Raw genomic sequence first — 230,154 nt, 5'->3', positions numbered from 1 at the left:
TTTATAGCTCTCGTCTGTAGGAGTCAGGGTATTACTGAGGTGGTGTGCATGATTGTTCCGCTTCAAATAGTTCAAACCCAGGATGTCATTCTAAAAAGTTCTCCTAGATTAGAGATTAATTTTAAGCAGGGATAACGTGCAGGGGGTATTATGGGCTTTGGTTAAGTATTTGGAATTAATATTTTGAATACAAGCCCATTTGTAAAGGACAGAAGCCCTCACCTTCACCTTTGCCACCTGGCTGCCCTCTCTCCGGGACCACTAAGGCCCGGGGCGTGGGTTTCATTTTAATTATTCCGATTGTGAGGGTCTAGTCTAGTGGTTCTCAGTCAGGGGTGACTCTGTACCCCTCCGGGGGACACAGGCAATGTCCGGGGACAGTTTGGCCATCCCAGCAGGGGTGGAGTGCTCCTGGCATAAGGTGGGCAGAGTCTGCAGTGCGCAGGATGGGGGCAGCTGTGGCCCGCCTGTGGTCTCTGCTCCATCCCACCTGACCACCCCTCTCTTTCTGTCATATCTCGGGGCTTATAAATATGAAAAAGCAGAGTTTGGGGTTGGGAAGCACCTAAAATGCTTCCATTTACACTCAAGAAGGGGCAGACATCGGGCTTTCTCTAAAGGAACCCTTCTCATTTCCAGAGAGTGCTGGTTGGATGCTGAGCTCTGCCCACAGATCAGAGGAGCCACATTCTCTGGTAATTCCACTTTTTAATACGATTCCACCGATTAGTACTAAGTCGAGCCGCTTCCAACTCAGTGTCTCAACCACAGGGTGATCACCCAGAGCTGTCCTCTCACGGGGAGCTCTTTCCTTATCCCCCCTGACAGCTGACACATGGCACAAAGTGAGAAGCCAGGGCCCCAGAGCCAGCGTGGTTGGTTCTTCTGCCCCTGGGCCTGAGCCCGGGAGGGATAGGTGCACATGGCCCCTGCCAGGGAGCCTTAGTCTCTGCCCTCTCTCAGGGGCTAGTCCTGCCCAGGCTGGGAGTTCGGGCCCAAGAAGGACGGGTTAGGGAACACAGGCCGCCCCTCCACCAATGCACTGCCATGCTGTAAGAGGTGCCCCAGGGAGGGGCAAGGAAACATAAGGGAAGCCAAAGGAGAGCAAAGACAACGGCCTTCAACTTCCGAAAACTCAAATCATCCATGACTTGGACTATTTTTAAACGTTTAAAAGTGGGCGCTGTGTCAAAGAGGGAGACCCGGGCTCCAAAGAAACTTCAGGACCAGGAAAGGTTTGCACCTGTCTGGGTTCTGCAGTCTCAGCTGGGGTTCTGAAGGCCTTGCAGACTTGAAGGCTCACCCCTGGGGTTAAAAGAATGATGGTCACGGTAACAACAACATTTAAGATGACAACCCTGGGCTTGGCGCAGCGCCGACCACCCGTCAAATGTCACCTCTCCTAATTCTCACAATAAGGGGGGTGGGCGGGGGGGAGGGGGAGGACTGTAACTGGCCCTGTTTGCAGACAAGGAAACCAAGGGCCAGAGTGACTAAGGTCACACCCTGGAAAGTGGCAGAGCCTGGACTCCTGCCCAGGTCTGCTTGACTGCAGTTAGGTGTGCACCAGGCACCTCTAACCAGGAACCAAGGGCTGGCACAGAAAGGAAAAGTCATCTCAGGTCTCCAGCCTCAGGCCCGGCCTGCTCCTCACCACTGCTCCTCGCCACTGCACACTGTGTCTGTCTCAACCTCCACCCCCCGCTGCCCCCCCCCAACTCTCCCCACTTCCTTCCTCCCGGCCGTTCACTCACTCGCTCACTTGTTATCTTTCCGAAAGACCCTCTGCCTTCCCCCCACTTCTAGGGAAGAAGATGAGCTTCACCTAAAAGCCCTAGAAAAAACCTTTGTGTGTTGTCAGTTGTCCCAGATCCTCTACAAAGTCCAAGAAAGCTTCCAGCTTAAGTAAGGCTTCCTAAGAAAGTCCACACTGAATAACTAAGAGTCAGGTTTCCCTTCTTACAATGGAAAGTCAGCCCCCGCCTGGGTTCCCAGCCACTTTTGAGAATTAAAAGGCTTTGGGTATAGACATCAGGTTGACAGAGGGACATGCCCCCCCCCATGCACCAGTGTGGGGTGATCTTGGTTACACCCTCATTCTATACTTTACCACCTCCTTCTTGTTTCCCTCAGAGGTGCCCCAGGAGTCATTAAGTGGAGAACCGACAAGATCTGGCATCCTGCCACCCTCCATCCCCTTTTCACCCCCTCTAATTTCGGGGGTCACCCAGAATGTTCTGAAATCAGTGAAAGGGTCCAACTCCCAGGGAATCCCCTGCTCCACTCCTCACTTGGAAGAACTGGGAAGCAGTGTGCAGGCCATGCACCCCGAGAGGCCAGCTGCAGGGGGAGTGTCCACAGCCAGGCCCAGACACAGGTGGGGGGCTCCCCTCAGGGCCTGCCTAGCTCTCTCAGAGACTTGTGCTCCAAAAGAGCTATTTTCACCGTCCTATCTTAGGGTGGCTATGAAAGCTAAGTTGCTTTCCTTTCTGTCTATACCGGGAATGACCACCTCTGGGGCCAGAGAACACGCCAGGAAAGAAGACTCAGGCCTCCTGTGTCTTGCACCGTGACATGCATTGTCCTGGGAACATTCTGGAGACCAGGCTGGAGAGAAGAGGCCATAGGGTCCTCTCAGCCTTCTGGACACTGACACTGGATGTCTACATAGAAGGGCCTCCTGCCTTGGGGAGAGAAAAACGCTACTCCGTGAAGCAAACTAGATTTCTAAAACTAGCCACCCTCTCAAATGAAACAGCATACACTGTAGAAATAGCAAAGCGTGCCCCCAGGTCCCGATGTGCCTATGAAAACACTCCAGAGACCAGATCAAACCCAGCACAGAGCACTGTACGAATAACCCCCATTCTCATTCTGAGTGTCCGCCACGGCTGCCTCCCTGGGAGGCCTGAGCCTGGGGTCCAAGCCTCAGCCTCTCGAATGGCCCCAGGACAGCATGCTTGTTTGCCAAAGAGACACCTGGTGGAATGCACCTCTGCTTTCTCAGCATCTTACAGGGAAGGACACGGGAACCCCCAGGGCCGGTGACCCCAGTCTGAATCAACAGGCAAACCCTTGAGGAGATCACCTGGGCAAGGAGGACTCAGAGGCCACTTCCATATCTGCCTAAAGCCTCCCTCCGGCCCCTCTCCAGCCCCCTAGCCCCCACACCCCAGGCCTCCAAAGTCCCCACCCCGAGCAGCCCCCTAAAACTTGCACCTGGGCCATACTCACATGCCCTGCTCCCCATACTGGTTGTAGAACTCCATGTGGCTGCACGCCTGAATCCAGCCGACAATCCAGGTCTCTTTCTTAGGGATGGGTGGCATGACCACCTGGGCCGAGGCACGGAAGTGGGGCGTCCGATAGCGCAGCACCACGCTGGAGGACTCATCGATGCTGGTGGGGATGGGGTCGATAGAGGCTTTCACATCAATCACCGTGATACCTTCCCGGAAGACTCTGGCTTTGCCCCCGATGCTCTGAATACAGCCCATGGCACACAGTACAGCTCTGATCTCCAGGGAAGGCCAGCAGTCCCAGAGGAAACTGGGCATTGAAAGGATGGAGGCTGCCAGACCCAGCGCAGACGGGACTGCTCTCCAATCTCAAATCTCAAGACCGATATCCATAGGATAGAAAATTCACTGAGTGCAGGGGGTTTGCATATCACTATCTCGGGCCTGTTTATAAATAAGGATCTTGCTGCATTTCAAGAGCCCCGGGTTCTCTCTTCTTCTGCTAGCAGTGGACAAAAATCACCGATATTCTTTGGGTTTAAAAAAAGGAAAGTCTGGAGGTTAGTGGATAATCATGTTGTGCAGACATCCAGCCCTTCCGTGCCTCACACGCGGGGAACGCAGCCCGGAGACGCTCCCTGAAGTCTCGGGGCGAAGAAGGCGAAAGCCAGCAGACACATAGATGAGGAAGGCTCGTCCCCCTGCCGGCGCCGCTCGCTCGCTGCAGAAGTCCGACTTCCTGGCCGCCCGCCTTCCGCACGCGCTCGCTCGGGGCGCTCGGGGCACACGCGCCGGCCCGCCCCGGCCCCGGCCCCGGCCCCGGCCCCGGCCCCAGCCGCTCGCCCGACCGGGGCGATCAATGGAAGAGCAGGGTCTGTCGGAGCGCGGAGGCCCGGGCGCCCTCGGGGGCGAGCGCCGACCCGCGGCTTCCAGGAGGCGAGCGCCGGGCTCCCGCCGCCCGCGGGGTCCCCGTGGGCGCCCACTCGCGGGCGCGGGCCGACGCCCCCACGCGGGCGCACCGCGTCCCCCGCCGCTGTTGCTGTCGCCGCCGCCCGCCGCCCGCCGCCGCCGCCGCCGCCGCCGCGCGGGGCTCCGGGGCTGCACTCGGGCCGCCGCCTGGCTCGCCGCGGCCGCCGAGGACCTGGGGGTAGAAGGGACAGGGCGTCAGGGCCCGCCTCAAAGTTGAACCGAACTTTGCTGCGGGGCGCGCGAGGCGGCGGCGCGTGTGCGCGGGGCGCGGGCTGCGGCGCTGACGGCACAGCTCTGGGCGGTCTCCCCGGAGGCGGCGGCCCCCCCGGCTCCCGCCCGCCCCGTCAGCGGCGGCTGCACGACCGCGCGCACCAGCGAATAATCGCCGCCCGTGACATCCCCGCCGACACCCTCCCGGCCCAGGGGTGGCGTGGCGGGAGCGGGGGCGGCGCCCGGTTGGCCCTGCAGTGGGCCGCGTGGACCGGCCGGGCCTGGCACAGCCCCCGCCACCCGCCACCAGCGCCGGCTCCCCTTCCCCGGCCGGGTCCCTCCGGCCCCCTGGGGTCTGCCCCGGCCGGGATCCCCCGACCGACCCCGGAGGGCGCAGGGCCCCAGCCCCGCCGCGCGGGCGCCTCTGTCCCCACCCTGGCCAGCCCCGAGCGGCCCCGGGCCCCCCGCGCGTCGGGCGCGCTCGCGGCCGCCGGGAACTTTGGCGCGCACGCCCCCACCCGGGCGGCGCCGCCGACTCACCTGCCCCTCGGGCCGCTCCGCCGGCCCCGGACGGCCCCGGACGCCCCCGACCCCCGCCGCGGGCTCGTCCTCGGGGCGTCCCCCCCCCCCCGGGCAGTGTCCTTTGGCTCTACTGGGGTCCCGGGCGGCCGTGGGCGCCCCCGGCCGCCGCTCCTCCTAGTCCGGGGCTGCCGGCGGGGTGGCCGGGGGCGGAGGGGTGAGGCTCGGGGCTCTCTCGCCCCCACCCCGCGCGCCCGCTTTATTTTATGATCATCGTGAGCGCGTATCGCCGCTCAGCCCCGCCGCCGCGCCGCAGCCGCCGGGCGCGCCCCGCGCTGCCTCGCTCCGCCGCAGCATCGGAAAGGCAACCAGGTCAAACTTTGCAGAAACTCAGCCCCTGCGCCGGCCTGGCCCCGCGTCCGCCCGCAGCCGCCGGCCGGAGCGCAGCGCCGCAGGCACCGCCGGCCGGAGCGCAGCGCACGCAGGCACCGCCACCCGCTCGCCGGCCGCGCGAGGATGCAGGTCCGCAGGCGGCGGCGGCGGCGGCGGCGGCGGCGGCGGCGGCGGCGGCGGCGGCGGCGGCGGCGGGCGGCGCCGCCTCCTCCTCGCCGCCCGCCCTGCTCTCCACCCTCGCTCCCCGCACACGGCCCGCCCTCCCCCTGCTAAACCTCTCCCCGGCTCCCCCCCACCCTCGCTCTCCCTCTGCAGCTTGTGGGGAGCTGAGCCTCTCCTTGCACAAACGACATTTCCTTTTTGGCTAGCCCCAGGAATTCTGGGTAGTGTAGTTCAGCTTCTGTCTCGGGTCCAGGTGGGCAGCCTCTCTGGGGAGGTCCTGGTATTGCACGGTCCTAGTATTCCTGGCCACGGTCAGGTGAGGCCGAGGCTGGGCGGAAGCAGTGCAGGGGCCCTGGGAGGCTCCAGGCCGGGAGGCTTGGGGTAGAGAAGTCTGGGGATAGGATCCCTGGGACTGAGGCTCTTGGCCCCCTGACAGGTGATCAGGCCCTTTGGGTCCCAGCTGTGCTCAGTGTTATACAAGCTTCATTACTTCATCAGCCAGCAGCCAGAGGGAGGTCTCTTATGGGTACTTCACGGAGTAGGAATCCAAAGCTGGGAGACCCCAGAGACATGCCTGATACCCCACCATGGCAGGTGTTCCAGCTGATACTGGAACCCCAGAAGTCTGAGTGCAGAGGTCCGAGGAGGGTTTGACCCTGGACAGCCCTAAGCGACCTCAGGCCAATAGCCCCACCCCCATCTTACAATTTACTCCCCTAGGGAAAGACCAGGTGGTTTCTGACATCAGAAAACCTGGCAAGCCACATTAGAGCAATGCTCTGCCTCCCCACCCCCGTGATTCTGACTTCCAAAGGTCCCCACAGCCAGCTGGGGAGCAGGTCTTTGGGCCATTCTCCAGCCAGAGCATCTTGAGTGCCAGCGAAGACAGGAGCTGGAAAGGGAGGATTCCAGCCACTTTCAGGTCTCTTCTTTGAGGGATGATCAGCCAGGTCAGGTGATCTGTCGCATGTCAACACCAGCCTAGACCACGGGTACCTTATTTCTCATCCTGCTGACTGAGACCCAGGGAAGGTGGCCTTCATGACCTGTTTTCTGCTGCAGAGTAGAACCCCAGACAGCACAGGTCTCCCGGGGACCCCATGTAAATGTCCATTTCCAGGATGATTTCCCTGGCCTCGTAATGCATACTGGTCTCTCCCAAAGCATTCTGCCCTTCTGGGACTCACTACAGCCCTCAACACCTCCTTTGCCACCAGATGATTATTATGCAATTCAGTTTATATGCAGGTAAGATATCCCTTGGGGATGTCTATCCCATCACCCCAGTACCCGGAACTGAGCAGACCCCACTGGCTAGGTACTCCCCGAGGTACAGATGCCATTCTGCCGACAAGGACTTGGGTGCTCTGTGAACATGTGCTGAGCTGCACACTTTTCTCATTTGATGTGAAAAGTACAGAGGCCAGAGCCTTAACCTTCTCAATAAATAGCCAAACCCATAGAGATGATGCTGCCTGAGTACACACTGACCCTGAGAGGTGGGCTATACAGAGACCGTGGTGGGGGCTGGGGACAGGAGCTCTTCAGAGTCTGGATTCCCAACCAGATCTGGCCAAGTCCAAAGCCCGTTCAATTCCTTCCTCCGGGGATGCTGCCCTTGCCAGCTGGGGCCAGCCCCTCTGAACAGAATGGAACTGACCCCTAGACATCCCTGTCTCTCGTGAGTCCCACGGGAAGAAGTGCTCAGGTGCCCACAGGGTGAGGACTCTTGCAAAATAGAAGCCCCCTCCCTATTAAGCTCAGCCCCAGAGACTCCTCCCCTTACACACACACACACACACACACACACACACACACACACACACCCATGCAGTCCTTTCTTTGTGAAGGCTAGCTTCGTGGGAGGAGGGCTGAGGCAGTGTTTGTGGACCTGTTTGCCAGGCTCTGAGCTGAAAAGTGCTCCCCGCAAGCCAGCCCTGACCTATGGAGGGTCTCCCCGGGCTGAGCTCTTGCACATACCCTGTCCTAGCTGCTGCTGGGCCCTTGAACGTTCTGGCTGCTTCCCCAACTCTCAGGCCCCTCTGGCCCTCCAGCCTCCTGACTCAGTCTTCCTCCTGCTCAGCATTTTCTGGAGCTCTGTGGGTGTTGGGCACACACAACCATGGCTGCCTCAGCATATGTGGAAGGCCCAGGGTGTATCCACATGTGTGTGAAGCACTGGCATCTGCAGAATAGAGAAAGGGGACATCTGGTGATAACATACCCAACACCATAGGGACACTCGCATTGCCCCCCCCCCCCCCCCCGGCTGACCTTATTCCCTCCCCAAGACCTTGGTCTCCCTAGAATCTTCCATAAAGTCTCCAGTGGATAGGAGAGAAGGACTGGGTGCACAGCCCCAGTGCCGGTCCGGAGATGGTGAACTCCCCAAATGCCAACTTGGGGACCCAAAGTATGGTCCATCAATTCTGGGCACATTGGCCCAGAGAGGCCATGGAAAACCAGCCATACAATAAATCAGAGATCAAAACTATATCACCTGCCCAGCTAGGTTTTCAGGTGCAACCCAAATAAGCCAAGATTTCCCCAAGGTCTGCGGGAAAGACCTGGAAGATGCAGCTTTCTCCTCATGAGCATCACTGTAAGCCATCACACATATCCTCTTCATGGCTCTCCACAGTGAACACACCATGCTATCCTGTAGCTGAGACACGGGAGGGGGGGGGGGCAGATGGTGGTATGGATTGCACTCAGCAGCCTGGTGCTAAGACCCAGAGGCTAGTGATTCAAGGTAGCAGGCGCTCACTGGTGTCCCAGTAGTTGGGGGTGGGGGTGGGGGGTTTTTATGGCCATAGTCTCAAGGCTCCTTCTCCCTCATTGGCCAACCTGTGTCTCAAGGCCAAAGCCAGTCCTTCAAGAGCTCTTGGCCTCCAAGGGTGTGGTCATCATGGGACTAGAAAGGCATTTCCCAGGAAGGAAAAGCCCTTGTTCTGCAGATGGAAATGTTAATGCTGGAATTCTGTTGCCCTGGGAAACAGGGTTCTCTCCTTAACTGTTTGGGACCAGACTGGAAGCCAGTGGTAAGGCTTGGAATGTCCACCCGGGGAAACAGTGAGCAGGGGTGGAAGGCCAGACAGATGGCTGGAGGCAGGGCACTGGGAGCCAGTAGGTGGATCCGGCTGCTGGCCCACCTGACATCACGGATGCACCCCCACCTCTGTGGGGAGTGGGCTCAGGCCTGGCCCAGTGAGCAGGAAGTGGTTGTCAGAGAGGGCCCCCATATTGGATCCTAGATCATTCCCCATTAAGAGGCAGTGGTATGATATGAGAAATGTCTGGGAGGTGCAAGACCAACTGCCCTGCGTGGCTGCCCATCTGGAGACAAAGTGCCTTTCCGGCCAGACATTCAGAACCACTTTTCTTCTAGGGTTGTGACTTCTCAGATGGCCCTTCCATCATCCGCACGTGCCTTCTTCCCCAGTACTGACCGGACATTTGTGCTCAGCTGGGCGCTCAGAGGACACTGGGGACCCAGCCTGGGCCAGGACAGACTGCAGGCGTGGTCCCCACGGCACTCACATCCCATGGGCCACAGAGACGTCAGGGCAAATCCAGGAATAATGAATGGAGGTATGAATTAATATGAATAATATATAAGTACAGATTCATACTTGAAATGGTTACAAATAAGTATTGATTGCTGTAAATCAGATATATAGAGTAAATTGTTTTGATTTGTGTGTGTCCAATGTTGAGCTTGGGGAAGGATAGGGTGAAGGTAACACTTCCAGCAGTGTGAGGGGTGTGATGTGTGTAGTAAGCATAGTAGAGGAGGTTAGGGTGTGTGATTGAGGGTGTGAGTGTGTGATGGTGTGGGTGTGACAGCACGGGTTTGTGCATCTCTTTGTGGGAGGGTATATGTCACAGTTTGTATGTGTGTGTGTGTGTGTGTCCCCGGGTGTTATATGTGCCCATGAGTGTGTGTGATGAACATAAGTGGTGTGGGTGTAAATGAGCAAGTGTGCCATCATGTATGACAGTGTGTGTGCCTTGTGTTGAGGGTATGTCTGTATGAGCATGTGGGTGTATGAGTGTGCAGGATGGTGTGTGTGTCCCTCTGTGAGGGTATATATGAGCCTGTGTCTGTGGATGGGTGTGTGATGGTGAGCATGGCTGAGCGTGTTTTTGAATGTGAGTGTCTGTGAGAGTGTGCGTGTGTGTGCATGCGGGCCTGTTGGGTGTTATTTCCAGGCTGGGGTGGGCGGGAGGTGTAAGCTGCGGGATGGTGATTCCACTGGCCACATGGAGGTCACCTAAGGGTAGTGAGGGGCTGCTTCTCCCAGCCTGGCTCCAAAGACGGGGTGCCCTCTGGGGGTCCCGGGTAGGGACTCTCCCGGTCCCTCTGGTCCGGCTTCCTCAGCGGAGCCTTCAGAGCCCCAGATCTGGGCGTCAAACGTCCTACCCTCCCACACAGCCGTCGCCCAGCCGGGGAGCAGAGGCTCGGTGGCGCCCCAAGGTCAGGCAGTGGCCAGAGCGCGCACAGACCCGGGGCCCGAGCCCTCGCGCCCTCGCGCCCTCGGCCCCTTGGCTTCGGCTTCGGCGGGAGTGGGGGTTCCGCGTGCAGGCGCCGCTCCGCCCGCCCCCGCGCCCCCCGCGCCCCCTGCCCCCGCCCCCGCCCCGCGCCTCCTGCCCCGCGGCCCGGAGGCGGCGGGAGGCGGCGTCAGCGGGCTGGGTGGGTGCGGCCGGGATCGGTGCGGCACTGGGAGTTCTCCAAGGTGCTAAAATAAACCCCGCGAAGGATCAGGTTTCCCGACCGAAATAACCCAGGAGCGGCCTTGGAAATGCGAACTGCGAAAGCGATCTGGGCGGGAGCGCCCGGGTGGGGAGGCGGCGGGGAGAAACGCGGTGCGCGGGGCTCCCTCCCCCTCCCGGCGGGCGCCGCCGCTGCCCCTCCCTCGCTCCGCTTCCCTCCAGCTGTGCGTCTCCCTCAACGCCTCTGGACGCCCGCCCCACCCCCGCCACTCCCTTCCCCTTCCACTCGGGGGTCATCACCCCAAATAACCGGCCTCCTTTGGCCTTCTGTCTCTTTGTAGTAGATTGGAGCCCAGGCTCCAGAAACAGAGTCATTTATTTGATATTTATTGACCACCTATTATGTGCCAGGCACTGGCTGCGTCCCCTGGGCCCATTGGGGAACAGGTAGACCATAGTCCCTGCCCCATGGGCTGACACTGCTAGGAGGACACAAGTCATAAATACAGAGAGTAAGTGTTATGAGATGTTAGAAAGGGAAAAGGAAAAGAAGAGAGGAGGGTTAGGGGTACTGGGGTGATGTTTGAATCCTGGGGGACCCCTGTGGCTCCCTCGATGACCCAGCTAGAACCCCTTCCCCTCTGAGCTTGGATCTTCCCATTTGTGTGATGAAGACTAAAAGCCCGTCAGATTGCTGTGACAATTCAGGGACACACATTTAGTTCCCAGTAGGTGCAGAGTAGAAGTTAATGATACACACGCTTAGTAGTAGTAGTAAATAGTAGTAAATATCTCCTAAACAGATAGCAAATCTCTGCTACATACAAACTGCCCTAGGTCTCACAAAGCTGCCAGAAAACCTCTCCTCTCAAGGGAGAGAAAGGCAGTGTATCCAAGTGGTTAGGGCCAAGGGCTTTAGGCTGAGACCGAGTCTGAATCCTGCTCTGCTTCTTACCAGCTGTGGGTCCTAGCAAGGGGCTTCACCCTCCTCCAGGCCCCTCTCTCAGCAACTGACAGGGCTAGACCAGGAAGTCCTGGGTTGTGTGGACCACAGTCCAGGTAGGGCAATGGCTCAGGTGAGGCCAGGTGGTCTGCAGGCATGGGGCCACCTCTGAGTCACCTTTGCATTTCCCACTGGTCCTTGCATGAGGGGTGCCTGGTGCATAGCAGTCCTCGAGAAGTGTTCCACGAATAGGTGAGTGAATTAGTGAGTGCCAAGCTGTGGGACATGTGGCCAGAAAGACAGCCTGGAGGGCTCAGAGTTACAAGGATGAGCCAGCCCACATCCCATCTCTGGCCTTGACCAGCTCTGTGGCCTCACAGGTCATGTCACCACCCTAGGCTGCTCTTCGTCATCTCTAACATGGGAAAAGGGTAGATGTGGACTTGCCCTGTTGGCTGCAAGTGTCTATAATCCATGCTTTTCCAGGTCTGGGTACTGCAGTAGGTGACCAGGTTGACCCATCAGATCTTTGGGGATGCATCTGAGCACATGCTGTTACATGGCACTTGCCACTTTAATCACTTGTTTATATTCTACTTTGGTGTACAGAGGTGTGTGCATAAGGATGGCCAGGCCAGAATAGTTTTGAATCATCATAAAATGGAAACAATCTACATGAATAATAATAAGGGGTTGCTTACATAAAGTATGGTCCATCCACACGACAACATGCCAAGCAGCCATTGAAAAATGGCAAGTTGTCATGGAAACATGGCCAGGTTTATATTAAGTGAAAAGGGTAAGGGCATATAATACAGCCATATTTTATTTTTTAATGAGTTTTATTTATTTTATTTTTTAAAGATCTTTTTAAAGATATTAAAGATTTTATTTATTTATTTGAGAGAGAGAGAGAGAGAACACAAGCAGAGGGAGAGAGAGAAGCAGACTCCCCACAGAGCAAGGAGCCCCATGCAGGGCTTGATCCCAGGACTGCAGGATCATGACCCTAGCCAAAGGCAGATGCCCAACAAACTGAGCCACCCAGGTGCCCCAAAACAACCATATTTTAAATGTATATTTGTGCATATATGATATATAGATAGATACAGTTTGTTTAATATATATTCTTTCTGGGATGCCTGGGTGGCTCAGAGGTTGAGCATCTGCCTTCGGCTCAGGGCATGATCCCAGGTCCTAGGATTGAGTCCTGCATCAGGCTCCCTGCGAGGAGCCTGCTTCTCCCTCTGCCTGCATCTCTGCCTCTTTCTGTGTGTGTGTGTGTGTGTGTGTGTGTCTCATTAATAAATGAAATCTTTAAAATACATTTTTTTCTGATTATTAAAGCAATACTTAGTTTTGTAAAATATTTCAATAATTGGAAGTGAGACAAGCGAGAATTCCTTTATAACCTGACCACCCTCATGTTAACAGTGGTGGTCTCCTGACAGTAAAATTATACCTATAACATCTGTACTTATTGAATTTATTGCAGTAAGCATGTGATATCTCGACAATAAGGAAAAAAAATAAGGGAATTGGTGGAAGTAAACTTTTATAAACTGGCTAGTTATTTCAGGGGTGTGTATCCTATCTCTGCAACTAGACTTCAGGAAGAGATCAATGAAAACATCGATTCAATGAATGAATGAATTCTGAGAATTCTTGAGACATGGGACTGTGTGGCCTATGGTAGGGCCTCATAAAGGGGAGAGCCTGGGGATCCCTGGGTGGCGCAGCGGTTTGGCGCCTGCCTTTGGCCCAGGGCGCGATCCTGGAGACCCAGGATCGAATCCCACATCGGGCTCCCGGTGCATGGAGCCTGCTTCTCCCTCTGCCTGTGTCTCTGCCTCTCTCTCTCTCTCTCTCTCTCTGTGACTATCATAAAATAAATTTTTAAAAAAGTTAAAAAAAATAAACAAAAAAAAGGGGAGAGCCTGCTTCTCAGCCGTCTGGCAATGTGAGCAGGGTCACCCCACCTTACAGAGGGATAAACAGTTTTCAGGCTGAGTGAGCCCCTCACACCATCCTTCCACCAGCCCCCCAGAGTGGGGAACAGAGGCCAGGAGGGCTCACAGGACTTCCTTGTGGTCACTAAGCTGGAGGTGGCTGAGTCAGGGTCTGGGGCTGTTTCACTCCAGAGCCCACTCCTAACCACCCCCAGGGTAGAGCACAATTGGACTTCATGGGCCTTCTCAGCATAGAGCCCATTGTGGCCCTCAGAATCTGCTGGCAGCTCTGACCAGACTGAGATGCTGACACAGACCTCTGGGTATTAATAGCCCCAATCTGGGATGGGCTCCTCTTCCCCTCCTGGGGTTAGCCCAGGTCAGCGGCCCCACCGAGGAGGAATGAGATGAATGCCTTGGTGGAGAACTGAGCAAGCACACCCAGGTCCTTGCTGTCTGGGGGATCTTTGTCTGGAAGTCCTTGTGTTCCTCCCCAGGGACTGTGTGGGAGTTGAACCTCCACTCTTTTAGGCTTCTTGGTGGAGACCTTCTCCACCTCTGAACCCCAGCTTCCTCATTTGTAAAATAGAAGTGGTACCACATCTTCACAGAAAGGTTGCTTATAGGGTGTGAATAGGTTAGAGCACATAGCTCCTTATATTGCCACTATCCATGCATTCTGAATATATCTCCACGTGCATCTGCCCAGGAGCCAGGATGAGGCAGTATAGGCCATCGCTGCTACCCAAGAGGCTAGGACATCCTCTGTAGCCATGTGGTCTGAATGGAATACCCTGGAAGAGGAATGCCAGGAAGTCTGGAAGGAACCCTGGACTGGGGGCTCCTGGAGTCTGGCTTCACACCAACAGGTATGGCATAGGGGCCAGACTTTGGTGGTGGGTCCTTCTGAAGGGGGCACCCATAGGGGAGAGAGGACTGTGCCTTTTTGTTAAACAGGATGAGTTCTTAACCCATGGAGTTGGAGGCTAACTATGTGGCAGGGACCCTGCTCAGCATTGAACAAACATCATCTCCTTGACCTCACAATAGCTTTTGAAAGGTAGACACTATTATTCCCATGTTACAGGTGGAAAAACCAAGGCCCAGACAGGCCAAGTGACTTGTTCAAGATCCCACAGCCAGTTGGTGGCAAAGCCAACATCATCCCCCCATCTGTCAGATTCTGGAGCCCACAGCTGGTGTCCTGTAACCAGAGAGGGCTCACCTCACTCCAGGAAGCTTACTGCCCTTGGGCAGTCTCTGGAGTGGGCCCAGGGTTTCACGATTAGAGGGAAAGTCACAGCCTCCTGCCTCAATCCCAGCTGGGCAGACAGTCCTTGGCTCCCCTGAATTGTGAGACCAGGGCATTCACTCATGACTCTTCTGGTCACCCTCTACTAATGGTTTTCCCTTGAGTCCATGCCCAGTCAGCCCTAAAAGGGCTATGGAGACTTGGATTTCCTCCAGGCACCCAGGTGGGGACAGAGAAGCCTGACTCAAACCCCAAATCCTCGATTAGGCCCTTTGGTCTGTCTTCTTTGGGCTCTCAGCCTCTCTTGCCCTTTTGCACTATGCACCAGCCACACAGGCCCCCCAGAGGCCATGTGGGGTAGGCTCTCCCCTACCTGGGCCTCCCACCTGTTCTTCCTGGGGAAGCTCCGCACGATTCCCCATTCAAACCCAGGGCCGTGGTTCTGTAATCCTACCCCACATCTCTACACCTGTAATCATATACATGTTGTTTGTTTAATCCCCACTGAACTGGGCTTTCCGGGGTCAGGGATGGACATTCTCTGCACGTGCCTGGCCCCTCACGTGGTGCTGGCTGTTTGACAACTATTGGGTTTCCCGGAGTGTCTGCTGGAGTGTCCCTGTCCTTCGCAGAACTCTGAGTAGTGGAGGCAGCCTCCAAGGGGCAGATCCATTACCAACCGATCAATTAGCCCTCCCTCTAACAGAAATCAGATCTTGCAGATTGCCATTTGATTGGACTCTGATGCACGCAAGCCAAATTCAAGACTGATTAAAAAATAAAAATAAAACCTCAGCCTGCCAGCTTAATGAAATGCTGTCACAGAGGGGAGGGGCTGGGCCTGGCCCCAGCGGACCCAAGATGATGCTGGCAGTGACGTCTTTGACTCAGTCTGGTGCCCAAACAGGCCTCTGACCTGGCTCTGCTGTCCCGTCCACGGGACCAGGTCCAAGTGCCCAGGCCGGGGTGGGGAACAGGCAGGCCTGGCTCACGGGGGTCTGCACTGCTCAGAGGGAGCCTGGAAAAGCAGGGGTTAGTCCGGGGCACACATCTGGGCCTCTGGCCTGGGGCCCAGCTGAGGCCAGAGCAGCAGGAGGACTACATTTCCCAGAGTCCCCTGGTCCCCCGGAGTGAGCCATTGGAAGATTTAAATAGCCCAGGCCGGAGGCAGCCAGGCCGCAGCTGTGGACGGGTCTGCCTCCCTAGTGGCTCCATTGGCGCTGGCCTGCATCGGTGGGCTCGATTGGCTGCCCAGCGGGCACTGACGTCCCCTCAGAGCCGGGTGGCCGCCAGAGGTAAACAGCCATGTGCAACCCTCTACTCTATATTTAACAGCTGCTGCGGAGAAGGCAGGGAGGCAAGGAGGCAGGGAGTGGTGGCGCCTCTCGGGGCAGCTCCTGTCTTCGGGGACAAGGCCGTGCAGCCGGGCTGGCCCCGGCCCTCGCCGTGTGAGCGTCACCATGCCAGCCTCCCAGAGCCGCTCCCGGGCCCGGGACCGCAACAATGTCCTCAACCGGGCAGAGTTCCTGTCCCTGAACCAGCCCCCCAAGGGGGCCCCGGAGCCCCGCAGCTCGGGCAGGAAGGCCCCGGGCCCCTCAACACAGCCCCCGCCCCCTGGTGAGGGGGCCCGCGAGCGGCGCCAGTCACAGCAGCTGCCTGAGGAGGACTGCATGCAGCTGAACCCCTCCTTCAAGGGCATCGCCTTCAACTCCCTGCTGGCCATTGACATCTGCATGTCCAAGCGGCTGGGGGTGTGTGCCGGCCGCGCGGCGTCCTGGGCCAGCGCCCGCTCCATGGTCAAGCTCATTGGCATCACGGGCCACGGCATCCCCTGGATCGGGGGTACCATCCTCTGCCTGGTGAAGAGCAGCACGCTGGCTGGCCAGGAGGTGCTCATGAACCTGCTCCTGGGTGAGTGTGCCCGCCGTCCGCCACCCACCCTGTCGGGCTCCCCAGGAGGGAGCCTGCTCCACCCCATCCTGGCCAGGATGAGTGGGGCCATCAGAAACCAACTGGAATGACGTAATGAGGTTAGGCAGGAAAGGTGCCCCAGAAACAGGCGAGCCTCCAGCTTGGTAATGAGAGAACCTGGGAGGTGAAGCCAGGGGCCCCCTCCAAAGTGGGGGCCTCGAGAATGTGGAAGCCCTGTGGGAACCTCCAAGGAGAGGCCCAGCTCACCACAGAGTGCACTGCTGTCCCAGAGACGAGTGGAAGGGAGGGAGTAGTAGAGGCCGTGGCCTCGAGGGAGGCCATCAGGAGTCTGGTCGGGGGCCTGGGGTTGGGATCCTGGTAAGTGTCCTAGAGCAGGGCAACTTCTACCCTACAGGTTGGGGTGCTTGAGGTCCTAGGCTGCTTGCAGACAGCTGTTGTGAGCTGCCCCCATGCCCCTTCTGCTTGGATCAGAGACCCTGCAAGCTGCCCAGGCCTGGGGGAGTAGGAGGTCCAGTCTTTGGCTCTGCCCGCTTGTGGCCACTTGTGCTGCTTCCCTAGATGAGTCGCTGGAGGAGCGGGCCAGGTGAGCTGGTCCTTGGTTTGTTTTACCACGGTCTCTGACACCAGCACCTTTCAGTTTCATACTGCCCTGTGCCAGATGCCACATGGGACCCACAAGGTGGGTCCACTCACGAGGTGGGTCCACTCACAAGGTGACACCGGCCCCATCCTGCCCACTTCCAGGCACCTCCAGATCCTCAAGGTGCTGGGGGGAACCCTAGCTTCCACCCTCCATGCTGGGCCCACATTGATCCCCTGGGCCCTCCCAGCGTGGCTACCATATTGGGCATAGGCGGGCGGAAGTCCCAGGCTGAGCAAACACTGATGAGGATGTAGGCTGGACCACTGAGAGCTGTGGCCCTAGAGGAAGGTAATGATAACCTGTACCTCCCTGCTCGGGTCTCAGAGGGTCTGGGGCTGGACACTCTGGGTGGGACCTGGGGAGGAGGAATCAGACAGATGCTTCAGGCACCCTCAGTGTCTTCTTGTTCTCATTTTTACATTGTTTACACTACTTGATATTTTCCGCAAATAGTCCCACATGACTGGTGCAATTATCACTCCCACTTTACAGATTAGGAAATTAAGGTTCCTATAAATAAAGCAGCCTGGCCAAGGCTTCAGAGCTGGAGATTTGCACTGGGTTCGCCTGACATCCAGGCTTGTGCCCTTTCCAGGCACAGTGCCTTGGGCTTGGGAGTGGGGGGACAGAGTAGGGTGGCTGAGGCACCAGGCCAGGGGCTTCCAGGAGCAGAACCCTACACTCGTTATTCAAGTTTTCCCTGGAGCTGTCACAGCCCCAGTCACAGCGGTGGTTCAAGTAAGCTGTGTTGGAGGTTAAGGTGTCTGACATCCAAGGACAGGGGCAAGGAGGCACCCTCGAGCCTGCTCCCTAGACCCTGTCCACATGTCCCTTCTCTGGGTGATGTCGGAGGTGGTAAAGCTGTATTGGGAATGTGTTCGGTGTTTACTGTGTGCCCAGCATTACATAAAGCACATTATCGCTCCTAATCCTCACATAGCCCTGGGAGGGAGAGGCAGTTATTCTTCTCCTTGTACAGAGGAGGAAACTGAGGCATGGGGAGGTGGTGTGGCCACAGTCATGCAGCTAGTCAGAGATGGGGCAGGAGTGAGAATAGGAAGCAGCTCTAGCCTGTTAAGATGAGGTTTCTGGCTCATTCTAGCAACCAGTGGCTGTGGGCACAAGAGTGTCTGCTTCAGAGGATGAAGACCAAGATTCAGGGGATCCCTGGGTGGCTCCACGGTTTAGTGCCTGCCTTTGGCCCAGGGCGTGATCTTGGGGTCCCGGGATCAGGTCCCACATCGGGCTCCCTGCATGGAGCCTGCTTCTCCCTCAGCCTATGTCTCTGCTTCTCTCTCTCTCTCTCTGCATCTCTCATGAATAGATAAATAAAATCTTTTAAAAAAAGAAAAAAAAGAAGACCAAGATTCGAGATGCCTCCCTTCTTGAATAGGAATTTATTGAGCTTTATCATGTTCCAGCTACTATGCCACGAATGTCCTGTATTTCATAATTTAAAAACATGTTTAATGACTTAATAAGATAAATATTAACATACCCACTTTACAGATGAGTTCACTGAGGCTCAGAGGGGTCAAGGGATGGGCCAGCCCCACACAGGTGTTACTGGTCGGCCCAGGAACCAAAGCCACACCCTCCAGATGACAAACCCCTTGCCTCCCCAACCACTGTAGTCTAGAGGTTGGATGAACCATCCAGTCTATTTCAGAAGTGTGAACACAGCAAGGAGGTGAAGTGTCAGATATGCAGTGAATGGGGCAGAGGGTCTAAGGGGACATTTCCCACCCAACAGCCCCTTTGCTCCTGTATCTAGTTACCCAGACCACACAGAAATTAGGGCCTGGCACAAAGCAGCCTCTCTAGGGCAGCTGCTCCAAGCAGGCCAAGTGCCCTGCAGGTGCAGCTCACTTTGAGGGGATGCAGACCACACCCTTGAGTTCCGTGGGAGGAAACTCCAGCCAGTAGCCAAGGTGGGTTCCCATCCCACAGCTCTGGCCCAGCCTGCCAGGGGGGCCGCCGATGCCAATTTGCACCTGGGAGAGCAGCCCATCCACGGAGCGCAAACTGCAGGCTCTGTCTCTCATTCAGCCTCTGGGGGGCTGGGGGTGGCAGCTTTCAATCCTAGAGCACAGGCTCCAAGTCAGGCTGGGCTCTGTTCCATCCTTCTCTGACCCTTTCTCTCTCTGTGAACTTGGTCAAGCCAGGTCCCATCCCTGAGCCTGTTTCCTGGTCTGTCCAGGGGGCTCCGGGGCTTATGGGAAGCTGATAAAGCCCCCGACACTGTGGTGGCCAGTGAACATCCTCGGCAGGTGTCCAATGCCACTTGTGGGAACCACAGGGCCCAGAAGGGGAGGGGGCTCCATGCATTCCTGCCTGCCCACCCTGAGCACCAGGGCAGCCCATGTGCTGGGAATGGAGGCCCCACCTATACGGCCTCAGAGGTGAAAACCGGGGGCCTTGGGAAATGGGGGCTCCAGCTGCTGGGCCAGGAGGAAGTTGTCTGTGGTGCCCCTACTCTGTGCCCCCCCCCAGGGCAGGCTGCCCAGTCTGGAGAGAAAACCCAAAAGGATCTTAGATGCAGCTGGCAAAACCTTAGTCTCCAGCATCGGCCAGACCTGGGTGCAGATTCTAGCCCTGCTGTGGGAACTTGGGCAAAGAACTTTGCCTCTCTGAGCTTTGTTTTCCTCATCTGTCAAATGGGTGGCTGGGCTACTTCACCTAAGAATACACATAAGCTTGGCGGGTACTAATGCCAGTCGGTGCTTGTGCACCAGTGGTTATCAGCATCCTCGCCATCACCGTCATCAAAGCAGTCCCAGGGCCCCTCCAGGCTCTAGACACCTGTGAGATGCCTCGTCCCCTCCCTTGTCTCCTCTGGCCACAGCCCTCAGCTCGATGATCCCAAAGGGAGCCATGTGACAGGTGCCCCAGGCCCATCTGGTTTCTTCTTGGGCCTGTCCTCGGTGGACAGTGGCTTCCATGTCTTATTGCCATGATCACTTCATTGAGATTTTCCTGAATATGAAGACTTACCTTCTTCTTTTCCTATATCATTTAAATTTTTTTTCATTTATATGAGAAAAGAGAGCACAAACAGGAGGAGGGACAAAAGGAGAAAGAGAAGCAGACTCCCCACTGAGCAGGGAACCCCACCTGGGGCTCGATCCCAGGACCCCAGGATCATGACCTGAGCCAAAGGCAAACTCTTGACCCTCTGAGCCACCCAGGTGCCCCTATCTATCGTTCTTTATTGTGGAAAAAATATACATGATGTGAAACTTATCATTTGACTACTTTTAAGTCCACATTTCATGACGTTATGCAACCATGACCACGCCCATCTCCAGAACTTTTTCCTCCTCCCAAACCGGGACTCAGCCCCCAGTAAACACTAACTCCCTATTTCCCCCTCCCCTAGCCCCTGGCACCCACCATCCCACTTCCAGTCTCTATGAACTTGACTTCTCTAGGGACCTGGTAAAAGTGGAATCATAAGATATTTGTCCTTCTGCATCTGGCTTATTTCACTTTGTGTAATATCCTCCGGGTTCCTCCATGTTGTAGCAGGTGTCAGGATTTCCTTCCTCTTTAGGGCTGAATAATATTCCATGGTGTGGGTAAACCACACCCAGCTCATCCACCATCTGTCAGTGGGCACTTGGGTTGCTTCTGCCTTTTGGCGATTGCAAATAGGCCTGCCGTGAACACAGGTGTGCAGGTATCTGTTCAAGTCCCTGCTTTCAGTGCTTTGAGGTAAATACTCAGAAGTGGAACTGGTGGATTAAATGGTAACTCTGTGTTTAATTTTTGAGGAACCCCCATACTGTTGCCCACAGCCACTGCACCATTTTCTGTTCCCACCAGCCATGCACAGGTGTTTCGATTTCTCCGTGTCCTAGCCAACACCTGCTGTTTTCTGGGTTTTGATAATAACCATCCTAGTGAGTGTGAAAAGTGGTATCTCGTGGTTTTGAGTTGCATTTCCATAATGATTAGTGATGTTGAACACCTATACATTCTTGCAGTAAGGAAAATTCAAACATTACAAGGACAGATGACGAAAAAAACAAGTGTGTCCCTTAAACCCTCTCCCTGAGAATGACATCCGCTGCATGGGCCTCTGGACCGGGTGACACCCTAATTCTGTGCACATGCTAACGAATCATCTGTTTCTCGAATGACTTCCTGTGGTGTTTTGCCCAGCTTGGCCTCGTTCTCATGGGAAGCAAAGGACCTGCTGGGCTGTGAACGTCATGCCTTTGGGGACCATGGTCTCAGCCCCACGTCCCTTTGCTTGAAGGTTCAGAAACCAGAACTGGCCCCTCAGCCTTGCAGTACCCCAGTGTCCACCCAGCCCCCTGCGCAGACCCTCTGTGTCATGTGTGGTGTCCGCTCTCCCTCACCACCCACTGGGTCCTGCTCTCAGGGATGGCTCGGTAATGACCCTCCCTGACACTTGCAGAGCCTGTCCCTAATTGATGGATACCTAGGCTGCTCCTGGCCTTCCCTGCCAGCTCTGCAAGGGTAGAATAGCCTTCCTCTACCTTCCTTCACTTGTCATGTGTCAGTGGGACTCAGTGAGACATTGGTCCCCCTAGGGGTTCTTCAGCTGCTCCCTGCCCAGGCACCATCCTGACAGCTGCCCTTGCGGCCATGTACAATTGGGCAGGCTCATGTCTACACTGCCTGGAACTCAGCTGAATGAATAGATGTTGCTCTCAGACTCCAAGGCCCGTAAGTTTGATTTCCTTGTGCCCCGACCATCTTCAGAGATAAGTAAAGCCAGCTTTAGTATCTGGATCCTTCAGCTGAGAAATGGAAACCTGCAAAGTTACAGAACACACTCAGGATTGCTCAGGCCGGGGGAGATAGAGACAGGCTAGGGCCCTCATTCTGCCCTCCTGTGCCCAAGGCTGGGGGAATGGCTCTGGCTGCCATCAGGGGCTGCCCGAGTCAGAGAGGTGCTGGCCATATGCATATACATGCACACACATGCGTGCATACACTATGCACACCAACAGAGCAGAGGTCCCAGTGCTAAAAGAGTGGAAGCTTCTAGCCTGCTCTCAGGGCTCCCCCCACCCCACCCCAACCCTCTCTTCACTGTGTGCCTTCCCAAGAGCCACATCCTGCTGGAACCATGCAGCACGGTTCTTAAAATAACTTTTGTGTGCATGTGCTGAAATACACACAACATAAAATTTACCGTTTTAACCATATTTAAGTGCCAAAATTCAGTGGCATTAAAATTCAGTGCCTTTAAGTGCATTCACATTGTGTGCCACCATCACCCCCATCCACCTCCAGAACTTTTCCATCTTCCCAAACTGAAACTCTGTCCCCAGTAATAAAGAACTCCTCATTCACTTACTTCACTTGGCAGAATGTCCTCATCCATCCCCTACCCTTTGGTAACCACTACTTTCTGTCTCTGTGAGTTTGTCTATTCTAGGGACCTCATAAAAGTGCTGTCATGCAATATTTGTCCTTTTGTAAAAATAACTTTTTTTTTTAAAGATTTATTTATTTGAAGGTCGCCTGGGTGGCTCAGTTGGTTAAGCATCAGACTCTTGATTTCATCTCAAGTAATGACCTCAGGGTCCTGGGATTGAGCCCCACATCAGGCTCCGCCTTAGCAGGGAATCTGCTTGGGACTCTCTCTCTGGGGGAGAGAGAGAGAGAGAGAGAGAGAGAGAGAGAATCTCAAGCAGGCTCCACACCCAGTGGAGTCTGATGAGGGACTTGATCCCAGGACCCTGAAATCAGGACCTGAGCCGAAACCAAGAGTCGGACACTCAACCGACTGCACCACCCAGGCACCCTCTGTAAAAAATAACTTTTTAAAAATGTGCCCAAGAAATGCCTGTTCATGGTAAGAAGGAATTTAAATGCAGAATTCACAAAGACCATGAAAATCATCTTCGTCTTCCAACCTAGAGAAAAGCACCATTACCAGTGTGGTGCTTTCCAAATATTTTTTTTCTCTGCATAAACACATTTACATCTTCTTTTATAAGAATGGCATCCTACTGTAAATACTGTTTGGTGCTCGTCCTTTCCCACTTAACAAAAAGCCTCACCACGCTCCCTCGGTGGCTATAAATACACATCCGCCTCATCACTGGCAGTAGCCTCAGAGCACACCGTTGTCTAGACTTGGCCACGACGTGTCCCATCCGTCTCCTACTCAAGGGCACTGGGCTGATGCGGTTTTCAGCGTTAGGAAGAATGCTGCAGTGGACATCCTTGACTGTGAATCATGGTGCACATGCCTGATTATTTCCCGGGGAGAGATTCCTACAAGTGGAAGAGCCGAGTCAAGGGAGAGGTGTTGTAAAGGCTTCTAAGTCTGAGGCCAAACGCCCTTTGGAAAGTTTAGGCCCATTTATGCTACCCCACAGCACTGCAGGCTGGTCTCCCGGTTCCTGGGTTGACCCCCAGGCCAGATGAACTGGGGCCCCTCCTCCTGGCCTCAGCTAGTGGGAGTCACGGCCCACAGACCTGTCCCCCCACCAGCCAACAAGGGGCCCAGGTCTGCTCCTTGTTTAATCCAGGACTCCTGCTTTCCACCTCCTGCCCAGCCTGATTCCCCGATGCTGGAAAGTAGCCAGTGCTCCCCAGGGGCCATGAGAGGTCACCCCAGCCATCCCTCTGCCTCCAGGCAGACACACACACACACAGACACACACACACACAGATGCACACGCTCAAGCGGCTAAGCCACAGGCAGGCTAGAAACCTCAGGAGCAGCCGATTCCAAATCCCCCACGAGAGCTGTTCTTTTCTTTTCTTTTTTTTAAAGATTTAATTTATTTATTAGAGACAGAGAGAGAGAGAGAGGCAGAGACACAGGCAGAGGGAGAAGCAGGCTCCATGCAGGGAGCCTGACGTGAGACTCAATCCCGGGTCTGCAGGATTATGCCCTGGGTCGAAGGCGGTGCTAAGCCATCTGGGCTGCCCTAGCTGTTCTTTTCTAAGAGAGCTCTGGTCCCTGCCTCACCCCTGCAACCCCACAACCCCCTGGCTCCTTGCATAGCACAGGACCCCAGGGTCCCTGGGTCGGGGAGGACAGTAGGCACTGAGGCAAGGGCTCATCCCGCTCTGAGGCTGGGAGGCTGCCAGGGCAGCAGAGCCTGGGAACAGCTTTTGCGGTGTCTCAGAGTCCAGCTTGCTCAGAGGGTCTGAGTGTGGAGATGGCCACCAGGACGGGCATGAGGGGAGGGAGGGAGGCCAAATCCTATCCCAGGAGCCATTGATAAAGCCGTTCCTGCAAGCAGCCCTTGGAGCAGCCTCCGGGATTTTGTCAATGAGGGGAGGGAGGCTTGGACAGGTGGACATGCCAAGGTCACGCAACTCTCAAGCAGCTGACATTGAAGTTGGCCTCTGGTTCTGGATCCCAGATGCACGCACCGCCACTGCCCTGGCTGAGGCCAGGGGAGTTAATCAGAGGCCAGGGGAGGTGAGTGGAGGCCAGGAGAGGGGAGGGGAGGCCAGAGAAGGTGAGCCAAGGCAGGGGAGGTGAGCAGAGGCTGGGGGAGGTGAGTGGAGGCCAGGGCAGATAAGTAGAAGCCAGGAGAGGTGCATGGAGGCCAGGGAGGTGAGTGGAGGCTGGGAGAGGTGAGTGGAGGCCAGGCGAGGTGAGTGGAGGCTGGGGGAGGTGAGTAGAGGCCAGGAGAGGTACATGGAGGCCAGGGAGGTGAGTGGAGGCCGGGGGAGGTGAGTATCTCGGCTCAGCTCAGGTTAGCTGTTGGGGACCCCAGGCTGCGGCTCCTCTCCTGCCCCTCACCCCCCAAGTGTCCCACCAGGCAGAGCTTCCCCAAGGGTCCCCCACCGCCCGCCCTCCAAGTCCAGGAGGAATGTAGGTCAGGGAACTTGACAGCGCCGTGTGAGCGAACTCACAGAGGCCTGAGTGATGGTGCCACTTGCTTCTATTTCTGGGCCCTAGATTATGAGCTGACGGTGTCAGAATCACGGTCACAAGGAGGGCTGGCGGTGGAGCTGGAGGAGAGGAGAGGCCCTGGGAAGGCTGTCGGCTGGCTGGGGAGCCGCCCTGCCTCCTCAGCGTGCAGCCCCAACACCAGACGGCTGCGGTGCAGAAAAGGGGCACTGCCGGCCCAGGACACCTGCACGGCAACTCTAGAAGTGCTCGCCGCCCACCTCCTCCTTGGCCAGGTGGCATTCTGCCAGCCCGGTTACCCGGCCCCAGGCCCCGCCCCGCATGACCTACCCCAGAACTGGAGGTCAAATGAATGAAGGAACAAGACATAGGATGGGCTGGGACAGTGGGACAGGGGTCGGGGACAGCCAGGCTGGCCCCACAGTCTCCAAGGGGCATGGGGCAAAGGGGTAGTCTCTACCTCATTATGGCCTCAAGAGACCAAAGCACGCAGAAATAGCAGCAGGTTCCCAAAGGCCCAGATGCAGGGTTTTTAAATCATGGGACACAGGCAACCTCCAGGCCTCCATAGGGGGCAGGCGAGGGTCCCAGAGCCGAGGCCTCCAGCCTCACCACGAGGCTACCTCTGTCATCTGTTTCATATACTGAGCCTTTGTGTATGCTTTCACTGGGGGAAAACACTTTGCTGCAACAAACACCTAGCTCAGTTCTTGGCCTGTGGACCCTGACCACCATGAGGAGAGCTGGGGCTTGTGGAGAGATTGGGGCCCCTCTTGCCTTTAGCCGCCGAATCTGAGTGGGGCCCTGAGCCCAGGGCACCTCCTGGGCAACCTAGAGGTGCCAGCGCTGCTCCCTCCTTCCTGCCTTCCTCCATGGACACTTGTGCCAGGACTTACACTTGTCAGGGAAGGCAGGTTTCAAACCAGTGACAACTTGCCAAGCTGATGAGCCCTGGGTTTTGGCTGAGAAACTTGGTCACAAGTTGGACAGATAACTGTGTCTTCCAGTGGCTAGTGTCATGTTTGGCTCTATCTCAGTACCTGATCCTGGTCCACATGAACCCCCTAGACCCTGGCAGCCCACCTGACACCCAGACTGTGGCTGGCCACCGGCCCCCAGCACCAGGGATAGCCCTGGCCCTGGACGCTCTGACTTCCCTTGAATGATGGAGGTCTCTGAACCGTGCCAGGTAAGTTTGACCCTGGTGGGCCCTCAGAGAAGGAAAGCCCTTCACTGATGCACCTGCTTGATGCCTCCAGGGTCAGGCCAGCTGGGACTGAGTGATAATAACAGCGCCCATGCCATCGACCAGCGCACACAGGCCGTGCTGGACGCCTCTCAGGTACTGAGCTCACCATGTCCTATGATAACCCCGCTCCAAATCAGTGGGTCAAGGTCAAGGTCCCATAAAGGGGGGAATCCCTAATTAGTGTAGGGATTAATTGATCCCATCCTGATCCTGGAAGCTACGAGTTGAACGCCTACCCCAAGAACTGCCCCCTCCTGCCTGGCCTCCTGGCTCTGCTGCTACATCAGGCTGAGAGCCACTCCAGGGGTCAGCAGCATCTAGGCCCTGGTCCCTCTCTCCTGCTGGGATGTGACCTCCCGCATGCTCCAGCTGGCTCCCGGCCCCGGGCCTGGCCTCCACCTAGGTCAGTGGGCTGGCCTCCCCAGCTCCTCCCCAGCTGGCCATCTCCCGGGAATGAGTCTCCATGGAAATGTGAGGTGGGCGCCTGTAGAATGAGGCTCCCTCCCTCCTTTAGACTCTTCCTCCCTCAGGCCTGCAGCCTCTCCGTTCACTGCTTCCTGCTTCTGACCAAGCACATCCCGGAGTGGGTGGCTGATGAGAGGGGAAGGCCCAGGAGAGGCCAGGGGTTCAGATCTCAAACCAAGACAGCAGGCAGCAACCCTGTGGAAGGCGGGGAAGGAAGGCCAAGAAATTCCATACTAACCAGGGAACGCAGTGTTAATTTGGGAACAATCTGAACATCCAGTGCTGGGACTTTTAAATAAATATGTCATGGGGCTTCATCTGCCACAGCCATGGGAGTCAGGGGGACATGGGACGTGGCCAGACTTTCAAAAAGCAGGTTACAGGGGCACCTGGGTGGCTCAGATGGTTAAGCGTCTGCCATGGTTTAGCTCATGGTCTCCAGGTCCTAGGATAGAGCCTCACGTCGGGCTCCCTGCTTGTCAGGGAATCTGCTGCTCCCTTTGCCCCTCCTCCTGTTCATTCTCTCTCTCTCTCTCTCTCTCTCTCTGTCTCAAATGAATAAATACAATCTTAAAAAAATTTTTTTAAAGAAAAGCAGGTTACAGAACAGTGTGTAGAGCATCTTAGAGATGTTATCAAATCTCTGCTCTATAGATGGATAAGGGCCCGGAATGGTGGCAACCTCTGGGTGGCAGGGTTATAGGTGATTTTAAAATCTTACTTTTTGTTTTCTAATTTGTAAACTTTCTACAGTAAATACCTACCGCCTCATTTTTTTTTTTTCAAAAGCTGGGTGGATTTTTCTCCGTGTCTGAGTGAGAGCAGTTGCAGGCCAACAATTTAGATATCCACGGCCGTTTCCAGGAAAGCTCCCAGGCTGCAGTGAATTATCAAATAATGGCAATCCTCTCCCCTCCTCCACCCTCCTGGTGGGCCAGGGACGTCATGGCGTCATGGTGTGCTGGGGCCTCCCTGTGTTAGCCCTGAATGTCTTGTGTCCTGGGAAACCCCTGTGTTGCGGGCAAACCCCGGATGGCTGGTTACCTGCCACCGACCCCCTGCAGGAGGTGGTTGTCCGTGATCTCCTCGTCCTGGTGGGGAAAGGTGAGTGGCTTGTCCAAGGTCACACAGCCAGGAGGCTCCCGGGCTGAGACTCAAACCCAGGTCTCTGGACACTCATGGGGTTTGCCCCCATGCCACGATGCCCGGTTTCCTCTTCACTGTCACCTGAAGCGGGGCTTGGGTGCTGTGATCTCATCAGGGTTTCCATGGGCCTCTCTAAGGGTGGGGAGGGTTTTCTCGGAGGTCCTGCCCCCCACCACTACCACCTTGGCTATCTGGTTGCCGCTGTGATCAGCTGAGTGAAGCTAGATCCTTGGCATGGTGGCTTCATCGACAGCACAGAGAGACAGAGCACCCTTCCCAAGGCCACACAGCACGGAGTGGGCAGGTGGGGAAGACCCAGGTCTCCCTCATGCTCCCAGATGGGAGAAGAGCTCACCCCCCTGGCCATTCGCCCCAGGCTAGTGACTCCACTAACATGTAGAGACTGCTACCACTGCATGCCTGGCCCTGGGCATAAACCAGTGAATGAGAGAGCCCAGCCCCCCCGCCCCCCCCCCGCTCCGTGGAGGGGTGCGGGGAGGCGGGGGGAGCCAATGCTGTGTCCCATCAGCCAGAGGGTTCCTTAGCTGCAGCTGGGTGAATGACATGGTGTGCGGGGAACGCGCTGGTCAGGGAAGGCCTCCTTGAGGAGGCAGCCAAGGCCTGAAGGAGGAGGGAGACTAAGTCCCCCTCCAGGAAGGAGGAGCCGCAGGGATGAACACTCCCATCTCCAAGCCTTTGTCTCCTCCTTCTCTGGAAAATGAGGTTTAGCTGCCATGGAAAATAGGGTGACGGTCCCTCCAAAAGTGACAAATGGAGTCACCATATGATGCAGCGACTCCACCCGTAGGTGCACGCCCACAAGAACTAGAAACGGGGGGCACCTGGGTGGCTCAGGGGTGGAGCGTCTCAGGGTGTGATCCCAGGGTCCAGGATCGAGTCCCGTATTGCACTCTCTGTGAGGAGTCTGCTTCTCCCTCTGCCTGTGTCTCTGCCTCTCTCTCTGTGTCTCTCATGAATGAGTAAATAAAATCCTTAAAAAAAAAAAAAGAACTGGAAACGGGCACTGGACAAATACTGGTTCACAAACATCTGTACCAGCCAGGAGGCCAGCAGCCCAGACGTCCACGGGCAGATGGACAGGTGCACAAACGATGGTACGTCCAAACAGGGGCGGATCATTCAGGCCTGGGAAGGAAGCACTGACACCCTGGGGATGGGCCTCTGCACCCTGCCGCGGGGTGAAAGCCACACACGAAAGGCCACGGGATGAGTCCCCGTGTGTGAGATGTCCAGAGCCGATAAATCCATAGAGATGGGAAGCAGATGAGTGGCAACTGGGGCTGGGCAGAGGGGGACAGGGACCGGTTGCTTCCTGGGCACTGGACTCCCTTTCGGGGTGATCAGCATGGTTTGGAGCCAGGTAGAGATGACGGTTGCCCAGCCCTGTGCATGTACGAGTGTCACTGAACTGTACACTTATAAATGGTTCATGGTAAGTGACAGGAATTTCACTTTTAAGGAACAGGGTTGGAGATGGAGGGACGTCCGGGCGGCTTAGTTGGTTAAGCATCCGACTCTTGGTCTCAGCTCAGGTCTTGATCTCAGAGTCATAAGTTCAAGCCCCACACTAGGCATGGAGCCTACTTAAAAAAAAAAAAAAAAAAAAAAAAAGACAGGGATGGTCGGGTGCCGCTCTCAACACTGCAGGGACTTCAGTGAGGTCCTTCGAGAACAATTGCCACCCAGAACAATCGCAGTGGGTCAGGGCCAAGGCCCTCCCAGGGGCCCCCAGGAGGGGCCGGTGACGATGACACACTCTCATGCAGCAGCTTTCCTGAGCACTGTGAGCGAATTTGGTCCGGACCCTCTCAGACCACGTGTGGCATCAGGGAAGAAAGACAAGGGAAATGCTAAGAAAGTGTGTGATGTGTCGGGGCTGAGCAATGCTGTCAGAAAGAATAGGTCAGGGAGGGGTAGAAGGTGGCAGGCTTCGGCAAACAGGCGGAGGGCAGGCTGCTCCACCCAGGCCGGGGGCGTGAGCCAGGTGGATATCCCAGGGAAGAGGGAACAGCACACACAAAGGCCCTGCGGTGGACACGTGCCCAGGAGTCTGTGCGTCTGGGACGGGGTGGGGGTGCCGAGGCGTGAGGGGACACTGACCGTCCCTCGGGCCTCCCCCTCTCGCCTGCAGCCCTGCTCCTAGACATCATGACGGTGGCCGGAGTGCAGAAGCTCATCAAGAGGCGCGGCCCATTCGAGACGAGCCCCAGCGTCCTGGACTACCTCACCATGGACGTGTACGCCTTCCCCGCCGGCCACGCCAGCCGCGCGGCCATGGTGTCCAAGTTCTTCCTCAGCCACCTGGTGCTGGCGGTACCCCTGCGTGTCCTGCTGGTGCTCTGGGCCTTCTGCGTGGGCCTGTCGCGCGTCATGATCGGCCGTCACCACATCACGGACGTCATCTCGGGCTTCATTATCGGCTACTTCCAGTTCCGCCTGGTGGAGCTGGTCTGGATGTCGTCCAACACCTGCCAGATGCTCATCTCCGCCTGGTGAGCCACCCGCCCATGGCCCCAGGACACGGGGTGGCCCCGGACAGGTGGCGGGAGCAGCGGGGCCCGCGGGGGATGGCCGCGAACCGGCAGCCGCATCTTCCCCATCCTGGTCGGAGGCCCTCTGGAGGGCCAGAGGGGCGGGAGGGCCGGGTGTCACCCGCTCCTTCACTTGGATCGATGTCCGCTCCGGGCAGGCCAGGGAGCCCGTGGGACAGTCGTGCTTTGCTTCTGCCGCGGAGCAGGAGGCGAGGACCACAGTGGCAGGAGCGGGGCCCCATCCCGTCCTCTCCCTTCGCTGTCATGACTGCTGAGAGCTTGGCTGTCCCGCCGCAGCACGACGCCTGGCAAACACCCCGGCCCGCCGCCCAACACAGGTGCCACTGCCTTTAACGGTCAATAGCTTAGGGCAGCACTTCCCCAAGGGCACACTGCCGGATGCCAATCTGCAAGACGCTTTGGGAAGGAAAAGGGTTTTGTGGTCAAATAAGCTTGGGAAATGCTGCATACTGTGCCCCCATGCTGAACATTTGCGCCGTTGTCATGAAGGTTCTGGCAAGTCCTGTAGAAATGCTTCCGGTCAAACCTGGTTGAACTCTGTGTTTCCTCAACTTATTTGACCACAGACCCCTTTTCTTGAGGAACAGCTACTAAGCCCCAAAGATCCACCATCTCCTCAAGCATGTTTTGGGAGATGCTGCCCAGGAGCCGGAGGGCCTGAGGTGCAGGTGGGTCTCTCCCAGCTCTCGGGGAGGCCTGGTGTCATGCTGTCTGCAGAGAGCCCACGGCCATGGGCATCGGTGCCGCTTTGGCCCCCAGGGGCCGGACTCCATGTGACCTGATAGGTCATTTCCAAGTACCCATTATGGATGCTCATTTCATGTGACAATACAGATGACGTGCAGCAGAGCCTGTCCTGCGTGCTCTCTCCTCGTGTGATGCACAGTTCCAGGCAGGAGGGTCTCTGGTAACATAAAAGGGTGGGATTTCTTCAGTCCCAGAAGGGCCAGGGTGATCAGGGGGCAGGGGGCTCCTAGACTTTTCCAGGCTGGTCGGCCATTCTCCCTGAGGTCACTTTCTGGGATCCCCTTAATCCCCCGGGGCTCTGCACTGACCACTCTGCCCAGGGCCTGCGTTGGGAACAGTTCAGGAGGCCCCCACGGTGACACCATCAGGGACCTACCCTGGGGACTCCAGACCTTCTCTCTGTCCAGTCTCAGGACTCCCTGGCTCAGTGGGAGGGGATGGAGATGAAGGGGATGGAGGAGATGGAAGAGCTGGAGGGAATGGAGGGCCTGCCAGGAAGGAGGGAAGTGTGTTCTGGGGGTTGGGCAGAGGAGGGGACACAGAGGATAGCCATTTGGAAAATGCAGGCAAGCCTGGGGACAGCCATGAGGAGAGGCCCCTGGGAAGCTCAGCCCAGCCAGGGGCATGGGGACAGGGTCCCAGGGAGGGGGAGTGAGCATGGTGGTGGAGGGGATGGAGGAGATGGAGGGGATGGAGGGGATGGAGACGGAGGAGATGGAGGGGATGGAGATGGAGGAGATGGGGGGGATGGAAGGGATGGAGGAGATGGAGGGGATGAAGATGGAGGGGACGGAGGAGATGGAGGGAATGGAGGGCCTGTCAGGAAGGAGGGAAGTGTGTTCTGGGCATCAGTGGGGGGAGGGGATACAGAGAAGAGGGAGCCCCGCCTGCACCTGCGGTGCCCAGAGTGCAGAGGGGGGGAGACCCCTGAGGCTGGGGCAGAGGCTCAGGGTTCCCCGAGCCAGCACTTGGGGTGGGAGCTCCACAGCTCCAGCACCCCGGGCATCAAGTATGTGAGCCACTGCCCCGCCCATTGTGGGGATGAGAACTAGAGGATGAGAACTAGAGGCGGGGTGAGGGGGGATGAGAGGGGGTGTGGAGGGTGGAGGGGGACCGTGGGGTTGCAGGAGGCAGCCCCCAGCCCGGCCCGCCGCTGGCCCCGCCCCCGCCCCGACCTGGCTGCCCGCCCCCAGGTTCGGTTCCCAGGGCTGCCGCAGCGAAGTGCCCCCACCCCGCAGCCCGAGCCCCGGCCATATGTGTCTCTCACAGACCCGGAGGGAGAAGCCCCAAGTCAAGGGGTCCTCAAGGCCGCCCACCTATGAGGCAGGGGAGCCCTTCCTGGCCCTGCCATGGCAGCAGGACGTCCTCCTGCCCACGTCTCCACCTGTGAGGACAGCGGTCACGCTGCATCACATCCCACCTCTGCCAGGATGACTTATTTTAACCCACATCTTAATCACATCTGCAGAGACCCTATTTCCAAAGAAGGTCACAGCTGTAGGTACCGGGTGTGGGGACATCGACATGTCTTTGAGGAGGCCACAATTGGACCCCTAACACCTAGGGTCCTCTGGGGGGGAACCACCCTCCTCTCTCAGCCTGGTCGCAGGGACCCACGGGGAGGGGCCCAGCCCCTCTGGAGGGGCCCACGGGGAGGGGCCCAGTCTGTGGAGGGGCCCAGCCGCTGGGGATGGACAGTGTGGGGTTCCCGGGACCCAGAGCCCCACCTCCGTAGCCCTTGGCCTGCCCACCTGGCCTGCCCCCCCTCCCCTCCATCCTCAGTGGCTCTGGGCCCCCCACCTTCACCTCGTCTTTTCCCTGAAGGGGCTCTGGGCCCCAGAACCAGCATCACATCCCACCTCTGCCAGGATGACTTATTTTAACCCACATCTTAATCACATCTGCAGAGACCCTATTTCCAAAGAAGGTCACAGCTGTAGGTACCGGGTGTGGGGACGTCGACATGTCTTTGAGGAGGCCACAATTGGACCCCTAACACCTAGGGTCCTCTGGGGCGGAACCACCCTCCTCTCTCAGCCTGGTCGCAGGGACCCACGGGGAGGGGCCCAGCCCCTCACAGGGACCCACGGGGAGGGGCCCAGTCTGTGGAGGGGCCCAGCCGCTGGGGATGGACAGTGTGGGGTTCCCGGGACCCAGAGCCCCACCTCCGTAGCCCTTGGCCTGCCCACCCGGCCTGCCCCCCCTCCCCTCCATCCTCAGTGGCTCTGGGCCCCCCACCTTCACCTCGTCTTTTCCCTGAAGGGGCTCTGGGCCCCGGAACCAGCCTGGCTGCTACGATTAAAACCCCCAACTTCCAATATTGCACATCGGCTGCTTCTGGAGTCTTTAAAATACAAGCGGCATGTACCACAGATGTTCCTAGGTGGTGAGTTCATGAGATGCTGAGCAGAGGGGGTGAGGGTGTTTCCCTCCCCACCTCGGCCCCACCCTGGAAACCGTCCTTCACAGGGGATCCTGCTCCAGCTGTGGGCTGGAGACGGGCTGCTGCCCCCTGAGGCCCACATCCCCAGCAGGGACAGACACAGGTCCCCAGGGGCTCTGCTTCTGCAAGGAGTGGGGAGTGGTCTCTGGGTCTTTAGGATGAGGAGGGGCTTCTGGAATGGAGGGCTCTCAGCAACCCCCCTGGGGCTTAGGGAGGGATGTGGAATCCAGAGTCTCTGACAAATGGTCAAGAGCAAAGGCCCCTGGGAAGAAGTCTTGTCTGGGAGGCATACCCTGTGGGTGTCAGAGACACTGGGTGCTAGACACCCAGGCTCAGGCCAATGCTGGCACTCTCAGAGCCCTCTTGTACTACGCTGTCAGGGGTGACAGTGGTCCCTGGGAGGTCATGGGTGACTCAGGGGTGCCCCTGATAGGAGCCTGGTGGAAGGTCTTTGCTCAGGGATGCCAACCTGGCATCCTGGGTGGACCCCGCTGAGGGAGTCCGCAGGAGCAGAGCAGGGGGAGAGGGGTTAGGGGGACCCACCATCACCCCACTGCTCCTGGAGAGCCCATGGGGTGGTGTGGGCAGGCAGGGGAGGCTGGGGGCAGCTTCCAGAGCCCCAATGATGGAACCAGAGAGAGTGTGCACATGCTCACATGGGTATAGTGAATGTACTTCTGTGACCAAAGCGCATAACTGCTCTCTCTCTCTCTTTTTTTTTTTATAAGAGAATTCTAAGAATTGGTGAATTATAAGAATTGGTTTTTGCACGGTAAACCAATCCCACAAACCGAGGATAAACTCCAGGGCTCAAGACACAGCACCCTTTCTAAATATTGCTAGATTGGACTGGATAAAGGTTTTGTTAAGGATTTCTGCCCTGTATCCACAAGGGAGGGTTGTGCTGTTTCTTTGATTTGTCTGTGTCTGCTTGGGACATCAGGGTGATGCTGGCCTCTTCTATTTTTCTGAGTCTGTGCAGAATTGATGTTATTTGCTTTTTCTTTACCCCTCAGATCTCAGACACCCCTTCTATCCTAACCTCTCAGAGACCAGCACTCTGTGGAGCCGACCCTTCAATTCACAACTGACTCCTGGGAGGAGAGAGGAGGGGACTTAGTCCTGTTTTACAGACAAGAAGCCCGAGGCTCAGAGAGGGAAAGTCACCTCCCCAGAGCCGCTCAGCTGGGAGGTAGTGAGCCAAGATGGGAACCCAGGCCTGAGCAGCCTGAGAGCAGGGAAGCCCTCTGGAAAACAGAAGAGCAGGGCACCCATCAACCTCAAGGTGAAGTGGCAGGCAAAGGGTGGGTTGGCTTTTAATTTTTTAAAATTTTTTAAAGATTTATTTTTATTTATTTATGATATATATATATAGAGAGAGGCAGAGACACAGGCAGAGGGAGAAGCAGGCTCCATGCAGGGAGCCTGACGTGGGACTCGATCCCGGGACTCCAGGATTGCGCCCTGGGCCAAAGGCAGGCGCGAAACCACTGAGCCACTCAGGGATCCCCGGGCTTTTTAAAAATTACTTATTGAAGTATAGTCGATGCACAATGTTACATCCGTTTCAGATGTACCACTGTTTTAAAAAACAAAGTCAAATCTGGGGGACTGCCTTATAGTCTGAAGTCCGCCTCAGCCAGACCCCCCACCACCACCACTGCCCTAGGCTGGAGGTCAGGTACGGCAGGATCAAGCCCCCCGAGCGGTCAGGATGACACCTCCGCCACCCTTCCGTCCCCTGCCCACTGCCGCCAGCTGGACCCCTCCTGGAAGTTGGCGCTGGTCCCCAATTCACCCAGCTCTCTCCCACCTCCTGCTTTCTTCTTTTCCGTCCTGTCCACCCAGAGTCATCCCCTCTGCACCTGGGAATCCAGGACCACTTGCAAGAATCACGGCCACGGAAACCTGCAAAGGTCATTTCATTCGCTGAGCAGGATCTGCAAAGGTCCAGGTGACACCAACAGCAGGAACATGTGGCTTGTCCCTAACGTCGCTGTGACCAAGGGGTCACCCAGGGCCATAGTATGTTGGGTGGGGTCTGGGCAGAGCCTCTCTGATGGAGAAGGCACCCACTGCGGCCCTCAGGGGCTTCTTGTGCCATAAGGCAAAGGCAAAGCAGAGGCCTGAGGACACCTCCCCTCTGAGCCTTGGTTTTCACTTCTATAAAATGGGGATGATAATTGCCCCTCGAGGGTGTGAGCATTAGAGCAAGGGAAGCGGAACACCCAGCTCAGGCCTGGCCCACGAGAGGTTGCAAAAGGAAGAATGAGCTCCTGGGCCATGGCACCACTGGAGAGGACCACATGTGCTCCCTGCGCACTCGGGACAGGGCAGGAGCTCGGGGACCTAGGGGTGGGCGTGTGCCTGTGTCACGGTGGGACCAAGGTGGGCTGGCTGCTGGACCCAGGTGTGGGGTGGGCGGGCCCGGGAGGGGTGTGGAGGATCTGTGCACAGATCCTTCCCTGTGAGAGCCGTTTTTCTGGAAAGCCCTCAGGAGCATCCGAGATAGTTAAGTACCTCTCAGGGTGGTGAGAAAGCGCAAGTTCCATCTAATCACCTGCTCCCATCTCCATGGCAACCGCAGGGCTCCAGAGATTCTGTGACCACGGTCACTATGGTTCAAGTCCCGTGAGAGGGATGAACTCCACTCCAGCCCCAGAAAAGGGACAAAACAGCAGCTGCTCGCTCTGGTGGGGAGGATTTGGGGGAGGGGGGCCAGAGAGCTGGAGCTGGGTGGGAGGGGCGGGCGGGGCCTGCGCTGGGACTCAGAGAATGTGCTGGCTCTGGGGCCCTGCGCTCCTGCCCTCTGCAAAAACGTGCTGCTGCTGCTGCTATTGCTCCTCCCTGGGGAGGGGCTGCACCTCCGGGTCCAAGTTCATGGGTGGGAGAGGCCACTGGGATTGGCCTCTTGGGGGCAGGTACTGGGGGGGGCAGGCCCTTGGGGAAGGCCAGAGCACCAGGCCTCATCATGGGTAAAATGGGGATCTGCAAAGGAGAAGCTCGGGCGCAATCCAGATGGCTCTACAGCTGACCCTGAATGGGGAGCATACCTGGGCTCCTCTGGGTGGGGGGTGGGGGCAGTGCCATCCCAAGAGCCCTTGAACGTGTAGGGGGTGGGAAGAAAGGTCAGGGGCGCAGCGTTGGGACTCAGCCTGTTGGCCTTGAAGGTGAAGCAAAGCCCTCTAGAAGCCAGGAAATAAACAGACGGTGCCCTGGAGTTTCCTGGAAGGAACCAGCCCTGCCACACCCTGATCCAAGCCCGAGCCTGAGCCTCCGGGAGGCTGGTGCAGCCTCCTGACCCCTCCAGGTGGTAGAGCAGTAGGTCGGAGTTACTTTAGGTTCCTAAATTCTCAGGGATGTGTTATGGCAATGATGGGAGCCTGGCCCCGGCGCCCCCCTGGGGCCCACCCCCAGCCCCACCTACCGTTGGGGCCCGGAGCCTCACTGTCCCCCTCCCAGAATATATGCCAAGCCTCAAATCTGAGGTCTCTGGAATCACCCAGCCCAGCAGCACCTTCACAGCCGGTGACACGGAGGCTCAGCTCGGCGGTCCAGGCCACACCAAGTGCCTGGGGTTCTGTGGAGCCGCCCCTGCCCCTCAGCCCCCAGGCTCCCTGGCTCCCACCCTGCGGGTGGGTGGAGGGCACAGCAGCAGGGGCCGGGAGCCGACCCCTCCTGCCCTGAGCGCCCTGAACTATCCACGTCCCTTCTGTGTCGTCTGAGCCCTCCTTCCAAAGGAGCTGGTGGCCGGGATTGAAGAGGTCCCCTCGACATGGAACTTTGAAGCATCTCCTTGGCCTTGGGGAAAGTTGTCCAATGTCAAAATAAAGGGCATAAATTGGGGTTTCTGACGGCCCCCACCAACTGTCGCCTGACAATGCGGGGCCCAGGTGGGAGAAGCCGCCTCTGGAAAACAGCACAGTGGCTGCTATGGGCCGAACTGTGTCCCTGCCCCCTCTACATGAGTACGTTGAAGTCCTAACCCCTGAGGCCTCAGAATGTGAGCGTGTTTGAAGCCAGGGTCTTAAAAGAGGTGAAGATCAAATGACGTCAGAGAGTGGGTCGAGTCCAGCAGGGCAGGTGGTGCACAAGGAGAGGAGATTTGGATGCGGACACGGGAAAGGGACACCCGGTGAAGACACGGGAGGGAGGTGGAGGCCTTCGTTCTCGGACTTCCAGCGAGGGCCGCCGGGCCCTGATGCAGGGCGTCCAGCAGGTCAGCTGGCTCTCACCCATCAGCACAGGAAGAGCGAGGCTCAGGGGAGACTGGGACGCTCGCCAGGCTGGGGGCAGGTCTGGAACACAAGCTCTGGGACCTGGTGTGCACCTCCCACCCCTCCACCCCCCGCTGGAGGGGCCTGAAGCTTCCAGGCAGTGGCGTGGGAAGAGCACTGTGCAAGGAGCATCTCTGCAGATCCCTCCCCAGCATCCTAAGCCGCCGCCCAGGGGAAGCTGAAGCAACTGGTTTCTGCCGGGGGTCCCTGGGTCCCCAGCCCCTTCTCTGCCTCAGGAAACCTCCAGAAAGGACAAGAGAAAGGACAGCAGGAGTTAGAAAAATGCACGGACTCCTGGATCAGCTGCCATCTGGCTCCAAGAAGACACCGCACATCTGGCGGCCACTGTGGCCTGCGGCGTTTATGTAACTCACGTGTGAGCACACGTGTCCAGGCGTAGGCTGGTGCCCCGGCCACACTCCCCCTGACTTCATCCTGGGTGTGAAACCAGCCTCATCATGAGAGGGCTGTTGTGGGGACATGGTGATGCTGGACCACAGAGCCTGGCTTGAGGTCAGAGCCCAGCGCGCCCTCCTGTGCCCCACAGAGCTCACACGTGCGCACACATACACACACACACACACACACACACACACGTGCACACAGGCATTCTGGGCTGGCCAGCTGACCTCAGTTTCTTCCCACGTAAGAAAGCTCTCAGTTGGCTCCCAGCTTTACTCTTTTGTAACCTGCACACACAAAGACACTTCCACGTCTAAGGCCTCACAGGCTTTGGTATATGTAGATGCAAACGTGGAAACACCCATTCATGTTCATGCACATACATTTACACACACGCCCACATAGAAAATGAGGTACACACAGGCTCACATGGAGGGATACCTCTACACCTGCATTCTGATGTGCATATGGACACACATCTGGCCTTGCCTATGTTTATACAAACATATATGTGCTCTTTCACAAATGTACACATGCAAATACTTGCACATGTATCAGGCTTGCCAGATTTAGCAAATAAAAATGCAAGATGCAATATTGGGATGTACTTATACTAAAAAAACCATTTATTTGAAGTTCGAATTCAACTGGGTGTCCTATATTTTGTCTTGGAATCCTAATATGTACATGTTTGTGCACTCACACACACACACACACACACACACACACTTACTCCTGAACACAGTAGGCTCCCCAGGCCCAGCCTAGGACATGCTATCTCTCAGGCAGAATTTCCAAGACCTTCCTGCGTCTTGTAATCGGACCCACGAATTCTCCCCTGGCCATGACACAACTCTGGGCCGCCCCCCACCCCCACCTGTTTCTGAGGCTAATAGCCTGGCCCAGGTTGAGGCTTGCTGGTGGGAGAGGGAGCACTTCCAGAGCTCGCTGGGACCCTGAGAAAGCACCTCTCACCAACAGCCCAGCTGCAAGGTTTGGCAGGAGCAGCCAAGCCCTGCTAAGGGCCCCACCCTGAGCCGAGACCTGGGCCTGGCCCCAAGGAGGGACCTCCAGTTGGGGTCAGAGATGCAATCTGAGCCTCTGCTCCATCCTGCACTGCATCCCCTGGTGACAGAAGAGTCAGAGTCAGCGGGGAGGGGGGGGGGTCTCGAAACCCTCCTTCTTCAGCTGAAAGCCTTCAGCCAGAGGGACAGTAGTGAGCAAGGTCCTAGGCAGACTCTGGCACAGAGAGAGGGTCCCAGGGGAAGACCCAGACTTGCCCCTCCCCATGTGACCCCACCCCCCTTTATAAGAGAGGAAGCCTAGTCCTGAGCTCCAGGCCAGCAGATGTGCGACAAGTCTCCTGAGAGCCTCACAAAGAACAGGGTGAATTTAAGAAAGCATCTATTTCCCTACTTAGCCTGTTTTTTGGGGTTACATAAGAATGCTTTTTCATTATTTAAAAATGAGCACATAGTGGAAAGCCAAAAGCAAACCTTTTTTTTTTTTTTTTGGTTATTCCTCAAAGACATTTTTTATGCATTCATAAAAATATAGATGTATTTTGACCAAAAAAGCAGTTACACACTACGGTTTTGTGACCTACTTTTTTCATTCACTGACATATTGTATCTTCCTGCATCAATAATTAATTGATCTCCACTTATAACAGCCTCATGGTGACCCCTGATATGGAAGAGCCATATATTATCAGTTTGTTTTTTTTAATTGAGGTAAAATTCACATACCATAAAATTAATGAATTTAAAGTGTAAAATTCAGGGATATTTAATAAATACACAAGGTTGTTCCAAAACGCATTTATCACTCCAAAATAAAGCCCCATGCCTACTACTCTGGGAGCTCACTACTCCGGGAGCTCCTGTGCCCTCTCCACCCAGCCCCAAGTCTACTTTCTATCTCTCTCTCTCTCTTTTTTTTTTTTTTAAGATTTTATTTATTTATTCATGAGAGACACACAGAGAGAGAGAGAGAGGCAGAGACACCATCAGAGGGAGAAGCAGGCTCCATGCAGGGAGCCTGACATGGGACTCTATCCCGGGTCCCCAGGATCACGACTTGGGCTGAAAGCAGACACTCAACCACTGAACCACCCAGGGATGCCCTCTATCTCTATCTCCGTCTCGGTCTCTGTCTATCTCTATCTCTATCTCTATCGCTGTGGATCTGCCTCTTCTGGACACTTCATGCAGACAGAATCATACAGTATGTGACTTTTGTGTCTGGCAGCTTTAGGTATGGTATCTTCGAGGTTCATCCTCATTGTAGCAGGTGTCAGAACTCCATTCCTCTTTGTGGCTGAATAATATTCCATCATGTGGATGGACCCCATTCTGTTTACCCATCCATCCTCTGATGGCCTCTTGGGTTGTTTGCACCTTCTGGCTGCTGTGAACGGCGCCGTCGTGAACATTCGTGCCCAAGTGTTCATTGAGCACCTGCTGTCAGTCCTTCCAGGAGCCCAACTCAGAATGAAAGGGCTGGGGCACGGGGAAATTCTGTGTATGACTTTTGGAGGAATTGCCACCTGTTTTCCATAGGAGCTGTTTACACTCCCACTGGCGGGATGTGAGGGATCCAATTTCTCCACCTTCCAGCCCACACTTACCTGCGTCTGCAATGTAGCCACTCGAATGGGTATCAAAGTAGACTCACAGGTTTGCTGTAAGTACAAGTTCACACGGTGACAGCCCTTGTCTGTACCTCTTTGCACAGTTAGCTTATTGTGTCAAATTCCTACCAGTGGAATTGCTATACCCAGGAGTGAGTGTACATGAGTGCGTGTACATGTTTCTTTATTTTTTTAAGAGATTTTATTGGGCAGCCCGGGTGGCTCAGTGGTTTAGTGCCGCCTTCAGCCCAGGGCATGATCCCGGGATCCTGGGATCAAGTCCCACATCGGGCTCCCTGCAGGGAGCCTGCTTCTCCCTCTGCCTGTGTCTCTCTCTCTGTGTCTGCCATGAATAAATAAATAAAATCTAAAAAAAAAAAAAGTGTAAAGGGGGATCTGGGTGGCTCAGTCAGTTGGGCATCTGCCTTCGGTTCAGATTATGATCTGGGAGTCCTGGGATCCAGCCCTGAGCCAGGCTCCCTGCTCAGCAGGGAGTCTGCTTCTCCTTCTTCCTCCGTCCCTCCCTCAACTTCTGTGCTGTCTCTCTCTCTCTTTCAAATGAATAAACAAGATCTTTTTTTTTTTAAAGTCTTAGAGAATTAAATATCCTTTTCTTCAAAGATTGTGTTAAGGAGTAGAACAATGACAGACGACACCGGATTGGATGACTGGCAGGTGATCCTTACCAAACCTTTAAGGAGCAGATCATTGCAATACTATGCAAACTGCTGCAGAGAACAGATGAGAAAGAACTCTCTCAACTAGACCAGTCTAACCTGGGTAATCACACCAGACAAAAACAGCACAGGAAAGGAAAACCACAGTCACGTTTCACTCATGAATATAAAGGTAAAACATAAATACAACTAAAATATTGACTGAAGGGGCTGCTGGGGGCTCAGGTGTGAAGCATCTGCCTTCACTCAGGTCATGATCCCCGGGTCCTGGGATCCAGCCCTGCATGGGAAGGGGTAGGGGGAGATCCCTGCTCACCGGGAAGCCCACTTCTCCCTCTGCCAACTGCTTCCCCCTGCTTGTGCTCTCTCTTTCTCTCATAAATACATACATACATACCTTTGCTGAATCGAACAGTGCCTAAAAACACATCATATACACAACGGAATTAGCTTTCTCTTGAGACCTCAAAGGATGGTTTACTATTAAAACTAATCAGTGTCATTACTTTATCACATTAATTTATGACTAAAGGAAGGACAACCACAGCATCATCTTAATAGTTGCTGGATGGAACTTTTATTTGTAAAAGTGCCACAATACATTTGTGATAACAACTTCTCAGCGATTCAGAAACGGAAAGGAACTACCTTGGCCTGATAAATGGGGAAACATCAACATAAACCGTCAAGGTTAGAAACAGGAAATGACATGTGTGCTCTGCTCAACAGTGAGTATCTCTGTTGCTCAAGACAGCCGGTGTGGGGGATTTTGCAGTGGCAGCCCCAGCAAATTCATCCAAAGACTGAACATTCTCTCAGGTGCCTGTTAGCTGTTGCATTTGTTTCTGTTTCTTGCAAGTTACCCATCCCTGTTATCTGCCCTTCCCTTATCCAGGGACCCGAAGTGTGCTGGGCGGCCCTCCCCCATGCAGGTCCACGGCCTGCAATGCTGAGAGCAAGATCGTGCTGCTGCTAGACAGAAGTAAAAGGTCCCTGGAAGCAGGTGGCCTCTCTTAGGATGTGGAGAATAGGGCAGAGCCATGGCTTCCAATAATGGAAAGGAATAAGGAAGCCCAACTGCAGAGGTTCAGCTAATTGGCCTGGGGTGTGGTCTCCACAAGGTGGGTTTTTTCCAAGCTCCTCAGGTGACTCCGGAACAGCTGAAGCCAAGAATCAGCAACCCTGACCTCCAGGCCCCTCAGCTGGAAAAGCCAGTGGCGTCCATCTGAGCCTTCCCAAAAGTCCCGGGATTCATTGCTCCGGCTGGTTGGGGAAGAACTAGGGTACCTAACGCTACCACCCTGCTGCAGGTGAGGAGGAGAGAAGGCTCGCCCCTAGGAAACTGATTTGTGTTTGTTCCATTTGTGCAAGTCTTGCAGCTGCAGAGTCATTGGCTGTTAATTCAGCAGCGTTTCCTCCTGCGGGTGAGCCTAGGCCAGGCCCTGGGTCAGCAGGACAGGCCGTAGCTCCATTGGCCCAGTGGGTCTGCGCGACTTCGACAAGTCTCTGACTGCTCAGAGCCTCCGTTTTGGCATCTCTAACATGGATGGATTGGGGTTTGTTTGTCCCCCACCGCTGGGGTTCCAGTCCTGCCCCCCATGGAGAGGGGATCAAGTCCCTTTTGTCTGCAGCAGGAATTGGAGCTGGGTTTCTGTTCCTTGTAACCGGCAGAGTGGGCACAGACAGGAGGCTGTCAGACGGGCATGGAAACCAGGGTGGGGTTGAGCAGGCTCACAGACCAGTCCTTGTTCCCTGACCCCTGCCCCACAAAACAAGGGGGGGCCAGAGGGAGCCAAGTTCACCTCCCACCGCTGTCTCCAAGTCCAGACAAACTTGATAACAGCAGCCCCACCGATGAAAGCCTCTCGAAGACACAATTGCTGACACTTCCCCAAACCCCCTAAGCTGCCTACTATTGTCCTCACTTGCGCAGAGAGAAGGTCCCAGAATCCCAAGGTGCCTGACCTGCATTTCTTGGCATCTTCATGCTACCAGGCCTCCTTATCTTTAACATGCATTATTTCTTATTTGTCTTTTCACGAAACGGTATCATTTTCTGCCTAATTCTTATATTTCATTAGATTTATTCTTTTTTTTCTTTTTTCTTTTCTTTTGGTCATCTTTACCCCCAATGTGGGACCCAAGCTCACAACCCTGAGACCAAGAGTCACATGCTCTACTGACTGAGCCAGCCAGGTGCCCCTCAGCCTTTCTTTTAATTTAAGCATTTAAACTTGAAAGGATCCTTGAGGGATCAGTTTTGTGCATCCTGCACATTTTTTTCCTGCACATTTTTAAAATATTTTATTTATTTTGAAAGAGAGGGAGCATGTGCACACAAGAGAACATGGTGGGGGAGCAGAGGGAGAGGGATGAGTTTAGTCTACTTGTGTCTACTGTTATGAATATATTTGGACTTATTTCTACCACCTTATTTTTTTCTTTGTCTATATATTCTATCTTTCCTGTTTCTTTTTTTTTTTCTTAAAGATCTTATTTATTTATTTATCAGAGAGAGCACACAAGCAAGGGGAGCAACAGGCAGAGGGAGAAGGAGAAGCAGGCTCCCCTTGGATCAGGGAGCCTGATGCTGGGCTCGATCCCAGGACCCCAGGATTGTGACCCGAGCCAAAGACAGATGCTTAATTGATAAGCCATACAGATGCCCCCTCTTGTCTCTTTTTGAATTGAGTTTTTTGGGTTTTTTCTTTTCATTTCTATCTCTCAGATTCTAAATGCATACTATTTCTGTTGCTTTATTTGCCGCTGCCCAAATGCTGGCTTGCATGTAGCTGATTTGAAGTCTAAACCTTGCAGGGAAAATAAATAAATAAACCTTGCAGGGACACCGGGTAGCTCAGCAGTTGAGCATCTGCCTTCGGCTCATGTCATGATCCCAGGGTCCTGGGATCGAGCCCCGCATCAGGCTCCCTCCCATCTGTGTCTCTCATGAATAAATAAGCTGTTAAAAAATAAAAATATATAAAACTAAACCTTGCAAAGGCCAGTCTGCCTCCCAGAAGGCATAGGGTCTGTACCTTCAAGCCGCCCCATCTGCCTTCCATGGTTGTCCAGTAAGTCAGGAGAGTCTCTTGGTTGAAGCCCCAGAAGAAACCCTTGTTCTGTGCCACGTCTGTTTCCCCTTACCTATGCCTTTGGGGCTTTCTTTGCTCTTCCTTCCTGGGCCTTCTGTGCTCCATCATCTTCCTACGTCCTAAAGGGCTTCCTTCCAGGCAGGTGGTGGAAAACTCCCGTGCTGTGTTCGGCTATGAGTGTAAGGTCCTCACCACCCCGCTCCAGCCTCCCTAACTCCTGTGTCTCTCTCAGCTTCCCTTCCCCACCTACTTTGCATTCTGAGGAAAAAAAAAAAACTCCCATATATCTTTGCTTTGCTTTTGTTTCAAGTCTAATCTATTGACAGTGATTTTATCTGAAATATATTTTTCACTTCTAGAAGTATCATTTGCGCTTTTTTTTTTTCTATTTTTAGATTTTCTTTTTAAGTAATCTCTCCCCCCAGCACGGGGCCTGAATTCACTGCTCCGGGATTAAGGGTTACATGCTCAACTAAGACTGAGCCAGCCAGCCAGGTACCTCCTATTTGCCTTTTAAATCTGTCCTTTCCTGTCCCCCCTTTCTACCCTCTTGCTGTGTGCCTGCCCATGACTGCTGTGTGCAGGTGACGCCCTGGCCCTTCTGGTTCTGGATCTGACCATTCCCCTGTGCACAGGCCTTGACTATGCTTGCTCCTGCTGACTTGCCTCCAGTATGCCAGTTATCTCAATCTGGGGGCACCCTGGGGGCCTCGCCCTGCCAGGGCATCTTTCAGAGAGGGTTCGCTTTGCTTCTGATTGCAGCTGGGACAGGCTTAGAGCTGGGGCCTGAAACCAGCCAGCCCCACCAGGTCCCCAGCTGTTGCTGGAGGTGGGGGTACCTCTGTGGCACTGTTGCCATGGGAACCTGGCCTCCAGGCACCCCTGCCTGCATCCTTGCCCGGCCTATCTTGAGACCTGAAGCTGCCCCCGGCCCTGGGCCCAGCTCCCGCCACCACAACCCCAGCACCTGGCTACCCATGCTTTGTTCTTCAGATGGTATCCAAGGCTTCTCACTGTTGGTGGCTGAGCCACCAATACCTTCAAGGGCCGATGACATGGCCTGAGCAGGTCGCCCCCATGCCGAATGGCCAGGCTGCTCTGCTATCAGCATTCTTGTGCCTTCTCCCAACGCTTTCCCGTACCTGCCCTGCTGCTGGGCCCCGAGGGATGCCGGGGGTTGGGGCTCAGCCACGTGTCCTCGGGCTGCAGACAGGGCCCGGCCCGGGTCTGGCGGCTCACCTGTGACTGAAGCACAAACTTCTCCTGCGGATGTTCGTGGCCACGGTTGGGTGGGTGGGAGCTCTCCGTGCTGGAGCACCTGCTGTGTGGATGAGGTGAAGGGTTCATCCGAAAGCTGGGAACCACGGCGATGAAGAGCCTAGGCATCGAGGTCATATGGCCTGGGATCCAGGCCTGGTTCTTCCTCTCAGAGCTGTGTGACCCCAGGCAAGCCAGCTCTGCGACCAGGCCTAGGTCTCTTCATCCACATAAGGATCGTGCCTTATTCTGAGATGTTTCTCCACATAGAGAGGCTGCTGGCTAGTGCTGGATAAAGGTACGCAGGTGGGTGGCCCACAGAGCTTTCCAGCAGTGCCTGCTGGGTGCCAGGCTCCTCGCTAGGCCCTCACACACACGGCTATGGTCCTGCCCCCACGGCCCTCACACACATGGCTATGGTCCCCCCATCAAGTGAGACTTGAGGTATCAGTAGCTGAAGGGTGAGAAAATCAAGGCTTCATGAGACCAGCCAGCCAGGTGATGAAGATAGGCGCTCGAGAACCTTCCAGAGGAATCCTCTAGCCTCTGGCTGACGCCTAGCCCTCTTCACCAGCCCCATCCTGGCTCTTCAGGCCTCTGGTCTTCCAAGGAAGCAGTAGTCCCTCCCACTCAGCACCCCAGCCTGGGTTCCCCTGCCCTGAGGAGGATCAGGTTCCAGGCCCGAGGGCCCTGCAGCCCAACCCCTGGTGTTTTCCCAAGCTGGCTGAAAAAGCAAGCAGAATGCCAGGTCTCCCTGTTTCCATAACCCCGTCCTGCCCCCCAAGCACCCCCTCGCCACTTGACAGAAGCCTGAAGAAGGGCCACAAAGTGGGAGGCTTTGTCTCCCCCTCCTTGACAACAGGCCCGGTGGGAATGTGTGCCCAGATAATGGGGTCGGCAGTCATAACGGGTGGCTGCCTGTCACCGGCCCTGGGATGCGTGGAGCTGACTGATAAGGGCTTAGTCCAAAGGCCCCAGAGCCGCAGCCCTGCCGCTGCCGACGCAAGCTGGGTCCCGGGTATGGGGAGGGGAAGGGCCACTGCTCCGGGTTCCCATGCAGGGAGCACAGCCTGGGAGAGGCAGTTAGAAGGGGAATTTGGGGGGCCCCTGGGTGACTCAGTTAAGTATCCAACTCTTGGTTTCAGCTCAGGTCAGGATCTCAGGGTTGTGGGATCCAGCCCCACATCAGGCTCTGTGCTCAGTGGGGAGTCTCTTGGGATTCTTTCTCTCTCTCCCTCTACCCCACCCCGACTCACATGCTCTCTCTCTCAACAAATTAATAAATAAAATCTTTTTATTTAAAGAGCTTATTTAAAAAAATAATAAAAAAATAAAGAGCTTATTTATTTATTTGAGAGAAAGGAGAGCGCACAAGCCAGGGGGAGGAGCAGAGAAAGAGGAAGAAGCAGACTCATCGATAAGCAGGGAACCCAACTCAGGGCTCGATTCCAGAACCCTGGGATCATGACTCGAGCTGAGGCAGATGCTTAACTGACGGAGCCACCTGGGTGCCCCATAAATAAAATCTTAAAAAAGAAAAGAAAAAAAAAAAAAAGAGTAAGGGCTCCGGAATCAGCCATATTGGCCTGGAGGCCTGGCTCTGTCATTTAGTGGCCCGGGGGTTTGCCTTGGTGGGCCTCAGTGTCCTCACCTATGAGATGGGAGGACAGAAGAAGCTGAGGCGATGACGTGTGTGTCTCGTCCCTGGAGCCTGGGACATCCTCAGTAAATAATTTTTAGATTATGACTCAGGAAGTCTGAGGGCCTGGTGGTCAGAAATGATCCTAGCTCCGCCTGTCCCTGCGGGGCTGTGTGGAGGCCTGAGGCAGCAATGCGGGTGTTGCATGGGGGCTGCAGGGCACCCCCTGGAGCTGGGATGAGAAGGGGTGCCGAGGACCAGGACTTAGGAGGCCTCCCTCAGGGGCAGTTGTCCTTTGGCATCTCTGCCTCGTTTTGTCCTTTGCAGGCTGGCCCCCTCTGCTGTCATGGTCACCACCCTATGGACCCTCATCATCCTCTCCCCGAATTTTTGTTCCCAGGCCGTGTGGCAGCTCAGAGCTACGGGGCTTCTGGCCTGAGGTAGACAGGGCAGGTGGGAGAGATAGGGCAGCAGGGAGTCAAGAATATTCCTGCCACGCTCAGCCCCGGAGTCTTGTGATGCGGAAACTCAAGAGCCCCCTGACTCAGCAGGATATTAATAAGCCTGGCGGGCTCCCAGGGGGCCCGGCTCTGCCAGGGGCCGCAGTGGGAGGACTCCCGGCCCTGCGGCCTGGGATCTTCTCCACACATTCCGCCTGGTCCCACAGCCCCAGCTCCTTCCCCAGACCCTCCTGCCCACCGCCCCCATAAGTCACTGCCTCTCCCTGCAGTGATTCTTTTGCGTTCCTGAGACCACTCCCCATGCCTGGGCGAATCCCACTGAGGTTAAGAAGACCACCTAGAAGGCACCCAGGAGGAAAGACAGAGCTGAGAAGCATGGGGGAGGATGGGGTCAAGTGGTCAATGGTTAGTGCTCCGGGGTCAGAGTTCATGCTCCAGCTCCCCCACTCCCTGGTGGCAACTTGGGGATTTGGCACAAATCCTGTACCAACGCTGAGCCTAGTTTCTTAATCTGTGAAGTGGGAGGTCTGAAGAGCGCCTAGTTCTGGATCTGCAGTGAGGACCCAAAGAGGTAGTAGTCACAGAGGGCCCGTCTGGGGAGTGACAGCTCCTTCTCCCCTGTCACCAGGGCCCGTCTCCCAGACACCTAGCTGGGCTGGCCGCCACCAGGTCTCTGTCCCGCAGTGCTCTCTAGTGGGCAAAGGTGCTTATGGCAGGGGCTCCCTGCCTGGGCGGTGTGGGCTTCACTGCTTCCCAGCCCCAGAGTCCAAAACGTGCCCTTGCTGATCGACTTAAGTCCACAGCCCCTGTGATGCTCAGGAGGGCAGGCAAAGAGGAAGGAGACCCACTCCCTTCCCGTTGACACTCATAGGACAGGGCTGCCTGATTTGGTATCAATGACTTTGTCATGTTCTATCCTGGCTCATGTTCTGTCCTGGGTCCTGCTCCCTTTAGCCTGGACAAGTGACAACCTCCCTGATCTTCAGAGACCTCAACTACAAGTGGGACAGGAAGCCTAGAAGGCCAGGCCCCGGAGGCTGGCATTCAGGAAGCGGCAGTGACCAGGAACCTGTCCACCAGCTCCCAGGGACCATTTGATACACTCCAGCCAGAGGCCCTGACAGTTGCAGATTCAGAGGGTAAGGCTCTGAGTCCCTGAGGCTCCCTTTCCAAGGCTTCTAGAGTGGAGCATTGGCCCACGGCAGACCCAGCCTGTCTTCTCCCAGCCCTCAAGCACCTCCTGCTCCCGGAGGCTGAGCCCCCTATGTCCTCAAAAGAATGTTCCTTTGCTGGGGATCTCCTGGGGGCTTGCCTCTCCTGGAAAGCATCCTCACTCTGCATCTGTGCCTTTCCCCCATCCCAGGAAAACCCCCTCTGACTCTGAAGCTGTTCAGAACAGAACCAGGACCAGTGAGCACAGGCCACATGGGAGCAGAGCTCTGCAGGGCACAGACCCGTGACTCCCTAGAGGAGACAGTGAGTTCTTGGTTGTATTGATGCGGAGCGGTGACCACTTGACATGCCCACGTGTTGGCAGTGAGCCCCCTGGAGAGGGACCCCAAGCGGCTGGACTCCAGGGCTTCTTCCAACCCGGAGAGTCTCTGTTTCCTCCAAGCTAAATTCTACTGGCTTGTTTTTAACAAGGTAATGAGAGAACAGAGTTTGCAAAGGAAAAAAAAAAAAGGTACATTAAAAGCCTCATCCCGGGACAGCCCGGTGGCTCAGCGGTTTAGCACTGACTTCAGCCCAGGGCCTGATCCTGGAGACCTGGGATCGAGTCCCACATCGGGCTGTCTGCATGGAGCCTGCTTCTCCCTCTGCCTGTGTCTCTGCCTCTCTCTGTGTCTCTCATGAATAAATAAATAAAATCTATAAAAAAAAAAAAAAGCCTCATCCCAGAAAATAACCGCTCATCTTCTCTACATCCCCAGGCCAGTCCCCCGAGGCACATCCCGCAGGCTTCCAGCTCTTTCCCTGAACCATCTCCTTCTTCTTTCCTAAAAACACATTTACCCATATCTTTCTTGCTGTATCAGTTCAAACATCACCTCTTAGCTTCCCATCATGGTTCCTAAGGACTTAGCCTGCTGACCTCACCCCATACTTCCACAGCTACCTTCCCTGCATCCCCGCCCACCCCTGCCACTTACACCCACCTCCCCAAAATGATTACATCATAAGTTTGGTAAAAACAAATAAATAACTAACCAGAGATTATCATGATTCTGCAACTCTATCCCTGCTGAACCAAGTATTTCACTAAGATCTAGTCTCCAGTCTGCAGGGGCACCCGGCTGGCTCAGTCAGTGGAACGTGTGACTCTTGATCTCAGGGTTGTGAGTTCGAGTCCCGGGTTGGGAGGAGAGATGACTTAAAAGTATATATTGCAGATTTTTACTGAGCGCGTATTACGTCCTTAGCATCAGGGACTCAGCAACGACAACATGTGCTTATATCACAAGTGAGAGGTGACAGGAGATGGGTAAACACACATGCAGTCTTTCAGGTGAGAGATTCTGTGAAGAAAAGTAAAATAGGCTAAAGGGTTTGGAAAGTGGCAGATGATGCTATAGAATGAAGAGAGTTGAATCCTATTTCACACTTCAGTTAGATTTTCCTTGAATTCCATAATTGTCTTCCTCCCTCCCTGAGCTATCCCTAGTGCTCTGACTCTCTGCCACATGGCCTTAGGGGAGAGTTTCCACCCACACACACCCCGTTCCTTTCTCCTGCCAGCCGGGCTCCCATTTCTCCAGTGGACAGGCCACCCCAAGACCCGAGGCCCTCTGTGCCCCCTCATTCTGGCACCTTCTGTGGGCTTCTGAGGACAGTCTTGGCCTCTGGGCCTCAGTTTCCCTTTTGTAGTGTGAGGCAGCTGGCCTAGGTGCTGCCCATCTTCCTCTAATCTGTCACCTGTGCAGTGTGTGCTACACGGGGACCCCTGGCTAGCCCAGGCGGGGACTCGTACAGGGCCCTTCACCCTCCCTGCTCCTGTGCACCTGCCTCAGATTCAGCTGGGTGTTCAAGGGGGGTATGTGGCATCTGGCCTTTCATCCAAGGAAGGCATGTGGCAAAGGCAAAGCTCCAGGAGCTGAGAGTTCCATGTGCCCATTGCTACTGGGATGTCTTTGCTCTTAGCAGCTATGGGATGAATTGTGCTCCCCATGAAAGATATGCAGAAGCTCTAACCACCACCCCCCTGGGGACCTGAGAACATGACCTTATCTGGAGATAGGCTTTGCACAGAGGTGACCAAGCTAGGCTGAGGTCGTTATAGCAGGCGCTGGCCCAATAGGATGGCGTCCTTATATAAAGGAGAAATGTGGACACGGAACCAGACACGCACAGAAGGAAAATTTGTGAAGAGACAGGGGAACCCCACATGAGGACAAGGAACTGGGGCATCGGAGGGTTGCAGGCAGAAGCCAGGGGACCAGAAGCCCCAAGAGACCTGCAACAGCTCCCTCTCCGGCACCTTCCAGGGAGCTGACCCTGACAACACCTTGATTTCAGACTTCTGGCCCCAGGACTGTGAAGACAATACATGTCTGTTTTTCTGGGCCACCCGGGGTTTGTGATATTTTATCACAACAGCCCCAGGACACTAACACAGGCCCTTCGGTGCACCAAACAGGGAGTACGTTTAAAATGGGGCGGGGATGGCTCAGTAGGTTAAGTGCCTGGTTCTTGGTTTCAGCTCAGGTCGTGATCTCAGAGTCCTGGAGTCGAATCAGACGTTGGGCTCATACTCAGCACAGTCTGCTTGTTCCTCTCTCTCTGCTCCTCCCTGACCCTCAAATAAATAAGTAAATAAATAAATAAATAAATAAATAAATAAATAAATACATCTTTAAAAAATTCTCAATTGACTGTGGATGTGAGGGCTTATTTCTGGGTTCTCAATTCTATTCCATTGGTCTATATGTCTAACCTCACGGCAGTGCCACCTGCTTTTACTATTGCAAGTTTATAGTAAGTTTTGAAAATCAGGAAACGTGAGTCCTCCGACATTGTTTTTCTTTTTTGAGATTGTTTTAGCTATTCTGTGTCCCTGGAAATTCAATATGAATTTTAAGATGGAAAAAAAAGAATTTTAGAATGGATTTTTTCCATTTCTGCAAAAAAAAAGAAATACCATTGAGATTTTGATAGGGATTGCATGGAATCGGTAGATTGCTTCGGGTAGATTATCATCTTTTTTTTTTTAAGACTCTGCTTTCAAATAATCTCTCCACTGAACATGGGGCTCAAACCCACAACCCCCAGATCAAGAATCCTATGCTCCACTGATTGAGCCAGCCAGGTGCCCCAGGTAGTATCATCATTTTTTTTTAAAGATTTATTTATTTATGATAGACATAGAGAGAGAGAGAGAGGCAGAGACACAGGAGGGAGAAGCAGGCTCCCATGCCGGGAGCCCGATGTGGGACTCGATCCCGGGACCCCAGGATTGCGCCCTGGGCCAAAGGCAGGCACTAAACCGCTGAGCCACCCAGGGATCCCCAGTATCATCATTTTAATAAGATGAAGTCTTACTATCGGTGAACACCCTGTGTCTCCATTTATTTAGGTCTCCTTTCATTACTCTTGGCGATGTTTTGTAGTATTCAACGTGCAAGTCTTACACACTTCCTTGGCTAAATGTGTTCCTAAGTATTTTGTTCTTTTCGTGCTGTAATAAATAAATTACTGCTTTCTCTATTTCCTATTCAGATTGTTAATTGCTGGTGTATAGAAACACAACTGATGTCTGTATGCTGCTTTGATGTCCTACAACTTTGAATTCATGTATCGGTGCTGAGAGAGAGAGACTGTTTAGCTTCTTAGGCTTTTCTATGTACAGGATCATGTCATCTGCAAATAGAGATAGTTTTACTTCTTTCTTTCCAATCTGGGTGTTCTTTTACTTCTTTCTTGCCTAATTGCTCCGGCTACGATTTGCAGTGCAGTGTGGAGAAGTGGCAAAAGCAGCAACCTTGTCTTGCTTCTGCTTCCTGCAGAACCTGACTGGTGCCTGAAGCTGGACTCTGCTAGTTCAATCTGATCCTGGGTTAGGGCAGGAGATTAAGGTGTTTGCTTCTATGCTACAGAAACAAGTGGGAAGGAGGGGAAGCCAGTCACCTGCTCAGCTGGCCTTGTGGGTTGTTTCCACTCACACCCACCTGCGTGTGTGGAGGGGTAGGAGACAGTGCTGATCCCAGCTGTGGAGTGATGTTGGACTTTGGACAAGCACCCGGAAGCCTTCCCACATGAAAGGCTTGAGTCACCAATGGTGGACGGCCCGGCAGCCTGATGAGCCCAGGGGAGCTATTCCAGAGCAGTGGCATTGTGGGCTCCTGTCCTCCATGGGGCATGTCTTAGAGGAAACCCTTGACCATATATTTTTTTAAGATTTTGTTTATTCATGAGAGACACACAGAGAGGCAGAGACACAGGCAGAGGGAGAAGCAGGCTCCCTGTGGGGAGCCCAATGTGGGACTTGATCCCAGGACCCCAAGATCATGCCCTGGGCTGAAGGAAGACACTCAACTGCTAAGCCACCCAGGTGCCCCCTTGACCATATTAATATGACATATTGTATAACCCACCAAAAAATTAAGTTTAAAGAGTGGGATAAAATAAATAGTATTTTTTAAAGTAGTTTCCAGCCCAGTGAGGAGCCCAACATGGGGCTTGAGATCGACCCTGAGATGGAGACCTGAGCTGAGATCAGGAGTTGGGCACTCACCTGACTCAATCACCCAGCCTTCCCTGTCCCAATAAATAGTCTTGTTAAAAAACAATTTGCATTTTACTTTCTTAATGGCTCACACAAAATATTTGGCTCTCTTAAATGGTATTAATATTTTAATAAGAAATATAGTAATAGACTTCATCTTTTCAAAATCTTGGCTTAATACTTTTATAGGGTTATCACGAACAATTCAGCCTATTTCAACACTCAGCCCTAATGTCCTTGACACTTCATCAGGACACCTAGGTATAGGGACGCCTGGGTGGCTCACTCCTTTGTTCTCATGATATTCTTTTTTTTTTTTCTTTAAGTAGGCTCCATGCCCAATGTGGGGCTTGAACTCAAGAACCTGACCTGACTTTGAGAGCTGCATGCTCTAACACTGAGCAGGTCAGGAGATCCCCACCACGTTATTCTACAACAAACCGCAAATGTATCATTTCATCCACAAATAACTCTACCTGTAGCTCTCCAACATCAAGACTCTTTAAAAACGTCCACCGCAGCAATATCACACCTGAAAATAAGAATTCCCACTGAAGCCACACCCCACCATGACCTCATGTAACCTTAATCACCTCCTCACAGACCCCATCTCCAAATGCTGTCACATTGGGGGATTAGAGCTTCTACTTACAAGTTTGGGGGGGGACATCATTTAATCCATAACGTGGCGCCCACTTGCCATTTGTTGGAGAAATGTGGCCATTTGTCCTGAGAGTTTCCTGCTATTGGACTGTGCTGACTGCATCCTCTAGATAAACTTTGGCATGTGCCTTTGTGCTCTGCTTCTCCTATAAATTAAGAGTTGGATCTGGAGGCTCCCATGAGGTTCCAGTTTGATTTGTGTGCATGTGTTTATAAGACGATTTGTTAGAAGGTGTTTTACTGTTACAAGAGACCAATATCCGGTAGTCTCTCCATGAGACGAGCAGATGTCCGTACCGCATATCTGGTTATGGCTAAAGAAAGGTTCATTTTCCACGTCAACTAACTGTCCTGACAAACTTAAAAGGGGTCACATTTTTGTGTTATTAACAATTAGATCCAAAACCCACTTACATTCTTTGTTGGGATATTTTAAAACCAATCAGAAAACTCTATTTCCAAGTTATTTAAATTTGCAGATGTAAGAGCTCTTATGTGTGACCCAAGCATGTAATACTAGAAATATTCCAAACGTCCATCCTTCATAATGCCCTCTCCATAGCAAAAATTTGTCGAAAAATAATTTTTGTACCATTCTCTGGTAAATTGGCCCTTCTGCCTCAAAGTGCAGATAGTGTGTGTATGTGTTTATTACGACGGATCTGTTGGGCGGCACACTTGTCATCGCTGAAAAGGCCAGTAAATTTGAAACAAGTAACTTTTTTTTGTAAAAGAAAAATGTAAAATTCATGTTTTAGTTTGAGTAGTCCATGTGTATTCTTTGCCTTGGGATAACCAATGAAATTATCTGTAGTGTAAACATTTTGATGATCATTCCTTTCCTTATTGAAAAACACTGGAAGATTCTACTATTTAAGCCATACTTTGGGGGCATCAGGCTGACTCAGTCGGTAGAGCATGTAACTGTTAATCTCAGGGTGGTGAGTTCAAGCCCTGCATTGGGCTTTGACACTGGGCATGGAGCCAACTTAAAAACAAATAAATTAATTAAATAAAATAAACTGGGGATCCCTGGGTGGCTCAGCGGTTTAGCACCTGCCTTTGGCCCAGGGCTTGGTCCTTGGGTCCCGGGATGGAGTCCCACATCGGACTTCCTGCATGGAGCCTGCTTCTCCCTCTGCCTGTGTCTCTGTGTCTCTGCCTCTCTCTCTCTGTGTCTCTCATGAATAAATAAAATCTTTTAGGGCAGCCCGGGTTGGCTCAGCAGTTTAGCACCGCCTTCAGCCCAGGGCATGATCCTGGAGACCCAAGATCAAGTACCACGTCAAGTACCCTGCATGGAGCCTGCTCCTCCCTCTGCCTGTGTCTCTGCCTCTCTCTCTCTCTCTCTCATTAATAAATAAATAAAATCTTTAAAAAATAATCTTTTTAAAAAAATTAAAAAATAAACTGTACTTTGTGTACTTCTGGCTTCATTTCTTCCCCAGGAGTGATACACCAAGTGATTTTTATTTTGCTATCTCAATAACTGCACCCCAAGATGCTTGGTTTTCTCCAGCCCAAAGCAGCTGCTCTGTCAATAATTATTCTCACACAGTTGGATGTGTTTTTTCCATGAATCACTGTTTTTATTAAATGACTCACTTTACTGCTGAGACTAGATCTTCTCCAGTTCATCTTTGCTTTGGAGACTGACAAAAATTCAAAAGTAGTGCTTGGGTCTTTCATGAGAGGAGCAGAATCGGGCAAGCGCCATAAAGCAGAGACACCCTGAAAACACCTGTAACCCCCACTTGCCCGCGGGTATGCTGCACTGCCTCCTCTGGCCTGGGATGTGCTGTCAGCCACCCTTTCTGCCTCCTATATTTGCTATGAAGAAAAACATTTCTTTTAAGATTTTATTTATTTATTCATGAGTGACACACAGAGAGAGAGGCAAACACACAGGCACAGGCAAAGGGAGAAGCAGGTTCACCATGTGGATCCTGATGTGGGCCTCGATCCCAGGACCCTGGGATCACGCCCTGAGGTGAAGGCAGACACTCAACCACTGAGTCACCCAGGTGCCCCCAAGAAAAACATTTTAAAAAATAGAAGAAATTTAAAAAAAAAAAAGAGGAAATACATTTTAGTCCTTTGCCAACTTGGTTTTTTCTTTTTTAACGTTTTTTACGTTTTTTACTACAGACAGTTTTACCACAGCAGGAAGAGCAAAGATTCCCAATGGTACTTGAGTCTCTGCTTTTGCTATTAAGACACCTCAAGAACAAAAAGCCTTCAAAACATTTATCATCAAGTTTAAAGAAATTTGGGGGAAGTAATAGATGATGACATAGCTTTCAATGTTCTTGGAAAGACTATAGAGGTTTATCTGCACATTTGATGTTGATGTGTTTTGCAACATAGAATGGCTAAATATTGTATAACCTGACATCTCAAGGCCAATCTACGCCCAGGGTCAGGTCCTCCTTTTAAAGACACTGGCTGGGGCCTCCGGCTGGTTCAGTCGGTGGAGCATGTGACTCTTGATCTCGGGGTCTTGAGTTCAAGCCCCGTGGTAGGTGTAGAGAGTACTTAAAAATAAAATCTTGGGACGCCTGGGTGGCTCAGCAGTTGAGCATCTGCCTTCAGCTCTGGGTATGATCCTTGAGTCCCAGGATCAAGTCCCATATCAGGCTCCCTGCATGGAGCCTGCTTCTCCTGTCTCTGCCTCTCTCTGTGCCTCTCATGAATAAGTAAATAAAATCTTTTAAAAATAAAATAAAATCTTAAGACAATAAAAAAGAGATTGGCTGGGGACCTGGGTCACTCAGTTGGTTAAGTGTCTGTGTCTTGGTTTCAGCCCAGGTCATGATCTCAGGGTCATGAGATTAAGCCCCGCATCGGGCTCTGTGCTGGGCATGGAGCCTGCTTGGGATTCTCTCTTTCTCTCTCTGCCCCTCTGCTCTCTTGAGAGAGAGAGAGAGATTGACTGAAAACTCACATCTTATTCTGGATTCGTTAGAGCTCTGTAACTGGAAGAAGGGTGAGCTCTGACATTTTCTTTCTGTAGCTCTACTTTCATCATCACTGCCACCCTGAGCTACTCTTTGCTTTTTCCTAGATGGCTTCATTGTTCTTTTACAGCTTTCTTGAGGTAAAAATTGATGGAGGTAAACTGCTTGTTTAAAGCACACAGTTTGATGTGTTTTGATGTATATACGCACCATGAAATCATCACATCAATATATCTCCTCCGCCTTCACACGTTCCCTTGGGCTCCTTTGTCACTCTCCTTCCCCCATCCCCAGGAAACCACTGACCTGTCACTGTAGATCCTTTCACATTTTCTAGAATTGTATACAAATTGACTCACATGTCATGTACTCTTTGACCTCTTTCATTCACTTATTTTAAGATTCAGAAATGGTGAATGCATTGACAATTCCTTGGCTCATGGGCCTTCTTCCATCTTCCAGCCTATGGTCTCGATGTCACAGCTCTCTGCCTCCGATTTTTCTGCCTCCCTCTTCAAAGGACTTGTGATTACAATGGGCCCACCTGGATGACCCAGGACCATCTCCCCATATCAAGATCCTTAACTCAATCATCATATCTGCAAAATTATGCCAGGTAACCACCAGAGGTCTGGGGATTAGGACAGGGACATCTTTAGGGAGCCATTATTCTGTCTGTTATGGCTACTGTGAACATTTGGGTCTGAGTATTTGTGTGGACATATGCTTGGGATTACCTAAGAGTAGGGTGGTTGGGCCACAGGAAAGTCTAGGGTTAACATTTTAAGAAACTGTTAAACTGATTTCCGAAGTGGTTGTGCCATTTCACATTTCTGCCAACAGTGTGTGAGAGGTCTCTACACCCTTGGGGTGGCAGGTTTTTATTTTTTATTTTTATTTTTTTCAAAATAATTTTAGGCATTGTAGTGAGTGTGAAGTAGTAACTTACTGGAGTTTAATTTGCATTTCCCTCGTGACTAATGATGTTGAGCATCTTTCATATGTTTTCTTCAATGAAGTGTCTGTTCCAATCTTTTGCCCATTTTAAAAATTGAATTATCTTAATATTATTGAGTTGGAAGTGTTATTTATATATCTTAGATACATGTTCTTGGTTGGATATATGCTTGCAAACATTCTCTCCCAATCTGTGACTTGCTTTTCTCTTTGATAAAATTCAACCTCCACTCATAATTTTTTTAAAAGATTTTATTTATTTATTCATGAGAGACACACACAGAGCGAGAGGCAGAGATACAGGCAGAGGGACAAGCAAGCACCCTATGGGGAGCTTGATGCAGGACTCGATCCCAAGACCCGAGGATCATGACCTGAGCCAAAGGCAGATTCTCAACCACTGAGCCACCCAACCTCCACTCATAATTAAAAAAAAAAAAATTCTCAGTAAACTAGGAATAGAAGGAAATTTCCTCAGCCCTAAAGAATATCTACCAAGCGGATTCCTGGGTGGCTCAGCAGTTTAGCGCCATCTGCAGCCCTAGAGTGTGATCCTGGGGACCCGGGATCAAGTCCCACATCAGGCTCCCTGCATGGAGCCTGTTTCTCCCTCTGCCTGTGTCTCTGCCCCTCTCTCTCTCTCTGTGACTCTCATAAATACATAAAATCTTAAAAAAAAGAATATCTACCAATATCCTTCCCTCCTAAAATCAAAAACAAGGCAAAGATGTCTGCTGTTACCATTGTAATAATGTAAACAAATAAATAGAAGTCCTACAGATCAGAAAACCAGGAATAAAACTGCCTCCCTTGACAGAGTGCATGATTGTCCACACAGAAAATCCCAAAGAATCTACAAGGGAGTTACTAGAATTTATTGTAACTGAGTCTTGCAAGTTTACAAAATATAAGGTCAACATACTGTTGACCTGTACCTCTACTGCTGCATAACAAAATTATCCTAAAACTTAGCTTACTAAAACAACAAAATTCGATTATCTCATACAGTTTCTATGAGTCAGGAATGCAGATGTGGCTTGGAGTGAGGCTTAGGATCTCTCAAGATGTTAGTCAAGATGTTGGCTAGAGCTGCCTTCCATCATCTGACAGCTCCACCAGGCTGGGAGGACCCACCTCCCAGGCAGCTCATCATGGGGCTGGCAAGTCAGGGCTGGCTGTTGGCAAGAGGCTCCGTTCCCTGCCATACGGCATCGCCATCGGCCCCCCTGATGTACTCTGAACCGAGGAAGAGCAAGGCAGAAAGTGGCAACTTTTTATGTTTTATCGTCTAACCTTGGAAGTCACAATCTGTCATTTCCGTAATATCCTATTGGCCACACAGATCTGTCCTATCAGTGAACTAACTACTCAGGGGAATGGATAGCAGAAAAGTGGATCACTGACCCCTTCACAGAGGCTCACTCCTATACCCGCAGGGAGTGACTACACTTGGAACTGGAAAAAGTCCTGTGTACAACACCAAAACCCACAGGGTACTTAGGTATAAGCTAACAAAATAGGGGCACCCGGGTGGCTCAGTGGGTGAAGCGTTTGCCTTTGGCTCAGGTCATGATCTCAGGGTCCTGGGATTGAGCCCTAAGTCAGGCTCCCTGCTCAGTGGGGAGTCTGCTTCTCCCTCTGCCTCTGCCCCTTTCCTCCTCAAATAAATAAATAAAATCTTTTAAAAAGTAGATGTACTGAGACCCAGTAGAAGTTTGCCACCCATCAGCTATACTGCATACAAATGGTAATTTTTTTTTTTTTTTTTTTGCCCTTTAAAATAAAGGAAAGGGGGCCCCTCGGTGGCTCCATGGTTGAGCATCTGCCTTCAGCCCAGTGCGTGATCCTGGAGTCCTGGGATCGAGTCCCAAGTCAGGCTCCCTGCATGGAGCCTGCTTCCCCTCTGCCTGGGTCTCTGCCTCTCTCTCTCTGTGCGTGTCTCTCATGCATAAATAATAAAATCTTTTAAAAAAATAAAATAAAACAAAGGGCAGAATTCCCCTGCATAGGAAATTAAACGTTTAGGACTCAACCACCATTCTTTGGCATATTCTGTAACAACATTAAGGACCAGAATACTGAGCTTTAACTTTACTTTCTTTTTCTTTTTTTAAGATTTTATTTATCCATTTGAGAGGGAGTAGGAGCGAGGAGCGGGGTGCAGAGGGAGAGGGGCTGAGGGAGAGGGAAAAGCAGACTCCCTGCTGAGCGGGGAGCCCCATGCGGACTCGATCCCAGGACCCTGAGACCATGACCTGAGCGGAAACCAAGAGTTGGACGCTTAACGGACTGAGCCACCCTGGCGCCCCATCAACTTTACTTTCTACTACAGTTTTTTTTACATTATGAGTGGATTTCAGAATGACTTTTCACCAAGCCCAGGTACCATAGGGTCCTACTGTTCTCTGACCCAGGACAGAGCTTTTTCTTCCTTCCTGCAGCATATTAACACGATTTCCCAGGAGTTGGTGCTTTACCCATCTGAAGGCAATCATTACACACTCTGTGAAGTATTTTGTCGACTTCTGATCGCAAAAGACTTCAGATTATCAAATGCTAGAGGAGGAGAGGGGAAACCACAGCCTCTGGTCTAAATCTGGCCCACTGCCTATTTTTGTAAGTCAAGTTCTTTTGGAGCCTGGCCACCCTCATTTGTTGATTATTTATTGTTTGTAGTGCTTTCACGCTATAATAGCAGAGTGAGGCAGCTGCAATGAGACCACATGACCCTCAAAGTCTAAAATATTTACTATCAGGCCCTGTTCTTGCCAACCACTAGCAGCTAGAGTAATTTAGCCTTTTGTAATAAAGGAATCTCCCAACTTACATTGTGAGGAATTCTTGCCAGGTAACTAGTAGGTAAATACATATGTAAACTGCTTATCTGCTGGCCAATCTTCCAGCAAGATTGATCTACAAATCACATTCTTGGAGCACCTGGCCGGCTCAGGCAGTAGAGCATGCAACTCTTGATCTTGGGGTCATGGATTCAAGTCCCACATTGGGTGTAGAGATTACTTAAAAAAAAAAATTTTTTTTTTTCTTGAGAGAGAGATGGTGGAGAGGGGAAAGGGAGAGGGAGAGAGAGAATCTTAAGCAGGCTCCACACCCAGCATGGAGTCTGACGAAGTCTGACAAGGCACTCAGTCTCATGAACCTGAGATCACGAACTGAGCCAAAATCAAGAGCCAGATGCTTAACCAACTGAGCCACTCAGGTACCCCAAAAATAAAATCTTAATGAAAATCATATTATTTTTAAATTAAATTTGATTTAATTTTTTAAAGATTTTTTAAAAATATTTTATTTATTTATTCATGAGAGACAGAGAGAGAGAGAGGCAGAGAGACACAGGCAGAGGGAGAAGTAGGCTCCATGCAGGGAGCCCGAAGTGGGACTTGATCCCGGGTCTCCAGGATCAGGCCCTGGGCTGGCAGCAGCGCTAAACCGCTGAACCACCCGGGCTGCCCCTTTTTAAGATTTTTTATTATTTATTCATGAGAGACATAAAGAGAGGCAGAGACATAGGCAGAGGGACAAGCGGGCTCCCCACCGAGCAGGGAGCCTGTTGCAGGACTTGATCCCAAGACTCCGGGATCATGACCTGAGCCAAAGGCAGATGCTCAACCACCGAGCCACCCAAGTGCCCCTCTTTTTTTTTCTTAAGATTTATCTATTTTTTTAAGAGAGATATTTGAGAGGGGGAGAGCATATTCTTAAACCAGAAATAAAGGGGGGGGGGAGATATCTGGGGGCAAGAAATCACTGTCACAAAGATCTTATGCTAAATTATAATATCTTTTAAAAATACAAATCAGGGGATCCCTGGGTGGTGCAGCAGTTTGGCGCCTGCCTTTGGCCCAGGGCGCGATCCTGGAGGCCCGGGATCAAATCCCACGTCAGACTCCCGGTGCATGGAGCCTGCTTCTCCCTCTGCCTGTGTCTCTCTGCCTCTCTCTCTCTCTCTCTATCATAAAAAAAAATAAAAATAAATAAAATAAAATAATACAATTTAGGGCAGCCCTGGTGGCTCAGCCGTTTAGCCCTGCCTTCAGCCCAGGGCCTGATCTTGGAGACCCAGGATCGAGTCCTGCATCGGGCTCCCTGCATGGAGCCTGCTTTTCCCTCTGCCTGTGTCTCTGCCTCCGTGTGTGTGTGTGTGTGTGTGTGTGTCTCATGAATAAATAAATAAAATCTTTAAAAAATAAAATATAAATAAATAAAAATACAATTCATAATAAACTTATTTGGTTTTTTTAGCCCAAAGCATTAATCAGCCACGCTGATAGGGATAAGGGTGGAGATGGTAGGGATGGAGAAAAGTATTATTTGAGACAGACTTGTCAGCCGGATATAAAGGTAACAGTAATCCAAAAAGACAGAATTCTATTAAAGCATGGGTTGATAATAAATATTAATAGTAGTGCTAAGCAATCAAGAAAAGGTTAACTATATCCAAGATTCTCTATTTAAAGATATTTAAAAAAATAAGATTGCTATTTAGGGGCACCTGGGTGGCTCAGTCAGTTGGGCATCTGCCTTCGGCTCAGGTCTGGATTCTGGGGTCCTGGGATGGAACCCTGTGTCGAGTTCCCTGCTCAGCGGGGAGTCTGCTTCTCCCTCTCCTCCCTGGCTCATGCTCTCTCTCCCTATCTCTGTCTCTCTCAAACAAATAAATAAAATCTTAAAAAAAGAAAAGAAAAGAAAAGAAAAGAAAAGAAAAGAAAAGAAAAGAAAAGAAAAGAAAAGAAAAGAAAAAAGATTGCTATTTAAAACACACAAAAACTCTGGTGTGATTGGGTGGCTCAGTTTGTTAAGCATCTGACTCTTGATCTCTGCTCAGGTCTTGATCTTGTAGAGCCTACCTAAAAACAAAACAAAACAACTTTGGAATTTAAAGGGCTCATTTTGGTGATCTGGAAAGCTCATTTATGGGAAATAATCAGTATTATTCTTGAGATATTGTTTTGAAACAGCCTTAGTCACAAATCATGCTGTAACTTATTACCAATTAACTGGTCAGGATGGATAGTTTGTGGGATCAAAAATCCTTACATTTTATAATATTTCTCATTCATTACTGTCAATAATCTTCTCACTGGATCCATTTTGAGAAGACAAATACTAATATTTTAACTTCTATTGAGATTACACAAAACATGTTACGGCATAAAGGGAACATCATTCTTTGCCAGGGCCTGTCCCTGTCTGCCATCCTGGGGAGGCGACCCGTGTAGCATGATGACTTAAGGTAGAGGATCCATTGTCAGTTGCTTAAGTTCAAACCTAGCTATGTCATTTCCTCGCTGGGCTAATAGCTCAACTGTCTAGCTCTATCCCCTCCTTTCTGAAGTGGGACTAATAATAGTATCTGCTTCATAGGATTATTGTAAGGATTTAACAAACTAATGCACATAAACCACTTGCAAAGTGCCTTAGATACACACTGAGAGAATTAGCTATTTGCATAGTCAGTACTAGTTATGATGATTAATATTTCAGCATGCATGCCCCCTGCTGGTTCTGAAGAACACAATGAACTTTTTATTTAGCAGCTTGACCTAAGCAAAAATTCCAGCTCATTTTTGGGTAATTCTATACTGACAGAATAATCTTGTGTGTTTTTACCTCCCCGCCCCCCCCCCCCCGATATATTTTAATGATCTAGAATGTTCTTAATGACCTGACTTGGGAGTACTTTCAAGTGGACTCAAAGGCAGAATGCTGTTCGGGTCACCTTATGTGGCACTCCTTCATATGCATAAACCTGTTTCCATGGGTCCTTGGAGATTTGATCAGGAAAGTGACTGACTTAGGGGACTTCACCTCTTAGTATCGTGAGGTCTGTTACCCTTGTCAACAAGCAGAGGGTAGTCTTGCAGGGATTTTCACTAGACAGAAAAGCAAGCTTCAGTTTATTAAATATAATCAAATGGCATCACACACAGGATCTACCATCATCTTTTCTTGTCGCTTTATCTCTGCTAACATGGAACTTGCCCAATTTTCTGGCTGTTGCTGTTGCCTTTCTTGCCAGTGTCTTGCTCACGTAGCAAGGCCCACTGTGAGTCACAGAGAACTTCCAGTAGGCCTGTGGAAAACCTGCCCTCAGAAAGTCAGCCCAATCTCTCCTGGGCCTCAAGCATCTCACAGATAAAAATCTTGACATGGGGCGCCTGGGTGGCTCAGTAGGGTAAGTGTCTGCCTTCAGCTCAGGTCATGATCTCAGGGTCCTGGGATCAAGCCCTGCATCAGGCTCCCTGCTGGGGTGGGAGTCTGCTTCTCCCTCTCCCTCTGTGCACACACTCGCTCTACCTCTCTGTCTCTCAAATAAATAAACTCTTAAAACCCTTGATGCACAAAAACATTTGGCTTTTTGTAGTGACGGATTTCTTGAGTCTTTGGTGTTAACTTCCTCAACAACTTCAGGACAATCTTTGCAGATGAGCTCATTTCCACAGATGTTCTTTCTTCTTCTACAATTATTATGTCTCGGGCAGGGAATATTTGCCCACAGGTCACAGAGCTTTGGCCAAAGAAGCTGGGGACAGATTTCTGTCGGTCACGTTTTTCCTAGATCCTTCTCCCTTGGCCAAATGTCTTTAATTCCCCGGCCCCCTCCCCCGCCCCCGCTTGACTCTCAAGAGGAGTTTGTAAGCTGAGAGGCTCGCTGTCAGCAATCAGCTTTTTGATGTGTTTCTTGCTCATGGATCTCGGCGTGAGGGTCCTTCATCCGCAGATGCTCCGCCTGAAGAATTCAATTTCCTGCAACTGCTCCGGCCGGGCCGTTGCATCGGCTGGAGCAGAAGCCTCCGATCCTGGCTTCCGAATCCATAATGCCTTCCCAGGCCCACTGGCAGGCCTGGGGCCCCGGCAGGGTGTCCCGCGTCCACCACACCTTGAGTCATTGCCATCTCCTCCACCAGAGGTCCCGCCCGCGTCTGGCCGGTCCTCCGCGGGGGGGCGATCACGTCCCGCCTCGCCTGCGGCCCCGACCCTCCCGGCCCCTCAGGCCTCGCCGCCTGACCGCCCCGGGACCCCAGCAGCCCTACTCCTAGCACCTGGAAGCGAGAGCAGCCACCTGGCGCTGGTCGACCCCTCTGGGCCCAGCCTCCCAGACACATCTTGGCAAACCCCACCCCCCGCAGCACTCCAGCCAATAGAAGCTAGCCACAGGACGAGAGGCGGCGGTTTCGTCCAATCGCGTCCCTCTGACAACGTCGCCCAATCGCGAAGTGAATCAGCCAATAACGCCTCCAGTAGAAACAAGGAAGGCGGGGAAAAGAGAAGGGGTGTGGCCACAAGGCCCCGCCCACCACCCCGTGAAGACGAGGTTGTGCGCATGCGTGAGGAAGGCGGAGGCGTTACCTAAGCTGGGAGGTCCTGTGGTCGCCCTTTTGCAAGGATCTTTTAAGACGGCCTGTGAGAGCTAGTTTATTCTTTAAATTTATTTAGCGAAGCTGGGGGGGTAGAGGGAGAGAGAATCCCAAACAGGCTCCCAGCCCCGTGTGGAGCCCCTGGGGGCTCTGGGGCTGGGTCTCTCTCTCTGTGACTATCATAAATAAATAAAAGCTAAAATTTTTTTTTTAAGATTTTATTTATTTATTCACGAGAGACACACAGAGAGAGAGGCAGAGACACAGGCAGAGGGAGAAGCAGGCTCCATGCAGGGAGCCGGATGTGGGACTGGATCCCGGGACTCCAGGATCACACCCTGGGCCAAAGGCAGGGGCTAAACCGCTAAGCCACCTGGAGATGCCCCCAAGTAAATAAAATATTATAAAAACCCACTAAATTTTCTGAGCCTCAGTTTCCTCCTCTGTAAATAAGAGCTGAAGTAAGTATAAAATGACAGCACGCATGTAACCTATCCAGCACAGTGCCTGACATTTATTAGATGCTCATTCAGTAAAGGAGACCTGTAACAGAGACTGACCTGTGTTCAGCAATCCCCACCTCCTTCTCCTCCCAGGCAATCACTAGACTACAATTCCCAGCCTCCCATGCAGTTGGGGTAGGGAGAGGGGCACAAGACTGAGTTCTGGTCAATGGAATGTGGGCACACAGGAGTGATGGGCACACTTTCAGGCTTGCCTTTCTCTCTGTTTCTTTGTCTGCACAGCTGAAAGTGGTAGTGGGATCAGAACAAAGAAGGTTCCTGAATCCCTGCAACACCTCTTGGAGCAGAGCAGCTCAACCAGGAAAACACTTACTTGGCATAGAGCTCAAAAATAAACTTTTATTATGATGCACCGCTGAAATGCTAGGGTTGCTTATCACAGCTGGTAGTCAACCTAATACATAATCATTTCTTCTTTTTTTTTCTTTTAAATGATTTATTTATATATTTGAGAGAGAGAGAGAGAGAGAGAGCAGGGAGAGGGGCAGAGGGAGAGAGGGAATCTCAAGCAGACTTCCTACTGAGCGCAGAACCTCATGTGGGGCTCGATCTCATGACTCTGAAATCATAACCTGAGACAGAATCAAGAGTCAGATACTTGACTGAGCCACCCAGGTGCCCCTACATAGTCATTTCTGTTATTGCTGTACTATAATTATTTATTTTGCTTTCTTTTTAACCCTTAGCATTTCTGGCTTCATTGCCCCAAGATTACTTGTACTTTTTGAGGGTGTGTTGTTTTGTGAGGGCAATGTGTGTGCACACTGCTGCTCAACAAGATCATAACGCCCCTGTATCTTTTCTGTGCCCTCCCCCTCAGCCCTGTGCCTCATATTCATGAAGCCCAGTTCTTCTGTCAATACCTGTGGAATGACAAAAATGTTAAGTATCTATAGGCAGGTGCAAAAGTTATTTTCTAGGGGTGTCTGGGTGATTCTGTGGGTTAAACAGCTGCCTTCAGCTCAGGTCATGATCCTAGAGTCCTAGAATCAAGCTCCACATCAGGATCCCTGCTCAATGGGCAGCCTGCTCCTCCTTCTCCACACTTGGGCCCCCTTGTGTACACTCTCTCTCAAATAAATAAAATCTTTTTAAAAAGTTGTTTGGTTTTTCCTTTTTACGATTTTATTTATTTATTCATGAGAGACACAGAGAGGCAGAGACATAGGCAGAAGGAGAAGCAGGCTCCCCATGGGGAGCCCAATGTGGGACTCGATCCCAGGACCCCAGGATCATGACCTGAGCCAAAGGTAGATGCTCAACCGCTGAGCCACCCAGGTCCCCCTTTTAAAAAAGGTGTTTTCTCCTTCAATGATTTCTTATCCCACCTATTTTTCCTCCTCTTTTCCTTTTTTAAATTTTATTTACTTATTTTTAAAATAAGCTCTATGCCCAGCATGGGGCTTGAACTCATGATCCCCTGAGACCAAGAGTTGCATGCTTAGTGGAGTGAGCTAGCCAGATGCCCCCTCTCTCCTCCTTTTTTAATGGATTCCTTTGTTCATCCACTCATTCATTGATTTAGCAAATATCTACTGAGCTCCTACACTGTGCCAGGCGCTGTATGAGACTCAGAAATCCAGCTCTGAACATGCAAACACCATCCCAGTCCGGGGGATCTTACAGTCTGATGGGCAAGTAAGAGAAACAGGGTTATCGATGTGAAACACTGGTGCGTGAGCTTCATGCTGTGTGTCTTGTAAGCTATGGTATGCCAGGTCTTGGTGCTGACCAAGTGATAGAGGTAAGAAGGCTGCTGCTCTGGCAGTTTGGAGGTGGGCACCCACAGGGAAGGGTTCTTAAAATGATGTCCAAGCTGAGGCCTGAGGGTTGAGTAGGATTCGCCCAGGCAAAGGAGGTTGTGTGGGCACTGGGGATATGGGGGATGGTTACTCCAGGCAGAAAGAACAGGTACCATGTCAGGAGGGGAAAGAAAGTTAAGACTCTGGAAAGTGATGCGGCAGAGAGAAGCCTGGAGAGGTCAGTAGGGGCCAGAGTACTCTCTGGAATGCCAAGGAACATGGCCGAAGGCATTCATGAACCCCTTGGCAAGACTGGCAGCTAGTCTTTCACTGGTTAATTCCTCCCCTGGAAGGGATAGGAATTGCACAGGAGTGAATCAGCTCAGCCTCCGTGGGTGGGACAGGAAAAGAACACCTGGGAAAAGCCACTGTTTGCCACCCTGGATGAGCTCCTCCAGGTGTGGGTCCTGACCTGTGGGGACATAGCCCAGGGAAGCCCAACCAACTCATTATTCTTGTTATATTTTAATTTCTACACCTGGGCCCCACTGGCATGTCCTCCTCACCCTACCCCCAGCTATTGTTTGTGTCAGGTGCTCCACTGGGATTATGAAAACCTGTATACCCACCCCTTGTGAAAAGGGACTCGCTGTGATCACCACCCATCATTCTTAATACACCTTTTTTTTCTTTAAAGATTTCATTTATTTATTCATGAGAGACAGAGAGAGAGAGGCAGAGACACAGGCAGAGGGAAAAGCAGGCTCCTTGCAGGAAGCCCAATGTGGGACTCGATCCCAGGACTCTGGGATCACGCCCTGAGCCAAATGCTCAACCGCTGAGCCACCCAGGTGTCCCCTTAACACACCTTCTTTAGAACAGCCTTGCAGTCAGCCACTAACCCTCTGGCCCAGGCCAATGGGACAGGGTGTCATCATTCCATTTGTTGGCTGGGAAGTAAACAATAGATTCATCTAGGCACCCTAGTTATTCAGACTTATTTACAAAATTTCCTTAAACTTTCCTTAATTATTTTCCTTTTATCCCCCTTTGATCTAACTTATGACCAAAGCTTTTGCTGTCAAATAGATTCAGTGTGGCCCAGCAGTTAAGAGCATAAACTTTGAGAGGTGCCTGGGTAGCTCAGTTGGTTAAGCATCTGACTCTTGATTTCGGCTCGGGTCGTGATCTCTGGGTCTTGAGATCAAGCCCCATGCTGGATGTGGAGCCTGCTTGAGATTCCCTTGTGCTAGCTCTCTCTCTAAAAAAAAAAAAAAAAGTATAAACTTTGAAATGAGACAAAACTGGGTTAGACTCTTAGATCTGGTCATCACTAGCTGTCTGGGCTCTTATCTTCTCCAAGCGTTGCTTTTCTTATCTGTAGAATGGGGATGTTATATTCAATAAGACAATGCATGTCAAACGTTTAGCACATTGCTTGGCATGGTAGGAGGAAGCCATTATTCAAGATTCAAAAAATGTTTTTTGAGCTCCTACTATGAGTCATGTGCTCATAAATAACTCAAAGTGAGCCTCGGGGACCTGTAAGGGTCAAAACTATTTTCATAGTTTTGCCTTTTTCCCTGTGTGGATTGTGGGTGAAACAGCTGGCACCTTAGGATGAATCAAGACAGTCACTCTAGACTGTACTAGTAGCCATTGCCTTCTTCAGTTGCCATATTCTTGTAGAAAAAAATAAAAGCCAGTTCTATTCTAGAGTGTCCTTGATGAAGTAAGTAGAAATCATTTTATTAAATCTCAACCCTGAGCATATACCTTTATAGTATTTTGTCCGACAAGATAGGAAGTACACAAAAAGCACTTTTCTGCCACATACCAAAGTACAGTGATTGTCTCCAAGAGAAGCACTTGGAGGATTGAGCTGCCAGTTGAAGTAGCTGCTTTTTTCAGGGGCCACCATTTTTTTTTTTATCTGACAAACTGTGGTTATTCAGACAAGACAGGCTTTTTTCTTTTCTTTCTTTCTTTCTTTTTCTTTTTCTTTTTCTTCTTCTTCTTTTTTTATTTTTTATTTTTTATTTTTTTTTTGAAAGTGAATACAGGGAGCCTGTCACTTCAAGGAAAGCAACTGCCAGGATTTGTTGCCAATGATGCAATTTGAAATCTTAAGCAGAAGTCAGACTTTTGGAAAACTTATGTCAGCCATTGTGAGCTTGAAAGTTTCCTACTTAGTGTCTAAGATTTGGTAGTGATGTTAACAAACATGATTTTGAAGTAAAACTGAATTTGTCAGCATTTGGGAGACCTACATGAGTCAGTGAATTGATATTTTGCAAATGACCAATGCATGAGGCTACAAAATGATTAAAGGATCTAGTTGAAAGGGAAAGACAGACAAATGGATTTTGAGATCACAGAGTAAGGAAAGTTTGTTGTTATGGTTTCAGCTTCAAGATTGTCATCAAGAAACTAAAACTTGTCAAGTTTTGGTGCACTGTCAAAAAATAATTATCCACAACGATCTGAGAAGGCTATTGAAATAGCCCTCCTTTCTCCAACAGTGTCCTTATGTCAGGCTGCATATTCTTCATATACTTCAACCTAAAAACATTTCACAATAGATTGAAATCAGAAGCAGCTATGAGAAACCAGCTGTTTTCCATTAAGCCAGACATTAAGCAGATTTTTAAAAAATGTTTTTAATGCCAATTTCCTTGGTAAGGAAAAAAAAAGATGTTTTGGATAATCAAATTATTTTCATAAAACCATAGTATTAATATTAAGGGGTTTATTGTTATTTTTAATTAAATAATAAATATTTAAAATCATTCTCAGTTTTAAGTTATAACATGGCAAATAAAGATGGTTATGACCCATATAAACAAAACCTCTTTTGGTTTGTGTTAAGACTGAAAAGGAATTCTAATACCCAGAAGGTGTTTACTGCATGCTATAAACTGTTTAGAGCGTTTCATGAGTACTGTCATCTGAGCCTTACATCAAGCCAGTGTGATAGCTGGTGTGAAGTGCCATTCCACAGTCTTGAACTACAACCAAGCAGTCCAAAGCCACCTCCCTTCAAATCCTAAGCCTCTGGTTTATCAAAATGGGCTCATCCTTCCATCAGAGTGAATTCTCTCCCAGGAGCTCCTGTTCATTTGTAGGACCTGCCATCCACTGGACCACCGTGCAAGCTGTCAGCTTTGCTGGCCCCAACGCTGACCCAGGAGGCTCCCCAGATGTCGTTTGTGGAAGAGCCCCTGCCTTTAAACACCCCATCTCAGGGATCCCTGGGTGGCGCAGTGGTTTGGCGCCTACCTTTGGCCCAGGGCGTGATCCTGGAGAACCGGGATCGAATCCCACGTCGGGCTCCTGGTGCATGGAGCCTGCTTCTCCCTCTGCCTGTGTCTTTGCCTCTCTCTCTCTCTCTCTCTCTCTCTCTCTCTGTGTGACTATCATAAATAAATAATTAAAAAAATTAAAAAAAATAAACACCCCATCTCATCTTGGACTCAGATAAGTGAGACTTTTAGAAATAGAAAATTGTTGTGACGCCTGGGTGGCTCAGCGGTTGAGCATCTGCCTTTGGCTGAGGGTGTGATCCTGGAGTCCCAGGATCAAGTTCCACATTGGGCTCCCTCCTACTTCTCCCTCTATCTGTGTCTCTGCCTCTCTCTCTCTCTCTATGTCTCTCATGAATAAATAAATAAAATATTTTTTAAAAAGAAATAGAAAATTGTTCATCACCCTTAAAACTTAAATATCACCTGGAAGTTTGGAAATCTAAATGGTATGTGGGTGAACACGTGATGGTAACATAACTGACCAAGATCCCTGCAAATGTGCCATTTCAAATTAGATTATCTTTTGTTGCGGTAAAATACACATAATGTAAAACTTACCATTTTAACTACTTTTAAAGTATGCAATTCAGTGACAGCACATTCATGGTATTGTGCAACCATCACCTCTGTCTGGTTCCAGGACTCTTGTGTTGTCCCAAAAGGAAACTCTATGCCCATTAAGCAGTCACTCCCCTCCCCCCAGCCCTGGGCAAACACTAATCTGATTTTTGTCTCTATGGATTTACCTATTCTGGGAATTTCATATAAATGGATCATACAATATGTGGCCTTTTCGTTTGGCTTCTTTTTCTTGTATAATGTTTTCAAGATCCATTCATGTTGTTCTGTGGGCCAGTACTTCATTCCTCTTAATGGCTAAATAATACCTCACTGTGGATCTACCACATTTTGTTTATCCACTTATCAGTGGATGGACATTTGGGTTATTTTAACCTTTCGGCTATTGTGAATAGTGCTGCTGTAAACATTCATGTATACATTGTGTTTGAACATCTCTTTTCAATTCTTTTAGGAATGCCTACATGTGGCATTGCTGGGTTGTAGGATAATTCTATGATTAGCTTCATAAGGACTCACCAGACTGTTTTCTACAGCAGCTACACCATTTACATTCTCACCAGCGCTGTAGGAGTATTCCAGTATCTCTCCATTCCTGCTAAAACTTGTGACTGTCCATCTTTTAGATTATAGCCATCCTGGGTGGGTATGAAGTTGCATCTTGTCATGGTTTTGATTTGCATTTTCTAGATAGCTAATGATGTTGAGCATCTTTCCATATGTTGGTTGACCATTTGGTGTCTTTGCCCATTTTTTTCATTGGGTTGTCTCTTTGTTGTTGAGTTGTGGGTGTTTTTGATACATTCTGGAGATTAGGCTCTTATCAGGTATCTAGTTTACAAATATTTTCTCCCATTCTGTGGGCTGTCTTCTCTTTCTTGATATTAGGTTAGATTTTGAGATCTATTCTTTCTCTAGTATCTACATTTCTGATATAGTGGCCACACAGGGCAAGACCTATTACTAAACCCTCCTGCCAGTGGCCCTTTTTCATCCCTGCTTCATTGCACCACTTCCACCTCCCATGTCAGCTCCCATGGTTAGTGTGGATTGCTTCCTGGAGCTCTGGGTTGAGGAACACACTGAAGCGGCTCATTGGAAAGATAGACCTCCATTCTGCCATGGGTACAAAAAGGGAGCCTGTGGGATATCTGGCTGGTATTTGCCATCTGAGTTCTTTATTTGGGAACCTCTGGGGAGAGCTGGCTCGTCCTTTCTTTCCTTTGTCTTTTCGAGCTGCACCCCTCAATAATTTTCTGCAGCTTTTTCTCAGCTGAAGTTACTGAATTTTAAGTCTTACCTTCAATTTTCTTTTATCCCCAGTCTTGGCTCTTTTCCTCCCCACCTCCTCTGTGTCTCTCCCCTTGGTGGGAAGAGGAGGGCAAATCTGCAAGAATCTGGTATGATGTGAAGAGAAGGTGTCAGGGCTCAGTGCCCTGGACTCTCCTTATCATCAAGCCCCTTAGAGGAGACTGCTTTTAGTCTCTGTGTGTTGGGTGCTGAGACTCAGATGCTGCCCACTGTGGTCTGAGTCCTTAGGTCTGTGCAGGGCCCCCTGCTGTGTACTCAGACCCAAGTATAGTATTTTTAGTTCAAGGCTCCCATCCCTACTGGAATGCACATTCCCTGGGATGGGGCCACTTTTCCAATGGCCACCAGCCAGGCTGTGGGCCCCTCCCAGTGCCCAGACACTCCAATCTCCAGGCCTTTGTTCAAGCTGGCCTCTCCATCTGGAATGTTCATGCCCAGTCTCCTGTGATTAAACTCCTCTCTTCCTTCAAAGCCTGGCATCCAGAGTACCTGCACCAAAAAGGTGCCTCTTTCCCCAGCTGGAATCCATTTCTCCCTGAGCTATTATTCTCCTCACCCCCCACTCCCCAGTTAAGATGACTGAAATAGAGACTCACACTCCCTCTCATCAGTACATTGCACTTTGGAGAACAGGTGCAGTGAATATGAAAGCAGGCCCTTCCAGGAATCCTGGAACACATGGTCACTACACAAGTTGTAGGTCTCACATTCCTGGTTGTATCGCAGCCTAGCTGTGAGCATGTCAGCAGTGTCCTTCTGCAAGTACTGGGGCACGAGGAAGCACCAGATCAGGTCAGAAACTAGGCCCTGATAATTTGGACCCACCTCAGACCTGTGCTTGGCAGGTGGTGAGAGCTGAATAGGTCAGTTTTTCTTTTTTCTTCAAGATGTTATTTATTTATTCATGAGAGACACAGAGAGAGGCAGAGAAACAGGCAGAGGGAGAAGCAGGCTCCGTGCAGGGAGCCCGATGTAGAACTTGATCCTGGACCCCAGGATCACAATCTGAGTCAAAGGTAGACGCTCAACCACTGAGCCACCCAAGCATCCCCAGATCAGTTTTTCTTACTGCAGTTTTGTTTCCTTTTGAGTGCCCCTTAATTTGGGAGCTTCTTGAGTGTAGGGACCATGTATTTCTCTTCTGGCCATTTCTCAGTGCTCCAACTGGCCTGGCCATGATAGATCTCAGTAAACATTTTGTGCAGTTGGATGGAATGTCTTCATTAGACAGGATGGATGGAGGTTTGGCTAAGGCATGGGGTGGGGGGAAGCAAGAGGTCCTGAGAACCTGAAAGTTTATCTACAAATAATTTGCCAAGCAGCCTTTCCCTCCCCGTGCACCTCCGCTGCTCCTGCCCTCAAGAGGGGGTTTATTTCCCTTCCCCCTGGAGTCTGAGCTAGTGCTGTGACTCACTCTAACCAAGAGAATGCAGCAGAAGTAACACTTCGAAGAGGCCTGTCTGCTTCTGCTTTCACTTCTTTGGAATCCAGCCGCCACGCTATAAAGGAAGCCCAGAATGTTTTGCTGGAGAGAGACCATATGGAGAATCCTGGAGGATGAGACACTTCATGGAGGAAGAGACAGTGTAGTGCGGCAGCATGATTGATCCTGGTCAACACCAGCTGGAGCAGAACCATCCCCCAACCCACCAAATGATGAGAAATAAGTTGTTTTAAGCCACTATATTTTAGGGCTGTTTGTTACACAGCAATGAATGACTGACAAGGAACATCATTCTCTGATCTGATAATAGGAAGGAAACACCGAAGTAACAGGCATGTACTCAGTGTCTGCCAGATGCCAGCTTGTGTTGACAACCAGTGCACATAATCTCATCCCATCTTGACACCAAACCTCCTTCCCGATTTTCAGAGGCTCAGAAAGTTATAGTCAGTTGTCCAAAGGCACACAGTAAATGAGGATAGAGACAAAATTCAAGTCAGGTTGGTCTGACCCCAAATCCTGCCCTCTTCGCCATGGCTCCATACTAGGGGCCAGCCTGGGGAAAGGGCACAGGCCCAGCGCCTGCTTCTGGGTTTATCTGGGATGAGCCCCACTGTGTAGGTGAGCTGAGGTGAGCTTGGCTGGGCTTCTACATCTGGTGGAGCCAACGTTGGTAGGCGTGCCCATGGTGTGGACAACACTCAGGCTGGGAGTGGCTGGAGGGAGGCTTGCCTTGAAGCCAAGTCAGGGTCCACAGGAGAGGCCCTGGGGCTGCCCCGGGGCTCCGTGCCTGGGCCAGCGCTGGCTCTGGAGTCTGGATGACCCAAAAGCCTCTAGTAGTAACCACAGTAATATCACAAGCATCTGACAACCAGGCAGCGGCAGATGAATGTCCTGGAGCCTCATTTTACCGATCTGTAAAATGGGGATAGTGATAGACTTTAACTCACGAAATCCTGGAGAAGGGGATTTTGTGTATCGTGGAAAGAGGGTGTTGGCACGACAAGCCCGCCTCCCTCCCCCTGGCAGGCAGGTGCACTCTCTCTCCCAGCCCTTCTCTCTTTCAACTCTGCCATCAGCTCCCTGTGTGGACTCGGGCTTGTCACTAAAGCCTGTCTGCATTTTAGTTTCACCCTCTGAAAGTGCTCAGTAAATGGAACTGTCCCTGACAAGGGGATGAAAGAGGCTCAGCCAAGCCACAGATTCTCCAGGCAACGGAGGGATTCATGCACACTTTCCTGGCCTCCCTTTTGAGGCCGACAAGACAGGGTGCAGAGCAGAGGTCAGATAGATTCCTTCTCTGAGTCTCCAATTCTCTCTTCCCTTAAATTTGTTCTTCTTCCATTCAGCAACCTCTCATTAAGCACCTACTGTGTGCCACTGATTGTATGCCGGGTGCTGGGGAATTAAAACGGAATAATTCAGTGACTGTGTTCGGATGAGCTCCCAGTCCTGTAGGACACACGGGTATGTATAGAAATGACAACCACCAGCAAGGCAGGGATTACAATCAAGAGAAAGTCAGAGTGGGCTGGGGGTTAGAGACGGAGCAGCCAGAGCACAGGGAAGAGAAAGAAGACAGAGAACATAAAAGGAGACAGCTTTCCAGATGAGTTAAAAAACCACCACTACCACCACCACAGCAACAGACCAGAATGTGACCTTGGCAGGGTTTTGTACATTCTACCAGAAATTAATGTGAAGGTGATCCACATCTGGTCATACTATGGTGCGACAAAGTCAGAGATAAATACATTTCTACGTATTATACCAAAATATGAAATTTCAATGTAACAAAGCTCAGTGACTACATTTCAGGAAGGATAAAATTTTATTTTATTTATTCATGAGGGACACAGAGAGAGAGAGAGAGAGAGAGAGAGAGAGGCAGAGACACAGGCAGAGGGAGAAGCAGGCCCTGTACAGGGAGCCTGACATGGGACTTGATCCTGGGTGCCCAGGATCTTGCCCTGGGCCGAAGGCAGATGCTCAACCACTGAACCACCCGGGCTGCCCAAGATAAAATTATTTATATATATAATCTGCATTAGGTCTCTAGGGTCGGATGAAATTCCCTGTCTGCTCAGCGGTGGGGGTGGGGTGGGGTCTGAAGAGGTGTCTCAACCCATATGCAGAGTTGGAAAGTTTCCCAATATTTAAAAGGAAAGAAAGGATAGCACAAATGACATGAGTTGGCTCATGCCAACTCTCCCCAGCTTTGCCCTTCTTGGTCCACTCCTTCCTTTCAGGAGTCCCACTCTGGACAGTTGCTGTTTATAGTAACTTTGATGATATGAGAAATGTCTTCTTGAATGTCCCCCTCTATGCTGTGGGCTGTCTCCTGGGCTGAGCCTTGATCCAGCCCCCATGCTGGCTCTCTCCCTCTTTTTCTTTCCCCTCTGGTCTCTCTGGGCCCTTAGTTCTGGGAATGCTTGGACAGGCATCTTCAGAGTCCCAGAGAAAGCTCAGGTGCCAGTCTCAGTCCACAGACAGTCAGTCCCTATACCTGCTTGGGCATCATTTAATTTTTAATTTAATTTAATTTAATGTATTTATTAATGAGAGACATAGAAAAGCAGAGACATAGGCAGAGGGAACAGCAGGCTCCCTGTGGGGAGCCCGATGTGGGGCTCCATCCCAGCACCCAGGATCTGAGCCTCTGAGCCGAAGGCAGACACTTAACCACTGAGCCCCCCCCCCCAGGGTGTCCCTACCTGCTCTGGCATCTTAGCTGTACTTTCTCCTAGGAAAGCTTCAAACTTCAAAGAAGGGCAGTACTGAACTCAAACCCTTGCCCTACCACCCAAGCCAAATTTGTGACCTTATCTAAGGCCACTTAACTTCTGACCTCAGTGTCTTTATCCAGAAAGTGGGAACAATAATAACTGCCTCCCAAGTATTAAGTGAGTTACCTCTTGTAAAGTGCTCAACAACACGGCTGGCCCAGGGAAGGTGCTCAGTAAACGGTACCAGTACCGAGCATGGGTGCTGCTGTCGTCACCCCAGGGAAGTGCAGAAAGAAAAGTGTTTTCTGAACCCGCGGGAAGGGATCCGGATGCAGCCAGATCCTGGGGTTTTGCTAGAGTGAAGCATCCGCGGCCGCTGCCCTGGAACTCCCTGGAACCTAGCAGCCCTCCCGTCCCCAGAGGGCGTCACTCCCCTTCCAGACCTGCCTGGGGAGCAGAGCTGTTGTTGACTTTTACCCTCTTTGGGGTCTGTAATATAGCCTCCTGTCTTCCCAGAGCACTCAAAGACCCAAGTTTTTCATCTTCTGTTTTCCCTTGTCAGGTAATCAAAAAAGATAAAAACTCTATTCTTGGCAAGTCTCTACCCACCAGCCTGGAAGAGCCACTCAATGCTCCTTTCAACAAACCAGCCCATGTTTACATAGCGCCTACTGTGTGCCAGGCGCTGTGCCCTGCAGCCCTGGGAGCCCTTATCCTTGTTATTGGGCTGAAGCCTGTCGACCTCCCTCCAGGGTCTTGCTGTGCGGCCTTGGGCAAGTTACTTAACCCCTCAGAGTCCCCGTTTCTCGCCTCTGAATCGGAAAAATAACATCTGCCCCAGGGCTGGATAAAATGAGACACACCGCTCCAAACCGTGGCACACGGGGTATGGCCTGTGGCTCTTGCGTAAACTGTAGGTGAACAAGTGCCAGACACAAGAGGCTGGTGATTTGGATTCCAGGGCCCAGCTACATTTCTTTTTGTTGTTTTGCTTTTGCAAATCGTTTGTTTTTCTAACTGCCAATCTTTCGAAAATAAAAAGCGAGAATTCTCCTCGGGTCCCCAGACCTCAGCCTGCAGAGGTGACCAAGAGCGGAGTGCCTGCCCCCAGACCCTTTGTTTTGGGTTCACACAAATACACCGAAGACGACTGCTTTATTATTTCTCATCTAACAAAAAACGGATAAAGTATCTTCATCGTGCAACAACCTTGCTTCTGAGTTACCAATGTATTGTTTCTGTCTCGTCTCCCTGTACACACCGCAGAACAAAATCCAGGCTCGCTGTCAGTCGGGAGGCGCGGCAGTTCCGAGAGGGGAGGGGAGGGGCGGGGATCCGGGCTCGCGCCCCTGCTCCGCGCTCCGTCCGTCAGGGCCTCACCGCCCCGGGCCCCCCTCTAGCCCGGCCCCCCTTCTTCCAGACCACTCACCCCCTCTCCCCGTCTGGCCCCAACCCCCTCCCTTTCCCCGTCCCAAGGACCCCTTCCCCGGGCCCCAGTCCCGTGCTCCACCCGCGTCCCAGGCCTGCTTCTCCCCGCTCCTCCCCCAGTCTCCCCAGCCCCAATTCCGGCCCCCCCACCTCCCCCGCTCCACGATCCCCCTTCCCCTTCCCGGAACCCCAGCCCCCCCCTCCCGTGCCCTTTCCCGGGAGCCTCCCTGGGACCTGGGACCTCGGCCCCCTTTCTCTCTCCTCCCCTCCCGCCTCCCCGGGACCCCAGCCCCCGTCCCTCCGTCTGCCCGGCCCCGCCCCTCGCGCGCTCCAGTCCCCTCCCCCTCCGCCTCCCCGCGACCCCAGCCCCCCCTCCCGGCCCCTCCCCCTCCCCGCAACCCCTCCCCAGCCCCCCCTCCCGGCCCCTCCCCCTCCGCCTCCCCGCGACCCCAGCCCCCCCTCCCGGCCCCTCCCCCTCCGCCTCCGCCTCCCCGCGACCCCTCCCCAGCCCCCCCTCCCGGCCCCTCCCCCTCCGCCTCCCCGCGACCCCTCCCCAGCCGCCCCCTCCCGGCCCCTCCCCTGCTCCCCTCCCGGGACCCCAGCCCCACCCCAGGCCCCTCCCCCGGCCCCCCGGGACCCCCTCCCCTACTCCCCTCCCCCCCTCCCCCCTCCGGCAGGGCGGCGCGGCAGGGGGCGCTGCGCGGGCCGAGGCGCGGCTGCGGGCGGCGGCGGGAGGAGGAGGCGGGAGGAGGCGGGGGCGGCGGCAGGCGGGGGGCGGGGAGCGGAGCGCGAGAGGGAGGCGAGCGGCGAGACACAGGCTCGGAGGCTCCAGCGAGCGAGCGAGCGAGCGCCGAGCGAGCCGGGGAGGGAGGGAGGGAGGGAGCGAGGGAGCGAGCAGCCGCGCCGCCGCCTCGCAATCCGCCGCCATCCCGCCGCCTCCGCGCCCGACCGCCGCCCGACCGCCATCGCCCGGCCCAGTCGCGCCCGCGGAACCAGACCAGGTGGGCCGGGGCGGCGGGCGCGGGGCGGGGGGGCGGGCGGGCCGGGGCGGCGGTCGGGCGCTAAGATGGAGGCGGCGGGATGGCGGCGGCGCGGCCCGGCCGGGCTTTGTCTCGCTGCGGCTGCCCGACGGCGGCGAGCCGGGCCCGGCGCCCTCCGTCCGCGAGCGCCGCCGCCGAGGGCCCGCCTGCCGGCCGGGGGCCGCGGGGCCGGGCGGGGCGGCCTGGGCGGCGGGGGCGGGCGGCCTGGGCGGCGGGGGCGGGCGGCCGGGCCGGGCTCGCCATTGTTGTGCGGCGCCGCGCGGCCTGGGCGGGGGGCGGGGCGGGGGCCGGGCGGGGGCGCATCCCTGGAGCGGGCGCAGCGGCCCCCGCGCCGCCCCGCGCCCCCCCGCGCCCCCCGGCTCCCGGGCCCGACCCGGCCCGGCCCGGCCGGCACCACCGCGAGCGGGAACCCCGCGGCCGCCGCGGCTCGGTGCGCGAGCGACGGGGCTGCCGTCCCGCACTCCAGGCCGCGCTGCGAGGACGCCGGATAATAAACAGGATGTCGCCGCGCGGGCCTCGCCAGATGGGGCGTGCGCGGGTCCGGGTTTTCCTGCCTCCGTCTTTTTCTCCCCCTTCTCCTGAGTGAGAAACGGCGCTGTCGGGACCGCGGGCCCCCGGAGCGGGTCTGTCTACACCGCACGGGGGCGGTTTTCTTCTTACTCCCTCGCTTCCTAAATGTCGTGGGGGGTCCGAGCCCACCTCCAGGCCCGAGGAGGAGGCGTTTCCCAAGGGAATGGGTAGCCCGGGGGAAGCGGGGAGAACGGGGGCCGACCGCGGAGGCTCCCCGACTGTGTCATCTGCTAAATGGCCGCCAGGCAGAGACCTTTAGAAGCCGTTGGTTTCCAGGATGGTCAAATTGGCCCAGAGATTTTTAATTTTTTTTTTTTTAACCCCCTTCAGATTTTGTATGCATTTTATGTGGTTTTATACGTGATCCAGTTTGGTGTTTGCAACCATCTGTTTGAAGTCGTAGCACGGTTTCTCCAAATCCATCTGCGGCCTTTTTAGCCTCGTCTGTGTACTGCGAGGGCCGTGTGCTGTAAGGGAGTGGGGAGGCCCAGGCTTTGGGGTGTGAGTCCTGCTTCTGCCAGGGACGTCTAGGGTTCAGGGAGCCTTCACTGGTATCAATAGTGCATTGTCCACCTTACAGGGTTAGGGCGATGGTGAAAGACCTGGAAGAGCGTGGCATGCAGTTAGTGTTTAATAGTTGTTTCTTGCTCTGCTGTTTCTGTAACTGCTATCGAGCCGTGGAATGGAATTGAGCCACTGCAAGGCCACCCGGTGGGTTGACCCTTGGGTTGGCCCGATCCAACTGGGGGAAGCCACAGGTGCTGGGCCGAGGCATGCATGATGGAACATCTCTGGGCACTTGCTTATTCAGTGCTGGGCCTCTGGGGGAGGCAGGTATGGGAGAGAGTTAGCCTATCGAGCCCCCAGAACTGGCCTGTGTGGCAATGAGTCACCATCCTTGGGTCTTTGGTGCTTGTCCCTTTCAGGGCACATCTACTGCTTGGTTTAAGGCAGATCTAGAACAGTGGAAGATAGTGAGAACAACAAACAGAGGCTGGGGACTCCTGCCTTTTGAGGATGACTGCTCTCCTTTGGGAATGGCAAATAATAATCTCCTGTGGAGCTTGTTTGGGCAAGTGTCTCCTGGAGCCTGGATTTTGGTTTTATGCGAGTCTCTAGGCTGCAACTCCTGCATCTGTGAAATGGGAATAATTAATGCCTTACTTGGGTATTGTTGGGGCTCTTGTGAGCTTCACATTCAGTTTGTTGCAAACTGCTTCTTTCCATAGGAGGGTGATGAAAATGTAGGTTGTTTTTGCTGGTTGCCTTATTTTCTGGTTCTTGCTCCAAATTCCTGATCTTTTTCTCCTGTTCTCCTGGTTGACGGCACTGTGACTTCCCCACCCCATCTTCAATCCTTAACTAGTATTTTTATATCACGTCTACTACTCCCTGCCTGCAAGCGCTTGAATGGCCCCGGAGAGCTAGGCTGCTCAGGGTGTTTATTGGAGAGCACAGGAAGGACGAGGCTAATACAGGGGAAACTGACCCCAGTATTGGTCACAAGGTGAGGGCTTGAGACCCAGGTTAGCTCTGGGCCACACCTGTAGCTTGTTGTAAATGGCCCTGGACACATTCTGCTTGGGCTGATAGTGATTCTGCACACTACTAGGCTTTTGTTTTGGTACATTTTGGCATTCCCACGACCATCTTGGTTTTGCTGTGTTCTATTTTTTTAAACCTCCTTGGAACCTCCTCCAGGTCCACAGGCTATGGAACTGAGATGTCTTAGCCGGGTCATGCCACTCTTTCAGTTTTCCCAGCTTCCCTCCTCTCGGCCTATCTCTTCTATCTGATCTCACTCTGGCCGGGTCTGGCTCTGGACTGTTTGTTAGCTGGTTAGGGAAGGAGATGAATGCACTGCCCTATCCAGCAAGCTGTTGGTTTACCTGTGAATTTTCAGTTCTCCAAGGCTGCATGGAGGGGCTTTGTTTCAGGCTGCTGTGGGAGAGGGTGCTGCCTACAGCAGCCTAGGTCCTCTCTCTCTAGTCTCCTTGGAGCCCAAATGGGTAAAGAGCTTGGGAAGGGAGAGCCAGAAAACCCTGGGAGAGTGGAATTTCAGGAATGGCAAGTCCGAACTTGTTCCAGCACGGTCTGCTTGCCTGGTCTGGGTCTGCTTGCCTGGTCTGGCCGAGGGATTTTTGTTATGCCTGTTCACCATCCCCCAACCACTTTTAAATTTCAGTTCTCTTTTTTCAAGAAGGATTATTTTATTGTACTTTAAAGATTTTTTTTTTTTTTTTTTGGCTTGCACAAAGTACTGACTCATGTTGCTAATGGCTGTATGCTGGTTATGTCTCATTATTCTACCATTTAAGATTGATCATTTCTATGTTGGTTTCAGTTTCAAACCAGAGTAGGCCAGGTGGGCCAATGCATGTTATTTCTGAATTTGATAATGAAGTTTCTCTACGATCAAGTGTATATATATTTTGTTATGGTCAAGCGGATATTAAATGGGGCCTGTCTACACTGGATTTTAAAGCAACACGCTCCCCTTGAAAAATAAAATTTTCAGCAGAGATCTATTGGGCTTTGTGCTCTGAAATCTCATGGCTTGTTCAGAGCTAACTAGACTGTCTGCTTTTCAAGTCATAACTCAATTTCTTTCTTAAGAAAGTCCCATGGGAGGGGGGTCTTGTAGACTTTTAGGAACCTTTGGTCTGTCATTTGGACAAAGGAATAAAAGCATTGGCTGTGGTGCTCAGGAGAGAGAGAGAGATGAGAAAGATGGTGAGATTTCTGATGAAATAAAATTGTTTATGACCAGCTTTTAGGCTTAAAAGGTGCCATTTGGACCAGGCCACCTCACCTGGGAGCTCTAAGACCCCGGCTCTGCCAATGGTGATACAGAGATCATTGTCTCTCTCTCTCTCTGTGGCTGGCCTGTGGGAAATCTCTGCCCTAGGAGGGAGGCTTGCCTTGGTGACTTGAGCCAGAAGTCTTGGTTGAGTGTTGTTTTTAGCTGTACTTGTTGATTTTTTTTTCCGTGTGGCCTGAGCTTGGGGCCAGGTAGCTGCCGTAAGATGCTGGCGCCAGCTTGTAAAGCTCTGCCTGCAGAGGGAGGTGTCTGTGGGCAGAACGAGGTCTATCTTAAGTTGCTGGCTATCTAAGTTGCTGGCGGTCCTTCACGTTGTCTCTGGGAGGACTTCCTTCCACTCCCACCTCTGCAGCTGGTTTTGTAGCTCTGCTCTGTATCTTTTCTTCCTCTTCTCCAAGAAAACCATTGGCCTTTTCCTCTTGGTACTGTTGAGAAAGCCCTGTTTATTGATTTCAGAAGTCACTGTCATGCAACAGATACTCCTTGGGCCTGTGCTATGTGCCGGACACTGCGAGGAAGGCCCTGTAAGCACATTTTTCCCTGTTCATAAAGGTAATATTTTTGCTGAAGAAAAAAAAATGGAAAATACTGAAAAGAATAAGGATAAAAATACAAATAATCTGGAACCTTGCCATCCAGAGAGAATGACAGTAAATGCTAGTGTATTTCCTTTGATTATGTGTGTGTTTTTTTCAGAATTAGACAAATATTCCATATACCCTTCGCAGTTGATAGTTCTTAATGTTGTAGTGTATTTCCTAAATTACGGAGAGCATTTTAAAATTTATTATTATTTTTAAGTAAGCTCTATGCCCAACGTGGGGCTTGAACTCATGATCCCCAAGATCGAGAGTCGCATGCTCTGCCAAGTGAGCCAGCCAGGCACCCTGAAAATGTATTTTAATGGTTGTGTAATTGCTTTCTTTGTATGGCATGCCATGATTTATTTAGTCCTCTGATAGATATTTGATTGTTGTTACCCACTTTTCCCTCTTGTAAAGAGATTTTTAGGGTGTCTTCTCACATGTAAATCTTGGTGTACGTTGCTGATTAATGCCTCTAAGTGGCATTTCCAGGGCAGAGAGAACACAGGCTCCTCCCTTAGTTCTGTGTGGCACCGTACGGGTTTTTGCCTTCAGCCTTGTCACTTCTGACTTCAGCCAGGTGGCTTCCTTCCTGGGCCACTAAGTTCTGAGTATCTCGGTCCTGGCTCAGCCCTCTGCTAGTGAAGCTTGGGGTCTTACTCCATGTATGGAGTTGAGTCTGAACAAGTGTCTTTACTTAAACATTTATTGTTCTGGGGACACAGAGATGTGAAGGTCATGCTTGCCTTCCTCGGGAGCTCATGGTCCCGTGGGGAGAAGGCAAGCACCTCCTTGAAGAGACCTGTGGGACCTTCTCAGCCTGACTTTGTCGTCACCCTCCCATGATTATTTCCTTGCCTCTGTTACTTGTGGTTCTTTTCACAACTTTAGATTGTATTTATTTATTTGAGAGAGAGGTAGAGTTGGGAGGGAGAGAGAGAGAGAATCTGAAGCTGACTCTGCGTCTGTGTGGAGTGCAGAGCCTGTTGCAGGGCTCAGTCTCACAACCCTGAGATCATGACCTGAGCTGAAACCAAGAGTCACATGCCCAACTGGCTGAGTCACCCAGGCGCTCCTGATTTCACAACTTTATTGTTATTTTATTTTTAAAAAGATTTTATGTATGTATGTATTTATTTATTTGACACAGAGAGCAGACAAATAGGCAGAGTGGCAGGCGGAGGGAGAGGGAGAAGGAGAAGCAGGCTCTGAGCAGGGAGCCCAATGCAAGGCTTGATCCCAGGACCCTGGGATCACAACCTTAGCCAAAGGCAGATGCTCAACCATTGAGCCGCCCAGGTGCCCCTGATTTCACAACTTTATCTTAGATATGCTTTTTAAAAATATTTTATTGTGGTAAAATATACATAAGGTTAATCATTTTAACCATCTTTAGCGTATGGATTGAGTGGCATTAAGTACATTCACAGTGTTGTGCAACTGCCACCCAGTTCCAGAAATGTTTCCCCTTCCCAAACTGAAACTCTGTACCACGAAGCACTGACTCCTCATTGCTTTTTCCTCAGCCCCTGGCAACCACTGTCTGCTGTCTGTCTTTATGTAAGTGGAGTCCTATAATATTTGCCCTTTTGTGTCTGGCTTATCTCACTTAGCATAATGTTTCCAAGTTCATCCATGCTATAGTAGGCCTTAGCACACCGTTCCTTTTTCTAGTGAATAATATTCCACGTTGCGTTCCACATATCATACTGTGTTTATCCGTTCGTCTCTCAGTGAATGACAATGCATAAATGCAGTTTTGCCTGTGTATTGACTGGCACATTTTCCCCAGTGGAGCAAGTGAGAGAGTGTGGGCCATGAAGCAGAATTCTTTTGCTTCCCTTGGTCTCTGTGCTCTGTGTCTGACACAGGGAGGGTGCCCACATGCAGGAGGGGTGGAGCTGCCAAAGAGTTTCTCGTGGAAGTGCACTGAGGAGCCAAGGCCAACTCAGCCTGGGTGTGGGGTAGTCAGGGAGGGCATTCTGGAAAAATGTAGCAGACTTGGAATCAACACCTGTTGGGGTACCTTACCTGGCTGACTCAGTTGGTGGAAATGTGATTCTGGATCTTAGCCTTGTGAGTTTGAACTCCACGTTGGGTGTAGAGATTGCTTAAAAAAAACCCAAAAACTTAAAAAAAAAAAAAACACCCATTGTAAACAGTATGCCAAACCCTGAAGTATTAAAAGTGTGTTTCTTAAAAAAAATAAATAAATAAATAAATAAAATAAAAATGTGTTTCTTGGGGCAGCCCTAGTGGCCCAGCAGTTTAGAGCTGCCTTCAGCCCAGGGTGTGATCCTGGAGACCCCGGGGCTGAGTCCCACGTCAGGCTCCCTGCACAGAGCCTGTTTCTCCCTCTGCCTGTCTCTCTGTCATGAATAAATAAATAAAATCTTTAAAAAAATAAAATAAAATAGGGAGATCTTTAAAAAAAAGTGTTTCTTTTCTTTTCTTTTTAATATTTTATTTATTTATTCATGAGAGAGAGAGAGAGAGGGAGAGGCAGAGGCAGAGACACAGGCAGAGGGAGAAGCAGGTGCCTTGCAGGGAGCCCAATGCTGGACTTGATCCTGGGAGACCGGGATCAGTCCTGAGCCAAAGGCAGACGCTCTACTGCTGAGCCACCCAGGCGTCCTTAAAAGTGTGTTTCTAAGTCGGAATCAGAAATGTGTGGGCTGCAGTAGAAAGCTTGTGGGTCAGCCTGCTTTCCAGAGCGTCAGAGCCCTTTGGATGTGAACCTGTTATGTGAGTACTCTGCTGTGGCCGGTCGCCAGCCTGGGGGAGGGTAGGTAGGATTTTGGCCCTGGGAAGCCGGGGGTGACTTTCCCACCGTGCTTCGAGATCATGTCTTTGTGTAGAATGATGGCATGCATTGCTGCAGGACCAATTGGAAAAAGGAGGTCATCCCGGCACTCTTTCCACGGCTCCTTTGTGTCTTCCAGAGCTTTTTTAGGCAGGTGTTGTTTACATACAGTCCAGAGCTTCAAGAAACGCTCTGTCCTGGGCGGTAGGGAAACATCGTCCTGTCTGGGAGGGGTCCTGTCACTGCCGCCTGGCTGACCTGCCCTAGTGGTGAATGGGCTGAGTGTTCCGAAGTAGCTGGGGACAGTGGAGACCTTGTCCTCAAGCAGAAAGTGGAATTTTTTTTCTGATATAAAATTAATTGCAAGAGTATACATACTCATTTAAAAAAAGAAAAGCAAGCGTATGAAGAAAAATGAAAGCTCTTCCCTCCAGCTTCCCAGGCAGTAACTACTGTTTACAATTTGGTGTGTTTCTCCTCCCAGACTCTGAATGCATGTATAAATACAGCCCTTTGTAGGTAGGCTTTTAAAAAACAAAAATGGGATCACACTACTTTTTCTTGTACCACAACATGCATTTTTAAATGTGTCAAAAGAGAATTTTTTTGTATTAATATATACAGATCTATCACATTTTCTGTGTTTTTTAAGATTAAGTTGTTAGAAATCTACAAGTACATGAAGGAAAAAAACCAAAAATAGTTTATAATACCACCCAGGTATTTCCAGTTGATTTTTTTAAAATGAAGTAGTTAGAGGGGCGCCTGGGTGGTTCAGTCGGTGAAGCATCTGTCTTCCTCTCAAGTCATTGATCTCAGGGTCCTGGGATCAACCCTCTCAGGCTCCCTGCTCAGTGAGGAGTCTGCTTCTCCCTCCCTGCTGCTCCTCCCTTTCTGCTTATGCTGTCTCTCTCAAATAAATAAATAAATAATATCTTGAAAAAATATAAAAAAGTAGTTAGAAAATTTAAGCTGTAACATGCTCTTCTCCAGTTTCTCTGAGGAGAAACCACAATGAGAAGTTTCTTGTCATTCCTTCCAGAAAAAAGAAAAGTGGTGCACATATCCCTACACACGCATTTATATTCTTTTTTTTTAAAGATTTATTTATTTATTTATGATAGACATAGAGAGAGAGAGAGAGAGAGAGAGAGGCAGAGACACAGGCAGAGGGAGAAGCAGGCTCCATGCCAGGAACCTGATGTGGGACTCGATCCCAGGACTCCAGGATCGTGCCCTGGGCCAAAGGCAGGCGCTAAACTGCTGAGCCACCCAGGGATCCCCCGCAATTATATTCTTAAGAGCATGCTTCCCTTTGCTCTTAATAAAATGTCTTGGTATGCTCTGTGACAGTCCATACAGATGTATTACATCATCTTTTTTAGCAATTGCAGAGGGTATTTTGTGGATATACTTGATTTAACCTTTTTCCTATTGGCGGACATTTGGGCTATTTCTAATTTTTGGATATTACACAATTTTGCTAAAATTCTGCCAAATTTTTCTTGAGAAACGTATAATTTGTATAATAGCATGTGTTTCTGTAGCGTGGACTCTTCCAGTTGAATGGCATTTGGGTAAGAATCCCTGCTAAATTCCTCTTCAAAAAACGGTGTCAATTTATAAACAATAGTATACGAGAGTGGGTGTTTCTGGACTGTGTTGACTTTACTAAATGAATAGCCTTTTAGATGAGCACACTTCCCAAATCAGAAGCAGTTAGTGTTCTGGGCTTGCTATAGTCCGTGAAGGATCTTAGGTTTTCTTATGGAAGCAGTGTTCACTGTGGTCTTGCAGTACAGAAGTGGCCAAGACAAGAGTTGTTCTGGGCATCTCCCTGGGGGAAGGCCAGAATTGGGTTGTGGAGAGAGGCACAGGTAGCCTCTTGGCACAGATGTTTTCTTCCAGGCTTTACACACTGGGACCTAGTCTCTGGAGGTTTCTGAGGCTCCCATTTTGCAGCGTTTGGTGGTTTTGTTGCTGTTAATATTTCTTATGGGTGGAACTTACTTGGAGGCCAACCCTCTATTGCATTTCCTGATAATAGCTGTCATGCAGATCTGCTGAACCACTCAGCCTACTGAACCACTCCACCTCTAGGGCCTTCCTTTCCTCATCTGATTATTCCCAGAAATCACACCTCCTGGGTGAAGCAACAGCAGAGTTGAAACCCCTGAAAATGCCCGGATGGTATTTCATCAGGCCACATTGGGAAGGATTTGTGCTCTGGTGAGAGAAAGTTCCTGGTGGAGGTACAATAGGGAATGGCCCTTGAGGGTCATTATCGTTAGCTTGAACTGGGACAAATCACATGCAGAGGTGGTCATGCCTTGCCCCCTGCTGCTCCTTTCCTGATGGAGAGTAGCCCTTGGCTTTGAGGTCCACTGACTTCAAACCCAGGCTCCACCACTTGTGAGCTGGGTGATTTAAGGTTATTTAGTCTTTCAGAGTCTCTGTTATTCTTGTCTGCAAAATGTGGTAGTAATGCTTTCCTCCTAGAACTGGGGAAGGAAAAAAAAAAAAAGAACTGGGGAAGGATTCATGGGTCGTCTGCCGAAGTGTTTATAAGGTACCTGGCACAAGGCAAGCAGGCTCTCAATAAACAGTAGCTATTAATGGTTCCTGGATGCAGTACTAGCCAAGGGCCTAGGGGTTTGGAGTAGGCAGGCTTATACACTTGGGGCTCATTTGTTTACTAGATGTTAGTGTTTCTAATAGCATGCTAAGTCCTGTGCTCTGTGCAGAAGACTTAGACCCAAATCAGATAGCCCCTGCCATCACCTCCAGGAGCTCAAAAACCTTAACCAAGGACCTCCCTGAGAGGCAGATGCATTGGAGCACTCTCTGCCATCCTTCTCTTTGTCCGAGGTAAATACCACCTCGCTGCGGCGTTGGGTCACTTGCTGCTGCCCTGGGCTGAGTCTGTTCTGTTCTTGGGGAGTTTCAGGTAAATGTCTTGAAGAATAAAGATGGATGTGCTCAGTCAGTTGATGGGTGCAAGGGAGGCTCTGCAGCTGGCTGGGCTATGTAACCCTGACTCCTGACTGGGCATCAGGCAAACAGGAGTGTTCATTCCCTTCACTCACATCTACTTGCTCTAGGAGCTTGAACAAGTGCTATTTACCCTTTTGAGCCTTGGTTTCCTGTCAGATGGGGATGAATCCCGTCTTAGTGTGTTGCTATGACTGTGGCCCCTACTCAGCTCAGAAACAGTGTAAAACATTGATTCTGTATTGCTCAGTTTACCTAGACCTTAAAAACACTGTATCAGTAACAATACAGGCTTGTTACAAAAATCCACTCTAGAAATACACAAAGTAGAGAAAATGAGTCATTTCTTCCTTCCCACTTATCCCTTTTTCAGATCAAGAGATGGGTGGTATCTTGAGAACAGTTTTGTCTTCCATTAATGGGAATGCTTTACGCATATGAATGTTTATAGGTATAATTTTTTTTTTTTTTTTTTTTAAGAGAGAGGGTTGGGGAAGGGCAGAGGAGAGGAAGAGAGAGAAGCTTAAGCAGGCTTCATACCCAGGGCAGAGCCCCACACAGGGCTCAGGCAGGGCTCCATCTCACAACTCTGAGATCATGACCTGAGCCAAAATCAAGAGTCAGATGCTTAACTGATTGAGCCAAGCAGGTACCCTTCCTTATAGGTATATCTTAATGTAAATATAGGCAAGTACAAGATGTTTTATTTTCTATATGGTTCCCCAGCATAATCATTGAGGTCCTTTCTTGTTCTCTTGAGGAATAAAAGAAAAGGCCATTGTGGCTCTTTGCCACCTTGGATGAGTCATGCCACTGTACGGGGCATGGCTTAGAGTAGATCTAAGCAGTGAGTGCAGCCCTGCAGAGAGAGAGCTTCAGGTTGTATGATTCGGTGGTGTCACGGGAATTGGGGGGCCAGGTGGGCCACACACTCTGATGTGGAGTTGTTTAGGGTAGGGGGTGGCATTTTAGGAATCATGGGGGGTGTGCAGATGGAGCTGGGAGGGCCCCGGGAGTATTGTGAGAACAGTGTTCCATTAATGGAGTTCCGTCAACATCTCTGTGAGACTTGGAAACACTAAGTGAATAAAGTGTGTTTGCAGTGTGCGCACACGTTGTTCCTCTTTTCATCTGTGCTGCAATGACAAGGTTGGCATGCCTGTGAGAGCCCCTGGGAACACTTGTCCCTTCTTTTTGGGTTCTTCCTTTTTGTTACTTCACTGATTGGTGGCCCAGCGACCATAATCTTCCCACATCTCTTGTAGCATCTGAGGCTTGGGGAATCAATAGCCCATGGGTTCTGGGGGGGTACAGTCCCTTGGGCTTTACTGGAGATCATTTAAACCAACTCTTTGCCCTTTCAGCCCCCCTGCCTTCAGCACATTTGGGTTTCTTCATTTACTTCCGTCAAAGAAAAAAAAGGTGGATTTCTGGGGACTGCGTGGTTGGTGGACCATCTCCGTGTAAGCAGACACCCTTAGTGCGTGTGGCTTGGCTCTGGGTTAATGTGACATGATGAGTGAGACAGCACAGAACAGAGCGACCTTGGCCTGTTCTTCCTTCACCTGTGGCCACCTTGTGGGGGCGATAGGGCAGCCATTTCTGCAGTGGTTAGGAGGATCCTCTGTGCAGTTGTGACAGTGGTTCAGCCAGCCTGGTGAACTATTTCCTTGCTTGCTTGGATTAAAGGGCACCATTACCTCCAGGTGGAATGGTTCATTGCCAGGGAGTCTCTTTGGGGGCTCGTCAGGAAGGCACCGTTGCCTCCTCCTTGTGGAGGGCCTCAGGAGGGCCACAGTTGGAAGATGGATAAGGCTTTGTTATCTTGTAAGTGGGCTGTCTTCTGCATCCCCAGGGCACTGGCTGCTAGAGGACATCTGCCTCATGTGTATTTCACCTGGGGAAGGGCCTGGGGTCCCCTTCCTGCCTTTTATTTAGTTCCTTGGGCACAAACTAGAAATATGCTTCAGAGAAATGTCCGATGGTCCACAAATATTAGCCCGGCATGTATCGACGTATGCATGGGGATATTGGTTGTAGCATTATTTGCAGTAGTACACAGCTGGAAATAATCCGTATCTATCCGTTGGGGGCGTAGGTAAATGTGGCACAGCTAAACAGTGAACTACTCTGTAGGCATTCAAAAGGATGAGGTAGATGGGTGTGTATTTTCTTGTACCAAGAGAAAAAGTGAGCTGTAGTGTAATCGGGGAACTTCCCACACTGGTACAATAAAACTGGCAGACCATCAGCTGCTGCTAGGTTTCTGTGAGCTGAGAAAAAGCCTGAAGGATATCATTCAGCTTGATTGTGATGACCTTTTGATTTGGACTGACTTACTTTGCCTACTTTAGTGTTTTTTGAATTTGTCTTACTGAGGGACGCCTGGGTGGCTCAGCAGTTGAGGGTGTATCTTGGGCTCAGGGCGCGATCCTAGAGTCCCGGGATTGAGTCCCATGTTGGGCTCCCTGCAGGGAGCCTGCTTCTCCCTCTGCCTGTGACTCTGCCCCCCCCCCTCTATCTCTCTCTCTCTCTGTCTCTCATGAATAAATAAATACAATCTTAAAAAAAAAAAGAATTTGTCATACTGAATGTGTGTTTGTAACATCTAATAGTTGCAAAGGTAACCCACATAAATGTAAAACACACACATGTTTCGTGGAGCGTGGTCGGGGCCAGGACTGGGCAGCTGGTACATTTTTTGACTCTTCCTGGCAGGAGCTTCTGCCAAGCTCTGTATTTTGCTCAGCCCCATGCCAAGCGCCCTGGCTCCTGGTGTTGGGGCCCTGATGGTTCACAGGCATCTACCCGAGCTAGTCATGTGTTTCTGTGCATCTGTCAGTGGCCCTCGGAAACTGTTTTGTTGATCTGGTTAGAAAGAACAATCCAATAAAAATGCCGTCTCCTGTTCTCCGCTAAATCAGATTTTACAATAAAGAACCTAGATTTTGGTGGCATTTGCAAAGTGCTGTTCACTGGCTATCACTCTCTATCTGGTGGTGGAAAAGGAAGGAGAAACTGAAGTACAGGTATGTGTGTTATGTATTCCTTTGATTTGCCAGGTCCCTGTTAAGTTTTGACCCTGGGGAGAGAGGCCTGCGTGTCACACGTCTATCCAACTGCCCATCTCCAAATTGTCTTTTTTGTTGTTAAATTAACTGCATTTTCAAAAGATAAGTTAGGTCAGGAACTCTTTGCAAATTGCAAGGAGATTTCTAGCCAGAGTCCTTGGTAGGCTTCAGCCGACACCTGAGAGCTGGGTGTATAGGGATTGACCCCATGGCCCATGAAGAAAGGACCCGTAACAGTTTAAGTTGGTCAGGAGTGATGACAAGGATCACAGAAAACATCCAGCATATACTGTGGCTTGGAGACTCAAGACAGACCCCTGTGGATGAGGAGCCTGGAGCTGCCATACCTTCTGGGGCCCTAGGACTCTTAGACTCCCTCACTGATGTGGTGCCTGCCCCGACCCCACCTCAGGCCACACTTGACCCCCACACTCACCATGGCCTCAGGAGTACTGGCGGAGCCCAGGAGTACTGTAGGCATTGTATTCTGGTGACCACGTGGTTATTCTCTGGAGACCATTGACTGCCCGCACTTTGGAGCAGACCTGGATGGCAGGCTGCCCTGGGTTCAAGCTTAGGTGTTACAACGCCCTAACTTGTTGGTAGTGGGCAACTGACCTTGGGCCAGTCTTTGAACCTCTTGGACTTAGTGTCTTGTCTGTAAAATGAGATACACATACCTTTCTCTCGGTAGTTTATCTATTTTATTTCTTGGTTCAAAGAACTATCTTTAATTCTGCTTTATTCAAATGTAGTCATTAAATCCGTTGAGTTACTTTTGGCTTTCTAAATGTATTGTTTCTTTTTATAAATTTATTTTATTATTTTTATCTTTATGTTATTATTTATTCATGAGAGACAGAGAGAGAGAGAGAAACAGAGACACAGGCAGAGGAAGAAGCAGGCTCCATGCAGGGAGCCCAATGTGGGACTCGATCCTGGGACTCCAGGATCATGACCTGAGCTGAAGGTGGGTGCTAAACTGCTGAGCCACCCAGGGATCCCCCTGTTTCTGTTTCCCTCTGCATTTAGTCATGTCTTTTTTCTTTCTTTTGTAGAGGGAGAGAGGGTTGGAGGCAGAGGGGGAGAGAGAATGCCAAGCAGGTTCCACTGTCAGTGGTGAGCCCCAACCAGGGCTTGATCCCAGGACCCTGAGATCACGACCTGAGCTGAAACCAAAAGATAGTTGCTTAACCGACTATGATACCCAGGCAGCCCCATCATGTCTTTTTTCTAACTTCTAGAACTGGATACTGTTAAGAAATTTAAGGTTTTTAGATTGCTAAATGCTGGGGTGCCTGGGTGGCTCAGTTAGTGAAGTGTCTGCCTTCAGCTCTGGTCCTGATCTCAGGTCCTCTGATCAAGCCTGGCATTGGCCTCCCTTCTCAGTGGGGAGTCTGCTTCTCCTCCTCCCTCTGGCCCTCCTCCCTGCTTGTGTGCATGCTCGCTCTCTCTCCAATAAATAAAATCCTTAAAAAAAAAAAAAAGATGGCTAAATGTTCTGAGTACAAATTTGCCTTTGTTTTACAAGTTTTGATGTGTAGTGTTCGTTTCTCTCTTACTTTTCTAGATATTCTGCAATGATAGTTTTGAATTTCCCTTTGATTCAAAAAAATTTTTAAGAGAGATTTTTAAGTTTTCCAACCAGTAGGGTTATTTTTTACTTCTGCTTTCATTATGTCTTGTTTTACTGCACTGTGGTCAGAGATTTTTGCTTTTCAGAATTTGGGTGTTTCCTTAAAGTTTCATATTTTGTGACTTTTTTTTGGGGGGGGGGTAAAGATTTTAAAGTAATCTCTAATTCTACTGCAAGGCTTGAACTCATGACCCAGGGATCAAGAGTCATATATGCTCTGCTGGACTGAACCAGCAGGGTGTCCATAGTCACTTTTTAAAAAATATATATTTATTTATTTGACAGAGAAGAGAGCACAAGTAGGCAGAGTGGCAGGCAGAGGGAGAGGGAGAAGCAGGCCCTCCACTGAACAGAGAGCTCGATGTGAGGCTGGATCCCAGGACCTTTAGGAATAAGCTGAGCTGAAGGCAGATGCCCAACCCACTGAGCCACCCAGGCACCCCCCATAGTCACTTTTTGAACATGTTTGCTGATCTACCTCAATCAGATCCTCTGTTTTCTATTTTGAGTTGGCTTGATCCACCAAGGTGTAGAGATTTTTCCCCCAGTGTTTTCTACTTGCAGTGATTCCCACCCCTCCCTTTGAAGTTCCTCTGTGTGTAGTAGGTTCCTGCCAGTCAGTGTTTTCATTATGGATTGCCTTGTGACCCTTATAAAATGATTCTCTGTCCTGCTTCTTGTATATGCTGCTTTGATTCAACATTGTACCTGTGAGTTTCATCTACATAGTTGTGTGTTTATTTATTCTCATTGTTGAATAATTTTCTGTTATGTGGATATAATATTGATTTGTTCTAGTGGTGGTAGGCTTTTAGCTTGCGTTAGTGTCCATTTTGAGCTCTTACATGTAGTGTTGCTGTTAATATTTGTACACACATCCTTGGATGTGTAGATGTACTTGTGCTGTTGGGTACAGACCTAGAATGGAATGGTTGGGTTGCAGGGTCGGCACATGTTCAACTTCAGCAGACAGCTGCCAGTTTTCCAGTGATTTTACCAATTGGCATGTCCACTGGCAGTGGGGGAGAGTTTTCCTTGCCTTACTCACCAACACTGAGGGGTATGGCCTTGTAATGATGTCAGTTCTCTTGCATTTGAACTCTGGCTTCCATGTAATTCCATTCAGAATTCCAGTAGGCTTTTCTTTTATTGTTTTGTTTGGAAATTGACAAGCTGATTCTGAAATTTATATGAAAATGCAAAGAGCCAAGAATAACCCAAGCATTCTTGAGGAAGAATAAAGCTGAAGGACTTACTGTACTAGATGTCTCCAGACTTCATAAAAGCTGCGGTCAAGAAGACAGCACAGTGTCTTCAAAAGAATAGACAATAGGCTGATAGAATAGAACAGAGATCTTGAAACCAGTTTCACCAAAGTAGTCAGTTTATGACAAAGGTGACACATGACAAAGGGAAAAGATGGCCTTTTCAAAAAAGGCACTGGGACGATGAGTCTTATGCCTCAAATCACATCCAGAATCATGTTTACATGGATGATGAGAGCTAACCATGAAAGATGAGACGGTAAAGCTTGTATAAGAAAATGGAATATCTTTGCGATCTCAGGTAAAACACAGTTCTTTAAATGGAACATAGAAGACATGACCAGAACACATAAATTGATAAATTGAATGGCATTAAAACTTGTATCCTCTCCTTTTTTTACAAACACAATTTTCTTTCATTCTTTTTTTTAAGCTTTTATTTATTCATGAGACACACACACACACACACACACACACACACACACACACACAGGCAGAGACACAGGCAGAGGGAGAAGCAGGCTCCATGCAGGGAGCCTGAGGTGGGACTTGATCCTGGGTCTCCAGGGTCACGCCCTGGGCTGAAGGCGGCGCTAAACCACTCAGCCACCCGGGCTGCCCCAAACACAATTTTCTAATTGTCCAAATACATTAATCTATGAGTCTGTTTACCGCCTGGAGCCCTGTGTCCTCTCATCAGGACAGGCTGCTCTCTTGCCTGTTGTACAGAGGCCATCTTGGGCTGTCTTTTGTTGTCATTTCTGGGGCTTCTTCCCTCTGTGTTGGATCCCTTGTTTCCTGGATCCCATGCATGTTTCAGTTGGGCAGTTGGAACATCAAGTAACTGCAGCTATGTTAAGCTTCCTTAAACAATGAGGACATTATTGCCTCAGGTATGTGGAAGTCCAGAGGGGGGCAGGTTTCCAGTTGGTTGGTCGGTCCAGTGTGCCATGTTGTCATTAAGAGGCATCTTTGTCTGGGTGGGTCATATAGCCTTGCTGGACCCAGGTGGGTGTGGGGGAGCCCTCAGAGTGCTGGGGAAGAACGAGATCACTTCCTCTAGGAAGGAGGAAGGGAGACATTTGCCTCTGTGTTGGATTGCTCTCATTTGTGTATATTCTGCAACTTTCTGAGAGGGTGTATGTTTTTAGTCCGCCCATATGTGAGTCTGCAGCTGTCTTCTATTCCTACACTTGACTTGGTCAGCTGAGTATTAAACTCTAGATTGAAAGTCATTATCCAGGGAGGGAAAAGATGTTGGTGAGAAGTGCAGAAATGCCTCATTGTTGCTCTTGAGACCTCATTGCCATTCTGATTGTTCCTCCCTGGACTGTGTGTGTGTGTGTGTGTGTGTGTGTGTGTGTGAGCACGCGTGTGCAGGGCGCTTTCATAAGCTTTTGGGTTCTTCTCTTTATCCCTAATGTACTTCGTTCTTTTTGTGTCCATTATTCTGAGTACTAGGTGGGCCCTTGCAAGCTTGGGTACTCACCTCTGGGGGATTTTTCATGTTCTTTTTCATTTGATAAAATTTCCCCCTCCGTTTCCATCACTTCTAGTTAAATTTAGATTCCTGGTTCATCCTTTAATTTTGGGGTGGGGGAGGGGATACCAGCATTCAACTCCTTGTTATTTTTTCTGAGCTTTCCTTGATCTTCTTTCATTTCTTCTGTTGAAATTAAAATTAAAACATTTAGAATAGTTTGGATGTATAGAAAAACTAAGTTTAAGTGTCTGTATACCTTGCTGCTTCCCCTGTTACAAAGTTCTAATGTTAGTATGATACTTTGTCCCAAATAAGTAATGAACACTGATACATTGTTGTTAACGGAAGTCTATACTTTATTCAGGTTTTTTTTTTCTCTATTTTTTTTTTAAGCTTAAGTGCTTTTCTTTTGTTTTTGTTTTTTTTTTTTAAAGATTTATTTATTTATTCATGAGAGACCGGCAGGGGAGGGCACAGAGGGAGAAGCAGGCTCCGGGCAGGGAGCCTGACGTGGGACATGGGACTCGGGACTCGATCTTGGATCTCCAGGATCAGGCCCTGGGCTGAAGATGGTTTCTGAGCCACCTGGGCTGCCCCTTAAGTGCTTTTCTGTTCCAAGATACCACATTTAGTTGCCATGCCTCCTTGGTTTCCTCCAGATTGACAGTTACTGGATTTTCCTTGTTTCTGTTGACCTTGACAAATTTTGAGGAGTACTGGCCCAGTATTTTCTAGAATGTCTCTCCAGTGAGATTTGTCTGATATTTTTCTCATGATTAATGTGAAATGGTGGGTTTTGGCCTATTATATATTTAGTACTTCCTAGGGCTTTTTCTGATTGCCCCTTAAGGAAAAAAAAAAGTCTTGTTTCTATTGCATAGGTGTAGTGTCTTCTCTTAATTTTCTGAGGATCCTAATTTTATGTTACTTTTCTTTTTAAAAATCTTTGGTTCCTGATTCTTTTATTTGTCTCTGTTTTTGGTATCTGCCTTCTCGCTGAAGGCTTTTGGATGTCTGTGGTCATGGGCATATCTGTGGTGTCAGGCACCTGCAGCCGGTTGGGTCCTGAGTGGGTGGGTCAGTGGGGGAGCTCTTCCCTGTAGGGTAAGTGGGAGGGAGGCTGCCTGTTTTTCTGGAGGCCCAGATGTTTGTGTCTATTGGTTTACAAGAGAAGACTCTTTGGTCTTTGCCAGGGGTGCTGAGAGAGGGACTGAGTATGTTTGCCACCTGGCAGTGAGGCTGATGACAGAGGGGGACCCAGGCTTGCTTAGGAGTTGTGATTCAGGTTTTCACCAGGCTTTTTTTTTTTTTTTAAGCTTTTTTCCTCACCCCCACCCCCTTGGATTCTGGCTTCTCAAGTCAAGTCTAGACTCACCTTGTTTAATTTATCCAGAGTGGGAGGGGATCTTGCAAGAAACCCTCCCATGGTTAAATCCCAGTAAGAAGTACCCACCCCCTCTCAGGGCCTCCTGAGCTCTTTCCAGTCCTGTTTGTAGGATCCTTCAGTCTGTGAGATCTGTTTCCACTGACTATTCCTTGTCTGCCAAAATTGTCCTTGACTTTTGGGTGCCCTTTGTTGTTTATTTTCATTTTAGGGGATATTGGAAGAGTGAGCTATAAATGCTGGTAGTCCTTTTGCCTTGTTTAACCAGAACACCCCTGCATCCTAAATAGCATTTCTTGAATCAAATGGAATTGAACTAAGGGATATGTGCGCATGTATAGGTGGATACACAGTAACATTTGTGTGTTTGAATAGTAGGTGTGTATTTGTCAGTTACACAGCTCTGCTGCTGCTTTGGGTACCCCTCCTCCCCATCCACAGTGCTTATGTTTTTGTGTCAAGCATTGAGTGCTACTATTTGTTACAGTGTCTGCAGACTGTTGCAAGGCCCAGAAGAAAGGGTGGGTTGGGAAGCTTGGCCATTTGTCCCCACCTCCTTGCATATATGGGGAGTGAACTCTGTCCTTGCCCCTCCAGGACCCTTGAGAAGGCTCGGAGCTGGAAGCTGCAGGGGCTGCCGGGGGAGGCTGAGCACTGAAAGGAGGGTTGGCAGGGGAGTAACCACTACCTCCAGTACAACAAGCGGTGTTTGTGTCACACCTTGTGACCACCTTTTCTAGTCCTCCCACAGCCTGTTCAAGTAAACTTTCTGTCCCTGTGTGTAAAAGAGCAAACGGAAGTGGCTGAGGTGGTATTTCCTTGTGTGTCTGTAGAGAGCCACTGCCTGCAAGAGGGGGTGACGAGGCTTCGCCCCAGAGGCCACCAAGGGGCAGCCTTGCATTTCGGCATTTGTGGTGGCTGCTTTTTGGCAGTTGTCAGAACCAGCTTTTGTCCCTCCACCCTCTTGTATGTGTGTAGCAGTGGGTTTGTGAGGACGCTGGCTTTGGGAAGGTGGGAGGAATGCTTTCCACTGGGCTAAGACTGACACTTCCTGCCCAGCTATCCTCCCTCTGCTAGCCCAACTCCAGCCCTTACAGTGATGTCATTCCTTCGGGAAGGCTCGGTGTAAACAAAGTCACTGCTGGGACTCATCCTTGCGTGCCTGTGCTTGACCTGCCAGCAGCCCTCTGGAAGCTTTCCTTAGAATCATTTTTATAATTTTGTTAAGCAAATAGCACATCAGTTTAGAATTTAGTTAATAGCGTTTTATGACCTTCGTTGTCGAACTCTTTGGAAATAAACAACAAAAGCAGAGTAAAACAGAGGAGCAGGAGGCAGGTGGCCCTGAGTGTAGGGACTTGTACTGGCAAACGCAGACCTGCTGGGGTACCCGGGAGCTGGTCGACTGTGACGACTTTCTGTATTTTTTTTTAAGCTTCTATCAAGCATATGTTCCTTTTGTTACTGAAGAATGTTATGGATGAACAATGAAGTGGGGCTAGGATTACCCCCTCCTTGAAGCTGCCTGTTGTAACACCAGTGTGTGATTGCAGCGAATACCCATGCTTGCTGCCCTGAGGTGGGAAACCCTGAAGTTACAGCAGTTTTTATCTTGTTGAAAACGTAGCCACAGAATATAGGAGTTATTTATCTCAAGACGGTTTCCTGGGAGTTAAAGTGTATCTCTGTCCTCTGAGAATTGATAATGGGGGTGAAGGAGGGGTCCACCAACAGATCCTAAACATTTAACAGATTTCTCTTGGTGGTTTTTGAAGGCCCGCACTCTGTATTGGGGCCTTTTAGCCTTCATGCACCAGAGTGGGGACAGGTCCCTGGGTCATAGGAGGAGGGGAAGAGGTGCCAGGCGTGCCAGCACCTGGGCCCCTGGGCACCTAGTGGTGGGGAAGATGAAGGCTTCGCTGCTTACACAGGCATCCCGAGGGTTGAGTGCCATGTGCAAGGCTGATGGTGGAGCTGGGCAGCCTGAGAGATGAGCTGGTGCGGAGCTAGTGTGACAGTTGCCTTTGGCCAAGAACCTTCTAAGGGCACACAAGCACTGGGTCACGTGTACTGCGTTCCTTCTCTCATTTATTCCTGACGTCGGGCCTGGGAGGTAGGTAATAGTACGTTCATCTCTGTTTAATCCACGGGGAAACGGGCCTAACGTCACAGCCAGCGTGGGGCGGAGGCCTGATGCAAACCCCGTATGTTTTGGAGAGATGAGACTGGTGGGGGTGAGGATGAGATGAGGGGGCTGTTTGGGGCCAATATGGTGGGCTGGAGGCTTGGGCTTGTCTGTGGCACAGTGAGATCATGATAAAGGTGTGATAGCAGTGGCTCCTGCTCTGGCTAGGCCCTGGTGGAGGGAGAGCTGAGCCTGTGTGTGGTCCAGGGAGTCAGAATGGGGCTTACAAGCCCAAGTGTGCAGAGGAGGAGGCTGGGGAAATGCTCTGGTCCCTGTTTCTTATCTTTAATTTCTGTTGCTTCCTGAATGTGCTGTCTGGGGATGGGGGGGAGGGTGTTTTTTCTGGTGGTGGCTACAAACATGGGGACAGGAAACTCCATTATCATCCTCTTATTGTTCCTCTGACTTTCTTTTCAAGCAGCTTGCTCTCAGGGTTATGCTGTAGTCTGCAGCCACCCCTCATAGCTTACCTGCCTGCAGGTGGAAGGACTGGATAAGGCCCAGGCTCCCGCTTTGCAGACAGCCCCCAAACCCACTCCTTACAGCCAGGGGCCCTCCCAGCTGGTGGGTACAGAAGTACCAGTCCCTGCTTTTCTGACTGCTGCCCCGTAGGGAACCTCGGAAAACTGGAGTTGGACAGAATGTTTGGCCCTTGCTGTTGCTAAGGGAGGCAGCAGGAGTTCCCCTGCACAACCCAGCTAGGAGTCCCCACCTACCCCACTTCTCCTCCCAGCTCCTGCTCCATCCTAATGCATATGTGAACCTCTTTTGCTAGAATTCGCCTTACTGTAATGTATCATTTTCCTTTAGACCAAGGGTCAGCAAACTACAGCCCCAAATCCACCTGCCTCCTGTTTTTGTAAATAAAGTTTTATTGGGGGGATCCCTGGGTGGCTCAGCGGTTTAGTGCCTGCCTTTGGCCCAGGGCGCAATCCTGGAGTCCCAGGATCGAGTCCCACATCGGGCTCCCGGCATGGGGCCTGCTTCTCCCTCCTCCTGTGTCTCTGCCTCTCTCTCTATATATATGTCTATCATAAATAAATAAATAAATCTTTAAAAAAATAAAGTTTTATTGGAACACAGCTTGACCTTTTGTTGGTGTTGTCCGTGATTGCTTCTGTGCTGCCGTGGTGGACTTGGGGCAATTGAGGTGGGGTCCTCGGCCCACAAAGCTGAACCTATCTGTCCTTTCACAGAAAACGTGTTCTGTGAAACACGGGATAGAGGAATAGAGTCTCTGTTGACACCACATTCTAGGCACACGTAATGGTAAGTGAGAATTTGAAGTAGAGGGGTGTGGGGCCTCCCGTAAATTTAAGTTCTTTTTTGCCAGATGTTGGGATGTTGGTGAAAGGTGGAATTATTTCTTGATCTTGTCCCTGGATTTTGTGGCACTGGTTCTTCATGTTTGACTGAGACTTAACAAGTATACTGACTAATGACTGCATGCTTTCTGGCCCCTCTGGTGGTTTTCTCGAGTATTTATCCAGCCTGCTCTCAGTTTCCATTCCTGTCGGATCATGCTTTTTGATATGTTTTGTGTACAGTGGGATCTTTCCGTTCCTTCTATACGGAGACATTCCCCTTTTGTTCCTCCTTCACCTTGGGTTGAGGGCTTCTGTTTGTGCCTCACTGTTCTAGAGGATCATGAGTCTTCACTCAGTGACTGCACTGGGGGAGCAGGGCCGGAGTGGGAGCACACGATAGGCCCTTTCTCAGTGTTGGTGGTGTGTTCAGGTCCAGAGGGTTGATGTCTTGTAGTCTCGTGACCTGGGACAATTTAATTCTCTATCTGGACTACACCTTGGCATCCTCTGTAAAGCAGGGTGATGGCAGTAGCATCTTCCGGGAGTGAGGGCACGTGGGTGCTCAGCAGGGTGCCTGGCTCTCAGGCGCGGATGTGGGATGTATGGCTGCTGTGCTTCCCTGGTGCTTTATAGGCCTGCCCAGATCACCTGGCCAGGTGGGCGTCTGACACTGGCCCGAACCCAAGCAGAGTGAGATTAATCCTGTCCTCTGAAAGGGCTTTTGATAAGATGAGTGAGGGGAGGTTTTCCCTCTGGCAAGCAGATGAGGGGCAGGCTCAGTCACCTGTGTGAAAGGCGGGGCTGCTGGCCGGAGGGGCGGGGCTTGGATGTTAGGTTGCCTCTGTGGGCCAGTCTTCTGGTTGTTTTTGTTCCAGCAAACCCCCTTCAGGGCCCTTCAGAGTGCATCCTTAGACGACTTGCTAGAATACGCAGACCTGCGTTTGTTTTTAAATGACCTTTTCTTTGTAACACAAAGCTGTCTTTAGTGCCTTCTTTCTTCTGCCTAATGGTGATCTTTTCGTTCAGGCCAGCCCTTTTCAGAATGCTCCTGGCTTCCCTGGCCTGCCTCCCTGCGGAGCCTCAGAGTGGCTGCTGTGGGAAAGAGTGGGATTACCACGTGGGGGGTGGGCCCAGGACCCCTGCCAGCGCGGCACCCTTGGCTGTTTCTGCTATGTATGTCATACTCAGGATCCAAATTAGGTGTTATTTGGGAAAAAAATTGATTGTTACCTACAAAAGGGAGAGAAAGCTGTGGCCACAAGCCAAGTTTGGTCTGTGTACATCTGCAAGGACCTGGTGTGCCTCAGCCAGTACTTGTCCCATGGATCCAGGTGTGAGTCAGGTGTGAATGAACACGCCTCTGACCCACTAGAAACGTGTTCTCTCGTCTTGCCCGGCCTCATGATTCACACCCACATAATTTTTTAAAAAAGATTTTATTTATTTGTTCATGAGAGACACAGAGAGGCAGAGACACAGGCAGAAGGAGAAGCAGGCTCCCTGCGGGGAGCCCTATGCAGAACTCAATCCCAGGACCCTGGGATCATGCCCTGAGCCGAAGGCAGATGTTCAACCACTGAGCCACCCAAGTGCCCCACACACTCACATAATTGCCTGCACTTTTCTGCCATGTGATGAGACCAGTGAAGCATTGCATGTGCGCGTGTGCATGTGCGTGTGTGTGTGTCTGGTAGAAACTCAGCAGATACCTGTGAGCTGTTCAAACTGCTCCTAACAGTTAGTGTTCCTGGCCTGATGTTTGTGAAAAACGAGGGGCAAGCATTGTAGCCAGATGGGTGTAGGGCTGGGCTAGACCCCAAGGATTGGCACTGTTTCACTGGAGATGTGTGTAGTTGGGGATACCCGAATGAGTATATTTGTGTCCAGTAAAATCTGGCTTAATGAAAGAAATGTTGATGCTCTAAGGCCAGTGTCTGTAATCTTATTTTGTAAAGGGCCAGGTAGTAAGTAGTCTGTGCTTTAAGGCCCTTTAGGGCTCTGCTGCATATTCTTCTTAGGGCAGACAGTAGCTTGTGGACTCCTGTTCTAAAGGAAACTGAGGCTGGAAACTCCTCCCTCTGTCCTGTCCTACCGAGGGGCATTAAAGTGAAAAGTGTGCGGCCCCTCCCCCACAGATGCTGTTTCCACAGCAACGGTGGCTCTGTCGAGTTGCCCGTTAGCATCCCAGGTTTAGGTGGGAATAGAGAATCCAGTCCTGGATGAATGGTAAAAGGTGGATACTTTGACAATAAATCATCTGTGATTCTGTGGCTCTGGGGTGTTAATGCTGACATTGTTTGAGTGGTGGATACTTTGACAATAAATCATCTGTGATTCTGTGGCTCTGGGGTGTTAATATTAGCTGACATTGTTTGAGTTTTAGAACTGACTGGGACTTAAATTTAAGTGAAATCTTGTTTTGGCCCCTCAATTCTGTAGACAGGGAAACTGAGGGCAAGGGAGGCCAGTAATCTGCCAACAGGTGCAAAACTTGGTTAAAAAGCAGAAGGAGGGGGCACTTCCCAAAATTGCATGTACAGTGTGTGTCCTGTTCTGGCTTCCTCGAGGCAAGCTGGCTGCCAGGGGTGGGAAGCATTTCACCTGAACCTAGTAGGCACTCAGATAGCATTTGCTGAATGGTTGGACTTCTCCTTGGGGTCAAGCAACAGCTGTTGACCAATTAACAGCCTTAGACACAATTCTAAGTTCTTAGGAGAGTGGATCCTATTTGTTCCAGGTTTTTCTTCAGTTTTTTTTCCCCCTGGGGGACCAGGAGTGGGAATGTGGTCAGGCTTCTGGCCTTTGTGGGGGTGGGGGTGGGGACTGGTCAGTCGTGGGAAGCGTTGACCCGAGAAGACCCAGGAGGGGTCTCTGCATTCACTCTAACCTCTGCCCACAGGCCCAGGCAGTGCAGAATCAAAGGAAGGTCTATTTGTATTAATGAACTGTAAGAAGTTTGTACTAACAGATTTTAAGGAGACATTTTTAGTACAATCTGTGGAAACAAGGATTTTTCTGGTCAAGTTTCAGAATTAAAAGACATTTGATGTGTAGAAGCAAAGCACGTTAGGATTTCACATGGAAATTGGATAGCCCAGAGTGGCTGGTAAATAATAATTTTTCCTTCTCTTGCCTTTGTCAGTTTGGTTTTTAATTCAGTAAAGAACTCTAGTTGTCTGAATTTAAATTAACAGTGCTAAATCTGTGATTCTGCAAGGTGTATTCTGGTTTCATTCAGAAATGTTGGCAGGGTGACTGGTCAGGTGAGCGTTATAGCCAGGGACAGCAGAGAGGTAGCTGCTGGGTACCGTTTTTCATCACTGTGCTAAAGCAGAAAATCCTAGGGCAGGTTTCTTATTAATTAGCTCGGTGACCCTGGGTGGGTCGCATCACCTTTGTGGGCTGGACATATGGAGGGGTGGGTCCAGCTTGCTGCATCCCAGGCTGAGCTCAGTGCTGGGAGCATGGTAGTGCCTGATAAAAGCCTACTGAATGAGTGTATTTTCTGTTGTTGTAACCAGTTACCATAAATCCAGTGACTTAGAACAGTGCAAATGTAGGGGAGCCTGGGTGGCTCATTCCGTTAAGCATTGGCCTTCAGCTCAGGCCATTATTGCAGGGTCCTGGAATCCAGCCCCATGTCCTCTAGCTCCCTGCTCAGTGGGGAGTCTGCTGCTCTCTCCTCTCCTCCCTTCTCCTCTCCTCTCCTCTCCTCTCCTCTCCTCTCCTCTCCTCTCCTCTCCTCTCCTCTCCTCTCCCTCCGGTTCCCTTTCCCTAGCATGTGTGTGTGTGTGTGTGTGTGTGTGTGTGTGTGTGCGCGCGCGCGCGCGCGCGCTCTCTCTCTCTCTCTCTCTCAAATAAAATCTTAAAAAAAAAATGCTGCAAATTTATCCTCTTACAGTTTTGGAGATCAGAGGTCTGAAGTGAGTCTTACTGGGCTGCATAAAGATGTGGGTGGGGCTGGTTCCTTCCAAATTTAGGAAGGGAGAGAATCTTTTCCTTGCTTTCTCCCATCTTCTATGGGCACCTGCAGCCCTCTGCTATCGTGCCTCCCAACCATGAAGAGTGCTCCAGCCTTAGCTACCGATGCCACAGCTTTCTGACTCTGGCCTTCCTGCTCCCCCTTCTTGGGACCTTGTGATTACTGTGAGCCTGCCCACATAATCCAGGATAATCTCCCTATTTCAAGATCCTTATGTTAATCATATCACCAGAATGCCTTTTGCTGTGTAAGGTAAGGAAGTCACAGGTTCCAGGAATTAGGATGTGAACTTTTTGGTTATGTGGCCTGCCACATGAGTTTGTAAAGAGTGCTAAGTAAACAAGTCCCGAAGTGTCTTGATCACAGTCCACATCACAGTCCACAGAATTATCTGCTCTGCATGGGTACCTCCCCATTTCGGTGGGCCCTGCCCTGCCCCCTCCCTGAAAAGTAGGGCTTCTCCCTGGCGGCCAGGCTATTTCCCACCTGGAGACCTTTGAAAGTGCTTGTTCAAGACTACCTTTCAGATCTAAGGTCAGCAAACCTTTTCTCCTTGTGGCATTGATGGCCATGTAGGGTGTCACATATTCGTTGTTTTTTAAAACAACTGTGAAAAATGATTTAAAGAAATCATTCTTAGTTTGAGGGCTTATAAAAAAACACAGGCCATTGGCTGGGATGCTGACCAGCATTTGCTGTTGCAGATTGTAAGCTCTGAGGCAGGGGCCACATGCTGCCATCACCATGGTGACAATCTCAAGGGCTTCTGTTAATAATGTGTTGGGGTGTATGTGTGTTTCATGTTCCTATCTGAATGATCTTTTGATTTGATAGAAGTGTATAAATGTTAGACCTCATCCAATCCTAATGGAGAATTTCAAGTTGATTTACATTTGGGAGCCTGTTAAATACCGGTTATTCTGAAGAAAATAAAACCCAGTCCCTGTCCCGAGGGGCTTGCTGTCCAGTGTGGGGGAAGAATGCTGCTGTTACTATGACTTTTGGACATGGAGCAGAAACTCACTGGAGCCAGCTCTGGGTAGGGAAATTTAAAAATAAAAGGGTGTGTTATGGAACCCTGGGGCACCAAAATCAGAATTTGGACACTTTGGGCCAGTTTCTGTCCTTGGTCATTTTTTGCTCCTGGCCCATGAGGCAGACACTATAGGGGAGGCTCTGGCATGTAAGCTTCTTGGGAGCTTTGAGCACTTTGGGGCATTTGTGGTTTATGTCTTCATTGAGGCTGACTCTCCTACAGATTTCAGTCATTTTCAATACTTATCAAATGAATGAAAGGATGGAGGTACCTGGTTTTGTGTAAGAACCAGCTTGGTTCGCCCTTGGCCTGGCGCTAGTCTCCGTGTGCCTGGAGTTGTGTGATGTCACTGTTACCCTTTTTATGGCCCCATTTTGTAAGTGATCTTTGCTCCCTGTGGTTTTTGTAAAGTCTTGGATCATAATATATAGGATTTTATCGTAAAGTAATCCCTAAAGATACAGAATGCTTTACCAGCATACTGTATGTATTCCTTCTGGCCTGCGTGACTTCAGAATAGGGCAAAGCAGCAAACTATGCTGTGGCTGCTACCACCAGGCGCCTTTTCTTATCACTGAATGAATGTTTGTACGGTTACCTCTGACGTCCGTATTAGCTGGATGTCCAGGTTGCTGCTTTAGCTTTCTTCCCCATACATTAACTCCAAAGGGAAGTAATGATTGCTTTTACAAGTTGATTTTTCCTGATCAAGTTTTAGGAACTATAGCCAAGAACCCATTGAATAATAGAATAAAAGACATGGAGGCTTTTAGTCCCCAGGGCCTGCCATGTGGCACTCACTCACCCTTGGCAGGCACACACTCAGTATTTGAATGAGTGAGTAACATGCTAATAGACTTGTACAAGCCTGTAGGAAATTAGACTGTGGCAGAAGGAAGGTGCTGCTTTCTTGGTTGTCTTGTCAAGATTTATAAGTGGAGGGGGCAATGGAGCCGGTAAGCCCCCCTCCACCTCCGTGGTCTCTCCCTGGGGGGTGCTGCTGCTTCTGTGTCTGCACCCCAGAGAGCCCTGTTTGTGTTGCCTGAGCAGATGCTTTTTCTTTGGATGCTGGTTCTTTGGTTTGCACACACCCAGCTGTTCCTGAAGACTTACTGTTTTTGGTTGTTTCCCTTTGATTTGGTTTAGCTCATCCTTGAAATGAACAGCCTTCCATAAGCAGGTTGTGTATCTCCTCTACTCTGCCTTATTTTTGATGTTCTGTGGATGTGCTACAGGATGAGCAATTTTTCCATCTTGAAGAGCTGTCCTTGACTTGGCAACAGGACTCAGGGTGGAAAAGTTTACATTTCGGTGTTGCTGGTGAGCAGTCAACTCTGCTCAGTTCAGACAGAATAGGACTTCTTATTGTTGGGGGTGGGGAAGGTACCTACAACAAAATGTTCTTTAAATGTGAGTAAAGCTGCCTGTGTGTGGTAAGGGCATCTTTCTAGGGACAGAATCCAGGGCTTCCTTTGGGCCTTCAAGGAGATCTCTGATCCTTGAAGAATTCAGTCCAGTGGCTCAGGGATTCTGGTGGATTAATGTGTGCTCTCTCACTCTCTCTCTCTCTCTCTTTTTTTTTTTTTTTTCATTTTAAAGGCAGATCAGGAGCGGTGCCGAGAAAAATTTCCTTACTAGATGACATTTCATCGCAATGTCCGATCGTTTGGGGCAAATAACCAAGGGCAAGGATGGGAAAAGCAAGTATTCGACTCTCAGCCTGTTTGATAAGTATAAAGGAAAATCAGTAGACGCGGTCAGATCCTCAGGTAAGAACGGGTGTGGAGGCCAGTTCTCTATGCTTTTCTGTACATGAGAAACCCCAGGTCAGGAACAGTGAAGACCCAGAGTCCCCACCTGGTCAGACCACCTTCAGGGTGTGCGGTGGTCACCTGGCAGTTCTGGGGATGCAGAATCGCTCCCCTGCTCCTGTTTGGTGTCTGATTTCAGAGCTTGATATCCTGACTCTGCCTCCCTGGGATTGTGTCCTTCTCTGTCTTATCTCCTGGAAGCTGGGATCCTTTTCCCCACCATGGGTAGACTGGAACTTCATTTGCATTAGTTACCCTGTTTTAGGCTTCCTGGTTCTGACATTCTGGAACTTGGTGGGAAAACTTTGTACTGTCCACACATCCTGGGAGCATTTGGAGAATGTGGAGGTTTCTGCTCATGCCCGGTCTGGGGCCAGACGAAGGCTACCCTTTCCATCCTGCCCAAGCAGCCTCAGCTTGCAGAGAGGTGGCTACCATGTGGGGTGGAGGTTTCTGGGCCTGGCTCCCTGCCCATGGCATAGACTCCCTGCACCTGCACCTGTCTGCTAGTAAAAGGAAAGCCCCTGTATAGATCTCAGCCACTCCCATGGCTCTGAGGCTGGGGCAAAGGGCTTGTAAAACGGCTGAAGCAGCTCCCAGACTGTTTGGTCTGTTTGCATGCAGGCTGCCCTTTGTGTCTGTCTGGTTGTCTTTGTCATCATTGCTTAAAGCTTGAAAGAGCAGTTGATTGACCAGCCTCTTTGCTTCTGAAACTTGTCTATCCCCACCCCTATCTTCCTGTAGTTATTCCTAGACATGGCTTACAGAGTCTCGGGAAGGTTGCCACAGCCCGGCGCATGCCACCGCCTGCAAACCTGCCAAGCTTGAAGTCTGAGAACAGAGGAAACGACCCCAACATCGTTATAGTTCCCAAGGACGGGACGGGATGGGCAAACAAGCAGGATCAGCAAGACCCAAAGAGGTGAGAGCAGAGGGGGCCGGCGTGGGTGGGGAGCTGGAGCCTCATAGAGTGCTGCCTTTCCTTCTGCAGAAGGCAATGGCAGAGCTGGAGAACCTGGGAGAACCCAGAGGAAGCTTCTTTTGCCCTGACTCCTGCTGCTTACTTGTTTCTCTCTCCCTGCTTTCGTTTTTCCTGGCTTTTGGAGCTGATGCAGCACGGTTTCTGTGGGCTGCCTTGTCCCCAGGGACCATTGTCCCCTGTGCCTTATTAGGAAGGGCCTCATCACCCCAGAGGAGCTTATGCAATGCCTCAGTGTCAGTTCCTGAGCCAGTAAGGGCCACTGTGGGGAGGGGAGGTGCTTGAGCACTTTGTTCTGGTGGTAGTCCCTGAATGCTGGACTCTGGCTGGGGGAGGAGGCTGTCTTCCCAGTTTCAGGGCCAGCAGCTTTCCACATAGACTACTCTAGTTAGTTGCTCCAAACAGACCCAGTTAAGAAAAACAATCCAGAATCCTCATTATTCAGGGTTGGTATGCAGCCTCCCAGTAGGCTCACACCACTGCCAGCACAGCACTTATGGGAGCCTTAGGAGGCCCAGGGTCTGGCACAAAAATCATCATTAGAGCAACAGAGAACAACTGTTGTGGCTGCTGTTGCGTGGTGGGGCCGGTTCTAACTCTGCCTCAGGCATGTAACCTCCCACCTGAGCCTGTGTTCAGCTCCTTCCACTGTGAGTCTTCCCCGCTGGGCACCAGCTAGCCATGAGGGTGGCTAGGAGAGGGGATTTGAGATTTGTACTGAGGGGACCAGAGAGGCACAGGACCTCACAAGTAGGGCTGGCCGGTAGGACACTGCTCCTAGGGTTTGCCTGTTGGGGACTGAGAACAAAATGGTTTGGGGTCTCCTACATCTTCATGCCCTCAATCTCTTCTTGTGCTTTGGCTGCCGATGCTCAGGATCCAGAGAGTAAAAGTGACCTAGAGTGCCGTCTTCCAACCAGTGTCCCTTTCTCTTACTGGAAATGGCCACAGTAGCTTTTTTTAGAGCAAGAGTGTGTGCGTGTGAGAATGGAACTGGGACTGGGGGGAGGGGGGAGCAGAGAGAGAGAGAGCGAGAGAATCCGAAGCAACCTCTGTGGTCAGTGCGGAGCCAGGCATGGGGCTCAATCTCAGGATCCTGAGATCCTGAACTGAGCTGAAACCAAGAGTCAGACGCTCAACTGACCGAGCCACCCAGGCACCGCAGCCATGGCAGCTTTTGTAAAACCTCCCTGCAATTACTTCAGATAAGATGTACAGAGTGAGCAAATAATTTAGTCAGATGAACATAAAGTAGTAATAACCAAAATAGAGTCTGAAAGCTGTTTTTAGAAATTTTATAATGGTTTGTTTAGGGGTCATATAGGTTGATGGTAAGGCCTTACTTTTAGGATCAGCCAGGTCACTTACTACTAGCTTAATGGAACCTGGGGGAATTATTTGATTTGTGAGCTCCAGGGTCCTTCTGTGAAGTAGGAATAGTACCTGGTTGGTTTCAGGAAATAGACAAGGTAACACAGGTCAGGTACCCGGTGTAGAGGATGTGTGTGGCAGGTGTCAGCTACTGTTGTCATTCTGTTCAGATGGTAGACACTACAGAGTCTATAGTGAGTTGGATATCAGCGTACATATCAGCCTAAGTGTTGAAATGCCTCTGCCACAAGAAGTTCCAGAGAGAGAGAGGACAAGGTGTCACTCCCTCCCTCTGTGGGGTCTTGGAGTCATTGGCACAGAAAGGATCAGAAGACCTGAATGAGGCCAGTCATGCTGATGCACGTCAGCCAAGGACAAGGTAAAGACAGAACACTGGACAAGGGGCTGTCCTCTGCACTGGTCTTCTGTTGCCCTGGGCCATGTCCTCTCTCGGGGTATCAGGGAGGTAACAGGATGAAGGCCGCAAGTGTGGGACTCCTTGCTTAGGTTTGGAGAACACAGAAGCGATACTACCTAGATTCTTCTGTTGTAGGTAGAAGGTGAAGTGAGTGGAGATCACTGGCCTTCATTTTGTAATAATGTGAGTTCCTTGGGTCGTGTAAACTTGGAAGCATGTATGTGTGTGTGTGTGGTGTTTGGGTTACTGGTGAGCCCCTGGCATTGGGGGAAACTGGCTGAGTGGACTCCTGTACTCAGGAGTACAGGGTTTCATCGTGTAGAACAAGTGACCAGAAGGCTCTGGGTGAGCAGATACCTTCCTCACAGCCCCTTGTTGCTTGTGGAGTGTCTGTTGACTGACACATCTTTGGAGGGTGCTGGGCTATAGCTTTTATTTTATTTTATTTTTTTAAAAGATGTATTTATTTATTTATGAGAGAGAGAGAGAGAGAGAGGCAGAGGCAGAGACACAGGAGGAGGGAGAAGCAGGCTCCATGCCCGGAGCCCGACGTGGGACTCGATCACGGGACTCCAGGATCGTTCCCTGGGCCAAAGGCAGGCGCTAAACTGCTGAGCCACCCAGGGATCCCTGGGCCATAGCTTTTATTTTTTATTTTTTTTAAGCCTTTTTAAAAAAAAAGATTTTATTTATTCAGGGAGAGAGAGAGAGAGAGAGAGAGAGGCAGAGACACAGGCAGAGGGAGAAGCTGGCATCACACAGAGAGCCTGACGTGGGACTCGATCCAGGGTCTCCAGGATCACGCCCTGGGCTGCAGGCGGCGCTAAACCGCTGCGCCACCAGGGCTGCCCAGCCACAGCTTTTATTTTACTTTTTTATTTTTTTTTTTATTTTTTTTTTTCAGCCACAGCTTTTAAACTTAAAAATATTTTTTGATGTAGCAGTTCCACTTCTAAGAACTTAGACTACTGAATGCACAAAAGTGTGCAAAGATACGTATTAAAAAGTGTTCATCACAGTTTTGCCAGTACTGGGGAAAAAAATTGGGGACTGTGGCCCATCCAGTTGTACTGTGTCACTAAAACAAAGAGGTAGATAGGTGTGTTATCCAGAAAGCACATTAGATATGTTAAGTAAAAAACAAGTTACGAATTGTATGTGTGGTGTCATCCCACTCATGTTAAAAAAATACTATATAGAAAAATCTGCTTGGCGTTTCTCTCTGGAGGATGAGATCGTGACAAGTTCTGTGTTATATATATTTATAAATTTATTTTTACTCTGGACATATATTTCTTTTATAAGCTGTAAGAAAAATCACATCTCAAAGCCATCAGGCCCTCGCCCGCCTCGCACTGCTGGGAGCTCTTGGTCAGGAATATGGGGCTCAAGCCCCTTCCCTGGGCTGACTCAGTTTCCCTGTGGCAACTCCTCCAGCACTTGTGTACAGTGAAGCCACCAGGTTTTGTAGGAGAAGCTCTGCCAGGGGCCAAGGACTGTCCTGCCCAGCAGATGGCAACTGGTAGGCCTCAGATGGGGCCCAGCTTCTCATGGGCTCCGCAATGTTAGTCTGCCGGGGACCTTACATGCTGCTGCTGAGCCTCTGGAGGCTTGGAGGGGCCTGTGTGTGCCCACGCCTGCCTTACCTTGATGCCCCCTGCCTTGTCTAGTTCCAGTGTGACGGGCTCTCCGCCGCAGGAGTCGCTGCCGCAGCCGGGTTTGCAGAGGCCTGTCTCCAGCTTACAGAAGCCGACACAGCCGAGCAGCCAGGAGGTAGGTGCTGTATGACCTGCTCCTTCCAGAAGCAAGCCTCATGGGTGGCCATGGGACAGGAGCACAGGAAATTGTCAGGGTTCCCATGAGGTGACTCGAATCTGCAGCTTTGGGAGAAAGACCCCAGATCCAGAACAGAGTACAAACACCCAATTTGCTTTCTGGTGACTTACTTTGAGGTGATGTCACTGGGCGAACTACAGGCTAGATCAGGGTCCCATGGTTGTGCTCCATGGGGACCACAGAAAGGTTGGGGGTCAGGTGAGCTGAAAAACAAAATTAAGCAAGCTCCTTTACTGTCGGACTTCTTGCCAGCATCTTTAAAGACTGGTGTCTAAGAACACACTTTGGGAAATACTGATCTGTGACCCTTTATTTGTTGATGCATTTAAAGTATTCTCCCTGGGGGATCCTGGCTGGCTCAGTCCATGGAGCATGCAATTCTTGATCCTCAGGGTTGTGAGTTTGAACCCCAGGTTGGGTGTAGAGATTACTTTAAAAATAAGGGCATCCTGGGTGGCTTAGTGGTTTAGTGCCATCTTCAGGCATGATCCTGGAGACCTGGGATCGAGTGCCATGTTGGGCTCCCTGTATGGAGCCTGCTTCTTCTCCCTCTGCCTGTGTCTCTCATGAATTTAAAAAAAAAAAAAAAAAACCTTAAAAAAAATCTTATAAATAAATAAACACACACCCCAATAGTGCTTTCCTAAACAGAAAGTCAGGATTTTTTTTTTTTTTTTTTTAAGATTTTCTTTATTCATGAGAGATATATAGAGAGAGGCAGAAACATAGGCAGAGGGAGAAGCAGGCTCCCTGCGGGGAACCCGATGGGGGACTCGATCCCAGGACCCCAGGATCACACCCTGAGCTTAAGGCAGATGCTCAACCACTGAGCTACCTAGGCATCCCAGAAAGTTGGGATTTAACCAAGGAAGGGCTCATAATGTATTCAGTCCATCGGTATCTGTGGATTTCAAGGATCAGCAGGAGGATATGCTTAGCTGGGAGCTAGAAATCTAGATGAGACATCTGCAGATCTTTTAGAAGACCACAAGACGTGTAGACAGATACTTAGCATTTAGCAGCTCACTGGAAAACAACCTGCACTACTGTATTTTAGTTTTGTACTATTCTCTGGGCAACAGAAGGTTTGAGGTGTCATCTCCAGCCACTGGGGAGAGTGTATGGCTTTGCCAGAGGGCACCCTCCCCCACCCAACACTGAATACTGAAATTAAAGAAAAAGGTAAAAGAAGTCCACATTCATGGGAAGCTCTGTATTCATTGGCCTGAATCTACAAGTGCCTGGTGCCTAGTCTGAGGACAGAGTTGAGTTCGAATCTGTCTCCTAGAATTTGAAGCTAAGAGATTGAGGGGAGCCTTGGTTTTACAGGCCTTGCTGTATGTCAGACTCCGCATTGGAGCTGCTGAAAATATGTCTGTTCCTGTACCCCGGTGCTGTAGAGTCTGGATTAGGACCTGGTGTGGTCCTGGCATTGTTGAGAAGATCTGCTGAGGGTCAGAGCCTTGTCTTGGGGCCAGCATGCTGGTCACCCTGCCCAGGGCTCAGCTCTTCCCACATAGTGGCGGTGAGAAGGGACTCCCAGTGGTTCTCAGCCCCCAAAGCCTCGCCCCAGAGGCAGGACAGCATATCTGCTCTTGTCAGAGTTATGGCAGGGTATTAGTAACGCTTCTTGGCCTTGGAGCCATCCTCTTCTCATTTGATGCCTTTGGTGGGTGAGGGCAGGGGCATCTTGGTGCTGGCTGTAGACACCAATTGGGAGGCTGTGGGACGGCAGGGCCCTGGTGCTCCTGTGCTTCCTGGGGGACCAGCCAGCCCTAGCTGTGCTGCCATGTTACATCGCTGGCACATCCCTTCTGTGGTCTGTGTGCAGGGGCCTGTGGCCATCCTAAGGCACTCAGGCAACTTCTAATAAATAAATGGATAGTTAGACCTGGTCTGCTCTGTATGGAAAGCAAGAGAGATGGCCATCTAAGCCCTGAGTGTGGTGATGCTCGTGATGGGAGGGGGTGGGGACAGGAAAGAGTAATAATTTAATGTGAGGTCTGACCCAGTAAGTGCTGAAACGTCATGCTGCACCAGTTTTATGTATTTTTACCTTCAGTTGGAAGAGGAAGGCTGCTAGGTTGAATGTTGTTGGAGAAAGGCAGGTGGGCTCAGTGGCTGGGGACTCGATGGGGCTTGGGACACAGGCTGAGCGGGGACAAGTCCTTGTCCTGCTCTCCTAATTGGGACTAGTCTCTCCTTTCTGAGCCTCATTTGGAATAGGACTAGAACCTTCCCAGAGAGTGGGAGGGTTTGCTCAGGCGGGGTGTGCCTAGCATAACGCCTTGCCTGCAGTGAGCTTTCAACACAGCTCCGAGGATTGCTTGTGAGCCAGGCAAGTCCAGATTAGCAGAGGAGGAAGGCCTCACTTGAATAGTTGTGTCTTATAGAATGACAGTAATTATGGAAAGTAGCGTAGTGGCCCATCCAGTGAAAGATCAGGCATGCCGGGTTTCCCATGCTGATGCTCCTCTATTAGTGGTGCACGGTTTTGGGGACACATGCTGGAATTGAGATCTAGTCTTTATCTCTTGAGCAAGGCATAGTAGCTGTGTGGGTGCGAGGAGGTGACCTGACAGAGTGTTCTGGAGTGCAGCGTGAAGGGGACGTGGGGTTTTGAGTCCTGGCTTTGCTGTGGGACTGGCTACGTGAACTGACCATGTCCCCTCCACCCTGATCCTCACCTTTGCCGTGGGCTTGGCAGCTCCCAACGCCCTGGCTATCGCACAGGTGGGAAGCTGGGTGGAAAGCAGGCCGGTTGGGCCAGCTCTATTCTCATTTCCTTCCTTCTTTCAGAACACAAATTCAGTGCCAGGTGGACCAAAGTCATGGGCACAGCTGAATGGAAAGCCAGCAGGACACGAAGGTGGTAAGTGTGGGTGGGTGGTGTTGGGCTGGGTGCGTGGGGAGGGACGAGTACCTTTTCTAGACTGTTGGGCTTGAGTCTTGGCAGCCCTGGGCCTAAAGCTTTGTGGAATTTCTCACCTGAGTGAGCTTCTGTTCCCTGGAGCCTTTACCTTTGCCCCAAGGGTGGGAGTGCTGACCCCACAAAGTCCGTCAGCTCTTTGATCTCAGAGAATGTTATTAGGAAAGACATTCCTCCTGGGGTGTGTGGGGAGGCTGGACGCTGGTCTGAGTTGGCTGCTGCTCTAAGTCGGCTCTGAGTCGGCTATCCCATCGGCGGAATTCAGATACCTGCTCACCGGTGTGGCTGACATGAGTCTGCTTCCTCTCTCCTGGGCCATCAAGGAGGAGGTGTTGCGAGGTGTGGTGTGAGCTTCAGGCCTGGGTTTATAAATAAGCCAGCCCTGGGAATTGAGCTGCTTGGTGTTGGATGGTGCCACTGGAGCATTTATGGCTTACACAGTATTTGTTACTGTTCATGTCGTGCCTGACCTGGGAAGCACTTGGAAGTTGTCACCAGCAGAGCCACAGCTGTGATAGCTCCACAGAGGGAAGTGGGGTGGGAGGGTGCCCAGTTTTCAGTGACTGCTGAACAGCCTATCAGAGGGCTTCCTAGGCAGGCTCAGAGCTCACCTGAGCAGAGAGGGCAGTCAGACTCTGCCCCCTGCACCCCCCGCACCCCCAACGACCAGAGCCCTCTCTGAGAATGCAGGCCCAGGCTCAGTGGGTGCTTTAGAGAGAAGCCAAAGATACATATACTTCAGCTCACTTCTGCATGAGCTCTCTTAATTTGTTACTGTTAGCTCAGATATTTCCAGCACGCTGCAAACCAACCTGGATGAAGCCTCTGTGCTGGAAGAAGAGGGCTGCTGGTGAGAGTAGTGCACGATTGCTCGCTCTTCTGCGAAGAGCACTGGCTGTCTTTTGTACCCTTTGCCCCCAGTCCTGGCTAATGTCTCGCCTGTCCCGAACTCTCCCCTCCTTGCCCGGCGCATGTGCCCCTTCTGGATGGGAATCACTGGATGGTTGGAAGTTCTGTCCCCATCTCCGGGGAGGACATCAGTCAGCGTGCCAAAGTGCTGTCAAACACCAGTTCCAGAGGAGCTCAGGGCAGGAGAGCTTGGCCTGCATATGTATAAGGGAGCTTTATGGACTCTCTGGTCTGTGGGATGAGGTAAAGGGGGCAAGACAAGCATGGGGTGGGGGGATGAGTGGGGCGGTGACAAGTATTATAGTTCCCTATAATTAGCTCTCTTTAAAGAGGCTTTATAAAGAGCATTCATTAGACTGATTTTACAGTGGTCTTTGCTTTCTAAAGCCTTTATTCTGTAAGGTTAGAACTTTAAGCAAATCAAATGTATTAATTTGTATTTAAGAAGAACTACAGAAGTTAAAAAAATACTAGTGTGAATTGGCACAACCCCTGTGGAGGGCAGCTTGGTCCTGCCTCTCCAGATACTAATAGCGCACCCTTTGACCTGGTAGTTCCACTGTGCAGAAATTGCCCTAGAATAGTTGCCTGTGTGAGAAATGACATATATACCCGATACTCATAGCAACATTTTTTTTTAATATGTCATTTATTTATGAAAAAGAGAAAGGGAGTTGAGAGGCAGAGGGAGAAGTAGGCTCTCCATGGAGCTGAGAGCCTCATGCAGGGCTTGATCTCAGGACCCTGGGATCATGACCTGAGCTGAAGGCAAACACCTAACTGACTGAGCCACCTGGGTGCCCCATCATTGCAACATTGTAATAGCAAAAGATTGAAAGTAATCACTTGAAATGCCCATCAGATTTTGGTGCTTTCATGAATTACTACTAGCCTATAAGGAGAAAAAGCGCTTTTCCATGGGTCTGGCAAACGCTCTAGGGTGTATGATATATTCTTAAGTGAAAAAAAGTGCAGAGTAGTATGTATAGTATGTTACTGCCATTCATGAAAAAAATTCAGATGAGGGAAAATACACTTCTAAAACATGTATGTGCATTAGAAAAGCATCTCTGGAAGGAAGCCTCAGAGGAAGGGAGGAGTGGAATTGGAAGCAGCCTGTTTTCTGAGGGTGTAGGAAGTAGGCAGGTGGGGGTACAGGCGTGGGAGTGGGGGAGGGTTTGTTCATACCTTTCTCCAGCTTCTTTTGATCCTGTGATTGTATTTCCTATCAAAACTAAGATGTGGGGCACCTGGGTGGCTCAATGGTTAAGCATCTCCTTTCAGTTCAGGCAAATAAAGATTTTATTTATTTATTCATGAGAGACACACACAGAGAGAGAGGCAGAGACACAGGCAGAGGAGCTGAGCCTGATGAGGGACTCAATCCTGAATCTCCAGGATCATGCCACGCTGGGAGCCTGATGAGGGACTCAATCCTGAATCTCCAGGATCATGCCCTGGGCTGAAGGCAGACACCCAACTGCTGAGCCACCCAGGCATCCCATAAATAATGTCTAAAAGCAAAACAAAACAAACTAAGCCATGACTTAGAAACTAATTCCAGAACATGACAAAATCCTCTGAGAACATCTGATCATTCATCATCGGGGAGGCAGTAGAACCCAGGAGCCCAGGAGGAGGTACAGGGGCATCCAGGGCGCAGGCAGGGGGCTGGGGTGGCAGCAGCCCCCAGCTCGTCTCCTGTGCTGTGGCCACAGGCCCATGGTGCATTGGGGCTATGGGTGCTTGACAGTGTTGCTCGCAAACATGTTCATGGCTCTGCACTTCTGAAGGACTCTTCCTGAGTCGATAGACCCCTCCATGTGGTCTGTTGGGTGGCCTTGGGCCTGTTTCAGTTGGATCAGCCCCAGGGGGCCAGACTGGTGCGAACAGACACCAGAGGCTTGTGGCTTGTGGCTTGTGGGCTCTGGTGTGGCAGTGGCCCCTTGCTGATGGCTCCTGGAACCCTAGGAAAACCCCTGATGTTCCTTCCTCAGAGTCTCAACGGCAGAGAACACATGGCCCAAAGGATTGGTAGTGAACGTGCTCTAGAGAGCCCTGCAGCCGTAAGGAGTGCTACTGCTTTAGTCTGGGATTCTGAGTTCTTCCCTTTATCTTTCTTATCTGTGGAGGGCAAGTTTAATTCCCATGTAGAGTGAGACCTTCGTGACTGCTAAGGCAGAAAAGAGTACTGTTTGTTTTTAAGCTTCCAATCTGTGTTTTTAAAGCATAGCTTTAATATATCCTCCTTGTCAGTGGTTTTTGTTAAAAAATGCTCAAGCAACTGTGAGTCGAAGGCCCCCTCACACAGTGGCAGTTTCTTTGTGACACTTGGAGATTGTCTGTCAGGTTGTCCCCCTGGCAGGTTTATTTGACCCTGGATCTTTTTACTAAGTGGAGTAGAGAATGAATTGCTGCCTCTTGTGTTTGCACTAATCCCAGCTGCGTGTTTCTGGCCAGGTCCCTGCCGTAGTTCACGGGTCCATGAATCAGTAATTCCGAGAATGATACTGGTCCGGGGGTGGGGGTGGGAATTGGGCTCTGCCGTCTAGGGAACAGGCATAGCATGGCTGGACATTGCGCTGTGTACTGCCACTGTTGTGTTAAGTTTATATGGTGCTGGGCATTTGTTTCAGATAAAAGCACCAAATGCCACCCTGGACCCTAAAAAGGCACCATTTTGTCTGAAAGATGATTTGATTTCAGGTTCCTGATGCTAAGCGCTGGGAGGGTCTCCCCCAAAGTTAAGGAAAGGTTTCTTCTCCAAGGAACCTATAGCATTGGGGAGTGGATGGGAGAGGGAAGGAATGAACAGATCCCAGGATCACAGGACTGAGATGTTTGTTGCTCACGAGGGTAGATCTGGGGTGGAGGCCTTGGGGGTGGGGGACCATTTGCTGCCATTACCTCCACACGAAAGCAGCTCACCTCCCTGGGCTGATTTCCCTGAAGACTTTCCTGCCCTTTTTTAGGAGTGGGTAAGGCTCTGGGCTGGGGCAGCTGTGATCTGCTCTCCCTTATCCTTTGTCAGCAGCCCAGCAGATCATCTGCATCTGGCTTTCCTTGTCCCCTGGGGAGCGCACATAACAGGAACAGGCTCCAGGTGGGATCCAGGCAGCGTGGCTTCCGACCCATGGGGCAGCAGAGGCCCTTTGGTGCCACTCACCGAGCCCTCTGCTTTTCTCGACAGGTTTAAGGGGCTCAAGCCGACTGTTATCCTTCTCTCCCGAGGAGTTTCCGACGCTGAAAGCAGCTGGAGGGCAGGACAAGGCTGGCAAGGAAAGGGGCGTCTTCGATCTGTCGTATGGGCCAGGACCAAGCCTCCGCCCTCAGAGTAAGTGCACTGTGGTCTCTGTCTGGGCATGTGTGGAAACAGTAGGCTGCCCTTCTGCCTTCTAGTGGCATGTGTGCTCTCAACGAGCTGGTGCTCCCAGGCTCCAGGCTCTCTGCCTGGAAAGTATGCTTACTGACCCTGTGCCTGTCCCCTCCCTGTGGCACCTGTTCCCTAGGCTGGTCTGGAGGTCGCTCCTCTTTTCTCCTCTGAATTGAGCCAAGCCTGTCTGTCTCCCCCTGTGCTGTCATCAGACAGAAGGACCAAGGGCCCATTTGCTTCATCCCTGATTCTGGAGCTGGTTTTCTAAGCCAGGGGCTCCTAAACCTTGCTGAATCCTGTCTGGATCCTTTGGGGAGTTTGAAAAAGTCTGATTTCTAGCCCTCCTCCATCCCCAGCCAAATTAGAATCTCTATTTTTTTTTTTAAGATTTTATTTATTTATTCATGAGAGGCACAGGCAGAGAAATAGGCAGAGGGAGAAGCAGGTTCCCTGTGGGGAGCTTGTTATGGGACTCGATCCCAGAACCCCGGGATCACAACCTGAGCCGAAGGCAGATGCTCAACCACTGAACCACCCAGGTGCCCTAGAATATCTATTTTTTAACATCCTCCTCTGGGGTTTTGTAGCCAGCCTAGGATTGGTCTCCACAGTCCCCTCATCTCGGGTCTGGCCAAGGAGTTGGCAGGGTCATATAGCAATACTTGTAGGTAATTTTTTTTTTTTTTTAAATGGCCTTGAGTGGTTAGAGATTAAAATTTTGTCTGGGGAAGAGATTTTCCATCTGTTCTGACTAGGGATTGTGAAATGGCTCTTTGTTTGTTTGTTTGTTTGTTTGTGGATGGATGGGGGAAGGGAGGGCTTGAATAGATCCTGAAACATGAGGGACTTTTGTCTGTTTGTCTTAATTAATCTGCATCCCAGTGTCAGAACTGGCACCCTGTAAGTGAAATGATCAATAGGTGACTCTAATGGAGCATACTACCTTTTCAGTGGCCTGTGTCTGGGTTATTTCATCTGCTCCAAATAATGTAACCAAATTCCTCAAGCCAAGAATTGTAGTTTTCCGGGATCAAGCTGGGCTGCTTTGTAGAACCACAGAAGTTTAGAACTAGAAGCTGCTTTTGGGATCAGTTCCATCTCCTTATTTGAGAAGATGAAGAAGCAGGTGTGGCCAGAAAGGTAATCACAGGACTTGCCCAAGATTGTATTCAAGGCAGTTGAATTGCTGGGAGCCGACTCTGGTTTTGTGGCTTCTGTGCTTTATCTCTTTCTCTTAGTCTCAAGTACTCAAGGACTTCATGCTTCAATTCCTAACCATACATTGGCTGAAAAGGAGCGGGCTCATGTGATTTCTCCTTTGCCCCTAATTCCCCCAGTACTTGTTAAGTTTGACAGTGGGGGGAACATCATCTTAATAGGATAGATAGGTTGGCGGGTTCAGACTGTGAGCTGCAGGAGAGCCCCTGAGCCCAAGCAGAACAAGTGGGGGTGAAGGCCTGGGAGGTGGGGCCAAGGACCCTTTCATGCCCCCACTGGAGGGAGAGGGGCTCTGCTTTATCTTATGAACTGTGGAATATTTGAGCAGAGGTGTCACTGTGAAACTGAGTTGAAACATGTCAGGACTTAACACCAGTTTTCGAGGTTTTATTTTTAAGTCATCTCTGTGTGACACATGGGGCTCCAACTCACGACCCTGAGATCCAACTCTGAGATCCAGAGTTGCATGCTCTACTAACTGAGCCAGCCGGGTGCCCCAGGACTTACCTCAGTTTTAATGTAAAGCCCAATGCTGGGCTCAGTGCTGATCCTGATGGGTCAGTGTTTATGAGAGAAATGACCCAAGGCTGTTTTTATTGGGGCTGTCCTGATTTCTTCGTGTGTTAGATCTGTGGGTATATGTGGTTTCTGTTGACCAGCGAAGACCATGTCTTGTTTACACTTGCCTTCTCTGTGAGTGGACCTTGCTTTGTATTTCTCTTACAACCAGACTTCCCACAGCAAGTTTGTACTCATTGGCCAGGTGTCTGCCCTCCACCTTCCCTGGCAGATTCGACCACTTGACTCTTCACTTTTGGGTTTTTTGTTTTTGTTTTTGGTGAACGAGGGGGGTCCCTCGACCTTCAGAACCTCACACAATCCCTCCTCCCCCTTCCTCTTTCCTCTCCCCTTTTGCCCCCTTTCAATTTCCAGATGTGACAAGCTGGAGGGAGGGCGGTGGGCGAAACATAATTTCTGCCACGTCTCTGAGCGCCTCCCCAACTGAGCTGGGCAGCAGGAACTCGAGTGCGGGAGACGGAGCCCCCTCCTCGGCATGTACCAGCGATTCTAAGGACCCCTCTCTCCGCCCGGCTCAGCCTGTCCGAAAAGGGGCTTCACAGTTCATGGGAAATGTATACCACCCACCTACATACCATGACATGCTTCCTGCTTTTGTAAGTTTTCAGAGTATGCATTTTTTTTTCCCATGAAGTTGGATTGCTCGTGTCCAGCAGAACCTCCTCTAAGTGGTTGAATGTCCACCTCAGTTTTCCTCCCAGTGTCTTTGCCCTGATAAGCCCTACCTTGAAAGTTTCCATTACTTCAGCGTTTTTCTCTGCCCCTTTTCAAATCTTAAGGGTCTTCGGCTGCTTTCCCTGGTGATGTAGATATTATTTCGGCCTTGGTTCTTTAGAGAAAGGAGAGGCAGGCATTGCCTAAGACGCCACAAGTCCCCAGGTGTACTTCCTGACAGCAGGAAAGAGATAGGGGAGACGGGGGTAGGATGAACTGGGCAGTTCCAAGACTTGCCTGTCTCTTCTTCCCAGTTTCCATTTTCCAAAACAAATTCTAATGCAGGTGGAACTTAGAATTTAAACCATTATCAGAAAATCCTATTCATTGATGTTATGTTTCAGATGTGTTCACCGCAGTCATCAGAGAACCAGGGTACAGTGGAACGAGGATCTTTTCCCCTTCCCCAGCTCCGTCTTGAACCCCGTGTTCCCTTTAGACAATTCCAGATGAATGACCAAGATGGGTAAGGCTACTGTATTATAGTCACATTTGTAGAGAGTGGCTCTTTCCACCCCGCTTGGGGGCATTGTGCAGGATAATGGGCTGACATATGAAGGTGCTTTGTCTTCGAGACTACAGTGGACCTGAAACCACCTCCAAGCTCCTGGGTGGGTGGGGTGGCTGGGATCTGGAGCTGAATGAGGTTGGGTTATGATTGTAAGTCCTGGATGAGTTTGTGGCCATTGCCCTAGGTGCTAGCGCTGAGGATATGAAACTATGAAATGAGCCAGAACTGCTCTCTGGGCTGTGTTTGTTCCTTGTAGGTTTCTTTTCAAAGGAGAGGATTTAAGTCTTAAATGCAACCATGAACCTTTGCAGTTTTGGACTTATATTGGGGAAAAGTATTGGGTTTTGCTTGCATCTGTATACTTGACGTGAGGCCAGATCTTTACTCTTTTTGCCCTCGGCAGAAAAGAAAACAGGCTGGGAACAACTCGCCCCATCCGCCCACTGAGGCAGCTGGTGGGACGGGCGCCGCGGCCCACCATCATCAATGCGGAAAACCTGAAGGGCCTGGATGACCTGGACGCTGACGCTGATGACGGCTGGGCAGGTGGGTCGGGGGCTTTCAGGGCCAGGGTTGCCTCTGCCTGCCGGGCAGCAAGGTGGCTGTGTGGCTCTCAGCAAGCTGGAGTGGCACCATCCATGGCTTGTTGCCAGCCATTGCTTCCTCACTGAGCCCTGTCTTCTGTTGGTCTTCGGTCTTGCTCTTAGATGTGGGGAGATTTTGTTCACTTTCTCAAAAGACTTTTTAGAATGGAAAAGTTAAACAAACGCGTAAATGGGGTAGTGAGCCCTCAGCTTCACATCCCCTAGCTTCAACGAGTATCAGCCCAATTGTTTTCTCTGAAGATTCTTTCTGTGTCTTTGCTTCCAAGTAAATTTCAGTTACTCTGAAAGATACTCCTCTTCATTGCACAGTTCTGACAGAGAGATGCACGTGTGTGGCACACCTCTCATCAACGTGTGGAACCTTCCCCCTGCCAGCCAGCCTTCCTCCCCCGGCCTTACCCAGGGCCTCCCCTCCTCTGATCGAGGTTCCGTTAGGAACGATGTTTTCATTTGTGTTCAGCAGATACCCAGGAGTGGAATTATTAGGTCAAAGGGAAGGTGCTTGATTGGGCCTTTTAGGCCCCACCTACACCTTTCTCCATGGTGGCCATGCCAGGTTACATTCCTTGCTGTGCAATAGGGTTTGAGGACCAGGTTTCTCTGCGCCCTCACAAACTTCCACGTGATTAGTCTTTTTAATTTTAGCCATTCTAGTGGGTGTGTAGTGGTGTCTTATTATGCTTTTAATTTGCATTTTGCTGATGACTAATGATGATGAACAAATTTTCATGTGTTATTTGGCTTCTGGTGTATTTTCTTTTTTTTTTTTTCTTTTTTCTTTTGAGTGGCAGGATACAAGTCACAGATACAAGTCCCCTGCAACTTAATGTCTTACAAATATTTTTTCCCATTTCTTGCCTACCTTGTCTGTTCTTTTTTTTTTTTTTTAAGATTTATTTATTTGAGAGAGAGAGAGAGCACGCACACATGAGCATTCAAGTGGGGGGAGGGTCAGAGGGGGAATGAGAGAAAATCCCAAGTATACTGAGCCCCACACAGGCTTTAGTCCCAGGACCCATGAGATCACGACCTGAGGTGAAACCAAGCAAGAGTCAGATACTTAGCCAACTGAGCCACCCAGGCACCCCTTGTCTGTTCATTTTTTTTAGCACTGTTTTGATGACCCAAGGTGTTTTATTTTGATGAATTTTAATTTATAAATTTGGGGGGTTTTATAGTTATTTCTTTTGTGTCCTGTCTAAAAATCTTTTTCTCTCCTTGACAGCAGAGATACTCCCCTATTTTCTATCGTTTCAACTCTTACTTTTGGGTCTGTGGTCTATGTTGAATTAATCTTTGTGCATAAGCTAGGAGTCCAGGCTCGTTTTCATCCGTAAGGATATTTAGTGGTTCTGCACCGTTTGTTGTTTGGGCTTTCCTCTCCATATTGAATTGTTTGGCACCTTTGCTGAAAATCAATTGACCAGATAAGTGTGGGTCTATTTCAGGACCCTGTTTGTTTCCTTAATGTATTTATTCTTCCTTATGCCGATACCACACTGTAGCTTTATAGTAAGTCTTAAATTCAGGCACCGTAAGCTTTCCAGCATTGTTCCTTTTCAAGATTGACTGTTTTTTTCAAGGTTATTTGACTGCAAGATCTTTTCATTCCCATATAAATTTAGAATCAGCCTGTCAGTATTTACAGAAAGCCTGCAGGCATTTTGGTTAGGACTGTGTTGAAGGTATTGCTGGATAAATACCTTAATTTTGAATCTTCCATCTGTGAACTGGTTGAATCTGACTACTCTTAGCTTTGTTTCAGTGTTTTCAGTGTGGAGGTCTTGAATATCTTTTGTTAAGTTTATCCTAAGTATTTGGTGTTTTTTTTTTTTTTTTTTAAAGATTTTATTTATTCATTTATGATAGATGTAGAGAGAGGGGGCAGGGCAGAGACACAGGTGGAAGGAGAAGCAGGCTCCATGCCGGGAGCCCTACTGGAACTCGATCCTGGGACTCCAGGATCATGCCCTGGGCCAAAGGCAGGTGCTAAACACTGAGCCACCCAGGGATCCCCAGTATTTGGTGTTTTTTGATGCTGCTGTGCCTGGCATTGATTTTAAAATGTAATTTCATTTTTTTGTTTCGTGTTGTAAACGGTTGATCTTTGTGTATGGACCTGTACCAGGCACTTTGCTGAATCCTACTGATTAGTTTTAGTTGATTTCTTAGAATTTTCTACATAAAGCATCTTGTTGCCTATAAATAGGGGCATCTTTGTGTCTTCTTTTCAGATTATACGCCTTTTATTTCTTTTTCTTGCTTAAATACAGTGTGGTACTTCCAGTACAGTGCAGTGTTCAAGTTCTTTGTTCCTGATCTTGGGGAGAAAGTGTTTGTGTTTCACCTTTAAATCTTATGTCAGCTATAGGATTTTGGGTGTTCTTCATTAGATTGAAGGGTTTCCTTTTATTTCTAGTTTGCTGAGTGTTTTGTTCTCTAAATCATGAATGGATATTAAACTTTGTTGAATAACTTTTCCTGTGTCTGTGATCGTAAGATTTTTTCCCTTTGTTTTGGTAACCTAGAGGACTGGATTGATTACTTAATTATTTATTTATAATGCTAAACCAACCTTAAATTCCTATTGCTCCACCTTTTTGTATGCCTAGATTCAGTGTACTTATATTTTATGAAGGTTCTTGGTGTCTTCATCTATGGTGGATACTGGTCTCTGATTTTCTTTTAATATCTTTGTTTGGTTTTGATCTTGGGTTATGCTGGGCCTGTAGATGAGTTGGAAAATGTTCCTTCTCTACTTTTTGGAAGAGGTTTGTAAGTTTGGTATTATTTCTCACATAAATGCTTGATAAAATTCACTAGTGAAATAATTTGACCCTGGAGTTTTCTTTGTGGTAACTTTTGTGATAATAGATTTAATTTCATTGATTATAGAGGTGCTCAGATTTTCTTTGTTGTTTTGTGTCAGTATTTAATAAGTTATATTTTCAAGCGATTTGTTTGTTTCTTTTTTTTTTTAACCTTTTTTAATTTATTTATGATAGTCACACAGAGAGAGAGAGGCAGAGACACAGGCAGAGGGAGAAGCAGGCTCCATGCACCGGGAGCCCGATGTGGGATTCGATCCTGGGTCTCCAGGATCACGCCCTGGGCCAAAGGCAGGTGCCAAACCACTGTGCCACCCAGGGATCCCTGTTTCTTTCTTTTTTTTTTAATATTATTTATTTATTCATGGGAGACACACAGAGAGAGAGAGAGAGAGAGAGAGAGAGAGAGAGAGGCAGGGACACAGGCCGAGGGAGAAGCAAGGCTCCACGCAGGGAGCCTGACCGTGGGACGCGATTCCAGGTCTCCAGGATCATGCCCTGGGCTGAAGGTGGCGCTAAACCACTGCGCCACCGGGGCTGCCCGATTTGTTTCTTTTGAGTTGAATTTATTGGTATAAAGTTGTTGATTGCATTCCTTTTCTTTTTTGATGTCTGTGGGCACTGTAGTGATAGCCCGTCTATCGTTCCCAGTAATTGGGTAATTTTTATTTTCTCTCTTTTTCTTATTCACTTCTGCCAACAACTTACTCTTTTTATTAATCTTTACTAAGAGGAAGTTTGGGGCTTTAATTTTCTCCATTTTGGTGGATTGTTTTCTATTTTATTTATCTGTTCATTTTAATTATTTTTTTTTCTTTCTGGATTTTTTTTTTTAAGATTTTATTTATTTATTCATAAGAGACACAGAGAGGGAGAGACAGAGACACAGGCAGAGGGAGAAGCAGGCACCATGCAGGGAGCCCAATGTGGGACTCGATCCTGGGACCCCAGGACCACACCCTGGGCTGAAGGCAGGTGCTAAACTGCTAAGCCACCCAGGGATCCCCCGCTTTCTGGATTTTTAATTTAATTCTTTTATAGTCTGAGAGCATACACTGTATGATTTCAGTTTTTTCAACTTATTGAGACTTATTTTATGACCAGGACATAGTTCAAGTGCATTTGAAAAGAAAGTGTATTCTGCAGGTGACCATCATGGTCTGTAAATATCAATTTAGTTACAGTCAAGGTGGTTGAAGTGTCCTTCAGATCTTATATACTTGTATTTTTGTCTAATTCTCTTAGGTACTGAAAATGAGGTATGGAATTCTCCACTGTGACTGGATTTATCTGTTTCTGCTTCATTGGTTTCAAAGCTGTTATTAGGCATATGCACATTTCTAATTTTTCTGACATATATTGATCCTTTAGATGTCCTATATCACTAGAAATGCGAGTTTCTTTTGTCCCATGTTAAAATCATTGCTCTGGTGTTACTGTTTTCATGTGTGTCTTTTTTTTTTTTCTTTAATCCTTTTCCTTTCAACCCAATTGTGTTGGGTTGAAACACTTTTTCATCAAATCTGCCTTGTAATTATATTGGACTTTCTGTTTTCTTTTTTAAAAGATACAGTTTGTAGAACAAATTTCACATACCATTAAATCCATTCTTTTAAAGTCCACAATTCAGTGAATTTTAGTACTTTCACAAGTTTGTGCAGCCATTTCCACTGTCTAGTTCCAGAATATTTCCATCACCCACAAAAGAAGCACTGTACCATTAGCATGCATTCCCAGTTACCCCCTACCCCCACACACATCCTCTGGCAACCACTAATTTACTTTCTCTCTCTGTGGTTTTGCCTATTCTGGACATTTCATATAAATGGAAGCACACAGTATAGTGTGTGTGACCTTTTGTGTCTGACTTCTCTCACTGAACATGTTTTCAAGATACATCTCATGTTCATTTTCATGGCCAAAATACTGTTCCTCTGATTGGATCTCCCACATTTTGTGTGCCCACTTCTCCGATGATGGGCACTTTCTGTCCCCCTGAGCCCCTGAGGCTGGGCAGTGCCCTAGGGCACAGCAGCAGCTCATACATCCCATTGGCCAAGTCTCTTTGTTGCCTGGTTGGACCCCTGTCTAGTTTTGCCTGCTATTTTGTTCACCCTTCCATACCTTTTACTACATTTGTAAGATATTTTGTCCAGATCGAAGACCTGTTATCTGTGGAAAGGTTAATCTGACCAGGCTGCTTTGCTGTCACCCAAAGCCATAGCTGTCCCTCACCTTATCCGTGGTGTCCGTCATGATAGCGGTTGGCCAGGTTGCCCTCCCCCTCGATTGAGCCAGTATAAGCCCTGACTGGAGGAAACCCCCAGGATGGCGCTCTTAGCACTGCTGAGACTTGGCTCTTTCTTGGTCTCCCTGTTGTAGGCCTTCATGAGGAAGTGGACTACTCAGAGAAACTGAAGTTCAGTGATGATGAAGAGGAGGAAGAAGTTGGGAAGGATGGCAGGCCTAAGTGGTAAGGATCCCCCCATCCTTCATACTGTAGCCAGATGCACACGCATCAGTGCTTATTGGCACAGCCGTTGTGCTGGTCACCACGCCAAGTGCATTTCCTGGTCACAAACTGCCTCATAGGGGCAGATATGGTTTCCATGCTGCTGATGGGACAGCTGTGTGGGACTGGAGCCAGAGTGTACATCCCGGCACGCTTGGCTGGCTGGCTGGCTGGCTGGCTGGCTGAGTCCTAGTGGTTTTAACCACTGTGCCAGTATTTTCCTGAATGAGTTTGGACACCACTTGTTCCACAGATCACTTATGAATCTGGTGCCCAGAAAGGTTTCTCTGGCCAGGCAAGTTTGGGATACCATGGGGTTCAACTTACTGCTTTACTCCAAGGCTGCCCAGAGCCAAGGGTATGTGTGCTGGAGCATGTTGGGGGATCTTTGAGAGATGTGGGAAAAGCGCTGAGTGGGGTATACCATATTTCCTGAACTTACTTAACCATTTCATTTTTTTCTGCCCTTTTTAGATCATTTCATTGGATTAATTTACCTATAATGCTCTTTGGAAAATACTTCATTGTAGTTTGGTCCCTCTAGTTTTGGTCCCTCTAGTTTTTGGTCTTAATAGCAATAGATTGATTGTCTAGTACTTTTTTTAAAATTTATTTTTATTTTATTTTATTTTATTTTTTTAATTTTTTTTAAATTTTATTTATTTATGATAGGCACACAGTGAGAGAGAGAGAGAGGCAGAGACATAGGCAGAGGAAGAAGCAGGCTCCATGCACCGGGAGCCCGACGTGGGATTCGATCCCGAGTCTCCAGGATCGCGCCCTGGGCCAAAGGCAGGCGCCAAACCGCTGCGCCACCCAGGAATCCCTAAAATTTATTTTTAAAGTAAACTCAACCCCTAATGTGGGGCTTGGAGTCTTAACCCTGAGATCAAGAGTCACATGCTCTACCAACTGAGCCAGCCAGACTTCTCTGACTAGAGCTTTTTTTTTTTTTTAGGAAAGATTTCATTTAGTTATTTGAGAGAGAGAGAGCACACACAAGCAAGGGAGGGAGAAGCAGACTCCCTGCTGAGCAGGGAGCCCTGATTTGGGGCTTCATCCCCGGACGGGATGATGACCTGAGCCGAAGGCATATGCTTAACCCACTGAACCACCCCGGTGCCTCTGGCTAGTACTTTTAAAATAATACCTATGGCTGCTTTAATTTGCTTTTTGATCTATTTTTTTGAATACTAGCAAACATGAATGCTTTCCTTTGTATGGAGTTGCTTATTTCCTTTGTATATTTATTTATTAGACTTATTATATCTGCTTTAAAATGTGATTAGTGTTTTATATCCTTTAGATATTAATGCTTTGATGGGTTTCCATTTGTCGACTTTATTGTCAATAACCAAATGTCTATAGTTGAGTCTGCTGCTCTTTTTCTTTGTATTCCGTGTTGGTTGCTTCAGAGCCCTTCTTCTAAAAGGAATGGGCAGTGACCTTCTGCTACTTTTTCTCCTATCCACAAACAGTTAACTAATTGAAGCTTCTCTAATTTATTTTAATACTATTTTATTTTAACTGAAGCTTTGAATGCACTTGAGAAATATCTGTGGGTCAGTTCTTGGGACACTAAGCCCAGAAGAAATGGTGAGCAAGAATTTAAATCAAAGGGAAAGACATAAGATTTTACAGACTCGAGAAGCAGTAGGACACTCTGTTCCTTATTTCTTATAGCTAATGTGAATGAAGTATTCAATTGAACGAGTTAAGAGTGGATTTGGACACAGTTTTACTGCTGGCTGTGACCAAGGATATCTCAAATTGAGAGTCCCTAAAGCATTCCCTCCCTGAACCTACACTTTTCTGGGGGTTCTTTGGGTTGATTATGAGTCTCTTGCTCCAGGCTCCCGGGTCTTCCTTACATCTTCTTTGTCTCCCTGTCCATGATGTGTTCCCGACACTCCCCTGGACCCTGTCCCTTCCTGTTCATTGTCTCTGGGCCATTGGGACCACATCCTTTCTTTTCTGGACTATTCAGAGGCTAGCCGGTTTGTGTTCTCTCTCCACATTGTGCCTTAGTCATCTTTCCTGGTGGGTCAGGAGCCTTGTGTGGTCTTGGCGCCCCTCAAAGTGGTATCAGGAGTCAAGAGTGGTTGCTCCCCTGCTGTGATCTAAGCCACCTTACCAGCCTCATCTTCCCTCTACCCTCCCTACATGTGTGCACATGGAGACATGCAGACACATACATACTCACGACACCTGACTCCCTGCTGTTCTCTGAACTCCTTGATGTGTGTCTGGGGCTCTTTTTACACAAAAGATGTGCTTGGTCACTGCATACACATTTTGTCCTCGTGCCTTGGTTGCTCCTGCAGCATGTAAAGGTGAGCACTGCACAGATCTCCACTCCCTTCCAGCCTCTGTTTGGAACCCCTTCTCCCCTTTATCATACTGCATCTGCTTGGCTTCCTCCTCTTGCTCTCTGTATTATGGCATCATTTAGTGAGCTGTCTTTTGCTATTTGGAGGAAAATTGATTGAATACCTCCTTTATGCAAAGCGCAGGGAAGGAGCCATATTCTAAGGAGAAAGACCTTCATCTGGGATTCTGGGTTCAGATCTGTTCACTCTTCTTGGGAAGACCACTCCCCAACCTTTATGAGACTCTGTTACCAGCCCTTTAAAATGGGAGAGTAAGGACTTATTTTCCCATAAACCAAGTAATGGCTTTGGAATGCCCCACCTGTAGCTTTGTGTGTAAGAGTGACTTGGTAAATGTTGGTGCTAGATTTCGGTGTTCTGGGTCTGTCCTCTCACACACAGTGGGGTAGATCTATTCCAGGGAAGGACACTGGTGTATGGAAGGCTGGCTTCCCCCAATTCCTTAGGCCCTCTGATGGGTAAGACCAAACCACGCTTGGGCTGACTAGGAAAACTCATCCTTGCTATGGTCTGTCCCAGGAGCAGTTGGGACCCCAGACGGCAGCGGCAGTTGTCAATGAGCTCTGCAGACAGTGCTGATGCCAAACGTTCCCAAGAGGAAGGAAAGGACTGGGGCGAAACAGTGGGTGTGACCCGTGTCGTCCGGAAAGTGCCAGAACCTCAACCACCTTCCAGGAAGCTTCACAGCTGGACATCTGGCCCTGACTACCAGGTACCACAGTCACTGAAGGGGTTCTGTGCCTGTCGTTAGCTGGGAACTGGGGACACACGCACACGAACACATGCTCTTTTCAAATTCATCTCACTAGAATTCTGAGACAGCAGTACAACAGGTCATCTGGTTGTCTGTCCTATGCATTTGTACTTCACTGAGTTCAGTGGCTAGGTTTCTGAAAAGTCCTAGGTGGACATTTCTTTCTCTTGATTTTTCATTGAAAATTTTCTTTTAAAATTTGGAAATAGTCACAAACTTACAGAAATGTTAGAAGCATAATACAAAGAATATTTTTCTCTGAACCATTTGTAGAGTAAGTTGCCAGCCCGGTCAGGCCCTGTCACCACAGAACACTTGTATTTATTTTCTGCCTCCTAGATAACCACGGTCAAAACCAGGAAATTAGCATTGATATACATCAGTGCCATCTGATTCTCAGACCCCATCCAACTTGTACCATTTGTCCCATCAGTGTCCTTTGTGTAGAAGAATCCAGTTCAGAATCACACGCTGCCTTCACTCTGGAATAGTCCCCCAGCCTTCCTTAACTTTCATGACTTTGACTTTTGTGGAATGCACCTCAAGTTGGTTTTATCTGGTGCTTCCTCATGACTGGGTTCAAGGTTTCCATTTTTGGCTAGAATGTCTCAGAGATGACACTGATTCTTTTGCTTGTGCCCCACCAGGTGACAGGAAATTCTACTCTGTCCATGCTCTGACAACCTTCACTCTGATCTCTTGACTAAGGTTTTCATGTCCACCCAATTTCACTCTATGGAGTTTCTCTCTTTCACGTTTGTAACTGATAAGAAATTGTGTGGAGATACTTTGAGACTATGACTGTCCTGTTTCTCATTGAACTTTGAGTTTACTTACTTTTATCAGTGGGTTATAATCTGTTCTTTTCGTTGTTTTGGAGCTGCAGGTATTTTTTATTTGGCTCGCAGGAACCTCTCTAAGCTGGCATCTGTCCTCCTGTCCCACTCGTTATTGAGCAGTTTCCTTGCTTTCTGATTGGACAAGCTTTTTTTCTTTTTTCTTTTTTTTAATTCCAATCTTTTTAAAAAGTAATCTCTACATCCAATGTGGGGCTTAAACTCACAACCCCAAGATCAAGAGTCAAATGATTGGTCTACCATCTGAACCAGCCAGGTGCCCCGGGACAAGCTTTTCCAAGGTCATTTTGTCTTGTCCTTGCCTTGATCAAGGATCAGCCCTTATGATATTTAGAAACCAATATGTGAGTCCTAGGGGGAATGCTCACTGCTTTTGGGGTGTTATTGTTCCTAGGCCTTCTTGGTGGACAGGGTGAGGAAATGTGTATATGTATATACAGATATGCATATGTGTACACATATATACATGTTCACATCTTTATTATTTCTTTTTTAAAGATTTCACTCATTTATTCATGAGAGACACACACACAGGGAGAGAGACAGAGACACAGGCAGAGGGAGAAGCAGGCTCCATGCAGGGAGCCCTATGTGGGACTCAATCCCAGGACTCTAGGATCACACCCTGGGCCAACGGCAAGCCGCTAAACCACTGAGCCACCTAGGGATCCCAACATCTTTATTATTTCTATATCTGTATGGAGAACCATGATTTCACAGTGATACCTCTGGTTCCACACAATCCAACTTGGTTCTCTCCCCTTCTGTATCTATAATTCCACTTTCCCATTGTCCCTAGTATTCACACTTACTTGATCAGTCCCCCTGTGTGTGACCAGTCTCCCATTTTTGTCCCCATCCTCTCTCCCTTGCACAGATGCCCTCCTCGCCCACTCAGCTGTCGGTGCCCCCCAACCCAGTCCCAGCCCCACGTGGATACCCTGAATCTCCCTGCTGGGCCACCTCTCCTTATGAATTGAATTCTCACCATGCTTGGTTGGGCTCTAACTCCCACACTAGTCACATCTCCACATGGACACCCTCTTTTCCCTGCCTGCGTTCTGACCACCTGCTCTGAACCACCAAGACTGGTGCCAGATGCCTGCCTTATTGTTCCAGACTTCATGACTTTGAGACTGATTGTTCGGGAGGCACAGAGTTAGGTCTGAGAAAGGCATTAACTTAGATACATTTGGCAGAACAACAATAACAGAATTGCCACTTTTTAAAAAGATTTATTTATTCATGAGAGACACAGATAGAGAGAGAGAGAGAGAGAGAGAGAGAGGCAGAGACACAGGCAGAGGGAGAAGCAGGCTCCATGCAGGGAGCTCAACATGGGACTCGATCCCTGGTCCCCAGGATCAGGAATTGCCATTTTTAATGCATTTTGCCATTTAAGGGACTCTGGTTCCACATCTTATAAAGTGAAAATGTCTTTATCTTTAGTCCTTTTTTTTTTTTTTTTTTTTTTTTATTGAGCACCTATTGTGTGCCAGGCACTGTGCTAGGTACAGGGAAAACAAAATTGACACCTATTCTTGGAAATTACCCTGTAATTAATCCAAATTTCCTTCCTGTGTTGGAGTCATTCAGTATTCCAAGGAGGTTTCACTTTGACCTTCTCATAAACAACAATGTGAATTAGGTGAATCAACAAAGAAAAAAAACCTGTATAATTTTATGCATTCAGATTTCTAAAAAGTTCCAATATTTTGCAGAGGACTGGGTCTTTAAATGACAGCTAATATTGAGGCACTTCAGAAAGGCACCTCAGAAGTCTTGCGGGGGCGATCCATGTACCCTTTGATTCTGTCCTTTCATTTCTAGGAGCACTGGGGAGTGAGGTAGATGATAGTGATGGCGACATGCTACCATGCATGTGCTGCAGAGTGTGGACAGGCCTAGTCCAGGGCAACAGGAAAGGAAAGTATGTGCTTTGGCCCCAGTTACCTTGTGTGAAAGTACTATCATGCTTCCAAGTTAGAAGTTCCTAATCTTCTCTGATTGTCCTTATTGTCCCTGGATTATAAGAAGTTAACTTTCAGGAGAAAAGCCCTTGGCTGCAGTGAATGTATTACATGGTGCTTTTGTGGAGGGTTCATGAGTGCACCAGAAAAGGCACAGATCTTGTTTGTTTACGTCTGAGGACTCATGACCGTTGTACACATCTGTCGCTAGCACCCAGAATGGGAAGCCCTGTTTTGGGATGGTCCTTATTGAGCTTTCAGTGACTGGTGCTCCCTTATACTTGCCCATCAACTGTGCTGTGATGTATTCCGCATGAAACTCCGTTCCTTGCAGCTTGGGGAGAAACCTTCCCAACATCAAGAGGGCTTCCTACTGGTTTCCCAGTAGTAATTAGCAACCAGTGAGAGACCCAGAGTAGATGAAGTGGCCAAAATAGATGTTTTCTATGAAGAGTCATTTTGAAGCCATCTCTCTGACTGAATTTTAATTTCTTGCTCCCTTTATACCTGGAGGTTTTGGTATTTTCATGGGAGAAAGAGGAGAGCTGTTTTGCAACTTAAGTAAGAAATTAAGTGGGTCTCTGCTCCTGGCTGCTGGCCGTGGAGGCCCTAATCTTGTGTGCGTGTTAGCAGTAGCCAGAATGTCCAGGCACTGTTTGCTGTCTTGATTGAGGTGTGGAGCATGTTCTTTGTTGCACATCCACTGTCCCAAGGGGCCTCCTTTATCCCCAGCTTACACATGGGGAGTTAAGGTTTAGGACGTTGGCACTTGCCTAGACGTCACTGCAGATTAGTAAAAGACCAAGCAGGATTGAAACCCAGGTCCACCGAACACGTGACTGCTGCCTCTTGAAGAAGCTCAGGGGTCTTGGGAATGAGAACTGATGGTGGGGTAGCCCATCTCCTGGACTTGGGGCCCATTGTTTCATCTGACTTTATTCTCTTGGCAGAAGTCCTCGATGGGCAGCATGTTCCGGCAACAGTCTGTTGAGGACAAAGAGGACAAGCCACCCCCACGGCAGAAATTTGTGCAGTCAGAGATGTCGGAGGCTGTGGAGCGAGCCCGAAAACGCCGGGAGGAGGAGGAGCGCCGAGCCCGTGAAGAGAGGCTGGCTGCCTGTGCCGCCAAGCTCAAGCAGCTGGACCAGAAGTGTAAGCAGGCTCAGAAGGCGGGCGAGGCCCAGAAGCCCGCAGAGAAGGAAGTACCTCGATCTCCAGGCACCGAGAAGCTGCCCCCACAGGAGAATGGCCCTGCTTTGCGCAAAGGTAAGTGCTGGGCCCTTGTTCTGTGAACCGGACACCCTGGGCTGTTGGCAGTACTCTGTTGTTTGCATCTTCCTGGCTTCCTAGCACAACCTATGGCGAACAGCAGGGGATGCTGGGAAACTCTGGTGGTTCAGTTCTGGCCTTGGGCTCACATCCTGTTGCAGCTTCTGAAGGTGGGAGGCTACACATTTCGCCTCCCTGGCGCTTATTTCCTCATCGGTAAAACAGGATGGAAATAGTATGTACCTGCCTGCACACTGAGGGGCCGCGGGACAGAAAGTACAGAAAGTGCTTGGCACAGCTTCTAGATATGGAAAGCATGCTTGATAACCAACGTTGTCCCCATTACCCTCATCACTGTTCTCTTTCTGCCACTGCTCAACCAAAGATGCGGGTGCTGGCGGGCTTTAATACAAGCACAGGGTCCTTTCAGTTCATTTAAGAAAATCAGGAAGAATGTGCCTTTGTGACATTGAGAGAAGCCCGCCTGCTTGTTAGAGTACATTCTTCCTGGTGTTAATTCTGCAAAGGATGGATCACACGGCTCCCTAAGAGACATTGAACAGCATTGTGTGGCGGAGAGTAGCTCTTGCAGCAGTTTTCAAGAGTACCACCGACTTTGTTCTTTGTGATATTCTTAAATGAACTAAAAACAACTCTTTAGGAGGGAAGGATCTGATAAAAAGTTCAGTCCCTGAAAGCTTCTCAGATGAGTCTCGTTCCTGACCCGCTGGTCCTCAGCCCCCTTCTGGCCAGGAACAGAAGTCTTAGCACAGCCTGTGCCCAGCCTCTGTACTTGCTGAGATGGGGCAGTGGAGAGAGGCCAGGAAGCGGGTGCTTTGGTGTGAGCCTGGTCAGTTGAGACTGGTGCTTGGGGTGGGCCTGGGTGCTGCATGTGTGCCTGTCCTGTGCTTCTGCAGTGTTCCTCTGGGTCCCTGAGGCTTTGCATTGGGGTTCCATCATCCCCTGCAGGAGAATTAAGAATGCAGATGTCAGTTATACTTCAGTAAAGCTGGGGACCGCCCCCCCCCCCCCCCCAAAAAAAAAAGCAAAGCTGAGACAGGGGCAAGAAAGAAGGAAATTCAGAGAGAACCAAGATGGGAGATTGTGTTGGGTGCTAGCTACCGATCAGGCAGTGTTTTAAGTGCTTTGCATGGATTATCTCACTTAATTCTCACAAAGGCCTGTGGGGTAAACAGCATTGCTCTCCTCCCTTTACTGATGAGGAAGCAGGCGAGGAGAGGCCCATGACTTGCTGGGCCACACAGCCTTTGGATAGGACTCCTGCTGCTCAGTTGATGGATGTGGGCTGTTGCTGAGCTGGTGGCTGCTCTGGTTTATCGGAGTCCTTTTCAATAAAGCCTCTCTTGCCTGGAACCAAATCCCAGCTGCATCACTGACTGTGTGACCTCTGGCAGTTCACCTGACCTTTCGACCCTTAGCTTTTTTGCCTCCAAAGGGATGGCATCATGGGGAGTCTGTGAGCTCATGCATGCGGGGTGGTTAGCCCAGTGCCAAGGTTCAGGGCTGTGAATCGTCCAGCAGTGGAATGTCCATGCCAATAAGAGCAACCATTTGCTGTAAACATTTGGCCAGCCCAGCTTCAGTGAGCTCACTGCAGCCATTTTTCTGGTTATTTGTTCTCCAGGCTCTCCTGAATTTTCTGCCCAGGGAGCCACCAACACGTTTTTGGAAGAAGCCCCCATGGTTCCTCCAGTTGTGGCCCAGAGTGGCAGCAGTGAGGAGGGAGCCAGGGAGGCTGGGTCCCCTGCACAGGAGTTCAGCAAGTACCAGAAGTCACTTCCTCCCAGATTCCAGCGCCAGCAGCAGCAGCAACAGCAGCAGGTAAACAGGGTCACTGTACACAGATCTGCCTGCTAAGTGGATGTCTCCTCCTCCTTCAGTGAAAACAGCCAACAGAAATCTACCCTCCTCTAGCCCCATCCCCGGCAGGGGTGTCAGGAGCTGCACCAAAAACATATAGCCTTAGAAGATCAGTCCTGGCCATATGTTATTTTTCCAAGTGGTTTCTCCTGTGAATAAATAAAACCGTTGTTAGTAGCTTATTGGCTTTGTCTGAAGTTGGAAAGTAAGTGTTAGTGGTGTGCGCACTCAGTGTAGTTTTGCCGAAGACTGTTTTTTTCATTCAGAACAGTTCACTGTGGCCTCTCCTTAGACCAGTGTTGTCCATCGTGGGACCCTCCCAGGGAGTAAGGAGGCCCAGAGGGCTTGGAAAGCTGTCAGACAGGTGTGCTAGCATTTGGTTAAGGACGTAAGTTTGTAGGTGTTGAGTTGAACTGATTCGCATCCTGATCTTGCAACTTCTCTAGTCAAGTGTGGCCTTGGATGGGCCAAGAGGAATGAATCCCTGCCTTAGTACGGCAGAGAGGCTTTTATGGCACCTACAGCCTGGCTTATCGGTGTTAGCAGTATTCTCTTTATTAGGGTTTCATAAATCGTAGAAGCAATCTTGTCTGCCCCAGGAAGGATGGCCTGGGTGATGGTTGTCATCATACCAATCTCTTGTGGTCTGGCTGGAGCACTTGTTGATGAGGAGTGATACGCGGAGGAACAGAAGATTACTGATGTGCATTGCACTTTGGTGGGAAACAGATGAAACATGGATGTGACATAGCTTAGCAGCTGGATGTGCAGTAAGTCAATGTTAAGAATAAGCCAGCGTGGTTCGGAACACGTGTGCCTTAGGGAGACAAATCAGGCTCTTCAACTGATTCTCCAGAATCTCTTCTAGTTGCATTTAATACCTTCACCTCAGATCTTCCTTTCCCTGGGCCCCTGTGAGATACTTCAGAAGCTCACCAGGTCCTGAGCTATAAATGGGAGGTGACGTTGTGCTTTTGACAGTGTAGTCGTGTGAACCAGTGTTGTACAGTTACACACAGGCTTGGTGGAGAATTACTGATCAGGAAGGTCTCTGGGGTGACTCCAGCCAGATGCAGCAGTAAGAGTTGCTCTACGTAACACTTCTGGGGGGGTGGGGGGTGGGGATGGGTAAGTCCTTCCTTAAGAATAGAAAGGAGTCTGAAAGCACCAGGGCAGCTGAAGGAGGCTGGCAGACAGACTGTCTGGTCCGGTTCCCTAGGGGCCTGGGGTCCAGACAGAGGAGGAGCTCTGGGTGGAGGCCTGCTGCTGAGAGCTGTGTTTATTGAGTGCTAGTGAGTGCCCGCAGAGCTGTCCGGAGAATGCAGGCCAGGCAGGCATTCTTGTTTGCAGATTGGGAAGACATGGCCGGGCAGCTCTTCTTGTCTTGACTGCACCTGAGTCCTGCTGGAATGCTGATTCTGGGTGCACTAGTGAGGGCAGCCCTGGAGGTCGCTGGTGGAGATGGGGTTAGGGCTGGAAGTGAACCGTCACTAGATCTAGGACCTTGATTTTGAATGTTTTGCTGATACTCATTTGTGCAGTGATTTTTTTCTATGTGCCATGATTGGTGGTAGGAGGCATGGGTAGATACTAGAGTGAACTTGGCCTGTAGTCTCTTACAGTTTTGTTAAGGGAAATCAGAAACATAAAATAATAACCTACTGTTAGTGCTACAGAGAAGCACCAGTGTTGCAGAGGAGAGGACAGCAGCCTGATCCTGCCCGGGGTCTTACAGCGGGATGCCCAGAAGAACGGTGTTTTAAGCTGAAGGAAGAGCAGGGGTGTGAGCCAGGATGGGAAGGAGCAGGAGCCTTTTAGGTGGAGGGCCCAGTGTGTTACCGGGGCCCCACGAGGCAGGCAGCCACATGGCACAGAAAGCCAGGCAGTCATGTGCAGTGAAGCTAGTGGCAGGTAGGGCAGCTCATATGGGGCCTGGTGGGATTCAGGTTATTCCACGGAGAGCTGTGGGGAGCCATCAGAGACTCCTGAAGCCCGGGCTTGACGTGACTGTGCTGTGGGGGGTGCGTAGGGGAGTAGGTATGTGCGTGTGAGTGAGCATGCATATGTGTGCTGTATGTACATGGGTGTGTGTTTGCCCGTGAATACACACACAGGCATGGTCTCTGCCTTGGGGCACCCGTCTAACCTGATACCTTTCCCCGGTCAGGAGCAGCTGTACAAAATGCAGCACTGGCAGCCGGTATACCCTCCACCTTCCCACCCACAGCGCACCTTCTACCCTCACCATCCCCAGATGCTGGGTTTCGATCCCAGGTGGATGATGATGCCTTCCTACATGGACCCACGAATCCCACCCACTCGCGCCCCTGTGGATTTCTACCCCTCTGCCCTCCATCCCTCAGGTAAGCATGCTCCCGTGGGCCATGCCAGTAGAGTCCAGGATGGTGTGGGGGAACGGTGTTGCTTCAGGAATCAGACCCACCTGGCTTCTAATATGGCCTCTTCTGTAACTCACAGGTTCAGTCTGAATTTTAACTTTGTTGTTTGCAAAGTGGGGATGATATGGTTGTAGTATATTCACACAGAATCTCGGCAAAGAGTCCTTCTGGTCATGCATTATACGTTGTTTTAATTAGTTCTGATGTTCCTGCTGTGTTTTGTCCATCTTTTTTTTGTTATTGAAGTTTTATCTCTTTCCATTCTCCTTTTTTTTTTCTCTTTCCATTCTTATTGTTCTTTGTGCCTTCTCTCTTTCTTTTTGACCTTGATTTGTCCTTCCCAAGGTTTGTGTAATGCCATTTTTAAAAAGCAACATTTGAAAAATAAAAAAAAAGAACAAATTAGCAGTTTTTGGATTTCTTAATTCCTTTGTTTTTTTTTTTAATTCCTTTGTTTTATTGGACTTTTATTTCATTACTTTCTGTTCTTTTCCTCATTAATTCCTTTGAAATGTCTCTGTTCTTTTTAAATAATTGTGTTGAATACTTAGCTCATTAATTTTTGACCTTTTGTTGTATTTAAGTATTACCTGAACTATAGGTCCAGCATTTTTATTGTGCAGTTTTAAATGTTAGTCTGGTTTTGATTTGTTACCTTTCTTTGGTTGATGATTTTTAAGGGTATGTTGTAAATTTGCCAAATATTTAGAAATTTAAGATTATCCTTATGGTGTTAATTTCTAATATAATTTCTTGGTGATCAGGTGACATTGTCTGCACGATACAGACACGGGGATCAGGAAACTTTTCTATAAATTCCATATAGTAAATATTTTAGGCTTTGAGCAGCTACTCCATTTTGTTGCTGTAGAACAAAAATGACCAAGGACAATAGTAATTGAACAAGTCTGGTTGCTTTCGAGTAAACCTTTATTTTTAAAGAACAGGTGGCAGGTCAGGTTTCACCCAAGGGCTTCCCGGTGCCAGCCAGCTCCTGATCTAGGTTGCTTGGTATTTGTTGAGATTTTCTTTTAGGCTCTGACATGATCTCTTTTTTAACATTCTGGGTTTGCTTGAAAAGAATACTATCCTCCAATTGGATGTGGCCCACGACATGGAACATGCTGACTGTGTGGTGTGGCATGCATCTATCCCGCCACGAGCGATGTGTGAAAGTCTCCTGGTGTGGCCGCAGATCTGTCCAGTTCCTGAGCCTGTCAGGTTTTGCTCTCTCTGTCTGGAAGCAGACAGGTGTGGCATGACACATCTCATTCTCCTTGTCGTCATGTACACCCCACCATCCTTACTGTGTTTCCTTCCTCTGATGTCCACTCTGTCTAATCTTCATGTCATCGTTCTGGTTTTCTTTTGACAAGTGCTTATTTGGAATCTTTTTTCCATCTTGTTCCTGTCAGCCTCTCTGAGCCCTTTCTTGGGGGGAATCGGTCCTTGTCCAAAAAAGGTACGTATGGTTTTAGCCACTCTGAAAATCTCTGACTTTAATTGCCAAAGTGCCTCACATTAGATCTTGGGGATTAGTACATTGGGTTTCCTACTCTCCTATTTTATGCTTTCCTGTTTGTCTTGCCTTTCTGTGCATTTCTTTTTCTTCCTTTCTTTTGTATCAAATTTTCCTCTTCTTTATGTTGTTGTGCTCTGCGTTCTATTTGTCCCGTGTTAGCTACATTCTCACCTGCACTGCTGACTTGCCGTGGCCCGTCAGCATCCTCATCCCTAACCTGAGCTCTGATGACGTCATCGGTACTATCTTTCTCTTGTTCCCTGGAATCTTACTTCCTTGTTTTTATGCCTACCAAATTAGTCATTATTGTTTTTGTTGTTTTGTGCAACCTGTGCTTGTTCAGATTTGCTTCTGTCTACTGGTTTCTCTGCTCCCTTCTCTTTCTTGCATTTTCCTTCCATCTGGGTGTGACATGCTTCATGAAGTACATTCTGTTGAGTTCTTCAGGAAATGTTTTTGGCAGTAGGTTTTCTTTGCCTGAAAAAGTCTTTATGACCCCCTTTCTCTAGCTGGGTATAGAATTCTAGGTTGGCAATTCTTTCTTTCAGGACCAAGAAGATAGTATTTCATTTTGCTTTTCTTTTTTCTTTTCTTTTTTTTTTTTTTGTATTTCATTTTTCTTTTGGCTCCTGTTGTGCTGAGTGATTCATGTCTGTGTAACCTGCTCTGTTTTCTCTCTGGTTGCTGCCTTTTTTATTTTTGCAGTTTTATACTTTGATAATTAGCGATTAGTTGTCATTCACATTAACTGTAGATATTTGAAAGTGGTGACAGGTACATAGATAACCAATGTCTAGAGCTTGTTTGGTGAATCTTTATCCTCATTATATTTTCTGGATAACCACACACAGATACAGTATGGAACATTCCTTAACTCCTTTGGCCCAGACAGCTGTGTTGAGCTTGGTGTCACTGTGCACATCTGGAGTTTCCATCTCCTTCATGGCAGATTTCTGGATCTCTTTGAGTGCCTGAGGGGCGTGCTTCTTGAAATCCACTCCATGGATGCACTGGTGAATGTTGATGGTATATTCTCTGGTTACTACCTTGTTGATGGCAGAACACCTTCTTGCCACCCTTCTTTGTGGGAGCCTTTCTGCTGGGCCCTGGTTCTCTCTGGCTGTTTTTAAGATCTCTTTTTCTTTGGCCTCTTGCGGTTCTGTCTCAATGTGTTGTGTCAATTTTCTCTCCAGCTATGTCCAATCTACTTTTTTTTTTTTTCTTATTGTCCGGTGAGTTTTTAATTTCAGTGACTGTATTTTTATTACTGGAATTTTTTTTCTCAAATCTTCATTTTTAAAAAGATTTACTTAACTTATTTTAGAGAGAGAGTGCATGGGTGAGTGGGAAAGGGTAGAGGGAGAGAGAGAGTCTTCAGGTGGACTCCTCTCTGAGCATGGAGCCCAATGTAAGACTTGATCCCAGGACCTTGAGATCATAACCTGAGCCAAAATCAAATCAAATCTATTTTTTGTGTATGCATATTTTTTTTTAAATTCTCAATTAGTTTTTGTGCTTTTATAATTTAAAACATAATTTCCATGTTTATTATTCTGTTATCTGAAGTTCTTAGGGAGGCATATAACCCTGTGGCCTGCTGTGGGCTCATGGTGGGCTGCTTCCCACATTGCTGGTAATTTTGGATTGTGAGTTCATCTTCATAGAACTTTATTTATTGTGGGAATCCAGTATGGCTTGAATGGAGAGTCAGTTCCTCCAGGATGGTTTTATATCTTCTCCTTCCAGCCTAGAACCACCTGTTACTCTAACTTAGGAAATTTCTGAACCACTGTAGGGGTATAAATCTGAACCTTCCTCCCGCTAGACTGCAAGAAAGCCTACACAGCCTAACAGCAAATTGTCTTTCCCTAACTGGCCCAGGCCAAGACACAAACTTAGTTGTTCCTGTATACTAAAGAGCATGTATTTTTAAATCTGCCTTGTAATTGAGGCCCTTACCCTTTGAGAGTCTCCATCTTGAGCAGCGTCCCAGTTATAGCTCTCTGCCTTACCCAGAAAAACGCCATCCCCTGTGCTGTCCTGTGTTGAAGAAGCCCATAGTTGCTGGGACTGACAAGTGTGTTTCCCTCCTCCTGTCCAGGAGGCACCAGCTTGTGGCACTGGCCTGGGGCTGTGGTTTCAAACCCCTGGGGGTTTCCCGTTTTCTTGGGAACCTCTACAGGTGAATTTTTTTTTTTAAGATTTTTATTTATTTATTCATGAGAGACACAGAGAGGCAGAGACCTAGGCAGAGGGAGATGCAGGCTTCCTGCAGGGAGCCCGATGTGGGACTCGACCCCAGAACCCTGGGATCACACCCTGAGCCAGAGGCAGACACTCAATCACTGAGCCACCCAGGTGTCCCTACAGGTGAAATGTTTGACACATTCTGCCCAGCATTTTTGTGGCAGAGAGTCTTTGTGGTAGCAGGGTTTTTCAGGTAGTAAGAGCTGCCACATTGCCAAAAATAAGCCGATGTACAGTATCAAGTGCTTTAGTGTACCTCATAATCAGTATTTAATGAGTGGTATGTAATTTTAGAGTTCAGAGAGGGTCTCTACCACTTGACTCACACTATATGTTGGATTCCTGTATCAATGGAATGGCATTTGAACAGGGCACTCCATACCTACAAGAAAGCTTTAAACCCACTGGCTTAATTTAGAACCATTTTATGGCTAAAAGATGGGCACAACAAAGTGCATGACTGCTAATAAGCTTTGTGAAGAGAGTATCTGAAAAATCATATCTTTTCTCCAAGGACTTAGGCCCGATGAGACTTTTAATTTCTGCACTGCCTCCCCCTCTACCCTCCCCCACTTGATCAATATGGACAGAGAGGCCATGGTACCACACTTTCCCCATCCAGCTTATATCTGGTGGGGTGAAGTGTATGTCTCTCCCTTTAAAGATTTATTTGTTTGAGGCAGGGGGAGGGGCAGAGGGAGAGAGAGAATTTCAAGCAGGCTCTCCTCTAAGCGTGGAGCACGATGGAGAGCTCCATCCCATGACCCTGAGATCATGACCTAAGCTGAAACCAAGAGTCAGTTGGATACTCAACTGACGGAGCCACCCAGGCACCCTGTTGTCTGTCTCTTAATCACCTCAGGCCAGTTAACAGTTTGTTGTCATATGTGGGTTTCTCTGCTCTCATTCATTGTACAAAACTGTGGAGTATTGCAGTCAATCATGGGGCTAGAAGTAGAAGGAACTGGGGCACCTGGCTGGCTTGTTCGGTGGAGTATCTGACTCTTAATCTTGGGGTTGTGGGTTTGAGCCCCACGTAGAGTGTAGAGAGAACTAAAAAATAAAATCTTAAAATAAAAAAGGAACTGAAACCAAAATCCCTTCCCAAGTTTTCTTGCTTGAGTTTTTAAGCAGGCAGACACCAGCCCTTTGTCCACACAAGTACTCTGGGTTGCAGCTCCTCTTCCTCACATGTATGTATGCAGGAGACTTAAGGCGTCTGTGCTTGCACACAGACCTTTGTGGCTGATGAATTGGCCCTTCTATGCCTTCTGCTGACAGGAGGAGCTCTCCAGTTAGTTTATTTCCAGTTTCCATTTGCCAGTTTGCTGGATTCTTCAACACGGAGCTCTGAACCCAGGACCTCAGGTGGGCCAGGCCTTAGAATGGGTCTTTTGGACACCTCATATTGCATGCATGTGTGCTTTCAGAGGTTCTGAGGTCCGAGAACTTGGTGAGCCCAGTGATGGTGAGCAGGTGGGGTGTTGTGTCCACATGACAGGGTAACCATTGTCTCCTCTGAGCCTCTGGTTGTCCCTGAGATTGGAGCATGGCTCTCTGAATGAGCTGATACAGACAAGTTCTTTGCCTCTGCCTTCTTCAGGATTGATGAAGCCGCTGATGCCCCAGGATTCCCTCAGTGGGACTGGCTGTCGCTCTGAGGACCAGAACTGTGTGCCCTCACTGCAAGAAAGAAAAGTGGCCACCCTCGACCCAGCCCCCGTGTGGAGCCCCGAGGGTTACATGGCACTGCAGAGCAAGGGCTACTCGCTTCCCCAGCCAAAATCGAATGACACTTTGGCCATGGACATGCATGTCAGGTGAGATGAAACTTGGCCCTATTGGCCTGCAGTTCAAGGCAGAATCTCCGTGTCCTGCTTGCAAGGGGTTCTGGGTGAAGCTCTGTCCCCGGAGGCTTTGCCCAGAGGAAGGGCAGCTTTACAGGGACTGGCAATGCCCTCCGGGGATGGAGAATGTGATGAGTTTTGCTTGAATGCCTCCGTATGAGAGATGATTACCTGTCGGCGAGACTGGCAGCGGCTGAGGAGAGGTCCTGGGTCAGAGGCAGATCTGTGGAACCTTGGGTCAGGGTGAGGGGTGGGTCCGGCAGGGTCGAGTGCCCGGGTCGTGGCTCCTTCCTGTGAAAGTGAAGCAAGCACACCCTGCTGGCCCAGTGCCCCAGACTCTCCGTGGACTCCCAGGCTCCAGCTTGTCATTGCACCAGAGGACCCCAGCTGTTCTGCCTCCAGGTGGCACCCTGAGTCCACCAGCAGCCACCGCATTCTTCACTCTGGACTCCAGGGGCCACCCAGCAACCCATGGCCCAGCAGCTCTGAGACGCGTTTAAAGATAGAGCAAATGTTGGTGCTTATGTTTTTTTTTTTTCTTTTTCGTTTTCTTTTTTAAAAAATTTTTTTCTTTTTAAAACTAAGCTCTGTGTTCAGCATGGAAACCAGGAACCAGGCTCCAATCACATTGACTGATTTTTCTGGTTCCTTTTCAGGAATGAAAGCTCTTACTCTGCCTCACCCGGAAGGTCAGGGGGCGTAGGTGCCCAGCGCGATCTCCTTGAGGAGAGAGGGGAGGAGTTCTTGAGTGCTTTTGACAAGAAGGCCCAAGCAGACTTTGACAGCTGTGTCTCTTCTCAAAGAATAGGCCAGGAGCTTTTGTTTCCACCCCAAGAAAATGTTCAGGAAGCAGGTGCTCCTGGGCGTCACACCCCAGACCTCAGGTGTTCCCCACTGGAGCCCGACTTTGCCCCAGCTGAGAAAAAGCAAGAGTATAGCAATTGGGACGTTAGCCATCCACCAGAGGCCACCGACACAGTCAACGGCATCGAGAAAGGGGCACTCCGGGAGGAGCCATCGTTTAACGTCTCTTCCTGGGAGAAGGAAGGGAGCCCCAACAAACAGCCGTCCCTGGAGCCCGAGTGGACATCCGAGCCCCGGGGCCCCGGCAGCCAGCAGCAGGAGCAGACCGGCAGGACGCGGAGGTCAGGACCCATCAAGAAGCCTGTCCTGAAAGCCCTCAAGGTAGAGGACAAGGAGAAGGAGCTTGAGAAGATGAAGCAGGAACTGGGGGAGGACAGTGCCCGTGTGGCTAAGGAGAAGGGGCCGGTTCGCACGGCGGACAAGGACGAGGATGAAGAGAACGACCCCGCACTGGCCAATTCCTCCCCCTCCCCCTTGGAGGACCAGGGCTCTGCTCGAGCTAGTTTGGGCCACGAGGCCAGCAGGTGCGAAGAGGACGAGAAGCCTGACAGGGCCTGGGAGAGCAGACCCTCCCGCGAGTCGAGCGACACTCCCCCGACGAAGAGGAACAACTGGATCTTTATCGACGAGGAGCAAGCCTTTGGGGGCCGAGGACAGGCCCGGGGCCGGGGCCGTGGCTTCCGAGAGTTCACCTTCCGCGGGCGGCCTACGGGCGGCCCCAGCCTCTGCGGTGGGGGGGTGCTTGGGGCGCGGGGCATCTACAGCAGTGGCCAGAGGAGTGGCCGTGGCCGGGGACTGCGGGACTTTGGCCAGCCCGAAGACTTCCCTAGGGCCAAGCCGCGGCGGCGGATCGCCAGTGAGACGCACAGTGAGGGCTCCGAGTACGAAGAGCTTCCAAAGCGGCGGCGGCAGCGAGGCTCGGAGAACGGGAGTGAAGGCTCGCTTCTGGAGCGGGAGGGCAGCACCCTGAGGAAGGGCGACTTCAGGGACTCCTGGCGCTCCAATAAGGTGTGCTCTGAGGACCCCGGCGGCCCCGAAGCCAAGAGCCGAGGCCCTCGCACCTTCGGTCGGGCACTCCCTCCGCGGCTGAGCAGCTGCGGCTATGGGCGGAGAACCTTCGTGTCCAAAGAGGCCACCCACTGGCAGAGCAAGAGCCCTGGTGCCTCCTGGCCAGAGTATGGCTCCCCGGACACGTGCGGGTCCCGGCGACCTGCAGACAGAGACTGTGTCCCCGATGCCTACAGACACTCGGACTCATTTGGTGCCAGGGCCTTCGAGGACAGCCGCCCAGAGGACAAGAGGCCCTTCTTCCCTGATGACCATGCAGCCGACTCAGAGGGCGCAGAGAACCGGCCCTTCCGGAGGAGGCGCCCTCCACGCCAGGACAAGCCTCCGCGCTTCCGGCGCCTCCGACAGGAGCGGGAATCCCTGGGCCTGTGGGGGCCTGAGGAGGAGCCCCACTTGCTGGCAGGGCCATGGCCAGGCCGGCCCAAGCTCTGCCCTGGGGACAAGAGTGGGTCCCCTGAGCTCTCATACCAGAACTCGTCTGATCACGCCAACGAGGAATGGGAGACAGCCTCTGAGAGCAGTGACTTCAGTGAGAGGCGGGAGCGGCATGAGGGCCCCGGGGTCGAGCCCGACCCACAGGTGGATGGTAGCCTGCCTGGGGCTGCTGTGGGCGAGAAGAAGGAGCTGGCCAAGAGGAGCTTCTCCAGCCAGAGGCCCCTGGCCGACAGGCAGAGCCGAAAGCTGGAGCCGGGGGGGTTTGGGGAGAAGGCCGTTAGGCCAGGTGGTGGTGACACTTCTCCCCGTTATGAGAGCCAACAGAATGGGACGCCTTTGAAAGCCAAAAGGTAAAACACAAACCCAACCCCGGGCTCTTTTCTGTTGCTGTTGTTCTGTTACTAAACCCGTTTTTTTAAGCAGCACTCCATGCATGCGTGTCCTGCCGTGTGTCAGGTGCCCCGACTCTGTTCCTCTGTCATGCTCCAGGAGGGCGACTGCCCACCAAGGCCATTATTTTGTGTGAGCGTCTCCATCACTTGCTCTTGCACTGCTTGTGTGCTTCTCTTGTGGCGTGTTGTTGTTGTGGTCCCCACCTTAGCGGTCCTCATGTGGTGGCTGCTCCAGCAGTGCCCCCAAAAGTTCAGCCTCCATATGTGCCTTGCTGCCCTGCTGGGGTGAGAGTCACTACCTGTGCAGGGCACAGTCTCCCAGATCCCTCTGCCCCGGGGCTGCTGTCACCCAGCATCCTGGTGGGCCGGCTGGCCTCCTGGCCCAGTAGGGACAGTGAGATGTGGCTCCACTTCAGGGATTGACCGCCTCCTTGTCGGAAGAGTCATGTAGTAGCCCAAGAGAGTGAGCTCCCTGAGGCCCCGTGAGCATCTCTCATTGAACCTAGAGGTCTTTCGGGTGGCTGGTGTGGCGGCTCATTGCCTGCAGGTTGCCCAGAATCAGGGAAAGGGGAAGGTACGTGCAGGGAGTCATTTGTGCGACCTGATTTCCTGCTCACACGCAGGTCATGCCTCTGGCTGAGGAAGGCTGCTTCTTGCCTCCCAAACTCCTTAGAATCCAGGACTAGAAACCTGGGGTGGGATTAACTCAGAGCCCCAGAGAAGGTACCCTAAGAGGACACTGATCCTTCTAGGTGTCAGGCTAGCTTAGCCTTGCTAGCCAGTCTCACGTGCCAGGAGCAGAAGGTTCTGAGGCTCTGCTCAGAGCATCCCCTCCGTTGTCTCTTGTGTAGGCCTGCTGAGTCTGGCATGTGGTGGGGAGTAAAAGAGGTCCTGAGCCTGGAAGGGGTGGGGGCAGAGTGGTTTTCCCAGTGAGCGGGCTGAAGTGCTGCTGGTGAGCAGCTTCGACTCAACAGAGGGGCTGCTGTAGGTCAGGGCATTGTGTCTGTGTGCGTGCTGTGTGCACATGCAGATTCTCCTTTTTTCCCTTTCCCCAGCTTTTGGTCACTTCTGACCTAATGAAATCCTCCTTCCTTTATAGGTCCCCAGATGAGGCCTTGCCTGGAGGTCTTGGTTGCAGCGGTGGGAGCAGCCACTATGCCCTGGAGCGGGCAGCCCATGCCACATCGGACATCCCCGAAGCCTCCTGTGAGAAGGCAGAGAAGGAGGCCAAGCTGGCTGCTCAGAGGGCGGGTGAACAGGGAGAAACCATGAAACAGTTTGACCTGAACTATGGAAGTGAGTCTGTCTCCTCGCCTCTTCAGTGGGAAGAAGAGCCCAGGCCACCGAGGGCCATGGCAGCCTCTGTCGGGTTGCTGGGCTTGCCCCTTCTCTGAGCATCCTAGCCTCTGGGCATGTGGTGGGCTAAGTGCTAGGGCTGCCTTGGTGAGCAGAACAGATAGGATTCCTGCCCTCACATTGCTCACAGCCTTGTCAACTCCCAGAGTACCCCGAGGTGTCCCAGTTTTAAAGAGATTGGGAACTTGCTGCCCAGAGAGGCTGAGTGGTTTGTCCAGGTCATGCAACTGGTTAGGAGTAGAGCTGAGACATCAGAGCTTCTGTCTCCAGAGACTGTCTTCTTAACTGGAGTGCTCCTCAGGTCCCTGGTTTGGGATAATCGTCTGCTGAGGGGTAGTGGGGAGGGTGTAGAGATCCCAGCAGGATTTCCATAGACCCTGCAAACAATGCTCCTTGGAGGCATCAAGCCATGTACTGTCCAGCCTTCTGAGCTGAACCATCCTTAGATATCAAGAGCTGATAGGGTTGCATTATCCTTTCTTCTGGTGAATGGAAACACTGTCTCTTCTTGTGAAATCTGGGTTCAGATTCCATCATTGAAAACTGCGGGTCCAGCCCTGGGGAGGAAAATGAAGTAGGCCCCATGGCGGGTGAAGGTTTCATCGAGGTCCTAACCAAGAAGCAGCGCCGTCTGCTGGAAGAAGAGAGGAGGAAGAAGGAGCAGGCTGTACAGGTAAGGGGTGGGGGGTGAAGGAGGGGAGAGTGGGCCTGCACCGAGACCCCCAGAGCCAGAGAGTTGAGAGAGCTGTGAATTAAGCCCAAGATAGAAGAGGAGAAGGAGAGAGTGCTTACGTGGCATGTGTTGTGCCCCAGCACCCACCACCGCTGCTGCCCTGTGGGAGTAGGTGCAGCATCCCTCTTCTCAAAGCTGGTGATTTGTCTCCGGTGACAACAGCTGAAATGTGTCTGAGCAGAATGCACACCGCTGTCAGCCCCTCCAAGCCCACCTTCCTCCCACTGCTCTGGCCTGTGTGGGATGAGATTTGTCACTCAGGGCGTCACGAGGGTCAGGGACGGACCCTGTACTCCAAGGCAGTCAGGGCCGGGCACTGTGCACTTGGCCCCTGGGGGTCTGTGTCCACCGGCCTGTCAGCCCTTTCTGGGATGGTTTTGTTGGCATTGCCATTTACCTGTGCTTGAGGTCTCAAGAGACCAGAGTCCCAGCATCTCCGGAGCAGTTTCTGATGGGGTGGTTTGGGGCCCCAGGGTCCCCTCTCTGGGAAGAACCTATCCTTCTTCATGCCTTATGTCTAGGCTGGATTCCATCACCATTTTTTCTGTTTAGGTGCCTGTCAAGGGGCGAAGTCTTTCCTCCCGTATTCCTCCTCGCTTTGCTAAAAAGCAAAACAACTTGTGCCTGGAGCAGAGTGACGTGACTGTGCCCGGAAGTAGCCTGGGCACTGAGATTTGGGAGAGCAGCAGCCAGGGTAAGAGTTGGGTGCTTAGGCTCAGCTCCTTGGCTCACAGCCATCCCCTGGGCCTGGGGTCTCTTGTTGGGGAGCATCCGGCTTTGGGCCTGCAAATGCACGTGGAGCTTTACCTGTCTCTTGCCTCCTCTCCAGGGCCACACTGTTAGAGGCCAGCTTAGCACCACTTGCTGCTATAGTCCCTGCACAGAAGGAAACTCTCCCTGCCTGAGACTGGGGGCAGGAGCACACCATTCCGTGTGTCTTGTGGTCTGGACAAGGAGAGGCCCTGCCCCTGACCAGCCAGAGTTGCTGGGGGAGATGGCCCGACTCCTTTGTCCCTGTCAGTTATCTTTTCTTCTTACCTGTGGAAGAGCAACAGGTGACTGGTAGGGAGGAGAAGAGAGTCAGAAGCTTTCCCATCTGCACCGGCCCTGACCCCAGGGGCTTTTGTCATCTTCTCCTCAGGCTCTTGTAGCGAGATAGTGAAGGGATCTTACTTCTTAAAATATTTGTTTCCCTGAACTTTTAAAGATTTGCTTATTTATTTGACACAGAGAGAGCGAGCACAAGCAGGGGGAAGCGACAGGCAGGGGGAGAGGGAAAGGCAGGCTCCCTGCCAGGCAAGGATCCCTGCCGAGACCTCGGGATCACGACCTAAACTGAAGGCAGACATTCAACTAACACAGCCACCAGGCACCCCTGTTTCCCTGAGTTTTTAAAATGAATTTCAAATCCAATGCTGTGGTTCTGGTAACTCATTTTAAAATTCAAAACTTTTTTAATCAAGCAGATTGTTCTTCACTGCCTACTTTGGGCAAAGCCCTGTGGAGGACACAGGTGAATAAAACAAGGATGCGTGATGCCTCCTAGGGGAGCTTTGAGAAATTATCCACTTCCAGGGTGTTACACAAAGTAGCCGAGGCTTCAGAGCTCAGTGACTTGACCCCAGAGCCACATGACAGACAGCCACACTTCTGGGTTCTGAGTGTTGATTCTCTGAGTTTTACCACATGGCCTGTCACCTTCCTAGTGTTAAAACCTTGGTTTCAGCACATTGCAGAATAACATTGGAAGATATCCAACTCTGATTGGAAGTATAATGATGTCTAAGTAAAATATTGCCATCAGATGATTTGGTAGCACATGTGAGTGATGGTTATAACACTCTGAACATCCACAAATACCTGCCAGGTTGTTGCTCTGAGCAAACTAGACTCCAGCTGCCTCCACTCTCGGGCCTTTGCCACCAGGACTCCATAGCGCCTCATCAGCTGCTCAGACCGGGGGCCCCTGCACGGCTTCAGAGGGGCCCTGGATCTGAAAACAGCATGGCAAGTTTTGTGTACATAACACGGGGCCTGTGGCTTTGTGGGAATCTTGGCGTGGTCCCTAAGCTGACAGGAATTGAATAATACCTGCTTGAATCTTTGAAAGTCTTTGCGGGAGCTGCCAGCTTGTAGAAACGAATAGTTGGCTTAAATGAAAGCTTCACTTTGCAGGGGTAGCACTAGAGAATCTTCCCCAGTGTGAGTGAGAAGCTGCAGCGTGCTTACTAGAGCATGTAGTCAACAAGGGAAATGAAGCACGTTTGTTAGAGTGTGTCTGAGGATGCTGGGAAGTTGGGTAAGGCTAGCAGACAAGCTCCTGCGTGTCAGATCTGTTCTCCAGCATGCTGTGTACGGGACAGGGAGGGCAGGGAGCAGCCTGGGGGTGTGTCAGCCGCACCCGGGCTTGTTTCTCCAGCCAGGGGGTTCCTCTGTGATGCCCTGACTCTGTTTTCCTCCCTCGGGCAGCCCTCCCTGTTCAGGCTCCAGCCAACGACTCATGGACAAAAGCCGCCACTGCCTTCAATAGCACCGAGCCCGGCTCTGCTGAGGTGAGTGGCTGCTGTGCTGCTCGGGGCTGTGTGTTTGCTCACTGCCTCTGTGGCCAGGTCATCCTGGGCCTCGGGTACCTGCTACCCAGCCCAGCTTTCCCTCACCAGAGCCTGTGAGGCTGGCCCAGGGACCTTTGCCACAGGTCCTGACTCCTGATCTGGGTGAGGTGCCTGTGTGAAGGGAAGAGCGGTGAATAACCCTGGACAGTGAGCAACCCAGGCCTCATCTGCAAGCCTATGGTGGCTGTTGGTCTATCAGACCTGAGTCACAAGGGGATAAGTTTGGCAGCCATGTCTCTGGTGTCCAGTGAATATCTTGTGGTTTCGATCACGTCTTCAGTTGTTGGGCACCATCGGCCGGTGAGGGTGAAAGTCTAAAAGGGACAGGCATGGGGGTGGCTATGTGACTCAGTCACGTGCTTGGTCTTGCTTCCTGGATGGTCCCATGTTGGAGTTTGGGGGTCAAGGCTCCTAAACTGTTTTGTGCTTGCACAGCAGGGTTTTAAGAGCAGCCAGGGGGACAGCGGCGTTGACCTGAGTGCTGAGTCTCGGGAGTCGTCTGCGACCTCCTCACAGCGCAGCTCCCCGTACGGCACTCTGAAGCCTGAGGACATGAACGGGCCTGGCCTGGAGCCCAAGGCCGACAGCCACAAGGAGCAGGCTCAGAAACAGCCTGAGCCGAAGGTAAGCTGGAAGTCCACTCGTGGGCCTGAGCCAGGGCAGGAGGGGCTGTCGTCCTGTCTTCCCCTCTTCCTGGGCTCAGAAGCTGGGGACTGGGGTCCTTCTGGTCTGTGTTTCTCAGTGTCTCTGCTTTTCCACCAAGGATTCAGAACAAGGCTCAGGACAGAGCAAGGAGCACAGACCAGGACCCATCGGCAATGAGCGTTCTCTGAAAAACAGAAAGGGCTCAGAGGGGGCTGAGCGGCTGCAGGGGGCTGTCGTCCCGCCTGTTAACGGGGTTGAGATTCACGTGGACTCTGTGCTGCCGGTGCCGCCCATTGAATTTGGAGTCAATCCAAAAGTGAGGCTTGGATTATTTCCTTCCCTCCACCCCCCCACCTTTTTTTTTTTTTTTTTAAGTACTTGGAGAGGAAGGGGTGGGTGCTGAGACAGGCTTGTCACCCAAGAAACAGCAGAGAGATGGGAGCCAAACAGTACTCTGGGGGAGCATGTTGGCGTGCTGGACGAGGCAGGTGTTATTTAGCTGCCTTCTAGATGGTTCTACTGACAGCAGCTAGGTTCTCAGGCTGAGCAGACTGGTTACCTTCAGTGTCTCCATCAGGTTGGTCAGTGGGCATAGGCAGGGAGCACAGAGGGAGTCAGAGGGTGGCATCTTGTTTTGGGTACCATCTGGTGATTGCTGTTCAGTCAGTTTTTTGAGTCATGGAGACTGTGGCTCAAATTAACGTGTGTCTCTGCTGAAAGGTGGGCCGGATGATCTCAGTGGGCTCTTCCTCCTCTCCAGGACTCCGATTTCAGCTTGCCACCTGGTTCTGCCTCTGGTCCGGCGGGAAATCCGGTTGTCAAACTTCAGGATGCCTTGGCCAGTAATGTGAGTGTGTTTCCACCCCAAGCCCTGTTGTTCTTTACTCTGGCAGGCCCTAGAAAGAACAGAGGAAACCTCCCGGGGGGGGCTCTGAAGCCAGAGGAGGGGACCAACTGCCTGACCCGAGTATGAGGCATGACACGTTTTTCTAGCTGGTTGCATGCCTTTGGGCAAGTTGTGTAAATGTCCCACATCCAGGTGTTGTGATCTTAAAATGGGAGAACATAATTCCTGAGGTCTGGCTTATTTGGCATTCTGTGATCCTCTGATCTTCCAAGGTCTGTGGTTATGTATGTTTGATAGTGCCTGGGACAGATGTCTTCATCCTGAGCAACTGCTCAGGATCCTTATAATACATCCATGGGCACTGGGTGTGTGTGGGAGGGTCTATTGGCCACATTCCTGAAGAAATGTTCCCAAGGGCCTCTTTTTTCAGTTTTTGGGTGGGGCAGCTGAGACAGGACCTGGGGATCTCCAGGTGAGGTCCTGCTGCCTCTGTGCTGATAGCTGATCACAGTTCTTCTGCTGGCGTGGCTGCCCCTGCTGAAGTGGAGTGCTCCATGGGTGGGGGTATGGGGCTTGCTCCCTGTGGGCTCCCATGGAGGGAGTCTGTGAAGGCAGCTCTCTGGAGGAGACACACATGATCTCTGTGGCTCTGTGGCTGGCAGCTTCATCCCCAACGTGTCGAGTGCATGTGGCCCAAGCTGAAGGTATATTTTGGTGTGCTGTCATGTTGCATCTGTGCCTAGTCCACAATTTCTTGTCTCCTTCCAGGCGGGGTTAACACAGAGTATTCCCATCCTCCGGCGCGACCATCACATCCAGAGGGCCATTGGCCTCTCCCAGATGTCCTTCCCCACCGCCGACCTCACCCTGAAGGTATCACCAGCACAGTCGGAGGAGTGGGGGGGGGGGGGGGGGGTCGTACCACCTTGGTGCCCTAGCTTGCACAGAAGCAGGAAGCACCACCCCCCAGCTGTATTAGCCTCTGCTGCCCTGGTGGTAATTTTTCCACTCCCCTGGCTTCTCAGATGGAGTCTGCACGCAAGGCTTGGGAAAATTCGCCCAGTTTGCCAGAGCAGAGCTCTCCTGGAGGCGGGGGCTCAGGCATCCAGCCCCCGTCGTCTGTGGGAGCCTCCACCGGGGTGAACTATAGCTCCTTCGGGGGAGTTTCCATGCCGCCCATGCCTGTGGCCTCGGTCGCGCCTTCTGCTTCTCTCCCAGGTATATGCCATCCCTGGCCTGAACCAGCTCCGGGGGATCACTCACCTCCCTTCTCTCTCTCTCTCTCTCTCTCTCTCTCTCTCTCAACTTGGATTGCTTGACTTAAGGAGTTGCAGAAGAAGGAACTTGTTTCTGGGTTGAATGGTCATAGCTTCTCAGGTGCTGCAGATAACTTGCCCCTCCTGCTTTTCTGCTCCCCTGCCCTGGGAAGCAGACCAGGAGCAAGCAGAGATGGGGCTTTGAGTCAGAGCCAGGTCACATGCAGTGGCTATGTCATCTCCGCCAGTGAGTGGCTTAGCCCTCTGCTGTGGTCCCTTCTCCATGAGAGAAGACTGGCTCTCCATGGGTTAGCTGATGAGATGAGGTCATACCTGGAAAGGGCTTTGTACCAGCCAGGCCCTCAGTAAGTGGTAGCCATTTTTACCACCGTGTTGGTGCCCAGAGGGAAAGGTGAGGGTTTGAGGGCCCAGCTACAGAGTCTCAGGAAACTGTTCTGATCCTCCACTGTGGACTCAGCGCAGGGGGACAGAGAACCCGGGGGCTGCAGTGGAGCCACTCCCGAAGGTGTGGGCCGGTGGGCCAGGGGTTGGGTAGGAAGGCTAGGCTGGAGCCTGCCCCTGCTCTGGGGCCCTGAAGCTGCTGTCAGTGGGTGAGTCGGTGTGGGGTTGCTGGAGTAAGGGGCCACCAGCAGGGAGCTGAGCAGGCTCTGCACACACTCCCTCCCGATTCCCCGGAAAAGCATGCACGTGCAAACATTTGGGAACAGTGAGACTTGATCCTATTCTGTCTTCTGGAATTCTGTTTGCAGGCAACCACCTGCCGCCTCTGTACCTGGATGGCCATGTGTTTGCAAGTCAGCCCCGGCTGGTTCCTCAAACGATACCTCAGCAGCAGAGTTACCAGCAGGTGATGATTGCAAGCCAGGCGGGCCTGGGCAGGGTGTGGTGGGGGGGGGGGTGCAGCGCACAGTGGAGTTAATTCCTTCATTGATTTGTTCATTGTCTGGCTTCCTGTGTCCCTCACATGTAATGCCCAGCTCCCAGCCTGTCCTAGCAGCCAGGAAACATTCAGTGAATGAACACAGGAGAGATAGGGAAGAGGAGGGGAGCTCAGTGCTCCAGACTCTCTGTCTCCCTCTCTCAGAGCTCTTCCTGTGTCCTAGCTGGGGAATTAGCTGAAACGGAATTCTCTTTGGTATCCTTTGGTATCAGGTATCCTTCTGATGAAGAGAAGAAAAGCCTAGACTCCCAGGCATGGATGCATTAGAAAGAGGTAGTTTTAGAAACGTGCAGGTGTTTGTTTTCATGCAGGATGGGCATATTTTCTGTGCTGCAAGGGGCGGATTTCTGAAGTCTCCCTCCTGAAGCTGGAGTGGAGCCTTCTGATGGTCCAGCAGCCCACAGAACTGTGTGCCAGGACGGTGGGGCCCTTGGGCAGAAGCAGATTTGGGGACAGAGGACTTGGCCTGTCGCAACCTTTTTATGAAACATACTCTTAATTATTACATCATTTAGATTTACCAGATTTTGATCTCCACGTGACTGGATTGTACCGCATGTATTCTTCATGTATGAGTCCTGTTTACCATTGACATGCCTCTGTTGATAACCGTAGCTAGAATTCATTCTTGCTGTTGTACAGAATCCAGGATAGGAACGTGCCAGGGTTTGGGATTGTTAGCCAATTGTTTGCTTTTTCCCAAGAGCAAGGAAAGCACCAGAAGGACATGCCCCAGTTTGCATTTGGGGCAGTGTTTGCACTGCCGCTGGACAGGGGGCGGGGCGGGGTGGGGAGCAGCTCAGAGGGCCCCCAAGGTCACCTGCCCAGTTACCTGCCTGGCTTCCCCTCCGCAGGCTGCCGCTGCCCAGCAGATCCCTCTTTCCCTTCACACATCTCTGCAGGCTCCAGCCCAGCTGGGACTGAGGGGCGGGCTTCCTGCCTCCCAGGCTCAGGAGATCTTCAGCTCCTTACAGCCCTTCAGGTGAGATGCAGCCAGGGACACAAGCTTCCACCTCTATGGCCTGTGAGCTGCCGTTCCTCGCCTCTGCTTTGGGGCGGTTGGTGGGGGGAGGTGGTGATCATGGTCACTTCAGAGTCATTAATGACTCTTGGAGGAGCTGCGTGGGCTTGATGATGGTCCTCCATGGGCCTTGTGTTTTTTTCCACGTCGTCCTACCCCTTCACAGCCCCTCTCCATCTTCCCTTCCTCCTGCCTGCCTCCACCGCCTGCCTCCACCCATGGTCTGCTCTTCCCATGTGTCTGAAGTCCCATGCCTTTAGCATCACATAGGTTTTCTTGTGCCTTGTACAGCCTGGATGTGTCATCTAGTGATGCTCAAACTGTGGCCCCTGGACCAGCAGCATCCACACCATCTAGGTCCATGTTACAAATGCAGATTCTCAGGCTCTGTCCGGATCTTCTGAGTCAGAAGCTTGGAGGGGGGGGGGGGGGCGGCTAGCAGTGTGGATTTTAGCAAGCCCTCTGGGGGATCGTGCTGCGTGCTTCTATTTGAGACCCACTGGTGTGCTCCTACATCTGACCCACCGTCTGTCTGGCTTTTGCAGATCTCAGGTGTACATGCATCCCAGCCTGTCACCACCCAGCACCATGATCCTCTCTGGAGGCACAGCCTTGAAGCCTCCATACTCGGCGTTCCCAGGCATGCAGCCCTTAGAGATGGTGAAGCCCCAGTCCGGCTCCCCCTACCAGCCCATGAGTGGAAACCAAGCCCTGGTCTACGAGGGCCAGCTGGGTCAGGCTGCGGGCCTAGGCGCCTCCCAGTTGTTGGACTCCCAGCTCCCACAGGTCAGGAATTCTATCTCCTCTGCCCAACACACTAGGGCCTCTTTCTCTTGTGACTGTTTTTCCTTTTTATCTGTCTCTTGATTTTGCTGACTTATGTGCAGCTTGTAACCATTGTGATTGGTCCTTGGGCTGCTAGAACTGGGGCTAGGTCCTCTGCCTCTCTGGAACGGTCCTGTCCTATTTATCTCCTGAGAGCATTGCTCCTCCCACAGCCTCTCTCCCGCCCTCATCCTGGGGGGCTTGGAGATGGGGTGCATGTTCTCCTGGCATACTGATGCTTCTGGACAGCTCTCCCTCTGTTCTCCCCAGAACCCCAGCCCTGGAGCCCATACTGTCAACTGCTCCACTGGCCTCCATGTTACTGTGAGTCCATATTATGAATCCAGCGTTTGGCATCATGTCTTCCTCTCCTGTGACCATCAGTAGTATTGGACAACTTTGAGAGTAGCTCCTGGCTCAGTCTCTCCAGCATAGCTCCTGTTGTAACTGCTGGTGGTTTTGATGTGTGTGTAGATGATAGCCTGGTCTCTGTTCCTTGGCCCCTTGCCACCAGGGCTCCGCCGTGCTTGTGGTCCTGTCGGGACTTGTCAATGCCAGAAGCTGTACCTTTTCCACCATCTCAAGTTTAAGGGTTTTACTCATGCCCACCCCTGCTCTGCTAGCTCTTCCCGCTAGCGACGCAGCTCTGGCCACCTGATCACCTTCCCCTGTGGGCTCACTTCTTCCCTGCCAGCTTATTGGTGCTGCCCGTTGCATTTGTCCTTGTCCCCGCTCCAATGCTCTCACTTAGGTCCAGGCCTGTGTCTGCACAGCTGTCTGTGCCTACAGAAAACCAGACCTGCTTGGGCTACCTGCCGCCAGGCCCCGACAGCCACCCTCGGGGGTCTCCATGCCCCTGTACTCGGGCCCCATCAATCCCCAGCCTCCAGTGCCCGTCTCAGACTTGCAACTTTCTCCTCACCACCCTCTACCTCTACCCTGTCACTAGAGAAATAGAAGCAGTGATGAAAGAAGAGATCTTGTACAAAGCACCACCTGAGGGCTTTCCTGCCACAGGGGTGGGCTGGCGGAGCTTGGGGAAGGCCCTTCCAGCCAGGCTCCAGCTCCTTCCTATGTACATCATGTGTGCTGTGGGCACAACGAAGGGCTGTACCCAGCCAACTCTATTATTCCCCTTATTAAAAACACAAAACCATAAAAATTTTTTAAGGACACCAGTCAATTCCTGATGGTTATTCTTTACCCTCATCTTGCTGACCCATCCACAGCATTTGACTCAGGGATGCTCCTGACACCTGGAGTCATGTTCTTCACTCTGTTCATAGGCGCTGCCATCCTGGCAACCCCCTCTTCCTCACCTGCGTGGTCTGTGATTTCTTGGTGCCCCCTAGGCTCTGCCCTCCAACCTCTGTCTAGTCCTATGGCTCAAAGTCCCATCAAGGGACTTAGGTCTTCCCAGTCCCACCAGGTATTTATTTTCTCACCTGTGGGCTACCCGTCTCCTCTGCTCTGGTGTCTTAGGGCATATCAAACATAATGTGTGAAGGCATCAAGTCCAAAACCTGATTTTTCTCCTGGTCCTTCTGGCTGTCTTATCTATGTCACTGTAGGTCCCCATGTCCCCTCACATCCCCTCTGATCCTTCAGCGAGTGCCATTGGCTCTATCTTTGGAAGGTATACAGAATCTAGCCACTTCTCATTCCCTCCACACCCCACCCTGTCCAGGCTCCTGTGGGGGCTCCTCCCAGATCTCCTGGCTCTACTCTTGGGGCCAATGATCTGTTCTCAACATAGCAGCTGAGGTTCCCCCTAAAACACAATTTTGGCCATACCACATGGGGAGCCAATGCTCCAGAAGCATAGCACCATCCTCCTCTTCGTCCCACACTCTATTGTGTGCAAGGAGGAGCGTGGGGTCTTGAGGCTCTGGCTGCCACTCGTCTCCGTGATGTAATTCCAATAGATCCTTCTGACCCCCCCGTGGACTCAATGCAGGGGGATGAAGAGGAAAGTGACTGAGAGACAAGTGGCGTCCCTGCCTCAGTCCTGAGGCACCCCCCTGTCCTTGTCACCCACCTGGTGCTGGACTTGAGAAGCGGTCCCTTAGAGCTTGCTGTCACCATTCCCCTCTCCCCCATGTTCTGCTATTATAATAGTCTTCAGAAGGATCCAAGAGTCTCCAGTTCCAGGAACCCTTTACCCCAGAACTCAGTTGAGTTTTCCATACCCTTTAGAGGCAAAACAATAAAGGGCGTTTTCCCTTTTTTTGCCTTGCAAAGCAGTATGTAGATAGAAATCCATCCAGTGTTCGTGTTTGGGGACTTGCTTGGACATTACCTCCTAAGAAGCCTCCTGACCTTCCCTAACTCTTCCCCGCCCCACCCCCCCAACGCATAAGGGGCTTGTTGCCCGCACTCCCCATGTTGGGTCTGTGTCCAGTATGACGCTCTGTCCTCCCTGCTCCCTGGGTCTGACAGTGTCCTGGTGCTTCCCTTGGGTGCATGCAGCCCTCTGCAGCCCTGGAGAGGAGCCACTCCTGTCCCCTGTGAGCATGTTACAGTGTAGCACCTTCTTGCAGGGCCCTGAGCTTGTCTTTTCCACGTGCTGGTTCCAGCAATCAGACTTGCCCTACTTCTGAGGGTATTCCCTAGCAGAAATCTAGACCCTATATTGCTGTGCAGAGGCCACGCTTTAATTCTCTTAAAATGACAACCTGCAGTATAATGTGTGTCTTCTCCTGGGGGACATATGTAAACAGTAGTTCGTGGCTTTCTCCTCAACATCCATTCCTCCTCTTGACTGTCCCTGTCGCCCAGCAGCTGACGATGCCGCTGCCTGGCTCCCAGCTGCCTCTGCCGCGGTACGGTTCCGGGCAGCAGCCTCTGATTCTACCACAGTCCATCCAGCTGCCACAGGGGCAGAGCCTCTCTGTCGGGGCCCCCCGAAGAATCCTTCCACCCGGCTCCCAGCCTTCGGTCCTTAACACCAGCAGAGAGGTAAGGAGGACTCTCTCGTGCCTGGGAGAAACCTTGCTAGCTAAGTCAGGAAGTGCTGTTGGGGCAGAAAATTCCAGAGGTTGGGCTGCAAGCTAGCTCTTGGCCTCACCAGACCACTGGTTTCCTGCTCGTGGTGAAGTCTTCTAGGGGCGCAATCATTCCCCGCCTTGGTTCAAGCTAATAACATGAGCCGACACCCAGAGGGGAAGGGAAGGGGTGTGTGGTGGTGATGCCTGGGGCCTCTTGGCTAGGGGAGCTGTGGGGCCATTTCAGAGACCGTCCCAGACATCCCCATGGAGTGTGTCTAGGGCTGGGGTCCAGGCTCTGCATTCCTCCCCGACTTCAGGGGCTCTGCTGATGGCCATCCTGGTGGTGGTGCACAGTCCTCTCTCTCCATCCCACTTCGAGAGAACAAAAACAGGATGGTCCTTGGTTCCAAGAAGCCTCTCAAGCCTAGATTGGAGGGGGGAGGGTGCAGTTTGCTTTAGGTGATCCCTTTCCCCCGCTGGAAATTCTCAGTGTCTCTGCACGAGGGTGGTTCAGTGAGGGCCAGGCAGCACAGGGCCATCAAATGACCACTCATACCTTTGTGGTGTCTCCAGTCCTCTCAGATGGAGATGAAGGGCTTCCACTTTGCCGACAGTAAACAGAATGTTCCTTCAGGAGGCTCTGTGCCATCACCCCAGACTTACAGGTAAAGAAATGCCCTGGGTAGGGGTCGAATGCTGCATCACCAAGTACTTGGTCTAGATGGGGGACTCCATGGTTCAGAAGAGTCTTGGGGGCCCAGGGAGAGCCATGGGAGGGCACTGAGGCAGGGTCCCCTTTGAGGCCACGTGTCACTTTGAAATTTCAATACTGGGACACTTTCATGTTTTAGTGAACCAAGTGAACCATGTTTTAGTGAACTAGCAGAGTGATTCTGCTTTTTGTCATCATAATAAAATGTCCTGTTGTGGGAGAGCTTTCTGGAAAGGTAGTAAGCTGATGTTTTAATAGTGTGAGGCCTGACCTGACTGCTCACGGCTTTCCCACCAGATTTTACAAAGGATTTGCTGACCAGGAAGGTGTACTCCCTGGAAGGCGAGGAGAATTTCCTTTCCTGGGGCTGCAGGCCCCCTGCACTGGCCCTCTGGCCCCATGAGGTCCTGTGGCTGCTGGCCTTGTCGGGCCATGTGGACTGGCCCCTTCTCTTTGCGTCCTTGGTCTCGGTCTCTGCCTCTCCAGTAACTAACTGTCCCAGGTCCCTTAGCTGGATTGGGAGGTGGCTTTGCATGAATCCCGGTGTGGAATTACTTATTATACTAGAAAGTTAAAGAACCTCTGGCCTTACTGACCTATTTGCCCCTGAGGAAGAGTGGCAGGGATGGGGAGGCAGCATGCTCTGGCCCGGGGCCCATGGGCAGGTGCGGTTGGCTCTTGTTACACGTGGGAGATGCTTGGAGCATCCTCCTGTTTGTAAGCGAGCAAAGCAGACGTGTGACTCATGGCGCTCTGTGAGAGGTGAGCGGCCCGGCTCCAGGGTGCCCTGAGGACCCTCTAGGGGCGTATAGCTGCTCTCCAAGTGGGGAGCACGTCTGCAGATCAGAGCACCATCTCCGGTCTTGCAGCTGTGGCCACTGTGCCCCGCTGCTCTTGAAGTGTCGAGGCTGGGTCCTCATCCGTCCCGTCCATCCCGTCCTTCCCATCATTCCATGCTTCCACCTGCATTTCCAGAGGCATTTGTGTGACGTTTCCCCCTTTCCATCATCTTTTCTATTACTTTACCCTTTGGCTTAATTTATTTTTGTTTATTAGTTTGTGTTGTGACCATATTTTTCACATAGGCCAAAATAACAGAACTGTACGAAAGATACAGACAGCAACACAGAATGACGCCTGTAGTCTGGAATAAGGAAGGAAGCTCTGTGGATAAACAAATGCTGTCAACCCCCTGTCGCCATGGGTGACATTGAGCTGCATCTGGTCCCAGAGGCAAACCCAGAGCACAGATGCTCACACAGCAAGAGTTGCCCATGTCTGTTCAGGGTAGGGACACAGCAGTGGGCTCTTTGAAGAACGCGTAAAACATAGAAGCCTTCACGAATAGCCTCTGTTTTGTTGGGGTTGTAGTGGGGGGGAAATTGGTGTATTTTTATAGAGCAGTGTTTCCCAGGTTTTCTGGAAACAGGGCTTCTGAGGTGTGCCTTGCCAAAAAAGGGTTCCCTGGTCAGATACTTAGGGGTGTGCTCGTTGGGATCGTGGTGCTTGGCACAGGGTCTGAGCTCCCCCACTGTCCAGGGTCCCGATAAACTCCCACACACAGCACTTCTCAAGCTTTTGACCACAGAATCTTTCTTCCACATAGCACCTAGGCAACATCCAGGAGAACTGGTTGTCTGGTCAACGGATACATTCAGAAAGATGTTCTGAAAGATTTTTGTTCCTTTTGGTTTCTCTTTCCACTCACCCTCCCACACACACTGTCTAAAAAAGTGAAAACTCTAGGAATAAACTTGGCACCATTCTGAAATCAGCTTCATAGACCATTTGTCTGGGTCACAGAGTCCCATCGGTCCAGACCCTCCAGACCCTCCAGGCCCAGAGAGACAGGTAGTGCCCATTCACTCGTCCGGTCAATATCTACCCACAGCCAAGGCTTCGGCCCCTGTGCCCTTGGGTCTCTGCGAGCTGCTCTGGTGCCCCCTGCACCCTGGCTGTCTGAAGTCTTGGCTTTCCTCCGCTGGAGAGGGCGCCGCCCAAGCCAGGGCCGCGCCGTATGCTAGGCTTGACTCGTTTTCTCTGGCGACGCATGTGTTCTCACCCCCTGCCTTTGGTTTTTTCAGGCCTAGCTCTGCTAGCCCCAGTGGGAAGCCCTCTGGATCAGCAGTTAACATGGGCTCTGTGCAGGGACACTACGTTCAACAGGTAGAAGATGGCTTTCCAGACCCTCCAGCCCTGGACGCTTAGGCCCATCTCCAAGCGCCAAAAGAGAAGGGACTGTCCAACCCGTTTGAGTGCTCCTCTTATAAAGAGAGACATGCCCTAGCGCTTAGAGCGTGGCGCCGGGAGCCGGCAGCCTGAGTCCCTCCTGGCCAAGGCATTTCTCCTCTTGACAGGCGTCTGGATCCTTCCTTGTCCTGCAGAGAAGGAAGGATACGGATTCCTCTAAGGAGGTGGCGCCAGAAGGTGGACTCTGCCTCCCTAGCGATTTGGGCTGTGAAGGCGCTGGGACTCGGTTAGGTCTGTGGGTCAGCTGTAGAAGCCGCGTGTGTGTGCGTGCGCGTGTGTGCGTGCGTGCACGTGCTAGCTCTAGTAAGTGCTGTGTCTCGTCTCTGTCTCGGCTGGGTGGGAGTACATGTGGAATGACGCTTTCCCATTTTGCAACCAAAGGGGCTTCTTAGTGTCTCTGCCTTCAGGCACTATTCTCGGCTGCCACTCTATAAAACGTGATGGGGCTCCAGAGCTCATACATGTCAGGCATGGCTTTTTAATAAAACCGCATTCCTGGCTGGTGGAGGCGGAAGTTTGATCACTCCTTACACTCCTCCTAACTTGGTTCCCTGGAGGGTTGTTCCCTGAATTGCTTGGACCGAGCTGCTAAAGCTTCCTTGCAGAGTTCACACCCTGGTCAGGGGCATAGTTGACCCCAGCCACTCTGTGACACATCCCCTGTGCAGAGCTGCAGGTTAATGGGACCCTGACTGGAGATCTCGAGGCCACACTAGGGTCCTGGGGAAAGGTTTCTGGAGAGTGGGAGTCAGAAGGGAGTGGGCGTTGAAGATGAGGGATGGACCAAGCCCAGCCAGTGGTCCCGTGCCCCTCGGCAAACATTCAGGAGTTCTGACTTGTGGGGTGTTGGGGCTGCTCCAGGGCTTTTTCCCATTGGGCCAAGGGGTGCACTGATTTGAGAAGGTCCTTCTGGTCAGCCTTGGACGTGCTGCTCCCGCAGAAACCCATGGGCATCACAGAATGCTTCCCAGAGGACCCGGCATCTTCCTGCCTCTCTGAACCACTGCCCTCAGCACCCATGGGAGGGGAGAGAGTAGCTCACGCCAGTGTCCTTCCTAGGGGAGGGAGTTCTTTGGTTTGCTCCTTCCACCAAAGGATCGGCTTCTTGGGGTAGCTTTTCTCTGTGACTCATGAGCAGGTGTGGGTGGTGAGAGCTGTGTGTCCAGATGGACATTTCGGCATAAGGGTAACTGTCCCCATTCATCTGTCCAAAGGCCAAACAACGAGTGGATGAAAAAGCCAGCCTGGGAGCCGTGAAGCTGCAGGAAGCCCCCTCTGCCACCTCCCAGATGAAGCGAACCGGAGCAATCAAGCCTCGGGCGGTCAAGGTGGAAGAGAGCAAGGCCTGAAGGTGCTGGGCCACGCCTCGCCCCCCTGAGCGCAGGGCTGCCGCTTGGCCTCTGACGCAGCCAGACACGCGGACATCTTGGAGATCCACCGTCCAACCACCTGGCCCGGACTGAGAGACCTTCCTTCCCTTGTCCACTCCTGAAAGCTCCATTGTCCGACCAGCTTGCCCCCGTGGATATGTGGCATTGACCTGCTCGCTTTAATATGAAGCAAACAAGCAAGCAAACTGACCCTGTCCCCACGTTGTCCCCGCCTCCTTTCCACCGTGACCGTGACCGTGGAGTGACTCAAGCCTTTGTGCAGGCCAGAAAACCCCGCCCCACCCACCCCACCGCCAGGGTGCTTTCTGGCTTCCATCCCCTCCCCTCCCCTCCCCTCCCCTCCCCTCCCCTCCCCTCCCCCCTCCCCTCCCCTCCCCTTCCTTTCCTTTCCCTTCCCTCCTGGCCCCAGGCACAGTGGTTTGGCAGCAGGGCCATTTTAGTTTGAGGCTTTTTGTTTTAAAAAGCAGCTAAAGTTTTTACAAAGGAGAAAGGAAAAGAAAACAAAAACCGAAGCTATGTGTGCATAGCTGAACTTTTATACTTCTTCGCCACCCCCCTCCCTCACCCCCTTCCTTCCTCTGTCCCAGGACCACATTTCCACCTGTCCCCTGCCTGGTCCGCTGGTCTGTCACTGCGATTCCTGAACAGGACTCTGAGGCAGGTGTCCCCCCGTGCGCTCTTAGTGGGTCAGCCGGTGCGGGTGCTCGCAGGAAACGTGGAGGGCTTGCCAGTGGGCAGCTCCTTGCTTGGGAGAGTGACTGAGAGGGAAGTAAGGTCAGTGTCACGGTGGGTTCCAGCCCCTGGCCTGATAACTGCTGGAGTTTAGGGGCAGCCCAGTGAAGCTGATGGCGTTTTTAGCGTAAGAATGACACACAATTTCTGTCCTGGACTCTTCTAACGCCAGTGGACATGCTGACCACGGGGCACCTAAGGTGAATCGTGGAGATACAGAATCACTGGTGTTTGCCAGTGCGGCCCGGACAGTGCGAGCTGACCGCCTCCGTGTCGGGGGCTCTGACACCCAGGGGGCTGCTGTGTGACCCGCACGCCCTTCCTTGAAGCCTTCTGTGACATACCCTCCTCTTTTCTTCCTGAGGCTGTCTCCTTCTTGTCTGGATTCCTCTGTCCTGCCACCTTTCATGCAGCTCGTCCCTGGAACCTGTGAGGCCCCTTCCCTTGGGGACAGGGGTGCGAGGACGGCTGTCTGCTGGGGTCTGTAGCCGAGGTATGCGGCCTGGAAGGCTGCCACCAGGGCTTCCTTTTTCTCCTTTTCTTCGCTCCCACTGGCAGACCCAGGTGGTTGGGACAGAGGGGCCTGAGCTGGGCGCTGGGTGCCCATCTTCCCAGACGGCCGGGGCGGGATCTGCAGGGGGCGGGGGTCGCAGGTCTGACCGTCGTTCTGCAGTGGCCGCTAGCAAAATGTTTGTGTGAGCCATTTGATACTGGGTTTTTGTTGTTTATTTTTAAAATAAGACCCAGAAGGAAATCGTCCCTGATGTTGTCATTCCAAGGATAGGGGAAGGGAAACCTGCAGGGTGTGTACATGGACTTCAGAGTAACTAACCAGCCAGCCAGTCCTTAAACTAGGTGCTGCCTGCCACCAGCAATGGCTCCAAGGAGGACCAGGCTCAGAGGACAAGCAGTAGGTGAGTGGGGACGAGCCCTGCTCGTCCCTGAGTCCAGCCTCAGGGCCCCTACAGGGGTGTGACGTCCTGTGGTTTTGAGCTCTGTGTCTAGCATACAAGCTGGGTGGAGAGAAGCGCCTTAGGGACGGTGTGGCACCCATAACCTTCTGTCGTTCTTCCCTGCTTGAAGGAAATGGGGCACACCCTGCCAGCCAGAGTGCCAACGTCTGTGGGGAGGGTGGGGTGTCATCCGGAGAGGCCCAGTTTTCTTGAAAGTTGCTCTAGTGCTTCATCTGCAGCTTTCTGTGTCCCTTTTCCTACCTCCACCCTCAGACCCTGCTTCTTACTAGCTGGTCATCTTCAGGCCTGAAGCTTTATTCTGAGGTCCTTTTACCAAGGGCTGCTCCCTTGAGTTGCCTGCGCTCACCTGCCCTGTGTGCTCATCTGCTCTTTCTTTCCCCTGCAAGTGTGTGACTGCTGTCCCTGTGACCACCTGCCCTGCCTGGCGCTCCCCTCTGCTGCCACCTGCCTCTTTTGCCCGGCTCCCCCTGTGGGAGCCACACACATTCACCACCGCCTGTATGTTCATAAACATGGCCGGGCTCACACACCTAATTTTGGTGCACATTGTACATCAAAAAGGAACAGAGGTTTTCTCATTTTGAAATTCAACAGAACAGCCCAGGATGCTGTGACAAACTCAAGGTGTACCCTTCAGGTGAACCAGCCGTCAGTGTGTCAGTACTTCCTGTTTTGAGAAAAAATAAAAACAAAAGGTCACCTGTTCGCCAGCCCTTTTGTCCACCCCTGTATTTTCTCCTCCCCCTCCCCAATAAAAACAAAAAACACTAGAATTTATTTATATGTATTGATGTTGTAGGTCTAGGTGAAAAAAGTAAATGTTTCACTGCTCTATTTATATATAATGTCTGAATTATTCTGTGCAGGAAAGGCCAGGAAATTGCATGTGAAGTTCAGTGCATTCACCACCTCTGTGTGCCCGAGCTGCAGTGTCTTTCCCACTAAGATACAGGTTTTAAATTGGGCTTGGGGCAGAGGGCCTGTCCACCCACCCCCACCCCCACCCCCCGTCCCTTCCTCGGTCTGATGAAATGCAGTTTGTAGTACAGAGAGGTTTTAAGGTGCAATATCTCTTCTTTTCATGTGGTTTTAGAACCAAGCTCAAGGTAATAGAGCTTAGGGTCTTCTTGTGGTTTCAAACCCCCATCCTCAGAGCACACCTCCCTGCAGAGGCCTCTGCCAAGATGCCACGGGGCCGTTGGTGGGAGCAGGTAAAGATGACATTTACCTTTCTGCTGCTGCTGAGACTGATGGCAGGGGGAGGTGGGTAGTGTCAGAGCCCCCTTGCTGTCCCTTTGTCTCCCTCCTGATGCTGGCAGTTTGGCCCTGGCCATTGGTGGTACAGCCCGTTGCGCAGCAACCAGTAACCCTGCAGTAGTGTCTGTCCAGTGTCACCTACTCAGTGGGGTGAAAATCCCAGAGTGGGGTCGAGTACACCCCCTGGAAACTTCTCTGCCAGTTATATTTGGTCTGGTTTTCTTTACTATTGCTTCCCCCTTTTTAATCCACATTATTACTGTTTTCAAACTCAGAATTCATTCACTTCTGGTTCTGGGTTCCTTATGAGGGAAGACAGAGGATGACTTACACATTCAGAAATCAGTTGATTGAGTTCCAAAGCTGTGGCCATGCCAGCCACTTCTAGGGAATATTGGGGAATCTTGTTAAATATTGACTTTGGGTCTCTCCAGCTATGCCCTCGCCCTCCTGTCTTCTGGATCTGCCCTTGGGGTGGGTGATGAGGTTTGTGACTGGTGCTCAGGGCCCAGGAGGCTGAGGGTGTGCACACAGGTGCATGGCCGTGTTCAGAAATGGCCTGCTGAGACAATGTGGCCACCTGGTAAAGCCCCTCCCTGCTGTTCGGTTCCCCTCCACCAAGTAGCTGCATGTTGCCTCCCAAACCTGTATTTGTCCCTTTTCACTTCTTGCAGAGCAAGCCTGGGTCTGTTGGAAATGGCCTTTGACAACCGAGAACACTAGAGTGTTTGTGCTTTGTCATGTTCTGTGCTGAATGGGAAATGCAGACTTCTAGAAAGCCAGCCCTTCCTGCTTGAAAATGTGAGATGGATCTAAGAGATCACCTGGGACAGGGTGTCTCATTGTTGGGGTCAGACACTGTCCCCCAGCCATGCCCTCTGGGGACCACCAGTGCATACTGGGCTAGTGATCTTCCAGGTGCATCTCACCTTGCTGTTCACCATTTCCCACCTTGGCTGGGTGGCAGTGTCCTTGGGACCCTGTCTTCAGCATGCTACAAAGCCTCAGGGTGGAAATTTCTATAAAGGTTCCGTGGATGACTTTCTTCCATTGTTTAAAGGGGATACTGTAAGCTTTTGACCTCATGCCTTGCATAGTAAAAAGGGTTTGGGTTTTTTGTTGTTCTTGAGGGTTTTTTTGTTTTTGTTCCCTTTTGTTTTTATTTTGGCCTTTCCTCTTTGTCTTTTCATGTAGACCAGATATTTGAAAGGGCAGACGATGGCTAAAGGTGTAAAGTGTAGCTTGTTTATATATTTTTGGGGAAGCTTTTCCCTTGAATGGGAAATGGAATCATGGATTCAGCAGGCCATGGTGGCACACTCACCCTTTGCCCTTCCCTCCGGATCAGTACCTATTGTTTCTCCTTTCAAATATGTGATTGTACTAGCTCTTTCCATATGAAAGAATTCTCCTTATTTAAATAAAAAAAAAGAAAAAAAAAAGAAAACGCCCTAGAACTGAACATGCTTTCTCAGGCTGTGTGTCCCTCGATTTTCTGTTGTCATTTGATGAGAGAGATGGAGAGATGGAAGAGTTCTTATGTTCGGACAGCTTATGTGGAAATTGGGAGTGACGGCCGAAATGGTTTAAAGCAAGGTGGGAAGGAGAGAAAGGATTGAAACCCACAGATAGGGTGCATCTTCCAAATGGATAAGCATTAGCAAGGCCCCTCCTTCCCTCCTGGTGGGTGATATTAAGGTGTGCAGGACATCTGCCTGCCCTCTGCCCTCCCCCTACTTCCCTTGAGAAGTGGGCAGGTCAGAGGAGAAAGCATTTGATTTGTCATGATTTTTATTTATTTTTAATTTTTAAGCAAGCTTATGGCCCCAAGATCAAGAGTTAACATGTTCTACACTAACTGAGCCAGCCAGGCATCCCTCCTCTCATGTCCTGTTGCCACTTCATAGTGACCCCTTTGCTGAGAAGGGGAGAGGATCATGCTGCCCTTTGGGGTAGGAAAGATGAGCTTTCCAGGCATGGGAGAGTGAGGGATGGGGAGCCTGGATTTGAGTCCCAGCAGATGATCCTCGGTTCTGCATCCCCACCCCACCCCCACGCCCTACAACTGCATGACTGGGAAGGGCACTTCACCCCTTGGAGTCACAATTTCAACTGTAAAACGTCAAATTAGCAGTAACCTACCTCTGGGGTAGTGTGGATTCAAAGAGGTCATCGGCACCAGTTAAGAATGTTAGGAAACAAATTAACCCCACGTATAACACTTTCCATAAGGAAAGCCTCTGTGCAGATTCCTTCTGCGCCTCTCTGGCATTATTGGGTCCTGGGCAGGGGCAGGGGCCACAGCGAGCCCCTAGGGATGGTTGGTTCCCGAACTTCACCAGGAGAACTCACCAGGAGCCAGCACCTCTCCTCCCAGGGCCCAGGGAAGCATGAGTAAGACACAAGTAACCCTACATTCTTAACCCGTGTTCTCTAACGCCGGGTTGACCGGCACAAGTGGGGGAAAAAGTCTTGCAAAGTGAAGAACCGTAATTCTAGCTCTTAACCCAGCGGTACCAGTTCTGTCCGTGAGATGAACACACACAACACGAAAGGATCGGGAAGAGAGCCTGGGGACAAGGGTGGTCCCGTCGGCTAACCGTCTGGTCCCGCGTTCCTCTGGCCAAAGGCACGGAGTCCCCTGCAGGGCAGGCTCCGCGCGGCGGCTGGGGTGCGGGGATGCGGGGCCCGCGGGAGCCTGGGCGGGGCGGCGGGGCACGCGGGGGGCGGGGCCCGGGGACGGGGGGATGCCGGGGCCCGAGGGAGTCTGGGCGGGGCCCGCGGGGGGCGAGGGGCGGGGCCCGGGGAGGGGACAGAGAGCCGCGGCGGTCCCGACTGCCCGCCCTTCCGAGCACATGCGCACCCCCCGGGCTCCGGGCAGACACCTGCACGCGAGGTGCTCACACACCTAGAGGCCCACGGCTAAGGCCCCACTGTCTTGTTTTTATTTTATTTTTTTTAAATTATTTATTCATGAGAGACAGAGGCAGAAGCAAGCTCCCTGCGGGGAGCCCGATTCGCGACTCGATTCCGGGACTCCTGGATCACGCCCTGGGCTGAAGGCAGACGCCAAACCGCTGAGCCACCCAGGGATGCCCCCGCTGTGTTGTTTTTAAAAGGGGCAGCGGGCTCCTGGAACACCTGGGCCGGTAACGACGTACTAGGAGCGCGCCTCCGCGCCGCCCGGGACCCGGGACCCGGGACCCGGGAGCCCTTCCGGCCCAGGGCGCAGGCGCTGCGCTCCGCTCCGGCCCAGGGCGCAGGCGCGCCGCTGCTGCGTAGGGCTCCGCAGGCACGGCGAGTCGAGCGTCGAGCAGGCGGCCCGTGGGCGGCGCGGAGTGCCGAGCGGCGAGAGCCGCTAACGGTCGGCGCCCTCCTCCCCCGCGGATGCGAGGCGGAGCCGGACGCGGGGAGCCCCTTTGCGGGAACTCGAAACGAGAGTACGTCTGGGGCGCCAGGGACGTGCGAGCGCGGCTTGGGGTGGTGCCGGCGTCCTGCCCGGCGGGCGCGGGCCCGAGGGCAGGCGCGGCCCGGGAGAGGGGGTCGCCGGGAGCCGGACGCGGGCGCCCAGTGTGGCGGCAGCCTCGGGGCCCGCCGGCTCGGAGGCAGCGGGCGCGTCGGCGCGGAAGCGGGGCGCCGGGTGCACACGCACGCTCGGAGAGCGAGGGGCGCCTGGGGCGTGGGCTGCGGCGGGGAGGGGCCGGGGGGGCCGGCCGGGGCCCCGAAGGGCTTCGGGGAGCGCCGCTGGGGCTGGGGCTGGGGCTGGGGCTGGGGCTCTGGTGCTGGCGCCGTGACTTGTTGAGCGGGTGGATATTCAGTCCGGGCGTCCCCGGATTCCCACCTGGCTTGGCTGCCCGTGTCCTGGCTTTGAGCGACCCCACAGAACGCGCGGTTCTTCGTGATGCACCTGAGAGCCGTGGGAATTGCAAAGGCTTTTCCTTGCATCGGTGAGCCCTCGAGGCTGCTGCTTATTTATTGATGCCGCCTCTTCCCTTCTTTTCCAGGGCATCCTCCGGGACCTGCTTCCCTACGGGATGTTGGGATTTTTGAAGCGCCCTGTGGTGGTGACAGCTGACATCAACTTGAATGTTGTGGCTCTGACTGCAGTGGGATTACTGAGCCGCCTGTGGCAGCTCGCCTATCCGAGGGCTGTGGTGTAAGCCAGACAACCCCCTTCAGGGCGAATCGGAAAGAATTGTAAATTTGTTGGTGCATTGGTGACAAAGGCCCTACTGAACAGCAGAAGTGGGAAAGCAGACTTCTAGGCTTCTCAGTGATGGGTGTTTTTGGCAGAGGAGAGGCCGGGTTGTCCCCCTGCTGAGTCCACCTATCCCGTCTTGCCCTGTAGCTCTCTAGCAGGTGAGATCTGGCCCATGAAACAGGTGCAGCAGTCTTAGGTAACCATCTAAAATCAAAGGTGGAGGGTGGAAGATTGATAGATTTGGAAGTGAGTCACCGTCGACCTTCGAGTGTCTTCTTTGTTCCAAGGAGCGATGACTGCTGGCAGGACTACGGGGCCGTTCCCTTTGTGGCTAACGTGCATCCTTTTTGTTTGTTTAACTTTACATCACGGAAAATATTAAATACACACAAAAGTAGGGAGAATAGTTTAATGACACCCTCCCCCCAACCAGTGCATTCATCACTCAGCTTCAGTGGATTTTTTTTTTTGAGGCAAGTCATAAGCAATATGTTTAAGTAATTTGGCGTATTTCTAACATGAGAAATGTTAAAAACTGTATTGAAGTTATCACGCCTAAGAAATTGACAGCTGTATGGACAGTACCATTAAATGTCTGAAAACATTTGTTGCGGTTGGTTTCTGGGTGACTCCCTTTCACACATGCACCTGTTTCCTTTGGTGACCAAGTGTGATTCTGACCCTCAGCCACAGACATAGCCTTGGGTCTGTGAGGCCTTTCAGGAGGCTGCCTGCTAGCGCATCCCTGAATAAAACTAGGGAGGGTAAATAGAGTCTGTGTTGGGCAGACAATCTGAGTGTGTAGCTGGTCTCCTGTCCTTGAGGGTGGATGACGCTGTGCACATATCTTAGTATTTGGGGATACAGTGCAGTTGTGGCAAAAGTTCTGACCTTTGCTGAGCGCTCTCTAACATTGGAAACAGGGACACATTTACCCTTTCGCCGTTGTTTGGTGAAGATTTCTAGTTGAATATCATGTGGGTTTGCTTTTCAGTTTTGATGAAGTATATTATGGGCAGTACATCTCTTTTTACATGAAGCGGATCTTCTTTTTGGATGGCAGTGGACCACCGTTTGGCCACATGCTGCTGGCCTTAGGAGGTAGGATTCACTAGTAAGAGAAGTAGCCCTTTAAAACGTATAAGTGAGGGGTGCCCAGGCTGGCTCAATCAGTGGAATGCGCGACTCTTGATCTTGGGGTTGTGAGTTCAAGTTCCATGCTGGGCATGAAGATTACTTAAAAATAAAGTAAAGCCTATTTATAATACCTAAATAAATAAATAAGTAAAATTGTGGCAATTTATTTTAAAATAATAAAATACAACTCATAAGTGAAATTTCTTGACGGTAGAAGCCACATCTAATTATTTATCATTGTTTCCCCTGTTGCTGCCATGGTTTGGCATTCCCCAACTATTTGCTGAGTGGGATAGTTGCTGACTGATCTTCTGTTTCAGGTTATTTAGGAGGATTCGATGGTAACTTTTTGTGGAACAGGATCGGAGCAGGTAAAAAGTCATTTTCACATCCCTTATTGCTTTGCACGTATTAGAATGGAGAGGTAGTGGCTTTCCTGGGGATTTACAGCTGTGATTTCTTAATCTGTCCAGGGTATGATAGATTTGGTACAAGTGGAAGACCTTTCAAAAGAAAGGTGTGATAAACACCTTAGTGTTTAATCCTAGCATGTATTTTATTCTTAGTTTTCGGAACACATAGCACACTCTACGTGGCATCTGGTTGCAGTTATCTTTTGTACACGTAAATTTTGTACGTTGCTCAGTGTTTTGGGGGGAAAGGTGGAGTCCATTTGTAAACAAGGAAAGCACTAATTTCAGACTTATTAGGCATTGTTTCTGTGCTTAACGAGAGCTGGGTATTGACTACACTTAGGTAATTTCAAAGCTTTTATTTGCAGCTTGCCCACTCTGTTCCTGATGTGGTCCCTAGTTTTGCCAGCTTGCGTTACAGGGTCCATGAACATGATACTGTGTTTGAAAACACACCTGCAGCATAGGAAGGGGGTGGTGCATTGTACGCTCAGCTCTGCTGTGGTTGCCTTTCCAGAATACAGCAGCAATGTGCCCGTGTGGTCTTTGCGCCTGCTGCCAGCCCTCACTGGGGCGTTCTCAATCCCCATGGCCTACCAGATCCTGTTGGAGCTCGGTTTTTCTCACTGCGCTGCCATGGGGGCTGCTCTGCTGATGCTTATCGGTGAGACCTCTGCCTGCTTTGGTGTCACACAGGGAAGAACCCAGCACTGGCCTTGGTTATGTTTCATCGTGCGTCCCAGAGAGCCCGTGGGCTTTGTCTGTGTGGCCCGGCAGGGTCTCCTACTCACAGGATGGAAGGGAGTGTGTCCAGAGTGTCCAGATTTGACTCTGGGAGTCACCCTACTCCCTGGGTGTGGGATGGTGGAACTGTGTGGTCACACACGTGCGGCCGTATAAATCAGGGCTGCCCAAACTGCTACTAGGTGCTCCGCCAGCATCTCCCTCCACCTCCTGCCGAGTCTGGCCCAGGCTTATGAGCAAATGAAACCAAGTTGGATGGGAAGTTAGGCTAGAAAGCAGAATGAGGGTGTGTCAAGTGGCTCCTCTCACTGAGTCCCTGAGCTGGGGTAATGTCTTTACACCCAGGGCAGCCCCACAAAGTTGGTATTCTTTCTGCAAATGAGAAAGGTTCAGTGACTTGCCCAGCATCACACAGGCCTCACTAGGCATGATTCACCCTTGAGAACTTGCCTTCCTGGTTCTAGAGCCCATCCCCTTCCAGCCACCCAACCCTGAACTTCCCATGGCCACATTCTGTGACTTTAGAGTGTGTCCTCTCCATGGGTGCTTCCATCTTCTGCATTTGCCCCTGTGGCCTGACAGCTGACGCGCATGCCCTCTTTCCAACAGAGAACGCTCTCATCACGCAGTCAAGGCTCATGCTTTTGGAGTCAGTGTTAATATTTTTTAATCTACTGGCTGTGCTATCCTACCTGAAGTTCTCCAACTCCCAAAAACACAGGTATGCACAGTGGGACCTGTCCTTCGTAGTTAATGAGAAAGAAGCGTCTGAGTGGCCTGTCGACCTGAGAAGGTCTGAGGGCTTTTCATTTCAGGGAGCTACTTGCAGACTGTCTCTCGTCCTTGGCTCCTGATGTCATAAATATATTCTCACTTTTGTATAAATTAAACTAACCGGGAAAATGTTCTGGCCAAAAAGAAAAATTCTGCTAGGACTAATATTTAGGAGACGAGGGTTCATTTTTCTTGTCCCAACTGTCGGGACAGCCAGCTGACCCTGAGAGATCTGAGAAATGTGCCTTCTTGCGTGATATTTCTCCCGATATTTCACGAACTGTCCCCAGCTTTGCTCTTCTGCTTTGACCCCAGGCCCTTCTCCTTGAGCTGGTGGTTTTGGCTGATGCTGACAGGAGTGGCCTGCTCCTGTGCGGTGGGGTGAGTCTGGTCTGTGGGTCGGAGGCAGCCCTGGCATCCTCCTCGTTCTCTGCCTTATTTTCACGTTTTTTCTCACATGTCTTTTCAGCGTCAAGTACATGGGTATTTTCACATACCTGCTCGTGCTCGCAGTTGCCAGTGTCCATGCCTGGCACCTGATCGGAGACCAGACTCTGTCAAACGTGGGTGTAGCAGTCAGGCGGGACATGTAGCCATCCCCGGGTGGGTGAGGGTCAGTGTGATGGGAGCATCTGGGGAGAAAGGCTTCCCAAGAAGACGGGCCTTCATGAGCCTCCCACCAGCGGCTTCGAGGAGCCCAGAGCTCTGCTGCTGACTCCCTGAGATCCTATGTGAAGTGGGTACACCTTCCCGAGCGGCAGGATGTGACCTGCCCTCTGGCTCCCAGCAGGTCTGTGTGCTCTGTCACCTGCTTGCTCGAGCCGCCGCTCTGCTTGTCATCCCCACCCTCATGTACTTGCTGTTCTTCTACGTCCACTTGATCCTGGTCTACCGCTCTGGGCCCCACGATCAAATCATGTCCAGTGCTTTCCAGGCCAGTCTGGAGGTAAGACGGGGTGCCATGGCCACCTCAGAGAAGGGACAAGAGTAGATTCGGAGTTTTTTATTTTTTAAGATTTTATTTATTTGAGAGAACGTGCACAAGCACGGGGAGGGGTAGAGGGAGAAGCAGACTCCCGCTGAGCGGGAAGCCCGACATGGGGCTGGATCTGGAACCCCAGGATCATGCCCTGAGCTGAAGGCAGGTGCATAATTGACTAAGCCACCCAGGTGCCCCTAGACTCAGATTTTTCTTATGTAAACATCATCAAGGGTTTGCAGGAAAACCAAATCAAGATGTGAAGAAGCTACTGTAGTATTTTTCTAAGCTAATGCTGTGTGTGCTGATGGTATGGAAATAGACGAGGGGGTCAGCTCTTCAGTGTGACCTGCCTCTGGACATCATGAAGTCCTGCAGCCTCGGGACAGGTGCACATGCTTCACAGGACAAGCCAGACTCTGGCGTTCGCTCCTACTGACTCTTGCAGAGATAGTGAAACATACCGATTGGGGTGGTGAGGACAGGAGAGCAGATGGACGCGCTCCTGAGTCCTGGCTCTGCTGACAGCCAGGTGTCCATGTTGGGCAAATTTCTTAGCTCATCCCAATGCTAGTTTCCTCACCTTTTTTTTTTTTTTCTTAAAGATTTATTTATTTAGGAGAATGTGCTCACATGGATGAGCAGGGGGCAGGGCAGAGAGAGAGAGTGAGTCTCCAGCAGGCTGCCTGCTGAGTGTGGAGCCCACTGTGGTATGGGGCTTAATCCTGCCACCCTGAGACCATGACCTGAGCCGAAACCAAGAGTTGGACACTTAACCGACTAAGTCACCCAGGTGCCCCATTTTTAAAAAAAGAGTTATTTGAGAGTCTCTTCTTTACAGGGTTGCTCTTTCTCCAAAGATGCCCAAGCAACTGAGGGTGTGTGTGGAAGGGTGGAGGATGCCTGGCCCTGGAGGCAGCATCCAGTCCACAGCAGCTGTGTTATGATTACAGTAATGTAACCTGAACAGAGTAGGTCCTGCATTGTCATAATGTGACATAATAATGACTGCCACCACCCCGAATACGCCCCCCCCCCCCCCAAGGAGGTGTGCCTGTTGGAGAGGCTCTCACTTGCCACCTTTTGCTTTTGTCTTAGGGAGGACTAGCCCGGATCACGCAGGGTCAGCCCCTGGAGGTGGCCTACGGTTCCCAGGTCACTCTGAAGAATGTCTTTGGCAAACCTGTGCCCTGCTGGCTTCATTCCCACCAGAGCACCTACCCCATGATGTAAGGAAAGTGACCGTTGTAAATAGAAGATCATAACACGTTTGCTTTTTTTTTTTTGTATTTTTGTTGTTACCAGTTTTCTTTGTAAATTTCTGAGACAGACACTGAGCTCTCAGATTCTGATTACCAACGAATCTTGTCATTTCTGTGTATGAAATAGAGCATCTTGAGGGAGCAGAGGGCCCGGGCTGTCACTCATCCGCTCTGTGACTCGCATGCTGAGCACGTTGTTCTGCCTGGAGCGCTGCTTAGGTTCCCGTTGTCCAGTCCTTCCTAGACCCACACTTTGTGCCCATCCCTGTTTTGACCCGGACACTTTGCCGGGTGGTATTTGCAGGAACCTCAAGAGAAAGGCTAATTGCCGCGCACACCAGACGCAGTGTTGTGTTGATTCCTTCACACAGATACGAGAACGGCCGAGGCAGCTCGCACCAGCAGCAGGTGACCTGTTACCCCTTCAAAGACGTCAACAACTGGTGGATCGTGAAGGATCCCGGGAGGTGCGTGCAGGTCCTGGGTCTCTAGAGTGGGGCTCACCTCGTGGCCCCCTCTCCCTGTACGTTTCCTCCCTGGAAGCTTCGAGAGCAGCTCTGCGCTGATGAGCCCATGGTCAAGGGGTTGGATGCTTCCTCAGTGAACTGCCCACCCAGTATCTCCCCTGGGTACTCCCCAGGCACATCCCAGACAAACTCTCCTCTGCCAGCGCTCCCTGTGCTTCCCCCCGTCCCCAGGCATCCCCTTGCTGAGGCCTCAGACAGAAGACTCCCTGGTCTCTGGACTCCACCTGCAGAGGAGATCTCGAGCCATCCTGGCCTCCGTCTCTACCACCTGCCGCCTCCCCAACTCTCTCCTCCCACTCCAGCTTTGCGGCCCTGCGTGGTCTTTTAAAATGTCACTTGTGGCAGGTCATGGTCCTGCTGAAAGGCTGAAACCCTTCCTAGCTTCCATTGCCCCTCCAGGGTCATCCAGACCCCTGGTGGTGGCCTGCAGCTCCCAGCCTCCTTCCCCTCTCCGCACCTGGCCCATGCTCACAGTGCTCCCCCTGCCCCGCGTTTCTGCTGCCCCTCAGGCTGGAACGGTCCTGCCTAGCCGACTCCTTAAAACCTGACGGTCCCCTCCTCTGGGAGGCTGCCTTGGCCGCCCTCCTCCCCGTCGTGGCTCCTGCGTCCATCGCAGTATAGCCAGGATGGCTGATGAGCACGCTGTCTTGTCTGTCGTGTTTGCCACTTCCTGTAGTAACACAAGGGTGGCGGGCTGTCTCTGGCTGTTTGACCATGTTGGCACCACCCTGAGGGGCCCACAGTACACTTGTGTGGACAAAAGAGTCCACGTGTTAGAAGGATTTCTGGGGGGCACGGCTGTGCTTGTCACTGTGCCGTCTGTAGACACCCAGCAACCATAATGTGGTGATGGCGCACAGGAGTCCCTTTCTGAAGCTTGGAAAGAGACCTTGGGTTTCAGAAAGGAGTTTAGGAAACGTGTGTGTTTTGTTTTTATGTGAATTGATCTCGCATAAGGCACCGGTTGAGTGGGCCAGACTGGCCCTGATGGGAGAATGCGGGTGTCGTTATGTTGTGCGGCACGCGTGCCAGCCTGCCGGCCTCTGTCTCCGCAGGCACCAGCTAGTGGTGAACAACCCCCCGAGGCCCGTGCGGCACGGGGACGTGGTGCAGCTGGTGCACGGCATGACCACCCGCTTCCTCAACACGTGAGTGCCTGCCCTCACCCTCTTCCCTCGCTTGGGTGCTCCCCTGGGGTTCTCTGTCCAGAGCACAGCCCGCCCCCTGCTGCAGGCCCCACGGCTGTTCTTGCTGCCTTGGGGCAGACCTGCACTGTGGCCTGCGATTGATGGGTGCTCAGGGTCTAGAGGGCCCCCCAGTGAGGGCAGCACAGGGCGAGTAGGCCGGAAATGGAGCCTTAGCGGGGTAGCCTGGGAGCTCCCATGGAGGGGTCCACCCCGCAGTGGGAAGCCCAGTGGGGGAAGCTTTGATAGACAAGGGGGAGCACGGGAGTGCTGCTCACACAAAAGGAAGTGCAGGTGCTTCCATAAGGTTGAATCCCTTACCGTGTATGTGAATTCAAGAAGGATTTCGATCCTGGCTAATTAGGGTCAGGAAGGGTCTTTCAGTGTGGGTTCTTGACCCTTACCTGACCTGAGCTATCTCTGCATATAGACATTCCTGGGCCACCACCCAGCTTCTTGGGTCATCTCACGGCTCCTCCTAACTCCCAGATTGTGCCCCAAGTCCCCACTTCCTGTGAAAGCCACCAGCAGGCTCCTGGCCTCTGGCCTCCTTCTCCCTGGAAAGAGCCAGTTGCCCAGCCACCACCCCAGTTCCTCTCTTTCTTCCTTGCCCTCCCGCCATGGCCCAGTCCACGCGGGATCCCTGTGCCCCGACTTCGTGCCTCTGTGCCCCTCACCCCACAGCGGCACCCTGGGAACACACACAGTCTACAGGCCCGGCCTCATTTCTTGGCCGAAAGTTCTCCAGTGATTTCTACTCAGAATAACGTCCCTACTTCTCCTGGGCTGCAGGCCCCTTGGGATCTGGGACCTTGACTCCAGGGCCCTGGTCGCCCTGCTGTCCCAAAGTGATCGAGTGCAGCTCCCGTGGGCCAGGAGTGTTCTTGACTCACTTGCTGTAGTCACACGTCAGCTGAAATGTCCCCTCAAAGCCTTTCCTGGGTGCTTTGGTTTTATTGGTAGCGCCACATAGCCCGGCACTGTCTTGTACCTGCGTGAAGGTCCCTGCCCATAAGGACTGTCTTTGCTCACCATGGGGTCTTCAGCTCCTCCCTAGCGCTTGGCGCAAAGTAGGATAAAGTGTAACAGCCGAGTGAATGAGGGAGGTGGGTATTTGTGGACATTGGAGGTCGCCGACCCCGAGGGCACCTTGCCCCCGACGGCATTCCCAGTACTGCGGATGGTTCCAAGGCCCAGCTGTCAGGGGACTGCTGGGTGCGCGTCCTCGTGCTCCCAGGACAGGGGGCACCCTGCTCTGAGGCCTGATTTGTTGTTCTGTGGTGGAACAGCGACACCCACCTAGTGCAGATTCCTGTCTCTTGGACAGCACATCACATGTCCTCTTCCCTGAGGTGTGGTTCCCAGGGAGCCACTGCCGTCTCAGTGTCTCGTGTATCAGCATGGCATCAGGTGGCGCCCTTGGGTCCGAGTGCTCTGTCAGGCTGAGCTGGCTCCAGTTCTGAAAAGTGGATTTTCCCCCCAAGGCCTACTGAGTGAGGAGCTCCGTCCACAAGACTGTTTGGTTTTGCAGGCACGACGTGGCAGCGCCCCTGAGCCCCCACTCGCAGGAGGTGTCCTGCTACGTTGATTACAACATCTCCATGCCCTCCCAGAACCTCTGGAGACTGGTGAGTCCCCACCGGAAGCCCGTCATGCCGGCCATCAGGGACACATCCTTTCTCACACAAGATGTTCAAAACCACTGTTGAGAATAATTGTCATTCAGATGTGCAATTAGTGATTTTTTAGCCCATAAAAAAGTCCTCCATGTTTTTGTGGGGAGCAGAGAGCTCCTATCTGGGAGGGATGAGTTTGTGGAACGGCTGGTTGGTGTTCCCATGGCCTTCGTGGCCTGCCAGGTGAAGGTTCCCTCTGACTTGGTGGCTCATTCACTGAACCCACAGGGTCAGGGCCCCCGGCCACTTCCCCTCTTGTAAAGCCTGGTGTGAACCAGCACCCTGGTCCCAGGGTCTCCCCAGGGACGGCTTGGGGCTCCAGCCAGGGTGGTTCCTTGGGGTTGCACTTCCCTGAGGCAGCCAGGCCTATGAGGGCCTTTCCTCGAGCGTCCAGGGGCACATGCTGCTCCCAGAGTCCCTCTCCAGGCCTGCACGCGGCGTCCTGGGAGAGCCGGCAGGAGGAAAGAGTGCTGTTCCTGGGCCCGGGCGCCACTGTGAGTTCACGGACGGGCACAGCCACAGCTCCCGTCAGTGAGCACGTTAACATGCTGGGGCCTGTCCCTGACGAGAGGCTGGCTCTCCTTCCATCCTTCCAGCCTCCGACTGCCGCAGCAGCTGCCCACCCCACACCAGCCTCCCTGTCCCCCTTCAGGTTCTCTCAGTATGACTGGCACGGTGTGCTCAGCGGCCCCCCAGCAGAGCCAGGGCGCAAGGCTGCCGTTGGACTGTGTGTGGGGGTGGGGGGCACCTTCTCTGTGCTGCACGTGCCTGCCTCCCTTCTGGTTCTCCCCTGTCTCCTTGGCTGTCCCCGTGGGACGGAGCACTGTGCTCCTAGGCCTGGTCCCTGGGAGCTCTCCCAGGGGACTTCTACTGAGTGTCCCACCCACTGCCCTTCTGCCATCCTGTGGTCTGTGGCTGATTCTTCCTCCTCCTCCTCCTCCTCCTCCTCCCCTGACTCCTCTTCCACCCTTTCCCTCTTCCCCCTCCTCTCCTTCCCCTCCCCCTCCCTCCTTCCCCTCCTTTCCCTCCTTTTCCCTCCCCCTTCCTCCTCCCTCTCCCCCTTCCTCCCTCTCCTCACTCCTCCTCACCTTCAGCCCCACAAGCCCCACATCTCAGGAACTGCAGCTCACTTAGCAAGGAGGGAGGATGGCTGACGCAGGGTGTGCCTGTGGCCAGGCCACCTGCATGCTCCTACCGAGCCCATGGGTCCTCTGGTTCTCGCCCACAGCCACACGTGCTCACACATCATCGCAGGGCTGTGAGAAGTTAAGATAGGACAAGGCCAAGTGCTCTCACAGTGTTAGTGAGAGCCCCCTCACCACGGGGGGCCCCCTCCGAAGTCACCTCTTGGGGACCACCTCTGACCCTCGTCCAGACTGTGCATTTGTCAGAGAAGGCAGGGTGGTGCCCCCACCCCCGGCCACACCAGCACCTTGCTGTGTGGGTGTCCCGGCACAAGGCCAGGGGTGCCATCCTGTCAGCTCCCCGGAGCTCAGCCCCTGATCTCAGACCTGGGCAGCGGCGTCGTCTGATGACTGGTCCTCACTTGATACATAAGGAAATTGGGGAAAGAAGGGGCTCATCCACAGGACCTATTTTTACAGGACATTGTAAACCGAGAATCCGACACAGAGGTTTGGAAGACCATCTTGTCCGAGGTCCGCCTGGTGCACGTGAACACCTCTGCCATCCTAAAGGTAAAAGGGCACCGTGTTGGGCTTGCCCGTCTTGGCTGGGGGCTCACAAAATCAGTTTAGTGGATCCTACATCCATGTTTCCTGCACTCAGGAGGGCTTTAACTGCTCAGAACTGAATCTGGAACGCAGCAAGGGCCGCAGAGGGGAGGCTGCCACCCTCGCTGGCTGTGGACAAAGTGACCGGGTGGCCGGGCTGGGGACGAGCTGGGGCCTGGGGCCTCCACGTCATACCCTATCTCCCCCTGGTTTTGCCAGCTGAGCGGGGCACACCTCCCAGACTGGGGGTTCCAGCAGCTGGAGGTCGTTGGGGAGAAGCTGTCCCGGGGCTACCACGAGAGCATGGTGTGGAATGTGGAGGAACATCGATATGGCAAAAGTGAGTCGGTTCAGCCCACGGGCTTGCCGTTGCTGCTGCTATACCGAGATGCCACCCCCGCGGGCTGTGGTTCTGGGGGGACCAGACACGCTGTCCATGCTCTGCTGAGCTGAGCCTGAAACAAGCGAAGCTGTCACTCTGAGGTCTCGCCACCAGAAGGCAGTACAAGCTGAGCTTTCCCAGTGAAAAGATCTGGATTTGATGGGTGCCATCCCGCGTGTGGTGGGGAAAGCCAAAGGGAGTCATGTGGGGTCGGTTGGAAAAGTGGGAAGTTGGCTTTGCTCCAGGCTGACAGCTTCTGTTGTGAGCCCCCTGACTTTCCGCTCCTGTGTTCTTTTGGGTCACCTCTTTCTGTTAGGCCAGGAGCAAAAGGAGAGGGAGCTGGAGCTGCACTCACCGGCGCAGATGGACGTCAGCAGAAACCTAAGCTTCATGGCCAGGTTCCTGGAGCTGCAGGTGAGGCGGGGCAGCATGGCTCTGCCTGGGCAAGCTGGCTCCTCTCCAGACAGAGCACTGTGCTCAGCAGAGCCCCTCCCTTCCCGTCGTCAGCCTTTACACTGGGACGTGGCCGGGCAGGGAGGGTTCCTCTCCCCTGCCATTAGTGGCCAGCACCACTCTGCTGGCCCCGGGCCTGTGGCTTTGCGGGCACAGTAGTCAGGAACCAGGCGATGTTGCGTTGCCACATGGCCAAAGTATGTTTGGAACCCCCCCAGGTCAGGTCAGAGTGCACCAGCGTCAACATGATGGAGCGCTAGAGAGGTCAGGATCGGAATCTCGGGGTCCTGAATCTAATAGCATCCTCAGCACCAAGTTCAATCCCTTACCCCGCCCGCAGTCAGGGTGTTGGGGGCCTGGGGACTAGGGCTCAGCTGCCACCTGGGCTACATGATCCAGATGAATGTGAAATTGGATACCCCAGCCCCTCAGACAGGCCCCTGAGCAAGGACGATGTCCGGCTGGCCACTCGACTTCAGCCTCTGGCCTTCTTGCAGTGGAGGATGCTTACGGCAAAGAGTGATGACTCAGAGCACAAGTACAGCTCCTCGCCGTTGGACTGGGTCACCCTGGACACCAGCATTGCCTACTGGCTGCACCCCAGGACCAGCGTAAGTGGGCGCTGGTGCAGGCTGCAGGTCGAGCGCTCGCTGGAGACTCCCCTGGCGTGAAGAGCAGCCCTGCCTCCACCCTGGCCCTCGCTGTCTCCAGGCCCTGCCTAATGGATGGGGCAGCACAGGGCCAGTACTCCCGTCAGATGTGAGGAGTAAGGTCCTGACACGTCTGCGTGGTGAGGGAAACCGGGCTTTACCGCTTTGGGGGAGCACACTGTTCCCCCTTTACTGACAAAGTGGTTTTTAAAATTATCCCTCTTTAATTTTGTGCAGAGCGTGAGCAGCTGAGTTCATCAGAGCTTTGTCACATCTGCGTTGTCCCTCTTCACTCGCAGAACGAACAGGCCTGGAGCTGGCACTTGGCGCTCCACAGATACTCCCCAAATGAGTTCACACTGAAAACGCTCCCCTTTCTCTGCCCCACCCCCATCGCCTGCAGTGGAGACACAGTCACAATCACTGGCTGTGAAGCTGAGTCCTTAGGCCCTGGGTTAGCCGTCTGCGAGCAGCTGTTGTTAAAGCAAGAATGTCAGCTACTCCCAGTTGTGTTTCCACTTACAGAATCGAGGACCTTAGCACTTTTCCTGGGGGAGTCTCATTGGGAATAGCCACGTCCATCAGCCGTGGGCTGGAGGCCCAGCCTGCACCCATGTTTCGGCTGAAGGCTGGCAAGCAGGCGAGCGTCATCGAGGGTTTGTCCCTCTGAGTGGCCGGTGGCCAACGGTGCCTCCCGCTGCCCTCACAGGCTCAGATCCACCTGCTTGGAAACATTGTGATCTGGGCTTCGGCCAGCCTCGCCATGGTGGTCTACGTCCTGCTCTTCTTCTGGTACCTGCTCAGACGCCGAAGGAGTATCTGCGACATCCCTGAGGGTTAGTGCAGCTTGCTTTTGATGGGCGACAGCCCAGCCTCACTCAGCAGGAGCCTGTGCCTTAAGGCGACCTTGTTTCCTCGTGGAAGGAGCTTAAATCTATTTTTATCTCCCTAGAGACAAAATGTTGCCGTTGTATTCCCACACTGTTAGAGGCTTCTTTGGGGAAATGCAAGGACCAGGCAGGGATTGCTGTGACCCCAGGATGTGAGCACAGCCTTAGCACTTGCACGCTCTGGAATGGCTGGATGGCAGAGAGGGGCCAGCGGGTGCCAAGTTACTCGGGTGGCGGTGGTTTATATAACAGAAACCACTGCAGACCATCTTGAGACAAAAGGAATAAAGACTCAGGGCAGGGTGGGCCCCAAAGGCCTCGGGAGCAGTGTGGCACCGTGCCTACTCTTCCTGCTGATGCCCGCCTCAGTGGGTGAGGCGGGTGCACAGATACAGACCCTCACAGTCCGGCTCCGGCCCCACTTGCTGCTGATCCTGGCAGAGCTGGGGTCCCCAGGAGGCTGGTACGGTGCAGGGGTTCTGGATGGTGAGGACCCTGCAGGAAGCCACAGGAGGTCCTTACATCACTGGAAGGGGCGGGAGGTGGGGGAAATGGAGAGTGAGTGTCCCTCAAGGATGTTGAAAGCAGCTCGTGGGACTGGCCGATATCTTTGCAGGGAGGCCCTGGCCGGCAGCACTGGCTCAGGGCGGCCTCCTCCCGCAGATTCCTGGCTGCGCTGGGTGCTGGCCGGGGCTCTGTGTGCCGGCGGCTGGGCAGTGAACTACCTCCCCTTCTTCATGATGGAGAAGACGCTCTTCCTCTACCACTACCTTCCCGCGCTCACCTTCCAGATCCTCCTGCTCCCTGTGGTCTTGCAGCATGTCAGTGACCACCTGTGCAGGTACAGGGCCTGCATAGCCACACCTCTCCGGGGGCACCGGCTCCAGGGGAGTCCTCAGTGTTGACTTGGGTGTGGCGTGGAAGGGCTTAAGGTCACAGAGGAGGCACAGGGGAGGAAGGTGTGGCTGGCTGGGGGGGCTGGGAGAGCAGGGGGTGCTGTGGGAGATGGGGAAGGGTGCTTATGGCCCTGGGACAGCCAGTGGAATTGGCCAGGTTGCATGGTGTGCAGTAGAACTGAACCAGAAAGCTTTGTAAACAAACCAGAGTGAGTTCTGGAAGCTGGACCAAAGGGGGTGGCCTCAGCATATTGGGGGGCCAGGAGTTACAGAGCCTCTCAGGAGGGCTGCAATATGATCATGTTAGGTACAGGGACACTACTCTGGCATCCAAGTGCAGATGGGAGATTCTGGAAGATGCACAGGGAGGGTCACATTCAGTGCATCAGGCAGGGGTGAGAAGGGTGGAAAGGCAGGGGCTGTGTGCACATCGTGGTGAGGAGGAGCCACGTCCCACGTCCCACGTCCCCATGCTCTGCTGGTGCCCGCAGGTCCCAGCTCCTGAGGAGCCTCTTCAGCGCCCTGGTCGTGGCCTGGTACTCCTGTGCCTGTCACGTGTTCAACACCCTGCGCCCACTGACCTATGGGGACAAGTCACTCTCACCCAGTGAACTCAAGGCCCTTCGCTGGAAAGACAGCTGGGACATCTTGATCCGGAAACACTAGCAGGACACAAACGGTAAAAGTGGGGGCTGGGGTCAGGCGAGGTAGAGTGGTCGTTCGTAAACGTGTTCATCTTTGACAGTTGCCCCAAAGCCTGGCGGACTGGCTGGGCTATGGTGGTTTTATTCTTCAGTCTGCTGATAGGCGGGCAGTTTTGAGCCAAGTTTCTGTTTTCCCAGGTGGTAAAGAACACGCCCCTGCATTCACTGCCACTAGAGCCCCCTGAACCAGGGCACATGGAGGGCTAGCAAAGGACTTGTAACAGACACCAGAAGGCAGCGGGCAGCCGTGGGGTGAGTTAGCGCTGAAGCTGCTGAGGCCCCAGTCCTGGTGTTGGGCCTGGTCCCCTCCCTGGGCGCCCACTGGATCCAATGCTGAGCCATAGCTGTCTCTGCTCCGAGTGACAGGCCTTTGATTCTGATCCCTGCACAAAGACCCTGGTGCACCTCAGTGCCGCCGACTCTTGGCCCTTGCCCCCTGCCCCCGCGAGACTTGGCTGGGACGCACGAGCCAGCAGCACTTCCAGCAGGCAGGACTTGTCACCCTTACATGTCCTTGTCCTAACTCTGTCTTCTGTGTACAATTAAAAAGGGGACAAACTGGCATCGGTGTTTGATGTTATTTATTGATGCGCTCTCCAAGAGGGCACAGAGCTCGGCCAAACTCAACTGAGGTCCTATCTGTGTAACTACACTTAGTACTCGATAGAAGGAAACCAGGATCGCCCATGCAGGTTGGCCGGGGGGGCAACAGGAAAGTGTCACTTTCACACACACAGTGCCGTCTGGGAGGGAGACAAACCAGGACAACGCAGACCGCAGGCACCGTTCGTGCAGCTATGGACTTGGTGTGTGCAAGGAGGCCAGCTGGCTTTGGACGGCATGCCCCGGATGGGCCCAGGCTACCCCAGCGAAGCCCTGTCCACATAGCTCCTCCAGCCCCGGAGGCCCAAGCAGGCCTGTGTGTGGACACGGCACCCAGCAGCCTGCGTCCCGCCCTGCTTGAGGGAGCAGGTGCTGCCTCCCGCGTCTGATACTGGTTAAGGAGAGCTTGTTTCCCAGGGCTCCTTCCTTGGCTCCTGCCTTGGCGCACAGCCCGGGAGAAAGGAAAGCTCCTGTAGCTCCTTCCATCAGTGTGTGCCACACTGGATCACACCCGCTGGTGGGGCACGAAACTCGGTTACTAGGTCACAACTAACACGGTAAATAACGAAACATTCGCACGTGTAACAAGGGGGGAGGGAGACATGACGTACTCTCTCTTCAAACCTCTGCTTCAGTCACGTGTGGGAACCAGATCATGCTAGAATCTCTCTTGCTCTAGGTTGGTGTCACAGACGCCAGGACAGCCACAGTGTGCAGGCTTGTGCCCCATGTCCCCAAGAGGCGTGACAGGCTCAGCACACATTCTGTGGCGTTTCCCAGTAACTCAGACTTTTAACTGCCTTAACGTGAGGAAGCAGGTGAAAATAGGGGGCCTGCCAACATCCCGCCAAGCATGAGGAACGGGAGGTCTGCCCGCATCAGGGAGGACCCTGTGATCCTCGCACCACCCTGTCTGTACCGTATGATGCCGAGAAGAAGCAGCGGCAGCGTCTATGGGGCGGGTGGGCCAGACCCTGAGCATGGCTTATCGGGGTTCCTCAGTGGGGTCTGCTGCTGGACTCCAAGTGCGATCGCTTGCCAGAGGTCAGCACCCCAGGGCGGTCTCCGGGCTCAGGGAAGGTCCTCTTGTAGCTCCGCCCATTGGACCCTCGGTGCCACTTGCAGATGTCGCCGCTCAGGATGTCCTGGATGTGCTGCACGATCAGGTTGATGGCCACTGTAGCAAAGACAAGCACGCTTAGCCACATCCGCTCCCTGTTGGGGCCTCCGGGCCAGCAAGCCACCTGCGGCCGGCTCACCAGGCTGCACCTTCCCACGGTGCTCAGGGCCGGGGGCACAGGCCCCCCTGGGAGGCTTCCCCAGGGCACCAAGTCTTGGCACACAGAAAAACTCGTGTCAGGGAAGGAGCACGACGTTCCTGACCTGGTCTGTGAGGCTTTCTGTCAACCAAGAGCCTGGGTAAAATACTTTCTGCTCACAAGTGAGTCCCTGTCAACATAAATATCTGTTTCCGGGTTTACTGAGATGTAGCTGACAAACAAGAGGAGGTCAGTTAAAAGTGTACAATATGCAATTTAAAAATATATTTTTTAGGTATTCTTTAAACCTGTGCCATAAACGTCTGCAGATAGGTGACCCTCATCACCTCAGCGTAACTGCTGGCACAGGGCAAGGTCTGCTTCGGGGCTCTGGGGAGCTGATTGAGGAGTCGGGGCCGCTCTTAGGCCCGATTCTTACCCATGTTGTCGACCCCCCGAGGGATGATCACATCCGCATACTTCTTGGTCTGCAAGGCAAAAAGGATCCTGTGAGGATCTGTCCCCTCAGGGCCTTCTGGCTCTGGGATGCTAGACTCACTGGAGGGACAGCAGCCCTGGGGGTGGCAGACAGGTGGGGGGGGGGGGTGGCGGGAGGCAGGGGTGAGGCAGGAGGAGAAGCTGGGGCAGCCAGAAAAGACGTGTTTCTCTCCTGGCATCTCCGAAATGCTCCCGGCTTGTGCTTTTCTGGAACCCCACCGCAGGAACAGTTCTCTGCGTTAACGATTCACTGAGCCAAGTGACGTGTGGCATCCTCTTGCAACACATGACCTCCTTCCTCTGCACTAGGAACCTTTCTGCAAGAAGCCTGGAGCAGTGAGCAGCTCAGGCAGCAGCAAACGCCCTGGACAGCAGAGCCAGGCCATCTGTGGTACCTGGCCCGCACTCACACCTGCTCCCCGGCAGGTGCTCTACTAGGTAAAGGCAGGGAGAAATACCAGGAAGAATGGGTCACCAAGGGGACTCCAAAGGGATGTTACTGAGGGGGACACACCTCATTCAGGCAAAGCCAAGGGAGAGGAAAAGGAAGCGGTCTGAGTGGAGTGTGGCGGGTGTGTGGACCAGGATCGAGAAAGCCCTGAGCCACACAGGCAGGTGGGGACCCAATCCCAGGGCAGCTGTGTCTGCGGGCAGCAGGGACCCACAGAAGACATGGGCACAAGAGGGCCAGGGCTGGCTCTGGTGGGGTTGGCCAGGGCGGGAGAAGGGCTGTAGGGGTGAGGGAGGGACACCATCACCCTGGCTGGACTCGGTGTGTGGGAAGTGTGAGGATGGTGCTGGGGCCCAGCCCACACCCAGGGTCACCCAGGGTCACCAGGTCGGACTGGGTTGTCCAGAGTTTGACTCTAAACTACTTGCTCTGCCAAATGTCTTTCTGCGACTAACAGTACGATTATCAACGTACTTTTCCCATCATTTTCTAGATGCTTCAGAGAACACGAGTGTAAAGTAACAAACGTTCTCTACCAACAGCGGCAGACAGCACTGCTGTCCTCGACTGAGGCAGGAAGCTGCTTCTGCTTCCCTTGTGCTGTATTTTACTTTGAAGAAGCAAAACGTTGGGACACCTGGGTGGCTCAGTGGTTGAGCGTCTGCCTTTGGCACAGGGCGTGATCCCAGGTCCTGGGATCGAGTCCTGCATTGGGCTCCCCGCAGGGAGCCTGCCTCTCCCTCCCCCTGTGTCTCTGCCTCTCTCTATGTCTCTCATGAATAAATAAATAAAATCTTAAAAAAAAGTTAAGTTTCCCTTTCTGGCTTCCTGTAAGTCCTAGATTATTTAGCAAGAGCTGGAAAGCGGAGGGAAAGAGGTGGCTACAGGACCCCGGGTGCCAGCCCAGAGCAGCCTGTAGACACATGCAGCGTGGGTGAGGTCAGCAAGTGCCCACGACATGCCAGGGACGTGCCCATGGGCCGTGAACAGACCCAACCCCCCACGCACTTGGGCTCTGCCCCATCCTGAGGGGGCATGCAGAGCGCAAAGAGCCCCCCCCGGGCAGAAGTGCCCTAGGGAGCGGGAAGCAGGCGGGCTGGGAGAAGAAGGGCCTCGGGGTGACCCTGGGCAAGGCCTGCAGCAGGAAGGTGAGCTGCATGGACGCAAGGGCGCGGAGGAAGGGAGACCTACAGACAACGCCCCCAGAGCCAAGCCCAGGCCCTGCGAGGGGGTGTCACAAGCAAACTTCTCCGCTCATAAATCAGACCCTGTTCACCCGTAATTCAGCGCTCACAGGACAGGGCGCCGAGAGTCCTCTTGAAAAGGGAGAAAAGGAGGCTCCCCAAGTAAGCGAGAGGGGTACCGGCAGGCAGAACTCTTCGAAGGCTGGCTTGACGAAGGTGGTGTACTGGGTCAGGATCTGCTCCAGGTCCCTCCCGCGATGCACATCCCGGAGAACTGAGGCAGGAGGGAGGCAGTCAGGGCTGGCGGCCAGCCTCGTCCAGGGGCACGGGGGGCCCCCGCAGCCATCCTACCTCTTCTCGACAGCCTGACGTCGGAGTCCGTGTCCACGAAGAGGCGCAGGTGAAACATGTCCCGGACCTCCTGGCTGTAGAACACCAAGATGCCCTCGAACAGGACCACATCTGCAGGGTACACCACTGTGGTCTCCGCTAACCTGGGAGGCGAGACCAGGACACGGGTGCCGCTGCAGGACATGCGGAAGGTGGGGGCCCAGGTGCCATCGCTCTAGTCCCCCACCCCCACCCCAGGGTACTGACTGCGGAGGGGGACATGTCACAGCACGGGGGAAGGCTGTGCACAGAAACCACCAGGGCAAGGCTGCTGCACAGCCCCTCTCCCAGGAGTCACTGTGCTCACCTTGAATGGGTCACAAAATCATAGGTTGGGACCTCGACTGTTTTGCCCTCCACGATGTTCTTCAGAGTCCTGTGCATCAAGTCATTATCAAAGGCATCTGCAGGAATGGAACCAGAGGCAAGGCTATCCAGGTGTCCTTGTGCTGGGGACGGGAGCGAACTTCCTCTGCGTCTGGGTCAGGCAGCCCAGCGACCCTCGGGAACATGTGGACTTGAGAGTGTGTCCCCCCCCCCCCCCCCAGTTCACATTCGCAGGGCCACCCACCCGGGCTGCTATCCTACACAGAAGTTTGGAACTGGGCATTTCCTGCTCGGCCTGCACTGGGAGGTAGGTGGGTTAGGCACCTGCTTCTATTTCTGGGAACTAACCACGGACTGGTGCTCCTCAGGCCTTTCCCCCACCATGTCCCCCAAGAAAGAAATGAGGATGGGAGCCTCATTCCACAGGGTGGAATCTTCTAGCAGTGCCAGGCAAGGACAGGCTGGCTCTTTCCCCTCATCTATCTGCCCCATTTGCACCTGCCCCTGATCAAGCCAGACCAGACCTGGCCCTCTTGTTTACCCACTGCCTGCCCAGCTCCCCTCTCAAGGACTCTGCCCAGGAGCAGGTGGGGAAATGCCCTGCTGTACACAAAGGACCCCAAACAGCAGGAAGGTGGGGGACTTTCTCTGTGACTTCATGGCAGAGCAGTGGTCCCCACGGCCCCTCCAACAGCAAAGACTTCCTGACTGGCTCCGACTGCGGGAGCCAGCAGCTCCCGCCGGGCCACTCAGGGCGCAGAGAACCAGGCAAAGTTCTTTCTGACCTAACGGCACCGCCTGCTCCAGCTCCAACTCAGGCCACCTCAGAAATCTCATGGCACCACTGGGGTCTCTCTGCATCCCCCGCCAACCCCTTGGTCTCTCCCCCTCCCTCACTCCCCTCAGGGTCCTCTGCTGCACCTGGGTGGTCGAAATTGTACTGTCCCTTCAACGCCTTGGCCTTCTGCTCTGGGGTCAGGACCTTGTAGAACCTGTCTTGACTCAGGATGACCAGCTTCCGCTGCCGGTGGTCCACTTCGTTCTGGCCCAGCAGCTCCATGATCTTCTCGCACACGGTGGACTGGGAACACACGGGATTCCCGCCTGGCCCTGCTGCGCCTGCCCGGGGCTGCCTCCGGACCTGACCCACCGGCCCCGGGGCCGCCCGGGACGCACTGGCAGCGGCAGCCCGCGCCCGGGGCCCGGAGGGGCGAGGCCCGCGGGGAGGCCGGGGGCCCGAGGGCAGCGCCCCCGCCCGCCGCCCGGCCGGGTCCGCCGCCACGGCCGCAGCCCCCGCCCCCCGCCCCCCGCCCCCGCCCTGCAGGAGGCGGGGCCGTCCGCCCGGGGGCCCGAGGGTCGGGGGTCGCACCGGCCCCGCCGGCCCTTACCTTCCCGCTCGCGGTGCCGCCGCTCACCCCGATCAGGAAGGGCCGCTGGTGAGGGCGGTCCGCCTCCGTTGCGGCGGCCTCGCAGTCGCCGCCTCCAGCCGAAGCCATCCCGGGCTCCGCCCGCCCGCATCGGCTTCCCGACTCCCGCCGCCGCCCCGAAGCAGCCGCCGCCCCCCGCCCGGGGCTCCACGTCCGGGAGGCGCGCGGCGCGGCGGCGGGAGCGCGCGGGGCAAGGCGGGAGTTGTAGTCCGAGGCGACGGAGGGCGCTGCGCCTGCGCGGGGCAGGCCGGCTCACCTGCGGCTGGGCGGTGCTCGGCCCGGCGCCGCAGCTCTGCGGTGGGAGCCGGGGGGAGCCGGGGGGAGCCGCTGCGCAGCGCAGCTCGGGGGTTTGCACGCTCGCGGCGGCCTCTGCAGCGGCGGCGGAGACCGCGAAGTTCCCTCCGTCCGCGCTCCTGGGGCCTGGGGCGTCGGGGATGACCCCCCGCCCAGGGAGAGCCCGGCCGGGGCAAGGGTAGCGCCAGGGCCGCAAGTCAGCACCCTGAGCCCGGAGTCGGAAACTCCCCGACTTCACGGCCTCGCGGGCGGCCACCCCGAGAGCGCGGCGGGGCTCCTGCTCCCACCCCGCGTCCTCCCCGACGGCGCGGCCGCCTGGCGCTGCCTCCCTCACCCGCTGCAGCCGGGCCTCCTTCGGGGCGGACCGTTTCCTAACGCCCCCATCCCCGCCTTCGGGGTTCCCCGCCGCCCCTGCAGCAGGTGTCGCCTCCTTAACCTCCTGAGCACGGGCTGCTGACAACCATGACCTCTGACTCCAGGCTGTGAGACCCAGCCTGCTGGATACCCCTGACCCCGCGGCACCTGCACAGAGAGGGTAAATGCTGATGGGTTCAAATTGTGTATTTCCCCAAAGCACCAACACTGTAGACGCAGCTCCTAATGCCCTGGGAGCCCTGCCTGAATATTTGATGAAGCATGAAATCGAGAGATCACAGTAAGTGCAGACACCAGGCAATGTCGCTGTTGATGTAACTTCAGAGGCACTAACCCATCTCAGGAGGGGCTACGGGCAGCGTCTGCTGATCAGGGGGCAGGGGTGCAAGGGGACTGGGACCTCCTGAGTCTGTGACCTGGACAGACTGAAGAGGATGAGGGAGCATGAGAGGAAATCACACAGGAGCTTAAGACAGGGAGGACTGGGGATCCCTGGGTGGCTCAGCGGTTTGGCACCTGCCTTTGGCCCAGGGCACGATCCTGGAGACCCGGGATCGAGTCCCACGTCGGGCTCCCTGCATGGAGCCTGCTTCTCTCTCTGCCTCTCTCTGTGTGTCTCTCATGAATAAATAAATAAAATCTTTTAAAAAAAAGATTTTATTTATTTGAGGGATGCCTGTGTGGCTCAGTGGTTGAGCATCTTGCCTTCAGCTCAGGTCGTGATCCCAGTCGGGGGATCAAGTCCTGCATCGGGCTCCCTGTGAGAAACCTACTTCTCCCTCTCTCTCTGTGTGTGTCTCTCATGAATAAATAAATAAAATCTTTTTTTTATTTGAGAGGGAGAGTGTATGAGAGAGAGAGGACACGAGCAGGGTGAGGCAGAGGGAGACCCAGGCTCCCTGCTGAGTGGGGAGCCCAATGTAGGATTTGATCCCAGGATCCCGGGATCACAACCTAAGCCAGAAGCAGACACTTAACTGACGGAGTCACCCAGGCGCCCCTGATAAGCTGCTTTTATGCCGAAAGCACACCAAGGGCTTGCTGTGGACCCGGCCCTGAGGCGGAGCCTGGTCTGCGTGTTCTTCCATTCTGTATTCGTCTCTTTGGCATCCATTCCTCACAGGGCCAATTACATTAACTATATTTTCATATTTTCTTGGTATTCTTGATGCTCTGGCCTCGGGGACCCTATAGGCCCGGGGAGACTGCCCTCCAAGGCTAACTGGTTCTCGGAGACCACAAAGCCAGTGCGTCTTTCACCCGCAAGCCGGCCAGTCCCCAATCACTGCTTCTCTGACTCTCACCGACTGCCCCCAAGCCTCAGGCCTGGACCCTTCCTCCCCACTGTCGCATCCTTCCCCTTGGAGGGCTAACTCCTCCCAGCAGCCCTCTCCAGCTGGACGAAGCGGGGCCCGTCTAGGTCCTCAGAGGCCTGGGCATTTCTCCTGGGCGGGGGGGGCCCTCCCGACACAGCTGCAGGTAAGCTGTGGATTCTGCAATTGCTTGATGCTGGTCTGCAGAGCAGAAGCCCCACGAGGGCAGGCCCCGGCTGGCTCGCTGGGCTGAGCCTCCCCTCCCCACGGTAAATGTTTGTTGTCGCTGGATTGGGCACAGGGTTGAGCAACCTTTGGGTTTCTCAGAAGCAAATGAGGCAGGACTGGTAAAAGGAACCCTCTGGAATTCTCTGCCCCTGTCCTCCTCCTCGCCCTCCCCCTGCCCTCCAAGGCTGCCTTCCTTCCCCACCCCCTTTGCCGGCCCAATCACCTGCAAAAATGTCCATTCATTCCAAGTAGATCTTTAAGCTTTTATTTATTTTTTTAAAGATTTTATTTATTTATTCATGAGAGACACAGAGAGAGAGGCAGAGGCACAGGCAGAGGGAGAAGCAGGTGCCTCACCAGGAGCCCAGTGTGGCACTTGATTCCAGGACCCCAGGGATCATGACCTGAGCCAAAGGCAGATGCTCAACCACTGAACCACCCAGGCATCCCTCTAAGCTTTTATTGAACACAGGCTGGTACTCAACACTTAAAGAGCTGACCAGGTGTCAGTTTTTTGGTAAATTTTTTTTTTTAATTTGAGAGAGAGCATGTGCACAAGCAGGAGGAGGGGCAGAGGGAGAAGCAGAGTCCCGCTGAGCAGGGAGCCCCTCATGGGGCCCCATCCCAGGACCCTGGGAACATGACCTGAGTTGAAAGCAGACACTTAACTGACTGAGCCACCCAGGTTCCCATGTTTTTATTTTTTAAAAGATTTATTTATTTGAGAAAGAGCGAGAGAGCACGTGCACAAGCGGCGGGGGGTGGGGGGGGAAGCAGAGGGAGAGAGAGAGAATCCTCAAGTAGACTTCCTGTTAGTGGAGCTTGTTCCCAGGACCTTGAGATTGTGACCTGAACCAAAATAACCATCAGGGCCACTTAACTGACTGAGCACCCAGGTGCCCCAGGAGCCCGTGTGTGAAGAAGCATTTACTCCATCTCCCTAATCTTAGAAGTAACCCATGCTCATTGCAGAAAATGTGTGTGTGTGCATGCACACACACACGCACACTGAAATCACCCCTTGCCCGGGGAAGGCAGTGGTTTCATATTCCAGCGCTGATCCCCTGGTCCCCCAGGGCTGTGAGTAGACAGTGAGATGATAAACAAGGTTTGGTTCCATATCTTACACAATCATGTAATCGTGATTTTTACACAATCGTATAGCCTTACAATATGGCTACTATTATTATTGCATTTTCCTGATGGGGAAACTGAGGCACAGAGACATCATCACATGGCTGGCCCAAGGCTTCCAGTCAAGATTGCCGAGCTAGTAGGTATAGAAAGTCAACACACCCCTATCCACACCCATGCACCCTCCCAACACTGAGAAGTGCATAATCTCTGTTTTAAGACAGGGAAATATGACAGCCAGGCCCTTGAATGAGGAAGGTCCTCGTAAGCAGGGGTTGGAGCCAAGCTGCCCGTGGGGGGACCAGGACCAGACTATGCTTTGGGGGTGGGAGTCAAAGCCACTTGCTCTCTGCATACAGCTGGAGCCTGAAAGAGACTGCCCTTTGGTGAACGTGAGCCAACCACGATACCCGTGGCTCTGGGTAGAGTCACCCCTAAGAAAGTGGAACCCTGGGGGTGCATTGCACATGGCCACGCATGTGGAGCAGAAGCCCCAGAGGAGACACTACTGTAAAACGGTCCATGGCGGTGACTTTGGTGAGGATCCATGGAGGCCGACGCAGAAATGTCTCATGTCCTAGGGTGCCTTGAGAAGATGCAGGCTAACTCACACGGTGACAAAGGCCCTGGGGGTACCTGCCACATGCGGAACAGTCCCCTGATGTGGCAGAGGGGCCCTGTCATGTCTGAGGAACTAGTGACAGCACACCGATTTGGAAAGATTTTTATTTATTTTTTTATTTTTAAAGATTTTATTTATTCATGAGAGAGACACACACACACACAGAGAGAGAGAGAGAGAGAGAGGCTGAGACACAGGCAGAGGGAGAAGCAGGCTCCATGCAAGGAGCCTGATGTGGGACTTGATCCTGGTTCCCCAGGATCACACCCTGGGCTGCAGGCGGCGCTAAACCACTGCGCCACTGGGGCTGCCCTGGAAAGATTTTTAAAAGAGGTCTAGAAAAGTGAAGGCATAGCAACTAAATGCAGCGCCCAGTCCTGGAGAGGATTCCATGCTGGGAAAATGTGCCAGGAAAGCCTTACCCGCCATGTGTGTCACCCGTGCAACTTTTCCCTGAGTCTGAAATTACTTTCAAGTGAAGAGTTTAAAACCACTCTTCAAGTGAAGAGTTTAAAACCATTGGAAGAGGAAGCACGTGGAGGCACGTGCCTCCTGGGTACCTGGGTGGCAGGGCACCTGGGTGGCTCAGTCAGTGAAGTGTCTGCCTCCTGCTCAGTGGGGGGTCTGCTTCTCCCTCTGCCTCTGTCCCTCCCTCTGCTTGTGTTCTCTGTCTCTCTCTCAAATAAAATCTTAAATAAAAATACAATCTGCCAAAAAAGACGAAATGGAAATTCTTGCTGTGCAAAGAAAGTGAAGACGTGAAAATGCTTTGTAGAATGCCCCTCTGATGGATTTGTCTGAGGTTTTCTTAAGAGATTAAAAAAAAAAATTAAGTCATCTCTACACCCGATGTGGGGCTCGAACCCACAACCCAAGATCAGGAGTCACACACCACCGACTGAGCCAGCCGGGTGCCCCTGAGCCTTTCTCTTGGTGTGATGGAGTTTGTGTCCTTGGGAGGGAACCTCCGCTGAGCAGGCCTCACACCGGGGCACGGGGCACGGGGCACGTGACGGCCTCAGGTGTCATTAGTGATGCTAATCTCCATCCCCTGGCTACAGGGACATCTGCTAGGGTTTCCACTGTAAACTTACTGTCCTTCTTTGTACTGGAAAGTATTCTGAAGGAGGCACTTCGAGACCATCCAGATAGAGTTTCTGCTTAGACAACTTTCACCTGCTCAGCTTAGCATCTGTTGGTGGGTCTGGCCTGTGGCAATGATCACTGGGCTGTTCTCATGGTGATTTTCTATTCCCCTCGGGGTCCTGGGATCAGCCCGCATGGGGCTCCCTGCTCAGCAGGGCCCCTTCTTCTCCCCCTCCCCTGCTTGTGTGCTCTCCCTCTGTCAGACAAAGTGTTTTGTTTTTTTTTTTTTAATGTGCTAGAATCATTTGGCACATTGCTACTTCTTTTAAAAAAATTTTTTTGCCTTAGCTTGTCCATTACCTTTTAGCACAATAAAAACTAAGACTTTTTTTTTTTTTTTTTTTTTTTTAAGATTTATTTACTCATGAGACAAAGAGAGAGGCAGAGACACAGGCAGAGGGAGAAGCAGGCTCCATGCAGGGAGCCCCATGCGGGACTCGATTCCAGGACCCCGGGATCACGACCTGAGCTGAAGGCAGCCGCTCAACCAGAGCCACCCAGGTGCCCCTAAAGCAAATTTATTAAAATCCTGAAAAAAAAAATCTTGAATATATTTGATGGCCTTGGGAATGCCAGTCGTGATGAAAAGCAGGGCAACTGCTAGTCACTTTCACGGTCTTTAAATCCCCTTCTAAGGACGCACCCCCGTGGCGGGCACCCCAAGCTCCCTGTCCGACCCACCCCCGCCGGGCCCTTCCTCCCTTCCCCTCAGCGAAGCGCGTGGGGCCGCCGGCGGAGCCTTCCTCGTGTTCCACGGACACCGGCCCCGGTGGCGCCCGCCGGCCAGCGGACACGCACACTCGCGGTGTCACACTCAGGCCGTGGCCCCCGAAACCCTTCTCCCTGGCATTGCTGGCGGCGGGGAACGGGCAGGCGGGCCGGGCAGCCGCGGTCCCCGGGCGCCCCGGTCCCGGCCCCTCCCGCGCGGGCCCCCGGCCCCTCCCCGCCTCCCCGCTCGGCGCGCGGCGCAGGTGGCCCCGGGCGGTCAATCATTAACCCGCCGCGCAGCCGCCTCCGGGAAACCCGAGCCCGCGGCCCCAGGCGAGCCCGGCCCGACGGCGGCGGGAGGCGCGCGCCATGGACGCAGGTGAGCGCTCCGGGGTCCCCGCGCCACGGCCGGCCGGCGGCTCCCGGGCACCCCCTCCGGGACCGGGCACACCGGGAGGATGCTCTGAGGTCCTGGCAACGCCGGCGGCGCCCCTGCGGGAGGGGCGGGGGAAGGGCGGCAGGTGCCCCGCGCAGGCCCTTGGGCGCATCCCCCCTGGCGTCCCCCACGCCCGTCCCTCCCCTGGTGACTGTCCGCCCCCCCGGCCACGCCGAAGCGGGCGAGGGTGAGGGCAGGAGGGCAGGGGGCCCTGGCCGGGCCGGGGTGGGGAGTGGGGGGGCCCGGGGAGGGAGGCGCGGCGGGACGGGGTGCGGGGACGGAGCGGAGAGGCTCCAACGGGGCTCCAACGGCTCCCCCGTCCCCCCTCCGCAGGACTGAGCCCGGGCCCGGGGGCCCCAGGCCGGCGGCGGGGGCCCGGAGCCGGGTGGGGGATGCGCCCGCCCCCCCGGCCCCGCGTCCCGCCCCGCGGCTGGAATGTCCGCGGAGGCTCGGGTGTCGAGAACCCGAGAACTCGAGGCCGGGGGCCCAGCAGCTCCGCCAGCAAATTTATTTACTCAGCAGCCCTATCTCTGCGCCATCGGGCCAGGCATTTGCCCCGGCGGGGGCCCCGGGAAGCTGCGGCTTCTGCTGTGATAACTGGGGCAGCGGCGGGCGGGCCTCCGCCAGGGACCGGCCTGCGCAGCGCATCTGCACCTGGAGCCCCGGACCTGCCGCCCGCCTCCCTCCCCGCACCTGTGCAGGGGCCCGGGGCCAGCTGGGCGCACCTGACCACGACCCACGATGCTAGGACAGAGAGGGCCGCGAGTTCACGGTCATTATTTTTGAAGTGACCGTTGCTCTTCCCATTTCACAGATGAGGCACCCGGGGTTTGTGGGGTTTGTCAGGGGCCTCAGGTGGCGCAGCCGGACGTGGCGCCCGCTGCGCGATCGCGCGCAGGGACTGTCGGCCTGCGCGGGCGGCACCTGATGTCCCGGTGTCCCCCGTCCCCGGTTCAGGGCTATGCGGTGAGCAAGCATTTGGCCGGTTGCCTGCAAAGCTTCCTCGGCAGCCCCCAGGTGCCTGAGCTTGCTGAAATCGCCGTCTCTTCGGGGGGCTTGTGCACAGAATTGTTGGAGCCTCGGACCTGGTGGGCAGGGGGCGCTCACCGGAGGCCTGTGGGGTTGAGGCGCTGGCTGGCCGGGCATCTGCAGGCACCACAGACACACAATGGGGTTTGGGGCTCCAGTGGCTCTGGGCTAGAGGAAGCCTCCCCTGTAGACAGCAGACACGACCCCCCCCCCCCCAGTGGTGTCTCTGCCCGTAGACTTGCTTATCCAAGAACCCCAGCCCTTGGGGGGTGGTGAGGTTGGGGCCCTGGAAGGCCCCGGAGCATAGCTGGAGGCCTCTACAGGGCTGGGGGGGCTGGCTGGGGTCTTCCTCCTCCCGGGGTCTCCTCCCAGCCTCAGGCAGCAGGAGTTGGTGGGGGTGAGCACTTTGAGGCGCAATCCTCACCGCAAGGACGAGGAGACTGAGGCACAGGGAGATGAAGCGGCCCTGGTGGCCTGGGCCCTGAGCTCCAGCTCCTGATGGAACCAGCCCGGAGGAGATGAGGGGGCTGTGGGTGCCAGGCACTCCGACGGTGCTCTACCTGCTGGCGGCCCTGTGGCCCGTCAGTCCTGCTGGGTCTGGCCGCGGTGCACACCCCTGCCTTCTGCTCAAGCCACTGTCACCTCTCCCTTTGCCTGCTCCTCCCCACTCCCCAGGCTCACTCCCAGCCCTCCCCCCACCTGGGCCCTGGCTGGGGAAGAAGCCCCCCCCCCCCCCCATCAGTCTGCTTGGCTGTGTAACGAACCAGCCCAAACTGAGCGGCTTCACACAACAGGTGCACATGTTTCCCCACCTGCTACAGATATTTGTGAACGATTCTCCACCTAGTCACATTTTCTATTTCTCTTGGTAAATACCCGTGAGTGAAATAGCTGGATCCTATGGCAGGTGTCTGCTTAGCTTTTATTTGTTTGTTTTTAAAAGATTTTATTTATTTATTCATGAGACACACACACAGAGGGGGGTTGCTGAGACACAGGCAGAGGGAGAAGCAGGCTCCATGCAGGGAGCCCAATGTGGGACTCGATCCTGGGTCTCCAAGATCAGGCCCTGGGCCGAAGGCAGACACTCAACTGCTGAGCCACCCGGGGATCCCTATTTATTTGTTTTTAAAGGTTTTACTTATTTACTTGAGGGAGTGAGAGAGAGGCCGAGGGTGAAGCAGACTCCCTGCCAAGCAGGGAGCCCGATGTGGGGCTCGAACTGGGGATCCTGAGATCATGACCTGAGCCGAAGGCAGACGCTTAACCAGCTGGGGTGCCCCCGTGCTTAACTTTTAAAGGAAAATTTGAAGTGTTTCCCGAAGTGGTTGCACTGCTTTCCTTTCCCACTCGCAGTGTCTGAGAGCGGCAGGTGTTTTACACACGCACCACAGCGGGTCAGGTTCTCCGTTAGTGGAGAATTCTAGCTGTTCTAATGGGTGTGTAGTGATGTCTCCTGGTTTGAGTTGGCATTTCTAATTTTGATGGCGTTGCTGGTAACTAATGACGTCAAGCATCTTTGGATGTGCTTATCGATCCTTTCAATATCCTCTTTGGTGAAGTGTTCGCAAATCAACCACCCATGTTCTTGTTGGGACATTTGACTTACTGAGCCGAGAGAGTGTCAGGCATCGTTGACACAACTCCTCTGTTTGATCCATGTGTCATGAATATTTTCTCCCATTCCATGACTTGGGGCTTTGTATGAACTTAGTGATGATTTTCACTTTTAATGCTGGCCTTAAAAAAAATCCTAGTGTAGTTAATGGAGTGCCGTATTAGTGCCAGGTGTACAGTTTAGTGATTCAACAATTCTATAACTAGTGCTCATCGAGGTACATGTCCTAATCCCCATCACCTGTCTCACCGCCCCCCCCCACCTTCCCCCACTACCCATCTGTTCTCTAGAGTTAACAGTATCGCTTTTGGTTTGTCTCCTCTCTCTCTCTCTTCCCCCTTCTTTGTTCATTTCTTTTGTTGCTTAAATTCCACATCTGAGTAAAATCATAGGATATTTATCTTTCTCTGACTTATTTCCCTTAGCATTACACTCTCTAGATCCATCCATGTCACTGCAAATGGCAAAATTTCATCCTTTTTATGGCTGAGTAACATTCCATTCTCTCTCTTTACCACCTTTTCTTTATCCATTTGTCTACTGATGGATGCTTGGGCTGCTTCCATGGTTTGGCTATTGTAAATAATGCTGCGGTAAACATAGGGGTGTGTGTACCCCTCTGAATTAGTGTTTTTGTATTCTTTGGTAAATACCCAGTAGTGGAATTCCTGGATCATAAGGTAGTGCTGTTTTTACCTTTTTTAAATTTTTATTTTATTTTTATTTAAGTAAGCTCCACGCTGGGAGGGGGAGCTTGAACAGGGGACTTGAACTCATGACCCTAAGATCAAGACCTGAGCTGAGATCAAGAGTCAGAGGCTTAACCAACTGAGCCACTCAGGTGCCCCTCTTTGTACTTGTTTGAGGAGCCACCACACTGTCTTCCACGGCGGCTGTACCAGTTTGCATTTCCACCAACAGCGCTCGGAGGGTCTTTTTCTCCATGTCTTTGCCAACACTTTTTCTTGTGTTGGTTTTAGCCATTCTGACTGGTGTGAGATGCTATCTCATGGATTTGATTTGGATTTCCCTGATGGTCAGCGATGATGAGCATCAGTTCATGTGTCTGTTGGTCGTCCATATGTCTTCAGAGAAACATCTGAAAATGGGCAGAAGATGTAAATAATCAGATTATTTGTGGTTTGGATTTTTTTTTTTTTTGGTGTTGTATAAATTCTTGACACATTTCAGATACAAATCCTTTTTTTTTTTTTAAGATTTTTATTTATTCATTCATAGAGATGCAGAGAGAGAGAGGCAGAGACACAGGCAGAGGGAGAAGCAGGCTCCATGCAGGGAGCCTGACGTGGGACTAGATCCTGGGTCTCCAGGATCATGCCCTGGGCTGCAGGCGGCGCTAAACCACTGAGCCACTGGGGCTGCCCTCAGATACAAATCCTTTATTGGTTATATCATTTGCACATATCTTTTCCTACTCCATAGGTTGTCTTTCAGGGTTGGTTTTTTTTTTTTTTTTTTTTAAGATTTTATTTATTTATGAGAGACCCAGAGAGAGAGGCGGAGAAGCAGGCAGAGGGAGAAGCAGGCTCCCTGAGGGAAGCCCGATGCAGAACTCGATCCCAGGACCCCAGGATCACTCCCTGAGCCAAAGGCAGACACTCAACCACTGAGTCATCCAGGCGTCCCTAGAAATGTCTTTTGAAGGGGCAAAGTGTTTTTGTCTTTTTTGATTTTGAAATTTTACAGATTCTTTTTCTTGTATGATTCATGCTTTCGGTGTCATATATCTTTATCCATCCTAAGATCCCGCGGGTCTTCCATGTTTATCCTGGGAGTTTTATAGTTTGAGGGTGACACTCAGGTTTATGATCCCTTCGGAGTTAACTTCTGTGGATGTTGTGAGGAAAAGTCAATATTCACTTTTCTCCATGCAGCTAGTCGGTTGACCCTATACCAGTTATTAAAAAGACTTTCCTTCTTCACTGAATTGCCTTGGAAACCTCACAAAACTCAACTGAGCAAATATGTGTGTGTCTGTTTCTGCACTCTCATGTTTTAATGCTCCACGATGTATGTGTCTATCATTTCATTAGTGATGAGCTGTCTGGTTTACCCTGGATTTATAGTAAGTCTTGAAATCAGATAGATTCTTCTAATTTTTTTGTCCTTTTGAAAATTGTTTTGGTGATTTTAGGTGCTTTATATTTTCATAACAATTTTATAATGATCTTGTCACTTTCTATATTTTAAAAAAGCCTGCTGTATATGGGGTGCATGGGTGACTGTTGGTTGAGCAGCGACTCTGGGTTTCAGCTCGGGTCATGGTCTCGGGGTCGTGGGATGGAGCCCTGTGTCAGGCTCCACACTTGGTGCAGAGTCCACTTGGGATTCTCTCTTCTTCTCCCCCGCCCCAAAATAAATAAAATCTTAAAAAAAAAAAAGCCTGCTAGAATTTTGAATATGATTGCGGTGAATCTATAGATGAATGTGGGAAAAATTGTTATCCTAATAGTTTGAGTGTTCCAAACGATGAACATGGTATATATCTTTCTGTTTGAGACTTAAATTTCTCAGCAGTGCTTTATAATTTTCAGTGTAGATGTTTTGGAATTCATTGGTTCAACTTATCCCCAGTTATCTTACAGTTGTGTTGGTGCTACTGTGAGTTGGATTTTATTTTATTTTATTTTATTTTATTTATTTTATTTTAAAGATTTTATTTATTTATTCATGAGAGACGCACAGAGAGAGAAAGAGACACAGGCAGAGGGAGAAGCAGGCTCCATGCAGGGAGTCTGATGTGGGACTCGATCCCGGGACTCCAGGATCATGCCGTGGGCTGAAGGCAGGCACTAAACCACTGAGCCACCCAGGCTGCCCTGTGAGTTGGATTTTAGTTTTAATTTTGTTTTCCAGTTATTTGCTACTAGTGCATAAGAACATAATTGATTCTGTATATTATTAACCTTGTGACCTTTGACCATATTAAATCCATTTATTCGCTTTAGGAATCGGTGTGGATTTCCTGGATTCCCTGTGTAACAAGTGGATCATCTGCAAACAAGGAGAGTTTTACTCCTTCTTTTGCAGTCTGTGATTTTTATTGGCTCCCTGCTCAGTGAGGAGTCTGCTTCTCCCTCTCTTTCTGCCCCTCCCCATGCTTGTGCTCTCTCTAGCTCTCTCTCTGTCAAATAAAGAAAGAAAATCTTAAAAATAAAAAACTGTGGTAAAATATACATAAAATGTATCATTTTGAAAGTTATGTTCAGTGCATTCATCTTTTTAAAATATATATAATAAAAGGAGAAGCAAGCTCTCTACTGAGCAGGGAACCCGATGTGGGGCTCGATCCCAGGACCACAGGATCATGACCTGAGCCGAAGTCAGACACTTCACCGCCTGAGCCACCCGGGCGCCCCAGTGCATTTACCTTCTAGTGCAACCATCAGCAACATCCATCTGCAGAACACTTTTCATCTTCCCAAACCGAAACTCTGTCCCCATTAAACAATTACTCCCTGTGCCCCCCACCCCAGCTCCTGGGGCCTCTGAGTTTGATGACTTCAGGGACCTCGTGTCGATGGACTCACAGAGTATTTGTCTTTTTGCACGACTGACTTATGTCACTCAGCATCATGTCCTCACAGGTACTCCACATCACAGAGCGTGTCAGGATCGCCTTCCTTTCTCAGGCTGAGTCATATCCCGTAGTGTGGCGACAGCCCGGCTGTTCTCGGCTCATCCATCAGTAGAGCTCTTGGGTTGCTTCCTCCTTCTAGCTGTCGTGGATGCTGCTTCTACAAACTCGGGAGGTCACATACCTCTTGGAGCCCCTACTTTCAATCCTTTGGGGACATATATATACCCAGAAGTGGAATTATGGGACCACCTAGAAATTATCTTTTTTACTTTTTTTGAGGAACTGCTGTATGTTTTCCACAGTGGCTGCACCATTTGACATTCCGACCAGTGATGCATGACGTCCCAATTTCTCTTCATTCTTGTCTCTGGCTTTTTGTTTTGCTTTGTTTTTTTTTCCCCACTCATAGTGATGATAATGGGTGTGAGGTAAATGGGTGGTTTCAAGCTACTGTGTGTGTGGCTACTTCGTTAGAATATGCTAGAAGAGGGTAGCCCAGGTGGCTCAGCGGTTTAGCGCCGCCTTCAGCCCGGGGCATGATCCTGGAGACCTGGGATCCAGTCCCGCGTCGGGCTCCCTGTGTGGAGCCTGCTTCCTGCCTGTATCTCTGTCTCTCTGTCTCTCTGTCTCTCTCTCATAAATCTTTTTTTTTTTTTTTTTTAAAGAATATGCTAGAAGACTAATACATACCTTAATTCCTCAAGCATGTTTTCTTAAGGTCTCTGTTTCTGGGTTGGCACTGTGAGATCCTGGCCTCTGGTCTCCTGACGGCTGTCTACTGAGTGTTATGGAAATCCAAATCATCGTTGCCCTGTAAATCGAGGTCTCTTATTTCCTTCTGTCTGTTGTCAAGACTTCATTGCTATTATTGGTTCTAAGAATTTAAGCATAGTTTACCCCCTCAGAGTCCCTGCTTTGGATTTTCCAAGTTTTATGAATCTGTAGATTTGTTTTTCACCAACTTTGTGGTGTGTGGCGCCTTTAGTGCTTCAAATATAGTTTTTTCCCCCAGATCTCTCCTGGGACTTCCCTGACCTATCTTTTTAGACCTTCTCGTGTTACTACACAGGTCACTGAGGTTTTGTTTTGTTTTGTTTTTTCCTTTTTCCACCTTTCCTTTTCTTCTCTCTGTTCTGCACATTCAGAGATTTGGTCCCCCCCCCCAGCCCCCCCATCACCTCCATTCTGTAATTGAAGCCAACCAATGAATTTCTAATTTCAGACATTATATGCGTCAGTTGAAAATTTCCATTTGGTTCCTTTTTTAAAAAATCATTTCTAATTCTCTGTTGAGAACTATTTCAAGTGCATTTCTCTTTACCTCTTGGAGTGTGTGCTGATGGCTGCCTTTCCGGTGATTCCCGCACATAGGTCCTCTTGGGGGGCCTCTGCTGATCCATTTTTTTTCCCATAGGACTGGGCACATCGCCCTGGTTCTTTGTGCAGCAAATTGTCTCATCTCGTATCCCAGTCATCATGAGTATTAGATTGTGTAGATTCTTAGCCTCGTTCTAATTCCCGGGTATGTTGATTTGTGGCGTTCTAGCAGGCGATCCTCTGTTGCTTTCAGATCATCAGTTCTGTTATGATGCTTCAACTGTGGTCCAGTTTTCTTTCTTGTTAAAATATTTATTTATTTATTGGGTGGGGGAGAGAGAGTGCAAGCAGGGGAAGGGGCAGAGGGAGAGGGAGAATCTTCAAGCAGACTCCCCTCTGAGCATGGAGTCAACACAGGACTCGATCCCACGACCCTAACCTAAGATCAGGACCTGAGCTGAAACCAAAAGTCGGGCACCTAACTGACTGAGCCACCCAGGCACCCCTTTCTTTATTTTTCCATCTTTCTTCCCTTCCTTCCCTCCCCTCAGTGTTGTATTGATGTATAACTGACGCACCATCGTGTTGGTGTCAGGCGTGCAGTGTGCATGCACTCGGTTTTCCCCTATGTTGCCTAACAACCACCATGGGACCTCGGGGTAGCATCCATCACCATACCTAGTACAAAAGTTTTTTTCTTAGGGGAACTTTTAAGATCCTGTCTCCTGGCTATTTCAGATACATGACACAGTATTAACAGCGGTCACCGCGCTGTGCGTCACATCCCCATGACTTTATCGCGTAACTGGAGATTCATACTTTTTGACACTCTTTCTCCATTTCGCCCATGTGCCCATCCTCTGCTTCAGGCAACCTCAACCAGTCTGTTCTCTGTGATCATGGGCTTTTTTTTTTTTTTAAGACTCCACATAGAAGTGAGATCACTTGATGTTTGTCTTTCTCTAACTACTTATTTCACTTAGCATATACCCCTTAAGGTCCATTCACGTTGTTGAAAATGGCAAGATTTCATTCTTTTTATGGCTGAATAATGTTCCATTGTGTGTGTGTGTGTCCCCACCTGGTCATCTGCTGGTGGACACTTAGGTTGTCTCCGTGTCTTGGCTGTTATACATAATGCTGCGGTGAATATGGGGGCACACATATCTTTTTGAATGAGTGTTTTCGATTTATTTGGATAAATATCTAGAAGTGGCATGCTGGATCACATGGTCATTTTTGTTTTTGTTTTTGTTTTAAGATTTATTTATTTGAGAGAGAGAGTGAGAGCACGAGGGGAGAGTCAAAGAGGGAGGGAGAAGCTGTCTTAAGCAGGCTCCACGCTGAGTCCGGAGACAGACACGGGGCTGGATCTCCCAACCTGGAGATCGAGACCTGAGCTGAAACCTAGAGTTGGACGTTCAACCGACTGAGCCACCCCAGCACCCCTTGGTAGTTCTATTTTTAATTCTTTCAGGAGGCTCTACTGTTTCCTAGTGGCTGCCCCAGTTTGCATTTCCACCAGCGGTGCACAAGGGTTCCTTTTTCTCCATATCCCCACCAACACTTGTTATTTCTTCTTTTTCATGCTAGCCATCCTTACCAGTATGGGGGGGGCATCTTATTGCACTTTCGATTTGCATCTCCCTGATGATGAGTGGTGCTGAGCATCTTGCCATGCCCCTGTTGGCCTTCTGGATGTCTGCTTTGGAGAAATGTCTATTCAGATCTCCTATCTATGTTTTAGTTGGATTGTATGGGTTTGCTTTGTTTTGTTTTGTTTTGTTTTTTGCTATTAAGTTGGATGAATTCTTTGCAGATTTTGGATATTAACCCCTCATCAGACACATGATTTGCAAATACATTCTCCCATTCTGTATACGTGCTGCCGAAGCAAGCACTGTTTTCCCATCCAGCACGTTGCCTTTTCATTTTGTGCACAGTCTCTTTTGCTGTGCAGAAGCCTTTTAGTTTGATGTGGTCCCACTTATTTTGTTGCTTTCATTTCACTTTTGGTGTTAAATCTAAAAAATCATAGCCAAGACTGATGTCAGGGAGCTTTCTGCCTATGTTTTTCTCTAGAAATTTTATGGTTTCAGGCCTTACATTCAAGTCTTTAATCCATTTTGAGTTAATTTTTGTGTGTGGTGGAAGAAAGTGGTCCAGTTTCATTCTTTTGCATGTGGCTGTTTGGTTTTCCCCACTGTTTATTAAGGAGACTCATTTCTCTGTTGTACATTCTTGGCTTCTCTGCCATAAGTTTAGTGACCCTATATGTATGGCTTTATTTCTAGGCTCTCTGTTTCATTGACCCAGGTGTCTGGTTTTTTTGTTTTTGTTTTTTCCAAAATTACATTTAAATTCTAGTTAGTTAACACATAGGGTCATATTGGTTTCAGGAGTAGAATTCAGTGATGCATCACTTACATACAACACCCAGGGCTCATCACAAGGCCCCTCCTTAATCCCCATCACCAATTTAACCCATTGCCCTGTCCACCTCCCCTCCAGCAGTCCTGTTTTTGTTTCTTTGTTTGTTTTTTTTTTTTAGTTTACTTGTTTGAGAGAGAGAGTGAGAGAGCATGTGAGCAGGGGGAGGGGCAGAGAAAGAGGGAGGAAATCCCAAACCAACTCCACACTGAGCACGAAGCCTGATGTGGGGCTCACAACCCTGAGATCATCACCTGAGTCAAAGCCAAGAGTCAAACACTTAGCTGACTGAGCCATCCAGGCTCCTCTAGTCAAGAGTCTCTTACAGTTTGTTTCTCTTTTTTTTCCTCTCATATATTCATCTGTTTTGTTTCCTAAATTCACACGTGAGTGAAATCAAATGGTATTTGTCTTTCTCTGACTGGCTTATTTTGCTTAGCATAATACCTTCTAGTTCCATCCATGTTGTTGCAAATGGCAATATTTTGTTTTTGATGGCTGAGTAATATTCCATCACATATATAGACCACATTTTTTTTTAATTTTAAGATTTTATATATTTATTCATGAGAGGCACACAGAGAGACAGAGACACAGGCAGCGGGAGAAGTAGGCTCCCTGAGAGCCCAATGTGGGACTCGATTCCAGGACCCTGGGATCACAACCCAAGCCAAAGGCAGATGCTCAACTACTGAGCCACCCAGGTGCCCCTTCCTTTTTTTTTTTTTTTAAGATTTTATTTATTTGGAAGAGAGAGAGAGACCAAGAGAGAGGATGAGCAAAGCGAGAAGGAGAAGCAGATCCCCAGCTGAGCAGGGAGCCCAGTGAGAGTCTCCATCTCAGAACCCTGGCATGACCTGAGCCAAAGGCAGACTCTTAACAACTGAGTCATCCAGGTGCTCCTAGACCACCTCTTCTTTATCCATTCATCAGTCATGGACATTGGGGCTCTTTTCATAGTTTGGCTGTTGTGGACATTGCTGCTCTAAACATTGGGGGTGCAGGTCCCCTTCACATCTGTAGTTTTGTATCTTTTGGGTAAATACCTAATGGTGCAATTGCTAAATCATAGGGTAGCTCTACTTTTAACTTTCTGAAGAACCACCATACTGTTTTCCAGAGTGGCTGCACCAGTGTGCATCCCCACTAGCATCAGAAGAGCATTCCCCTTTTTCCGCATCCTCGCCAACACCTGTTATTTCCTGTGTGTCTTTTTAAAATTTTTTTAATTTTTATTTTTTTAAATTTTTATTTATGTATTATAGTCACAGAGAGATTGAGAGAGAGAGAGGCAGAGACACAGGCAGAGGGAGAAGCAGGCTCCATGCACCGGGAGCCCGATGTGGGATTCGATACCGGGTCTCCAGGATTGCGCCCTGGGTCAAAGGCAGGCGCTAAATCGCTGCGCCACCCAGGGATCCCTGTGTCTTTTTTTTAGATTAAAATCTCTGCGATATAGTATGAAATCAGGGTGTGTGATGCCGCGAGCTTTGTTTTTTCTTGAGATTGCTTTGGCTATTCAGGGTCTTTTGTGGTTCTGTACAGATTTTAGCATCATTTCTCTAGAAAATGCCATTGGGGTTTTGATAAGGATTGCACTGAATCTGTACATTGCTTTGGGTGGTATGAACATTTCAACAGTATTAATTCTTCCAATCTATGAGCATGGGGATGTCTTTCTATTTATTTGTCTTCATTTTCTTTCACTAATGTCATTTTATTTTTGGTGTACAGGTCTATTACCTTCATGGTTAAATTTATTCCTGGGAGGGGGACTGCCTGGGGGCTCAGTCGGTTAAGTGTCAGACTCTTGAGTTTGCTCAGGTTCATGATCTCAGGGTTGTGAAATCAAGCCCCAAGCTGGACCTGGAGTCTGCTTAAGATTCTCTTGTTCCCTCTCCCTCTGTCCCTGCCCCCTTAAAACAATTTATTCCTTGGGACACCACGCTGGATCAGTTAGTGGAGCATGCAACTCTTGATCTTGGGATCGCGACTTTGAGCCCCACCTTGAGGGTAGAGTTTATTTTTTAAAAAGGATACATTTATTCCTAGATATTTTATTCTTTTCGAGGGGAGTTATTTTAGTCCTTTTAAAAAAATTTTATTTATTCATTTGACCGAGAGAAATCCAAGCAGGGGGGAAGGGTAGAGGGAGAAGCAGACCCCTAGTTGAGCAGGGAGCCTGATGTGGGGCTCCACCCTAGGACCCTGGGATCACTACCTGAGCCGAAGGTAGACTCTTAACTGTCTGAGCCGCCCACGTACTCCTGGTATTTTATTCTTTCTGATGCAATTGCAAATGAGTTGCTTGCTTGCTTTCAATTTTTATTTATTTATTTTTAAAGATTTTATTTATTTATTCATGAGAGACACAGAGAGGCAGAGGCACAGGCAGAGGGAGAAGCAGGCTCCATGCAGGGAGCCCGATGCGGGACTTGATCCTAGGACTCCAGGATCATGCTCTGAGTCAAAGGCAGACACTCAACCACTGAGCCACCCAAGTGTCCCTTTCTTTTTTTTTTTTTTTTTTTTTAAGATTTTATTTGTAAGTAATCTCTACACCCAAAGTGGGGTTTGTACCTATAACCCCGAGATCAAGAGTCACATTCTCCACCAACTGAGCTAGCCAGGTGCCCCTAAATGTGTTATTTTCTTAGTGACTCTGATAATTCATTATCAGTGGACAGAAATGCAACGGATTTTTGTGTATTGATTTTGTATCCTGCAACTTCAGTCAGTTCATTCATTAGTTCTAAGTTTTTTTGGCAGAACTTTTAGGGTTTTCTAGTTATTATATCATGTCATCTGCAAATAATGACCCTTTAATTTCTTCCTTTTCAATGTGGATGTCTTCTATTTTTGTTGTTGTTGTTGCCTGACTGCTGTGGCTAGGACTTCCAGAATTATGTTGAATTAAAGTGATGGGAGTGGGCATCCTCCATTTGTTCTTGTTCTTGGGGGAAAAGCTTTTCAGAAGTGAGTATGATGCTAGCTGTGGGCTTGGCATCTATCGTGGCCCTCCTTATGTTGAAGTGTGTTTCCTCTATACCCATTTTGTTGGTTGGGTTTTTATCCTAAATGGATATTGACTTTTGTCAATACTTTTTCTGCACCTATTGAGATGATCCTATGATTTTTTTTTCCCCTTCATTTTGTTAATGTAGTGAGTGTATCATATTGGGTTTTCTGTGTGTAAGTTTGACCCCTCCCTGGAATCCCATTCCACTCAGGTCCTGGTGTGTGATCCTTTTAATGTACTGTTGAATTTGGTTTGCTGCCATTTTATTGAGGATGTTTGCATCTGTGTGAATCAGGGCCACTGACTGGCCTGTGATTTTTTTCTTGTGGCACCCTCACCTGGTTTTGGTATCTGGGTAATGCTGGCCTTGTAAAATGAGTGTGGAAGTGTTCCCTCTGCTTCTATTTTTGGGAAGCATTTGAGGAGGACTATTAGTTCTCTGACTGGTAGGACTCACCAGTGGAGCCGTCTGGTTCTGGACTTTTGTTTGTTGGAAGGTGTTTGGTGAACTGACTCCATCTCCTTACTAGTAGTTGGGTCTGTTCACTTTCTAGATCTTCATGATTGTCTTGGTAGGTTGTATGTTTTTAGGAATTGATTGAGCTCTTTTGGGTTGTCAGATTGTTGGCATTCATGGTCTCTTTACGATCCTTTGTGTTTCTGTGGTATCTTTGTAATGTCTTTTGTTTTTGATTTTGAGTTCTTTTTCCTTTTGTGAGTCTAGCTGTACGTTTGTCAGTTTTATCTTTTCAAAGAACTAGCTCTTAGTTTCATTGATCTTTTGTTTTTTTTAGTTTCTAGTCTACTTATTTCTGCTCTCATCTTTGTTATATTCTTCCTTCTTCTAACTTTGGGCTTCATTTCTTCATCTTTTCTCCTAATTTCCTAAAGTGTAAAGTCATAATTGCTATATCCTTGTGTCAGACCTCTGTATCCTTATGTAATACCCTTCTTTGTCTCTTATGGTAGTCTTTATGTTGATTAGTTATTTTTAGAGAGTGTGAGTGAGTGTGTTTATTGGGGAAAAGCGGGGGGGGGCGGGGAGAGAGAGAGAGAAAGAGAGTGAGAGAGCGAGAGAGAGAGAGAGAGAATGAGAATCTCAAGCAGACTCCACGCCTAGCATGGAGCCTAATGTGAGGCTCAATCCCAGGACCCCGAGATCATGACCTGAACCACAACCAAGAGTCAGGCATTTAACTGACGGAGACTTCCTGGAGCCCCACAGTTTTTGTTTTAAAGTTTACTTTGATATAAATACAGCTACACCAGCTTTTTTGGGGTCTGCATTTGCACGGAATACCTTTTTCCATCCCAATTTCAGCCTGTGTGTCCATCTTAAGCAAGTCTCTTGTAGGCAGTATATAAATGGATCTTTTTTTTCCCCTTTCAGGTTCTCAGTGTATTTTGACTGGAGAATTTATGCCATTGACATTTAAGTTAATTATTTTTTTAAGATTTTATTTTTTTATTCATTCGAGAGGAAATGAGAGAGTGAGAGCACATGAGCATTGAGGTGTAGAGGGCAGAGGGAGAGGGAGAAGTAGGTTCCTCACTGAGTGTGAAGCCCAACATGAGGCTCAAACCCAGGACCGTGACCCAAGACTAAGGCAGAGGCTTAACCACCTGAGCCTGCCAGTGCCCCCCCACTCCCCCCCCTCCCCGTTGACATTTAGGTTAATTATTGTTAGGTGTGTACTTATTGCCTTTGGTTAGTTGCTTCCTGGCTGGTTTGGTGGTCCAGTTTGGTTGTCCTTTATGCTGATCTAGGTCTGTCGCCTACACATGCAGCTTGGAGGGGGAGAGTCCAAGATCTGTGTGGATGCAGTCTAGGGTGACTAATCACCCTAGTTTATCTGAGACTAAGGGTTTTCCCAGGATATGAGAGTTTTAGTAGCAAATCTGAGAAAGCCCTGGGAAAACAGATATATTAGTCACCCCGATTCACACACACAAGTAGGGCATCCCCTCTGCAGCTCCTTCCTTTCTAGGTGCTGGTTTATTTGCTCCTTGGGAGCCGCTCTGGCATGATCCAAAACTGGCCCCCTTACGCTGGAAGCTCAGGAGGGACTGAGGAAGAGGGGGGCTGCACCAGGTGGACAGGTGGCAGGGCTAATGAGCAGGGGGACCCCTGAGATCATGACCTGAGCCGAAATCAAGAGTCAGACACTGAACTGACTGAGCCACCCAGGCACCCATGGGAGATGTTTATTGGCATTCTGTTGGCCAAAGCATGTCCCGTCCAGATTCAGGGAGTACGGAGATAGCAGGTGGCCATGGGTGAGGGTATGGAGGCCTGAACCCCACCGCAGGCCTGTGAGTGACACCCTGGCTGCTGGGAGTGGGTGGGTGGGGAGTTCCCAGGAGTTCAGCACTCCTTGCTGTTGGGGATCCCTTCTCTGAGGATCCCTGGCTTCTAACTCAGTCCCTCCAAGGCCTCCTGGGACTGGTGGGCTATCTCAGCAGGGCTCCTACCACCTCTCCTGAGCTGTTGCTGCTCCAGCTGTTCTGCTTCTCTCTCTGCCTCCTGTAACCTTTAAGGACATTTGGGAAATAAACCTCTAAAGCCAGGCCCTGGGCCACCCACCCTACTGTGGGGCTTTGTATACCTACCAGGGTTTCTCCTACAGGCCCTTCCTGATACTTAAGGGTACTCAGCTGGCCAGGGTGCTCTCCGGAGGTGCAGGGTCCCTTCAAGACTTGGAGAACCTGTTTGGGTACCTCTGGAGTGACACCCTAAAAAATAGAAGTCCGTTATTTTGCCAGCACATGTGGGTTTGTTTGGGAATAGCAGACAATTGCAATTTGGGAAATGCAAGTTACGGCAAACCCCAGGCAAATCCAACAAAGGAAGGAGAGGAGTGTTATTTTGTGGAGAAGGAAGAGACGTTGGGAGGGGCTGTCCTGAACCGAAGGCCACTGGAGAAAAGCAGGAGCTCAGGGCGGATTCCTCGTAGGAGATGCAACATCCATCCTCACTGCTGGGTCTGTAGTCCTCTTCGTCTTCTGTTGCAGGTGTGCCTGCTGGGGTCTGTAACTAACAGATCTTCCTGGAATTGACGTGGGGGGTGAGCAGTTCTCCCATCTGGCATCCTGCTGCCACCTTAGTGAGCTTTCCCTTTATGGTTTCCACAGGAGTTTATCCCAGGGGTGCTGCTGGGGCCAGGGCTGATGGGCAGCCAGGCAATCGAGGGCCTCTGAGCTCTCAGTTCCCACTGCTAGTGGGCTTTTCCCCACCTACTGCTCTGCTTTCTCCCTCTTCCTCACCCCCATTCGGGCTTCTGTCCCCTCTATGCCTCAGCTGGCATTTGGCCCTTGGTGACCTCCTGGTTCTTTGAGGTCAGTCCATTAGCCAGGGTCCGGCTACTCTGGAGCACCCCATTTTCCCTACCTCCCAAGCCAGGAGTCTGTTTGGCTCAGATCATCTCCTCAGATCGGCTCTCAGGGGCTGCCCTGGACACACCCTTCCCTGTCCAGTCTACCAGCGACAGGGCGGGGGGCAGGACAGCTCCCCAGTGGCAGCCTTGGGCCCAAGGTCAGGCCTGTGTTCCGTCCCAGCCTGGGGATGCTTTGGCTGCATGACTGCCAGCAAGCACCTTCCCCTCGGCACCTGTTTTCCCCTCCTACCCCTATACTTTGGGTAGATTCTTCCAACACCCAGTGGGGAGAGACCTGAGTGCAGCCTCCCCCTGGGAAGAGTGGGGACTGGCAGTGGTGTTGGGACTTTCTCCCTGGAGGGGCTGTGATTTGTAGCTGGGGGCGGGGGAGGGGTCCCACTGGGTCCGTGGTGCTTGGGGGCTCACGGCGCCTGGCCTGTCTTCCCAGGAGCAGACGCAAAAGGAGGCGGTGGCCCCGCATCCCCCGAGGACTCCCGGAGCCCTGCGCTCCCGCAGCTCCCGCAGCTCCCGCGGCGCCCGCAGCTCCTGGATGAGGACGGAGGGCCCAGGGAGGAAGTGGCCGCGGATGGGGGCAGCTCCCCGGCCCCCGAGGACCCGCCGGCAGATGCCCAGGCCGAGGCCGCGGCCTCGTCCGCTCCCCAGACCCAGGCTACAGGCGAGGCCCCGCAGGGGCCCAAGGCGGCAGCTGGCGGGGTGCCCAACATCGGCTTCGTGGGCGAGCCCCCGCCCTACGCGCCGCCCGACCCCAAGGCCGTGCACCTGCTCTACCCGCCCTTCCCGCAGGGGCCCGTCCTCTTCCAGCCTGGGCCCTCGCCCCAGGCCCTGTACCCGCCGCCAGCGGCCGCGCCCCTGTACCCAGCACCTGCTGCGCCGCCGCTCTTCACACCCTTCCCGGTGGTGAGTGGGGGCCCCCCTGCGCCACGCCCACTTCCCACGCGGCCCCCCTCGCTGCCCCCACTCGCCACTGCCGCCCTGCCCAGGGGAGAGCTTGGCACACATGATGAAAGGTGACCACAAGCTGGGCTGCGGGGCCCAGATGAGGAAAGGGAAAGGATTCCACAGTCTGGGGAGAGGGCAAGCCTGGAAGGCTTCCCAGAGGTGGGGGCATTTGAGCTGAGTTCTGAGGGATGAGGAGGAGCCTTCAGATGAAGAGGAGGAGGGGCGCTCTGGGCACAGGCCTGGGGGTAGTGGGGGTCAGCTTAGGAGGGCAGGATAGGAGGGTGGAGGTCCATGGTGAGGGCCTCAGGGCCTTTGGGTGGGAGATGACTTGATTAGATTTTTAGAAACACTGAAAGGCCCCTGGGTGCTTGTGGGGAAGAGCTTAGAGGCCCCTTCACCCCATGGGAGCCCAGTCAGGGCAGGGAGATATGGAGATGAGCAGTTTGTAGAGGCCAGAAGTGAGAAGACCCCTAGGGGCTGGTGACAGGTGGGGGGCACAGCAAGAGGGCTGAAGGGGGGCCCCGACCTGACCTCTCAGTGACCCACAGCCTCACTGGATGGGAGCCAGGTGTGGGGGAGTGGACAGAGGGACCCTTCCATGGCCCTGGTTGGCTGTGTCCTCACCGCAGTGTGGTGACCTCTGTCCCCGCAGTACAACAGCCCCGTGGCTGGCATGCCAGCCCCCACCGCGGTGGAGCACAGGCCCCTGCCCAAGGACTACATGATGGAGTCCGTGCTGGTGACCCTCTTCTGCTGCCTGCTCACGGGGCTCATCGCGATCGTCTACTCCCACGAGGTAGGTGGGGGGCCACACAGCCCCTGTCCCAGCCCCTGGGGATCTCAGGAGGGTGCCAGGAACTGGGGCATCAGTGCTCAGTTGTCCGGGGAGCCCTCTTGGATGGCCACTCCTCCCCTCTCCTGACTGCTCAGTACCACTGGAGATCTACTCCGGAACATTTGGCTAAACCAATTTACAACAAAGGTGTGAATGATTGATAAGGCCCAAGGAACTGCCTGCCTCAGTGGGGGCTTGTGTTTAATGGGGTAGAGACTGTCCGTGCACAGATCCTTCTAGCCATCTAGCTACCCACCTGTCTACCCACCGTCCATCCGCTGACTACCTCCCTAGCCTCCTTTCATCCCTCCATCTGTCCATCCACTCTTCCACCCACCCCTCTATTATCTAATAACTCACCCATCCATCTTTCCTTGTCTATCCACCCCTGTCTGTCTGTCCGTCCGTCCATTCATCCATCCCCTGCATAGCTTCCTTCCTTCCTCCTGATATTCCTGACCATTCCCAGGCATGGGGTTGGTCCCTGGGGACCAAGTGATGCCACTGTGAAGACATCCCAATAAACAGAGTAGGCAGGCCCCTGGGGGCTCCTGCCCAAAGCAGACCTGGCTGTGGCCCTGACTTCCCCGCACTGCTCAGGCTCCTCCATCATAAAGCCGGGATGCTGTGGAGAAGGCAGCTCTCACGACTGCTCAGAGGTGGGGGTCTGGAGGCCACTGCCTGCCTGCCTCTGAGTTCTGGCTCCACCACTAGCTGTGGGGCCCTGGGTGGGGCCCTTAACTGGGCCTCTGTTTCCTCATCTGCAAAGTGGGGGCAACAGGGACCCCAGTCTCAGGATTGTTGTGAGGGCTGTAGGTGAGGCCAAGGGCATGGTTCTGTGCCAGTCCCAAGGTAGTTGCCCCAGAGCTGGCAGTCGTGGCCTCCTTCATACATGGTGGCCCCGGGCAGGTCCTGAGCATCTCAGGGTGCCAGCATTCCAGGCTGTGCACCGGGCCCCAGCGCTGTTGGTGGTGTGGGAGTTGGGGGAGCTCCATGTCCACTCCCTGCCTCCATCTCGTTGCAGACCCGTGCTGCCCTGAGCCGGGGGGACCTGGCCCAGGCTGAGGAGGCTTCCCGGAAGGCCCGCTCACTCGTGCTCTTCAGTCTGCTCTTCGGGGTCTTTGTGTCCACCAGCTGGGTCATCTATGTGGTGGTGGCACTCTACCTCCCCTGAGAGCTGCTGGCTCCTTTGGGGATGCCAGGACGCACAAGGACACCCAACCTGGACAGACTGTTTCTGTGGACTTTGATCCCTGCTGGTGGCTATCTGTTGCCTACAGAGGGAACCCAGGGCCAGAAGAAGGTGGGATTTGTCACCCTTGACACACCCATAGCTAGGCCTCCGCCTCTACAGGTGGCCTCAGGCAGCGTCCTCACCTGAACTGGCCCCAGATCCCAGGCTCATTGTGGGATGGGGGCACACCAGAGCTCCTGGGCCTCTGTTCATCCCCCTAAAGTCTTTCTGGGACTGTGCTGGATGGGCTCCGTAGCCCTTGCCTTTACCTTACACCCGGGAGACCATCAAAGGGACCAAAGCTCCCTTTGTCCTTGGAGCCATCTGGAAGGACCTTGCAAACTCCAGTCTCCTCTACCTGCCTGGTGATTGTAGGGCAAAGCTGCTGGTGTTTCTTCTTCCCTGTGGAGGAGTTGAGTGGCGTCTTCTCTCCTTGGTAGCTCCTGGCCGATCATTCTGGACCCCTGCCCCATCCCAGGAGACAGGCGCTCTCATGCTGACTATGTCCAGAAACCAAGGCCACTGTGTCTGGTCAATAAACAAAAAGCAACCCCTTGGGCAGAGCTTCACGTCGCTACTTCTGGCTCACTTTCAGTGCGAGTGGCACATCGGTCCCCAGCTGGGCTCTGGGGGCTCCTGAGGCTGCCCCCCCTCTGAGATGCTGTTTGCATGAAGGCAGGTCTGGCCAGGGTCTGTTTGCTGCTCATGTTGTGTGGCCCCTCTGAGATGTGACCCACTTCTCATGGGGCTGTTTTACCAGAAGTTTCTCTCCCCTCCTCCCTGCCCTCTACTTCCTCCTTCTGTCGGTAGCCTTTCAGCTCTGCCCCACTCCTCCTCCCTGTCATCTGCGTGCTCCTTCTGTCCCTAACTTTATTGCCCACCAAAGGAGGGTCAGCTTGGTCCTGTGGTGAGGGCCACCCAGACTAGAGAGCACTTGGGTCACCCTAGAGACTGCTGGATGGCCTATAGAGCTATGTGTGAATGTCCCTGAGTCCCACCTGGCACCCTGGTCTAGTCAGCTGTGGTCCATTTTAACCAGATTCAGAACTGTCTGCAGAGGCAAGGGGCTTAGGGGACAGGGCGTGGAGGCCCCTGCAGCTTCCCAGCCAGGCCTCGTAATCAGCAGTGACATTCTAGCTGGTCCAGGCCCCAGCCACAAAACATCAGACCTTGCCATCAAGGAGTTTCTGGTTTCTTGAGGAAATTGGGTTTTCCCCATCTGTAAAATGGGTTGGCAGTACCATCTGCCTTCTGGAGTTGTGGGTAGACTCAGTGGAGCCCCCGTGGGTGTTCAGCACAACGCCTGGCTTGTGGTGAAGCCTCAGAATACCCAGTACGAGCTGGGTACTGCTGGTGGGGATTTCTGTAGGATGTCCCACAGCCAAAGGTTTTGGGAGAGCAGGGGGCAAGGGTCTTACCATGGGCTTAAGGACAGCCAGGAGCTTCCCAACCAGCAGGGAGGGAAAGCCATTAATGGCTGTTTTCCTGGGAAGGTGTCCAGGTTCTCAAAGAGGTCTGTGACTCCACAAGATAAAAAGCCATCTGCATGGAGAGGAGGAAGTCCGCCCCCGGCTCCCCTGTCAGCTCAGCCGTACAAGGATGACAGATCGAGTTAAATCAAGTGACTTCTGAGCACCCACTGTGTGCTGCTCACAGCCCTGGCACCTCAAGCAGAGAATACCTGTCTCAACCTGGAGATGCTTTGGGGAGCCCGAGACATGGATGGGGAAGTAAGTGGTGAGGACAATGCTTAGGGGGTTGAAAGGCGGCCTCCTGCTGTAGGGTGCAGGGCTGGCCCAGAATTAGGGTATCAGACACTAGAATGCATGGCAGCCACTAAGGAGGAATCCAATTTTTAGGGATCAATAGATGCCAAAAAGTTTGGTAGAATTCAGCTGCCACAGCTTTTCTTGCTAAACTTAAAATTGGGATCAAAAGAAATCACCTAGACCAGTGTTCCTTGAACTTTATGTGGGAAATACCAGGCAGATCTTGTTAACATGCAGATTCTGGTTCAGTCAGTAGGACCTCAGAGTCTGCATTTTTTTTTTTTAGATTCTGCATATCTAATGAGCTCTCCGCAATACTGAAGCTGAAAGAGGCACCGAGAGCAAATGCCACGTTAAGTGGAAAATTATTAAAACCATTAAAAGTCATTATAACCAGTATAAAGCTGGTGGATCCCCCCAGTGAGCTTCTAGCTAATGTAAAAAATAGCAAAGTGAAATTTGTAGTATAAAAACTAGAAGAGACAATGATACTCTAGCAACAATATCTAAGAGTCAATGAAAAAAATTAGAATAAATCAGAATAAGCGAACTTAGTAAAATGGTTGAATATAAAATCTACAAATAGCCAACAGCAATAATCAGCTAAAAGTAGAAAAAAAAATAAAAAATTCCACACACAATAGTGATAAAAACAGCAAAATCTAGGAATAAATTTAACAAGAAAGATGGAGATCCAAATGAAGAATGATTTTTAAAAATACCAAAAGACTAAAACGAACAACTGGACTAAATATCTGGATAGGAATATGTGTAATGTAAAGATATTCAGCCTTCTTACATAGAGATTTAATTAAGTTCCCACAAGAAACATGGTTTCCTTATAGGAACTTTTTAAACTATGGCAAAAGCGTTTTTAAAATTAATGTGGAAGGAAAAAAATTAATGTGGAAGGAAAATGTGCAAAAATTGCTAATAAAAATTTTTTAAGTTTAATGAGGGGGAATTTTGGTCCCTGGTGCTAAAACTTACCATAAAGCTACAATAATCAAGGCTCTGCCCCAAAGACAGATCAGTGAAAAGTAATAGAAAGTTCAGAAAACATCCTGAGTGTGTATAGGAAGTTAATATCTGATCAAAATGGCATTTAAGTTGGGAGACTCAAGGAAGGATCATAATACGCAGAGTTGGTTATCTGGTTGGAAAAAAGAATTCTCTTTATAATTGCATGTAAAAATAAATTCCAGATGGGTTAAAGAGCTCACTGTAAAATAGCCCTCCACTGGTGACAGAGGAAGGAGTAGGGGGAGGTCTGTAACTCAGGGTGCTGGGGCGGGATGGAGAGGAGGATGCTTGTATCTGGAAAACCACCCCAAAAGACAGTATATCCGGGGAATATAGATCTGAACCATCCAGTGGCTTCTATTACCAGATTGGAGAAAAACTGATAGAATACATCCAGATTTGGCAAGGGACGCAACACAGACCCTCTCATTTATTGCTGGTGCGTGCGCTGCCACCGTATTTGTGGCAAGTAGACAGTTGGCCTCTCTGAATAATACGCGTACCATGTATTCACATGCGTGTACATGCAAAGAACAGTCTAGAAGGATACATTCTAAACTGCTGACAGTGGCTGCCATCAAGGAGGGAGCGGGACGGGGAGGGTTTGTGCAATATATTGCTGCACTTTAGAATAGAGATGTGTTCGTGAGTCGTGTAATTAAAAGTAACTGAGAAATGTGCGTGCCTTTTGACCTGGCAATTCCAGTTTTAGGGGTTGCAGCAGGGAAGGACGACAGTCTGTTTTCCTGAAGCTTCCAGTCCAGCGTGGGAGGCATTTAGCAGACAGCGTAGTTACCAACTAAGCCAAAGTGCCACGAAAGAGAGGGCACTAGTCAAGTCTGAAATGTTGAGTGAACCGAGGGAAAATGGATTCAGGTGCATCACAACTTCAGAGATGTTAAAATACGTATATTTTCTTAGTTGCTCTAGCACGGCCTTGAAGTGTCTGACCTGAGCCTGGTAAAGAAAGGCTTTCCTGAGGCCCCTGGGGATCTGTTAAAAAGTGCAAGGAGATGCTGCCAGCCTGCACCCTCAAGGGGCTGCATCATTCTGCATCCCCCCAGCAGTGGAGGAAGGCAGTAGATGCTCCATGTCCTCAACCCCCGCATTTGCCAGTGTTTTTAGTTTAAGCACTGCTGGGAGTGAGACTGTAATGGTGTTCACTGTGGCTTTACTTTGCGTCTCTCTGATGACGAATGACTTTTATAATGTGCAAGAGGACATCTTTTTATGTTGCGCCTGTGCAAGACTTGTGCCCATTTTTATGCTGGCCTGCCTTCTTATCAAGCTAGAGGAGTTCTTTATGGACTCTGGCAATGGATCCTGTAGTCTCCCTTTTCACTCTCTGTGGGGTCATCTGATAAAAAGAAGTGCTCAGTTGTAATATACACAAATTTATCTTTTCCTTTATGGATAATGCTTTTTTTGTGGCTTAAGAAAAATTCCCCTGTTCCGAGGTTATGAAGATACTCTCTTATGTTGTCTTCTAGATCTAGAAGTTTTACTGGTGGTGTATTTTCACACCTGGATCTCTCACCTACCTGGACTAGACTCCAGAGGTCCATTTGTCTATTTTTGTTCCAGTGTCACACTTCATTACCGTGGCGTGACAGTAAGTCTTGGTTTTGGGAAGGTCAAGCCTTTCCGCCATCTTTAAAAGGGTTTGGCCATTTAAAATCATTTGTATTTATAGTGAATTTTAGAATTAACTCGTCAGTTTTCACCAAAATAAAGATTGGGATTTTGACTATGATTGCTTTAAACCTATGGATTAATTTGGGAACAATTGGTATCTTTACAATTTCCCAACAAAAATGGTGAATTTCTTTATTTTTTTAGGTTTAATTTTTTTCCCTTGATTTTGTGGTTTTTGTGCAGAAACATTGTACATATTTTGTTCATATCCCTGGGTATTTGATTTGACGCTATTATAAATGTCATTTTAACATCTTTTGTTACTTGTTAGTATATAGTAATACAATTGATTCTTGATTGCTGACTTTTTATCTAGCAATCTTTCTATATTCACTTACTAATTCTGATAGTTTATTGGTAGGTTCTGTTGAATTTTCTACTTACACAGTATTATTTACAGGTAATGAGTTGTCTTCCTTCTTAACCTTTACCAGGTGTGTATGTGTGTGTGTGTGTGTGTGTGTGTGTGTGTGTGTGTGTGTTTGCTTCCTGCGCTAGCTTGGACTCCAAGAACAATCCTGGAAAGAGGTGCCCACAGTGGCAGCCTTACCTTTCTCCTAGTCTCAGGGCAGGTTTCAACAGTATGCCTTTAAAAAAGAATAGGCTTTTTCAGATTAAGGAACTACCCTTCTATTACTAGTTTGCTAAGAGTTAAAAAAAAAATTGTGCATGCATATTGAGTTTTACTAAATTACTTTCATGTATCCTCTGAGAAAATTATGATTTATTTTGTGGTGAATCAGCATTGATTTTCAAATATTAAAGTGACTTCTCACTCCTGGAATAAACCCATCTTGATCATGACGTATTATCCTTTTTTATGCATTACTAGATTCAGTTAGTTGTTTTGTTTAGGAGTTTAGCATCTGTGTTCATGAGCGAAATGGTCTGTAATTTCATCCTTGTTATGGTTTTGGTATTAGAGTTTTCTTGGCCTCATCACAAGAGTTTGGAAATGTTTCTCATTTTCTTCTTTTTTTGGGAAACGTTGTGTAGGATTACAGTCATTTCTTACATGTCCCCCAGAGCTGTGTGTGTAACCTCCCAGCAGGATCATGGATTTGTCTGTTTCATCATGTTCTGTTGGCTTTTGCTTTAGATATTTTGAGACTATGTAATTAGATGCATATAGATTTAAACATTAAATCTTTTGGTTGAATGTACTTCATATATTCTCAAGTGTGTCTTTGTAACTAGTAATACCTTTTGCCTTAAAGTCTACTACTTCTGGGATCCCTGGGTGGCGCAGCGGTTTGGCGCCTGCCTTTGGCCTGGGGCGCGATCCTGGAGACCCGGGATCGAATCCCACGTCGGGCTCCCGGTGCATGGAGCCTGCTTCTCCCTCTGCCTATGTCTCTGCTTCTCTCTCTCTCACTGTGTGCCTATCATAAATAAATAAAATTAAAAAAAAAAAAAGTCTACTACTTCTGCTATTTATAGTAGCTATGCTAACTTTTGTCGGGGGCTGTATTTGTGGAGTGTAGTTTTTCCAATTTTTACTTTCAATCTCTCCGTACCTTTACATTTAAGATAAATACGTCTCGTTAATGGCATGTACATTTTAAAAAAATAGTCTGATGGCCTTTCAGATGGAGACTTTAGTCCATTTAGGGTTTTTTTTTTTTTTTAATTTTCTTTTTTAAAGTCATGTCTACACCCAACGTGGGGCTTTGATCAAGAGTCACATGCTCCACTGACTGAGCCAGCCAGGTGCTCCTGTTTAGTTTACTTAATGATTTTATTTATTTATTTTCTCTCTCTCTTTTTTTTTTAAATTTACTTATTCATGAGAGACACAGAGACAGAGAGGCAGAGACACAAGCAGGCTCCACACAGGAAGCCTGACATGGGACTCAATCCCCTGTCTCCAAGATCACGCCCTGGGCTAAAGGTGGCGCTAAACTGCTGAGCCACCCGTATTTATTTATTTTAAAGATTTTTATTTATTTATTCATAGAGACACACACAGAGAGAGAGAGAGACAGAGGGAGAAGCAGGCACCATGCGGGGAGCCCGACGTGGGACTCGATCCAGGGTCTCCAGGATCACACCCTGGGCTGCAGGTGGCGCTAAACCGCTGTGCCACTGGGGCTGCCCTCATTTTTGTTTAAATAGTTGATGCTCATTTAGGTTTATCCGCTTATTGGCTGTGTTTTGTTTATTCCTTCTTACATGTTAGACTTACATGTGCCACTGGGGCTGCCCCGTATTTATTTATTTTAAAGAAAGAGAGCACACGTGCAAGGAGGGGCAGAGGGAGAGGGAAAATGAATCTGAAGCAGACTCCACACTGAACGTGGAGCCTAACATGGAGCTTGATCCTGTGATTGTGAGATCAAGACCTGAGCTGAAACCAAGAGTCAGATAGATACTTAGCCGACTGAGCCACTCAGGCGCAACAAAAAATTTGTTTGGTGTGTTTGGATGGCTCAGTTGGTTAAGCATCCAATTCTTGGTTTCAGCCCAGGTCATGCTCTCATGAGTCATGGATTGAGCACACACACTCAGTGGGGAGTCTGCTTGAAGATCCTCTCCGTCTGCCCTCCCCCCTGGCTTGTATACAAATGCTGTCTCTCTTTCTCAAATAAATAAATCCTTTAAAAAAATGTGTTTGGGGAGCACCTGGGTGTCTCAGTCGGTTAAGCATATGACTCTAGATCTTAGCTCAAGTCTTAATCTCAGGGTCCCAAGTTCAAGCCCCATGTTGGGCTCCATGCTGGGTGGGGAGCCTACTTAAAAAAACGTGTTTGAGTTTGAATCGCACCACCCTATTTGCTTTCTCCTGGTTCCACCTGTGCTATGTTTCATACTCTCCTTTTCTGCCTCCTTCCAGATCAGCTGTTGTTACTCCATTTCTTCCTATTAGCTTGGCAGTTAGACATCCTTCACAATTTGAGTGGTTCTCTAGAGATTATAGCTTGTGTTCCCTTCTCAAAGCCAAATGTTCTTAGGACTTGTATCTTCTTTCTAGACAATTCAAGAACTAATTCAAGAATACCTCCATGCATCACCTTCCTGAATCCCATACCGTTGTTAGGTATGTTGATTCTCTATTTTTAAACCCCTAAGACAAGATAATCATTTTTGTTTTATTTATTTTTTTTAAAGATTTACTTATTTATTCATTCAGAGAGAGAGAGAGAGAGAGAGAGAGAGAGAGAGGCAGAGGGAGAAGTGGGCTCCATGCAGGAAGCCTGTCGTGGGACTCAATCCCGGGTCTCCAGGATCACGCCCTGGGCTGCAGGCGGCGTTAAACCGCTGCGCCACCGGGGCTGCCCTCATTTTTGTTTCAAATAGTTGATGCTCATTTAGGTTTATCCGCTTATTGGCTGTGTTTTGTTTATTCCTTCTTACATGTTAGAACTTCCATTTGGGATTCTTTTCCTTCTGCCTAAAAACATGATTTTAGGTTGTTTGTTTTGTGTAGGTCTGAGGACAAATTCTGTTTCTGGCTGACAATATCCTGATTTTCATCTGCACTCTTGGAAGATTTTGAGTGGATACAGAATTTTGGTTATTGGTCGTTTTCTTTCAGCACTTGAAGATCTCATTCCCATTGACTTCTGTCGAGTCTAATTGTTGTACTTTTGAAGATAATGTGCCCTTTTTTTGCTTCTCTGTCTGCTTAAAGATGTTCTTTTTGCCTTTGGTTTTCAGAAGTTTAACCATGCTGTGCTTAGATACATTTTTTTTTTTAATTATGCTGCTTGGCATAAGGTTTCTTGAATCTAGGGCTTGCTTTTTTTTTTTAAGTCAAGGACCAACCAATCAGGAGACATAAACAATGGAATAATTTGAACAGAGAAAGATTAATATGAATAATTGTTAACCATGACAGGAGAGAACTATGAAGGTATAAAGAGAATGATAAAGTTACCCTAGGGCTGAAGGTAAATACCTAAAGAAGGCAAACATGAGATGGTTGTCAGGCCAAGTTTCCAAGGGTTGGGATTCAGAAGTCACTGGAGATGGTGTGGTTGTAAAGAAACTCACTGTGTTGCCCAGACCAGAGCTGGGTCAGAGCTGGATGAGCAGGATGGAGCCCTTAGAGGTACAGACAATCCAACGCTGGTAGGTGAGCATGCATGAGGAGTTGGGAACCTACTTGCCAGCAGGGTGGCACAAGTCCTGAAGTGTGCAGTATCCACACCGGGGGTGGGGGGCACAGTGAGATGGTCATCAGGCCAGGGTCAAGCTGTAAGCTTGCTGAGACTGTAGGGGATGGGTGTATGGCTGGGCAGAATGCCACTGGAGGGCTCTCCACACGTGCCTCCTACAGCCACGTGACCAGAGCAAGACTGAAACGGGAATCACAGCCACACCTCCTCCCTCCTGCCATGTCCCTCTAGGGCTCTTCACTGACAAAACACAGCAAAGGGGAAATGCAAGTAAAGAGTAGACCTGGGCATGAGAAGCAGCAAATTGCTAACTGGTATGATCAGTTTTGGAGGTTGTTTTTTTTTTTTTTTTGGTTGTTTTTTTTTTAATAGCTTTACTGAGCTATAATTTACAGATCCTAAAACTCACTCATTTTAAGTGCACAGTTCTATTTAGTAAAGTTACCATCAACATGATCCAGTTCTTAAAAATTCCATCTCCCCGAAGATGCCTCATGCCCGTTTGCAGTCTCTCTGTTGCACTCCCAGGTGCCCACCAATTGGCTTTCGTCTCTAAATGCACTTTTTCTGCACACTTCATATAAAAGTATGGAATATGCAGTGTTTCACATCCATATTTTTGAGGTTCATCCACACTGTAGCATGGCAGGTCATTTCTTATTAAATAGGGCTCCATTATATGGAAACAACACATTAGTTCATCCTTTTATGAGTTGGTGGACATGTGGATCTTTTCCATGTGGGGCTGTTACAAATAATGGAGCTCTGGACATGGTCTCTGCTCTATCCTTCCTTTTCTTCTGGTGCTCCAGTTACACTTTGGTATTTTATTTTATTTTATTATTTTTTAAAGATTTTATTTATTTATTCATAGAGACACAGAGAGAAAGAGAGAGGCAGAGAGACACAGGCAGAGGGAGAAGCAGGCTCCATGCAGAGAGCCTGACGTGGGACTCGATCCAGGGTCTCCAGGATCATGCCCTGGGCTGCAGGTGGTGCTAAACCACTGCGCCACCGGGGCTGGCCTACACTTTGGTATTTTAAACATTTTATTTTTCATAAATTTTTCTTAAATGTTTGGTAGTTAACATACAGTGCAATATTGGTTTCTGGATTGTCACACTTAGACTTGGCACGCCCAGGTCTCTTCTGACCTGTGGTGTCTGTCCTTTCCTCTCTTGGTGCTTCATTCTCCCTGTAGCTCTTCTTGTCTCCAGCTCATTAATTCTGTTAAACATGTTTGCTGAATTCTTATTGGCTATTTTGGTTCTGGAATTTCTACTTGTCCTCTGTTTATATTTTCCAATTATTCACCCAAATTCTCAATCTTGTCTTACTCCTAGAACAGAGT

The 230,154-nt window shown here is 51.2% G+C and overlaps 6 protein-coding genes, 2 long non-coding RNA genes and 1 other non-coding gene across 30 annotated transcripts in view; 7 read left to right on the top strand and 2 right to left on the bottom strand.

The window, feature by feature from the left end:
- FAM78A (family with sequence similarity 78 member A) overlaps positions 1-3,557 on the bottom strand; it is a 15,011-nt gene extending 11,454 nt beyond the window's left edge. The window contains exon 1 of the mRNA XM_026009535.2: positions 3,235-3,557. Within this exon, the coding sequence (XP_025865320.1) occupies positions 3,235-3,557 (323 nt within the window). The remainder of the gene's footprint in view (positions 1-3,234) is intronic.
- An 11,803-nt stretch (positions 3,558-15,360) lies between these two features.
- Positions 15,361-31,062, top strand: PLPP7 (phospholipid phosphatase 7 (inactive)). 2 transcript variants are annotated; one of them, XM_072748333.1, is made up of 3 exons: positions 15,487-16,260; positions 26,042-26,124; positions 29,795-31,062. In XM_072748333.1, the coding sequence occupies exons 1-3, from the start codon at positions 15,810-15,812 to the stop codon at positions 29,804-29,806; spliced, it is 546 nt and encodes a 181-aa protein (XP_072604434.1). In that variant the 5' UTR covers positions 15,487-15,809; the 3' UTR covers positions 29,807-31,062. The 2 variants fall into 2 exon arrangements, with proteins under 2 accessions (XP_025865321.1, XP_072604434.1); XM_026009536.2 differs by lacking the exon at positions 26,042-26,124 and having other exon boundaries at positions 15,361-16,260.
- Positions 31,063-34,421: 3,359 nt separating this feature from the next.
- Positions 34,422-42,121, top strand: LOC140597836 (uncharacterized). Its single transcript, XR_011999804.1, has 3 exons — positions 34,422-34,690; positions 41,338-41,565; positions 41,926-42,121. It is a non-coding gene; the product is annotated as an uncharacterized lncRNA (long non-coding RNA).
- Positions 42,122-42,530: 409 nt separating this feature from the next.
- Positions 42,531-49,732, top strand: LOC140597835 (uncharacterized). The gene is made up of 4 exons (XR_011999803.1): positions 42,531-42,703; positions 44,884-44,983; positions 48,800-48,984; positions 49,209-49,732. It is a non-coding gene; the product is annotated as an uncharacterized lncRNA (long non-coding RNA).
- Positions 49,733-79,370: 29,638 nt separating this feature from the next.
- On the top strand, positions 79,371-171,243 carry PRRC2B (proline rich coiled-coil 2B). 12 transcript variants are annotated; one of them, XM_072748328.1, is made up of 32 exons: positions 79,371-79,577; positions 108,334-108,503; positions 109,290-109,467; positions 112,984-113,086; positions 115,949-116,021; positions 120,178-120,321; positions 122,512-122,753; positions 123,216-123,337; positions 123,786-123,928; positions 129,198-129,288; positions 132,237-132,429; positions 136,249-136,564; positions 138,213-138,409; positions 140,616-140,811; positions 146,220-146,436; positions 147,120-149,180; positions 150,322-150,518; positions 151,106-151,251; positions 151,864-152,005; positions 153,781-153,863; positions 154,362-154,547; positions 154,687-154,884; positions 155,329-155,415; positions 156,184-156,288; positions 156,441-156,633; positions 157,442-157,539; positions 158,487-158,614; positions 159,199-159,439; positions 162,260-162,436; positions 163,039-163,130; positions 165,262-165,343; positions 166,642-171,243. In XM_072748328.1, exons 2-32 carry the CDS (start codon positions 108,389-108,391, stop codon positions 166,774-166,776), a joined length of 6,681 nt encoding a protein of 2,226 aa, XP_072604429.1. In that variant the 5' UTR covers positions 79,371-79,577; positions 108,334-108,388; the 3' UTR covers positions 166,777-171,243. The 12 variants fall into 12 exon arrangements, with proteins under 12 accessions (XP_072604429.1, XP_072604428.1, XP_072604426.1 ...); XM_072748327.1 differs by having other exon boundaries at positions 162,257-162,436; XM_072748325.1 differs by having other exon boundaries at positions 154,359-154,547.
- On the top strand, positions 161,381-161,463 carry LOC112928042 (small nucleolar RNA SNORD62). Its single transcript, XR_003236673.1, has one exon. It is a non-coding gene; the product is annotated as a small nucleolar RNA SNORD62 (small nucleolar RNA).
- A 1,365-nt stretch (positions 171,244-172,608) lies between the features above and the next one.
- POMT1 (protein O-mannosyltransferase 1) lies at positions 172,609-188,950 on the top strand. 8 transcript variants are annotated; one of them, XM_026009541.2, is made up of 21 exons: positions 172,609-173,221; positions 173,786-173,937; positions 174,977-175,083; positions 175,440-175,490; positions 176,050-176,196; positions 176,886-176,997; positions 177,366-177,431; positions 177,520-177,613; positions 177,841-177,996; positions 179,128-179,258; positions 179,663-179,758; positions 180,874-180,966; positions 182,534-182,630; positions 184,283-184,375; positions 184,631-184,751; positions 185,110-185,207; positions 185,744-185,857; positions 186,606-186,732; positions 187,450-187,627; positions 188,174-188,361; positions 188,525-188,950. In XM_026009541.2, the coding sequence occupies exons 2-20, from the start codon at positions 173,816-173,818 to the stop codon at positions 188,346-188,348; spliced, it is 2,178 nt and encodes a 725-aa protein (XP_025865326.1). In that variant the 5' UTR covers positions 172,609-173,221; positions 173,786-173,815; the 3' UTR covers positions 188,349-188,361; positions 188,525-188,950. The 8 variants fall into 8 exon arrangements, 6 of the variants coding, with proteins under 6 accessions (XP_025865326.1, XP_025865328.1, XP_072604420.1 ...); XM_026009543.2 differs by having other exon boundaries at positions 172,655-173,221; positions 173,786-174,140; XR_003236663.2 differs by having other exon boundaries at positions 173,037-173,221; positions 187,403-187,627.
- Positions 188,951-194,705, bottom strand: UCK1 (uridine-cytidine kinase 1). Of its 3 annotated transcripts, none has more exons than XM_072748320.1 (7): positions 194,487-194,705; positions 194,020-194,179; positions 193,079-193,175; positions 192,733-192,875; positions 192,492-192,655; positions 190,688-190,736; positions 188,951-190,166 (listed from the first exon to the last, which is right to left on the bottom strand). In XM_072748320.1, the coding sequence occupies exons 1-7, from the start codon at positions 194,592-194,594 to the stop codon at positions 189,988-189,990; spliced, it is 900 nt and encodes a 299-aa protein (XP_072604421.1). In that variant the 5' UTR covers positions 194,595-194,705; the 3' UTR covers positions 188,951-189,987. The 3 variants fall into 3 exon arrangements, with proteins under 3 accessions (XP_072604421.1, XP_072604422.1, XP_072604423.1); XM_072748321.1 differs by having other exon boundaries at positions 192,561-192,655; XM_072748322.1 differs by lacking the exon at positions 192,492-192,655 and having other exon boundaries at positions 188,953-190,166.
- Positions 194,706-200,634: 5,929 nt separating this feature from the next.
- PRRT1B (proline rich transmembrane protein 1B) lies at positions 200,635-225,846 on the top strand. The gene is made up of 4 exons (XM_072748315.1): positions 200,635-200,724; positions 217,618-218,087; positions 218,782-218,925; positions 219,989-225,846. Exons 1-4 carry the CDS (start codon positions 200,715-200,717, stop codon positions 220,136-220,138), a joined length of 774 nt encoding a protein of 257 aa, XP_072604416.1. The 5' UTR covers positions 200,635-200,714; the 3' UTR covers positions 220,139-225,846.
- Positions 225,847-230,154: the final 4,308 nt, after the last annotated feature.

Source organism: Vulpes vulpes, chromosome 2, assembly GCF_048418805.1.
Source record: "Vulpes vulpes isolate BD-2025 chromosome 2, VulVul3, whole genome shotgun sequence".
Taxonomy (NCBI): Eukaryota; Metazoa; Chordata; class Mammalia; order Carnivora; family Canidae; genus Vulpes; species Vulpes vulpes.
The sequence above is the reverse complement of the archived record's forward strand: the minus strand, read 5'-3'. Positions and strand labels throughout refer to the sequence as shown.

Excerpts from the sequence above, each read along its gene's own strand:
- PRRC2B (XM_072748323.1), top strand. The coding sequence starts at position 108,389 with ATGTCCGATCGTTTGGGGCAAATAACCAAGGGCAAGGATGGGAAAAGC. Across the intron at positions 138,410-140,615 it reads AGCAGCAGCAACAGCAGCAG|GAGCAGCTGTACAAAATGCA; the intron begins GTAAACAGGGTC and ends TTCCCCGGTCAG. Across the intron at positions 156,634-157,441 it reads GCCTTCTGCTTCTCTCCCAG|GCAACCACCTGCCGCCTCTG; the intron begins GTATATGCCATC and ends TTCTGTTTGCAG.
- POMT1 (XM_026009541.2), top strand. The coding sequence starts at position 173,816 with ATGTTGGGATTTTTGAAGCGCCCTGTGGTGGTGACAGCTGACATCAAC. Across the intron at positions 182,631-184,282 it reads CCCAGAACCTCTGGAGACTG|GACATTGTAAACCGAGAATC; the intron begins GTGAGTCCCCAC and ends CTATTTTTACAG. Across the intron at positions 187,628-188,173 it reads GTCAGTGACCACCTGTGCAG|GTCCCAGCTCCTGAGGAGCC; the intron begins GTACAGGGCCTG and ends TGGTGCCCGCAG.
- PRRT1B (XM_072748315.1), top strand. Across the intron at positions 218,088-218,781 it reads TCTTCACACCCTTCCCGGTG|TACAACAGCCCCGTGGCTGG; the intron begins GTGAGTGGGGGC and ends CTGTCCCCGCAG. Across the intron at positions 218,926-219,988 it reads CGATCGTCTACTCCCACGAG|ACCCGTGCTGCCCTGAGCCG; the intron begins GTAGGTGGGGGG and ends ATCTCGTTGCAG.
- UCK1 (XM_072748320.1), bottom strand. The coding sequence starts at position 194,594 with ATGGCTTCGGCTGGAGGCGGCGACTGCGAGGCCGCCGCAACGGAGGCG. Across the intron at positions 193,176-194,019 it reads GTACAATTTCGACCACCCAG|ATGCCTTTGATAATGACTTG; the intron begins GTGCAGCAGAGG and ends CCATTCCTGCAG. Across the intron at positions 192,656-192,732 it reads CGTCAGGCTGTCGAGAAGAG|TTCTCCGGGATGTGCATCGC; the intron begins GTAGGATGGCTG and ends CTCCTGCCTCAG.
- PLPP7 (XM_026009536.2), top strand. The coding sequence starts at position 15,810 with ATGCCAGCCTCCCAGAGCCGCTCCCGGGCCCGGGACCGCAACAATGTC. Across the intron at positions 16,261-29,794 it reads GCTCATGAACCTGCTCCTGG|CCCTGCTCCTAGACATCATG; the intron begins GTGAGTGTGCCC and ends TCTCGCCTGCAG.